At 36.7% G+C, this 288,358-nt stretch overlaps 9 protein-coding genes across 20 annotated transcripts; 5 read left to right on the top strand and 4 right to left on the bottom strand.

Annotated features, from left to right (window-relative positions):
- The first annotated feature begins 1,940 nt into the window (after nt 1–1,940).
- On the top strand, nt 1,941–6,794 carry LOC129265695 (ankyrin repeat domain-containing protein 17-like). Its single transcript, XM_064102850.1, has one exon. The coding sequence runs from the start codon at nt 2,808–2,810 to the stop codon at nt 4,398–4,400; it is 1,593 nt and encodes a 530-aa protein (XP_063958920.1). The 5' UTR covers nt 1,941–2,807; the 3' UTR covers nt 4,401–6,794.
- A 44,208-nt stretch (nt 6,795–51,002) lies between these two features.
- Nucleotides 51,003–60,842, top strand: LOC129265696 (tRNA 2'-phosphotransferase 1-like). The gene is made up of 7 exons (XM_064102849.1): nt 51,003–51,585; nt 52,609–52,778; nt 53,769–53,867; nt 54,596–54,668; nt 55,992–56,048; nt 57,392–57,499; nt 57,964–60,842. The coding sequence occupies exons 1-7, from the start codon at nt 51,507–51,509 to the stop codon at nt 57,990–57,992; spliced, it is 615 nt and encodes a 204-aa protein (XP_063958919.1). The 5' UTR covers nt 51,003–51,506; the 3' UTR covers nt 57,993–60,842.
- On the bottom strand, nt 60,681–85,072 carry LOC129264353 (zinc finger FYVE domain-containing protein 1-like). 2 transcript variants are annotated; one of them, XM_064102847.1, is made up of 11 exons: nt 81,579–85,072; nt 78,134–78,638; nt 73,970–74,202; nt 72,838–73,044; nt 70,737–70,834; nt 70,174–70,291; nt 69,097–69,267; nt 67,393–67,567; nt 66,094–66,249; nt 62,572–65,365; nt 60,681–61,837 (listed from the first exon to the last, which is right to left on the bottom strand). In XM_064102847.1, the coding sequence occupies exons 1-10, from the start codon at nt 82,929–82,931 to the stop codon at nt 65,133–65,135; spliced, it is 3,249 nt and encodes a 1,082-aa protein (XP_063958917.1). In that variant the 5' UTR covers nt 82,932–85,072; the 3' UTR covers nt 60,681–61,837; nt 62,572–65,132. The 2 variants fall into 2 exon arrangements, with proteins under 2 accessions (XP_063958917.1, XP_063958918.1); XM_064102848.1 differs by having other exon boundaries at nt 64,730–65,365.
- A 985-nt stretch (nt 85,073–86,057) lies between these two features.
- Nucleotides 86,058–103,097, top strand: LOC129264354 (RNA polymerase-associated protein RTF1 homolog). The gene is made up of 17 exons (XM_054902222.2): nt 86,058–87,385; nt 89,304–89,411; nt 90,464–90,587; nt 91,090–91,276; nt 91,720–91,982; nt 92,267–92,441; nt 93,101–93,184; nt 93,520–93,610; nt 93,852–93,934; nt 94,514–94,601; nt 94,991–95,098; nt 95,556–95,633; nt 96,387–96,508; nt 96,901–97,036; nt 97,761–97,868; nt 98,462–98,591; nt 99,113–103,097. Exons 1-17 carry the CDS (start codon nt 87,305–87,307, stop codon nt 99,214–99,216), a joined length of 2,070 nt encoding a protein of 689 aa, XP_054758197.2. The 5' UTR covers nt 86,058–87,304; the 3' UTR covers nt 99,217–103,097.
- A 929-nt stretch (nt 103,098–104,026) lies between these two features.
- LOC129264164 (uncharacterized) lies at nt 104,027–123,511 on the bottom strand. 2 transcript variants are annotated; one of them, XM_064102845.1, is made up of 6 exons: nt 123,374–123,511; nt 113,663–113,805; nt 113,037–113,164; nt 112,473–112,580; nt 111,754–111,898; nt 104,027–111,328 (listed from the first exon to the last, which is right to left on the bottom strand). In XM_064102845.1, the coding sequence occupies exons 2-6, from the start codon at nt 113,752–113,754 to the stop codon at nt 111,157–111,159; spliced, it is 645 nt and encodes a 214-aa protein (XP_063958915.1). In that variant the 5' UTR covers nt 113,755–113,805; nt 123,374–123,511; the 3' UTR covers nt 104,027–111,156. The 2 variants fall into 2 exon arrangements, with proteins under 2 accessions (XP_063958915.1, XP_063958916.1); XM_064102846.1 differs by lacking the exon at nt 123,374–123,511 and adding an exon at nt 122,782–122,805.
- On the top strand, nt 123,245–135,828 carry LOC129264356 (microtubule-actin cross-linking factor 1, isoforms 6/7-like). 7 transcript variants are annotated; one of them, XM_064102842.1, is made up of 5 exons: nt 123,245–123,386; nt 130,010–130,194; nt 130,556–130,743; nt 131,248–131,557; nt 133,891–135,828. In XM_064102842.1, the coding sequence occupies exons 1-5, from the start codon at nt 123,340–123,342 to the stop codon at nt 134,415–134,417; spliced, it is 1,257 nt and encodes a 418-aa protein (XP_063958912.1). In that variant the 5' UTR covers nt 123,245–123,339; the 3' UTR covers nt 134,418–135,828. The 7 variants fall into 7 exon arrangements, with proteins under 7 accessions (XP_063958912.1, XP_063958909.1, XP_063958911.1 ...); XM_064102839.1 differs by having other exon boundaries at nt 129,623–130,194; XM_064102841.1 differs by having other exon boundaries at nt 123,246–123,386; nt 129,851–130,194.
- LOC129264355 (poly [ADP-ribose] polymerase tankyrase-like) lies at nt 135,649–197,146 on the bottom strand. The gene is made up of 50 exons (XM_064102837.1): nt 196,684–197,146; nt 191,893–191,949; nt 189,835–190,027; nt 187,666–187,932; nt 186,730–186,939; nt 186,033–186,180; nt 185,322–185,502; nt 184,390–184,493; nt 183,692–183,776; nt 180,497–180,607; nt 179,090–179,209; nt 177,741–177,821; nt 175,734–175,897; nt 171,222–171,331; nt 170,500–170,576; nt 168,520–168,676; nt 167,430–167,638; nt 166,426–166,647; nt 165,521–165,553; nt 164,832–164,963; nt 164,201–164,356; nt 163,578–163,751; nt 163,114–163,152; nt 162,280–162,352; nt 161,336–161,520; nt 160,344–160,426; nt 159,718–159,827; nt 158,928–159,165; nt 157,768–157,927; nt 156,968–157,044; nt 156,066–156,360; nt 155,225–155,368; nt 154,608–154,722; nt 154,118–154,232; nt 153,421–153,691; nt 152,911–153,049; nt 152,111–152,386; nt 151,230–151,495; nt 150,386–150,576; nt 149,565–149,670; nt 148,561–148,730; nt 147,959–148,103; nt 146,966–147,087; nt 146,294–146,357; nt 144,091–144,268; nt 142,967–143,074; nt 142,261–142,460; nt 141,184–141,276; nt 139,621–139,735; nt 135,649–138,537 (listed from the first exon to the last, which is right to left on the bottom strand). Exons 1-50 carry the CDS (start codon nt 196,726–196,728, stop codon nt 138,413–138,415), a joined length of 7,239 nt encoding a protein of 2,412 aa, XP_063958907.1. The 5' UTR covers nt 196,729–197,146; the 3' UTR covers nt 135,649–138,412.
- Nucleotides 197,147–207,308: 10,162 nt separating this feature from the next.
- Nucleotides 207,309–272,142, top strand: LOC129264165 (anaphase-promoting complex subunit 1-like). 4 transcript variants are annotated; one of them, XM_064102832.1, is made up of 47 exons: nt 207,309–207,490; nt 212,116–212,280; nt 213,468–213,620; nt 215,103–215,178; nt 215,555–215,649; nt 216,122–216,207; nt 216,667–216,746; nt 217,710–217,852; nt 218,467–218,756; nt 219,514–219,708; nt 220,441–220,630; nt 221,515–221,736; nt 222,289–222,438; nt 223,486–223,546; nt 224,279–224,466; nt 225,389–225,454; nt 226,373–226,582; nt 228,345–228,415; nt 229,232–229,320; nt 231,129–231,277; nt 231,552–231,630; nt 232,178–232,473; nt 233,517–233,710; nt 234,493–234,570; nt 236,091–236,180; nt 236,871–236,982; nt 237,097–237,237; nt 239,224–239,273; nt 240,002–240,186; nt 240,617–240,708; nt 242,052–242,138; nt 243,404–243,531; nt 244,434–244,512; nt 245,175–245,249; nt 246,973–247,049; nt 247,786–247,876; nt 248,588–248,641; nt 254,615–254,671; nt 259,091–259,314; nt 260,005–260,122; nt 261,195–261,272; nt 262,004–262,147; nt 262,960–263,112; nt 264,264–264,359; nt 265,551–265,758; nt 267,329–267,466; nt 269,085–272,142. In XM_064102832.1, exons 1-47 carry the CDS (start codon nt 207,404–207,406, stop codon nt 269,189–269,191), a joined length of 5,997 nt encoding a protein of 1,998 aa, XP_063958902.1. In that variant the 5' UTR covers nt 207,309–207,403; the 3' UTR covers nt 269,192–272,142. The 4 variants fall into 4 exon arrangements, with proteins under 4 accessions (XP_063958902.1, XP_063958904.1, XP_063958905.1 ...); XM_064102834.1 differs by having other exon boundaries at nt 207,339–207,490; nt 269,091–272,142; XM_064102835.1 differs by having other exon boundaries at nt 207,341–207,490; nt 215,558–215,649; nt 269,091–272,142.
- A 7,616-nt stretch (nt 272,143–279,758) lies between these two features.
- Nucleotides 279,759–286,788, bottom strand: LOC129264168 (ADP-dependent glucokinase-like). The gene is made up of 4 exons (XM_064101519.1): nt 286,773–286,788; nt 285,801–285,897; nt 285,067–285,203; nt 279,759–283,169 (listed from the first exon to the last, which is right to left on the bottom strand). Exons 1-4 carry the CDS (start codon nt 286,786–286,788, stop codon nt 282,502–282,504), a joined length of 918 nt encoding a protein of 305 aa, XP_063957589.1. The 3' UTR covers nt 279,759–282,501.
- Between the last annotated feature and the right edge of the window lie 1,570 nt (nt 286,789–288,358).

The raw sequence follows: 288,358 nt of genomic DNA, 5'->3' as shown, positions 1-288,358 counted from the left end.
TTCTAATTATTTTCATTTCATTTCATTTCGTTTGTTTCAATTTCCATTATTTATACAATAATTGTATTTTGTTCTGTACATCTTGATAAATGAATATATAAGCAAAAAAGACAGAGAAAATATCAATGTACATCGTAATCAAGATAATCATATAAACAGGTTGGAAGTGGAGGAGGCTGCTAAGAAGAGGAGCTCGTAGAGTGCAGCCTCCTATTGAAATATTTGTATGAATAGTATAACCCCCTCCCTTAAAAACACACAAGTACAACAGGATGACAACCTGAGGCTAACTCCTCCTAATTTTTTCGTTTTGGTTTATATTCTTTTATGTAATGTATCATGCATTTCATGAAATATCATAGTATACTTCAATTGATATGCAGTGTTTGTTTGTAAATCAATCTCTTTAACTGAAAGTGCTAACCTTAATAAAAGATAAAAACCCAAATATTTATTTGACTTTGATCGATTTGGAAACTGAAATAAATACAGACGTCTGGTAATAAGGAATACATGAACGCAATTTGTATCAGTCATATTATATGTATATATATATATTGTCTATTAAGGATAAGGTTAACAATTTATCGCACAGGAACTACAAATTATTTTGATCTGAAGATTTTATAAAAACGATTTGCCATTTGTATAGCAGTATACAATTTCATCATAAATGAAGCATTGTTATATTTTGTTATATAAGAATTGTTGAGTGATGAGTTTTAAATCTTGTTTATGGAAAAATTCAACTGATATCGTAAATTCATATCAGTCCCTCCAACGGACTCAATTGGTTGGATTCGTTCATAAAAAAAGATGGTACATTACTTTGGGTATCATTTACTTTATACAACCTTCTTTAGCACCCCCTTTCTATTTACCGCACCTGACATTTATCATAATTTATACATATACATCAAATGGGACTTCGTTTTTGTCGGGGTTTTTTTTTTTGTCTCGTTGCGACGAAACTCTTTGGTGGGTGTCGTCTGAAACTTAATGGACCGGGTACAATATTGGAAGGCCTAATGAGCACTTAGCGACCGGTTGAGACGACAAGGGTAATCAACATTGACATCATGTTTATCTTTCTGCACGATAACCCTCATTGCGATCACCACCATCGTGAAGCTAGGCAATGTCTGTCATATCGCGCTCGATCTCTGTAATTAGCTCCATCAATTTTGGCAAACATTCTCCTACAAAAGAAGCTGGAGAAAATTCGGCAATATTCTTGTGCTGAGGAGTGTGTATAACGAATTATCTATCATAATATTTATCCTTAACATCACCACTTGTCTGGATCCAAATCCCCCGCCTGTATGAGTGTGAGGGTGTGTGGGGGGCGAGAGGGTGTGTTTGTGTGTGTGTGTGTGTGTGTGGAGTGCCTTGTAGGAGGGTGTGCGTAAATTGTGTTTGTAAGGGGAGGGTCAGATTGAGAAAACCGTTCACCATGCACGACACTATTAAGCCCATGTATTCTAAGCTCATCCGCTATACTGGTAACCATTCATTCTTCCAGTAGCATAATACGCCAAAGATTTAAAATTTTTGAGGAGTCAGACATGCAGTACAGAGGAATATTTCTAAAAAGGTTAAGAGAATGCGAAGCGAAAACGAAAATCTAATTTTGTGATAGAGTTAATATATTTAGAAAAAAATACATTTTTGTCCTCTTCCCTTCCCTTCCAATCTCTTTCTTTTTCTCCTTTGTTTCCCTTGGTTGTGAACCCTTTTTTTTTGGGGGGGGGAGCATGACCCCAAGCCCCCTCCCCCATCTGTACGCCAGAGCACCATTCCAGATATCGGAATGATACATTTTGTTGAAAAATCCTGTACGGCAAAGACTAGTAGCACTCACGCATTCATCGAATCAGAAAAGAGATAGAGAATTGCGGGGGATATACCTAATGAGCTTCCATCAAAGTCTCTTTACCCACCAGTCGGATTGTCGGATGCCATGAAGATACTTTGATATCAGTCGCATCGTGATGCCGGTTGTCAATGCCACCGTAAAACCTGACAGCGACGATCGATTTCGATACATTCTTAAGACTTTAAAGCTTGGTCATCAACACGTCTGGACCTTTTCGCCATCGTTTTCTCTTTCCCCGTCTCACACTCTCAAAATTGTTTCACGAAAGCTTTTTTGTGCAAAGCGTGTGTCGAATGATATTGGAGAGACAATAGATGGTGCGGTGCGGAAATAATTACACCGTGAAAGCGCGAGATGCCTGAATACGGAATGATAATCATATTCGCCAAGGGAGGAGAAATTGCTTTCTTGTCTCGAGGATGTTATCTCATATGAAAGACTAGCGCTGACATGAAATACACTTTCCCGTCTTTATGCTTCTGGATGTAAACTTGTCTGATACTCATTTGATATGCGTAAAGATAGTGAGGACGTGTTTGCCAACTGCTCAATACAATATTTTCAATATTCTATGAGAGTTCGCAAGGACAATACTGAAGCTTTATAAGACAATAATCAACCAAGATAATAGATGTTTTCTCTTGGTACGACTGAAAATGGAGATAACATTCGATTCCTCATTTTGTTTCTCAGGCAAATCACATCCTACATGGAATGATACAGTATGTGTGTATTTTTGCTGCTGAAACAGACAACGTTTAGTCCTCGCTGTTTTTGTTCTTGTCTTGCACACCCAGGATATTGGCATAAAGGATATACAACTTATAGGGAGTAATTTCTATGGAGCAAGAATTAATGACATTTTCAATCAAGTCTGAGAATTCAATTCTTTAGAGCAGATATAACGCTATTACTGAACATAAAAAACATCATGTCGAGTCATGGTGATGGTGGTTCGCCGACCATGTCCTCCATCTTACGTCGCATACCATCAGTTCGCGAGAGAGCTCGTCGAGGGAGTCTTGGTCAGATTTCGGGTGGAGCTGCCATTCATGATGCCGTAGCCAAGGGCAAGATCCATCTTGCCAAGTTCATTCTCGATGCCGTCGAGGGTCAGGCGGTGGTCAACTCTCGGGACTCGCATGGAAAAACCCCTCTGATCAGAGCTATGAAAATCGACGACGGTCAGACTCGATTAAAGGTCGTCCAGCTTTTGCTTCAGCATGGAGCCAATGTAAATCACCGGGATAATATGGGTCGGACTGCACTCAGCTATGCAGCCGAATTTCAGTATAAGGATGTTATCAAGATTCTGGTAAAGAACAACGTGGATCCGAACATAGTAGACAACAATGGCAATACTCCTTTGATTTACTGCAGCATGGTCGGGAATGCGACGGGGATACTGATTCTGACAAGATCGTTTCGAAGATTAGGCTTAGACGTGGACAAACTGAATGGAGAAGGGATGAGTGCATTAATGTTGGCCGCGAAAATTGGTGATATGGAATGTGTGAAGCTTCTCACCCACGAGGGTAAGGCCTCCTTAGATCAAAGGGACCAGTTTAAGAACATGACTGCCGCAGAATGGGCTCGCGAGGGAGGATGTTCCACGCCGGAAATGGAGGCATTTTTGCCGAAAATTCGTCGCCAGTCGAAACCAACAGATACTAGCTCAACGAAACAGGACGACGATCCCCGGGCGAACTTGAAAAAGAACGAAAGTATAGAATCAAGCTGTTCAAGTAATGATGGGTACAGCCCTCGTGCTAATGATAGCAAGGAAAGCTCAAGCGAAGAACTATCCCCAAGACAAACTTACCTGAAGGGAACAATAGCCGTACCTACACCACCCTCATACCGGAAGAACCCTCAGCTGCATATGGATGCGTTGTCGCGACGTTTTCATGCCCTACATCCGGTCAAAAACATCCATGATATCCCAGGTGTAAGAAAACAAATTATCGAAATGAAACGAGCAAGTTTACCAGAAGTTACAAACCCGGACTCACTAGGCTATCATTGTGAAGAAGAAACCGACAACCTCAACCAGGATTCAGACAACCGGTCAGGGTTCAACACTATCTTCATAAAACGGACAAAACCTTCTGTACCACGCCGCCCATTATCTGCCATTAACCGCAACTCGAATCAAAGACAGTCGAAGAGCTTCGATGGCTGTACGTATGAAAGAAGCTCTAATTCCGACGAGGACATAAGCGTACAGAAGAAGAAGATGGGACAATCCTTGTCAAATCTGTACCTTGAAAATCCCCACTCCAAGAACTTGCTCAACTTGTCCTTCTTGAGTCGGAGCACCGAAGCGCTTTCCCCAATGTGCTCTTCGCCCGACACTGCTTCTATGCGGCAAAGCGTGAACAGTACCACCCATATTAATGTGGACATTGACAATTACAAGTCACCCCAAATAAAAAACATGTTGAGGGTTGATTTACATGGACAAGGTGATCAGACACCGCGCCTTCCTCCTCTTTCCCCAAAGCGTGTTGTGACTGGACAATAGATTAGAGCTGTCACTTTTGCCATAAAATAATTATCATTATCATATCTATAAATGTCATGATGGATTTAGTTTTTCAATGTTTTTTTTTTATTATTGTTATTTTATTTACTGTATTATATCATCAAACAAAAGTCAATTAGAAATCTCAGGCTGATAAGTGTATTGTTAGTCAGGTGAAGCAGAACCAGGATTGGCGGGAGGGGGTAGCCCCCACACCTTTTTTCATTAAAAGTGTACGAAAATGTAAAAATGAATATCACATTCTGATTTTATATCTGTTCAGCCCCCCATTTTGGAAATCGTTGGTCGGCCCCGGGTTCTAATATTTATGAACTGTTTTGCCTGCAAAGTCTTCCTCGTATCTTACTTTATAACGTTAGATTGCTTGGGATTCGAATTCCCCTATACTCATCTTATGGGTGAATGGATATTTTAGTGCAATATTTTAGATATATCTTACCAACTTATCGTATTGACAGAAATAGTGATATAATGATTTGCAGGCCAAATCCTCTTTATTTTGTACTTTTATAATGAAATTGGGTGTTTAGGTAATTAATTTTGTATTTGGTGAAGTGGATGTTGAAAGTGGTGACAAGTAGTCTATTTTTCTTCCCAGCTGAATGCAAGTTAAGGTGCTTGGATCTAGATTCACGATGCTTTGATTATAAATTATATATAGTTCAATATCTTTTAAATAAACTCATGTAAATTAAATGTACATCAGTACATTGATAATTCTAACTTTTTCTATTTATACAATGCATAAAGGATGAAAAAATGTGTTTTCTCTCTGTTTGGTTAAATACTTCAGCATTCTATATTTATTTCATAATGAGGTAAATCCTTTTCCATGCCTAACATTTATTGAACATAAATACGTATACACACGTATGATTTTAGTGAATCCAAAAGATTTTTGAGACAGTGAAGAGATTGAAAAAAGGTGATTATTTGTTTTATATTTCAAACACGGAATTGTTGAACTGTGTCAGTAACTCAAGAAGTATACTTTTTTGCAAAATCCAACCGAGGCCCGAACTCCCCCTAATACCAGGCACATAATCACTGAGTGCAGCGCATTGTGATTTTTATTGACAGCAGCAGTGTTTCAGGTCAGAATGGTCAAACATAAGTTTATGGTATTTATTTGAAGAGTATGATTTTTGCCTATGTACTGTGGAAATGTATCTACCGATCAACACATGCATACTTTTAATGTGTTGTTTTTGTAAGACATATATTGGTTATATTTTGGATATCACTGTCGTGTATTTTTCTTTCTACAGAACAAAAAAAGAGTTCTCTAACTTTGATACAAGTCTTTTAAAACTCAGTTACACAAAATCATACATGCACATACACACCCTCACACACACACACCCATACACACCCTCACTTACTTGCATTGATGATTCACATTTGTCTATAATGAAACGGACGTGCTTAATCATTGATTTAAACATTTTGAGATAATTTGGAGACAGTGGCATCAGCATTCCGAATTGAGTTGGCCTACTCCCTATCAAATGAATTGCTCTTTGAATGCTTTTATGATAATGCTCGATTCATGAGTCAATTCCGGAAAGTAGTTTCAATATTTCCTTTGTTTAATGAATGACTGAGGATATAAAATATGAAGTGGTTTTAAGTGTACATTTGAGCACTGGACCGGTCGTTTTGTTCATGGGAATAAATGGCAACAGCCGTCAACATGCTAGCCATTCGGTCAGGAAGAAAAGTACCAAAATAATTGTGTTTGAAGTCAGGTTTATTAAATGGAAGACTCTTATTCAAACTTAATATATTAACACACTACACTGATAGAAGATTTTACAGAAGAAAAATTTAAAAAACAGATTTTACAAAAAGAAGTAACCAAATCATTCTGTAAATTGTTAAAACAGGAAAGATTTTATCAATTTTTTATAAAATTTTACAGAACAGGTTTGTTTTAAAAAGGGAGAAAACAGTTTTATTACAATAAATCATTAAGGTTACATACACCAAATATCTATTTTCTGTAATTTTACACAAATGCATGTAATATTACACAGTGCAGTAAGATTACAGGTGTTCTCGATACTCTGCTGCAGGAATTTGTGTTTTTTTAAGTAGAAATTAAGCAGCATTGTTTCACCACGGATGAAAATTGTTTACCAGTATTTAATCCCGGAGTTGAACCCGATTGTATTTATCAGTAAGGTATGCGTCCTTTGTGTGAAATGCACTTTGTTTATGTAGCATTTCAAATTTTGGCATTCATATAATTATGTTCATCTGATTATCAATGTTGTAATATGACTCTGTGAGTTATTGTAAAGCAAGAATGACCATAAATGCAAACTATTATCCTTTTTATGGACACAATAAATGGATGAATGTAATACTGAATATGCTGAATGATATATCCTTCTGCTCTTCTTTCAAGCCTTGGAGGGGGGCGGAGTGAATGAAATAAAGTGTGCTCTTAATCGTTAAACTATATATGCAATATCTAAAATACAACCTAGATGACATTATGAAAATATTACGCCGGTAGAGACTCTAGCAAAAGTCCTGCAAATTAGGATATTACATTGAAAACACAGGAATCATTCCACCCTTTTAAATGTGTGTATTCCCCCCAAACACACATAAAATCGGTTGTGTCAGTCAAATTTATCTTTTCTATATTGCAGTCGGAGCGTCAAGCGTTCTCACGACTGTGTAAGAAGTTATACATGTACATCAGCTTTGGCAACTCTTTTTATTTAATATGTTGTGAAAGAAATGAATATAGGGAACGGGTTCGATTTCCGGCAGAGACAGTTTTTTTTTCGGCCTCACCAAATTTTCAAAGGGATGATAGTGCTGGGTTACCTTAAATCTCTTCATTTCATTTTGTTTTCACAACATATTTAATTAAAAAAGAGTTGCCAGAGCTGTTGTTTGTACATGTAAAATTTCTCACACACACACACACACACACACACACCCTTAGATCCCACACACACGCGCACACACATTATTCCCAAACCCTATCTTTTCCTTCCTTCATTTCCAATTTCTTTCTTTCCCTTAATCTTTTTAGTTCGTTCTTTAGATTTATGGCGTTTCCATTACTTAATGTTTTTTTTGCCGAACGCTATGCTCTTTTCACTTTTCAAACGGACCCCCTTTATTTCACCGGGCCCCCATTTCTAGTCATCTCCGTTTCCCCGGGTCGATCAAACTTTTCATGTTCTCATGAAATAATTAAATCCTGATGGCAAATATCTCATCGTGCATCGTTGCTTCCATCAGTATAAATTGATTTTACCGCAGTCTTCTTCGAAACCGACGTGAGACACTTTGCTCATGATTCGGTAAAACACCACACATTAACTAGTGTTTAAATGATGCTTACATTTACCGGCCTCTTCTTATGTCTTTGTTTGTGGTAGATCCTTTAACATGCATGTGTGTCTTTATGCGGTGGGAATAGTGGTCCCAGGCATGAAGATGTGAATAGAATTCATGAATATTTTAAATCACGGTATGTTCTGGAACAAAAATTATCTTTTGTTTATAGCGCGGAAGAGAGTATGTTTTTTAATATAAATTTATATCTTATTGATGATAGAAAAATGGAATTCGAATGAAAAAAATACCTCACCCAATTTTTTTAATAGGCCCTATATATCTTATTGATGATAAAATAAAGATATTAGAATTTCATGCGTAACTTTCATCCAATGTGAACTTGTAATTCACACCACTAAAATACACAGTATCCACAGTGTTTAGACAATTTCGCAAAGTGGACACATCGACAGGTATGGGTGTTAATAGTGTGGGTGTGAAGAGTAGTGTCACACACTCTGTTCAAATAGTGGACATTGTGAAGTTGTGATTGACACCATTAAAATACTCAGTGTCCACAGTGGGAAGATAATTCCACACTGTGGACACCTCGGCAGGCGTGGGTGTCAATAGTGTGAGAAAGGGGCAGTGCCAAAAAGTGTGTTCACATAGTGGACTGTGTTAAAATACACTGTTAAAATGCTCAAATATAACAGTGTGAAGATAATTTCACACTGTGGAGAGTCGACACCGACCTTGGTGTGTGTGAGTGTTCAGTGTGTTCACACAATGGACTATGTGGACATTTAAATCACACTAACATGAATATGAATAACAGTGTGAACAAGATATCACCCTGTGGACACCTCGACGGGTGTGAGTATTCAGTGTGTTCAAGTAGTGGAAAATGTAAGAAATGCTTGAACATAACAGTGTGAAGGGGATTTCTTATTGTTCCACACTCACGTTGACACACACTGTGGTAAAATACATACTTTCCAGTAATACAGTATCACAGGCCATACGTATAGACAAAAATAAACAAAACTTACACCATATTGCAAAAATAAGTGAAATATGAAGGACAATATAAGAATTCATGTTCATGGATTGTACATTTCACAGCTCCAAGATGATATGTAAATGTCTGAATTGATAAAATAATCCGAAATATGGTCATGGGGATGTAAATGCAAGATCTGTAGCCATATCCTATACTACCATGGCCTTTTCTTGGCAAGCCCCTACATTTTTTTCCATTTACTTATTAGCCTAAATCAATTTAGATCAGCTAAATTCTCGTTTAGCCCTTTTTATGTATTGTTATGATTGACACTGAACTTTTTGTGTCTACTCTATGTATTATTTACTTTGATTATAATTCATTGTATTTTGTGAACCGGTACTCTAATAAATCCCAATTCTCCAAAGCACGTCTACCAAATGCATTGGTAATTTAGCCTGCGGATAATCGCACGTTCTGTATTTGTCGTTAAGAAATCAAATAATAAAATAATGTGTGTGTGTGTGATCAATCTCGGCGATGTACGTGTACGGGTCTCCTTCATAATTTAGATTTCGATAATTAGTTTGTATTGACAAGGTCGTGCTAAAATAGGATTGCATGTTTGCAATCTGTGATAAAAGGATTAAATATATATATATATATATATATATATATATATATATATATATTCGAGAAAGATTAAAACACATTATATTTTTTTAACCTAATTTTATCAAGATCATATGCACATTACACTCTACAAGACCCCCACGTAATGAATAATATCTCGAATCTATCTGTGTTATTCGATACCTTTCTTGTCTATTTGGAATACGGAAACGTAGGAATGCGATCTGGGTTTCCAGCATTTATCTAATAATCCTTTTATCACAGTTTGCAAACATGCAATCCTATTTTAGCACGACCTTGTCAATACAAAGTAATTATCGAAATCTAAATTGTTACCGTGCAAATAATCATCCATGCTCATGAATGGTTCAACAGTTCTAATATAGTTCGGAATACAAACATCCTAATGTGTCTGTTGCATTCTTGGGGGGTGAATATGGAACCACGAGCATCTCGCATTTTATTAAGTTTCCTCATTTAAATTAAAGGGCAAGGTTTTTCCACACTGGGTATTGGCTTGAGCTCAAGTGAACATTTAAGGGGAAAATCTACGGTAACAATGGTTTTGGCAGGATAAACCTAAGTGTTCATTGGGATGTATATTGTCTTGGTGAAGGCGAATACAATCATATCCTTTCAACGAATTTGTAAAACGCAAAAAAAAATATGCGCAAAAAAATATTTTGAAGGGCCCAACGCTCTGTAAGGGAAAAGATTTTCAAAATAAAGCGAGTAACCGAAGCGATCAAGCAAAACATTTTCAACAATGCAATTCAATTCATCTTTGTTTAATCTTTATTTCACAAGCCAAACTAAATATTATAATGAAAAAAAAAATATATATACTATATAAACATTCCAATGATAATGCACATACTCATGAAGCAGCTCATCACAAATATAGATAAAACAAAATTATATAATCATCACAGTATAAAGATACAACATTTGTGTTCTAACATACAGAGCTCGTGAGGCACACATAAGGCCTTATATAAGGCCGACAGGCAAAATAGCATGAAATAGGAAAAGAGAGCAATAGAAGAGAAAAACACAAGGCCGTTGAACTTTTTACGCGAAAAACTGATTTTAAGATAGATCTTTACAGTATATTTCTTCATTTTGTCTCTTTTTCTCTTCTTTTTCCCTAGGTGGTGGAACATTGTGGGGGTATTGCCCCACCACCAACCCCGTCTATACGATACTGATCTGGTTGCCTAATCATTTGCGGTCCTGAGACTGATAATAAAATAGAATAAAGTAGTCATGATAATGAAATTTCAAACGCGCGCAATCTGAAAAGGTTTTAAGGCCTTTTCACACGTGAATCTTCAATCATTATTGTAATGACGATTAATCATGACTGTGATTAGCGGTCGTGATTCTAATCATATTCTAGTTTGATTTCACACGTGCTAAATATTCGTCACTAGCCTTATTTTTCACTGGAATCATCATTCAAATTAAGTTGTTGTTGTTGTTCGTTGTGGGTCGTTTCCACACCCAAATGATATCCTCTGTATACGAATTATGATTTTTTTTCCGGTGTGAAAGGGCGATAAGTTTCAGTATACTAGTAGTATGGGGATTACAAATGAAATTTTGATGTACAAAGGCCTGAATGTAGTTTTAAACGTGTATACAAAAACGAATCACAAAGCGTGGGGAATTAACATGTTTGCTCCCACTTTCTCCCCCCTCTCTCTCTCTCTTTCACCCCCCCCCCTCTCTCTCTCTTACCAATATTTGGTACCTTGATGAATTGTCAAGGGCATTTACCGAGCTACCTCCCTTCGTTTATTCATTAAAAAAATCATATTTGTTTTACTCGTTGTTTGATTGCCTATTGTGCCTCTAATTCTTTCAGAAGTCGTTTTTTAACCATACACTTTCAATCTCGACGACTTCCCTCTCTCTATTTCTGTCTCCATCTCTTTATTTCTCTAATATGATTTATAGATATAGTTTTTCATCTTCACTAACACTGTTCTGCTTAAATATCCAGTCTCTTTGAGGGTTTCATAAACAGTATATAGGTTTAATATAATAATAATAATATAGCGCATATCACTGCCCATGGGCGTCTCTATGCGCTTAATAGAAAAATATAAGATAAAGATAAAGAAAGAAGATTTGATTAAAGCTATTATGTAGACTGCCTCAATCATGAAACCGCTTAAAAAATAAGTTTTGAGGCTTACCGCCCCTTCACACGGTAAAAAAAAAATCGGAATTTGAATGATGATTCCAGTGAAAATAAGGCTAATGACAAATTTTTTGCACGTTTGAAACCAAACTAGAACAATAACGAACGCAATCACGAGTTCTAATTCTACTCCGGAGGTGAATTACAGTTGAGTTTCACTCAAATTACGGTACGAATTTTGCGTGTGAAAGGCTTGACCTCCAAAACATCTTCGTTTTGGGGGCGGAGCTTACTTGACCATTCAAGAATTTCCATAGATAATACAATAATGTCATGCACTCATCGGAGTTTGTATTTGCGATGCAGTGCTTTGATTGACCAGTCAGTTACCAAGGACACATATCGCCTTCGCTCGGGAATTCGAATTCAAATCAGTCTTCGAGTGAGCGTGTGAAAGGTCTGATGATTCTAAAGACGAATTGTATTCATGATTACAATGATGATTCAAGATTCACGTATGAAAAGGCCCTTAGTCTCTTTCAATCGTAAGTGGGGCGCCATGGTTTAGCGGTTATGACTCTCATCTTTCAGTCTGAGGGATGAGGGTTCGATTCCCCGCCATGGCGTGTTTTCATTCAGCAAGAAATTTACCCACATTGTGCTGCACTCAACCCAGGTGAGGTTAATGGGTATCCGGTATGAAGAAATTCCTCGAATGCCAGAGCGCCTGTAGACAGCACAGCTATAATAGCCGGGGTAATAATAAAAATTGCATTATTGTCATGCGCAGTTGACTATATACATTTAGATATTGCGCAATATACAGTGGTGCTCAAAAGTTAGTGAACCCCACTCGAAAATGAACATATTTTTTAGTCTTCAATTTCTGCTATGTTTTATATATTTAATTGTGGTTTCAGGTGATAAAATATTACATTAAATCAAGTTTGCTTCCATAGGCTCACAGAACATTGTATGATGCTATTTACATTTTACACTCAGCATTAAGGAGTGCATTTTATGAAGGGGTTCACTAACTTTTTATCACAGTTAAATGTACAATTATTATTAATCGTATACCAGGTACATAGGATATCCTGATATTGACAGTTGTAAATGTACAATTATTATCAATCGTATACCAGGTACATAGGATATCATGATATTGAAAGTTGAAGACGTACAATGCACTATGCTTACACCCTACAAAGTATTGTAATGAAGATAAATCTATAGCGTCGCCGAAGGGGGCAGGGGAGCCCCCACCGCACACAATGATTTTCCGATTACTGATAAGGGGAGAAAAAAAAGGGTGAAAATAAAGTAGAAAGGGAAAGAAAGAAATATGAAGAGCATGAAAAGGAGAGATTTCAATTGTTTAACGACATAATATTCTTGTTATTCAGTTCAGGAGAAAATGGCGCCATTGTTAGGTGATCTTGCCTCACACGTTATAGAAATTATTCTGGCACTGCCCCTGAGATACATTGAAAGCTTTGTCGAAATGTGGATACTGGATGTGAATACAACACTTGCAAAAGCCAGTTCCGCGTGAAGAATTTCGTAGCGACAATATTATTCCCTAATGAGAAAGTGTTTCATTTTGAAATGAGTTTAAACGAAGCGTGAAGGTACGTGTGGTGAAAGGATTTAATCGCATGGAAGATAGCGGTAAAGAGGACGCCAATGGATCGAAATGAAAAATCGTACAAATTTAAAGTAGTGCGGTTTGAAGAAAGATTACCAAAGTTGTTTCTCTCGCGTGTTGTTGCTCATATGATTTACAAGAAAGAAAAGAAACCATTTGAATATTGAAGCATTAAAAGCTCTCGGTGGATTGAGTTTGGTAATTGTTTATAAGATATCCAGCTAGCAGCTTCCTGCATCGACACATTTTTTTTTTTGACGATTTGTTTTTATGAGTCTTGTTAACTTTCACACTCTCCCTTTCTCTTTCCATATAGTCCCAATTCTTCCTTCTTATGAAGTTTTGGTGTTTATAAGATCTTTTTTTTTTCTTTCAAAAAAAGTATACAGCTGGCAATGTATACACGCACACATACCATACAATGTATATTCACCCAACCGTCCTCGCTGTATACACACACACCCTGGCTCATATCCAGGATGAGGCATGCTCCATCACGCAATGTTTTTTTTTATTCTAAAATGGTGATGATCTTTGATTCCTCCCCTTGTGTGTTTTGGCTTCTTAGATTTTTTTAATTACTGGAAAATTGATATAGTGGTGTTGAAATATTATGGATTGTGAGCACGTTTCAATAAAATGAACCCAAGGAAAAGAAACTCAGAAAATCAGAATCATCATGTTTTCATAGCGGCTAACGTAAAATTAAGAATATGACTACAAATGAAAGATTGCTGTTTAATCATAATAGCTGTCGGGACTAAAGATTTACAAACAAAAAAGAGCATGATTAATAAATAAATTTAGTGAATATTAGGAAAGTTACAAATGATTGACAATGATTTGTAGTTTGGTTCAAAAGATTAAAAACTAGTCATATGCATTGTCGATGTAAACTGAGCCTCTGTTAATCATGATGAGGAAGTTTTCGAAGTGACAAAAAAATGTTTATAGGCGATTTGGTCGAAAAATCGTTTTCCCCAAAGATGGCATTTTGGAATTCACGACATGGTGTGTGATCCCGAAGAAGAACATGATCGATCTCTCAGTTGAAGCAGAGAGCGAGAGAGAGAGAGAGAGAGAGGGTGGAGACGGGAAGAGAGGGGGAGAGAGATTATGGGTGTGTGCGTGTGTAGCATGTCAGGGAGGATTCTATATTTACGTGTGGTATATGTATTAAGAGCGCGTGCATATAAGATGTGAGTGTGTGTGGGAGAATGTGCGTTAGACCCATGTGTGTGTTTGTTAAGGTGTGAATGTTTATGTGTGTGTGTGTGTGTGCGTGTATGAGAGAGAGAGAGAGACTGAGAAGAGAGGATGATATAGAGATTGCGACGCATGTGAGTGTGGGGTCCGTTGCAGAAAGAGTTGCGTTTAAACGCAAGTAAAAAAATCATTTTTAGAGTTGCGATTGATTGCAACTCTTTCTGCAACGGACCCCTGGTTTATATGTGAGTGTGGGTGCTTGTAATCAACTTTTTAAAGCGCAAGAAATCCTATGCTTAATATGCTCCATGGTTCTTAATAAACAAGTTGTGATCGTACAGTCAATGTAAATTGTGCACACAGCTTTTATAACACTCAGAATTGTTTGATTAAAATATCGCTGTGATTCTCTACTCCAGTCAGCAAGGATCGTCGTAATCGTATTAATTGCGCTAATTGCCAAACCAATGTTTGATCTAAGGGAGATAACGACCTTTGATGCTTCCCACGTATAGAGCATCGCTTTCTTTTGTAAGAGGGTACTCGTACTATAAAGTCACCTCATTACCTAATTACAGAACTAAACCTCCAGGGCCCCGTTTTACAAAGAGTTATGATTGATCCGATCAACCTCAACTGTGTGGAAATCCATCAATGTCATATCTATTCCTAATGGGATTTAGCACAACGTATTTTGTAAACAAAGAGAAGCACACTGAATTATAAGAAAATGATGAATATACAGAATACATAAAAAACACTTTGAACAAACATGTATTTCAGATATTTGCGTTGTTGGCTTTCCATAGTTGTGGTTGATCGGATCAATCGTAAATCTTCGTAAGAGGGGGGTGGGGGTGGGGGCCCTGGGGGCCGTTTCATAAAGCTGTTCGTAAGTTAAGAGCGACTTTAAGAGCGACTGGTGAACCTTTCTTACGCGCTAAACCATCGCCAATGGTGTACCATTTACCAAAAGAAATGATCACCAGTCGTTCTTAAAGTCGCTCTTATCTTACGAACAGCTTTATGAAACATCCACCAGGTCATAATACATCGCATCGGCGGACCGCTCTGATTTGCCGCGTGGTTGTTTTTAATCAGGGATTTTCGCACCGTGATGCAGGATTTCGAGAACATAAAAACGTATTGTCAAATGCCCTACCTGACAATGAGCAACCCGGCAAGAAGGCTTTGTCGAAAATTGCATGGTGAGGCAAAACAGCAGATTCGTCCTAGACTCTGCATAGACAAACGACGTATTTGCATCTGCTTCGAGACTTAGGACGAACTGCTGTCCCGGTGCACCAATTTTTGACCAAGCCTTCCAGCTGTTTATTGTCATTTGACGGACAGTTTCGATACATTTACTGTGTTCGTGAATTCGTCCTGCGTCGCGGTGGACAAGCTTCGTATTACCAGGGACCCGTAACACAAAGCTTAGCTATGATCGTAGAACATTTTTCCACGATTGATTGCATTGACTATATTGTACAATATATCGTAAAAATCAAGCGTACGATTAATCGCTAACTCTTGTGTTACGAGCCCCTGATCGGGAAGCTTGTCTCTCGCATCTCTTGACTTCATTCCACGGTTTTTATTAGACGGCTTCCCCTTTCACGTTGTCTATCAAGCTACAATGATAATGTTCATGGTTCCATTTAGAATTTGTAAATTAAAAAATGTGTTTAGATGTACAGTACATACCTTCTGATTTGATTTGATTAATTGTATATACTGCACTGTTAAAAAAAACCTGATTTTACAGAAAAAACTAGATTTTGCAGAAAGCAATTACAGAATCATTTTGTAAATTCATAAAACAGGAATTTTTCTACAATTTAACTGAACAGGTCTGTTTAAAAAGGGGAAAATGGTGTTTTATTTAAGGAAATTTGTAAGGTTCCATACACCAAATACCAATTTCCTGTAATTTTACATGATATAATGTAAGATTACGCAATCTGGTAAGATTACAGGTGTTATCGATACTCTGCTGCAGGAACTTCTTTTATTTTAAGGATAAATTTTCTAACAGTGTGGTAAATGTGCAATATTTTCTTAATGGTTTTCCTTGAGGGCTCACATGTCTTCTGGACAACAGTATTGAATTTCACTTTTTTAGCCCTGGGCCATGGGAAACAATTTTTTTGACCTTTTTTTTCTTTTCTGCTACTCTGCTTACTCTATTTATTCAAATTATATTTTTGTATTAACATTGTACAATTATATTTTTGTATTTACATTGTACAATTTGTATGTTTTTTATGGGCGAATGAATAAAATAATAGTAGTAATAAGAATGGTAATTATATTAATGATAGCACTAATGAAAAAACAATAATGATATATATGATAATAATGATAATGGTTAAAATGATAATAATAATTAGTGCAAAACCAGTTCTGATGGTGTCGTGCTGTTATTGTGCCGATAGAGAATATCAGTGAATACAGTAAACAACAGTTCTCATACGGTTGTTTAACTAGTCATTAAAACCGTTATTTCCATTTTTCATTCATTCAATCATTGATGAATTTGATGCTTTTATAACAACGTTATAAACCAATTTATTTTCAAACGTTTCATGCAAGTATGAACTCGAACTTGGGATAAGTAAGACTGTTGAAGTCGAACTCCCATAATACCGCCAGAGCATGCGTGTTCATTATAATTCCTAGACGCATATCGTCGCGATCAATACGGCGTGTCGGAAGAAAAGCGGTATGGCTATGTCTTTTCGTAATATCACGTTTTCAAAGGGAAAAGCGACTAATATTATTAGAAATCGTTATCATCAGGAAATTAACAATAAATTAATATCCTTGCTATCACCCTTCCGACCTCCCACATAAACACACACACACGACACCCACACACACCTGTACTCTCTCAAATGCACGACCGCATATTGCAGCGATTGACGAGCACGAGTGCAGACTGCATTATTGATTTTGAGATGCGTAATGATATGTGTAATATAGAAAGAAAGTCAGACAAGCATTTTCTGAGTCAAAACTTAGACAAGAACTTCGTGTAACAATCAGAGTTGACCACAATGAAGATGGATATCGTGTTCCCTGTAATCCTTCCTCATTTCATACCGAACTATATTGGATATTCGTGGGGCACCCAGGAGAGAAACATAACGACCCCATCCTTTAAAGCGGAATCCAACCCAAATAAAAACTTGTTTTTAATAGAAAAAGATAAATCAGACAAGTTGATAGGTGAAAGTTTGAACAATATTGGACAAATAACAAGAAGGTTATGAATTTTTAAAAGTTGTAAATATTGGTAATCACTATACTCATGGAAACTTCAGATTGGCCGCATATGGGATGTCATAGTGATGTAAGGCAAGGACTACTCTTCCGTGTACTCCAATACATATTATGGCTAAAATGTCATTTTTCCCAAAAGTTTTATTTCAAATTATATTTTTCTTTCATGAGGACATTAAACAATATACTACCTGGGTTATATTTAGATCACTGCCCCAGGAGAATGGGTACTTAGAAAAAAAAAACAAATCCCTGATAATAAAGTACATGGCCTATGGGAAAGTTGTCCTTGCCCCCTGTCATAATGTACTTACCCAGTTGCCAATTTGAAATCTACATACTAATAGTGATCTCAATTTTAAAGCAGCTATAACTTTCATATTGCTTGACCGATTTCTTTTAAATTTTCACCATTCTTTTTTATTTATTTTTCTCCTTCCAAACACAACATTTTATGGCCAAGGCTGGATTCCCCTTTAAGAGCTTTAAATTGTATCATAATTCTATGCTTCCTCCATCATAGGTGGAGTGGAGAAGATGACTAGGGAAGAAGAACAGCTCTCCTTCCCTCTCCCTTTCTTTCTCAACAAACTCACCTTCTTTCCCGTCCCTTTTTTTACACCCCTTGAAAAATGAACAGTCCGAGCGAGCGATCCCCGAGCGAACCTCTTGACTAACATACAATACCTCGCAGGATGAGGCCCGAGTTAGGTGGGGTGTCTCCAAGCTGAACTCAACCCTATCTTGAGGTGGCCATCGGCAATTAGAATGAATTTTGTTTGTTTTTCTTCATCACCCAAACGAGTTTGATTTGATTGTGTATAATATTCAACCGAGTGTGTCTCTTGTAATTATTCAAATGAAGCGTATTATTCGCGTTTCATAATTTCATTTCATGATTTGATATCGCGGAAATACAGAATCAAATCATAAGTAGATATGAAGATAGAATAGGGTTTGTGTATATTATTTCATATTCCAATGGAGACGATTCAATCCTTATTACGAACTTCTGAACCCAATCAGAACTACAATCGAAGATATTTTTTCCCGGGTTGGGGGGGGGGAGCGTGATGACCCTCTTCCATACAGGCTGCTATACCAAATTTGAAATTCGAGGTTATTAGGAGCACGCCCCTCTTCCCTCGGATCGCCGCATTGCAGCCGCATATGATGCATGGCAATTAAGTTTGGGAACTATTGCTGGAATCTTCCCCAGGGAGTGGAGAAAGTGCCTACATTGTGTGCAGGCATGCCAGGATCCAATTACCTTGAAAATAATTTACTCTTTAAAATGTTCAGAGACGTGTCGTCCCGATGTACATAAAAGCGGATTATTATTGTTCATTATCAGTATTACTATTATTAAACGGACTGCAGAGCAATAAATATGACGTTATTCTTTCCTCTTTTTTTTTTTTTGGGGGGGTCGATTTCATTAGGATTACTGCCATACCAGGGAAAGTAATCTTCACTGAAGATCACACACATCTATACTCTGATCGAAAGAAATCACTGCATATCAATTTGAGGTTAAATGTACTCATGGAATTCTGGAGAGCGTCCTAAATCTGATGATTTACCCCGAAGTCAATCTTTTTTTTATTGAATGGAAGATTATTGACGCATGTTCCAAAAGGCGCCGAAATGACGTATTTTTAACCAGAGCTTGAACACTTTAATCGAGGATGATATTTTTGCAAACTTTTGAATTTACCGCTGTGTCGTCTTTTGAAATATATTCATTGCCTCGATCTTTTTTTAATCAATTTTAAAATGTGTTTCATTTGATTTATTACCTGTATAATGTATAAAGAACGTGTTTGGGGTATCAGATATGTTCATGTGTGTATGGCAATGAATGTCAAATACGTTTATCATAATAGAACGCCTCACATAGTGATAAAACATTCGAACTTGTGTTTAGGGAAGAAGTGAGAGTGCGTGTGATGATATGTTTATGTTGAAGGGTGTGGAAGTGTGTGGGTGTGTGTGTGTGCACGCGCGCGTGTATGAGTATTTTCGAATGGTAAATGAATTATAACACCTTAAAAATGAAATGCTTTTGATTTAAGTTTTAACACAGGAGCTGCTAGGAGAGGAATATGTGTAACTTTGTTGACTGTCAGACGAGTTCACTAATTAAATTTGCCTCGGGACTTTTTGGGCTATTTTGGGCGCCACAGACAGTGCAGTCAGTAGCATTGATCTGAGTAACCGAAATACATTTCCAAGTACATGTGGTGAAAAGTCTCGATATATATATATACATATATATATATATATATATATATATATATATATATATATATATATAACTAGTCTCCAAAAAACTGTGTCGAGGTCTGATCGAGTCCCATTCAACCACATTTAACCTTTGTTACGTATTCGACTAAAATGACGATAAAGCTAAACTTGATTACGAAGAACAATTTACAAGAGTTTTATTAAAACCACTAATGTCAATCTGAGAAGATTTCACATTTTAGTAGATGTTAATATATGGACAAATGAGTATTCTCCTGTGTCCATAGGCTTAGAGGTAAATGCGAAAGATTGCCACATTTAAATTTTCGCTACGTTTAGAAAGCTGATGTAATGGTATCAGACTTTGCCATCGTTGCGCAATCAAAATAGAACATAATTATGAAAACGGTATAAATGTGTTGAGGTAATTTTTGGACATGCCAAAATTATGTAATGTGCATTTTAGACTGAATGGCTTGATTTGAAAGGCACTCGCATCACACAAAGCGTAGAACATTAACACTGTTCAAAACTACTCTCCGCCCGAGAATGACCGACACAATTTTCATATAGAAGGGGGGGGGGCTTAGGGCCGTTGCCCCATACCTGAAGATCCACAAACTAGAGAGAGAGAGAGAAGAAAGAAAACACCAGAAAATTTTGAGAATTGAAAGGGAAACAGTAAAGCATGGGATATTACCTTTGACTCATAAATTAGATTTTATTTTTTTCCAAAAAATGTCTTCATTAGTTTTGTTGGCTCGCTCGCTCGTTTGAGACCCCCCCCCCCCCCCACCGTGCATAAGGGTTTGCCACCTCAATTTTGTTGACTCTTCACCAGTGACTGACGCCGTGGTAACATTAGTTGAGAGTGGTTTTTAATAGGGATGGGATTGAGTGCTTTAAATCACATATTAAATCAAAATAGCAGATGTATATAAAGTGCACGTGTCCACCTTGTTAGGTGCTCGAGGCGCTCCTAGATTACTATGGCTAAGCTAGTCTATATACCGTTTCTGCTGATCACAGTTTTTTTCAGGAATAACTTCCTGCCGGTACCCATTTAAAAGACCTGGGTTGAGTGCAGCACCATGTGGGTAAATTTCTTGCAGAAGGAAAACACAATTTATTAACCCAATCTAAAGTAGATGTGAAAATACCAGAGAAGGGTATACATTGGAGGATAAAACTGTTGTGGATGCTAGGAGCTGATGAAGGTTCCGGGTTCGATCCTCATGTCAGGTTTTTTTCAGATGGTGAGGTGATAGGACGGTCCCAGACGTAAATAATTTCATCTACGTGATACACGTTAGGAAAAGACTCACACGATTATACACACCCTCACGCATAACTACTCACGCTCACAATCAAAAACCCACGCAATCACTCACATGCAAACATATGGATCAACGTGCGTTAGTATATTTAAGTTAACATTTATTTTTTTCAAGTTGACATTTCATCTATTTCTTATTATAATGTATACGCATCAATATCATAGTACAAAACAATGAATGTGAACATAGTATTCAAATTATGTTTATGGATGAAGGCGTAAAACCCAGAAAGCAGACTTTTGTGTGGAGATACGCTGTCATATAAATAGAATTAGACCATTTTCATGGCTCCTATTTTGTATTCTTTAACATTCATAGTTGTAACAAGGCGGGGTAGACATAAATGAATATTTGATGATCATTCTGATAGTTATCAATGATAAGTTATCAATGTATATCAGAGAAATGCAGTGCATAAAAATCATGTGTAAATCTTGACCGCGGAGTTGCTCACAATTGCAACCTGACCTATTTGAAAATTACATGCAATATTGATTCAAAAGGATCTCAATATGCAGTCACGCCTTGCATGAAATGTAATTTTGATTATGCACTCTTTATCAACAAGGGAGGACATTTGATTGGTTACACTTGGAAACACACCTTATGATTCCATGATTTATTATGGCGTTGCTGAAGTCTACGACTGAGATTGCTTCAATATTAATCATACTCCAGTCTTTCGCATTTTGTATTTACAAAATAAACACAGGCGATATTATATAGATACGTGTAGAAATGGAATTAAAAAGGTAAAATTGATAAATAGGACATGAAACAAATTGTCAAAATCAACTCTCCTTAAATCTAGTAGGAAGAATTTGATTAAGACGAGATATTGCAAGCTATTATTGATGTGTTCGTTAAATTTATTACATCAAACAGAACCCTCATGGCTGCTATTGTTTCAAGCAGTTACCTGCTTATTATAGCTGGCCCCTGCATTTTGTACCCACTTTACTATTTTACAAGCTTTATCTATGTAGTTTTCAGTTTTATACATTATTTATATTTTTTATTGTCACACAAAAATGTACTCATTTATATTATTGTATCAATTTTTTCATTTGTTATTGATTCATGAATAAAATGCAGAAACTCCTGCAAAAAAAAAACATGGAAAATGAATTATAACCTATATAAGTATCATAAATTCATATAAATATGAAAAAATACTCATATATTCATATAAATATAACAGAGACAAAGAAGTTATGCATTGCAGTTCCAACAAAGTTTATTTCCAAGTATTCTCCAATTTTTCGACGTGAACCTCACGTCTTCGTCAGGGACTGTGAGCTTTGTATCCCTGACGAAGACTTGCAAGGTTTACGTCGAAAATTTGGAGAATACTTGGAAATAAACTTTGTTGGAACTGCAATGCATTACTTCTTTGTCTCTTTTGTCTCATCTATGTCTAACACGCGGAATGTAATATCGTCATATAAATAACCCATGTGTGTGTGTGTGTGGGTGTGTGTGTGCGGGCGCGTGTTTGTGCGTGTGAGTGTATGCGCACGCATTGACCTTTCTATTCGGAGTGCAGTTTGTCCTTTTCGATTTTCTGCTTTATCACAAATAGTTTTCACTCTCATCTTGCTACCTTATGATTTATAAACATTTTTAAAAAATCGTTGTAATGTGCATGCGTCCTTATATATATATATATATATATATATATATATATATGTATATATTTATATATATATATATATGTATATATATATATATATATATATATATATATATATATATATATATATATATATATATATATATATATATATATAAGTGTGATCAATCTTGGCGATGTACGTGTACGGGTCTCCTTCATAATTATATTCGAGATCAAGTGTATGGAGAGGGCCGTAGCAAGGTCAATACCTGTCTTCATCAAGCTTTCGGGCACATATACAGTTCATGTGGTCTGGCTCTCCTAGACTTCTTGCGAAATTCCAGGACACCATCAACACTAGACATTCCACTATAAAATACACATTCGAATCCTCAAATTCAGAAGTCTGCTTTCTCGACACACTCCTTCAACTAAAAAATGGCACACTTCATACAGAACTATACAACAAGCCGACAGATTCACACAGTTATCTTCTACCAACTTCTTGCCACCCGAAACACACCTTCCGCAGTATACCATTCAGTCAAGCAACCCGCGTTAGACGAATTTGCTCTGGTGATGACAGTACAAAGTACCATCTGACCAAACTAGAGACACACCTCACACGCCGTCAGTACGACACCACTTTGGTAACGGAACAGATCCAAAAAGCCTCCATCATACCTCGAGAACAACTTCTCATCAAAAACAAGAAACAAACTTCTACGAATATCCACTTCTCTGTCACATACACACCAGGCACATCAACAATACCCTCCATCATCCATAAACATTATCCACTCATCGAACAGAGTGACACACTGAAAACCATCTTTCACAGAGCCCCGATGACATCCTTCCGCCGAAATAGATCACTACGCGACTTACTAGTAAACGCTAAATCACCACAAATGGAAACAGAAAATCACAACAGAAACAACCAAACAAATAATCATAACACCAGTGACACGACATGCACCTTTATCACAGACATGTCAACACTAGAACTAGGGTTCTACAAATGCAAAGCAAAAAAATGTTCACTCCACTATCACATCCAAGAAACAACGACATTCACAAGTTCAGTCACTGGACAAAAATTCAACATACGCGATCACATAAACTGCAAATCCTCATGGGTCATCTACCTCCTAACATGCACTAAATGCAACATGCAATACGTCGGAAAGACTGAAACAACACTATACACACGACTAAATAACACTAGATCAGAAGTAACCAATTACAACAAAAACAAACCCAACAGCAAAACCCTCCCGTACACCATACATTTCAACCTTCCCGGGCATACAGTACACAACATTAACATCACTGCCATCGAAATAGTAAAAAACAAGAAACACGACACCATCATGAAAAGGGAATCTCATTGGATACACAAACTCAAAACATTAAGACCACGTGGTATAAACGCCGACCAATAAACGACCCTCTTCACCCTATAATGACCTGACCTCACTTCACACTTAACTTTACTATAAACAACACACTATACTTACGGACCCTACGGTAACTATATATTCTATACTTCGTTACATATTGACTTACCATTACCTTGCATGTATAATTGGTTATTATTTATGGACTACAATTACTTATCTCCGTTATGTATTGCATTGTATTGTATTTACCATTGTTATTAGTAGGCCTATATTTTGTATTTTATTGGTTTAGATCCTGATGAAGGGCATGTGCCCGAAAGCTTGATGAAGACAGGTATTGACCTTGCTACGGCCCTCTCCATACACTTGATCTCGAATATATATATATATATATATATATATATAATTGTAAATAATTCAGCATCAACGCAAGACGTAGCTTCCATGTATCTCTTTATTACAAGCTTTCGGCCAATGGGGCCTTCATCAGGCCTATAATGCATTGAAACAAACAGAACAAACCATACAAATAAGGTCGAAATAACAAAGTAAATGTGTAACAAAGGGTACAGAACAGAAGGGTTACACTAAGATAACAAAAATAACAGAAATTAACAACAGAGTGGGTTGAGTACAGAACAGAAGGATTATAGTAAGATAACAAAAAATAACAACAGAGGGGGTAATGACTTGAACGAGATGGTGGAATACAATAGAAACGATTGGGAAACTTAAGTGTGTGAAAGGACAAGGTATTTACCGGCATTGAAATTAACTTGGGATTCTGTTCATCAGGAGGAGTAGTGAGTCTTGTGTAGGTAATACTGTGAAAAAATGAGGATAATGTTTCAAGTAAAATGATAACTCGTTTCAATATTGTATCTTGTATTTGGGTTCAAGTCATTACCCCCTCTGTTGTTATTTTTTGTTATCTTACTATAATCCTTCTGTTCTGTACTCAACCCCCTCTGTTGTTAATTTCTGTTATTTTTGTTATCTTAGTGTAACCCTTCTGTTCTGTACCCTTTGTTACACATTTACTTTGTTATTTCGACCTTATTTGTATGGTTTGTTCTGTTTGTTTCAATGCATTATAGGCCTGATGAAGGCCCCATTGGCCGAAAGCTTGTAATAAAGAGATACATGGAAGCTACGTCTTGCGTTGATGCTGAATTATTTACAAGTGTACATAGAACATGACGCGCTGTAATACACGTTATGCAAAGGGCCCTCTTCTTTTATAAATATATATATTATATTCCTGATACTTGGCCTACTCATGCGTCTTATGAATATCAATATCAACTTAACTAAACGTATTATTAAAATCATGGTATAGACTGCATAGTTTGCGGAGTAATGATGATTGAAATGTACATTTTACGCTTGAGATACTACAGCACGTCATGAAAAAAAACATTATTCCAAAACATTGTTTGCATTATTATGATAATATAAGTATGAGATCGATAACAAAGAAACATGTCTTATTTCGATCGTGGAATGATGAGCAGTAGTTAAAATGCGAAGTCCATCCAAATACCTATTTGATACGATGAATATGGTAAAACCAAGTATGGTGATATTCCATCTGGCTTATCACTCTTATCACTATATTTCAACTTTAGGGTGCAAGGCACATCAGGGCCCCGTCTTACAAAGAGTTACGATTGATCCAATTAACCACAACTATATGGAAGTCCATCCACATCATAATTTATTTTCTGCAGGAAATTTGCACAATGTCCTTTGTAAACAAAAAGAAGCACACTGAATGGCCAAGACATCGTTGGCTGTGTGAGTATGCATCTTATCTCGAAAACATCTTTAAAAAAACCCTGCATTTTGTACGTTGACTTTGCTGGCTTTCCATACTTGCGATTGATCAGATCAATCGCAACTCTTTGTAAGATGGGGCCCATGCAGGCCTGCATGACAAAGAATGTCCTTGTAGCGCCGGGTGATTTAGATCTATGTATGCATGTACACATATGTGTAAAATAGAAATAAACGCATTAGCATCCATCTCTAATGGGTATCGCGGAGAGTATCGTTTGTAAAAGATGAACATTTCTAACGAGTATACATTGAGATTTCCTTGATCCCCTTCCGTTTCAATTCATATCGTCGGCCTCATGCCAAAAGAGCCTAGACCAAATTTTGGGGTGATTTGAGATATTTATATCATCGTGTACATCTTGACATGCTTTTTAAAATGATGTCCTTAATTTGTCAAAATTCGTTTTAATTATCAAAATGATTATGAATTCCATAAAGCCCTAAACGAGTATCCCGGCTTTTCCGTCTGCCCTAAATATGTTAAAGGGCCTTAAATAGGGCGACATTGTACCCAATGATGCTTCGGTTACAGCCCTTTTGGCATATATACGCGTCCATTTAACGATATGCCGAAAAGTCCTTAACACGTTTTATGCATACGAAACTAAATATTTTGATCTTTCATCAAAATATTTGATACTGTATTGTGTAAAACATATCAATTCAATCTCGACACAGAAGTTGAATTAACATTGTGTAAAACATATTAATTAAACTCATGTGTCGAGATTGAATTCAGAAACGAAGAAAAGGACACAAATTTTACAATATATAAAAAATGGAAAAACTTTAAAGGCTTTTAGCTCGGAATGCCCCCAAAAAGGCTAAGGCCCTACTGGTATAAGGCCGATAAGGTTTCCAATATATACCATTTCCGCTCATAATCATTATGGGGCGTTTGAGCAATCTCTTCGCAGACGCTTTCTATAACACAGAGAATTTATTCATACAACATAACATGTTATCATTACCCTTCTCTATAGTCTAAACGCTGATGAGCGCATAGCGTATAAAAAAAGGTTTACACTTAGAAATTATCATGTAAAGTTATTTATTTGTAATATCCTGAAGTTTTTTCCACACTTAGACATTGGTACAGATCTCTTTAAGCAAATGAAGATATAACCGTCGAAAAATCTTTCCGCTTGAGTGAGCACCGCTTACTTTTAAAAAAGTTCGTGAAAAATGATTTGCGCACAAATTGGGAATAGTATTGTGAATAAAAGTATACGTTAATCATGAAGAACACATGGACATTAGCTAGGAAGTTTGATTTTAAGAGATCTTTTACCTTTTTAACGGGTATCCTTGACCAAAAATGTCATAGAGCGGCATTGCGCCCCCCCCCCCCCACACTCATACACATCGAGACCATTGTGATGATATCTGCTTTACAAGGAGCTTTTGTATAAAAAAAAATGGCTTAGGCTTGATCTTCATTCTGTAGTCATTGCCAAGCTTGGGAAAGTGTTGAGAAACAAGTATAAAATAAAATAAGAAATGTAAACCCACATTGAATTATTAAAACTTAGTAAAAAATTGCTGGAGATGTCTGAAATAAACTTTTGTTTACATTCAGTTGTATCCCCAGATCCAGCTGGCACAAAAAAGGGTGAAAGGTTGTGCTTACCTAGGGTTAAAATGTTTATGTGGGTGGCAATTTTTTTAATAAAATATTCAAATGTATCTGTTTTATTTCAGTTGGCTAAAAATGCAATAGAAACGTATGCAAAATGTACAGCACGGTCAATTTGTTTTCGTCTTATTTCCTTGACACAGCGTGAAAAAGAGCATTTCCGCACAAACATATTTCTGCGAGCTTTACAAAAATGGACAGTGCTCACTCACGTGTATCATTCTGTCAAACTTTTTACTTTCATTTGATAGATGAGACCAAAACCCAAGAATAGAAATGTGAGAAAATTATCCCAATGTTGTCTATTTGTCAATTCCCAGGACTTTTTCAGAGACAAAGAGTAAACTTTATTGATACGCACTGTCTAGCAAGAAGACAGAAGGTCCCGTTCTGGTATAGTATATCGGCCAGGGATGGAACATACGACCTTCCGTTCATGAGGCGGGCGCTCTACAACTGAGCCATCATGTCAGGGATATATTACAATATCAAAATAGAGCTTTTTCATCCGAAGTTGTATTCTTTGTGTGATTGAAGCTCAGTCTTATATCTATCTTTTTAATTTCTTCCTGTTTTTTTTTCATCCTTATTATAGAGTACAAAGTGCCCAATTATTATCACATTCACACTGTCTTTACTATACATGTATATTCTATTTTGCACTGCTTTTCATTAATTTCTGTAAGATTTATATTGCTTTTTATTACTTTGCATTATATCTAAATGCAAACTGAATAAAGAATTGAATTGAATTGAATTAAAAGTTACGAGTGACTGTATATATGCTTATATCGTTTATTATAATCTTTACTGACATTGTATATCAATACGATAATTATACGACTTCAACTAATGGGACTATGAAGCTATATGAGCCAGAATTAAAAGAATTAATTACAAAGAAGAAGAAAATGAAAATAAGAACACTTAGGAGTAGAAGAAGATAAACAGAGAAGAAGAAAAGGGAAAGAAGAAAAAGAAGAATAAGAATACTGAGGAGGAAGAGTAGAAGAAAAGGAGAAGGAAAAAAGGAAGGAGAATAAGACTAACAAGAAAAGTAAGGAGAACAAACAGAATAACGATGATTAACTTTATGCATATTGAAGGAAATATATAGGTATGACATGGGTAAACAAAATATATGTCTATAAAAATCCAAAACACAAATAATTAAACAGATTTTTTTTTCGAGACTTGGCACGTTTGATGATAAAAATGTCGACTTGTGGCGCCTTTCGTTAAGTCTCCAATAATTACGTGGATTTACTTTAAGCTTCCTCTGTTCGACTGGGCCCTCTTTTATTCATAATCTATATAAATGACATCCAGAACTCCTCTGAAATATTATCTTATGTCCTTTTTGCAGATGATTCAAATGTACTATACTCTCATCCTAACCCCGATATTTTAATAAATGTACTGAACACTGAACTGGATAAATTGGTACAATGGATTAGGGCTAACAAATTGTCAATTAATGTACAAAAAACGAAATGCATGCTTTTTAGCAATTCTTTAGAACAATTGCCATCTAATATCAAATTGGACAATAAAGACATTGAAGTTGTTACTACAACAACATTTTAGGTCTCATAATAGACAACAAATTATCTTGGAAAACACACATTGACTTTATATGTCGTACAATTTCACGCAATATTGGTGTTATTAACAAAGTCAATTCTTTCTTCCAACTTCCTCCCTAAAAATGCTTTATTCAACATTAATTTTACCATATTTAAATTATGGAGCAATTGTTTGGGGAAATACACACTCAACCTACCTTGATAGAATATTACTTTTACAAAAGAAGGCATTGCGTGTTATTTTCAACTTGTCCTGGAGATCTCACACAGATGAGTTGTTTTTTAACAACAATATTCTAAAAATAAAAACACTGTACCAATATAACTTAGGTCAATTCATGTATCAGTTAAACAATAATATGTTACCATTCATATTTAATTCTTCATTTAACAAAAACAAAACTCTTCACAAATATCCCACACGTCAATCAGATGAATTCCATTTACCACTACCCCGGACCATCCTTGCAAAATCTATTTTTACTTTTGAAGGCCCTAGACTCTGCGGAACTATTAATAAAAACATCAAAGAATCACCAAGCCTTAATTCTTTCAAATATAAGTTCAAAAAATTTATCCAAGATAACCATTGAATTTAACTCTTCATCACTCAAACTCTTGTATTTTTTTTTTAAATCAAACATGATTATCATGTCACGTACGCTTTTACATCTCTTTCGTTTTCCTGTTGATCAACGAGGTCCGTCTGTGAGTGCTGGGGCTGGATTCTGGAGACCTTTAATCTCTCTTTTTCTTATTTCCTTTTCTATTTTAATTTCCCCTTTTTCCTTTTAATTTAACTGGTTCATGCTCTAGTTGTTATTTTGATTTTTATATGTTATGCAACTACAAGAATATTTATTAGGAGGCTGCACTCTACAAGCTCCGCTTTTTAGCAGCCTCCTCCATTTCCAACCTGATATGTAATAATCTTGAATATAATTTTTGTACAGGAATACTTGAAATATTTTTTGTTATTTATATGTTAAAATGTACAAAATAAACTGTAATTGTTGAAAATGGAAATAAACGAAATGAAATGAAATGAAAAAAGTTACAATACAAATTTTACCTAAATTTATATAGTAGTTCACGCTCTACATAGTGCTATTATGTAATGCAGGATAACATCTTTCATGAGCATAAATCACTAAATATAGAAATTATGTGATACAAGCATGTTCCAGATCGTGAGGTGCGTGGGTAGTTTATAAACTACCCACGCACTTTTCCTTTTTCAATCCCCAACTATGGCGGTTCCTATCCTGTTTTAATCCACAACTACGACGGGTAAATTCGTGGTTTTACACCAATTCAGCTATCACAAACCTATAACGTGAGGTAATTCAGAAAATGCCAGTTGATTTCTAGCAATGGTGTTTGAAAATATATAACTCACTAAACCTGTATCGCTATTACCCTGATCAAGGAGATATCAGAGGTGATATATCCTTGCCCTGATCATGGACCTATCTGTCAGAGTAGTAGGTCCATGCCCTGATTAATCGAAATGTGACGTGGGGAGACATAATGTGCCCTTATGCGAAATCCATCACCATTAAATAATTGATACCTTTTACAACGATTAAGCACATATACTAGGAATATTCGTATGATAATCGCTGTGCTCAAGAGCGCCATTAGATGAAAAATGCTGCATCTGTAGATGCCGATTCATTAAACTCGATTGTGTGTTTTCAAAGAATGCTTTCAGATGTGTGATCAAAATAGCAAAAGGGGCGGCCTCAAAAAAGCAAACACGAAAGAGAGAGAGAGAGAGAGAGAGCGCGCCGGAAGAGAATGCTGTGTGGGATGATGATTATTGCAAAAGATGTTGTTAGCAGGTCGAGAAGAGTTGAAGGTTGAGAGAAAAGGAACATGATGTAGAACCACTTGGGTTTGATTGTGAGAGAAGTTACAAGGGTATCATTACCTAATGGCCTTGACACCGATCACACTTGGAAATGAAAAGGTAATTTTGGAACGATTTCACTAATACTTCTAAAAAAGACAAACTATAACGTGCTGAACACGATTCGTGACAATTATTGTGGAGCATTTTAAATGAAAGCGGTCTGGATTTCGCAGAAGATACAGTACTTTATTTGACTTACTGTTCAGACTACAGTGCGTATAAAAAAAGTTTTGAAAAGTCTATAAAAACTTTGTTTCAAATTATGATATCTTTATTTTGATGTTAATAGGAGCTCTGAAATCTTATCTTTGAAATGCCATATAAGAAAATAAATTTTGTTCATGCTTGAGCGAACACGGGACGTTCTTGTCGGGGGCTCAAAAAGAGGCTTGCGTCAAAATGGCAGAAATGAGACATTTGATGGTCAGACTTCTTGCTGATCAGCAGAATTCCTTTTGACCTTTTCATTATCTTTGCCATGATTTTCAAATTGTGCTGTCAAATTTCATTTACAAATTCATTTATTTACTTGAATTATTATTTTTTTTTTTAATATTCAAACTTCTTTTACCTTTGAATTTTCTTTCATAAGTAAAGAAGACTTTTTGTCAACCCAAGCAAGAAGATTTGCATTATTAATTGGAAGAACTTGTAATTATTCAAATCCTTTTATGTGAAACGAATTATGGTATCTTTAAAAAACATGAATCCTATTTTCAAGGGGCTATTGATCCCTTGACCAATTATGTGCTTGACAGGACAAACAGGAAAGGATTCATGTCTTTCAATGGCAAATGTGTATTGAGTCCATTTTGAAGGAGCTAGATATGGCAGATCGGATAAAATGTATCAAAAAGTTGTGAGCGAGCGAGCAAACAATTTCCACTTTTTGATTAAAATATCAAATTTTGTGATAGATTTTGACATAATATTCAGAAAATAAATCATACTTCACTTTCTATCTTTCCTTTTATTTCCTTTCCACTTTTTTTCCTTTTTTTATTGGGGGGAGCACCCGAGCCCCCGCCCATAGGCACCATAGCCTTTGCAGCACACAATGAAAGGATTTGAAACAAAAATACATGCTATCCCATACTTCGATTGAATTTTTTTTGTTTTAGCTTAAAGAAGGAATATTCAAAGCTAAAAGAGAACATATCAAAAAGAAACAACAACAGAACAATACAAGCAAATAAACAGATTTAAAATGAATTTCGACTGCATAATTTGAAAATTATGGCAAAGATAATGAATAGGTTAAGAGGAGGTCTGCTGATTAGCAAGAAGTCCGATCATCATATTTATAATTTTATGCTATTTTGGCGCAAGCCTCCTTTTTAACCCCAAACAAAAACATTCCGTGTTCGCTCAAGCATGAACGAAACTAAATATTTTTAATGGCATTCGAAAGATATGACTTCGGAGCACCTATTAACACCAAAATATAGACATCATAATTTGAAACAAAAATTGTATAGACTTTTCAAATCTGTCCCGTTTTTTTATACGCACTGTATACACGCAGAAGAATGTAGAGAAGGCTTTTTAATTGATATACTCAGAATTTCCGGAAGCTTTCGATTTGGTGAATAATTAAATTCTTCTCGGGAAATTACAGTTGTGTGGTGTAAAGATATGCCTACAGAACTGACTAAGCACGATGACTTGTTATAGAACTGTCGATGTTGAAACAAAATCTAGCAGGAGCAAATAAGTACAGGGATACTAAATGATTCCAGATGTCAAAGATGCACGTCATAATCGCAAAAAGATTGCAAGAAATTCCATTGCAAAACATCTTTTAAATAATTGACATTATAACTATCTTGAAACACTTTTTAGTATCAATTCTGAATGAAAGTTAAATGAAAAGGGATTTGTAAATATGTTTACTAACTAATGTAGGATTATTACATCATTGGCATTTTGCTTCATTCATCGCAGCCATGCCTTACTTTGGCGCGAATCGAACTTTACATCTCATTGGGGACGTGTCAGGTTGGTTTTAATTTTACTCACTAGAATCGACACGAACGAGGGAATCTGTTATTTTCCCATGAGGGGTCTCTTCTCTACATGGAATCAGCTTTCGTTTGAAACTGGAAATTCTAATCAAAAACATATTTTTGATGCTTCGTAAGCGAATAGTTTGTCTTGAAATATTAATATAGATCTGTTTCCCATTGTGATACGTTTCAGGGCTGTTTCGTAAAAACATCATATTGCCATCTTGGTTGAATAAAACCAATAAATGAAATGAATGAATAAACTAGGACTATATAAAAGTGTGAAAGCTCATAAAAGTAGTTCATGAAAGTGTGGGAGTCCGGTAACTAATGATGAAGAGCATAAAAAACAAAAATTGCCTGGACAGATTATTAAGATTCATCTACTAAAATAGTAAACAACTTTGCCAGTTAAAGACAAAAACATATCCCTGAAATATCGGAACTTGCTATCGCAAGGCTAATGCAATGGCCTTCTGTCTTTATTTTTTTCAAGATTGTTATCATTCTTAAGCAATATCTAACGCCTTTCCTTCATACTCTATATCACCGGTAAACACAAACACGTTCATGAAATACTCCCAACCCATGTTTTCAAATCCCAAGTGTAACATAAAATGATAACTGGAAAGTGATAATAATGAAGGTCGTATATTTTCTCATGAACGATGGAGAAGAGAAATACGGAAAGAAAATAAAGACCTTCCGTTGAAGAAATACAATGCATGCTTTGACAATTCGACAAAACACTCTGCATGTGTATTTTTTTCCAGATGATTTTCCAGACAGAGTATGGGAGATGAAGAAAATACTGATTTTCTTTCTAGTCGACATAGACATTGTGCATATCCTTGGGTATAAACCCCAGAACTTAAACATTTCTGTATAAGCAGCTACCACCTCTTGTTCTTCTACCCTTCTTATTTTCTTCCTTCTTCTCTTTCCCCCTCCCTCTCACATTTTTTTTTCTCTCTCTCTTCCTCCTATCACCTTAATGTCTAGTTCTATTGCTTTTCTTATTTTCCTGTTTGTCTATGTTTTGTAGTGTGTTTTGTTTTGTTTCTTTTCCTTTTTTTTCTGTCTTGTCCTGTTCTGTCCTGTTTTGTTTTTGTTTGTATGCCTTTTTTGTTTTTGTCTTTGTTTTGCTTTTAGTATTTGTCCTGTCTTGTCCAAGTGATTGTCTCTTCACACACTCCTGAATTCATGTTTTTTTTTTATACAGCAGGGGTATATATGATATAATATTTTTTGTTAATTGTAACATAGTAGGCATAAAAAGCTTGACCCCACTAGTATTCTTTTTCATTGTACAAACCTTTTTAATTTACGATTTGAATTTCATTGATCAAAGATATACTTTAATTAACTATTTATTGCAGGGAACCCATACTAACAAGCTTTGCTTTCCAGTGGGTTCCCTTTTTTCATTTCTGTATATTATATTTTTGTGTTTTGCTATACATTGTAACTTTTGTTAAATTTTGGAATGAAAAAGAATAAATGCAATCAATCAATACTAATACAAAAAAAAATACAAAAAATACAAATATCGTGTTTAAAACATTACAAGGGAACACAGCTACATGTTACTACTGTGAATATTCCATGATCAATTTCATACTGTAATTTTGGTCGAACCAAACTGACTTGCTGGGCGGTCAGATAAATTTCTGATCCAAATTATACAAATTAGAATCTCAAGAATAAACATAACTGTTTAGGAAAAAGTGACAAGAAAATGTTTCACACCGATTATCAAGGGATGAATAAAAGCCCCATTTACAAATACACGTATGTAATAATTGGGACATACAATTATTACATACATGTATTTGTTAATGGGGCCTGTATTGTTTGTTATTATCGATTATTACTGTATAACACATATATCAACAATGAATCAATAATATTTATAAAAAAAAAACGATAAACGATAATATATTACAGTGGATCCAGCCACGCCCATCGCAGATGTGTTTACCCCTCTTTCCCTCTTTTATCTCTAATAAGTCTTCTACTCCCGTGTATTCAACAGTTATAATTTGTGTTTAACTTATTATTTCAGTTTTATTTTCCATTTTTTTTAACTAGCATTAATCTTGCGTAATATATATTCATATAAATATAAAAGTGGGAGGATACCTGTAATCTGAATTAGCATTAAAAATTATAAAACTAAACACATTAAGAAAGACATCAAATCATGTAAACGCATACGCATGCGCACACGACACCGACAAACAATATAGAACGCAATAAATAGAAGGAGAGAAGGGGAGAGAAAATGGATAAAAGAAGTAGTAAGCACCAGTCATGATAAGGAAACTAATTGAGATTGAAAGTAGAAAAATATGAGTGAAATGAGTAGTATGCGAAAAAAACATCAACGAAAGGAACAAACGAAGAGAGGGTTTCAACAAGCAGCCATGCATATTGGAGGAGAAACAATATAAATATAGATAATTGAATGCTAACGTTACAGGGGTGTTCTTCTTTTTATTTGGCAACCAGTCAATTTGACTATTTTCGCCATCATAAATATTGTATTATTCACGTTTGTTTTCTTTGAAAAAAAAAAGAAGATATATTAATATAAAGTAACATTCAAATATTTATTTATTTCTTATTCGTTTTTTTTTCTTTTTCTCTTCTTTTTCATTTCTATTTATCTTTTTATTATTTTTATTTTTTTATTTTTAGGGTATCTACAAGGATTTGAAGTCGAGTAGGTGTGTCTCAAAAATTAAAACCAGGGCAAGTTTACTGAAAATATGTTAGATATATAGGCCTACTAGTATGCAAGTAAACCTAGGATGGAGATGACACAGAAAAGACAGGCTGACATCGCTTTTATACGTACCCAGGGGTGTTTCATGAAAGTTGTCAACAACGCTGGACTATTATAAATGTCCAATCTGTACGGTTGCTGATTTCCGCCATTTTTCATTTCTTTTTTAAATTACAACGTTATAACGCCCTATTACGGCTATATAACGTCGTAATTTAGAAAATACTTTTTTTAATGGCGCAAATCAGCCACCGTAGCTTTGACAATTTCAGTGAAATTCTATTTTTTTTTCACTTCCTGAGACGCACATGGCCATGGGAAGAGAAGGTGCAAAAAAAAATTATAGAGTACCCCCTGGTAATTTGGTTGGTATGCTATAATGAATATCATTAGGCTTCGTTTACCAAATTAACACATAGACCAGAGTCACATGTCACTTTGGGTGATAAGTTTGATAAAGTTGTCGTTCGTTCGGCATTGAAGACCTATTCGGATTTTGTTTTGTTTTGGTGTTTTTTTTCTTGTAATTTTTTTTTAATACCCATGGGTGTTTGTGTGTGTGTGTGTTTGCTTGCTTGTCAAATTCTATCGACGAAAATAAGTGAAGACATTTTTTTTTATTGTAATTGATATGAAAAAAAAAAACATTCATTCGTAATTTTTCTTTTAGCTTGTCAAATTTTATTAATGAAAATCACATATCCTACTTTTGGAATTGATATCATCCCCTATTTTTTGCTTAAAATTAAAAAAAATTAAATAAAAAATAACATTCATTCGTAAGATATTGTTATGCTTGTCAAATTTTTCTTGAAGAAAATCACCTTCCTTCGGGAGTGAAGTCCCGTTTTCCTTTTTTTTTTAAATTAATTTTGCTAGTCAAATTTTTTCTTAACCAGAACACCACCCTCTTGGAAATCGTTTCAAGGCCCCCGGGCCGGGAAGGCATTGGATTCTCACTGTTAACTGTCATAGAATGACGACTTGTCAGTGCTGACAATCTTCATTAAAAACTATGAAAACGGTGCCCTTTAATATAGAACATATAATTATGACGATGCTTTGAGGCACATACACTGTTAGAAAATTTATCCTTAAAATAAAAGAAGTTCCTGCAGCAGAGTCTCGAGAACACCTGTAATCGTACCAGATTGCGTAATCTTACAGGAAATTGGTATTTGGTGTATGGAACCTTACAAATTTCCTATAATAAAACACCCTTTTCCCCCTTTTTAAACAGACCTGTCCTGTTAAATTGGCGAAAAATTCCTGTTTTATGAATTTACAGAATGATTCTGTTGTTGCTTTTTGCAAAATCTTCTTTCTTTTTTTCTGCAAAATCAGGTTTTTTTAACAGTGTATATACAGTGGCATGTTACTCCTTTTGAACTAGGGAGTTCAACTAACTAGTAACAAATCACAACTTATCCTCCACATCTTCCGCATGATTATCAGTTCACATTTTCCTTCATCCATCTCTACACTCTTTCTTCCCCTACTTGTTTTGATCACTACATCATCATTTTTCAACAAATTGCACGTGGAAATCAATCGCCCGATTTCTCTATCATGCACACTCACAAACCCACCAAACATTGAAATCCAAAATTCACTTCTATTTACATACGAAACCCTTCTGATTATTCTGATTCTAGCCCGAAACACAATATTCCTGTTTCTCTCTTCATCTCGGGGCGAACTTGTTTGTGAAATTCTAGACATATCATGGAACTGGAGAGCTGTCCCAGGGCCTCTCTACTCGTTATTCAACCACGATGCTATATGCATACTGATTCCGATTAATTCATCCACACCTATACAAATTCATCTCAAATTCAGCAAAGGCTCGGTCCCATTATATCATCTGCTTTCGAGAAATATTTGATGGAGGATTAAAGTTAGGCAATATACTTTCAATTATCATATTATGTAACCATTCCGCAAATAGCGACCCGTGCACACAGTGACGATGAAAACAGTATTGGGAGATAGATGAGGGACTTTATATGGTGTGTGTGGGTGTGTGTGTATAACTAGGGTGGGTGCATATGCGTGTGAGTGTTTAGAATGGGTGTGTGGAGGGGTGTGTGTGAGTGTGTGCGCATGTGTTGTGTGAGGGTAATGTACATATATACTCTTACATATGTATTATAATTATTTTCATGAATTCTTAAAATAGTTTTGCCAATGGTTTTATTGTAAATTCTATTTGGCATAAACTTTCTTTTTATCGTTTTTCTTGCATGCCTCATGAGAACGAGCGTGCTCCGCTATGTATGGTTGCTAGAAGAAAAGTGGAAAAATATAACTGCGATTGTGAGTAACATAACCTTTTATAAACTCAAACCTACATGACACGAGAAACCAATGTCATGATTGTTTAGATTATTTTTAAATAAATACGCCAAATATATACTAAGGACTTCATTTGTAAATCTTTACCATCATCTAATCATGTTTCCTGCCGTGTGTAGGCATATACTAAAGCAAAAAGGAACACCGATATCAAACAGACAGAGTAAAACCATTTGTAGATACATTCAGCCATGTACATTTTATGCCAAGTTACTTTATGTATGATGATATTGATAAGAGTAACTTACTTCTAAGCGATTGAAAGCGGGGGAAACATAATTATTGTAATTGAAAAGAAAGGAAAAGAATTTTGCACCACTAGATTACAAAAACCATTTAGCTTCACGACAAAACAATTATAATAAATATTGCAAATCCTAACGAATGATTTATCGCAAATAAACAAAGCGGTAGTTCAAGACGTAACGAATAGGCCTACGGAAAAGTGGCGTCGGAACAAGCTAAATGTGTGTTAACAATGGTTCGACCCCTAAATGGGGAAGGTCACCCTGACAAAATGTTTATTGTAAAAATAGCAGAAAAAAATAATAGAATATATTGGCGAAGGTTTGGGGAAAATCCATCAAAGAATTAAAAAGTAATTAGAATTTTAATTATTTGCAGTGACATACGAGCAGCTTTCCTACATATCGTATGGTAAAATAATCGTTGAATGGTCATTTTCTCAGAATATTGAAAAAGGTTTTTACTGTACCTTCAGTATTATACAAAAGAAATCATTACACACCCGTTCCTAAAAATAAAACAAAAATAAGTCATCATGAACCATTAAAAAATGAAATTTATGCATTTCATATCACATAACATATGCAGCTGCTCGTTTATCACGTCACAAATCCAAAAATAAAAATTCTTATAACTTTCTTAATCTTTAATGGATTTTCCTCAAACCTTCTTTATAAAACTTTTTATTATTTTTTCTGCTATTTTTACAACAAACTCTTATTCAGGGTCAACTTCCCCTTTGAAGCTATATATCTAATACGAACGCTCCAGTGCTACTGGTTAGTTCCGAGTTGTAAAGACCAAGTTGTTACGGGCAGAAATGAGGATGCAAGGGGGGACCACTGGCGGATCCAGGCCCCCCCCCCTCTTGATGCCGTTCTTACAGCAGTGTGCCCCCCCTTGAAAGCCACATCATATATTGTGGATGGGAATATGTCGTTGATACACAAGTGAGGACCTTTTTTTTTCCTTGTCAAATTCTAAGTGGACGAAATGACCTACAACTTTTGTTGAAAACTTTTTTTTTGCTTGCTTGTCACAACTGAATATCGGAGGATCTGTTCCTCAAAGTTTGAAGTTTGAATGAATTGATGCAACGTGATAAGAGATTAAAGAGCTGGGCTACGTTGATATTAACACGATTAAAAATGGATTTTAGAAAGATAAAGCAAGTTGTTGGTTTTACGATTAATTAATTTTTCCATTTGATATCATGCGGATGAAGTTGCTCTGGGTTTTTTTTCTTTTTGTTTTGTTTTCATTTTTCCCCCTTTTTATCTACTGTACTTTTTAAGTACAAGTATTATGTCTTTATTGTCTTATGTTACGGTGCACTCGTCACAAACTTTGCTTACTGCGTTGCTATCTTCATTGTATTATAAGTTTTAGAAATGTAGAATTGAATTAAACATGCTGAAAGTCATTCAACAATAACCGTGTTATGTGATTGGCTGGAGTAATTTTTTTGCCCATATTTGTGACATTTCAGACCTGGAACGGATAAAGGACTTCCTACTTTGGCATTAGAGACATTTGTTTTACACCCCCCCCCCACAAAAGAGTTTTGTATTCCAAGATCGATTTTCAAATTCATCAGGAGTATCAGCTACATGAGCTTATACACAGCAATTCAGTCTGACAAGATTTTTTTCCTTAGGTGGTATTTGGTGGATGTATTGCCTCGTAGTGTTTCTGAAAAAAAAAACGACCAGTAACTCGTTCTTTAATTCTCACGCATTATTACGCGGTGCTTTTTTACATTAAAAATATATGAATCTCAACGACTTCGATTGTTTCTTGCTCCTTTTCAATGGAAAAATATCACGACACCAGTTTGTATCCAGGAAATATATCAGATCTGTGGCGCAACTCTTCAAGTAAAAGGACTCTTGAAGGATGTCAAGCGAGAAGACTGTCGTCGTATCATCTTTCTAATTGAATTGAAGCATCGGGTCCAGGTGATGACTAACACTCCGCAGGTTGCTACCCAAACCGCATCATATATTGAATTCCAAGCTCTTCCATGGCTTCTCCGTGTGTAGCTGCATTATTTGTCTGCATCATTTGTATACGCCATTATTATTTCCTCAATCTAAATAAATTCCTGCGTTTCCGCGCGAGGAAACAATGCGAGCTCATTTCCTCATTAAGGCTACCCCTACGTGCCAATATTAAAATGTTAACGTTCTCTTTTTAGAAGGAGGGCTGACTATGTGATCACACTGTCTTAATTATTTTCCTCCATCATCATGATCACGCAAGGACAGCGAAAGAATAGTGGGGGAGGGGGCTGAATATACATTATCACGATATTCTATTTAGGGCAATTTTTACGTTTTTCTACACTAAAAATTTTAAGGAAAAAGTATGGGGCTGAAGCCCCACTCTCTCCTACGCCCCCGTTTCCGCGGTCCATGTCATGTCATAATTAAATGAAGTCCTTGCTCAAGAGATGAAAAATCGCAGGGGAAAGGGTAAAAGAGCAAATTCGTACACAAGACTATTTGTTAAAGGACAACAAAAACCTGATTTGAATAGAAAGAGAAAAATCAACAAAAAATAACACTGAAAATTTCATCAAAATCGGATATAAAATAAGAAAGTTATAACATTTTAAAGTTTCGCCTAATTTCTCAAAACAGTTATATGCACATCCTGTTCGGTATGCAAATGAGGGGACTGATGACATCACCCACTCACTATTTCTTTTGTATTTTATTATATGAAATATTTTGATTTTCTCCTCATTGTCATGTGAAACAAACTTTCATTCCTACATGGAATTTCATTATTTTAACATTTTGTGGTTCAAGCAAGGGGGTCCTAATTGTCTAATTCGTGAAAATTGAAATATGGTATAATTCAAACAATAAAAAACAAAAGAAACAGGGAGTGAGTGACATCATCAAGTCTCTCATTTGCATATCACTGAGTTGAGCATAGAACTGTTTTGTGAAAAATAAGCGAAACTTTAAAATGTCATAACTTTCTTATTTTACATCCGATTTTGATGAAGTTTTCGGCGTTATTCATGTTTGATTTTTCTCTATTTATTTAAATCAACTTTTTTTCTGGGGTGAACTTGACCTTTAAATTTTAGACTGACACTGGCTTCATAAAACTTATTTTAAAAAACGTCAAAAGGAAGGTGATATTTTTCATTGGAACGAATAAAATCTTTGAGTTTTATACAAGATTTTTCTTTTTTTCAAATAAAGATATTCCATTAAGTGCGTCTTTGATAAGGTACATGTACACATTCAAAATTTGATAGATTGATTAACTTTACCGTGATCCACAAAGTGTAGGCCTACATGTTTACAGTGATATTTTACATGTTATTGTTCCTGGGTTGTATTATTTTGCTTTCTGCCAGTCAACTCACCAACTATACAATATATTGTGCCTGTATCTTGAATGTCAATAAAAACAAATCTCTCAAAATAATTTTATAACAGTATACTGAATCCTCTCTTCATGTAACGATTTATACCTCGGTCACATTTGCTCTACGGCGGCCGTACGGCGAGTCGAAAACAGCCGTTTTAATATTTTTTGTACCAGCTACATATAGGTGGTTTGTATAAAAATGAAAAAACGGCTGTTTTCGACTTGCCATACGGCCGCAGTAGAGCAAATGTGACCGAGGTATAATTGATTGATTCCAGGGCACATTATCACGTCGGCACAGTCATGCGCAATGAAATATGTTCCTTCCATATCAACTCACGACTACTATTGAAAGCTCGTTCAAATAAAATGTTTGTCGGAAGTTAAATTTTGTTACCTTAACTCTTTCAGCGCTGAAGTAATTCTGGGGGAATAATAAATAATTTTTTAATGATATTTTTATTGATCTAGATTCACATACTGTCCCATTGATACTGATTGTTATTATATAGACAATATCCAAGACTTGCATCTAAGTTATTAGCTTCTCCAGTATATAGTTAAACGAGAAAGCTTATTATTACGATTGTTGAATAATAATTGTACGAATGTGCACAATTGCAACATTAGCCTGCCAAGTGTCAAAGAATTAATAAGTGTATATTGACTTTTCGTTCCTAATCGTAAATGATGATTAAAGCAGGAGACGGAAAGATAAAGGATATAACTAGAAATCGGATATAATTTAGAAATAACGTCTACAAGAGACGTCTATAATTATGATACAAACTGAAGCATTGTTATGATCGTTGAAATCCGCACTTGTATTGCTCGATGAAATTATCCTGCTGATAAACAGTTATAAAAGATATCAAATATGAACAAAGGGTTGCGCGACAGACGACAGGGGCAACAGACCCCATGCGTTTTTAAAAGTAATTAACCTCCCCCCCCCCAGATCGGAGGCCTGTTACATTATCCCCCTATTATTATATCTAATCGAGAGAAAGAAAAAACGTCACCTTTGTGTTGTGTTGCCCCCCCCCCCCACCCATCCAAAAATCAGGCGCCGCCCCTAAAGGGCCTTTCTCCCCCACCTATCCATCATACACATTCAACTGCTTGTAACATTCCATATGTTTCCCCTTTTTGACAAAAATAGATAATGATGAAAATCCTGAGTGCATCAGGATGGTGTATCCATAGAGTTAGGTATTTAACTCTATGGGTGTGTCATGCGTTGTTGTTTGTCGAAGGGGTATTGATTAGCCATGGTATGGTTGGGCATATAATGAAATAATGACGCAACCGCTTTCTGGGAATGAGGATGCACGCTGTTATCATTTTTATGTTCTCTTGGGAGATTGGAGACAATGAAAGAGTTCCGAAAATTACACTAGAGCTGAGAGCGATAACAATAATGATGATTACAATAATAATGATAATAATACTATTAATAAAAATGATAATAATAATAATAGTAATTATAATTATTATTGTTGTACTTCTACTACTACTACTACTACTACTACAACTACTACTAATAATAATAATAATAGTAATAATAATAATGATAATTATTATTGTTATACTACTACTATACTACTACTAATGGTGATAATAATAATCATAATAATAGTACAGTTCTTATTAGAGGCATAACATATGCAGGTCTCTATGCGTGAGGAAAGCGGGAAATGTGGTTAGAATTGTGGACTTAAAAAAATACACATTAAATACACATTTAAAAACATCAAAGAATAATAATAATAATAGTGGAAGCGCCGTGGTGTAGCGGTTCTGACTCTCGCCTTGTAATCAGAGGGTCGTGTGTTCGAATCCCACCATGGCCTAGCGTCCTTTGGCAAGGCGTCAATCCACAATTTGCCACTCTCCACCCAGTGTTAAATGGGTACCCGGTAGGATGCGAAAGCCTATGTAGTATGCCTAGTAATTGAGTCTTAGAACTCTTGTTGGAATGCTCCCCAGGGAGTGGAGAAGGTGCATACATTGTATGCGGGCATGCAAGAATCCGATGACCGGGGTAATAATATATCTGTAAAGCGCTTAGAGACGTCGTTCCGATGTGTTAAGCGCTATATAAATGCGGAATATTATCAAAGAATATGAAAACATAGATAAGAAAAGATAAACGGAAAAACTGTATAAAGGAATGGGGGAATAGAGAGGGGGACAGGGAACTGTTAGACACTAAACCAAAAAACAAACTTACATAAGAAATGTTAAAAAAAAAAGAATGCTGCTGCTGCTTATGGTGATGGTAACGACAGTGATCATATATATTTACAACACTAACCATTATAATAATCATATTAATAACTATCGTAGTAATGATTCAAACTATGATAATTATGCCACAATCCTCCTTATAATGGTTTTTTAGCAATAATGAAGATAACAGTTATGATAATGATTGTGATTGATAGTTAGATTGTATTTCTAAAATATTGTAGCATAACCGAGTAATATGTTAAATTTGTTAAATTTTGGAATGAAAAAAAAGAATAAATGCAATCAATCAATCAATCAATCAATAACAATCATTTAAAGGTGACATAATATACGATAAAGAAAGTAAATACGTATTATTGTATCACTATTACAAATTAAAAAATTGTGTCATGATGATGATAATGCGTATGATGAGTAGTATATTGACATTTAAAGGGCTAGATCTAATCTATACCCCCCAAAAAGTTGATTTGAATAAAAGGAGAAAAATCAAACAAATACAATGCGGAAAAAAAAATCATCAAAATCGAATGTAATATAAGAAAATTATGATAGTTTAATGTTTGTTTTAAGTCGATATTAGTAAAGTATAGATCACAATTATCAACTCTATATTCAAATCTTCATTCGCTACGCAATACTACTTTGTTAAAAAATTGTTTTTTTTACAATTAAAAGATAACGTATATTTGACTCTGTAATTTAATCTGCACTACAATAATCCGGACGTCTTGCCCTAGTGTATCGGAAAGTTATTCTATTACTTTTGTTAAACTTGTGTAACGACAAATAAACTCAACGCTCAAAGAGAGGCGAACGAAGCAAACTGAAGAAGATATCTTTTTATTCCTATTACGGTTTATTACCTGGAGATTTATAAGTTCCCGAATAATCTCGTATCTGCCTGAGGTTTTCATAATCAATTATTAAGCGTGATAAGTGTAATAAATCATGTCAGCCTTGGTAATACCTTGGTCCACGGCGGCCGTTCGGCGAGTGGAAAACAGTCGTATTGACATTTTTTGTACCAGCTACATATAGGTGGGTTGAATAAAAATGAATAAAACGGCTGTTTTCGACTCGCCGTACGGCCGCCGTAGAGCAAATGTGACCGAGGTATTAACTGTCAGTAAGATCTAGTATATGATGTCGATGAACTCTTACTGTCCAAATACAAATCTAGTTTTCAGTTATCCGGGAGCCCATTAGACAGTTTTAAAAAATAAATTACCTTCATAAACTGATGATGGGTCTGATGCTTAATACCTTGGTCACATTTGTTCTACGGCGGCCGTACGGCAAGTCGAAAACAGCCGTTTTAACATTTTTTTGTACCAGCTACATATAGGTGCTTTACATAGAAATGAATAAAACGGCTGTTTTCGACTCGCCGTACGGCCGCCGTAGAACAAATGTGACCAAGGTATAAATAGAACATTTTAGCAATTATTTCACAGAGGCTTTCTGTAACGCACAGAATCTTTGTCAAAAGCCATTCATGACAAAGCAGCCTTTAAAAAATCGGTGAATCAAAACAGCAGTGTCGTCCTGGAGTCTGGACAAACGACATATTTGAGAATTTATGTTTGGTCCGCATCTTAAGATGATGTGCTGACCCGGTCGGTCCACCAATTATTGTCGACAATGACCTCTATTTTTTCCGTTGTGATTTGACGGGCATTTTAATTACGCCCTCCTCAGAATAATTCATCCGAGCGTGGACATAATTCATCTTCCTTCTCCCCCCCCCCCCTCCTCCCCCCTCCCGCGTCCTTCTCCTTCCAAGCTTCGCGACGCACGACGGGTACCAGAATGCACGACGTGTATTGAAATTGCCCGTCAAATGACAAAGAACAGCTGGGAGGTCTTTGTCGAAATTTGGAGAACAGGAACAGCAGTTTCGTCCTATAAGGTTCGGAGCTGATGAAAAATTCCAAGTACATGTATGTCGTTTGTCCAGAGTCCAGGACAAAACTGCTATTTAAATTCACCGATTTTCCACAAAGTTTTCTTGGTTTTTGCTACATGTTCTTGATTCCGTCGAGCTTCTTGGAGCGAAAATTCTCAATTTACCCCCAATAAGCTCCCGCTAGGGATTTTGGCGCCATTCTGCTGCATATAGATTTTGACCCTGTCTGCATACAGACCAAGGAGATATCTCCTTGTACAGACGGTAAAGACGTATCACGTGTCCCTCGCTGATATTTTAGGAAGTTTTCGAAACCGTGACGCAGGACGCTTTGAAGAACATAGAAAATGTATTGCCCTTCATGACAATGAACGACCAAGAAGTCTTTGTCGAAAATTGGTGAATCTAGCAGCAGTTTCGTCCTGGACTGTAGACAAACGACACATTTGCAGACGTTTTTGTCAGCTCTTATGACGAATTGTTGTAATTCCGGTTCACCAAATTCCGACAAAGTCCTCCAAGCTGTTTATTGTCATTTAAAAAGGGCAATTCCAATACATTTACTGTGTTTTAGAATTCGTTCTGAGTGGCGGTGCGAAAACTTGCTATTGAGAGACACGTTCAGGTTCAGTTTTTACAACGTGACTCTGGTATAAATGCCCGGTTACACCAACGAAACCGACTCCAAACCGACTGATGGTATGTCATTGGTAATAACATAATCCCTTTGGTCGGTATCGTTTTAGCTTCATCGATGTGACAGTATAGCATCGTGTGAACACAATAACATGCTCAATTCTAGTTTAAATGACAATGTAGAATCTAATTCTAGTTTCAGCCCCTCTCAATTCCCCCTTTATGTCACGTTCTTCGCTCTTCAAGTGCTGTTAGCGTTGTCAGACAAGTGTTGACAAGCTATCTATATGCATCATGAAAGTCTCTCTAAAAACAAGATGAAGCTAAAATTAGTATACAAAACGAAATGAGCATTTGAAGATGATTACATTGAGAAATTTTGAGGTATGAGGGTTTTTTCTTTTTTCTGTGAAATTGTATTGTACCTAAAACTTGCTACATTTTTTTACACAACGAATTAAACCCATAATATATATTTTTTTCTTTTCGCCCCAAACCTCAGCCCCCCCAATTCCTCTTCTCTCTCTTTCTCCCCCCCCCCCTCTGCCACCCTCTCTCAATATCTCTCTTCTCCCCCAAAGAGGTCTATTCCCTATATCACTCACTAACTTCCTTGCTCTCTCTCTCATCTCTCTATATATACCTTTCCTTTTCACTAGTGCATCTTTCTTTCTCTCTCCATCATAACAATGTTTCTTATTTCATTTCATAATCGCTCTATTTTGCCTTCCCGTGCTCTCATCGGCTCAATCCTTCATTTTTTTTGTAGAACATTGTCTTGATTTGTATATATTGTTGCTTTTTAAAGTGGAAATAAATTGAATTGAAATTGAATTGGAATTGAAATATACTTGAAACTATTTCATTACCCTCCACCCACCAACAAAATCAATGCCCAAAATAACAATATTGCAATAGCATAGATAGCAATATACTCCGCTATATCTGCACGTGTATTTCTTCCAGGAGGTGATTGTGTTATTATCTGACTGCTAGGGCTAATTAATTAGCTATATATAGTCCAGGGTATGAGTTAATATAAGGAATTATTCGAGGTTTGTCTGGTAGTACCATTATTCCGAGGGAAGAAGCCCCGAGGAAAAACGTCATTATTATACCACGCAGTCCTTGCGATGGTGTTTATTACATTCGACTGATGCATAGATCTTCCTACAGAGTATATCATTTTCCATTTTCATCCTAAATGGATAGACGCAACAAACACGCACAAGAGAAAATATTGTTAGGCTGTTTTCATAAATTCAACGTGTACGTAGAATATGCAGTTCGTAAAGACATTTAGGATGGTATTCTGCTGGCCATGGTTTAGTTAAACCTGGGGCCCGTTTCATAAAGTTGTTCGTAAGTTAAGAGCGACTTTAAGAACGACTGGTGATCCTTTCTTGTGGTAAATGACGTTCACCATTATTTGTTGGTGATTATTTAGCGCGTAAGAAAGGATCACCAGTCGTTCTTAAAGTCGCTCTTATAACTTACGAACAGCTTTATGAAACACCCACCTGGGTTTTGACTACGGACATACTTTTCTGGAGTGTCAGTTGTCAAATAAATACACCAAATAAAGACTATTCTTATCCTGCTGCAAAAAGTTGTAAAAAATATTAATTGAGTTGTGAAAGGGAAAGGAAATTGAAATACAAACATATAATTAATTTTTATGAATTAATTGGTTCTGTGCATAATAATTTCCACTAATATGGAAGTATTATAAAGTCAGCATTCCATGGGAGTGTGGGTTAAAATTATATTTTAGGCTAAACATATACTAATGGGCTGGCAGATTGATAGCGTTGAATCTGCGACGGACTTTGCAAAAATAACTTTTTTCTTAATGACCTTTGTATATTAAAAAAAAAATGAAATTTGCTTGTTGTGATTGCATTTACTTGTTTTCTATTTTGTTGAAAACGAAAGCACCACTCACGTTAAAATCTACGTACCTGAACAAAAACATGCTAATGATCATCATCATCAAGACACAATAGAAGGACTGTCCCCCTCTTGTATTTTAATAGTTACATCTTAGTTTTTTTTTATTGTTCAGATAGTGAATCAACAAATTTGTATCAAAATTGTTGGCCCGTTTTGAAATATTCATTAAAATTTTCAATTTAAATGTCATTATAATCATGGCATCAGGAGTCGTGGTGTAGTGGTTCTGACTCTCGCCTTGAAAATAGAGGGTCGTGTGTTCGAATCCGATCGATCTGGCGTCCTTTGGCAAGGCGTTCATCCACATGCACTTTGCCACTCTAGACCCAGGTGCTAAATGGGTATCCGGTAGGATGTGAAAGTCATTGAAGCTTGTCCAGTACTGTGTGCGCCTCACCGGCGACTGACTGGAATACTCCCCAGGGAGTGGAAGATGTGCACACATGCATTGTGTGCGGGAATGACCGTTGAATCCGATGACCGGGGTAATAATACTATATCGTCACAGAACCGAGGATAACATACGTGCAACTCTGAATTGATAATCTCTGATCAGATTTAGTCAATATTATTCATGACCATGGCCGATGGACTTTTGTTTTCACTAGACTATGGACTCGGCCATGGACAAGAATATACAAAAAATTTAAATATTATGTAGCGACCGGGCGACCGAGCTGATTCCGAGGGCGGGTGCGCATTTTAGTTGAAATTGAAGGTTGCATAGGGGTGGCATTTCGCGAACATTTGTAATTATGTCAATACTTTTTATGAAAATTTCAGAAGGGGTAAGATCTTAAAGGGTAACTGAGGATGACAGCTCCTCGGTGTTGGTAAAATTGACCATCGAGCTTCGTCGTACAATATTAAGAGATGGCGCTGTGGTAAAAATATAAAGCGCCACATGGAGTAGGATTACCTTGCTTAAGTTTAGCTCATTTTCACCATGTTCAGGCAAACTCTTTTAGCTTGTATCTGCAGTATCTTTATGTCAAAATGATATATCAAAGATTAGTATTGTATCAAGACGGTCAAACATTTTACTTGCTCGAAGTTTTTTAAATTTTTGACCCATTATACTTCACTTCTGGCCCTCTGTCATTTTTTGTCTCCCCCATACCAAGTTTCGCTCAAACTCTTTAACTGGTGAAACTCACACCACTTTTTTACCTTCTTTGTCTCACATAATTATATACCTTAGCCCTTTCCTAAATAATAATGATAACAAAAATAATATTTATGATAATAATAAATGAAAGTGATGATTATAGACATTTATTTTGCGGCATCTGTCTACAAATAATCTATTCCCAGACGTATTAATTTGATTATCATCCCGGCTTGACACACAGCCATGCACTTCCAGTCCTCGGCTTGGTCCCCGTCGAATATACTTATTTGGAAGATAAAAAAGAGGAGACAGGAAAAAGAGGAAGGAAAGTATAAGTAGGAGAGAGAGACAAGGAAACATATTTCTCGTCCCGTTTTCTTTAAATTTACATTTATCTTACAGCTATCCTCTCTTTCTTTTTATTTTTTTTACTTTCCTCCTTCCATATAATTATGGTTCTCCTTCCCCCCTTTCTCAATTTTGCTTCCTTAGATCCATGGACTTCATCCCCAAACTCTGCTGGAAATTAATAAATTGTGGTCCATTTTCCCCCATAGAATTGCCCTCTGCATGTTCAACCAATACTTTCCCTTCCCAAATTCGATCCTTCGATCACTTTTCCTTCTGATTTGCCCATCCTTCTTCCAAATTTCCTTTCCCAATTACTATCTTTTTTCCTCTTTCCCAAAATCTTGTCGTCTCCCTCCGGGGGGGGGGGGGGGGGGCAGAGGATCGGAGGGCCTACCCGGGCCCGTCTTGGATTCATGACGCCACTGAGTTACCACCAAAACAAGTATGGAAAATTTGCTCGCTCGCATTTGGATACTAACTGTAATCCAGCTTTGCGTCACAACAATCACACCTATCATGAAAGACGTACGACTGTGGTCATCAAGTCTTTGATCAACTACTGAAAATTTGCTCGCTCGCATTTTGATATTAACTGTATTTCAATAACACAACAAATTCATTACAATTATAGCCATTGGAAAAAAATCATGAGAGGCCTTTAACTGAAAGATTAAAGGATTTGTACACGGTTACATAGCCCGCATACATATAGCCCTGTATTTAGGTGTCCCCCAAAAGTTAATTTTCAGGTCAGTATATTGCTTTCACCCCCCCCCCCCCCCCAGTGCTCGGACCGGATTTACGCCAGTGCCAGTCGTACATAACTTTCAAACGGTAATTCCAAAATGCTTTTGTAAAACCGTTCGCCGAGAACAGCTTTGTTTACGTTTTGATGTAGAGTGGGCGGGGCATAATATGTATTGCGCAATCACCCTCCCTGTATATATATCGGATCGATCGGGATGGCATTACTGAATGGCGCCGATTTCTCCTGCACGAATTTCTTGGTGTGTCGAAAGATCAAGATAAAAAATTATATACCGTATTCGTAATTTCATCTTGATACAGTACTATTGATCTCTGCTACAAATGTATTGTACTTTACCAACTGCATGCAGTCTGATTTGTGGATATCAACTTACAACTTGTTGACGAACAATTTCGAGTTCATTCTTGATCGCGATTGGTATTTTTTATTGCATTGGAAATTACATTGTACCGGTACTTGTAGTTAACTCGGTGAGCTTCTCACAACAAGATCACCCAGTCTCAACTCAGGCCAGGTATGGATGTCAGACTATCCAAACGACTGTCGCTGGTTTTAAGGCACAAGGCAGTGGAATGGGGTTTTAAAATTTATCCAGGTAAGCAATTCATGAAATAGTGTAAACAAGAGTGTAATTAAATTATTATTAACCAAATTTATCTGTCTCTCATATTTTTCTCTGTTAGAAGTTAGAACCCTATATTGAGTTAAGGCTTGGTCCCACTGCTCTTTATACTAGTCTTACAGATGCAAAGAGGATGTAAAACTGAAAAGAATCTTGCCATCTGTTGGAAAAATTATGTATCCGTCATCTACTTTTTGCGTAAATGTTTCATATGCTCTATATCCATCAAGCATCTGTCCACTTAGAACCGTCGTTTCTGGGAATTTATTCAACAATTTCTGACATTTTACTATCATCCCCATTCAGTCTATGTATTGGTGAGTGAGCCAACGCAGTTCAGCGGAACAACCAAAATACAGAGACTGAAGCTTTTGGTCTACTGTCCACTGTGATTTCATTGTTCGCCCATTTTCGATTTGTCCATTGTCTGGAGCGGATGAAACCCGATGGAGCCACCTCAAAATTTTGCTTGTCCGCTGTAGTCTATCCGTTATGAATACGTTTTGTGTCCGTGGGCCAGGCCTTTAGACATTCATTCATGACATCTCTTGGTAAACATACATAGGCCTACCACTATAATAGCAGAATTTTCTGTCCCGTGCATTTAATAGTTTCGAAGTACACAGAAGTCAGATATGCTTTGTACATAGTAACAAAATGATGAAATTCATTACAAAAATGCGCTTGTTACAAAAACTAAGTAACATAAGAGAGCAAAAGTATCGGAGGATACATATTTCACCCAATAATTGCTGAAATGGGGGGGGGGGTGATGTCACACTCCACATGGCATCACTTTTTACCCATCATATCCCGAACAACCTCAGAAATGCATCCTAATTGGCATAATCTATGTTGTTTTAGCTTATAGAACTACGACACATATCATTCAGTAGTGAATATTTGCGCCTAACTCATCTCTAGGTCTTTCAACAGTAGTAGATCTATACATATATATTTTTTTCTGTTTATTCCGTTCTGTTGACAATCACACAGGAGGATATGTCCTGGTCAAGGATCTTTTGGCGCATAAGATGTTCCAGGGTTATACAGAGGCAGATATCAGGAGGGTCGTAGCATCCAATGAGAAACAGCGATTCTCTCTCAAAACTCATGAAGAAACGGGAGATCTGATGATCTGTGCTAACCAAGGACATTCGTTCGAGGTGAGGCTTGGTTTTCCATTAATCAAGATTCAAAATGGCACCATCAGTGCCACCACATTGAAACAAATAAATGACAATTAATAATAATAGTAGTAATGATAATAATAATAATGATAATGATAATACTACTACTACTAATCATAATAATATATGATAATAATAATAATGATAATAACAACAGGCATTTATTTTAGCATCATCTAAATAAGCTATTCAAAGTCACTATATTGTTAGTACCCAGGTTTCAGCTCAAGCTGCCACTTTCAGCACTCAGTGCAGTGCATTAATTCAAAGAATAAATCCTAGTTGATACACACATGCACAACACCTGGGTTGAGGGCAACACAATATGAGTAAATTTCTTGCTGAAGGAAAGCATGCATGACATGGCTTGGATCCAACCCCATGAACCTCTGATCAAAAGACGTGAGTCAGAACCCCTAGACCATATGATACACTTATACTTCAACTTTAAATTATAGATACCGGAGGGGGGGGGGGGGCAGTCAAATATATTGCTGTACACATGCATGACCCTAAAAACGTGTTTAAAGGGGTGTTTTTTTTTTAGTTTTGGATGAGGGCAGCGCATGCACTCGTAAAGGGTATCAAAAACACTGATTTTTAAGAAAAAGGGTGGTTTTAAAAGACTGGTTAATGGTCAATCGTGGGGTCAAAACTATTCAGGGTGTGTTTTTTTTCCAAAGCTTTTTTTTAAAGACTAGCCAAACGTGTTTAGGATATGTTTTTCCCCAAGCTTTTCCCCGGGGTCATATTCTGGCGACAACTTGATAAGGGGCCAAAATGTGTAAATAAAGCCCACGAAAAACTTGTTTAGGGGGTTATTTTGCACACAGAGAAAAATACTTGTTTAGGGGCCGGGTGTTTGGAAGTAATTTGGTCACGCATGTGTACAACAATACATTTGACTTGCCCCCCCCCCCCCCCGGATAGATACTATCTTGTATGTTTTGACTTTTTCTCTTTCAGGTACCTGAACCGGAATTAGAGCCCATTACTGATGCTAGTCGTTATCCAACAGTAATCCATGGAACCTTTATCAGACATTGGGACCAGATCCATAGAGAGGTACATGTATGGTAATAATTTCTGTACTCCAACTCATCAAAGGATACACACTGAAGAATTTCAAATCATGTTCTACATTATAATAATTAGCATTCTCTTAACTGCTGAGTGAAGACTAAGAGGAATTTTTTTTTTTAAATATAATCTTGAGCATACTCTACTCATTTCAGAACAATTATTTTGAATGTGCTCTTTTTTTTCACTTTCTTTTCTCTCTTTCTTCCCAACAGATGAACTCCCGTTACCTCTCTTTATCAACCCTCCTATCTGTTCTCTTACATTCATTTCTCTATCTGTGTAGTTCCTCACAGTTCACCCCTCCCCCTCCCCCTCTCTCTCTCACCAGTCCGTCATACCCCTCTCTGGGACCCCTTCCTCTTCTCATTTTATTTTTCACTCATTCAGTTGTTCCTCACAGTTGATCATGTATGTCACAAATCAATCCTTTTTTCCTCCTATTCACGTCCCACTGTTTCCATCAGTATGCCGCATAATCATCAACCCTGTATTTTAAGTGTAATATTAATTAAAATGAAAATAGACTAATTTATATACCGGCAGTGCAAAAACTGTGTGTGCATTTATTCTTCTGCATTGCAAGAGCTGAAATGCTTGGAAAACAACATAAAAAGAAAAAAGGGGGGAATGTTTGGAGATTATTTAAAAAGATAGGTCTTAGTCTAATTTTGAATGAATTTAATTCTTCCCCCCCCCCCTCTACTTTCTAGGGACTCAGGAGGATGAATAGGACTCACATTCACTTTGCTCAGGGTGAGCCGGGAGCCGACGGAGTCATCAGCGGTAACTAATTTACTGTATCTTTTAATGAACTCAAATCTGAATTATTTTCTATTGGAATAGACTTCGTATTGGAAGAAGAAAGTGAAGGAGGGTTTGGATGAGAACGAAGGATGCACTGAACGGAGGGGGGACTCAGATTTTGAAAGTATTGGGGTGTGTGGCCCCTATATCTGAAACTATATGTTTAACAGAAGTTGCTTACGAAATGAGAAGCAAGGGTAACTATAATAGCAGGGCCCGTTGGGAGAACAGTTCACGGAACTGAAGTGGCTACCCTGGGTACATATACCATTGTTCTTATTATTATAATCATTATTTTTATTATTACTATTATCATAATTATTATTATTATTAGCATTATTATTATTATGAAATTGTACTCTGCAAATGTAGGTGCATGGGAACTGGAATTTAACACGAAATATGGGTCTTGATAATTAAAGCCTGAAATTAAGGGCTTGGGAAATGTGTTATGGACATCAAGACAAAACCGTATGATGCATCGACTCTAAATTTCACACTCGATTAACGGAGAAGGGCTGTTGCCTGCTCCTCGACGTTGATTGGCACAAAGTGTATGCGTGGTTTTGTTCATAATGGAGCGAAGCATGCCTGGCAGTTACTTGCATGAGAACCCTTATGAACAGGATCTTGATATTTTGCAGGCTTTCAGAACAAGAGATAAAACCAGAGAACGGGTCATTTCTTGAACTGCAAACCTTATAGGAAGGGGGAGAAAGGTCTTGGTCAATGAAAAAGGGTGAATATGATAAGCTTGGAAATGGCCGGCAAGATGTGAAAAGGGGGGGGTCTGAACTCTGAAGGGTCGCACATACCCATACTGCCATTATATGTTAGTGCCTCCCCCCCCCTCCCCGCCCCCTCCACCTGGGCATTGAATTGTGCAACGTGGAGGGAGGGGTTATGGGAGATTGCTGTGAGTGTGAGGTGAATCTGGCCACCGTTCAACAGGGACGAAATTGGATTTAAAGTGTATTGTCCCAGTCCTCTTTGAAAATTGATTGAATTTTGAGACAAATCAGATGAAGGTGTTTTATTTAGAATTTGTCAGTGGTGACATATGGCCAAAGTGGTGAATCATGTTATATTTAACTTATACTGACTTCTGTTTCACAATAGATGACATCGCAAAGATTGCTATCAAACTGAAAATGAATTTTTGCAAGGGATGCGGCTTGTTTTGATGGGATATCCATAATGATTATAATTGGGGGGGGGGGGCGTGAGCCAACAACAAATCATATACAAGAAATATACTACAGGAGAAATTATTTAGACCATGTTTTTCATTTACTCTTCCAGGAATGCGGAGGTCCTGCCAAATTATGATTTTCATTGATCTTCATGCAGCAATACAAGGTAAGTGATTTTTTTCAGCTCATCCGGCCCAAAGTGCCAGATGAGCTTATGCCGTGGCATATTGTACTGGCGTATTGATTTTGATTATTTTTGTTCCATCTGAGAGCTACATGAGGTTCACTATAGGGTTCTACAAAGAGTTAATAAATTTTGACTAAAAAATTATTTATGCTTAAATTTATATGAAATTTATTCATAGATCACAAAAAATTGCTTCTATGTCATTTCTTCATCAATTTCAATTCTATATCCTCAATTTATGTCACCAATATCATTCACTACAGTGTCAACTGGGCTGAAATTAAAATTGTGTTAAATTTCGTTGTGAGATGCGGGATGAGCTCTACATCATTGATGTGCTAGTTTTTTTGATTCTCACAGGTGAAATATACAAATATGTGGTTTATGGTCACTTTGGATGAAGGTTTGCATGGTGGTATGAACAATCGCGGAAGTGGTTTACGGTACACCATGTGTAAAGTCCTGGAAGGACTGAGATAAAAGTAGATAGAAATAGAAGTGAAATGGAAAGGCAAGAAAGTAGAGTATTCTTTTCGGAATGAGTGTAGGTCTTATATATTGTTGGTCTAATTCCAATGCTGCATGGCTTGATTCCTTTTGGTCTAATAATCAAATTTATTAGACTTTAATTGCCATTTGTTTTAAAAATGAGATACAAACAATTCACAGGTGAGAGCATGTGTTTGGACTCTAATGCAAGAAAGAGGCTTGCCAAGTGCCTTTGCACAACACTGTAAATAACCCAGACACATCAAAACTCATCAAATTGAAAACCTATGTATTATTTGTTTTATGAAACAGGTCGAAAATATGAATATATCTACATATGACACAATAATTGGTTACTTGTAACTAGAAGATTCTGTTTGCACAGTCAAAACTTATGCTACAGGGGCCGCGGAACGGTTTTCAAAGTGGGGGGAGGCTGACCATGCAAAAAATCACAATCATATGGTCATTTTTATGTTTTTGTACACGGCTTTGGAAAAAAGTGGGGGGGGGACTTAAGCCCCCCAGCCCCCCCCCCCCCCCCTCTGCTTCCGTGACCCCTATGCTATGCCACAGATTTCCTGTATGGCATCACTAATTAAGTCTTTAAAAAGAAAAGTCTTTAAAAAGAATTTAAACCTTTTTTTATGCACATCATGGTCTTTCCTTATTAATTTTGGTATGCATGCATTAAAGCACATTTGTGTTTTTGGTATACCATTAACCAGTAGGAATAAAATTAACTGTTGTTACATTGTAAGTCAGAATAAGAAGACTAAATCTGAAGATATCGGTGTATAATTTCTTTTTCATTATTTTTCTACCAATGATAGATGGCATCAAGTTTTTCTTATCCAAGAATGGCGTGATATTATCTCCAGGTGACAGAAATGGGATTCTTCAGACTCGATACTTCCGTAGAGTGCTCCAAGTCAACCCAAGTGAGTTGAATATTATTCATGATCCATTCTATTTATTAATAAAGATTGTTAGGTATTATAAACCAATAACACAAATTAACCAATCTTTTACCAGGAGCACACAGAATCAAGTTCTGAAATATATATATATTGAAATTTATTTGACTTTTTATTATGCAAAATGCCCAATGAAATAATTATAATGATAACTAGAATAATAATAGTGATAATAATAATGATAATAATAGTAATGATAATGATAATAATGATAATAATATAATAATAATAATGATGATGATGATGATGATGATAATAATGATAATAATAATAATAATGAGAGATACAGAATAGGAACAGAGTTGTACTAAATTATGCCAATTTCTCTCTTTCTTTCTTTTTCTCTCTGAATACATCAATTAATCATTTATTTGATATCACATGCATTCATAGTAATGTGCATACATGTTATTATATATATTTTGTAGGACAAGAGCTCGCATTCGAGAAGCGGTGAAAGTGTTGCAGCCACTACTTCATATTTGGGTATGAGCAGGAGATATGTTACGCTGCTTTAGACGATGCCAAAGCTTGCCAAACCAGTTACCTTCGTGCCTTCAGTGGTTTTTACTTTTCCATATATTTTTAAGTCATGTCATATTTTTTGCAATAGTGGTAGATATATTTCATTTACAAGAGACATAGAGCAGGGACTCAGTTTTAAGGGGAGTGAGAGTGATCACTCGCTAACGCTCTCCTTAATCCATTTTTGGTATAGCGAATTATCACTCGCCTCAGCAATTGCTTAACAAGAGTGTCAGTCAATGATCAACTGTTAGAGTCAACCTTGAAAGCCTCATTCTCTGTCAAGGTTTTATAAATAACACACAATTATATTTTAAGCAAGAATGAAATTTAAAAAAAGTTCAATGAGATAAATATTGCATAAAGCTATATCTGATTGTTTATCTCCTTTGGTTGTGGGTTGTAACTTAGTGTACGTTCCTCCATCCATTTTGTAATCGGACAAGAGAGCTCCCCGGGCTTGTACATGTATGTCAAAGAATAGCATTTTGTAGTGCTCCCCTTAAAAGTTTTAGGAGAGCTTTTTATTGCTCCCTTCATTATTATAAAACTGAGTCCCTGATAGAGGGTCAATCATAAATGTTTATGATTCCCATCATCATGAACAGGGATGGGAAGAAAATGTATTTCATTGTAACAATGTAATTTCTTTGTAACAATGTCATTAGGGGGATGTGTCTCACAAAGATTGTATTCTGACACTTATATACCCAGTTGCGTGCAGTGTTAAAAGCATCACTGCGATGGTCAAATCATGTTAAAGGGATACTCCAGGCTGAAGTAAATATGATTTGACCAGATAAAGAAAAATCAGACAAACAAAACACTGAAAATTTGATCAAAATCGGACAAGGAATAACAAAGTAATGACATTTTAAAGTTTTGCATTTTCTGTTGAAACAGTTTTGGACATATCTTCATGAATAGTCAATGAGCAACTTGATGTCATATCCTCGCTTGATTTGTATTTTATTATATGAAATTAGGTTTATTCAAATTTTTTCCCCCAAGAACTAAATAAAGTGGATTGACAACTGATTTAGTGCATCATATGATTGCAGCAACTTATTTCATCATATCAATATATATTCTCCCATGTGAAATCTGAATGTAACTCTTTTTGGTGTAATCATCAAGAATGACATCTGTGTTCATAATTTTATCCTATCATCTGTCTTTGTAGTATAGTGTGATGCTAAGTGTAAACTGCATTTTGTTTAATTATTATTTTTTTTACTGCCATGGTGAAGGGGTCATGAAAGGAAATCACTGCCTTGATGAAATATGCTACCTTTAACAGCAATAGTGCAATGATAATGGAAAGCATTCCACTGTATAGTCCCATGTACATATTTTACTGTTAGCTCAGTTAGACAGGCATGTAGTCACCTATTTTTGGTTATTATTATTATATGTACATTATTACAATCTTTCTCCTATTTCGACTTTTTTCATATTTTGACAACTTTGACTACAGAAAAAGAGATGATACTGGTAATTTGAAGTACATTATATTAGGGCAGTATAGCCTGGATTTTACATCATGGTATGCCAATGACGGACTGTACTCAATAGGAAGAAGAAAAGATTTTTATTGAGAGCAGATTGACAAAATAATGATTAAAATATGAGGAGACGCCTACTTTTCTTTATATAGAGAACTGAAAAGATGATGAAAGTTTATTAATTAAAGTGTTTATCATGATGAAGTGTTTTGAATCAAAATTGTAATTGTAAAATAATTTTTTCCACTGATAAGCACTTGTTATTTTAAATATTGCATGTAGCTTTAAGAAAACAAGTTTACATTACAATGCAGTTATATTCACAGAGGGGACGTCAAAACCTTGAATATAACATAATGCGATCCTTACATCTATGAACGTGTGATGGCGTATTGATCTATCACTAATTCAAGTCTACATAGCCTATGTACAAATGTGGGGGATGACATCAATTGACCTAAATTTTGGCTTATTACTAAGGTTACAGCATTTTTTTTGCACATTGCTCATGTAAATTAATTTCAGCTTTCAAATGATATCAATTATATATTCATAATGATAGCCATTGGGATAAGATATCTCATCATTAGGTTAATTTTCCATTTGTCATAATGGTGCTAAATTTCTGATAGAATTGGACTTATGCATCACCATTTAGCTGTATGAGACCAAAACATTGTAGAGCTTGCTTATTCCATTACTTTTACAATCTATTGCAACTGCTCTATTTTTTTCCCGAATTCACAAAGGTAGTTCCTTGGTTCAAAACCATGGACTATGGAGATTTCCTGTATTATTGTGCTTCATCCAAGCATGAATTTAGCGCACTTTGCCAAAAGCACACATTTATTATCAAACTTTAATAGTGTCCAGTTCATACTGTGGTACGATTGAAGCCACCTTTGTGGATTCGCCGGGCCTCTGTGCTTAGAGACACTTAATGCACAATTGGAGTTTTGTGAGAAATAAAATTGCAACTGTGCAATGTGCAATTTGAACATACATGTATGTATGTAATTAGTGTGAGTGTCACCGTTTTGAATAGGTATCAAAGATGCTTTCATAATCGGTGTTACAAACCTGAAAATTACAAATAATGCACAAAGACACACTGATGGAAGTGTAATTAGAGCTTTGTTTTTAATCTCAATACTTTATGCTATTAATGTATACAAAGCAGACATTAAGCAATATCACAAGATCTCAATAATATATATATATTTCATTCATGAATAAACTTCTCTTTATTTTGCTGATCTTTTTTTTCCTACATTTTACACATGTACCCTGACAAAGAAGAATTTGCAATATATTTTATTTTTGTTAGTAAAAATATGATTACTCTTAGTACTGGTGTTTTGTTCATTTGATGATATATATTGTAGTGTGAAGTGACTAGGGCCCTGTTTTACAAAGAGTTGCAATCGATCTAATCAATCACATCTATGAAAAGCCAACAACCCCAATATCTTGAATGAACACAAATACCAGCTCAGACAGTCTACTAAATGATATATACTCCTCTATGTATCATTGTCTTAACAAGTCAGTGTACTTACCTTTGTTTCCAAAGGGGCATTGTGTACATTAGATAAAGATTGATCTAATTATTAACTCTGGAAAGCCAGCAAAGTCAATATATAAAATGCATTTTTGCTCAACAAATTTTCTACATCTGAATGTAGGCCTATATCCATAAATTCATTGATTTCTTGACAGTTCGGTGTGTTCTCCTTTGTTTACAAAGGACAATTTCATATTTGCACATTTCCTGTAGAAGAAATTATGACACTGATGGATTCCCATAGAGTTACAATTGATTGGATCAGTCGTAACTCTTTGTAAGATGGGGCCCCAATCAAAGTGTTCTATGAATATGGTGTATACACATACGTGCATCATTTTCTTGTACAAGTCAGTGTTCTCTTTGTTTTCAGAGGGCATTGTGCTAATTTCCAGTATGAAAAATCATGACATTATTGGATTTCCATAGTTGAGTTTGATCTGATCAATCACAACTCTTTATGAGATAGGGCCATGGAGAAGGATGGTATGTTTAAAAATCTTCACTGCAAAACTATGATCCAGCTTGAAACTTAAATACATTTTCTTTGAGCCCTTAAAGTAGAAAAACTTATACTCTGTATATCAATATTTTAATGTTCCCCCTGTTAAAAGAATCTGCATCAAAACAGCAAGATACATTTCTATCAATTTGCAGGAATTGCATCAAGTCATTTGTTTGATAACCAAAATATTCCATTACTAATACCTCGGTCACATTTGCCACGGCGGCCGTACGGCAAGTCAAAAACAGCCGTTTTATTCATTTTTATCCAAACCCCACTATATATAGCTGGTACAAACAAATTTTAAACGGCTGTTTTCGACTTGCCGTATGGCCGCCGTAGAGCAAATGTGACCGAGGTATAAAGCTTTCAAAATAAAAGAAGCTCTTCCAAAAACTGTTAATGGGGCTAAAATGAATGCAGAAGAAAGATATGAAGTCGATGTACCAGCTGAATGGTTAAGACATGGAGATTAGTATCTCCATGGGTAAGTGTTATTGGAAGTAAACCATTCTAAGAAATGTTCATTTCATATTGTTCTTCTATCAACCAGATTACAATATATTAAAAGCCCATTTCCTCATTTCATATGACACCCGAAGATCATGTGAAAATATAAAGCCTAAGCTCACATTAAAATGATAAAAAACGAAAGTAATTAAGCAACATTCGAGTGGAACTGGAAATAAAAGACAGAAACAAAAAAAGGGAATGATACCATTTGAAATGATGATAATCTGAAAAAAAAGCAAATTTAAAATAAATGTACATGTATCTAACTGAAGAATTTATGAAGAAGTTCGAAAAAGGGTTCATAACAGAAGGCAATGGGGGTGCATAGCCAACAACCTCTTTGAAGGGGATGGCACTAATAATTATCCGCTTTTATATAGCGCTTAATACATCGGAACGTCACTAAGCAGTTTACAGATATTACCCCGGTCATTAGATCCTGGCATGCCCACATGCAAAGTAAGCGCTACTCTACTCTACTCCCGGGGGAGCATTCCGACAAGAGTTCCAAGACTTGATTGCCAGGCATACTGCATAGGCTTTCACATCCTACTGGGTACCCATTTAACACCTGGACTTAGAGTGGCAGTGTGGATTGACACCTTGCCAAAGGACGCTAGGCCGTGGTGGGATTCGAACACACGACCCTCTGATTGCAAGGCAAGAGTCAAAATCGCTAAACCACGACGCTTCCGCTACATGTAAATGATGATCTTTAGCTTATAGTTCGAATATATTTTGTAAGCTAGCAATTCCTTAGATATTTGCACTAGTGTTGTAATGATGCGATTGAGCGACATTTAATAGTGAGATGTATGTGAGTTATATTAGCATTTCATGATCCACAATGACACAAAAATATTAAGTGGTGAAAATGTATATTTCACACTGAACTAGCAAGTGGAATAAGGCCCACAAGCTTCTTGTCAATATCAAGTATGTATATTCTTACACTAAGTAGGTAGAAATATACATGCACATTCATACAAAAGCAATGTGTAGCTTTTTGTTGTTTTTCTTTTTTTCACCTTTGGCCAGTGCAATTGGTGAATTCTGCATTTTGAAAAGGCTCTCTATGAGGACCATCTAGTTCCAATAGATAAGAGATTCATAACGATATGCTTTTTGTTCTCATGGCCGCAGTTTTTCAATCACCCAAGCTATTACACCACACATTCACAGATACACATCATTTGTTTGTAATATACTTTACACATGTCTATCTCAGCAAACCTTTCAGTCCATGAAATATATAGTTTCTTCTGCTTCAATATATGGTTATTCATACATTATGAAAATACACAAAACGGCAACATTCTTGAATCTCCCCATTTCACCTTACATTTTTATTTGGAAATATATGACATATACCTATGACATATACCTATGACATATACCTATGACACGTATATATATGAGAAATCACAAAATGTTAGCAAATTATCCCAATAAAATGCTGAACAATTGTGTAAACAAGGTACAGCATGACTTAATCTGTGTGTTTAATCTAATATGAATGTAACAATGAAATTCTTTTTTTATCATCAATTTCATATCAATAGCATCCATTTCATTAAAATATATAAAACAATTGAAACTACACAAAAATTAATGGCAAGTTTAATTACGAGTGGTCATCTATAATTTAGTCATGTCCATTATATCTACAGAATATTGCACTTGAAAAGAAAATTGAATCACCACCAGAGAATAACTGATGAACTGGTTATGTCAACATAAACTTTAAGAAGAAAGAACGACTGTGATATTCTTTAATTGAAATCTGACCTCCAACGGGATGTGAAATTACTTATCACATAAGCGAACCATACTAAGAAATCGTTCAATGAATGATCCTAAGAAAAGGAAAATTAATGAACGAAGTCATCAAATTTAAGCGAACTCCAGATCAATAAAAAACACCTCCTTCAGGAAACCTTTGCGTAACTTTGGAGAACTGTACTTTGTATCCACTGGCATGTGCCTACTCAGAACTGAAATTGAAGCCTGGAGAAACGGATGGATGCTTTTCGAATGTATAGACTCTGTGTTGGACAAAGTTTGACATACCAACATCTGAACAAAATAAATGTTTCTTACAAGTGTAGTCTAGACTCACTCCATCTAAGATGATCTAATTGTTACATCCTCTGTTGTATGAAGCCTTTAATAATGAGCATAGACATATAACAGCATTTGCAGGATTATAAACTTCAAGAGACAGTGGTACAACCATACAATATATGCATTACCAGGTAGCCCAAAATTAGTGGTATTCTGCAACTTGATAGTATATATGCAAAGATTCATCAACACACACACACATATACACCTCAAAAATGTTTATACATTGCTATAATTGTAAATGGATTGAAAAATTGAAGCTGTTGAATCTTTTCCACCTCCTATTCAACTTTCAATAATACTGATTGATATAACCCATAACTTGATGAGTGTGTGGGCCAATGGTTGTGACCCCATAACCATACTTCATACTTTATCTATCAAAATGGTTAGTTAGTTAGGTGATGTTAGTTGTTATGAGTGACCAGTCGCGTCACTCACCATGTCAGGTCGTTTGCCTCGGTCTTTTAATTTGTTCTACGGGGCAACAGTAAAATATCTCTAAGGCCTTTCAAAATATGTTTTATCGATTAAGCCTTTTGATTTTCAACCTATCTTGACCCTTTTAACGTACTCCACAATATAATCTGCTCTATGCCATTGGAAAAAGAGCCACAATACTCGAAAGGTCCAGTGACTAACAAGAGGCCGAAAGTTGCTGCCAGAATCCACTGGGTACCTTTCTGCTTCTGTTGCCATTCAAGCTAGCATGAAGTATTGCATTTAAAAATGCAGAGACTTGGTCATGCTCATCTTTTATGATCACCCAGTAAGGACAGTATGATGCTAGGTTGGGTGTTGCTGCATAAGCAATTTGGAATCCCACCCATGCCATTTCCCGTCCATCCTCCGCCCAGCATTTCAGAGTTGTCCTTCCTTGGCATTGCACAGGCTGCACACCCTGACTGGCATGTCCCAGCCTCTAGAGGGCACCGGTCGCCTGCTCACGGAGCAGTCGACGCACACGCCTTGTCCGCAGCCTCTGCAGTGGTGGATCTTGAGCTTGGGGGTGAACTCCTCCTTGCAGGCTATGCAGTGTGTGATCTCGCTGTCAGGGATCCAGTATGCCGGCCTGGCAGCCTCGATCAACATACCTGGTGGATTGAAACAGAATACAGATAAACCTACGTTATTGACATTAATAAAGAAAGAACCTCTGTCCATAAGGACTGCATTTCTTAATAAAATATGTACTAACAGTTATTATCATGGTAATTTTTGCAATCCGATGGTAATTTCCATGAAATGCTTTATTTTGATTGGCCATTGTGCAGTGTTACTATGGAAATTACCATTTGATGTTACAGTCAACATAACAGTAACTTTTATGCAACAGGCCCCTAGTCCACATAGACCATCTTTCTTGTCTGCTTCAAGAGAGGTTTCATTCCATACCATTCTATCAGGTAATACTGTCATGGAAAACTCCAAACTTCAATGTTCAAATAATAAAATAAAAATTTCACTTGAGTTTTGAAAAATTATTCATATGTATTTCAGGAAATGAGAATACATACACAGCAATCTTCACAGATTTACAGATTTCTTCATTTAATAAACGACTGTCAAATCATCGATCCACAGCATATATCTATTAGTATGGTTTATAAGGGGAAAAGTATGCAAACTCATCAATTTTGATTTATTCTCAGCTCCCAATGCATTTGACGTCACTTATGCTCTAAACCGCTAATGATATAGCTTTTCTAAAGTATGTTTTAAGTAATGTGTCAAGGTATCATATCCATTATCATTGCCTATTACCATGATCATTGACTGATCCATATATGAATGATTTGATGAATAAGCCTGAATATCTCACCTGCAGGGTAGTTGACTGCAGTTCCGATGACGCCCAAGGTTGTCTGGAGGACCTCTCCGACCTTCCTGGCCATGACCGGCTGCGGCTCTTCAGTCATTGCACTCTCTAGCTCGGCTTGGAGATCATCCATAGCAGGCAACTTCCCACCACCAACATCTAGAGTAAGGAAAACAACGTTGCATTCTACAGAACTTGGTTGATGTCACAATCAGGTACAAGTATAATAATAACGGTAAATTTACCCAGGGTAGCCACTTCAGTTCCGAAAACTGTTCTCCCATCGGGCCCTGCTACTATTATTAACCAGCTAAGCTACATGTAGGCTACCTATTCAGGTGCACACAGATTTTTGACGAGTTACTTCCTGCCTGTACCCATTTACCTCACCTGGGTCGAGTGCAGCACACTGTGGATGAACTCCTTGCTGAAGGAAATTACGCCATGGCTGGGATTTGAACCCACGACCCTCTGTTTCAAAGGCCGGAGACTAATTCACTGGGCCACGACGCTCCACTATCCTATCCTCTCGTGAATTCAACAATATGGATGCCTGACAGCATACACAGACCTCCCAATCCATGTAACTGGAAAATAGGGAGGACTGCTCAAAAATAGGAAAGAAACAGCATTTCCCAGTGGAGACTGCAGTAAAATGTTCAAAACATGCAGTTTCAATATGTGCGGTTCATAATACATGCGTCATCAACATGCGTTATATTGAGAAGCCTTCTTTTCCTTATGAGTTGACAACTTTTCCCGAGAATAGCACGCACCGCGAGTGAGAAATTTAAAAATTACAGAAATATTTAACCCTAACGACGTCACTTAACAATGAATCCCAAGTGCAGATAAGAACAAGGATTGATCACTTGATCTACAAGCGTGACCCCAGGAGGGTTCCAGGACGTTGGCTCCGGCGACAATTGCTCCGATGGGAAATTTGCACGTTAAGCCAAATACAAAACCAAACCTCAAACACTATATAAATCCTTCTCGTTATTTTTACATTATTCTGAATACAAAAATCTACAATCCCAACTTTAACCCTATGCCTGCTGAGATACTGAGACATCAGGACCAGAGCAAATGTCGCAGGAGCATATGCCAAGTCATCCCCGCAGAACTGTATCGTTTAAATGAGGTTTGTGATAACTTTGCAAGAGAAACAAGGGTGGTGATTAATACATGGTGCGGTCAACCAACGGTGGTCAACCAATCTCTCAGGATTAACACGAAGGATTGACGCCACATTAAGGGCGCAATTTGCCCGCATGTATTATGAATAGTAAAAGCTCCTACCCGATGTCTTCTTTTGATAGCATCCATCACAGACCCTGACAGGCTTGGGTCCCCATCCTCTCTCCGGGACCGGTAGCTGATGCTGTGAGCACTCGTCACAGAATCCCTCCCCGCATTCCCTGCAGTGATGTAACTTCTCCGTCTCGTCAAACTTCTTGCCGCATCTATAGCAGGCCTGGTGGATTGAAAAAGGGATATATAATTATACTTTCATATGTAGAGCCTAATACCTCTTTATTCACTTTGTCCACGCTTCTCATTACTCATGCATCTCATTTTCGGCAGATTCTCTGACAAAAACACTCTGCAACGTGAGATCGTTCTCTGTCTCTCTCATTCCTCTGAAATCATATCAGATCACTCGCTCACACCACCACAAAGGACACAACATGGGAGATCTTTGATGAAGACTTTTATTTTTATTCACTTTACATCTTACAACTGCACATCATCGCAGCTCCCAGCGAACTGACGTACTCCTCAAAATACTTCTCCAAATATAAAACCCCTTACAATCGAACTAAGCAATACATGTCAAGGTACCGGTACTACTCACTATGCTACAATATTTTCAGGGTACCCAATTACCACATACATTTAAACTTGAATGAACTTTAAAACATAGGCAATTTTCTATTTAATTTCCTACGATGTGGAAAATTACCACAAAAGCATGAAATTATAGGACCTCCAACCTCAGGAATAAAATGCTTACAGTACTCATACTTTGACCCTTTAAATGCTCATAGTTAAATTATAGGTATGGACAATGGTATAAAGTCTTGGACATTGCAGAGATGCCTGAGATTCAAAATAGGGAAGCATGACTGTGATACAGGTGTGAAAAAGAGATTTGGGGGATAAGCAAGAGTCCCTCATGCAGGAGTGTCATGTCTAATGTGTGAGATATGGCATGTTCGATACTGGCTTCTGGGTTTAGGAATGGTCTTACTAGATCCATTATTACTACATCATTGAGTAAAAAGACAGAAATAGAACTCCGAGTACAGTCATTTATTAGGAGTTCAAATTTTTCCATATTTAATCTAGATCATTGTTATTGATTGAGTATGTACAATAAAACAGGTTGTATATATAAGAGACTAAATCAATCAAGTAACCAAGGTGAAAAAAACTCTTATTAAACTGTCATTGACAATGAGAAGGCATAAAGTTACATTGTTGAAGGAAGTTTATAAAGAGTAGTTTACAAATTAATAACGGGCAATTTTTTTTCTTCAAATTTTAGCCAATTTGGGGTATAGACACCTCAAATCTTTTTTTTTTGGATAGAAATAGGTATTTATAGGGAACAAATTGACAATGTGGTGAATGGGAAGGAAAGAGAGACTAGTTAAGATTAAGAAGAAAAAACTCAAACAAGAACTAATACAAGTTGGGAGGTGGGGTCATTCACAATGAAGTTCACTGACTTTTTATGTCGGTCTTGAATAGGGAGGAGAAAAAGAGAAAGAACATTATAAATATCATGAGCACCTCAACAGGGCCCCCAGTGATAGCATGTTTGTCAACTGAAGAGGCTACCCTGTTAAAATAAAACTGGAAATATGAAATAAATAAATGAATAAAGAGATTGGGAGGTCAAGAACATGACGTTCATTCTCTGTCATTGGCATTCATTAGGCAGTAAAAGTGAATAAAACAGTGATGCTGGAAAAAAGGGGGGCAAAATTGGAATCTTACCGTGATCTCGGCATTTGGTCTCCAGTACGGAGGCGCAATCTGGTCCATCATCCATTGTGACATCATAGTGGTTGGTTTAGCACTGACACTACTGACTACATCCACTACCTGATGTATTCCATCCAGCAGACGTCGCCCTGCGTTGTGAGTCCCTTGTAGCACTGTGCTACCCTGTATGGAAAGCAATCAATAATGTATGGAATACAATGTTTTATCTCAATTATCCTAATATCAAATAGGGATCAGAATTTATAAATAACAGAGGGCCTAAGACTTTAAGACTGAGCTTTACAAAGGTATGAAGCACATGAATAAGAATATGCTAAATAAGCAAACTGCACTGCATATCTCTGATTCTCTGTGCAATAATATACAGTATGACATGGGGGGTGTTTCACAAAGATTTAAGTATGACTTAAATCGCACTTAAATGCCGAAGCGTATCTGAAATGCAACACGCAATCTAATTGATCAATATGCAGTATTGCGCGTCCTCTGCATGATCTGACCAATGGGTCATGGCTTTTATACCGCGCGCAACTAGGCATTAGACAGCGACTCTAAGTCATACTTAAATCTTTGTGAAAAACCCCCCAGGACAAACTATATGGGTTACTGGTATAGTAAATTAGATCAATGTTTATTAATAAAGTCTGAGATAAACATGAATTGTATTATAGAAGACATCACCCACTCTCTATTTATTTTGTATTTCATTATATGAAATATAAAACATCTTAATTTTCTTCCTTATAATGTGAAATACAGTTCGATTCCTCATTAATTACAACCTATTACGATTTAATCAACATGCTTCCTTATTGTCAAATCTGTAAGATTTGAAATAAAGTAAGATTCATACAATAAAATACAAAAAGCGAGTGTTTGATTCAACTGACTCTCCAATTTGCATATCAATGTTTCCAAATAACTATTTTGTAGAAATTATTTTGATGGAATTTTTAGCAATATGCTTATTTGATTTTCCTCTACTTATTCAAACCAACATTTTATTTGTTTGGACTTGCCCTTTAAAGAACTTTTTTTTCTGAATTTTGGTCGACAAAGTCAACATACCCCAGGCCAGACATGTCGAATCTCTGTTCTGACTGCTTCCATCTCCGGTTCCTGGTTGCCATACCAATACTGCCGACTACGATAGATAACACCACAGTGTGGACATTCCAACACAAACCTAATCAAAAATAGGTCAACAAAAATAAATACACTTAAAAATAAAGTCACAACCTCTAGAAAACTGTATTGGCATACACACTCATCAAATGATTAGATCAAGCCAAGTAGAATTGTTTATAACAGTGTATAAAATGGTCTTAAATGAAGCGGATTTTGCTATGTGGTCGCATGATTTTTTCTCCTTCTTTTTTTAATTTCTCACAATGAAAATAATGTAGCGAATATGACATAAAACAATCAGCATAAAGTTCTCTCAACTAAAATATATATATAGGCGATGCAAACAGTATAGGATCAAAGTCATATCTAAAGCCAAGATCACACCAGCAAAACCAAATCTAGACCGGTTATTTTCAAAACACAAATCATTGGTTGGATTGGCATTGGTTACGTTGGGTGTGACCTGGGCATGATTCTTTGTGAAATACCCAAAGTAAACTTACCCCGAGACTGCATATTTGATCATGCCCATCCAGGAGTTATCAGTAGCTGAACACATCTTTGGTACTACTACTACTTCCTGCCCACCCTGATAGCAGCTCTGTATTATGATAAAAGAAAAACACAAATATTGTAAGAAAATAGCATTGAAAATGGACATACTGAAGCATTATGACAAGCATTCATCAGAGTAAAATTGCATATTAAAATTTAAATGAACAAAATGCTTGAACAAAACAAAATTTATAGTAGAACCATAGATGCTGAACGACAAGCTGTGATTTGCTGTCAAAGTAAAACAAATTAGACTTAGTAAGCAGCCCGGCCTTTATTGAAGCATGACCTGCGGGTCACAGTTCTGTGTGCGCACCTTTCTAGGCGACCCAGATTGGCTGGCTCCTCCAAAAATGCGCCTTTGAATGTCTTTGACAGATATATGGCTCTGTACAAATGATGTGCATCATCATCATCATTAACTAAAATAATACAAGGGTTCCTACGAACTCCTTCTGGCGGCAAAATATGGGGTCAGTAAGAGGAATGTATACTGCCTCGAGCATGGGCAGGTGCATGAAACTCCTTGCTTAGCCGAGGACCTTATATTCTCATTACATTTCATGATTATGAACATGTTCTCGCAGAAGTTGGCACCCAACTGTGGGAAGGCCAGGGCCCTGTTGCATAAAGGTCACCATTATGGTAATTTAGCCATCCAATGGTAACTTTTATAGAGTCCTTGGGCTTGATTGTTATGAATGGACTGGTTACCATGGTAATTGTCATTAGATTGCAAAAGTTACCATAACAGTAATGTTTATGAAGCAGGGCCCAGGGGGGCGTTTCATAAGGCTGTTCGTAAATTAAGAGCGACTTTAAGAACGACTGGTGAACCATTCTAACGCGCTGAACCATCGCCAATGAATATACCATTTACCACAAGGATCACCAGTCGTTCTTAAAGTCGCTCTTAACTTACGAACAGCTTTATGAAACACCCACCTGGTATGGAATATCACAGATGGAAACGGAAGAACCTCTGGCAGATGGGATTTCTTGAAATTAAAGTCTTTATTCATGATAATGGTTTACATCTTGACCATTCAATAGTAAACTTTCAATCAGTTGTTCACTTTGAGACAACATTAATTGTCCACCTCGTAATGATCACATGTTTACTACCATTACTCATGTACCTCAGTGATACACTCATACAGAAAAAAAATATATATGGGAAGTTTCAATCTGTGTCATCAGGTAGCAAGCATAACATTATTCTACAGTAAAACAAAAATTATGTCAAACACTGATTATGAAACTCCCTAAGTTTTTTTTTCTTGCAATGACTGAAGAAACCTACGTGTATTACTTATCAGCATTTCTTATAATCTCTATGTCCCCTTCACCTTAGACTTTGGATTAGCACACACAAAGGGTGAATCAATCTACGCTGCATGAACGAACTTCGTTGTTTACATTTCAAAGTAGATGATTCCATATGACCAAACTAAACAAAACACCATTTCAATGTACAACTACCAGAAATTAACAATTTAAGTTGTGTGAATCAGGCTGCTTAGTCTAGTTACCTACAATGTACACTTCAAAATAACATGTGGGATTACACCAAAAAAAAGATCAAATTTTTTCCTAGAAATCACCCAATGACTTTAATTATTATTAATATTATTATTATTCATTCAACAAAATGAAAATTACATAAAGAATACATACAATTTAAGTATCAAAGAAAGAACAATAGGAATAGAAATTAACCACTAGTATGCAAGGGGGCAGCAATAGCTAAATGAATAACTGTGGCAATATACCTTCTGCCCCACTTTCAGTGGATATAAACATATACATGAATTTAAAATATTAAATGATACATACATGCAGTGTTATGACCTGTCTAACTTTGGAAACCTGAAACTTCATAAATATTTTAAATTAGTTATCAATAAATATGTAGCTTTCAATGATATCTTTCGTATCAAGTGCAGAATAAACAGGCAAATTAGACTAGGAATTCAGCCACTAATTTGTATTACTAGTTGAATATTTTTTTTAAAATAGGTAAAAAAAAAAAATCACCCAATGACTTACCTTGCATATGTAGACCCTGTTATCGAACTGGTGCTGATATTTACAGCGTGACAGGTTCTCATGTATGATGTTATCTTGGACGTGGTTCATAGTGTTGGTACAACGAGCGTTGCAGGAGAGGCATCGGGTGGAACAGGTGAAGTACTCGTCGGGGAATGGAGACGGAACCTCACGGTCGATCGCACCACTGAACTTATCATTCAGGCCCTGCAATCATAAAGAAGGAATGCAAGATAACTTGCACACATGCTTTTCCAGTGAAATTGTAAAAATTTTAATCATATCCAAACGAATAAAATCATTTACCTTGTATATAACCAAGTATTTCTTTTACTTATTGGTTAATTTCTCTTAACTATAATTTAATAAGAGTTGGAACTTTGCAACAATATTATAAAATGTGATTTTCTCTGTGAACATCCTGGTTAATTTCTCTTAAAACTATTTAAAGTCCCAATCAGTGGCATGATGAGACAAAAATTTTGAGGGGGCTAGATATGGCATATCGCGTACATTTTTTTTAAAGTTGCGAGCGAGCAAAATTTTTGACATTTTCATTACAAAAATCAAATTTTGTGATAGCTTTTGATACAATATTCAGAAAATAACATCATATTTTACCCTTCTCTCTTTCCTTTATTTTCTTTTTTTTCATTGGTCGTGAAAATTTTTTTGGGGGAGGGGATCTTGCCCCCCCCCCCTCTGTAAGACAGTGGTCCTAATTCAAATTTGTTATATGACTGAGATGCCATGAGCAGCTAATAATGTTATCTCTTATTAATTTGCTGGGGTTAAAAGAGAAGTAAAGATGTGTATGTAGCTGTGCTTATAGGCTGTGTATCACATTATCGTTCGAAACAAAATGATAACAATCACTCATTTCTCATAATTCTGTAGGGATTATAGGAATTGAAGAACAATAAAGGTCATGGCTGTGGCTGTGGACGCCCTATTAAAACTCTTAATGCCTTTTTTCATTGTCCTTGGATATTTATGTGCCCTTTGAATTTTGTCCCATTCATGTTGGAAATGGAATACAGAAATGAGCCATACAAAAAATGGCCTTGCCCTAAGAAATATTGAAATTTAATTTAAGCTCTGATGCTGCATCAAAACTTGTACCACTTCTCACCTTCAGTGCGAGGTATACAACTTGGGGCGACCTCGGAGACCGAACGGTGCTGTTATAAACGTGGGTCAGGATGGCCTCTTTCAGGGGCTTGAAGTGGGTCGGAGGCTTGATGGTCTGGATACCAATGTACTGGACACAGCTGAAGGCATCCATGTGGCACCCATGCTCCTTGAAGCGCTCCTGGAGGAGAGTATCCGCCGACTTGAGCCCCCCAGAGCTCCTCTGTGGTTGGACTGCCAACAGGAAGAAGAACATGAGGAGGGAGATGAGATTTGGAAGAGCATACTGAGAATACAATTAGAGGGATATGAGTGTCAGAAGCTTATTCAAACTCCCCTTTACTAGCCAGTGGAAGAGCCTACTTGGTTGAGTAACTCCTTAATTTGTTTATGAATAGACCAAACCTGACTGCTAGAGTAGGCAACCCCTCACTGTGTTTGATAGCTATTGTGTGTGTGCACTGCATAGGGCAATGCAAGCAAATGCTCAGCAGACTGCAGATAAGCAAGCATAGGGTGCAGCAGCTCCTTGGCTGGGAAAGCCAGCACTTTGGTGCCACGCCTTTGATATTTGGAGTGGCATGTAAGCCAGCAGTGGTTGGTTCACTGGTTGGAATTCAAGGTCCAGACTGTAAGTTGATGTTTTATTTTACCATATAATTATGGAAGGCTTTGATAACATTTAGAAACTGTTATGTTAATTTGTATTACAATTGAACATGACGAAGGATAAGTATGCTATTTAAAGACTAAGATATAAGACATACATGTAAAGATATCGGATATTATATTTATGTCATACACTTTATGATACATTTTATGCCTTACACACGTCATGAAATGATTGTTTTAGGAAGTGACTTAACTGTCCAATATTTTTAACTTGAAAGCTATTTTGTCATTTATCAAGACAATTAGTCTATTTACTACAAATGTTAAACACTTGTCAACTAAGGAGAGTGGAGATTTTTATATGACGCTTTGTTAGGATTAATGTTTCACTTGTTCAGAGTTAGGACACTGCTATTAGGTACTCGAAAGCAAGTATAGAAAGTTCAGTGACCTGCTTGAATGTACTCTGCATTTACTTTATTATAAGCCATTTGAATAACAGAAATGATATGGACTGTAGGCTGTTAATCCTTGCGTATTCTCTTCCAGACGGCCGTTTTTCTCCATGGTTTATCCACGTCTTTTGACGTTCCGTGTCTCCATGTATCGCCATAGTTCTCCTCGTTTAGCTACGTCCTACGTCTTGTGACGTTCACGGCCTCTTCGACGTCTTACGACGTTCTACGATTGCTACGTTATCCACGGGAACGTCCCGAGATCTAGGTTATCCGGTTTCTTCTAGTTTGGCAAGTTCATCGCATTCGCGAGTTCATCCTCATATCGTCTTCCGTTCGGCACTGCTCATCCATTTGCGTCTGACACCGGGTGATGAGTGAAGACTTGAGAAACTGAACTTTCCCCATAATATAAAGTCGGTATATGTATAGTATATACATTGTTTTCATAAACACACACAGAGTTTATGCTCTTTCCTTTGAATAGGAATAGCAGGTCACAATACTTAGTTTATTTACATTATACTAATTTGAATTGAGGCAGATTGTTCCAAAACTTATTGATACTGGTTTATTGAACTTTATGTTTTGACAGCTTGTGAGCCTCGATAATGGCAATATTGATATATATAATAAATTCATTTTGATTGAAAGGTACAATTTTATCTTATAGTTTAATTCTTGGGTGGTCAAACAACCTGTTTAGACTAATAAGTCAAGTTCACATCAAACACAATGTGACAATGAGGAATAGTTTTCTTTTATATCCTACATAAATTAAATCCTGTATGCTGATTGGTTTAAATAGCATTATGTGACCAAACATATTCTCACTACTTTGAAATGATGTTGAAAATGAAACGCGCACTGAAGAAAAATGACTATTCAGTGATGTCAATGATGGAATAGTGCACTATTCCATCATTGACATCACAGATCATTGACACAGACCATGCAATCTCTCGGGCGCAGGCATGGCCGCAGGCACAAATACTGTAGCTTCAGGAAAAGTCAGCGCAGCGGGTTATCTATATTTTGGTTCAGATCAAAAAAAGAGGAACTGGATTATCAAGATCTGTTGTTCTAACTTATTAAATGTAGGATATAAATTACAGGGGGGGTGTTTCATGAAAGTTGTCATTGCTGACTAAACTGTCAGAGCTGACAATTTCAGTGAAATCCTAGGTTTTGATTGGCTGAGAGGCACTTACCTCTGACTGTTACCATGGTAACTGTCGGAGAAAGTCAAGTTGTCAGTGCTGACAACTTCATGAAACGGTCCCCTGGCCTTTCATTTCGAAAGTATAGAGGGAATTATTCATCTTCAATTGTACTGGCAAATTACTATTTTTCTACATGTATACTATACTTTAATACCATTCCAACCTCGGACAAATAATTCCCGCTACACTTACTCGAAGACTGGTATATTTGTATATTAGACAGGACAGGACTTCAAAGATTTATACATGTACTTGAAGCTTAACTTTAAGCATACATGTAGCCCACTTCTTCAAGGAATGAGTGACATTAGGCTTATCAATGGTTAGGCTAACCTCTAAAATGAAAGTCTAGTTTATTCCACAAAAAAAACGAAAAACATTCCAAGCAAACTGATAGACAATCACAGTAAACCAAGCTCTGTAAAATGGGGGGGGGGGGGTGGTGAATTTTGTCCATTATGCAGTTTTGGAGCCGTTCCAATTGCCTATAGATGGAGTTAAACATAAATGGACAAAATTTGCAGTTTTTCAGCCATTTTTTGAAAGGGCTACAAAACAGCTACATAACGACTATAAAAAGGCAGATACATTGGTACAAAATAGCATGTTGCTCATAGTGAAACAAGGAAGTCAAGTTTTTCAGTATTCCCTCTCATTGATTCATTTTCATTCAGTATGATTGTTTCTACTAAATAGCATAAACTGTAGGCCTATCACTGTCTGCAAAATATTGAATTTGGATGATGTAATAAAGGTTTGAATGGTGGTATGAGCAATCGTTGAAGAGGCTTACACCATGTGTAAAGTCCACTTTTCTTATCTCAGTCCCTCCAGGACTTTACACAGTATGGTGTACCGTAAACCTCTTCCGCGATTTATATTGAATTTATATTAATTTGATAAATTCTTTGTACATGAGATGCACACTGCATCCGAGCCACATTTAACAATACTCTGGTTGATTACGCAAGCTCAAACCCATTTTGCGATCCTTTGTTCCCACAAGTGATGAGTGACCACAAGGCAGTTCCATGACATTTGCTCTGACGACGATTGCTCCGATGAAAAATATGCACGTTAAGCAAAACATAAAATGTAACCTCCAGAACTAAATGAACCTTAATCCTTATCTTCACATTATTCTCAACCTAAAATTCTATTACAATATTAACTCTAACCCTATGCCATTAAGACCGGAGCAAATGTCGCATCACCCACCAGGCACCTGTTATTTCTTCCAGCTTCTGTCAACACATTTTCTTTACTAATTATTATCTTATCTTCTCAATCTTCCATAAAAACAATGATATATTCCTGGCTAGGTTAAAGTGAAATATTGTATAAAATTTGTTGCATTCTCAGACGAATCTGTACTTTATATATGAGGCAAGTGTATGGGTAAAACAATTGTACATATGATTATGAAGAAAGCTATTTGGACTTTAGAGCATTCTTATTAATACCAAAATGTGTGCATATTACCTTTAAAAGAGAAAAATGAAAAAAGGTACACTGAATAAATACCGGTAGTAAAGACTTTGGAAATAATACATGATATGAAAGCACACTACTAAATATATCATCCTCATAATCAATATCATCACCATCATCAACACAACCACCATCTCCATCCTCATCATCACCACCACCACCATCATCCTCATTATCATCATCATCATCATCATCACCACCATCGTCATCAATCATCACCATCATCGTCATCATCATCATGTTAAAATGACTTAACAACACTACAGATCATTTTATCCCAAACTTAACAACCAATTTGATAATACCAGTTACATCACATGTACCGGTACACTACTAACAAACAGTGTGTAATCCACAAAATGCAAGCTTTTGATTAATGCTTACCAGCTCCTAGTGGTAATGTATGAGTGGTTTCATGGAACACGATCACTGCCGGTCCGAGGGTTGACACGGGTCCTTTAATGTTACACTTCTCCAAAGTCAATTTCAGCTCTGGAGTGAAATGTTTCAGGTATGCCTTTGACGCATCCCCCAGAAACTGGAAGAGATCTCGATGCAGCCTATCAGCCCTTGTGCGATAGATGACGACGTCGGAGATGGCTATCACCTTCAGCAGGAGTCTGGTGCGTTTGTTCTCGTTGTTGGATACCCCTAGCAAGCCTTCCGTGTCCACAACGATGATGTTGGTTCTTTCGTCGTAGGCTACCCAAACGCCGATGGTGCAGGACTCCTGGGTAGGGGAGGTGTGGAACACTTCCTGCCCTCCAAAGAAGGTGTGGTTGAGGGTGTGAGATTTGCCATCTCCTGTGTTCCCAAAGATGGAGATTACTTTGACAGGTGTCTTCAACTCGCACTTTAATTTCTCCACCAACGCTTCTGCTGAGTTCACCTGAATTGCAAACAATGGATGGATTGATTAAAGCTATTTTAGTTTTGAAAATGAGATTACAGTGTATATCATAAAACCAATATTGTGCAAAAGATGTTATAAAATCTTATATATTGTGGCTGGGCTAATAAACCTTGTACTGTATCTCAAACTCAATAAATAATTTGATGACAGCTCAGAATAAGCTAGATTTTAGACTCATAACATGGGTAGCAACCTTCTTCTACCTTGAAAGAGTTCTTCACAGGTATCACAAGACTGTTTTCAGACAATATGAGACTGCCACCATTGCTATATTTTTCAATACATCCTTTTCTAAGCATACCCTCAATTTTTTTTGAGATATGAGGTTTCATCAGCCCAGCCATGATGTTCCATATATGTACAATTTACATTTGTTTTTAAATGTCATTGTATTTGTACATCCATCACCTGATACAGTACATGTAGGCCTAACTTGTTGAGTGGGTTTTTTTTTTCAATTTGACCAGTATGAAAATAACTTCCCAAGCATGGAAGCAAACAAAAAATTCAGAATACATTTATAAATATGGAATTTGTCTTTAATTGACAAATATTTTGAAAAGACAAAATAATATTGGTATTATTAAAGAGAGTGCTTGAAGGGGTATTCCAGGCTGAAAATTTGATCAAAATCACACAAGGAATAACAAAGTTATGGCATTTTAAAGATTTACATTCATCTGGTGAAACAGTTCTAGGCATACCTTCATGAATATTCAAAGTGAGCAAACTGATGATGTCATATCACCATTTGTTATATGAAATGAGGTTTATTCACATTTTTTCCTTCCAGAGCCAAAAATATTGGAATAATAAGTGCATTATCTTGCTGCATCTTATTTCATTATAAGGGAGATACATCATTCACACATGTATGAAAAAATGAAACAATTATGATTTCATGTAATAACATAACAAAACAAAACTACATGTAGACAAGTTTTGGTCTGCGTGGCATTATGTTCATGCATGGGAATTGTGATTTAGTCACTGCATTGGCACAGCAAAACACAAATAGCACAGATGCAGTATAACAATTTATCCAAGATAGGAAGACAATGTACAGTACAAGCTAGACATGGAAACTCGACTGCAGACACAACATTTTTTCAGTAGATGCGGTATAAAGGTTTAAGAAAAGGGAAAGTGGGAATGTGACAACATCAGCCCATCTAATTGATATTCATAATGACGTGCATATAAATTTTTTCACAATATATTGCTAAACATTAAATATCAATAACTTCACTATAAATTTTTTGTTATCAGATTTCTGTGAAATTTTCAGCATTTTGCTCTGTGAATTTTACTTTTATTTAGATATTTTCAGCCCAGAGCATCCCTTTAAGTTCAAAAGTTAAATTCAAATCTTCTCAAAGATTCAATGGATGGAAATAAGTGCAAGAGATTACTTTCTTTTTTTAAGATTTGAAATTTGGATTAATATCTCTTAGCATAATATAATTCACACTATTTCACATGTATACATGAACATAGTACAATTATGATAAAATACATTTTCCTCTTCTCAATATGAATATCATTTTCCTCTTAACAAATATCATTTTCACATTTACTTTGAAATTGCATGATAATTGTATGAAAATCACAAAGCAAAACATTGTCTTAAACAGCTCAACACAGTAATCCTAAATGCAGACTGTGGAAATCCCACTGCTGCCACCAAAACATTAAAGGGGAATGTAACCTTTGGAACAAGTAGGCTAATGTCGAAAAAGGAAAATCAAAGAATAAGAACAAAGAAAGTTTGAGAAAAATCAGACAAATAACGAGAAAGTTATGAGCATTTGAATATTGCAATCACTAATGTTATGGAGATCCTCCCATTGGCAATGCGACAAGGATGTGTAATGTCACATGTGAACAACTTTCCCTCAGATGGACTATAAAATACCCCAAAAATGTCTCTTTTTGCTTGTTCTTATGGTGATACAAACTCTTTATCCATAATGTATTCTTTATAAATCTGTATTACATGCCCTCCTATAGAAAGAACACTTCTACTGATAGATGTGATATAAGAGGCAGTTTAAGTGAAATATATACTAAAGTAATGGGGAGAGTTGTTCACAAGTGACATCACACATCTTTGTCGCATTGCCAATGTGAGGATCACCATAGCATTAGTGATCGCAATATTCAAATGCTCTTATTTTCTCAAACTTTGGTTGATCTGTTTCTTTGATTTTTCTGTTTTCACACAAGCTATCTTGATCCAAAGGTTTCATTCTCCTTTAATGAATGCATGAAAATTGCTTCTAAAGCATTGTTCAGGCAAGGCACTGTATTGCCATGACATAGCAACAACTTTTTAGAGTTCAAGGGTGTCAGACAAGATGTTTGTCTTGATATAAACAAGCAGAGACGAAGCAATCAAGTCATAATTACGAGTGTTCTCTAAAAGTAAAAAAAAAAAAATCACTTTCAGGTTCTGAGACAAACATGCCACAACTAATAGAGTCGAGACCTTTGCTTTGACTTTGTTGGTACCTCCATAACTAATATACCCAATAATTTTCAATAAAAATGAAAGAACACTTCCCCAGGAAAGTAACTAAAATTACCAGATATACATGTAGTTACCCCCTTTGCAAGTACCTCAAAACGATAAAACTACAAGAAAATCCATGCCTCTTTTTTTTTGAGGGGGGGTGGGGAGCAAAATTGCAAAAGTAAAATGCAAGGAGAGAATAATAATGAAAATAAAAATGCACTCAAATTTTAAGGTGTGATTTCATGGCTTGCTCTTATTTAGAAAAAATATAGATCTACTTATTACAACAAAATCTGAATTGGTGAGAGTTCCTATTGTGACAGCAACCCAAATTGAAAAAAATATATTATATTATCAAGTTAAGTTAATTTGCTTTATAAAAAAGACAGAATATTAATTACCTGAAGTGTCTCTGAATCATCAACAAGTAGAAAGCCCTTAGCATGGTTAGGATCAACAAGATCAATCTCATCTTCAGCAGCTTCCATGTCAGCAAGCTCATTCACTGGTGCTGGTGGTGGTGGTGATGGAGTCTTCTTTTGGCTCTCCACTTGTTTCTCTCTGGGTGATGACGGTACAGCCTTCACACTCCCGACAGGTTTCACAATCGCTTCCATCCTCTTCCGGCCTCCAGAACTCTCCAAACTGTGCGACAATGGTTGGCCCTGAGTAGGGGTCCACTCCCCGGAGCCAGAATTGGACCTGAAGAACTCGGAATGCCTTGGGCTTGGAGACAAAGTCTGGTCCAGATATGGTTGGTTGCTTTGAATGTCCTCTGTTTTGGGGTGAGTGCCTTGGGGATTCCCTGTTGATGTCACAACTCTCTCCCCATGATCACCATGCACCGCTCCTGCACCATGTTTGTTTACATTCCTACCACTTCCGGGTTTGCCGTGAGCCCGTGTTGTTCTGTGAGTCACTGTCATGCCACCACCTGCACTTCTGTTTACATTGCTCTCTGGAGCCTTGGGTATGGCTATTGCATTCGATTGTGCAATAGAGGGTTTCTCCACGCTCTCAAAGTGTCCCGAGAGAAATTCCAATGATTTAAGTCCACTCTGGCCACTGCTTACACTTTCCAAAGACAAAAAATCATCTCTTTCTATATCGTTGTCATCTGGAGTAGATAGCGAAGGTTTCTTATCCAGCATTGTCAAACTGTGGAAATCCGAGTCCAACGTTAACTCATCAATAAGGTTTAATCCTGTCGAAGAAGATGAAATATCCCCGGTTAAGATTGTAGTTTGCCTCTCCTTGATTTCACATGGCGTTGGCTCACTTAAAGAATCGAGAAATGGAGAAAGAGGCAGACAGTTTTCTGGCGAAGATTTTGATGGATTCATCTCGCTCGTCGGGCTTTGTTGCGTCGTATCACTGTAAACCACCTCTTTGTTCTGTTTTTGTTTTGTACGTAGCGGAGTGCGTCGATGTCCAGTTAACTTCCCTCGATGATATTCCTTATTACAGTCTTGGCAAATTACAGTTCTACACTCCAAGCAGGAAAATTCTGCAGGGTTATATGGGCACAGGGCACATTCAACAGCGCAAGGAAGTTGCTCAATTTTTCGTCTAATGTGACTTGCAAATTTTGGTCTCTCTGGTTTGTGCAGAAGTTGCTCACAATGTTCGCACTGTCTTGTTCCGCAATTCAAGCATTCGTAGCTAGCATTCGATCCGTCGCAATCAAATTTCTCCTCACAAACCCGTTTAGATTTGTATTTTACAGGTTGATGGGTTTTAGATCGACTTGCCATCTCGAACTCTCAGGCTGCAAACGAGAATGGTATACATGTTTCGTGTGAAAATGAATCATAACACAACACATGCAATGAATATGTTAATCACACAATGCAAAGCCAAAGGTTACAATGGAGCTACAATGCACACTAAATGTCGTCGCGATCGCCTGCGCCAGGCCAGCTGATTTGCGTGCATGTCGATCGATCCCGCGCCAGCGAGCAATCGTGTGTGCGAATTCAAGGCAAGAGCTAGCTAGCTATATAGCCTATATAGGAACTTGATAATGGCTATAGTGATTGCAAATTAAACTGGGCCTAGACCGGGGGCCTAGATGCCTATCACTACACAGTAAAATTTTTCTTAAAAATTGTCTGCAACACTGGTTAATATATTAATTTTAAAGCAGTTGTTTTACAGTGTAAACAAGTGTTTGCAATCTTTTAAACAGATCATTTTTATGTTTATTTTTAACTGTTAGACAGCTGATTAAAAAACATATAGTAGGCCTAATCAGCGTACGTTGTAAACTTCTATAAAAATTGAAATAGCGTTTTTACTGCATGTGTTTAGACCTATTTGTGAGGGTTATGAGGTTATTATGCATATTTCATCATGAAGGTATTTAAAAAATGTAGGGGCCTACAGTGTACATTTATTACGAACTCAATCTTTAGTTTTTGTGTGTAAATTTTTAGTTAAAGGCCAAGTCCACTCCAAAAAAAATGTTGATTTGAATCAATAAAAAAAATCAGACAAGCATAATGCTGAAAATTTCATCAAAATCGGATATAAAATAAGAAAGTTATGACATTTCAAAGTTTCGCTTATTTTTCACAAAATAGTTTATATATGCACAATAAGTTTAGTCACATGTAAATGAGAGTTGATGATGTCCCCCCCCCCCCCCCAGGGGCGGAAAACTCTCCCAAAAGGTAGGGGGGACAAGGAGCTGGAAAATTTGACAAGCAAAAAAAAAAAAAGATTACCATCCCAAAAGTAAGGTCATATAGTCCTAAGATACATGTTTTATTTCGATTTTGAATGATGTATTTCTTACCATCATAAAAGACCACAAAATAATAGTAGGGGGACATTTGATATTGTGTCCCCACTACTATTTTGAGTAGGGGGGACACGTCCCCCCTGTGATTTCCGCCCATGTCCCCCCTCTCACTATTTTTTTGGTTTTTATTGTTTGAATTATACAACATTTCAATTTTTACAGATTTGACAAGGACCAACTTGACTTAACCATAAAATGTTTATCAATGGTAATTCAACATGTTCAGGGAGCAATAAAACATCAGTTCCCTCATTTGCATACCGACCGGGAAGTGCATATAATAGTTTTGCGAAATTAAGCGAAACTTTGAATTGTCATAACTTTCTTATTTCAAATCCGACTTTGATGAAATTTTCAGTGTTATGCTTGTTGGATTTTTCTCTTTTTATTCAAATCAATCTTTTGTTGGAATGGACTTGTCCTTTAATGACACTAGAAAGTTTAGAAAGTTTTATAGAGGCTTGCCTTTTATACAAGCTTTAATTTGCCTTTTCCGGTAAGCCCACCGTTTTACTCTAAAATACAAAATCATCTGAGTTTGCTTAATTTTTTTTAATTTAGTTTATCAAAGCATAATTTTTTTTTATTTTTTACTTGTCATGTTTATTGATTTTGTACAACATTCCGATGAAACAGATATGAAACTAAATAAAAACTCCAAAAAAGTTGTTTAAACATTTAGACAAGTACAAATTCTTAAACAACAAAGTTTAAATTCAAATATTTAATTATCAATAATTTAAGCAAGGTTGTTTGAAATTTTAAACACTTGTTTAAACTGTTTAAACAACTACTGTGCGATTCACATATTTGTTTAAATTATGATTTCGGAAAGTCAGCCAATGCAGACAGAGGGAGTTTTGCACCCATCCACTGTAAGTGGGGCACAGTTCCAATGAACATAATTAAGTTGTGCAGGGGTACGTGCAGCCAGATCGAAAGCTCAATTTTGCACCACCAGATCCGGGGGGGGGGGGGGCACTTACATTGACGAATTCAATTCAATTCTTTATTCCATTTCCATTCAAAACATAATACAAAGTAATATAAAGTAATACAAATGAAATACAATTTTACAGACGAGTATTCTTACTTCGTAAAAAAAAAAAAAACAGTATAATATTGAGCATAAATGGAAATGAGGGGGGTCCACTAAAAAGCAAAGCTTGTAAAGTGTGGATCCCCACGGAAATGAAGAAAATATAATCGACTTATTCATTTATGCGTTTATATACAGGAAAGAAAAAAGAGAAGGAACAAATAGGTCGAAATCATATTGATCTAAACATAATTACAGAACAAGTGCAAAGCTATTCACACAAAGAGGTCTTCGCTGCGAAGTGAAGTGTCTCGTGGGGTAGTTATGATAAAATTAATTTTTTGTGAACATATGGCATCAAAAATATGGGGAAGTGCATGAATAGATACCATGCGCGACTATAAAACACGTAAAAGGGGTGTCTTTTTCAAGATAGGGCACGTTACAAAGTTACGTAACGTAATAAGGGTGGCAAAAACACAAAAATAATTTTAAAAAAAACTGTTATATAAAGGATTTACTTTTTTCCCCAACCGCTACACTAGGCTAACGTTGTGTGTTTAGAGTACGATTGCGCGGTGTGTGGCGGTGTGTGGGAGGTGGGGTCATAAACCCAATGATGTAGGTAAAGGTAAAACCGACGTCATAATAATCAAAATATCGTTGTACTTGTTTGGGGGTTCAATTCAGGAAATACTTGCCAAGATATCGTTTTGTTTCCAATACTTGTTAAGGGTAGGGATTTACACGCCAAATTAAGGCCTGGTGCATTTTCAAAATAAGGCTTTTATTTCGAGACCCGGACATGGTGGCGCATGGTATCCATGCACTCGTCAATGGAAGCTAGTGCCCCCCCCCCCCCGGCACCAGATTGATATCCTGTTAGGCTAGGCCAGGTATAAACTTACAGGCCTTTTGAAAGCAGTTTATTTTAATTCATGCTATATGGACGGAGTGCCGCAGCAGGGATCGAGCCTGTATGAGCTGTGTTGCGTTGAGCCTTTTGTCGCTTTGCTGGCCGCAAGAGCCTATATCAATGAGTCGTGTTTCTTATGTACCAAAATTAATGTAAAGGTCACTATATTTTGCAAAGGGAATCTATTTTTCTTCGGTCGCTAAATGGCTCGTTTGTTAATTCAATGATAATCAAATCAGTGTCTTGTGCAGTCAAGTTCTTCCGGGCTTTATAATAGAAATAATTTATTTCATTTTTTTCCGCCCCCACCCCCTCCCCCAGCCGTTGTTGTAATCAAGTAGGCCCTATAGCCTTCTTTTGGTTTCTCATCACCACGGCATCGATTTCCTTATAGGCTTTATCTTCCATGTTAATAGACAACAAAAAAATCGGATATCAATGAGTGCATGATGGGGAAATAAAACTATGGCCTATATATATATATACTTCCAATTATCTTGGCCATTCGTGACTATAGTAAGGAATTAGTCATTTCACGTCAAGCCTTTATTTTTGGAGAAAAACAACACTTCTTTAATTCATAACGTTGACCAAGCGCGATTGCGTGTAATAAAAGACCTTCAGCCTTATGCTATATAGGAAAAAGTATTAATTTGCATTCATGGTGCAAACAGCGGGAGGGGGGTGATTTCTCGCCACCGCGCGCCCCCGCCCCTATAAGAAGATCGAGGTAATCAGGAGATTCTGTGGTTCCCGCAGGAGAGAAAAAATGAGGAGCAATAACTGATGGCGCATCGGACATTTTTTTAAAATCAAGAGCGAGAGAAGCGAGCAAACCATGAGAAAATATTTTTTTATGGTGACGTATAATGGCCTGGGCGTAATCTAAAAAAGTTGAAAAAAATGTTTCGCATTTTCTCTCTTTTTTTTCTTGGTCGCGGAACCCCACCCCACACCATCTAAAGATCTACGCCAGTGCTTTGGAATCACCCCCCCCCCCCCATTCTCAGTCAGCCGGAGTAATTATGCCAAATGTTCAGAATCACGATTTGCTTATATGAAAGTACCATACAATATTTGTCATTTATTTTCGTGTGCTTGTTTCGTGCGTGTGCACATTGGTTAGTAATGGTACCGTTTTAAAACTTATCAGCTAAAATCGCAACGATACGCGGCCATGTACGTCTAGCTAGCCTACATGATGTACGTACGTATTGCACGCGTGTGCGTGCGTTTAGCAAAAAAGTAAAACAAGAAAAAAAGGGAACTCATCTCAGTCGTGGTCTCTCTCTACAAAATGCCCTAAAAAGCAAGAACTTCATCGATTTGAGTCCCGATTCTACCCATTAAAGTGAAAGACCCAAGCGCCATGTCGAAACGTAAGAAACCAAGCAGAGCAGTGATAAATTCAGACAGTTCTGCATCGGAAAATGAATCGGATCTGGAAGAGGTAATTTCTCCATTCACTTTACACACAGACAGACATGACACTGACACAGATAGATAGTTGCACATTTATTTGCACTGCATGCAGTGCAGTATGCAGTGAGTGTGTGTTTCTGAGAATATTAAGTTTAGCTGAGACTGAGTAAGTGAGTGTTTGAATTTTGATGTCACTAAATTTCAGGAATATAGGAATGGAACTGCAAGAAAATTTGCTGACGGGTTGCTTCTGGCATTTTCTTAGCTTGTTTTGCACAGAAAACAATCGCAAAAACTTAAGTTAAATTCGTTGAGCAAAATCAGTTTGTCATCAGGCAGACATTGAAATAATTAATGGCATGGCATGGGCCATGACCCATCCATGACCATGCACATGTTGGTCGTAAATAATATGCAGTCTTTGGATTCTCTGCCAAGAGTGAGACTGAGAGTGAGAGTGAATGTTTGCACATTAATAATATTGCTTGATTTTTTTCTTCTTTGACGTAGGTCTATGATTAAGTAGACACGACGGCAATCAATTAAGGTGGCTGGTGGGGGCATCACCATCAGCAATTTTTTCTTGCAATTTCTAAAAAAAAAAACCTTTTTGTGTTAAAACTGTAATACAAATGAACTTTATGAAGCTACCTTGTTCATTCCCATGGTGATGGGTATTATTTGTAATATTACTGTCAGATAATATAGTTGTGATATATGTCTACACATATATGTGATATTATGCAGTGATGCAATCATCAGATTGCAAGATTTTTAATTGTAACCCAGTTAATAGCTAAAAATAATGCATGATTGGTGTATTTACCTAGCCTTGAGGACTCCATGATGATATTTAAAAATATTTTTACATAGATATACTTTTCATCACGAAGCCTTGAAACCCTCCCCCATACTTGCCTATTAAAGCGGCACATGTAAACACAGATGGATTTTTCCCTATATAGATAAATAAAATCCAACAAATTTACGTGATTTCTAGCTTTAAAGGTCAAGTCCACCTCAGAAAAATGTTGATTTGAATTGATAGAGAAAAATCAGACAAGCATAATGCTGAAAATTTCATCAAAATCGGATGTAAAATAAGAAAGTCATGACATTTTAAAGTTTCGGTTATTTTTCACTAAGTAGTTGCATGCACAATTTAGTCACATGCAAATGAGAGAATCGATGATGTCACTCACTATTTCTTTTGTTTTTTATTGTTTGAATTATACAATATTTCAAATTTACAGATTTGACAATAAGGACCAACTTGACTGAACCATAAAATGTTAGACAATGGTAATTCCACATTTCCAGGGAGAAATAAAACTTTGTTCCACAGGACAATGCGGAGAAAATTAGAATATTTTGTATTTCATGTCATGAAATACAAAAGAAATAGTGAGTGAGTGACGTCATCAGTTCCCTCATTTGCATACCAACCGGTATGTGCATATAACTGTTTTGTGAAATTAAGCGAAACTTAAAAATATCATAACTTTCTTATTTTACATCCGATTTTGATGAAATTGTCAGCGTTATGCTAGTTGGATTTTTCTCTTTTTATTCTATTCATTGTTTTGTTGGGGTGGACTTGTCCTTTAATTATGGATTTCCTAGGGAAATCCATCCGTGTTTACATGTCCCGCTTAGGCAAGTATGGGGAGGGTTTCAAGGCTTCATGATGTAAAAGTGTATTTAAAAATACCATCACTGAGTCCTCAAGGCTAGTATTTTTCCAGTTTCATGACATTTGCTCTGGTGACAATTGCTCCAATTGAAAATCTACGCATTAAGCCAAACATAAAATGTAACCTCCAAAACTAAATAAACCCTATTTCTGAACTAAAAACTTCAAAATTCTGATTTGAACTTTACAGAGCTTTTCTTCCTTTCATCCCACTATTGATAAGCTTGTTTTCTTATTTTATTGCCGTTGCCAGGAACTGCTTACTTTAGCCAAAAGGAAAAAGGTGGAGCCAGAGTCGGCCAAGGAATCAACTTCGCAAAAGAGCAATTCTGAGTCTGAGACATCAGAAAGTGATGATGATGTGAGTATAGTTTCTCTTTGAATTTTAGCACTTATGTGCATAGCACTTTTTTGCAAATATTATTTCTTGATTACATTCCTTTTCTTCTTTCAATTAAGTATAGGCCTATATGTGCACTATTGATAGAAATATAGAATATGAATTGTCTCAAACACCTTTCAATATGTAGCCTTGCATTCTGGGGGCCGTTTCATAAAGCTGTTCGTAAGTTAAGAGCGACTTTAAGAACGACTGGTGATCCTTTCTTACGCGCTAAACCATCGCCGATGAATATACCATTTACCACAAGAAAGGATCACCAGTCGTCCTTAAAGTCGCTCTTAACTTATGAACAGCTTTATGAAACACCCACCAGGTATAGTTTCTGTAATATTTTTAAATTATGAAATAAAATGATGGATGGACTTTGTGCACTTCATCTGTGCTTGGCAGCCAGTGATGCTTTGACTCATCTTTTTTTCAAATTCATAAAATGAAGCACATTACATAAAAGAACAAAATGCCTGGTTGCTTGTGTATCTAGGACTAAGTAAGTGAATAATATCTAGATGTAATTAAAACATACATGAAATGATTTTCTCACATAGAAATAATGGTGAGTTATTTCACTATTGTGTTTTAATTTTAATGGATTAACATTCTTCACTAGAACATTTTTTTCATGGATAAATATATATGTAAATCTATGTCATCATCATGTTACAAGGTGAGGTAATCCTGTTGACCTCGATCTCTTCATCTGAAATTACAGTCATCCATCTCCATACGATGTGTTATTCTACAAGAGCAAAAACTTGCACACGTGGAGGGCAGAGACGGTTTTGATCATTGGAGATTGAAACGCTCAGACTACCAAAACTTATCGAGTCTTTAATAATTTGAATACATGGATGGAGCCTGAGTCAATAACTTCTTGGGGGAGGCTATTCCAGTCATTCACTACCCGGTTACTAAAAACGCATTTGCGTATCTCGAGTCTAGATCGTTCTTTGATTTTTGTTCTTTGGATAGGAATTGATCAGCTTTGATATTTTTCCTATTTTTGTATTCAGTGGACATTGGGTGGCAACAAAAAGAAATCCAGGATCAAGAAGAACCCAAAGAAGAAGGTGGCTCGGTCAGCATCTGATGGATCTGGGGTCATCAGTGACTCTGACAAGTCTTCACTTGAAGAAGGTACAGTGCATTAGGAATATTCTCACTGCCCTCCCTCCCGAGTTATGTCAAACCCTTCTTAATTACATTGTAGTCTTTCAATACCTTTAAATTGATTCCAAGGTGATGTTTCATTAAAATTTGAGTAAGATGCTTTTATGTACATTCTTAATGAATGGCGATCCAACTCATCTTGAGCGACAATAGCTCCAGTTCTGATTTTTTTTAATAGAAAGATATGGTGTTGTGTAAGTATTGCATTACATGTGTTGTTAGGGTCGAAGTTGAAATTTAGGTTAGCCTTATGAGCAGATATTTGTGTTCTGTTTGAGCCTTTATATCTTGGTGGGCATGTAAGGGGGCTTTAAATACATGTAGTATACTTTTTATGAAGCCCATAATTTGTTGACACATGAATAATAACATGGAACCTACATCATGAAGAGCAAGCATTCTTGGAGTGATTGATGCACTTAAAAAAAATGTTTTTACAAAACTCCCATCTGATATGTTCACTTCTCAGGAGAAGTGTCTGATTCCGAGAGTGACGATTCCGATTCTGGTTCTGATGATGAGAAGTTCTTTGATGGGTACGATGAGAACTTCATCGGGGATGAGGAGGATAGGGCGATGCTGGAGAAGATGACAGAGAAGGAAAGAGAACAAGTCATCTACAACAGATCAGAGAAGAGAGATGCCCTAAGGACAAGGTCAGTTTAAAGAGGAGCTTGTGTTCTGGGAAATGTGAAGAACGTTTTGAGAGCTCGCTCCCTCTTCCCTCCTCATTTAAATACTGAATAAAATTCTGCTGAAAAGAATTGTAAGGTTCAGGGGTCATTATGGTAATAAATGCTGAGGATAAGAGAATATTTCCATTTCATAACCTTCAAACAGGATACATTTTGTAAGCAGTTGTTTTGTCATTTCATTTTGAATGGGATGATTATGCCAGCCCAGTGAATTCACATAAATTTGACAATCCTTAAACCAAGAATTTCAAGTCCTTCATCAGTCACCGATAAACGCACTTATTCATACTATTTGGATATGTGAACTATTTGTTGCCTGTTAAAAGAGTTACTTGAAAGTGTTATATTGTAAAAATGAAGAGATATTGAATCACAAAATACATTTGTATTCATAATAAATATAGGTATGAAATTGAAAGAAAGCTCAAGAAAGAGAAGAAGGAGCGCAAGAAGCAGAAGCGTGAGGAAATGATGAAACAAGCTGCCAGTGCACCGTCGGCTGCCGCTGCTGCTGCCGCACCCACTCCAAACAGTGCTGTCAACGTCTACAACAGCTCCAGAGAAAACCGTAGCAAGGAAAGGAGACAGACCATTGAAACTAAGTATGACAAGAAAGCAAGAGCTATAGAGGATCTCAAAGCCCTCAGGGAAAAAAAGAAGAAATCAGGTGTGTTTTTTTAATATTCTACGTAGGAAATACCATGAAACTGTTTTGTAAAGACGTCCTCCTTAAAAATTTCACCTGTATATTCGTCTTGTAAAAAATGTGAAACAAAAATAATTGGCCTCATATTTTTTAGTTTTTTTTTTGTGTGATACATTATTAAGTCTGCAAATTGGCATAATTCTATTCATGCTACAGTCTGAATGCAAGGGGGGGTTATTGATAATTATGAAAGAATAAAATGAAAATAATACAAAATCTGCCGTTTCCTCTCATGTTAAATGCAGTTGAGAATGCACCCTCAAGGAAGGAACTCCTGAAAGCCAGTGATGTGTACACAGACGATGAAGACGACGATGATGACGATGACGAGGAAGATGATGATGAGGAGAGGAAGGAAGATCCAAGATCGTCCGATCCAAGCGATGCTTCTTCTGAAGCTTCAGACTCGGATAGAGATGAGTGAGTGATTGACAGAGGGGGGGGGGGGGGATTTCATGGAATGATTTGTTGGTAGTTTTCATTAACCCTTGTGACTAGCTACTGAAATACTTGCATCTGATTGGTTGAGAGCAAATTCGTTATTTAAAATTGCTTATAAGATGCTTTATGGAATGCTCTCCAGTTGTGAAACTCAAGACTGAAATAATGAGTGATTTAATTTTTCAAGAATCTTTCAACATATTGATTGTATCAGAATTTAGGCATTCTGCGGTAATTGTAATGGTTGGAAAGTTTGACCTGTTTGTACATGTAAATAAAATCACATACTCCCATCTTGTAATTTGCCAGATTTTTTTTTTTCAAAGCAGTCTTTCATTTTCCAATTAGGAAATTGTTTATGCAATAGCTATTTTCTGGTTACTTGCCAAAGATTTCTACATCAAAATGCATATTTTGTTAAGGTATATGTCAAGATCTATGTTCGTAAGTATTCAGGAACAACGACGTGTTACATGTATATTGAATATCTTTTAAATGTGTCGGCTTAGGTTTGCAGGTGTAGAGGTAACTGCTTGGGATGATAACCTTATGTCTTGGTGATAACTGTTTTGCCTTTAATATAGATGAAAATATGTTTGTTTCAATGACTTATTGTTTTCTGTGGTGTTTGTTTTCAGTGACGATGATGAGCAGATGACCATGTATGTTTCTACCAAGGAGGAATTGAACAGGATCAGATTAACAAGGAATAAAATGGAAAAGTAAGTATTCATGTTGGTTCGGAAAATTAAATCCTTCACCGAGTATTTTGTTAAATCAAATGATAATGATTTGTATTATGATGAATTGAAGTATATTGTTAGATGATTAAGAGCTTATTTGATACAATTCAAAGTTTTGAACCTTTATCAAACCTTTAGATCAGCGTTAAGCTATACATGTAAATTGACAAGAGCATTTGTGTTTGCATTGGACACAATGAATTTTAGAGAGAACAGAAAACATTATTTGTGTAATTTTCAAACAAGACCTAAAAAAGATAATACATTGAAGGAAAAAAAAAATTCCATTATACGTTTTGTTTTGTATTATTCAGGTGGGTTCATATGCCCTTTTTTCCCCACACAACGATTGGCTGCTTTGTACGTATTGGCATTGGACAGAATAACGGCAGGCCTGTTTATAGAGTAAGTTGCTATTTCCCATACATATTCTTATACATTTATCAGAAATAGTTATATGCTCTAAAGTTTGACATTTCACCTACAAATGATTGGATGGAACATCGTAATATATTGGGCTTTGTATACACAAAAGCCCAGTAAACTAAAAATTCATTTATATGACATGACCACTGACCAGCATATCTCCATTTTAGTGGAAATTATGTGATGATTGAGGTTTTTTCATTTTTTATTTTCTTTGTAGGTGGCAGAAATAATTGATGTAGTAGAAACAGCCAAGGTATACCCTCTTGGAAGCACACGTACAAACAAAGGTCTCAGACTGAAGTAAGTAGAATATAGTATCAACAAAACAAGCCATAATTTAATAAATCTGTAATTTTTTACCCTGTTATATTGACTTGCTAAAATTTATGAATTTTTCATTCACCAGGGGATCTAGTAACAAGGAACTTCATGAAACTCTCTACTTGTAAATGAACTGCAAATACAAGAATCAATTTTGCAGTCTGTATATTATTTGATGCTAAGACTGTGTATGCTTTCAGGTTGTCATGAAATTTCCTAATTTAAGTAAGTTTATGCACAAATTTGAATATGTTGATAGTTGCATGTATTTGCAATATTTGATTTACACTGGTATAGTTCCCAATATACAAAAACAAATTGATTTGGAACAAAGAACATGTTATGTACCAATCACTGCTGATCTTGGTCATGATAAATTCCAACAATAGGTGCGAGTTGATGCTCATGCCCTTACAACAATTAGATCTGTAAAGTTACTCCTCCTGTGGGAAGTCTGTACATCTTCCATTTAATGGTCCTATAGCGAGTTTTGTCCCTCGATATGCAAAATATACCTCAGTGACTTTGTAACACTATTCTAACGTCTCATGTATCCAGATATGCTTCACAAGAACGTGTCTTCAGATTGGAATTTGTCTCAAATCAGGATTTCACAGATACAGAGTTCAAGAGATGGCATGAAGATGTAAGATTCATTTTCAAATAAGAACATGTTTTTGTTTTTTTTTAAGGGGGGGGGGGTTCTTTTGCTTAAACAATGCTGTTCATTTGGTATTCTTTTGAATTAGATAATGATGTAATGTAGTCATTTTCTATTAAGGTGAAAAAGGAGAGCAGTTTTCACTATTGATTATATTGTATCCTGATGTTTTATAAGTAGCTGTAAAAATAAATTCATAGGAATTTTTGAATTACAGTTTAATACTAATTGGTCCCATTTTCTTGACATGTGGGATGTGTGTACTTGCAAGCATGGATCGGTATAAGCCATTGTAATTCTTTGTTGTAGGAATGTGATTTTATTGGTTAGTTTTTAAATATTTTTTCTGCATTGTGTTTGTTATTTAATTTCAGATGATCAATGGAGATTATGACCTGCCCACCATCAACGATGTGGAGAACAAAGAAGCAATAATCAAGAGGGCGCTCAACTACAAATACAAAGAAGAAGACATTGAAAAGGTAAAGAAGGTCTTCTGAATTTCAAGTATAAGGTAGCTGCGACATCTGTTATTGACAGGAAAAATATATTCCATATTCTTGTTTAAGACATGGTCCTACTCGGTGCTAAAAATTATTGGAAGCAGCAAATGTCAAATTGTGCTTACATCTTATATTGTGTTTACTGTGCCCTTTCTTTATGATTCAGTTAATATTCCCAGACAGTTTAGAGGAGTTGTCCTGTACCAGCCGCACAAAAACGTTGTTTGCGCTATTAAACAGCACAAACAGTAGGCCCAATCACATCTTTCGGATTGTGATGTAAGATGTAAATTACATGTTCTTATGGCATAAGGCATTGCTGCGACATTACCGGTTGTAACGGGTCCTCTGTTTAAAGCGCAGTGTTAGCAGTAATGTTTGAGTTGTCTTACCTTTATAACATCTTTTCACTCGTCTATTTTCTCCTCTTAAAAAGATTGTTCATGAAAAGGAAAGATTCAGGAAAAACCCAAGGAACTATGCAATGAAAAAGACAGAGCTGAGGAAAGCGAGGGTAAGCTTATCACACTAATCCTTTTGCACTGGTCATCTTCATAGAATGAATTAGGCCAATTATGTAGTTGTCTGCAGTGTAATCCATATCTAAATTATCATACATTTAATATAACATAAGAGGTGTGAAAATGTGTTCCATTGGTACAGTAATAAGTCATGTTTTCAGTTTATTATGTTTCAAAACATTAATAGAAGTGCCTTGTCTGAGTGGTCTAGGTTACCTTTCTAGAAATATGAAAGTGAGGAGTTTGATCACCGTCATGGCACCTGTGCCCTCGAGCAAGGCATTAATTCATAATTACTACTTCTTCATACATTCAAATAATCATACATTAAAATAAATGGAAATGCTACGGGTATTGCTGGTATCAGTGAGTGCATGTGTCAACATGTTAACAGAATCTTGACTTTATAAGGTGTCTTTAAAGTGTCTCATAAACATAACCCCTGTATTAATAGTTGGTGCCCCATAGCAGGGCTGGACATTAGCAGTGGCCCGGGGCAACCAAAAATGAGAGTAGGGCCACCAACATTCTGCAAAAGCCCACATTTGGTGGTCCAGTTGGGCTGCCAAAGTTTTGATAAATTCTAATGTTTTCTATTGTTTTAGGGCCACCAAATTTGCCTTGCAGGCCACCCTGAATGTGAAATTGATAATTATGGTGGACCATTTGGGCCACCAAGAAAAAAAGTGAGTGTGTAGCCTTGCCCATAGTATGCTGACAACACTCAAAATATTTTTTCCCCCCAGGACCAAGCATTAATAGAAGGAGACGAAGACAGGGCCAAAGGTTTATCTCAGAAGCTGACAGACCTGGAAGAGAGGGCTCAGGAACTGGACAGGATCAGAAACCGTGAAGTCAATGCAATCACGTAAGAAAGAAACCTGAAAAAAAAAACTGAGGGAGAAGCATATAACTTTCATTTATTCTCTAGATATATACGCAAACACTGCATGTTAGTACCTGTACATTTGCATTTTTAGCATCAGTATAAGACATTAAGAATCATTCACATCAGTATAAAATGAATACAAAATGGAAAGAAAAAGATGTCTCAGAAAAATTATGAAAACGTGAGACAGTATGAAAGAATTTGGACCACTATTTAAAATTATGTCTTATAGGACATGTTTTATTTCTATTAAAGTTTGATTGTCTGAACATGAATAAGTATTTTTTTATTCATTAATTTACTAGTATTTATTATTCATTTATTTATTCATTCATTTACTAGTATTATTCATTTATATATTCATTTAATAGGTACATCAATCAGAGGAACAGAAATAGGAATATTGCAGAGTCCGAGGTGGCCATGAAAGAAGAAATCAAAGAGATTGAAAACGCCCCACCGGATCCCTTCACACGCAGGCATTGTAGACCACAGCTAGTGACAAAGGTAAGACATTCAGAAGTGATTTAATTAAGTAAAACGGAAAATGATAGTCATTTTCGGTTTTACATTGTGATCAATACATCAGAATGCCATCTCTAAGCACATTACAGATACATCAGGGATTTCCAGTACGCAATGTATGCTCTTTCTCCACTCCCTGAGGAGCATTGTAACGAGATTCTTTCAATTGCTTGGCAAACAACATGACATACTACTGGGCCCGTAAAACATAAAGGTTAGCAATTAATTGCTAAATGAAATGGCCTATCAAGATCATCGTTGCATGCACATTTTGCTCCGAGGACTGAAGTGGAACCAATCAGAATTGTTCTATCGAATTGCAATTAATCGCTAACCTTTGTGTTACAGGGCCCAGGTTACACATTTGGCATCTGGGTGGTGAGTGGGGGGTTTAAAGTTATCGAACGTATAGAAAAATGATAATTAATATACACATGCCCCTGCTTGCTTATGGTGGTTTCAAATCAGCTAGAAGTATGATCATATGTTCATATTATCCATCTATGAACTACATTACATATTTTTACCATGTAAATGTTTTTTCTTCCATCTTTCAATTTCTATTACATAGAAAATCTCTTTCTCACCTCTTTACCCTTTCTCCCCATATTCATCTCTGTCCCCCTCTTATTTCTAGAATGACTTAGCCAATGTTTAAGATGTATTATTTACACATTTACATCGCCATATGATTCCTCCTTCACAGGCGCGTGAAGACACGGCAGATATTCTCAAGAGACTGGAAGAAGAGAGGCTTATGCAGGAGAAGGCCGAAAAGGAAAAGAGAGAACAAGAGGAGATGAAGAAAAGAAGGGTAGGTTTGATATTGATGCTATAATTTCCTTGTATTCCTAATGATAACTTAATGCTTGTAAATGATGAAGACATCGTGTGTATTTAAATGAACTTTTCATCATCCATATTCATACTGACTTGATAGGTAATAGTTTCTGGATCCATTAAAAATTCTCTTTCTGTTCAAGTTTGTTTGTTCGTTTGATTTTTTGGGGGTGGGGTGTTTGTATATCAGTCCCAGTGGCCCAATACAGTATTGAATCTTAGTGTTCTATTCCATCGATGCCCTGTTTGCTATTTGATTTTTTTCTTATACATTTTTTGTCAAATTGAGAAATTTCTATTTGTTTGGATCAAAATCAATAAACTATCCTAATTTGAATTACTAGTATGTATGATATATACAGTTGGGAAGGGGCCGAGTAATGCAAAGCTTAGATTAAAATTAGTTTGACCCGTAATGTCAAACTGATGATGAAGGTAGATTTTAAAAAAAAATGATAATTTTGACTTTTATTTCCATACCAAACTGCAATATTTGATCACTGCCCTTTTCTTCATAAATAACATTGATATTGAAATTTGACCGATATATTTCTGTGTTGATTGCAGGAAGAAGATATCATTGCCTCACTGACCCAGGAAGCAGTCCCGGCAAAGGTCGCAGATAGGAAGGTATCCGAGGATCTCTTCCAGGCCCATGACTTTGACATTAAAATTGACCTCGATGTTTCTATACCAGGTGAGATAAAAATAACTAGAAATAAAAATATAATTCCTCTTTTGATCGAGGCTGAATTTTGTAGAGTTGGTTGCTCTGGGCTTTATTTCCTTGGCTTATGTAGACTAGGAATCTATCTGCATTTGCAAGTTGCATTTAATGTATTTGTTTTTAATAAAGTTTACAACTCCACATGTTTTTTCTCCCCAAAATTGCCCTTTCCGTCTTTTGAGTTTTGCACAGCTATTTTAAAGTCAGCATTGTTTTCATTTGTTAATCCCATTTGTCTTTTTTTACACACGAATACTGTCAACATGACCTTTTTCTCCCTAAAATTCCTCAAAAATGTGTATGCATCAAATTCAAATACCCCATCTAAAACAATTTTTGTCAATTATTTACGGCAAAGACATAATCACTCGTAAAACTCTTACAAACACTCTCTCAAAAATGTGTTAATCAAACCTTTACGCCAAAGACACAGTCACTTTTTCACATTCAAAATGTTCTGTCATCATCTTCTCTTGTTCTTGTTTGTACAGAATCCCGACCCATCTCTGCCGTCAATTCGGAGAGAGACCCTCAAGGTGCTCCTCGGAGGTCCCTCAACCTGGACGAGTACAAGAAGATGAGAGGACTGATCTAACTCCACCTTAACCATCCATGGGGAGTGGTTTCATGAAGCATCTGGTCAGTGCTTTTCACTGACAAATGTGCTCTCAGCCAATCAGATGCTAGGATTTCAGTAGCTTATAACACTTGTCAGTGAAGTTTCATGAAGGATCTTAATATCTATCAGTGCTTTTCACTGGTAAATGTGCTCTGAGCCAATCAGATGCCAGGATCTCAGTAGCTTGTAACAATAGTTAGTGAAGATCACTGACCGTTTGTTTCATGAAATGCTTCCTGCAGACCTTCACCAAGGACTCTTTGACCCGTGTTCTACACAACAGGGACCACATGGCCGGAACTGAATGCGATAAGCTTGCTTCACCCGGTCGCCATCCATGAGAGATAATAGACTCTTGTTATACATATAGTGGTGCATCGAAGGAGGGGGATACTTGGCAAAATGCTGACAACTTGGGTTAAAGAATCATCCTTCGGAACGCGAGATTGATATCAGAGGATTAAAGCAACTGCAAATTGGAAACAGTCACCAATACATCCAGATTCTTGTTGGTGCCCTGTGCGTGCTTTTGGTGTATTTAGAAAGAATTTCCTCCATACCAAGTGGGTTATGTATTATGGTTTTCGCGTTCGGACAGTCGTAACATGTACTGTCGAAACGAAAGGAATTTTGTGAATTACTTCGTCCCTGTATGTTTGTGCTGTGTGTTAGAACTGCTCAAAACTGAGTCAAGCAGCTGGACTTTACAAATCTTTTGAGCTTGTAAATCATTTACTGGTAAATGATTGAAATTAAGAAGAAGATTAGTCTTGCATTTCATTCGTCTGGTTCCCGTTAACACTTATCTTTAGGCATGTGTGCAAGGAATCTCTCTAAGCAATAGACAAGAGCATGTTCTGTTTACCTAATCTACCACTTTGTTGAAATTTTAATTTCAGACAATACCAGGGTTATTTTGACATCAGTTTTCACAATGTTTGCTATATTTTTCATGTATTTTATCTTCATTGCCAGATAAAACCTCAAGAATTTGTCACTTAAATTTATTTTCTTTTCCAATGTTATTTCAGAGGAAATGTTTGAATATTCTTTCTGAATGGAAATTTTTCATTTTCATCCATTATAACTAGCAATCTATTTCTGTATGTTCAAATATTTTAGCTCATTTTGGATTTTTATATTTGATTCTTGGATTTATACCAAAAGGGTTTGTTGTTAGTATGTGTTTAATGAGCAGCTTCTTCAGTTTCGAGAAGGAATACATTGATACAATATTGACAGCCTCAATTGATTTTGACACTTTTGAAAAATACAAGTATTCATGATAATGGACATCTGTGCATATTTGGTCTATGATTTATTTCAAAGTTAAATTCTTAAAGGATTGATACGGACAACAAAACTCGAACACAAAGCTCAGAACCATTTTATGTACAAAACCAAGATGAGGCGTAAAAGATTATCACAAATGTAGGAGATTGACTTGGGGTCGGTCCTCTGTCTCCACAAGGCTGTTAACCAATCAAACTCTTTAATAAGTTAGTGCAAATTCATATATGTCTTCAGTTGCGTGGATATAGGCCATGGCATCGTAACGGCATAATTAAGATATCAAGACTCTGCAAGAACTAAGGATAATATCACCATGTCTTACATGGCTTTATAGACCACAATTTTAAATGTACATTAAAAAAATTTTAATGTACATGGACAGTTTATTTCTGATCTTGTGATTTGGATATAAAAAAATTTACTGGAGTTATTACATTGAACATAACAAATGCTTCTGATGCAAAATTTGTCGTTTTTTTTTTTGTAGAGATACGTAAGATATACTTCTGTTTCCTGAAACTTTATTGCACTACAGACAGTACTGCAATATATAACCACTCATAAATCTGACACAAACTTGCAGCCAAAATTTGTGATACTTCAGTATGTATAATGAGAGTATTTGTACTAAGAAACCCTGCAACAAAACATCGACAATTAGACAGATATGATCACTTCGTAGAAAATTGCTTTCCACTGATATTTTTTCTAGGAATATTCTCCCTGACTGGTAATGAAAGTGTTGAAGCTTATAAACTATGCTATTTAGTTACCTTTTCCCCACACAAGATTAGGAGGAATTCAATATGCACTTTTGTTCAACATAATCCTTTGAATGTTTTATTCGCTGTGCCATTGCATCCTGAAATTCCCACAGGAGATGGCCAATTTCGCAATTAAAATATAAGTATATATATGTTCAAAGAACTATTATTCACTAATTTATCATCAGTGTAATCTTGAATCAGATATCCTGTTTGATGTTAAAATATAAAATAGGCAAATATAGAGGTGACTTAAGTGGTAATGCCATGTTCCCCCTGAAGGTGATTAATTTGCTGAAAATGTTTTTGTTTCTTGTAAAGAATTTGACAAATTGGGCATTGTCATAAGTTATACATAACTATTGCAAACATGACACATCCCGCAACCTCAAAATGCTGCATTTCTCTAAATGCTCAGATTAATGGCACTATGAGAAATTTTCATTGATACGGAAATTCAAAGTGTCCCAAGTTCATTTTCTATCATAAACATACATAATCCCAGTGGGATATATGCATGCAATGAACTGTAAAGTAATTTTTCTTTTATTTGACATGTAAGGGCCAGTATCTTAACAAGCCGTTGTTTCATGTGTATCTGCTCAGCATGCTAAATAGGGTGTGAGATTACTTTTAATTTTGGCCATATTTGTCATTGAAATCATCAGAATAAAGGCTCAAGTAAACATCTAAAGCTTCCAAAGCCAAAGCTATGTCGGGAATAGTTGGGATGATTTCAATCATGAAAATGCCCCGAATTGAAAATTCAAACTAGCTTTGCATGTGGACATGTGCATCAAGAGAATAGGCCATTGCTTGACCCTTCTTGTTCCAATCTGCTGTTTTCATTTGTTTATATTTGATGGCCATTTAATACTATGTTGAAACTTGAATGGAAGTTTTCTAGTCTGGAAATTTTTGTTTGAAGATTACCGTCCAAAATGGATATCATTTGAGAATTAGTTTGTACATTTTGTAAAGATAAGTGTTGTTTGTTCCATTTTTTAACAGCACGATTCAAGTTTATTAATTATTCTCAGCATGTGGAAATTAACATCTAAAGTATACAATGATGTGATGGAAGGAACTTTTATTTCTCAAGTATGAACAATAGCCTTATGTGAGTTTACCCCCAACGAACTGCAGTGTTGACGCCCTTTACGTTCGTCGGTCTACCCGATGTAAGATTGCAGTTAAGAACTGTAAATTTTAAAAAAGTCACAGCATTTTATTCAAATCTGGAATCGTTATTGATATGGTAAAGTATATGACATATCATTAGTCCTCTTATTATTTGCGTAGCTACATGAATTATCAGATATTTTGATATTCTGCTTGAGAAAGTATAAACCACCTCAACTTCTAATGGTATGTGTAAGATATTCAATGATACAAGGGGAAACACCCATGCATCTAGCAAAAAAAAAGGATACTTGAGATTTCTTACATCAGCCCATGTCTTGCATACTGCCCATGTTATCGATACTGGTCACTTTCATATATGAATGCAAGAATTTTGAAATGCTGCGACTTCCTCATCATACATCGAAGATTGATGACAGTTTAATTGTATGATACCGACTATAAAGATTTGACTCAAACTGATTTTAAGGGTTGACTTGGACTTTTGATCTATCTTCATATTTGATTTTGATACAAGCTTTGTTTGGGACATTTCAGTGTGCAAAGAATGTGATGAGTGTGGTATACCCTGTATATGTATCAGTGAAGGTCATAGAAAGTGTACTGTACATACATTTGTAGAAATAAACCACTGTTTTTATATGAATACCTGTATAACTTGTGTGGTCCGTCTATTCCTTTAGGCAATGATGATATTAAGGGGAGAGCTCATTTAATTACATCTCAGCCCCATCTTTTATTGTCCAGTTTGGCCTCTGTGAGAGAGAATTGACCTTTCCCAAAGCCCAACAAAGAGAGACGGCCCCTCCCCACAGTAATCCACCCCAAATGTCTACCTTATTGGATTGGTGCTGGTTTGGGGTGGGGGGTCTTGAGTCTCCCTCTATAGTTAAGTTTTGGAAAAGGTAGCTTTTCATCTCACACAGACCAACATGGGCCCTTTCTCATAAAGAGTTGCAATTGATCCAATTCACCATTGTGGAAAGCCAGCAACCCCCAACATCTAAAATGCATACCGGTAAGTGTGTTCAAAATGATGAATACAGTATTCATATACAAGACATTGTCTTCTGTGTTTTCACACAATGAGCAAATATCACGTAATGATAACTATGACATTGATGGTTTTCCATAGTTTAGGTTGATTAGATCAATCACAACTCTTTGTAAGACAGGGCAGTGGAATACATCTTATCTGGAAACATTTTTGATGCAAATGAACCCCAACTAGTATGGAAAGCCAACAACACAATAATTTATTATCTGGAATGCCTGCATCTTGGCATAGCGCTCTCCAGAAGTTAGAGATGCCTGTACCACAAAAATATAAGTTATCTAGCCTGTTAATTTCTCAAACGATGCAGTCATACTTTCATATCAATAATAATCATTTTAACAATAACTCTTTATTTTATTAAATATAGACAAACATCACATCTCTCTTGACTTCTCTTCCCTTTCATATCTGCACAACTCTCTTCCATATCATGAAAGAAATGTTCTCACAAACAAAACCTTAACTGTGTCTGATAAATGGGAAACTATCAAAAATTAATACAAGAACTACAAATAACACAAAAACGGGCTTATCATTCAGTGTCTTTATCTCAGAAAAATTAACAATTCAGATATGCATACACGTACAAAACATATATTGAGTGAATGACTGGGAGACATGAACAAAGTACTGTTGATTCATAATTTTCAAGTGAAAATGCAACAAATATGTAACATGAAATGAGAATGACACAAATAACTTAAGCTCATTTTGCACTCATGTAACAAAGCTTCTCTTGATAGTTAAAACGACAGTTATGCTTCCTTGCCTGCGAAACTATGGGAGATTAGCACTATAGAGAACACGGTTATGGAAATCAAATCATGTCTCACATTTTCTTTGTAAATAATGCTATGGCTCTTTATGCCTGTATCTTCACCAGGGCACACGTTGCAATAAAGCAAATGTTCATATAAACTAACATCATGACAACAGCTGACTAGAATAAATGATTCCATAAAAGTTACTATTGATTGCTAATTTACAGGGAGGCAAGGATTTCCAACCTTACAGCACCTGCCAATATTCCCTGTCCACACTGCCAGAGACTATTCAGGGCGCAGATTGGCCCGACTAGCCATCTGGGACCCACCAAGCCTAACTACACCAAACCCCGCTGTAGCGGCATATATACATTATAAAGTCCTTGTGTGATCAGGACTGTAGAGGTAAGCACCATGTCCTTTAATTCCTACGGCTGGATGCATCAACCGGGGCCAGTGATGACAGAAATGACAAGGTTGGGAATGTTTCGAACCAACCATCGGCTATCGGGATACTCCGGAAGCTTTTTGGGTTAAGGAAGACAGACAAGGTAAGAAGGGAGAACCATATGCTATGCGTACAGTATTGTGATGGACCCACTAGGACCAACCTAGGACTCAACCGGGGCCAGTGATGACAGAAATGACAAGGTTGGGAATGTTTCAAACCAACCATCGGCTACCAGTCTGGCTGCATCAGTTAATAGGAAGGTCTGTCTGAGAATAACCCCTGTTAAAGTAAGAAATTGTGGTCGAGAAGTCAAAACTTGGGGTCTTGATGGGGGAAGTGATGTCTCACTTTGTGACAAGAGATTCGCCCAGAAACTGGGTATAAAAGGTGACAAGAAAAGGTTTAATCTGTCTACTATTAACCAGGAGAACAAGGAGATGAGTGGTACAGAGATCCAACTCTCAGTCTCTGGAATTAAGGAAACTAAATGCATTGACTTAGAAGGGGTGTGGACAGTCGAGAAGTTGCCGATTTCTGATGATGACATCACCATCCCTTAAATCGATTCCAATGAAGTAATGCTCCTCATTGGAGGGGATACTCCGGAAGCATTTTGGGTTAAGGAAGACAGACAAGGTAAGAAGGGAGAACCATATGCTATGCATACAGTATTGTGATGGACCCACTAGGACCAACCTAGGACCAAAGTAGACAGAGGTCAGGGTTCACTTCTAACTTCACTCATACATTTATGGGTGATGACTTGCTCCAAAGACTATGGAGCACTGCCATGAGGATAAAAGGGGGCTGTCAGTAGAAGATCAGCGAGTTCAAGCGATCTTCAAAGAAACAGTCAAAAAGGTCGATAGGCACTATGAGATTGGATTGCCCTGGTGTCATCCGGATGTCAATCTGCCCGATGGCAAGAAAATGCGATTACAGAGGCGCTTGGCTAAGGACCAAGTGATGCATGAGAAGTATACAGAAACTGTGGCGGGTTACATAGAGAAAGGCTATGCTCAAGAAGTGTCTGATGTGGATAGTACATGTCATTCAGGAAAGACATGGTACATGCCTCATCATCCAGTTGTCCATCCACAGAAAGGTAAGGTACGAGTAGTCTTTGATTGTGCGGCCTGGAGCCATGGCACATCACGGAACGACCAGCTACTCCAAGGACTTGATTACAATAATAACCTAGTTGGCGTCTTGAAAAGATTCAGAGAAGAAAGGGTTGCCTTGATGGCCGACATTGAAGCAATGTTTCACCAGGTGAAGGTAGCACCTAAAGACAGTGATGCGCTGCGATTTCTCTGGTGGCCTAAAGGAGACTTGTCCAAGGACCTACATGATGTTGGTTCACTTGTTTGGTGCCACTTCCTCTCCAAGATGTGCAGCTTTTGCACTGAGGAAGGCTGCCGAGGAAAATGGCGGAGTGGGGCTCGAGGAAGCGACGAAGGCAGTGAAAGATAACTTTTATACGTAGATGACTGCCTTATGTCTGTGGCAACACGACAAGATACTAAAAGACCTTTCAAGAGGTCTACGTAAGGTGCTGTCAGCTGGAGGATTTCGACTCACGAAGTGGGTCAGTGATGACTATGATGTCATTGCCAGTATCCCTCCTTCCAAGCAAACAGCATCTGTAATTGACCTCGACTTTGATAGTCCTCCCATGGAGCGAACTCTTGGGGTATCTTGGAATAATGAAGCTGACATCTTCACTTTCAAGGTAAATCCTCGGTGACCAGTGTTTCATACGATCCTCTCGGATTTGTAGCCCCAGTTTTTGCTGGTAGCAAAGATTCTCTTGCAGGATGTTTGCATAGAAGGCATAGGATGGGATCAAGTTGTTGGTGAAGCTGAACAAGTTTTATGGAAGCAAACTGCAAGGACTGCAGATTCAGTGGTGTCTGAAACTAAATACAAATGCAGAGACATCAAGACACGACTTACACATCTTTTGCGATGCTTCCCAGAGAACGTATGCAGCAGTGGCCTTTCTCCGTACAGAGGATGCGGAAGGAAAGGTTCACAGTGCCTTTGTTATGGGGAAGACAAGGCTAGCGCCAGTGAAGACTATAATACCAAATCTAGAGCTCTCAGGAGCTGTTCTGGCAGTCCTGCATGGCCAGACCATCCTGAAAGAGTTGAAGCTGCTGATAGCCACAACCACTTACTACACAGATTCTACATCAGCATATTTAAATGAGAGTAGGCACTTTCATACATTTGTGGCTAATCATGTATCTAAGATCTGTGCTGCAACTGATGTTGCGCAGTGGCGATTTGTAAAAACGAAGTCGAATTCCGCAGATGAGGGGTCTAGAGGCTTGTCTGCAGGTGAAATGACTTCCAAATCAAGATGGCTTAATGGGCCTGATTTCCTGTGGAAGAAACAGGATCAATGGCCACAACCCTTGCATCTCCTTTGATCGATGCAAGAACTTCAAGGAGACCTTGAAGTGAAATAGATAGCAAAGAGCAACTTTGTCAGTAGTGACAGGATGATCTCCTGAAACAATAATCACCATTGACGAGACTCAAGAAGGGCGCTGCCTGGATCAGGCGATTCTTGAGATAGCTTTGCTTGAAGAGGTCAGAAAACAAAGAGCCATGCACCAACAATGTGCTTTCTCCTGCAGAGCTGCAGGAGGCTGAAGTGGCTATTGTTAAGTACGCTCAGCGAGAGAGTTCCCTAATGAGCTGAAAGTTGTTGATAGGAGTGCTAAGAAGACCTCTGGTCTTAGCTTAGCAAAGGTTAATCCTGTCATAGTAGATGGAGTGTTGCGCGTTGGTGGAAGACTGGCTAATTCATCAGTACCATATGATAGCAAACACCCCGAGATCATTCCAAGTGGACACCATGTCACCAAGCTGCTCATCATCACATATTGGTGGGACATTGTGGTGCAGGTGCTACATGAACTCCTTGAGAGAGCGGTTCTGGATCATTAATGGTGGAGCTACAGTACGCAAAACAATTGAAAGAAGTTTCAGATGTAAGAAGAGGAATGCTGCCAGAGGGCAACAGTTCATGGCAGATTTACCTAAAGACAGTCACACCTGACAAACCACCATTTTCTAGTGTTGGCATTGATTATTTTGGGCCATTCTATGTTAAGGAAGGGCGGAAAACAGTGAAGAGATATGGATGTATCTTCACATGCCTTGCAAGCAGGGCAGTGCACCTTGAAGTGGCTCACAATCTCGATACTGATTCGTTTTCAATGTGCCAAGAAGATTTTTTAGGGTTAGGTTTTACGTGCGTCCTATAAACAAGCTTTGCCTGCTTGAAAGTAGTGAGCACAACGCTGCTCAAGATGAATGAGGTATAGAGCTCATCTACCCCTGCATGTGCGCAGCCATCATTCACTTAAATTCATTTTTGTGTAATTTTCATGCAACTTGATGCATTTCCAACCTTCTCGTTATCACATAAAATATATTGTCTTGTATTTGTGTTGGTTATTAGCAGTTCTAGAGTATATCAATGATTATTGGCATGAAATAATGAGTATAATTATTTAATCTTTATAATCATCTTTTATGTCTTCTTGATGTTTATTTTAATGTTTCTAATTTCCAAGATGTTTGCTATGTATGTTTTATTGTTTATATTCATTGTTGTTACTTAGGGATCTTTGCCGCTTATGATATTTTGTAGAAATCAACATCCTGATGTCTGTCAATTTGGGGCCGGTAATGTAGCAGCATATATATATATATACATTATATAGCATGGGCAGGGTGCTACATAAGCACTTGCCCGATTGCCCGGGGCAAGGAAAAGTCAGAGTCGGGTACAATGTAAGTGTTTTGAAGTAAAGACCAAAACTACTTGCCCGAATTGGGCAAGCAAAATTTTCACAGTAGAATGACCAAAATTAGGGTCGATATGATGTGATATTGACCCTGAACCCATGATCAGTTCATGTCAAGAGAGAAAAAGGTCAATGGTTTATAAAACCGCAATACTTTCTTTTGAAGAGGTAAAACTTTTTTTTCAATGATTTTTTCGGGCAGGTGAAAATAGATTTTTGGGCAAGTATATTTGAACTATTCAAAAATTTACTTGCCCAGTCAGTGCTTCTAAAAAGTTATGTAGCACCCTGAGTATGGGAGTTAGAATTAGGACACCTTAGTTTTAAGCAGAGCATATAGCATGTGTATTATATGTATCCTCCAAATTCCTTCACTCCAGTGTTTAGCAGTGTCTAATTGGGTATATATGTTTAAGTAGTGATAGATCCGATGACCAACGCAGTGACCAAAGGGTGTAACTTTCCCATAATTCTCTTTGTGTGGAAGAAGATGCATTTATACTGGGTTCAAGCAAGAGCATTATTCATTGTGTTCAAAATCACTCTTAAGAGGAGAGGTTGGACTTTGAAAAAGAGAGTAGTCCTGATTAAGCTGTTGTTAATCGGGTTCTAACAGTTGGTGAGTTATTTTATATTTATCTTTATGTATAAGAATTGTTTCAGCAGTAGTATCTATCAGTTTATCAGAACTAGTGTATTAAGTATTAATTGAATACTCTTCTCAGTTGTTAGTGAGTTATAACCATATCATTATGCATTGATGGGTTCTTTATTTGACTTTAAAATACTTTCACAGCTTGAGTTTATTGATATTTACCATGATATAATTATGTTTCCCAAATTAAGATGGAGATATGAATAATTAGGATTTTATTCACGTGCTGATAACAGTCAACTATTACGTATGCATTGGTATGGGTTGTATATAAATTGTATTGAACTGTTTACTTTTATATTTACTTAGTTGTTTATAAGTAAGTACTAGTATCTTTTTTCTTGTATTATAGACCATCTATCATTTATGTTATTTTCTCTATAGCTTTCAGTCAAACCGCCTGCTGAATACACTTGCTGAATTACACGAGCTAAACTGCGCACACACACACACACAATTGGTGAAACCGTGAGGTAGTCGCAAGAGGTGATCTGCAATTAAACGTTGTAAATACATCGCACATTTGGAACTGTTCAGTGTGTTTTGTAACTGTTTCTCGCGCTGGTGAATGATAAGTGCATTTGGCAACGAACCCCTAATGTTCAACACCCAAGATGAATAGGTCCTTGTTGCATCAATCGATGAACAACACCACTAATGCATCACAGACTTGGCTGTTATTGCAATTAAACCAAATCTGCACAAACCTAAAGGTTAAGTCCACCCCAGAAAAATATTTATTTGAATTAATAGAGAAAAATCAAACTAGTATAACACTGAAAATTTCTTAAAAATCGGATGTAAAATAAAAAAGATATGACTTCTTAAAGTTTCGCTTATTTTTCACAGAGCAATGATATGCACAATTCAGTGACATTCAAATGAGGCAGCGGATGATGTCGTTCACTCACTATTTCTTTTGATTTTTATTGTTTGACTTATACAATATTTCATTTTTTACATATTTGACAACAAAGACCAACTTGACTGAATTATTAAACAATGCTAATTCCACATGTTCAGGGAGGAATTAATAATTGTTTCACTTGACAATGAGGAGAACATTATAATATTTCATATTTTATGTAATAAAATGCAAAAGAAATAGTGAGTGGATTACATCATAGTCTCATTTGCATACCGACCAGGATATGCATATAACTGTTTTGTGAAATTAAGCGAAACTTTAAAATGTCATAACTTTCTTATTTTACATCCAATTTTGATAACATTTTCAGCATTATGCTAGTTTTATTTTTCTCTATTTATTCAAATCAACATTTTTCTGGGGTGGACTTGACCTTTAAATACTAACCTAAGCTTGATTCTGATCTCAATCATAACTTCCCCCAATATATTGTGATATGTTAGAAAAAAAGTATGTTTAGCAACTGATCTGCATCAAGAACAAATTGCCTCTACCATGCGTTTGCTGCCAGTCCTAGGGTGTGTTTCATGAATTATCTTTTAGCATATGGTAAACCTCTTGGCATGGATGGCACACAAGTTGGTGTGGAGCATTGTGGCCAAGTGGATTAGTCTCCGGACTTTGAAACAGAGGAAAATGGGAACCGGCATGAATTCCTTAAAAAAAAAAGCTGTGAGCAATGACCGAGGTAATAATTGAACAACTTGAGCACCTGACAAGGTGGATAAGTGTGCTATACAAATACCCTATATTATTTTCATTCATATGGCCCTACCAGATTGGCCTCACTAACTTATTTGAGGGCCATCTCGGTGGAACTCTGGAAGCGCAGTTCTGTCTTGAACTCCTCTGCAAGTTTTGTCAGTGATATTTGTGTTGGTGATTTTCACTGACTAATTTGCTCCCAACCAATCAGAAGCAAGGAATTCTGAGTAGCTTATAACAGCAGTCAGTGAAAATTATGTTTTATAAAATGCTCCCTCGTACGACCGTGGAGTACGCTTATTGAATTTTTCCATCAAACTATGAAGCCATTCTCATAAAGAGATATTTTCATCCATTAATGGCCACACCTCTTCGATGATGAACTCTTGGGCAGCCCGACCCCTTCCTAGGTACTCTTGACCTTTCAACTCTAACCCTTCAAGGTGGATGTCTGATGTGAAAGCATGGTGCAGAGTGGGTTGAATACCATCTGTGGACGGTGACCTGTGTGCAATGAAAATACCAATTATACTATGAACACTTTTCTATAACAATAATAACAATATAATGGGTGATTTCAAGTTCAGTGTTGACCTTTTGGTGTTGGTGTTAGGTCAACTTTTACACAAGTATAACACCAAACATAAAATGAAGATGGTCATGAAAAGTCACGCACTAGTTGTTGAGATGTCAATAATGTGATCTGGTTCAGTTTTACAAACTCAGAATAGGTTTTAGAGCAAGGGGAAGCAATCAAAATTGTGCTTCCAACACCAACACCAACGCCAACACCGGACTTGAAATCACCCATTGTGTGCTTACAGATTATTACCTCGATCATCGGATTCAATCAGTCATTCCTGCACACAATGCATTGTATATGTTTCATGTTTAATAAACCATTTAATTGTTTTAATTTTTTTATTTACCTAGTTTCTTCTATAGTGAGATGAAGGCAGTAGCCTCTGTGTCTTGTCAAAAAGGTCAAGCTTGTTGGCGCACACCTTTCTTCTCTTCCTTGGTTGTCTGAGGACAGTCTGACATTGTAGAAACAATCTTCATCCACACAGTGGTCTACATACATGAATATAATTATACATGAAAAAAAATTGATCAGATTTTAGCTTTAACATGTCACAAACTTGATATGTGATCCTACTTGACATTTATTTTATACACCATCCTATCAGGTAGTCCATGAACATAAAACAATTCACTAAAATGAGTATGTCAGTCAGGTGTTGCAGTATCTTGCGTTCATTGATTGCATATTTTTTAAAGAAAAGTTTATACTTCGCATCGGTGTATGTGCATTATTTATATACTATGATTATGGTGTTTTGTTTTATATCCTGGAATATTTTTGTATACTTTATATGTAAAAACATTTTTTATTGAATTATTTGAAGTTTCAAACAGAAATAAAAGCAAACATACAAAAATACCAAGTATAAACAAACACTCTTTAAAAGTTTGTACAGATTTGTCAGTTGTCACACCATATTTGGTCGATAGTCCCAAAACATCATCATCATCTTATTAATGGTTTCTTTTCATGTAACAGGCTGCTTCTCCTCTAGTGGCCTGACAATGACCACAAAACATTATATGATACCACAAGAAAATTATATTAAGAACGTGATCTTACACTGTTGGCTAATCCTATCCTGAACATGTTTCTTCATCTGTTGATACCAGGCAGATAACATGGTAGATGGGTCCATATTTTCAGGAACATCTTGGGCTTCAGTTAGACCTGCAAATACAAAATTGGAAATTCAGGAAGGAGTTACAAAGTTTAAAATATTTATTAGTAATTTTCTGCTTGTCTACAGTACACCCACTTCAGGTTCTTTCCATTTGGACTCATCCCACATGACCTCATCCTAGTTTGTCAACTACACATTAGTTCTAATTGCCATTTGATTTAGCCCATTTACCATTTATTCTGATGCTAAAGAAGCTATATCCATTTTGTTTATTATCCACTTGGTCTAACACCACTTGGAAGAAGTGTTGTGGCTCAGTGGATAAGTCTCCCGACTTTGACCCACAAGGTCCGGGTTCATATCCCACGGCAGCACTTGTGTCCTTTGGCAAGGCATTTATCTACATTTTCCACTCTTGAAAGTACACAGAGAAATGATTCTTATTTTCTTGAAAACAATCAACATAATTACTCTTCACTGAATAAATCTCACAGCTACTATACCTTTAAGTAAACAAATACTGTCCTTTTCTTCGCACGATTCCTTTGCAAATGCAAGTTGTTCTTGAAGTTCACAAATCAAGAGCTGTAGATGATAGCAGCTATCAACAAGTCTAAATACTTCATCAAACCTGAAAGAAAATTGGAGTGTACACAAATCAAATTAAAAAAAATAAGAATATTTTCTAAATGTATATACCATTAGGGCATATATTTTGATGGAAAAAAATCTGTCAAAATGTGATGTTTTGTCCAAAATTAAAAGGGTCTCATTCAGTACATTAATTTCCAAAATAAATTGTTAATCATGCCTATATAAACCTATAATGTATTTTTTTTCATTTTCCAAGGTGTTCATTGGTGTTTTCTTGAAGAAAAAATAACAAAGACACAGAATGACCCTTGATATTCATCTAGAATTGCTTTTCTCCTAACAGACAGATAGGGAAGATTGAGTAATTCACATTAACAATTACATTGTATTTAGCAAACCAAGAAACAAATTAAAATATTACATAATTTCTTCCTACATCATCATGATTATCTCGACTGCAGATAAGGAAGAGTGGGACATTCTCATTAACATTTATATTGCATTAGCAAGCCAAGGAACAAAATTAATATCTTACATTTTCTTCCCTTGTACACCAGGTTGATTCTCTCTGGCTGCGGTGATAATCCTCTCCCTTTCTTTGATATCTTCATCATGCTCCTTTCTCATAAGCAGCAGCTCTTCTTTCTTGACTTGGAGTTCATGCTCTCTGTTCTTTACCTGTGGATAATTTTATGAAAAACTATTTTCATGTTTATGACTGTTTATTAAAGGGATGATAATAATAATTAGACAGTCTCCAATATTTGCAATTTTCAAAAAGTAAATAAAAAACTCATCTCTTTCGTACTTTGTAGTTTTTAAAATATTACATTTAATTAATTCATTGTAAGCGCTTTGGGCCTAATGGGAAAAGTGCAGTACAAATAATAAGTAATAATAATAATAAAATTAATAATAATCCGCTTTTATATAGCGCTTAATACATCGCAACGATGTGTCTAAGCGCTTTACAGATATATTGTTAACCCGGTCATTGGATTCAATCAGTCATTCCCGCACACAATGTATGCACATCCTCCACTCCCTGGGAATCGATTAACTTTGTGCAAAAAGCTGAGGTTTGTGGAGCCCTGTATGCTGTCAGTAAATACAATGATCCCAAGGCTTTTAGTTTTTAAGCTAAATCAAGGTTAGACAACCATGAAATTTCCGGGAGCTCGTAGGTCAAATGCATGATCATGGTCAAACAGACACAATTGAGTATGTTTGTTGTCTTCCTTTTGGAATGCGATTGCATTACCTCAACTAATAAAGTCAAAGCGCACAAAATACGAGTCACAAAATAACTTCATGTGCACATAATATTTTAAACTATTCACCCGAAAAAAAAATCCAAATTCGTTATCATGCCCAGCTGCCATTACATCCACCAGACTAAGTGAATATTTTCTTAGTTTTTGAAATTCAGTATTGCCTTGTCTACATGAAATGGAAAAAAACTACTATTATCAATTTATTACAAATCTTTTAGCCATCAATATCAACCATCAAGTCAAGAGCAGGATTAAAAACCTGTGCCATCAATACAGTGCAGCGTAGAGCCTCAATCTGCATCTTCAGTAATACCACAAGCAATTAGTTGCAGATTAGTCACTGGGCAGAGTCGAGTGTTGTAAAAGGTTTAGATACCTTCACTCTGTAGAAATAATGTAGCTCCACATCGATCTATATTCTTTTAATATAGATCTATCCTGGATAGGAATTGTGCTATTTTATTGAGGACTTTCCTAATTGTAGACAAGGAATTTCAAAAAAAAAATTTAATAACAAAAAGAAGCAAAAATACATTTGTAATTTCTATAAGGAAACAACAAAACAAGATGGTAAAAAAGCAAATAGACAGTCTAGATCTAGATTCTAGACTGGTTTTAGACCAAAAGCTTCGGTCTCCATTATATTGGTTGTTCCGCTGAACTCCGCTGGCTCCACTCACCAATTACAGAGACCGAAGTTCTAACTTGATCTGTACAGGGATAAATGGCAGAAATAGCAAAGTTAAAAAGAACCCCCACAAACAAGTTTAATCTTATTAGTATTACCTAAGTACATAACCTATTACGACCGCTGTATTTAATTATATCGTACCCTTGGACTAATTTCTTACCCTATATTCCCGCCTGGAAACTGGTTAAAATCAAATTCTTCATGAGATGAATCTGTAAGTTGCCATCTTGGTTCTGAATATTCATAAAAGTGACCACAGACTCCACCCTTTGACCCTTACATCATTTACAGTGCCTAGATGTTTCCATGAGTTGAAACTTGAACGTTTGTCGCTTGCGTACGATCGACAAGCAATCCAACCAGATATTAGAAGGGATGATCTGATTGGCCAATGGTTTCGACCCAGAAGTTTTTCCGAAGGCCATAATATGTTTGTGTATTATAACACCTTCGGATATAATGGGAGTTGTACGACAGCCTAACTCGAAGTAAGTCACTCCTTTTTTTCCCTTTTAAGTTCATTTTTTCCCGTTTTGGTGCAAAAACAGAATAATCAACTTTCTATTAGGGAATTTTTTATGTAATTATTTAGAATAAAGTGAAAAATCAAAGACCCCCGTCGCCAACGGGTTTTTTTTGCATTGCAACCCCCAAAATGGCAGCTGCACGTTCGCGAGCCATCTGTGTACGAGGAGAAATAATTAAAAAAACTAGAAATTTGACTAAGTCCAGTAACAATACATGTCGAAATAAGATCTCGATTCTCAACTGTTCTCTCTCTTTCTCGTTTCAGACTTTCCTCTGGCTGTTCAGCATGTTCAGAGCCGAGACTGACACTCAGGCAACACTGGGTCACTGCAGACCACACAATGCACCACTCCTAGTACCAATGAGGTCCAACATTACATGTATGGACCTCATAGGCGACATCAGTAGTATTTTTGGTTAGAAATCTCTGAGAACAGGATATTTATATATTATATCACAAGTACAAGCTATATTCCTTTCTCTTATTTAAATTATAATTTTATAGTGTAAATGCATCGTTAGCAACAACAAAAAATGAAAGAAATGAAGGGGAACTTACATTTTCACGGCTTTTTCCTGATTTTCTGGGCAGCTGCTCTTCTCTTCTGACTCGCGATCGAAGCTGATATGAAGATCACGTGATTCGCGTTCTCGTCAGCTGATCGGTTGGTTATTCTTTTCGTCAGACGTTAATAATATATATTTTATAATGCTAGCATTCATCGCTAATTTAGGTGAAAGAGATTGAAGTTAAACAGCGCCAGGTCGGAATCATAATTATTTTGGAAGAGTGTATTTATACACTCGATCTCATACCTGACGTAGACGGCGCTATTCAACAAATGCACAATCTTCAATATAAAAAATAAAACAGAAAGAACGCCTTGAACACAGGCCAAAATGCCTAACGGCATTAACAACTATCGTAAAGGGCGCTCCATTTATCAATAAAGATGGATGCTAAGCTGTCTATGGCGACAAAATTTGCCGCAAATATTTACGAAGAATTGTGAGAAATGGTCTGAAAATGCAACAAAAGAACCGGTGAGTACCGATTAAACATTATCAATTTATTTAATAGAACATATTTCATGACTAGAGTTTAACAATTTCTAGATAATATTGCTTAGTTCTAAGCTAGGGCGGCCCAAATGCGCGTGAGTGGAGTCCCAGTTTATTAGCACGGGTAAGTATTGGGGTGTCGCCTATAGTGCTACTGAGTAGTACCAATGAGGTCCAAACATTACATGTATGGACCTCATAGGCGACATCAGTAGTATTTTTGGTTAGAAATCTCTGAGAACAGGATATTTATATATTATATCACAAGTACAAGCTATATTCCTTTCTCTTATTTAAATTATAATTTTATAGTGTAAATGCATCGTTAGCAACAACAAAAAAAATGAAAGAAATGAAGGGGAACTTACATTTTCACGGCTTTTTCCTGATTTTCTGGGCAGTTGCTCTTCACTTCTGACTCGCGATCGAAGCTGATATGAAGATCACGTGATTCGCGTTCTCGTCAGCTGATCGGTTGGTTATTCTTTTCGTCAGACGTTAATAATATATATTTTATAATGCTAGCATTCATCGCTAATTTAGGTGAAAGAGATTGAAGTTAAACAGCGCCAGGTCGGAATCATAATTATTTTGGAAGAGTGTATTTATACACTCGATCTCATACCTGACGTAGACGGCGCTATTCAACAAATGCACAATCTTCAATATAAAAAATAAAACAGAAAGAACGCCTTGAACACATGCCAAAATGCCTAACGATTTCTCCGCGGCATTAACAACTATCGTAAAGGGCGCTCCATTTATTAATAAAGATGGATGTATAGCTGTCTATGGCGACAAAATTTGCCGCAAATATTTACGAAGAATTGTGAGAAATGGTCTGAAAATGCAACAAAAGAACCGGTGAGTACCGATTAAACATTATCAATTTATTTAATAGAACATATTTCATGACAATTTCTAGATAATATTGCTTAGTTCTAAGCTAGGGCGGCCCAAATGCGCGTGAGTGGAGTCCCAGTTTATTAGCACGGGTAAGTATTGGGGTGTCGCCTAGAGTGCAATGCACAACCCTCTTCCCAGGCCCAGAATCACGAATTATCTCACAATGACAACACAATTCACAACCATTAACATTTTTACACATATCTTAACTTAGAGTGTACCATACCCTAACATGTGGTCCCAGTCATCGTATCATCCATATCATCGACGGTTGAGACTATATTGGCGTCGATCCGGCAGGTCATTAATATTCATGAGCTTGGAGATCTCGTTCGACCGATGACGTTGCTCATTAATATTAATATTACGGTAACACATTGGGAATCGCGGGTGCGCCTCACCACTTACAACTTTACCCTATCAAGTGCAGTTATACTGGCGTAAATCCAGCAAAATCCGGCAGTTTTTTATGGAAATAACCAAAATAATGATAATGAACCCAAATGAAAGTGTTGGTTTGTCCAACTTGTTGGAAAAGACAGCATGGAGCTAGTAAAGCAGAAACCATTCATGGAAAAAGATTGACAACTTGTATTTTCAATTCCCTCATCATCATGATCATGTCAATGTGCATAAAACTAGCGTCGATTCAGCATCTTTGGCGCTAATCCGGCAGTTTTTATGGAATTAACCAAAATAATGACAATGAACCCAAATCAAAGTGTTGGTTTGTCCAACTTGATGGAAAGGACAGCATGGAGCAAGTAAAGCAGAAATCATTTATGGAAAAAGATTGACAACTTGTATTTTCAATTCCCCATTCATATCAATGTGCATAAAACTGGCGTCGATTCAGCATCTTTGGCGCTAATCCGGCAGTTTTTATGGAATTAACCAAAATAATGACAATGAACCCAAATCAAAGTGTTGGTTTGTCCAACTTGATGGAAAAGACAGCATGGAGCAAGTAAAGCAGAAATCATTCATGGAAAAAGATTGACAACTTGTATTTTAAATTCCCCATTCATATCAATGTGCATAAAACTGGCGTCGATTCAGCATCTTTGGCGCTAATCCGGCAGTTTTTATGGAATTAACCAAAATAATGACAATGAACCCAAATCAAAGTGTTGGTTTGTCCAACTTGATGGAATAGACAGCATGGAGCTAGTAAAGCAGAAATCATTTATGGAAAAAGATTGACAACTTGTATTTTCAATTCCCCCATCATCATGATCATATCAATGTGCATAAAACTGGCGTCGATTCAGCATCTTTGGCGCCAATCCGGCAGTTTTTATGGAATTAACCAAAATAATGACAATGAACCCAAATCAAAGTGTTGGTTCGTCCAACTTGATGGAATAGACAGCATGGAGCTAGTAAAGCAGAAATCATTTATGGAAAAAGATTGACAACTTGTATTTTCTATTCCCCATTCATATCAATGTGCATAAAACTGGCGTCGATTCAGCATCTTTGGCGCTAATCCGGCAGTTTTTATGGAATTAACCAAAATAATGACAATGAACCCAAATCAAAGTGTTGGTTTGTCCAACTTGATGGAAAAGACAGCATGGAGCTGGAAAAGCAGAAATCATTAATGGAAAAAGATTGACAACTTGTATTTTTGAAATTCCCCATATCAATGTGCATAAAACTGGCGTCGATTCAGCATCTTTGGCGCTAATCCGGCAGTTTTTATGGAATTAACCAAAATAATGACAATGAACCCAAATCAAAGTGTTGGTTTGTCCAACTTGATGGAAAAGACAGCATGGAGCAAGTAAAGCAGAAATCATTTATGGAAAAAGATTGACAACTTGTATTTTCAATTCCCCATTCATATCAATGTGCATAAAACTGGCGTCGATTCAGCATCTTTGGCGCTAATCCGGCAGTTTTTATGGAATTAACCAAAATAATGACAATGAACCCAAATCAAAGTGTTGGTTTGTCCAACTTGATGGAAAAGACAGCATGGAGCAAGTAAAGCAGAAATCATTTATGGAAAAAGATTGACAACTTGTATTTTAAATTCCCCATTCATATCAATGTGCATAAAACTGGCGTCGATTCAGCATCTTTGGCGCTAATCCGGCAGTTTTTATGGAATTAACCAAAATAATGACAATGAACCCAAATCAAAGTGTTGGTTTGTCCAACTTGATGGAATAGACAGCATGGAGCTAGTAAAGCAGAAATCATTTATGGAAAAAGATTGACAACTTGTAGTTTAAATTCCCCATTCATATCAATGTGCATAAAACTGGCGTCGATTCAGCATCTTTGGCGCTAATCCGGCAGTTTTTATGGAATTAACCAAAATAATGACAATGAACCCAAATCAAAGTGTTGGTTTGTCCAACTTGATGGAAAAGACAGCATGGAGCAAGTAAAGCAGAAATCATTTATGGAAAAAGATTCACAACTTGTATTTTAAATTCCCCATTCATATCAATGTGCATAAAACTGGCGTCGATTCAGCATCTTTGGCGCTAATCCGGCAGTTTTTATGGAATTAACCAAAATAATGACAATGAACCCAAATCAAAGTGTTGGTTTGTCCAACTTGATGGAAAAGACAGCATGGAGCAAGTAAAGCAGAAATCATTTATGAAAAAAGATTGACAACTTGTATTTTCAATTCCCCCATCATCATGATCATATCAATGTGCATAAAACTGGCGTCGATTCAGCATCTTTGGCACCAATCCGGCAGTTTTTATGGAATTAACCAAAATAATGACAATGAACCCAAATCAAAGTGTTAGTTTGTCCAACTTGATGGAATAGACAGCATGGAGCTAGTAAAGCAGAAATCATTTATGGAAAAAGATTGACAACTTGTATTTTAAATTCCCCCATCATCATGTCAATGTGCATAAAACTGGCGTCGATTCAGCATCTTTGGCGCTAATCCGGCAGTTTTTATGAAATTAACCAAAACCAAACAATTAACGTCATTCCAACTTTAAGACGAAGGGGGCATGAAAGCCATGCAGGAGTTGAGGACAGCGAAGAAGTAGAAGAGTGCACTTGCACGTCTTACGATAATAGATATTAATTATTTTGGCTATTTTCCAGGGCTGTTACGTTTTCAACACTAGCGTACCTAAGGGGGGGGGGCAGGGGGCAGACTGCCCCCCCCCCCTGACGAGTCACAAACAAAAAAAGGAAGCGAAAAAGGGGAAAGAAAAAAGAAAAGAGGAAAAAGGAAAGAGAGAAAAAAGGGGGAAGGGAAAAAGAAGATAGAGTTTAAGAGAAAGTGGAAAAACAAAAATTGGACTGCAGACTGTCGGAAAAAATGATAAACTGTCGGGCACACGAGGCTGTTCCAACTGATTGTTCCAACTGATCCAGTTCTTAGGCCGGAATATCGAAAATTTCAGCTCGCGTTTCGTGCTCACATATAACTATTTAGGTATATCCATCCTGTTCATAGATAAATTAATTGGTTAGAATGTCCGGTTTTCAGGTCGGAAAATAAAAAATATCAAAAGTATATAATTAGAAACCAATTTGTTCACGGTTACAAAAATTGCTTAGAATATCAAATTCTTAGATTGGAATATCAAAAATTGCCGCTCGATCTTCGCACTCGCATAAAGTTCCATCCTGTTCATAATTAAATGAAGTGCTTAGAATGTAAAGTTTTCAGGTCAAAATATCAAAAGTTTTCAGCTGGCGCTTCGCGCTCTCACCAATTAATTGTTTTTAACTACCATCTTGTTCATAATTTAAAAAAGGTGCTTAGAATGTTCACTTTTTAGGGGGGAATATCTCAAATTTTCAGCTCGCCCTTGGCGCTCGCATCAATTAATTATTCAGTTAGAAACCGATTTGTTCATGGTTACTAAAAGTGTTTAGAATATCCAGTTCTTAAATCGGAATATCAAAAGCTTTAGCTGGCGCTTTGTGCCCGCACGACTGTTTAGATACCCATCTTGTAAAACTGCTTAGAATGTCTAGTGTCCAGTTAGGAATTTCAAAATTTGTAGCTCGCGCTTCGCGCTCGCATATTTTATTAATTTATTAAGGAAGATACTCATCCTATTCATATAGTTAAGTACAGAAATGTATTGTTTTGGGTCTAAATTTTTAGAAAATTTCAGCTCGCGCTTCACGCTCGCATTTATTATTTTAATATAATTTTAATGTTAGTTGTTAGGCACGTGCAAGTGAAAGTGAAGACTTTTTGGGGGTGGGGCTTGTCATTTTTTTTGTAAACAAATGTTCCCCTTGAAAATCCTGGATCTGCCCATGGGTTGGATATAAATGAGTATTGGTCGTCGGACGTCAGTAATCGGTACTGATATCTGTCGGTAAAGGCCTAGCTATACCCCTGCTTACACATTCCTCTGGTTATTACAGTACCCCCTTCCTATCCTGATACCCGATCCCTTCGTCCGCCTATCTATATTTTCCAATTTCAATTCCCTCAATCTTCTGACATTCCTGCTAGTGAGTGAGCGATCTAGTGATATATCATGTTACTGTCGCATATATTTTCACGTTCATATTTATTTTTTTATGAGTGAATGTATGGAAATAAAACAAATGCAAGTCAATACATGAAACACAACTGAGTTCAATGTCAAATACCTCTTTTATAACATCTCCAAATGAGCAGAATTGGGAACATAATGTAAAAACCTTTAAAGAGGAATTAAAGAAGTATTTTAAAGGGGAATGAAATCTTTGAAACAAGTTGGCTTTTGTGGAAACAGAAAATTCAAATATAAGATCAAAGCAAGTTTGAGAAAAATCAGACAAATAATGAGAAAGTTATGAGCATTGGAATCAACCAAAAAATTACTTTTTTTCTTTCCAGGGCTCTTTTTGGAGAAACTTAAAAATTTTCCAGGGCTACTTTTTCATTTTCCAGGGCTCTTTTTCCACTTTCCAGGGCTACAATTTCTGTAGACAGCTGGCAGCCGTCTGTTTCGAGGAGTTTTTTAACATTTTTTTTTTTTTTTTTCTCCTCGTACACAGACGGCTCGCTAGCGTGCAGCCACCATTAGGGGACTTGCAATGCAAAATCCCCCCGTCGGGGCTCTTCAATTTTTGTCTTTAATGAATAAAATTTTTGAAAATTAACGTGACCAAAATGCAAATTAATATTCCCTCTTGGCATTAATTGCAAAAAAACAGAGAAAAATCAAGTTAAAAGGAACAAAAACAGTGACTTACCTCAGCTGTCGTGCAAATTCACTTCCCCGTTTTATCCGATCTTAAGTACATAAACATATGGCCATTGAGTCCCCTGTACAGATCGCGCTAGAACTTCGGTCTCTGTATTTGGTGAGTGAAGCCAACGGAGTTCAGCTGAACAACCAACATAACAGAGACCGAAGCTTTTGGTCTACAATTTCTGGAGCTATTTCGCGGCTTTTTTGCGTTTGTGTGTGTGTGTGTGTGAGGGTGTGTGTGTGGGGGTGTGTGTGTGTGTGTGCCACATTGAAGGGATGCTGGTCAGCAGTGCAGGGCTGCTCTGCTGCAGGCTCTGCTTTAACAAGATGTACTGTACATGCGGTGCGTTCAACGCTAGCGGGCGTGTATATTTTGCTTATTACATGACGTCATCCAGCCACTGCCGAGAGCCAATTTATGAATGAAAATATAGTAAGCATGCGCAGTGCAAGCCTTCCATAGCCCCACACAGTATTCCACCAAAACAAGTGTGCAATACTCTATCACCTCGTACCAAAATCGACCTAGAATTTCACTTTCCTATAATTTATATGAATTATGAAAGGTATTCTCGGAGGATCTATTTTCTCACCGATACCGAACAGGTAAGCGAATTTCGATTACTTCTTGATTTTCGGTCAAAATCTTACGAATTAGCGTTGATATAGCATCGTGTTCGTTGGAGTCTGTAGAGTCTATCGCAACGTGTACAAAGTCAATTGATTTCCGGGTTTCGGAGCGTCGCGTGAATATGCATGAAATTGCCGAGTCTCGATAATTTTCGATCGATACTGGAGCGATCCGATCACGAACCAAGACCATTTCCCGCGTAGACAATGTGACCGGATATCGTTATCGCTATCGATACTTTCGCAGGCAGTCCGAAGGAATTATTTTGGCGACCACGTAGTCATGACGTGATCTGCGCGATTGGCCAATCAGCGGTCTCCGATTCGCTGAGCTGAGACGGTCTATTCGTTGTACACAGTCTATGGACAATTTGCCACTGTGAAATATACAGTGTTGACGGGGGCGATTATGAGTTTTGCAGTCGCCCTCGTGTGAATGTTTTTAGCCCTTTTCCGGGGCTCTTTTTGGACTTTCCGGGGCGAATTCGCCCGCCGCCCCCGTGTAATTTTTTGGTTGATTGGAATATTGTGATCACTAATGCTATGGAGATCCTCCTATTGGCAATGTGACCAATATTTGTGATGTCACATGTGAACAACTTTCCCTTTGATGGACTATAAAATACCCTGAAAATGTCTATTTTTGCTCTTTGTTAGTGTGATACATACTCTTTATCAAAATGCATTCTTTTAAAATCTGTATTACATGCCCTCATATAGAAAGAATACATGATCTATACTGATAGATATGATAAAAGAGGCATTTTAAGTGAAATATATAGAAAAGTAATGGGAAAGTTGTTCACATGTGACATCACACATCTTTGTCGCATTGCCAATAGGAGGATCTACATTACTCAATTAATAATGATCTAAACTTCAAATACTCATAACTTTCTTATTATTCATTCAATTTTTCTCAAACTTTCGTTTATTTGTTTCTTTGATTTTTCTGTTATTGCATAAGCTATCATGTTTCAAGGGTTTCATTTTCCTTTTATATAAACATTGCAATTAACACTTGATTAGAAATATATCTATCACGATCCACTGTACATTTCATTTCTGGAATGATATAAAAAAAAGAAAAGAATTAATTTCGACAATAAAGTGCAATCGCCCGATAGGAAATATCAGTAGTAGCAAGATCCCAGCTGTTTTATTGGGCACCCCCAGGGTAACCTTTCCCATCTTCAGTGCCACTTCCAGACCTACACATCCAAACGTGTATGGGGATGGGCTGCAAAATGCAGGGCAACAGGGACTGCGAGGTGCCCAAATATCCTCGTGTATTGGTAATTTTATGACCGAATGTATAATTTCTGCAAGTTTCATATCATGTAAAAAGGCAAAATAATTATTGAAAAAAAATGTTCGCTCGCTTTGCTCGCTCGAAAATTAAAAACTGTGAAGTTGATATCCCCACTTTGCTCATTTTTGCCCCCCTGACGAAATATGCCAGGTACGCCACTGGTTTTCAAGCTTTGCTTTTGCAACCATCCTATTTATTTTGTAACAGAAAATACCACTTAATATTTTTTTCATTTATGTATGATATATTTGATGATTTATGTACAAAAGTATTGTTCATTATCTTGATGTCGAAATTGTATGTATTTTCTTGTCCAGAATTTTGTTATGAAAAATGTTGCAAAAATCAATAAATGAGATGAAAAGAAAGCTTGACTAGAAGGGAAAAAAAGAAATACAATGAAAGAGGAAGAAAAATAATAAGAAGTAATAAGAGGAAGGAGAGAGAAATAAAGAGGAAAAGAAAACATGTGGAAATTTTGTTAATTTGAAGCTAACACTGCAGTGCTAAGCGTGGACAAAATTACTTGGTCCAAAACACATCACATACACTCACAATACCATATCACATATTCATCCACCACTACAGGATGCATACCATTGAGACACTTTGGGGTGGGGGTGGAGCAAAAAACAATTTGAGTTTGTCAACAATTGAAAACACTGAACTAACACAATGAAAACATATATCGTATTTACACACCTGAAACAGTGATTCAACATCATGTTTCATTTATTCATTTCATTCTTCATCATTTTGAGAGTTTAACATAATTTATCTAATAATCACTTGCATCTTCATGAAACACAAGAGAATATTTTAGCTCAGTTTCCACACTTATTTCTCCCTTCTGTAATAAATTTAAGGTACCGGTATTCCAAAAAAGTTTGTAAAATCTAAGTACTTTCGGTTACATACCTATTAGGGCAGAATATATGTTTAGCTTTATTACTCTAATATGAGGGAATCTGCCTTGCATAACAAGTGATAGCACCTCTGGCAGTCTCACCTGCATTACACAATTCAATATAGTACCAGTGCTGACTTTGAAAACTATGAAATAATTATTTACAAAAAACACCATTCATATAATGATATAATACATGCTCATTGACCCTAAATGACATTTGACCTTGATCATGTAACCTAAGACTTGTCAGTGATACTAGATTATTCATAAACAATTCATAAACTATATCCATAAACTTTGAAAGTTGTGACAGCAATTTCATAATTACCACCAACTTGGCCAAAGTTCATTGACCTTAATGACCTTTGACATTGGTCATGTGACCTTAAACTCGCACGGGATGTTCAGTGATACTTGATTACTCATAATTATATCCAATTTTTATGAACAAGACCAATAAACTTTCAAAGTTATGATGGTAATTCAACATATACCCCCAACTTTGCCAAAGTTCATTGACCTTAAACGACCTTGATCATGTGACCTGAAACTCACACAGGATCTTCAGTGATACTTGATTACTCTTATGTCCAAGTTTCATGAATCAGATCCATAAACTTTCAAAGTTATGATGGTAATTCAACAGATGCCCCCAACTTGGCCAAAGTTAATTGACCCTAAATGACCTTTGACCTTGGTCATGTGACTTGAAACTCAGGCAGGATGTTCAGTAATACTTGATTAACCTTATGTCCAAGTGTCATGAACTAGGTCCACATACATGTCATTTTAAAAACTTAACCTTTGGTTAAGATTTGGTGTTGACGCCGTCGGAAAAGCGGCGCCTATAGTCTCGCTCTGCTATGCAGGTGAGACAAAAACATTTTAGAACTCAATGATACTGATGAAACTATTACATTATCTAATTTTTGTTTATGAAGTAACTGCTGTTTGGTAAAAATATTTTTTCAGAGATCCGATTTGAACCTTGTAATCTGATTTTTTTTCTTTATCCCAGTAGAAACTGGAATTACGCCAGTTTAATGTACATTGATAATGAATGGGGAATTGAAAATACAAGTTGTGAATCTTTTTCCATTAATGATTTCTGCTTTACTAGCTCCATGCTGTCTTTTCCATCAAGATGGACAAGCCAACACTTTGATTTGGGTTTATTGTCATTATTTTGGTTAATTCCATAAAAACTGCCGGATTAGCGCCAAAGATGCTGAATCGACGCCAGTTTTATGCACATTGACATGATCATGATGATGGGGGAATTGAAAATACAAGTTGTCAATCTTTTTCCATAAATAATTTCTGCATTACTATAGCTCCATACTGTCTTTTCCATCAAGTTGGACAAACCAACACTTTGAATTGGATTCATTGTCATTATTTTGGTTAATTCCATAAAAACTGCCGGATTAGCGCCAAAGATGCTGAATCGACGTCAGTTTTATGCACATTGACATGATCATGATGATGGGGGAATTGAAAATACAAGTTGTCAATCTTTTTCCATAAATGATTTCTGCTTTACTAGCTCCATGCTGTCTTTTCCATCAAGTTGGACAAACCAACACTTTGAATTTGATTCCTTGTCATTATTTTGGTTAATTCCATAAAAACTGCCGGATTAGCGCCAAAGATGCTGAATCGACGCCAGTTTTATGCACATTGATATGATCATGATGGGGGAATTTAAAATACAAGTTGTCAATCTTTTTCCATAAATGATTTCTGCTTTACTTGCTCCATGCTGTCTTTTCCATCAATTTGGACAAACCAACACTTTGATTTGGGTTCATTGTTATTATTTTGGTTAATTCCATAAAAACTGCCGGATTAGCGCCAAAGATGCTGAATCGACGCCAGTTTTATGCACATTGATATGAATGGGAAATTTAAAATACAAGTTGTCAATCTGTTTCCATAAATGATTTCTGCTTTACTTGCTCCATGCTGTCTTTTCCATCAAGTTGGACAAACCAACACTTTGTTTGCCCAAGGAACTACACAATAGTTTACTCCTATTATCTCTCTTTTTCCTCCACAAAATTGATGTATTCCGTACTGACATGGTTCAAACCTCCTAAACCAGAATGACAGCGTATATGGAACATATCTGTTTACCTTGGACCCTAGGAATCTCCAAATAGTGGAGGGATCAGCTAAGAGAGAGAGGGTTCATTGTCATTATTTTGGTTAATTCCATAAAAACTGCCGGATTGGCGCCAAAGATGCTGAATCGACGCCAGTTTTATGCACATTGACATGATCATGATGATGAGGCCGAGGGAATTGAAAATACAAGTTGTCAATCTTTTTCCATGAATGGTTTCTGCTTTACTAGCTCCATGCTGTCTTTTCCAACAAGTTGGACAAACCAACACTTTCATTTGGGTTCATTATCATTATTTTGGTTATTTCCATAAAAAACTGCCGGATTTTGCTGGATTTACGCTAACCCAGAGAGCTCCAGCCCGCGTAGCGGGCTGGAGCCCAGACGCGCAGTGTACAAACGGGCATTCAGGTGAGAGTACCGTGAAGTTTGGTCAATATCATTTACATAATACATAATTTAAACAGAAATTAAGCACTTACCACGATTGTATGGATGATAGTCTAACGAGTGGCAGTTTCCTGACATCGAGGCACAGACTGGAACCTCAAAAAACGATCAGTTCTGTCGCGGTAGCTCTCCTCTTTCAGAATTCAACACAAAATGGCCGATCGAGACCGAGGCTAGTATAGCACTAGCGCATATAGACTTTGTCAAATTCGCGCATGCGCCCTACACCCTCTCGAACGGCCATTTTGCTATGAATTTTGAAAGAAGGAGAGACACCGCGACAGAACTGATCGTTTTTTGAGGTTCCAGTCTGTGCCTCGATGTCAGGAAACTGCCACTCGTTAGACTATCATCCATACAATCGTGGTAAGTGCTTAATTTCTGTTTAAATTATGTATTATGTAAATGATATTGACCAAACTTCACGGTACTCTCACCTGAATGCCCGTTTGTACACTGCGCGTCTGGGCTCCAGCCCGCTACGCGGGCTGGAGCTCTCTGGGTTAGATTTACGCCAGTATAACTGCACTTGATAGGGTAAAGTTGTAAGTGGTGAGGCGCACCCGCGATTCCCAATGTGTTACCGTAATATTAATATTAATGAGCAACGTCATCGGTCGAACAAGATCTCCAAGCTCATGAATATTAATGACCTGCCGGATCGACGCCAATATAGTCTCAACCATCATCGACGTCTTTGACTTGAGTTGACTGGCCCACTTGTTTCTATTAAAACGTACCGGGTACCGTACGTGAATAGAAACAGGTGGGTCCATAACAAGTCATAGACGACGTTTAACATGTTTATTAAACTCAGTCTTTCAAAAAAAAATTACTCTTCACTTGGCGCTTGAAATCTTTGAAATAATAGAATCTTACCGTCTCAAATTCGTCTAAAATGAGTTCCTTGCGTTTCTGCATTCTTATTCGAAGTCACAAGCTGACAGGAATAGGAACACTGACCACTTTTCTTTTTCAAGTACGGTAGGTAACTGAATCCGCGAATCACTGCTGCAGTGCAGTCATGCAGGTGCACTACGCCGGTGTACGTGACGTGTACGTGTGTCGCCCGTCGCCGAATGCGCCCGGTGGATGGACGGTAGCGTAGGCTAGGCGGGGGTACGTCTCAGCGCCGTGCTAAACGCCTTGCGCCCGAGGCTCGCGGTTGTCGCGCGTCGTCTGCTAAACACCCAAAGACGCCATACGTACGGTACCGGTATCAAAATGAATGCATTCGTTCTGAAGTCTGAATTTCATGGACTGGGGACTGAACTTGTTGGATTATTGCTCCATTATTGTAGTATTGGACGCTTTTTTCGCTGAAACGATCTGTTAATTGGTTATATGAAGATGAATGTATTTTCATCTGTTGGTTATTTTAGAAATGGTTTTGTTATTTCTTTTTGTCGAAAAAGTATCAACTTTAGAGCCTCTGGCAACCATGGCTTTCCCGTCAGCTCTTCATTATCACTAACGTCAGGCAACGCGGGCCTGGGCATCGCTCCCGCCTGGCGTTCGGGGTATTCCTCTCCAAGGATCCTGTTTGATTCATTGCACAGCTCCCGTGTGAGAACTCCCGAGACCGAGTTTAGTGTTAGATTCACAACGTCGTATGTTTTATCCCATTTTCAACAACCATCAAGGGCAAGGCGGCCTCATGATTCCTCATCACAGCATCTAACATTAAAGTCAGAAAACTGTTTCTCAACAATTCCACTGTCTTCTTGGACTTGGAGGCAACAACATCTCCAATTGAAATTCCTTCAAGTAAAATTGGCAAATGTTTGTCATTGGAATTTTAGTTCCACCAGATACTTGTCATCTAATCCTGCCTCAACGCAGTCATCATCAGGCCAACCAGTGAAACATGACCAAGACCACAGATCTGTCCTCCACCAGCTGAAGAAGCTGAAGAAGCTGGAGAACTCACTCAGATTTCACGGGTACTCGACTGTTCGTATTGGAGTAGGAGTTTTCATCATCATAGGTAAATAGATCATGGAGATTAGGGGTCTAAGTTTAGATAATGTTAAATGTAGTCTACGTCCGGAGACATGACAAACATTATTTGTTTTACAGTAATATAGGGTTTTACTCTGATAAATTTTGAGTCGTAATTCAACAGTCTCATCTCGATGATGTAGCCTAGATTAATGAGAGCATTAATTAGATTTTTAAAATCACCTTTGATGTAACAGGATTATCCATATAGATCTAGGCCCCTAACAGAAAATGATAAAATATGCTGGAAAATACTGAAGGAATTAATCAATGTTACTTGTGACTCATGAAAAATCTTTGACAGTGATTTGAATGAAATCCATGTAATTTTTTTCTTTCCATTTCAGGTCTGATGGTGTACCTATTGCGGGATCCTATCAGAGAAAATGTTGCTGTGGAAGTATCGCAAGTAGCCTCACGATCTCTGGAGCATGAGCATGTGGCCATGAAGGCAGAGGAGTTTGCCAAGTCTCTCCTTCAGACACTCCTACATGATGAAAACATGCACCGTCTAGCTGCGCAATTTATCAAGCAGGTATACTGTTGGCCTTGGCTGTGCTATACATAATTCAAGAGTTCAATCATCACAATTTTATTAAATTTTGTTAAAGGACTGGGATAGAGGGAGGGGCTGTTAACATAAATATGTCAATAAAAGATTATAATTATAATGAGTTAAGATTTTTTGCTTGAAATCCATAACATATAGGCCTATATGGCTTAGAGAGAGAAGCCTCTTAAACATGTAAGATGTATTACTCTTTACAAGACATCAACCTTATTGCAAAAGTTTGACTAAAGGGTAATTCGTTTCTTTGATGGATGGTTAAAAATTCACTGTAGTATTACTACAGATTTTCATCTTATTGAATCAGACTTGTTAGAAATAGCCATCTTTATTTTCCGTGATGCAGATTGAATATGCACCTGCCCATGGCACCACTTTCCTTTTAGGAAGCCATGGAAAAAATTATTGGATGCCATGCTATATATGCCACTTTCTATCATTTCGTTAAAATTTATCCATGCACCATTTTAGGTATTGAACAGCCCTGAGACCAGAAAAGCTACAACAGATTACATCTCGAGCATTCTGGAGGACCCACAGAACAGACGGCTCCTGGCCTCGACCATCAAACAGGTCCTGCTCCTCGCCATCCATGATCCCGAGACCACGGCCGCGCTCAAGGCAGTGGTGGTTCTCATCCTGTCCGATCCCGAGTCTCAGAAAGCAGCCAGGGGTCTCATCACAGCCGTATTCAAGCATGATGACCTCAAGGCCGCAGCAGCGCTTTTCTTTGCCGATGTGCTCCAGTCGCAGGCTGTTGTGAAACAGGCAACCAAACTAGGTAAATTACCGTTTCTTCATTCCTTGTGCGGGGGGGGGGGGGGGGGGTCTTTCGGGAAGTACTAGTTAATGTGTATGCAATCTTCATTAGATGAGAACATGTTCTATCACAAAGTGATAGAATATGAATACCTGGAAAAAAAATGAGACAGTTTCATCTCAACTACTACATTTTGTGTTTTTACAACAGCTTATCTTCAAATTTTTATACAGAGAACTGTTGCTTATTTCAACGTCTGTGTAAAAAAAAAAGAGTCTTGGTCAGGATGCAAACAACTTATCAATAATAGTACCCCAATGATACTTGTCCTCACGACCACATCATGTTAAGTGTGATGAAATCGTCTCATCATGATGGCTAAGGGATACACCAATGCCCTACCAAAAGTATGCATTTTTTAGGGCTGTTTGTAATGTTACTTCCATCTTAATTAGATGTAAACATAGCCAATCACACACACTGTTTTCCCGTGGATCCTGTTCCATAAAAACTCAACTTTGGCATTAATATGGTGATGATTATGGTAAGGGCTCAGCAGCCAATCAGAATCAAGGTTATAGATTTAGTTACAAATTCTGATGAAATATGTTTACATCTAATGAAGATTATATCAATACATTCTGTATTCTTAAAAAGTAGACCATTAATGTATTAATGTATTGTGGAATCACTCAAATATTTTTCTGGACTGCATTTAAGAATACATTTAAGATATTGCAATGAAAGAAACATTTCTTTTCCCTTCAGGCGCGAAGCCAGGGGTTGGGCGGTGGGGGCGGTCGCCCCCCACCCCCAAAACGTCCCCAAAAAGAAAAAAAAGAAGGGAAAATAGAGAGGAGAAAAGGAAAAGGGAAGGGAGGAAAGGGAAGAAAGGTAGCTTTGTGGGTTTTTTTTATTCTTTATTTTTTTTCTCAAAAGAGAAACTCCTTCACTCTTGCTCTAAATTTATATATGAATTTTGCTTCCGCGCTGCCCGCGGTTAAATGACAATATTGAAGTTCTCCATTGTTTCCCCCACCCTTTCTCTAACCCTGTTTTTCCACCTCAGCTATATGTGTTTCTTGCCAGTTAAAGTTCAAATGTACACATTAGGGCATGGAATTAGAGTAAGATTAGGCCGAAGTATATGAAGTTATCTTTTTTTTTATTGATCGCGCAACTTCTGGTCGGGTCGGCTCCGGGTGGGTAAAATCTGGTAAAATCAATTTCTGCCGTCACCTCCATAAAGTAAACTTTTCCCGCTTTTCAGCTCATTACTACACAACCATAATTTTGGGGCAAACAGGTTCCTAATTTAAAAAGAGGAAGGTATAAAATTTGTGTCGTATTAAATAAAAAGTACAATATTTTGTATCAAATTCTATTAAACTTCATGTCATTTCCCTGCACATTCATCTCCTGTCCTGTTTTGCGCCCTCAGTTTGAAATTTTGAATGACACTTAAGTTTCTTTATCATTCAAACTGAAGCGCTTCAGGATAGGTCAAAGAAATTAGGCATCCTTTTTTTATATAATTTCAATAAATCACAGAAGTTTCAACTTTTTGCGCACTATTTTCCTTGTAATGAAGTTCAATAATCTTAGAAAATCATTTGAATTAGAGCCGATGGGGTATTAGAGATATCTGCATTTGATGAAACGCCCGCCCTTTGAAATTTCAGAGTTTCATTGCTCTGCGCGGGGAGGAATATCTTCCTCCCGGCATATACACTTCTTCTCCTCTGTTTTGCGAAATAAAGATATGAACTGTCGCTAAATTGTTTGTAATCAAATCTGATCTTTCCAAGGGAAGTATTCAATGTAACTTTGAGAATACCCTTTTCTCTGGACCCTTTTCATGGCAAAAAAATTGATAAAACGCTTTAGCTTTCGTGCTTTACGCGGGGTTATTATTTCAATTTCCTCCATTGTATTCCTTTTTTGGTGCGTTCACAATCACTTTTGAAAACAAGGTTCAAAATCACAATATAGTCAACTGAATTGAAGCTGATATAGGTACTAGAGACAAGACAGACGGCTCCTTTTCATTTTAATTTATGAAACACCAATAGCTTCGCGTGGGAGGGGGAAACTCCCCCTCCCTGCACCCAACCCCTAGGGAGCACGCTTCGCGCGCTCTGTGTTGGCACGCTTTGCGTGCATTTACCGCCCCCTCCAAAATGAAATCCTGGCTACGCGGTTGTTTCCCTTCTACATCTTCTATTTGAAATTTACAGGCAAGTACAAAAATAGCTCTTTAATATGGCATCTTTTATGGTATGCAATTGCATTTACACATTTAAATACATTGTTGGTATCATATCTAGCAAACTATTTTGTTGCTTTCATTTCAGGAAAGGATGTGACCTTCAATATTATCACAGACCCTAACCTGAAAGAAGAGACAGGAAAGTCTTTTTGGGAGGCTGTGAAATACTCAGTAACACCAAGGTGGTTCTCGGGAACGACCTCAGAATCTTCATCCCCATCAGAGCCATCCGCCGAATCCTCAGAGATACATCCATCTTCATCATCGCACTCTTCAACCCAGGAAACTTGGCCCCCATCACCATCTTCATCACCATCATCGCCATCATCGTCACTACCATCTCAACTACCGTCATCAGAGACTCTATCATCTCAACCGACATCACCTTTGCCATCTTCATCATCATCGTCGTCGCCATCATCATCACTACCATCACCAGAGTCATCCCCATCATCACCATCGATATCGTCGTTGCCATCATCACCATCAACCTCTCTGCCATCACCACCACCCTCCAAGCCAACCGGGGAGTCGACAACCCCCTCACCGACTGAAGGAGAATTATTTGCAGAGCAGCAACTACTTGATGAAGACTCCAATATCCTAACATAGAACTTGAAGGTTCCTTTTCTCCAAACTGTGACAGTTGGACCTCTTGATTTTATGTCTCAACTTCAGCCTTCAGGCATTTTTTATTTATAATTTCTATTGCTACTTTTGACAACCTACCGCCTAAATTTGCAACATCGGGCCCCAGCATATTTTTTTCTTGCTTCACTTATATATCGAGTCTCTTTTTCAAACGTCAACATTCAGGGTACATTCTATACATGAAATAATGGCTGTTTACCTCATGGATGTTACGATGTGAGTCGAAATTGACGATTTGAAAAAAGATAGTCAGAGGGTACTATTGTCCATATTGATTCCATAATAAACTACTGCAATGTGATGATTTTCTATTCGGCATTTTTTAAATTAACCTGCATCTCAGCGTCACTTGAAAAAAAAGGGATGTCGGAAGCTTAACCTTGAGTGTTCATCACATACTACATGAAATATGATGGCATGATTCGTGCCAAAGATGGAAATTTTTATATTTCTAGGTTGCCATAAGACTTGCCGGTATTGTTCGGTCTAATTATGTTGCTATTCTTTGTCAAAGTTTGTTATTTGTAAGAAACATTCCAAGCAATGGAACATCAGTGCATGCAATATTTCATATAATAATTGAATTGTTGAATTAAAAGAAATGAATTTAAATATTGTGTACGTTGTTCTTTAAAGATTAAGCTCTCGGGACTTTTAGCACAGTCAAGATGGCAAGGCCAGTGGATTCTCTGTATAACAGAATTATTCGGACCATAATTAATGTTTGGGGTTATTTGGTAACAGTAGTCTCTGTATTTTTTTTTTGTTAAGGACGTAAAGCCTGGGACCTAGGGAGAGTTTCATCAACACTTTCGTCTGACAAGTTGTCAGATCTGCCAACTTTCCTTGATTTTGATTGGCAGGAGAAGCACTATTACTATGGTAACTGTCGGATAAAACGTCTGTCAAGTCCTTTCATAAAACCCTCCCCAGAAATGTAAACTTTGATTCTTGAATGTTTTGTTCCTCAATACTCAGTCAAAAATCTTGACACGATTATATTGCACATTAAAACCCAAAGCAGTGTTGGGAAAATATAGGTGAATGCACTCTTCCTCTACTAGATTTTTACTAAGATAATCATCATGACTGTAATGATCATCATAATGGCACAGTTCTCAGAAGACTGCATTCCACTTTATCAATAATATCTACAACGCAAAACAAAAAGACTCCATAAACACAAACTGAATATTAATTCAAGCAATATAGTATATTGTTTGAGATTACAACAAAGACAAAATCGGTATAAAAAAAGGTTCAGTGAAGGAAACGTGAAAATGCCGACTTCATACTATTGGCTATACAAGACAATGTGAGACATCTAAGAATACATAGTATTAGCCGTTATTACAGACAAAAAAAAACAACATAAAAATGAGTTGAAATTCATATCCACAAACAATAACTTTCTGACAAAGTAGGTTGAACAGTCAAAACAAACTCTGGCCTTGTGCTAGTACTTAAAAAGCCAGAAATTCTTCAATCTTAGGATTCCGAAGCTCACTCGAAATTGTAAGGATATCAATTTTCACCTAGTTGTCAAATTGAGGTTTAGAGCGACAAAACGTGCAGAATGGACAGCAAAATGACTGAAATGACCATGATTTATCTCACAAAACCGCATATCAGAGACATGCAATATTTGGGTAGCATTCTTAAGATTTCATGACAAACTTCTTCAGTTGTGTAGCAATGTGCATAATATTTGAAAGAAAGGTGTCTGCTTAAAGCCTGAAAAAAGTAATCAATCATCCCGTTATCTTTACCTTTTTTTTCTCCCGCAGAAAGCGATTTTCTTTTCTTTTACATCATCATTTTTTGCGACAAAGAGGCAAGGTCGTTTTTAATCAAATACATCAGACAATGTACATCTATGAACTGTTTACTACATCAATGATTCATTTAATTTAATGGGTGACTTCAATGCTCAAAAGTAAACCATGCAAATAACAGTTTTATCACATTGAAGTTACTTCAGCTTGCATTGAATTCATCATTGATAATACACTGGAAATTTGAATTACAGCACATGATCATGTCCATCGGCAACCTACATTAAATTTAAATCAAAATCATGTTTTACAATCTTAAAAATTCATGAAATGGCAGGACATCTGAATTTAATTTAAAAAAAACAAATCCATTACAAAAACATTCACCTAAGTATATACAAATAGATTTTTTAAAAGGATCAAATTCATTTAAAATTGTGAGAAGCTGAATTGTCATAGCTAATTATACCACTCACACAAGAGTAAAAATGCACTGGTAAATTCAATAAGTGAATTGATGAACCATGATTCCTCTGCGTTACACAAAAATAGTCTGAAGATTTCAGTAGCTTTATCAGAAGAGGAATAAAGTTTGTGTGTATGACTCAAGGGGCTTAGATTATGTCATACCTTACGAATTAAAACCATTTCAAAAGTGATCTATATTCTTGTCCCAGGTGTCATAAAAACCGATTCCCAACAATAAAATGCTTGCAGTCTACTTTGCTCACTGCAAGACACCATACAAATAGCTTTCCACAGTATTAGGTAACTTGACACTGACATCTTCGTGGTACAGAAACCGTGTTTAATTTCAAAATGGGATGAATTGTATTTTCTCCACACAAGACAACTTGAAATGATGTGGAATATTGTTGAGCACGTAACGAGTACACAGTCTTCTCAGAAATGTTTCCAAGAAAAATATAACTATGTACAACCTTTTCTTGTAAAAAGAGGACCTCCCAAAAATTTGCAATCTTCATTCTGATTTCAATGTATTTTTTTTCCCTTTTTTTTTTCTTTCTCTACACATGTACAAAGAGTTGATATTTCATTTGCAAATAACTTCAATCATCTACACCAAAAAAACCCAATGCCTGGCTAAAAAATATAAATTGCTAAAAATTCATGCAGAGCTTATTTACATTCACAATAAATCCAATTGTGATTCATAAAAGCATTTTAAAAAATTGACCATTACATTATTATGCCAACTAAATTGAAATCGCAAGAACGTTCTATTGCAAAAGACTACCGCAAAAAGTACTACAGCACCATATACTACATAGCAAGCTATAAATAAGGACACGACAGAGCACTGTACATTATTTGAGCAGTGGTTTAGTAACTGTCCTTTCCCTATAGGAATTCTAAGAGTTGAAAGCAGAAAATATTTTCATTCTCATGTTTACCTAATACTGGCAGCTACAAACTCATTCCCTACTTGCAGAATATCACCAAAATCTGTGAGATGCCGGATCAGAAAAACACGATACACTCGAGAAGTTTAACAACTATTTAACAATTTTACCCTTGTCTTGTTCTATAAGTACTAAAAATCTTGTCTTTTTTCCCCCATTTATTCTTTCACACACTCCCAAGTGTAAGATGATATATCACAACCTGATAATTAACAGTATAGTATCAGAATTTTACAAATGAAAATTTCAGATTGACACAATTTTTCTTCTTCCTTTTATTTCACGAGCTCTTACCAAAGTAGCAGAATCTCTCTCTCATCTTGATCATTTAAATGTTTGATTAATGCACTAAATTACATGTATTCAATAATATATCACAACCTGATAATTACAAGGTAAACAGAATACCATGAGAATTTTCGAAAATTTCAGATTAAAAAGATTTATTTGTTCTCCCTGTATTTCGATTAGCTCTTATCAACGTAGCAGAATTATTCATCATTATTTAAATGTTTGATTAATGCACTAAATCACATGTATTAGATGTTTTAAACTTATTTCACATGCCCCCCCTCCCCCGTTTCCTCCCCCACCCTATACTTCCTTTACATCTGATGCAAATAAAGCCTCAAGTTAATAACTTGATATATCCTTGGTAAGGATGCATTACACTATTTTTTCACAAAGTTTGAATACAGGTCTAGTTCAGCTACGGGATCGATTCTCCCCCGATCCACTATTCCATACCGGGCCTAGACTAGGCCTCAACCTGGACCAGATAGCGAAGACAGACCTGGTTCTCCTTGTAGACTACAAACTCATTGTGACCCCAGCCAAAGGACTTGGCAACGCGTGTTGGGTTCCCAAGAGGCAGAACAGCACCTAGATAGAACATGAACATTGTTAAAGAAAGATTCAATTTAAAAAAAAAAACCTACACTTTACTTGGTATGCAGATTCTTTTCTCATGAATTTTATTTGTGAAATATGATTCTGGATAACACTGGTTATTTTTAGATGTCTAGCAATGAAGGAGGAGGAAGGTGTATTGCATTATGTATGAATCACTGTAATTTGTAAATCTTTGATAGTCCTCAGAAAATGACATTTCAACAGTGAAAATATAATGAAATCATACTTCTGTGAAAAATTGAATTGACATTTATATCATACTGGATGGATAGAATAACTGAAAATTCATAAATAATGTACACATCAAAATGAGCACAATAATATCCATAATGAGTGAAATATTTCTGATATCCCATGAAGGAAATCCATCCAAAATAATTATTATCTTCAATGATTGTAACTCATTTCATTTAGACCATGGAATATGGCAAAATATTGCACAGAAAAAAATGTATGTAAGTCTATGGAGAATTAGACAGATTTCAGTTCATTGGGCCATACACTCGGATATTGCACAGGCATAATAATTCAAACGAAAATACATATTTCTAATGCACCATTGCTAATCGGCCCTACACAGATAATAATAGCCAATGCTGATTTCTAAAGGCCCTATCACATCGTTCCGTGCAAGCCTGGGGGTGGGGGTGGCGGGTGATTGCCCGCAACTTACCCACAACAAAGTTTTAAGCAAGTTCAAAACTTTTCTGCGTGCAAATCAGACTTGCAGGAGTTTCCGAGGGCAACTGCGTGTGAGATACCGTCAGTGCGGGCGACCTGCGAGCAGCAAAAATAGTCACCCGCAAGTCACATGCAAGGCTTCCATTGAATGATGTGACAGGGCCTTTAATGTCTCTTTAATGTCTCGCATTGGAGAAGGGGGTTGTAGAAAAATACAAATGGATCACTGAAATTTGTTAATCTTTGATGGCCTTCAGTATATGAAAATTCATTAGCGAAAATATTGAAACCATACTTCTGAGAGAAAATGGGTAAAAAGAAAAAGAAATACATCGAAAGGCATTGAATTGATATTACATCTTTTTTTCCTACCTGTGGGGAGAAGAAGATCTCCATTAGGGTTGGGTTCTTCGCTTCCAACGCTCTTGAGACTGTTGAAGCCTTTCTTCAGTTCAGCATCCTCTGTCTGCATGCTACCCAGTGCAACCTATAAAACAAAGGATGGAAAGTGGTGATGGAGAAGGAAAGCACACCACAGAGAGAACAGAAAGATTATTAAACTTCTCAGGGGAGCATTTCGTCAACATTTTTGTCTGACAAGATGTTGAATCCGACTACTTTCCTGGATTTCGATTGACCCGACAAGCAGAGGTGCTATGGTAACTGTCAGATGAAATATGCTTTCTCAAATAAGGATGTAACATCTAAAAAAAAATCCTTTCTTGAATTATATTTTTGGAATGATGTTTTTTGTTAAGTGGGTCTTGGTATTATCTTAATTAGTGGCATCATTGAGTCTAGTAAACCAAATGGCTATTGAACCAAACTGATAGACCAAATGGATTAAGCCCATATGACAAGTACCGTACGTAACGGTCTATTAACCGCACCTTTTTCTCGGCGGGATAGAAGCAAAAGTCGGGGGTGCGGTTTATCCACGGTGACGGGTCTGAGCCAGCCCGTCGTAACCCCTCCCGAACATGTCTGCCAGTTCACAACACATCGAGTGGCCGGGCGTAGCCGCCCAGGGCAATGTCGTTTAGAGGGGTATGAGCCGCGGGTAATGAGAAGCGATTATAACAAACGCACCCACCTTCATGACACTAATTTCGACTTTCTTCTCGGTTCAAAGCAGCGAAGTTCCCTGGCTAAGTTCAAAGAGAAGCCAAGCATACTCGGTAATATTTTGTCACAGCTGAGCTGAGCGAGCGCGAGAGTTGAGTTAGCTGAGCTAGCTTGCGTTGTATTGTGGTTACAGTGCGACTTAAGCTGGCGCTATTCATTTTAACCCTCGATCCCCTCCAAAGTCCAGTTTCGCACCAGCTTATTTTTTCTTTCCCGTTTGCTTTTCATAAGATACCATGTACACCACGCAACGAGAGAGACGGCACGAAGCCGTCAAAACAACTGTAAAAAATGCCAATTTCTTTGTTTCTTGAACCTTCCTGTAATCCCGTATCCAAAATTCATGCTAAGACATCGAATGCTAGACAAATTCTGAAAGTGATTGTGAGTTTGTGATGCAAGAAATGTGATTGCTTCTTCCTCCTACGGCGGGAAAGACACAGATCATTATTTGATAAGATGTACTGGTACCGTATCGTAGTTTGCAATGTACAAGAACGGCAGTGCTGTGTGTGTGTACACTGTGACTGTGAGGTGAGTGAGTGTGTAAGTGGCCAATATTGTCGGGACCTTTCTTTCTTGCAAACATTTGTAGATGAATTGATCAAGAACAGCAGATTTCCGCATACCGGTAATCTCTTTTTTTAGTTTTTGTTTCTTCGTACCTCAAATATAATGTGAGGATTTTTTTTTTTTTTTTTTTTAGTCCAAAGTTGGGGGTGCGGTTAATCCACGGGTGCGGTTTATAGTCCGTTACTTAGGGTAGACAAATCGCTTGAACATGGAGTGAAAGTAAACCAACAGACTTACCTCATCGACGAAGAGGAAACGGCTTTTGAAGTCTGCACCATAGCTGTCGGCATAGGCAGAACTCTTGGTAAACATGTCAGCATGGTATATACCCTGAAAGTAAAACAAAATGGATTACAAAGTAAAACTTGCATAAGTGGACCTTCCACAAATCGGATATTCACCTGAGTCAAAGTAATTTAATACAAGATTATGGAAAACAGGTGTTTTATCCTCTCCTAAGGCAAATTTCTTGCCAACTCAAAAAAGACATATGTGGCCCAGGTGGGTGTTTCATAAAGCTGTTCGTAAAGTTACGCACGACTGGAACATGTTCTTAGGTCATAAACCAATTGCATAGGGATATCACATAGCACAAGAAAGGATCACCAGTCGTGCGTAAAGTCCTTCGTATCTTACGAACAGCTTCATGAAACACCCACCAGATATATTTGAATTAAGCAAAGTTACCTATAATTCCTAAGTGTATGTGACACTAAATGCACATGCTACAACTTCCAAACAGAGTCCACAAATAAATTGCACAAATCTAAAGCATTCATACCACATGAAGAGATACATAATAATAACGGTATATTTACCCCGGGTAACCACTTCAGTTCCAAAAACTGTTCTCCCAGCGGGCCCTGCTACTATTATCAACCGGCTAAGCTAGGCTACCGATTCAGGTGCACATAGCTTTTTGAGGAATTATTTCCTGCCGGTACCCATTTACCTCACCTGGGTTGAGTGCAGCACAGTGTGGATGAATTTCTTGCTTAAGGAAAACACGCCACGACTAGGATTCGAACCCACAACCCTCTGTTTGAAAGGCGAGAGTCAGAACCACTAGACCACAACACGCCCAACAAGGAAGAAGTAGAATTTAAATGACGTTGATCCGAAAAAAAGAAAAGACAGCCAGACATAAAGACATAGACTTAGAAGGGGAATCTATTGATTTTCTACATAGAACCATGTGCCCATTGGCATGTAAGTGCAATGCTATTTTCATCATTTGCTTTAGTATCAACGTAGTTACACTGAAAACTAAAGAGCAAAAAGACTGTAAAATATAAGATGCTCAGTTTTGCTTACAGATCCATATCGCATTCCTGTGACGGGTACTCCAATAGGCGTCATGATTAGGCCTCGCCTGAGAATACTGAGAATGTTGAAAGGCTTAGTCCCATGCCACAGCAATTTGTGGTTGTCAAGGTTACATGATGCTAATGTATCTTCTTCTCCTTTCCTCCTCACTCTGTAGATCCTCTGTACATTCACCTTTTGTCTATCCTCTGAAATACCACAAAATATTCAAGCATTTAGATATTCACCTGATTCAACATGTTCCACATATTCAATATATTAAACACATTAAAAAAAAATTTAATATTAAAATATTACAATGTTGAAATGTTAAGATGTTACATTATTGAAACATAAAAATATATAAAAATTCAGCGATCCCAGGAGGGAATTTGAACTATGGATTAGACTTAAGATCCTTTGTTTGTTATTCTTGAATATCTGTTCACCACACAAGTTTATTGACATAGAATTATTTTAGGTCATAATCATCACATTCAAAGAAGAGACCGAGTCCTGGTGGGTGTTTCATAAAGCTGTTCGTAAGTTAAGAGCGACTTTAAGAACGACTGGTGATCCTTTCTTTTGATAAATGGTATATTCATTAGCGATGGTTTTGCGAGTAAGAAAGGATCACCAGTCGCTCTTAACTTACTAACAACTTTATGAAACGGCCCCCAGTTCCGTAAGAAGAAACGAAATGAGGGATACTCACTTGTCTTGTGAATCTGTTGAAGAATAAGTTGAGCCATGACATCGTCCTCTTCCAGTGGGACGATCTCACAGTCCAAGCATCGATAGATGTAATCCACAGGGTTCATATCTGCAACAACCAAAAACAAAATTATTATTATTATTTTTCTTTTTAAACAAGTGCACACCAAGTTACCAATAATGCATATAGCATTTCCATGTATTTGAAAGCAGGATAAAAGAGCATTGTACATTAAATGCTTTGCTCACGGGCATAGGTGCGGCGGCCGGGGATCGAACCCCGGACTTTCTATGTATAGCCAGGCGCCTTAGACCACTCGGCCACGGCACCTCCACTTTCATAACAAAGATATCCCACAATATATTGCAAGAGAGAAAGGCAGACAGAAAGATATATATAGTATACAAATATACCAGGCTTTGAGTAAGTATAGCGGGAAAATGGTAATTTTGCCAGTACAACCGAGGATGAATAATTCCCTCTATACTTTCGAAATAAAGGCCAGGTATATTTGTTTTATATCCTACTTTCATAAGTTAGAGCAATAGATCTTGATAATCAAGGTTCCTGTACTCGTAGTTCATCCTTTTTTAATCTGAACCACGATAACCTGCTGCGCTGACTGACCTACTTTTCCGGAAGCCACGCGCTCAGCGCGCGGAACGTGTATTAGTGCTTGCGCCGTCATGATCTGTGACGACAATGATGGAATAGTGCACTATTCCATCATTGTCACGGAATAGCAATTTTTCTTCAGTGGGCATTTCATTTTCAACATCATCACAAAATAGTGAGAATATGTTTGGTCACATGATGCTATTTAAAATCAATCACCAAAACATGATTTGATCTATGTAGGATATAATCAAGAATACCAAAGTGGAAGCTAGCTTGAGCTAAAGCCATGGTAGCAATAGTTGCGCTTTATAATCCTCTAGAAAAAGTGCTTCATGATTCCAGCAGTAGTAACAATTTATAATAATGATAATAAGAATAATAATAGTAGTAGTAGTAGTAGTATCATTATCATCATCATCATCATACCGAGTCGTGATCATTCCTAGACCTAACTCTTCTCATCCTTAGCTGTGACTGCAATTTCAAGCAGGAATACTCAGTCTTACCTGCCACCCTATGCTGTGCACCAAGCATCAGGTTCCCCGTCAGCTCCAGGTCAGCCATATCGGCTAGATGCTGCATCAAGGTTTCTACAGTGTCTGCATCATTGATGGGCTCCATGCTCTGATGAGTGAAGGAATCGTTGGGCACCAACATGTAGAATTCGGAGCTCAGTGCAGCCATCTGAATGGAAAAAATGAACCAAATCTAAGTTAGTTTCTTGATGACGTTTATTTCATTTTGCTAATTTCATGATTACAATTAAAAAAAATATATATATATACAGGTATTGTTGGGTACCAGCATGTAGAAATCTGGAACTCAGCGAAGCCATCTGAATGGAAAATGAACCAAATTTATGTTAGTTTCTTGATGACGTTTATTTCATTTTGCTAATTTCATGATTAACAATTAAAAAAAATATATACTGTATATACAGGTATTGTTGGGTACCAGCATGTAGAAATCAGAACTCAGTGAAGCCATCTGAATGGAAAATGAACCAAATTTATGTTAGTTTCTTGATGACGTTTATTTCATTTTGCTAATTTCATGATTAACAATTTTAAAAAATATATATATACAGGTATTGTTGGGTACCAGCATGTAGAAATCTGGAACTCAGTGAGGCCATCTGAATGGAAAATGAACAAAATTTATGTTAGTTTCTTGATGACGTTTATTTAATTTTGCTAATTTCATGATTAACAATTTTAAAAAATATATATATACAGGTATTGTTGGGTACCAGCATGTAGAAATCTGGAACTCAGTGAGGCCATCTGAATGGAAAATGAACCAAATCTAGGTTAGTTTCTTGATGACGTTTATTTAATTTTGCTAATTTCATGATTAACAATTTTAAAAAATATATATATACAGGTATTGTTGGGTACCAGCATGTAGAAATCTGGAACTCAGTGAGGCCATCTGAATGGAAAATGAACAAAATTTATGTTAGTTTCTTGATGACGTTTATTTAATTTTGCTAATTTCATGATTAACAATTTTAAAAAATATATATATACAGGTATTGTTGGGTACCAGCATGTAGAAATCTGGAACTCAGTGAGGCCATCTGAATGGAAAATGAACAAAATTTATGTTAGTTTCTTGATGACGTTTATTTCATGATGCTTATTTCATGATTAACAATTAAAAAAAAAATATATATATATACAGGTATTGTTGGGTACCAGCATGTAGAAATCGGAACTCGGCAAAGCCATCTGAATGGAAACAATGAACCAAATTTATGTTAGTTTCTTGATGACGTTTATTTCATGATGCTAATTTCATGACTGACAATTTTAAAACAAATGTATATACAGGTATTGTTGGGAATAAGCATGTAGAAATCTGGAACTCAGCGAAGCCATCTGAATGGAAAAAATGAACCAAATCTAGGTTAGTTTCTTGATTACGTTTGTTTCATTTTGCTAATTTCATGATTGACAATTTTAAAACAAATATATATACAGGTATTGTTGGGTACCAGCATGTAGAAATCAGGAACTCAGCGAAGCCATCTGAATGGAAAATGAACCAAATTTATGTTAGTTTCTTGATGACGTTTATTTCATGATGCTTATTTCATGGTTGACAATTTTAAAACAAATGTATATACAGGTATTGTTGGGAACCAGCATGTAGAAATCAGGACTCAGTGAGGCCATCTGAATGGAAAGTGATGTTAATTACGTGATGATTTTTATTTCATGATGTTAATTTCATGACAATTTAATTATAAAGAGGACTACAAATAACAACAAAAATAAGGAATTAATGGGAACCAGTATATAGAACTCTGAATTCAAAGAAGCCATCTGACAGGAAATGAAAGGTAAAACAAATTAAGATTTAGTTTCATGATGATGTTGTCTTCATAATGATAATTTCATGATAAAATCGACATCAGCAAAGAAGCAGAAGTAAAGAATAATTGTTTACCAGCATAAAGAAATCTGAAATAAATTAAGTCATCTAATTCTAAAATGAAACAAATTGATGTTAGTTTCATGATAATGATAATTTCATGGTAACAATTAAAAAAACAAATCATTAAATACCAGCAATGACAATTATGTCATCTGATTGTTTGCATCATGCTTCATACATCAACAATCATATTGGAATGAAACTTTCGGCTCACATTCTACAACTGTATAGTCCACTTATTCTTATTTCTGGGGAAAGGGTGTTACTTACCTTGTCGTATATTTCAATTCTTTGATTCATAGTTGTAGCCTTCTCCAACTTCTTGATGTTGTCCCTGACGATTTGAAAAACAGGAGAAATGCATTAAACACCAAGATTGAATATTACAGACAAGATAGAAAATTCTCTCCTCTCATTCAATAAAACCTTTAAGAAGTTCAACAATATCTGAATCTGAAACTTTCCATTCGAAAAGGAAAAGAACTGCAACAGAAATTAAAATGAAACATAATTTCTCAAAGGAAAGGTTTAATACTTGATCTAAATTTTCATGCCAATTTTTGCCCATTCTCTATTACAAGCATGGGTAGTTTACCCAAACGATCACGTACAGCAGGAACTTGGTTCAGAAAATGTTCTCTGGGATTACTAAAATGGCTTCGTTGCAGCAATAATTGCATTAATGTAAATGATATTTACCATCTTGTTAAGAAAAGGATTATGGCTACCATTTTGTACAACAGACAGATAAAGGAAGCATTGCTGGCATTTTTTTTTTGCAATGCTGATTATGGAATAAAATATCAGGATTCACATGATTCCATGCACAATTCAGGAGGGTTGCCTTAACATAAAATTTCCTTTTCTGTTATACAACCATTTATCTATTGCATGATTTATCACATGAATCATTATCATAATATTGTATCTAGCCCCACTCACTGGATTTCTTGTAGTTTTTTGGATGCTAAGTCCAAGACGTCTCTTTGTAAGTGGCCAAAGGGAAGGAACTTCTCTGATGCTCCACACTGCTTCATCGCATGTTTCAACATACTTGGTGAAGTCTTAAAAAAAAAAACAGAATTCATAATTATTGGGCATGATTTCGTCTACTCACATTTGAGCCCAATGGCATTCATGTTTACATCTCATGGTAACTGCACTTAGTATCCATGGTAAATATACTTAGTACTCATGGTAAATAAACACGTACTGATACTTTTTTCCTGTAATGCTGATTATGAAATAAAATGTAAGAATTGCACATGTAAATATTCTTATTATTCATGGTAATATACATAGTATTCATAGTAAATATACATAGTATTCAAGGGTAAATATACTTAGCATTCATGGTATATTTACATAATATTCATTCCTTCATTTACATAATATTCATGATAACATTGCTACAAATGGTATCTACCAGGGATACCTTGACAAGGATTGGTTGTTGAATCATATTAAAACAGCAGTTTCAAATGATAATCCAAAAATCATATTAATCAGATTTAATTAATAAAAGTAGACCGTAAAGGCTAATAACAATATATTATGGATAAATGGCGATGCAATTCAAGTTGGTATTTGTGAAATCACCCGCTTATGTGTCAGCCTTGAAAATGAAGTCAAGTTTACCGGGGGCATTTCATGAAAGATGTTGGCACTGACTCAAATGTCAGCACTGACAATATCTGTGAAATCCTTGGTTTCGTTTGGCTCAGACGCACTGGCCTCTGACTGTCACTATGGTAACTGTTGGAGAAAGAAAACTTGTCGGTGCTGGCAAGTTTAATGTAACAGTCCCTAGGTACAGATCCCACCAAGCCTGCTACCAGTCATAGTCAGCTACATACATGCCCTTCCAAAAGCAATTTGAACCATTTAAATAATCCCTTGGGATTTTCCAGAGAAACGAAAGAAGATTGTACTCACGAGTGCCTGAAGTAATTTCTGTGTCCCTGAGTGGAGTTTGGAGGGTTTGTCTGACTTGAGGTTGAACTCTACGTTCTTCACTGTTCTCCTATCAAAATACGGGTCTGTTCTCACCAAGTTGTACTTCCCTGGATGCTTGGAGAATCTACACAAAGAAAGAAAGATGCTTTGCAATGACTACCATTCATGAAGTTGTAAATGTAAATTGTTTTTTATTCAAAAGCATCAAAAAGTACAGATAAACTTGCAGACCAATCAATTCGTAACTATAAAATTTGCTCATGTCGAAGTAATCATTTAGACAAGATAATTTGGGTAAACTTGCATAAGTCAATCTTCCACTAAGTATTTGCCCAATCAAAGCAATTTTTAAAAACCAGATTATGCACAACATGTGTCATATACTGCTTTGTCAAACATATTTCTGTGATACCAAAATATGTGACTGAGACAAAGTTACCTGTGCTGCTACTACTGCCAGGTGAAGCTTCAGGCCCATTGCTGTTCCAAGTATTTCATTACTCCAGATTCTGACAAACTGTTGAAGCATTTTAGTATGCATTCACTCATCATAGCACCCAAACATCTCAATAAACACTTACTCTTTGATCTGGGACCATAAATTGCCACTCTTTGCTTTGAAGATCTTGCAGAATTCTGTGACGGCCTCCTCTTTCGTGCCGAAGGGGGTTCGTTGGAATTGACCCGAGTCTCCGATGCGCCCCCATCTCGTCAGCAGGATGTACATGTCCTTCCCTTTGGCAAAGACAACCTGAACAACAAGACAGAGTTGATTCAACATTTTTATATCATATATCATAATATAAAAAAGTACAATTACAGGAAATAATTGTGGTAAGCTTACAAACATAACAAAGAGAAACACTTTTTTAGAGGGGGGGGGGGTACATGATAATAATTAACAATGTGCCTTGGAATAGATTGTTTCTAGATAGATGGTGCTATACAAATGCCTATTATTATTATTATTATTATTACATTATATGATTTGTGTATTAAAAAACTGTTACGGGGTGGGGAGGGGGTCATGCTTAGTGCTGACGTGCACCTAATATCTAGTGTGCAATCTCAATTATTAAGCAGTGAAACGTCTCCTAAGAGCATGATCTGCATCCGGTCTTACAAAGAGTTATGATTGATCCCATCGAATTCAACCACAGAAATCCATCATTGTCCTAATTTTTCCTACAGAAAGTTTGCAAAATGTCCCTTTGTAAGGAAAGAGGACCTCACTTATTAGTCAAGAAAATGATGCATGTATAAATATGCATCATATTCAGAACAAATTTTTCACAGATGTGTTCATTTAAGATGTTGGGGTTGCTGATTTTCTATAGCTGTGGTTGATTGGATCAATCGCAACTCTTTGTAAGACAGGGCCCAGATCAAAGCGGTGATACGTTATATACAACTATAAGGAATACCAACTCAAGCAATCTCTTATACCCTATGAAAAATACACCCTTGACCATCATACAAGTAAATATCATTAACCCTCCTGATGCAATAAGAAGAAAAATGAAGTGAAACGAAAACAACAGTTGGTAGTGGGAATCTAAAGCGGGGCAAGGAGGGGTCAACTGACCTGCATCTTGTAGAAGTTGTTCATGCCGTACTGGCCATATCGAATGTCAACCTTGGTCATCAATATATCATATGGAATGTCTTGTTCTGTGTCCATCAGCACCTCACTGTTTGAATCGGAAGAGGAGAAAAGCAATGGATTACATTCAATAAATATTTGATTTATTATAAGATAAGCCTGCTACCTGCCGAAGACTACCACACACGATCTGTCTGTGATCCAAGATTGGATTAAAAATGTATGAACATTCAAACATTAACAGTCAACCTGTTAGAGAACTTACATACTAAATTAAAGTTTTTGTGGTTATTCCCTAGCTCTTATAAGCCTCTTTATAATTGTAAAACAAAGTTCCTTCAAGGAAGCATTCAGAAAAATGTATTTTTAAAAATTATTTTCACATTCAAACCACCGTATCATCTCAAATCAAGCACACCATCATTACTACCTAGGGGCCGTTTCATAAAGCTGTTTGTAAGTTAAGAGCAACTTTTAAAATGACCGTTGATCCTTTTTTGTGGTAAATGGTATACACCCAAATGTTCACCGGCGATGGCTTAGTGCGTAAGAAAGGATCACTAGCATTCTTAAAGTCACTCTTAACTTAACTTAAGAGCAGCTTTATTAAACGACCACCGGACATGATATCAAAGTATAACCCGACTAAACTGGCAATATATTTGTGTATCAAAACATAATAATAATGATAATGTTACAACTAGATTGAACTCTTTATCAAGTAAATCTTAAGAGGAGCCAAAGTACTCTTTGACCACAACGAGTGCGATACGTCAACACCACCCATTCAGTAAATTCCATACCCTGCTTCCTTGAGCTGAGCATCTTTGTCCACTTTGGGTTTGGGATACTTGGGGAGTTCCTCAAGGTTCTTTTCACTCTCCTCTTTTACTTTGGTCAGGAGTGCCCTGGAATCTTCCCTGAAGTCGATACGGGGTTCTCCAGCCCAAGAATAACCGTCTGTCCATGTACTCTTCTTTAAGGTTGGTAGTTGCTGTTGATAGAATACAGTAGGGTTTCTTAGAACAAAATATTAAATATCTAAATGACAATATTGATGTGATATTTGATTATGGGTGATCTCAGAACTGTGTGACAAGCTCAGATCATCAGAGAGAATGAATAAATTTGCTGCTGACAAACTACAGTAGGGTTGTTTTAGAACACAATGTTAAATATCTGAGTGGCAATACTGATGTGTGATACCTGACCATAGGTGATCTTAGATCCATAATGCATTCTCAGATTAGTGGAGATGACTGTATTGCAGCATCAGAGTCAAAGAATCATGTAATCTTATATTAACTTGAAAAAATAAGCTGAAAAATTGTAAATATAGGCCAGTGGATTATTTTATTGCGATTGTTTGTAATATAATCAACTTGGTAAAAGGCTGGCATAACAATGTGTACGTTTGCCTGAATAATAGATAGAATGGAGCGGTATAATCTGTCAAAATAAGTTGATCAAGTTTCAAGTTTATTTTTATTTCCACAAAACATCACATAACATTATCCATGTCATCAATGAATGAACAATAATTAAAAGTAGAGTGAAGGTACAAGTCTTAAACAGGGATCCTTGGCAAATTTCAAGGGGCTTGAAAAGCAGCATCCTTAGCTATTTATCAAATATCTGCAAGCATACCATTTGAGGTTTCTTAATGCCCTGCAGCCTCTGTAACAGCTCAGCCATGATGTGTGAGCCAGCTTCCAAGGCATAGTCCAGTGGGGACTTCCCCTCGCCATCCTTGGTGTCCAGGGGAACCCCTAAACTGTGGAACAGCTTCAGCATGGCCTCATTCTGGTACGTGCCAAAGTCGCAAGTACACATAAGGTGATGGATGACATTGCGCCCTCTAGAGTCTCTCGCTGATAGGTCGACGTTGCTCGTCTTGATGAAAGGTTTTTCCTCTGATAAGAAGAACAATATCGTCAAAATTGATTGGTGAGTAGTGAAAGCATCAAAAACTCACCCTTGCTGATTTGAAAAAGTTTGAACAAGAAAACTAGGGCTGAATGAGACATTGAAATTCGACTGAACAGGCGATATCAGGTTCATGATACATTACCGACATGCATAACAATAATGTAAACAAAGTAGACTTCAATGCATTTCCTACAAGAAATCCACCTTAAATTGCTATACAACATAGACATTATTCACATTACTCCAATCAAACTTGCCACCAGGGTCCCAGGAAACTGGTTATACAAAGGTCATCCCTAACCAATATTTTATTCCCCCATCTCTATGCTGTAGCTTTCCTAAAAAAAAAATTGGGGGTTGATATATCCCCATATTGTAGTATCTATAGGTAAAAATAATCACATTTCCGAATATGAAGTATTGTGCAAATCAAGAGTAAACTATTACAACCCGTAAACATCTTTAAATTTTACAAAGTACCAAACTGATACTGGTACTGTACTTAATTTCTGCATTTATATTAAGCAGTATGACGATGGCAATTCCCTTATAATAGGTTCATACATATTCTTTGGGTAATACTTTAGATATATCCTTACTCTCTTCTGGTTTCTTTTTGTCTTTTTCCTTGTCATCCTCCTCCGAGACTTCTCCGTTCTCTTGGCTTCCATCGTGGTCCATCTCCTCCTCATCCTCCTCGTTCTCTCCATCGCCATTCTCATCCATCTCTGCATCTTCATCTTCGTTCTCTTCATCTTCGTTCTCTTCATCTTCATTTTCTTCATCTTCGTTCTCTTCATCGATTTCATCATCCTCCTCCTCCTCATCCTCGTCCATCTCGGCATCATCTCCGTTGAAGAGACCGGTACCTCCAGCTGGTGTAAAAGAATGTGATAAAGCATACAGGATATCAATAAAGAGGCATTTCCCACATTGATTAACTACTTGAGGTTCTCTATGGCATAACAAATGCAAAGCTGAAAGAGAATGATCATTAATAAAGAATGTCTTATAGATCACATGGAGGGGGGGGGGGGGGCAGGGGGAGAAATGCCCCTCCCCAAATAGAATTTTGATGACATTTTTGCTTTCTTTTTTATTGGAAGGGGGGGTGTCAGAAACTTGATGGGAAAGTGCCTCCGGAAAACTTTTGCCCCTTTATTTCAAGTTTGGACCAGTCTAAATAATGTATAAGCAAGAAAAAAAAAAAAAACTTCGAACAATCACTTTAAAATTTAAATAATTCATATTCTGTTGTTACATCTAGGTTACTCCACAATGGGTAATATTGCAGAAAATTCTCCATTTTACCACAAGTCAATCAACATGCAACATCATAACACAATTTGACAACAATAAAGTGAAAGAATATATCTGAAAGTTTAAGAGCAAGACTTACCTTTCCACTTTCTAACTCCAAAAGAACCCAACGAATTAAAAGTAGTGTTGGCAGTTTTCGCAGATGATGAGTCTGCATTGCTGTCTTTTGCTGGGTCATAGTCATAGTTCAGAAGAAGCTTCACAAGTTTGAGATTATTCTGAATGTGAGAGACAAAAATATATTCATAATAATGAAAATAATAACAACAACAATAATAAAAATATTTATTTCAGATCTTTCGACCATTAAGTATAACATAGTATAACAAAAAGTATCATCAAATACTATATTTCCTTACACAACATGAACAAAAATGAAACAAATGTACATGCATGATTTAGATAAATACAATATTATCAACATAATAAATCTTCAGCAAAATTATTTTTCTCCAGCAGCTACCAAATGATACAAATTTATTAATTTTAACATAAATGTAATGTTAAACAGAATGAAAAAAAGAGAACTGATGATTAATTCAACATGTGAAACTTGATATCCTTGATACCCTTGTCAAGATTGTCTCACCTTCCTGACAGCACACATGAGTGGGGTTAGCATGTCCTTGGCCGGTAAGTTAGGGTCCGCCCCTTTGGTCAGGAGGAACTTCACACGGTCGAAGCTGGCGACCCTGAGAGCAGCAAGGAGGGGTGTGAGGTAGCCCACGGGGTGGTCTTCACGGTGGTGGAACCACTCCTCGAGTTTGTCGGCCGGGATGGTCTCTGCACCACTCCCCTCGGTCTCCCACAGGGGAACAGGGAATGCAACGTTGAGGGAGGCTCCAACCTCCATCAGCCAGCTATATGCATGGAAGAACAATGTTCAAAGGTCACAGATTATAATTGACAAGTTATCATTCCCGTGGAAGGGCGAAGGAAGAGATTTTTGTAACTAGAGTATCACTTTGCACAATGTGATGAGTATCTATTCACTGTTAGCTTTGAAGGATTGCATGGTGGTAAGACTAGGTTAATAGGTTTTCAGATACACCATAGAGTGGTAAACAAGAAACTTGCAGTCAAAGGCAAATATATTTTATATCAATCATGTCACTTTGCAATCGGTCGTTGATCTGCTTCAGGCAAAAAAAGAGTGTAAGCGCATTTGCAGCAGCTTAACTTGATCTATCAATTGTAAAATTGCAACAGAAAACTGCAATTGATTGCAATTATTTTCTTGCAACACCCACATTGTATTATGATATTGCACGAGAATGATAATTCACCTGACTAGATTTGTGTCAAAGTATTCCCTCCTCCAGAAAGCTGTGGCCAAGAGGCTTCGTCCCTTCACGTCAGTACTGGTCAATGCCTGCTTGCCACCCTGCTGCTTCATATGACCTACAAGCAAACATGAAAAAAAAATGTCATAAATTTACACTTTCACATCCTAAAGATGTAACTAAGACCAAGTCAGTTAATTCTTTCCACAAAAAAATGCAGTTTATCTATCCTATACAAGTCATGTAAATGTGTAGCCACTTCTCTCTTGTAAATTGTCTTCTTTTTTCAAATACCTTGTCTATACTTTGTCATAAGATGCTACTCATAAGATGCTATTTTGTTGTTTAGTTTGTTTGTTACCCATTAGTCATGATGTTAGTGAACATAAAAATACAGCTAACCTTTCGAAAATAAAAGTATCTTCTAAGTAGGTGTTCCCTAAAGTACGTAGGTTGGATGGTACAGCATATATTAATTTTTGAAGCCACTTACCCCACAAGAACTTTGCAAGCCCTATGTTTTCCGAAAGGACGGCATAAGTTAGCGGCGTACATTTGAACTGGTCATGAGTGAGGCTTACTCCCTTTGAAAGTAATTTCTCAGCAACCTGGGTAACAAAGAAAATTGAATTAAATTACATTTAGCAATCAATAAAAAAGCAGGATATACAATGATTGAGAGTATTCAAAGAAGGGAAATGTTCTATTTGTCAAATTGGGCCATACTCAATATCCTCAGCATAAAGCGTATTGTCAAGAATTCAAAATTTCATTTTGTTCTTCATTTCGAATTCCAGATACATCCACCATAAAAGTAGGTCAGATTACAATAGGGAAAATCAGCAGAGACTGATGAATATTTTTGTCTCGAGCGATTTTTTTTTTCATTTATGGTCAGAGATTTTCACCCATTAGCATGTGGTTCAATGTCTGGAGACATATTAACCCGTTGCCTGTTGGAACCAGGTGATACCTGTACAAAGTCTATTGGAATGACAGAATTCAGTATTCAACAGATTAACTGAACTACTACAACTCTACTTATGCATGTTATTCGGGCAGTCAGAAATGAATTTTTTTCACTAAAAAGACTTTGTGACTATTCTTTACCTTGTTAGAAAGCTGATCAGCAGGCTGTAAGGCCAGGATGTGTAGAAGGTTCTGTTGCTTCGCAGCGACACCATCGACCTTGTGACCTCTGGACTTGGAGACTAGATTCAGAGCCATCTGATATCTGTGCTCCTCAATAGCAGCCTACAATCAAACAAGACACAGAGAAGACTGTTTGATTCATTTCAATTTATTTGTTGCTTAGCAGCTAGACCATCAACCTCTAGATTTTGAGATTAGCATCTAAGCCATGCGAAACCTATGCTCCTCAACAACTGCCTCCAATCATATAAGCAACAGAGAAGATCGTTCAACTCATTCAATGAACAAAAAATTGATTTCACAACGAACAGAGAGTGAGATCCAAGATATACTGAAGATTTAAAATGAGGTCTGTAATTACTTTGCAAACAAAAAGCACTGTGATTAATGCATGGCGTTGCATACACTTTAATCAATCTCTCAAGATTAATGCAAATGACTGACATCATAATGAGGGGGCTACTCGAGTGTAAGCATTATGAAATGCACGAAGTAACCTTTATCTAAAAGACTTTTTCATTGAATTATTGATTGCTGCAACTACATCACTTTGGCTTTACTACATTTAATGGTAACATTTACTCCTGCAACAATTGCTCCTGGCTTGCTCCTCGATGTAGGGTTCGGGTAATGATTGCAATAGGGTTTTATGATAGGTTTATGGTTAGGGTAGGGTAGAGTATAAAATCAAGGGTTGAAGTTGGTCATTCGATTAGTGTGTGGAATTTATAGTGGACCAACTGTTGCCAGAACAAATGTTGTGGAACGGATTTATTTGCACGGATGGCTGTTGGTTTACCTTGATGGGTGTGATGTAAGGTACTTTGAACTTCTCCAGTCTGTCCATGAGCAGGAAGAGGATTCCCTGCCACCCGTTCTTCACCACCCTCCTGAACAGGGTCTCCGCAACGGTCGGCATGGCCTTCCTGCCCGTCTTCTCCCGCAGGGGCCTCCACTCCCAGAAAAGCTCCTTCGTCTTCTCCTCTTCTTCTTTCTTCTTCCTGGCTTTCTCCACCTCTTCGTCTTTGAGGCGTTCGAGGCGGGTGACGGTCGCCGAGATGTCGGCCCCCCGCTGGAGCAGGAAGATCACCACGCTGTCACAGAATAAAATGACAGAAAACTATTCAATGAAACATAACAGAATGACATAACATGACACAATGATATGTAATGTAATAAAACACAATTTAACTTAAATGTAACATAAAGTAATGTAACATAACATAATTTAACGTATCATCACATCACATAACATAACATAACAAAACATAACATGACAAAGAAGATGAACAAATATCACAGAATTTACCCGCAGATAAGAGCTTTAAGGAAGTTACGTTGGTTGTCAAGCTATTACAGGTAGTTATTGTTAGATAAGTAATTGAGTTTAGTTAATTAAGTTACGTAGTTGGGTTTTGTAATGTAAAGCGCTTATAGAAATTCGAATAGGCGCTATATGAACATTGAATTATTATCAATATTATCAATTTGAGAAGAACAGGGAATTCATAGAATTTCATAGAAACCAAACATTTTCAGGTCCAAAAAGTAGAATTACAAAAAAAACAGTGAGAATCATGAAAATCAAACTAAAAATCCAAAGAAACAAAACTTTGCATCAGAGGAAAATACTGTTTAGTGCAACTGTAGGTACTTAGCTTTTAGAAGAGAATACAAGGTTAAAGAAGAAATGTATCTCACCTGATGTGTTCTCCCATACATGCCATAGATAGGGGAGTGTTTCCAACAGAATCTCTCGTATCCACACTGTTAACACACTGTCAACAACAAAAAAGTTGATCTTAAAAGAGTTTGCATAGTAGGTGCCAAAGCCTAAAACAAACTGGGCATTTATTGGTATTTCCAATAATTTGAATATGAATCTCACACAGAGACAATTACCTTTCGATTGGATGTGCATCAGTATAATTAATAGTAAGAGATTCTGGTTAAGATTCATTCCAAGGATGCAATGAGCACTATATATCTGCCAGATATTAAAGCTGGAGGTAGTAATATCAAGGGTTCATTGAAAGTACTCAAAGACAAAAAGCTCATAATCTGACATCTATATACAATGAATGAATTCTTCATAGTGATTGTAGTCATTGATATATGATTATGATGATGAAAAAAAATCACTCTATTTGCCACAACCCAACCTACGCTAGTTGTAGTTTCATTCAATCAAAAAAATAAATAACAATAATAAATGTGCTGACTGCCCCTAATTTCCATCATACATACAAAAATATATATTGGAAAAGTTAATAAAACTAAGAAATGGTACAGTCTGGACAACACTTGAGCTCCATATTTCGTTTTTGGTCTATGATATTTGCGAGGAGTCCCCATCCAAAGGAAAAATAGGCTTTCACATCATTTTTTTAAAAGAGGAAAATGTAGACCGACCGACCCCATCATTTTCCTGTTACAGCAATCTTTTTTTTTTTGGGGGGGGGGGGCATGGGGGGCTGATGGGATATAAAAATTAGACTTACATCGGCAAGATCCATGAGTGAGATAATAGCCCCTCTTAGCGCTGCAGCATGGATGGGGGTCTGTCCTTGCTTGTCTGGGTGACCTATCTTCTGTTTCCTCATTGCGTCTTTCAACAGACTTGAAGCCTCAATAGGATCGATTGAAGATTTCTCATTGGGACTGGGAAAAAAAATGTATTTATTATCATAGAGGATTCCACAAATGCATACAGTATTTGATGATTATAATTGTATGTTATGTATTTAGGCATTATAGATAGCTTTCAATCTTCAACTCTTAAGGCGACCGCACACCTTACGATTGGTCTGCTACCCGATTTCAGAATAAAATGTAGTAGAATTTGATGCTAATATTAAGACTTGGAATATCTTACTGTGTAATGTTCTAAATCATTGTACGAATACCTATGTTCAAATCTGTGACTATGCTATCATCCTTCTTAGAATAAAAGCGAATTTAATATCTAGTCGTAATGACGTCATAGCAGTCGTACGATTGGCTACGATTTGAAACTAATTTGGCCTTTACTCCAAAATAAAGGCTTGCAATCTTTCAAAATGGTTATATTAGTATTCTTTCGATTAATTTTAACCTCAAATAAAATGATATATTCCATTCACATTTTCAGAAAATGAGCAAAGTGCGATTTGTTCCAAAATCGGATCACGAACAGTCGTAAGGTGTGCGGTCGCCTTTAGACATATGCATAAAGCAACGGAAAAATGGAGAAAGATCATGACATGAACTGAAAATATAATTCAGTGACTATCTAATCCAGACATGAACCATTTACAGAATGAGGTCACTGAACCACACACATGCTCATCCCTATTGAAGAACAAAAATGAAAATGAATCAGTTCTACATTAGAAAAGCAGTAATGGTTTCTTCTTTAACAAAAAATCTAATTTACACATGAAAGATTGCATAAATATCAGTCAAATATCAAAAGTCAATGGGTCATTGCATTGTTAACAATTATAATTTATTATCTAAATATTAATGTAGACTTGCTAAATAAGGTTGTGTTCTTATGTCCATGTATAATTGGGAAAATTCAAACATGCTTTATGAAAGCACCGCCACCTCGATACATCAGACTCATCGCCTAACCCCCATCGCTGAAAAAGACAACAATATTCTGGAACAGAATACATACTTAATCATATCAAAGAAGAGGTAGTGGAGTGGCAGTCTTCCTTCGTTGTCCTCGGCGAAGACGTCAGCCTTGTTGTCTAGGAGGAGCTCCAGGGCATCCGTGCTCGGATCCCTGTCATTGATATAGGTCTTGCATGCATAGTGTAAGGGTATCCTCCCTTTCCAGTCTCTGGCCTGGATCCTGGCTCCTTTGGCCAGGAGCTTCCTAATCACCTGACAGATCACCTGACTCAGCACATCTGTGGGTGGAGAAAGGGGATTGCAGAATTACTTGTTCAACCATTTGTTACGGGTTTAACACACATCATGATGACATCAACGATTACGTTAATGTGGTATGTAATGTCACACATGTCATAGACCATACATTGCTTGGAAACATTGGTGATAATGTTGAAAAATAAAATGTACAAAAATGTTTTTTTGAAAATTCTTCATCATCAATGTGATTTTATCATCACTTTCAACATCATCATCATCATCATCATCACCACCACCACCACCACCACCACCACCACCATCATCATCATCATCACATCACCATAATCATCATCATCACCAATTTCTTCTTTATCCTTATCATTGTTATTTATCATCACTTTCATCCTCCTCCTCCTCCTCGTCCTCGTCCTCATCATCATCATAACCACCACCAACAAAACCATCATCATCATCACTATCATCACAGTCGCCCTTTTCTTCTTCATCATCATTGTGATTTCCTCCATTGTAAATCAGAATCATTAATCTTAATCATTTGTTTCAAAACAATAAAGCAACGAGGGACTTACTGCGATGTGACATGACAACATAGTGGAATGGTGTCAGCCTGTTTGGTTCGTTAGGAGCATTCACTGTCGAATCAGTGATGAGGAGATCTACCATTCCAAAATGACCATCCCTATAGAAACAAGATTTCAACAAAAACAGCGAGATTAGCAAGATATATCGCTTACAATACAACGTTTTTTTTTTTTAATGTATAGTGTACAAAGCCGCTGTCACATTGGCGTAAGCGACTCCACACCAACCAAATCTATTACATTATTTTCAATGACATATCATCAGTCGGTTTGGAGTTTGTTTGGTTGATGTGACTGCAGCATAAGATAAGGGCCTTCCTTCTAAAAATTATATTAAATTCCAATACATCTATACTATGGAAAGCCAACCACATCATAATTCGTCATGTAAGAGGGTATGCCCTGTACCTTTGTAAGCATAATGCAGCTTGCCCATTGATCATATTGAGGATTCAAGCAAAAAAATATCAACTTTTTGAATAACTGCACTAAGAAGGCATTGCTGGCTAACCATATTTGACATTATTATTATTTTTTTTTAATTATTTGAATGAGATAACATGTAGTTGATGCTATTAACAAAGGCTGCACCTGCCTTGTAGATATATTCTTACCTTATGGCAAGATTGAGGGGTGTAGCCAGTTTGTCGCTGTCTTTCTCTTGGGATTTCAGATTTACATTTGCCCCTTCCTTCACCTGAAATACAAACAAAGATATGATAATAATACGTTCATTTAAATACAGCTGTTACTTCATGCATTATACTCAACTGCGCTTTGATACGTGGTGTCATTTTATTACCCCTGCCGTAGTTGAGCCGCCATATCGGCGCTGAAGAGTCAGGGAATAAATCCTACCGGGTACCCGTTCACCTCACCTGGGTCGAGTGCAGCACAATGTGGGAAAATTTCTTGCTGAAGGAAAACACGCCGTGGCTGGGATTCGAACCCACGTCCCTTCTGACTGAAAGACGAGAGTCGTAACCACTAGACCATGACGCCCCTACTAGAAATCATACGAAGACATCATGCAGATACATGATTTGAATTACCAGAGGAGTGTTTCACGCAGCAAATAGTCAGTGATTTCCAGAAATTAATTTGTTCTGAGCCAATCAGATGCAAGGATTTCAGTAGCTTATTACCGTTGTCTGTGAAAATCACTATTTTCAATTAGCTGGCCTATGAATAGACTCCTTTTCTTAATCTGTCCTTATTCACAAGGCAAACTTTTGAGAGCTCATAAACCAATCCTCACTTTTGGGGGGATCTCAAACTGAAATAGATGGAGATATCAATATTTCTTCCTCATTGGATAGCTCAAACAACCCGATGGAAATAAAGTACAAAAATGTGGATAAATTCAATTTCAGTTTCAGTTTATTACCCCTTTCTCCCAACAATCAAGATACATTTGTATTGTGTTTAAACATTTTCATTGGCATTGTCATACAAATTGTGTAGATTAACATTAACAGTTATTACATAATATTACATATCAGAAGTATATTCACCCCCCCCCCCTAAGTTAATCCAGAGCTACATGTACCTAAAGTGGAGTATCATAATAATTCTTTCTCTAGTAAATACATGCTGTCAAACTTACAAGTGTCTCTACAAGTGCAATTCGGCCTGTCTTCACAGCCTTGATTAGAGGGGTACGGCCATCCTTATCTCTGGCATTGAGGTCGGGTTTGTACGTAAGGATGATGTCCAGGGCTGGGAAACTACTGAGCCCCGCCTTCGATTTCTCAGTCATCTCACAGAGCAGGTGGAGCACATTCTTTTCAGCTGTAAATTAGTGGGTGAAAATAAAGATCATGTAATTACTCGTGTGTGGAAAACAAAGGGAGTTTGAATTTAGACCATCAAGTTTTCAGATGTTGTGGCATAGGGACATGCTTCATTTGACATTTGCACTTGGAAAGGTCATGTGATTCTTGTATAAAAAAGGTGTGTGTTTGGTAAAATGCGCTACATGTGGAGCGTTGTGGCCCAGTGGATTAGTCTTCGGACTTTGAAACAGAGGGTCGTGGGTTCGAATCCCAGCCATGGCGTAATTTCCTTCAGCAAGAAACTGGTCCACAATGTGCTGCACTCAACCCAGGAGAGGTAAATGGGTACCGGTATGAAATAATTCCTTAAAAAGCTGTGTGCGCTATGAACGCCTAGCTTAGCCGGGTAATATAGGAGCGCCTTGAGCACCTAACAAGGTGGATATGTGCGCAATATAAATACCCTATATTATTATTATTATTATTACATTTGCGCTTGGTGTCATGGCCTAAACCATGGACTAATGCAGGTTTTAGGAAATTAATTTCCCTAAACTTGCATTATACTATACTAGAAACCATCACAACAGACTCAAAGCTACATGTAGCGTACCTTACCAAACATATGTGGTGCATCTACTCAATATCACATTCAACAAAATCACAATACATTATATATCATAACATGGTATTTTATAATTAAATTACAATTCAAGACCCTAACTGGAGTTACAAAGTATAATTTACAAATGGTCTGTAAGTTAAACTACATTACCATGAGCATCCTGTGTGTTTTCCTTCTTCGGTATCTTGGCATTGATATCTGAATGTGATAGTTCAAGCAAACGCTGTAAGATAAAAGAGCATCCAAATTATACTTTTACAATGGGATTTAGATAATGCATATAAGTAACAAATATTCTGTATAAATGGCATGTATTGTGATTCAATAACACAGATTGTGAAGGAATAACACATAATTTGAATAAATACAAAATTATCATTCTTAATATGGCATGTCTATGTGCCTGTAATCAACATACAGCCGACTCGGCAATAGTCAACCTTCAATCAGCTTAATAATCGCCCTGCTCAAAAGCGTTATTTCAGACCAGAATATGCAGAACATGTTTGCATGGCATCTTTTACATCAAAATTTGCCTCAAACAGAATCCTGTGGTCCCAAGATACCGATGTGTTGGTTCATTTGGTAGAATGTCCGTCTCACAACCGTGAGGTCGGGAGTTCAAAGCCTGTCCGTGTTAAGACCAAAAGGCGTAAAAAGATGGAAATTGCCGCTACCTTTTTGGCATTCAACATTTAAGGGAAGGAGCCACGTCGATCTGGCACTACACAGTGGCTGCCAGGCCCACGATCACTTGGGCAAAATGAATTTTCTGAATATTTCTATTCTCAGATTTTTATTTCAAACAATAAAATAAAGTATGGATTTTTAAAAGGTTCGACTTAGGCAGAGTCACATTAATATATGTATGATATATGTGCAAAATAATGTACAAGTAAATTGACTAGAAAGCACTGTCTTTTACTGAGAAAATTTGATGATGATGGGTATATGTATTCAACTACCATAAAAGAGAATCATTACCTTTAAAAATGATCGGCCTTTTTCAACTTGCTCTTCATTCTGCAAATAAAGCAATAGGAAAATGAGAATTCAAATGTCAACTTTCTCCTAATCACAAAAATAAATATCCAATAAAATATTACCAATTTTAGTATTTTCATTATCCAATAATATCTTTATATCACGTGATCGAATTATCACAATTCTCATTCATTACTCTTTATAAGTAGAAATTTCATACATTCATTGGAAACTTTTCAACATGATCATTTTATTTTATTTAGTTATGTATCCCTTCTGAACTTCAAAAATAATAATTGTTCAAGTACATTCAATAGTTTATTGTTCCAAGAGAAAACTTGCCAGGGCAGTTTCAATGACTTGAGCAATTGCATAAAATGAGCAAAAATATACATATATATTTTTTCCTCCTCCTCCTCCTCACACCAAGACTATTATAATGCCCCTGATTGCAATCATCATACCTTGCGACTGGAGTATGTAACATACGTAACAGCCCATCTCAGCAGCGGAGTATAGCACGACGAGTCTCTGGCCTGGGCGAGCTGCTTGATGAAAGCATTGGGCTGGGCCGCTGATGGAGTCTGGGCGGCGGTGTCATTAGCAAGTTTGCTATCGGCAGAAGATTCATTCTTCATCTGGAAAACCGGAAAAATAGACAAAATTTGTGAGAACACAAAATAACAGATACATATATTTTGGTGATGAAAGCAGTGTGAAGACAATAAATTACTTCATAATATTACAGTCCGACAAAGAATCTAGGGAATATTTCAGCAATATTTTTGTCCAACACGTTGTCGGATCTGACAGCTTTCCTTGATTTTGATTGGCTGAGAAGCGCTTTTACTATGGTAGCTGTCTGATAAAACAGGACTTGTTGGATAAAACGTCTGTCAAGTCTTTTCATGAAATGCTCACCTGGTGCTGGCAGTGTGCCTGAGGTAATATTTTTTAGATGTACGATGTTGGCAACTTTTCATTCTCATTTGCCACTAGTCAAATCAAGAGGTCATTCATCAAGTTTTTTAATGACTTGAAATATACTGGAGCATTGTGATTAAAACAAGTGAATTACGATACATACATTGTCAGCCACAATGTTCAAGAGTTCGATCTGATCGGTGTCAAGGCATCGTTGGGCCATCAGATGAAGTAGATTCTCATTCTTCTCATTGGTGAAGTTGGTTAGCTTACTGCCTTTGCCCAGGAGGAACTTGACCATGTCAGCGTTGACTTGATTCTGAGCGAGATAAAGACAGTGAGGATTAATAGCAATAACATCAATATATTGACATTACAAACGATGAATTTTTGAATATATTCTGTCATAAAAACAATTAAAAATTTTGCTTTTAAGAAATACATAAGAAATTGACACAACAATAGCTTAAAATAGAATTAATTCAAGCTTGACATTTTTTGTAAACAGTAATGTTGGTAATCTTTCCAGCAAATTTTTGCAAAAGATTTGGTATCAAAACACCTTTTCTGAGGGAAATAACAATATAGATAGAAATGCAAGCATCTCTTTTGCATGGTTTAATATAATAAAATAGAAAACAATTTCGTCGATGAAAACAAACTACATAGCGACAGGTGTCTTAAGAGCTGCGTTTAAGCATCTGCATAAAGTCAAGAACTCCTCAAGAACTCTATAATAATTAATATTAAGTTATCAACCAGTGTCTTCGAAGTGATGCCTTGTTTTCTCTTACCCTCTTGATAGCAATGTCAAGGGCCGTTTCTCCGTCCGACGTCTTGGCATGGATATCACATCCTTTGGCGATGAGGAAGGTCGCCATGTCGACACTGATCTTCTTCCTCTCGTCCCTCTTTGCTAAGGTACCCTGGATGGTAGATGGATAGAAAAGAAAATACCAGAGATGGAAGCTCGTGAATGCTCAAAGAAATTGTCATGTATTAAATCTCCTTCTCATTTCAATGGTATGCTCTTAAACTTTTCTTTACATCAGAATCCATCATGGTAGAATTTTTCTAGGATGTTTCTTAGAATGAATACATAGATGGCTTTGTAGAAAAATGAATTTATTTATTCTAATTTTGAGACAAGGAAGGTAAAGATCAGAGATTATTGTTCATTGATGCTCCAGTTAATTTTCTTCTTCAAAGTCTACTCCTCTCTTTCTCACTTGAACCAAATGCTCTTGAACTACACATACTATTTAAATCAGAATTCATCATTGAAAGATATCATTAAGTCTTCATATGTTTCTCAGAAACAATACAAAGATGGCTTCATAGTGAATTTTATTTGTTTATTTCAATTTCAGGGCATACAACCGGACACAAATTACATTGTATTGTATTGCATTAACTCACAATATGGAAGACATCATTACAAAAATAAGGTTACCAAAGAAAACTAGCAAGTGCTTATACTGACCTGATGGAAGTTAGCAGCTGCCAGATGATGAAGCTAAGGGGAAAATGAAAAATACAATATAGATTCAAAAGGAACAAGGATATATACATCTTCCTAAAAGGCACTCTTAATATTTAAAATCCATATTTTTACACTTGCTTATTGCAATGAAGTCCTGTCAGGAATATTCTACAAATACTATTGAAGATATCTCTTTGTGAGCTACATACATTTTCAATAAATGTACGCTGAGGATATATCCAATAATTTCATTTTCTGAGGATAAAATCAGGAAATTCCTTTCACTTTGGAGATTTGTCCTTTCTTTTTCTGTAAAGCAAGACCAGCAGAGGTCCCGAAAGCTATTTTTTTTAGAAGTTACACCCCTAACTCAAGAGGTCACATTAATCTGTGCCAAAATAACTGGAAACGACAGAAAGAGATCCTAGCACTACTGATGATTGCTTAATAGCAATGAAAACTGCTCAGCTGTTAAGATGCTTTGGCCGGTAAACCAGGAGTGTAACAGCTTGGTTCAAGAGGTCCCAGGGTTGCAGGCCACTCTCTCCCTGCCTTTTCCCACCTTCTTATCCATAGTTTAGTGACATCAACATATACTGCGTCAATAACCACATCATCTCTGGTATCAGTTGAGTTTTTTTTTATTATTATTATCATCATTTATTTGAAATAAATAAGGAATACATAGTAACAAAGACATATATAAACAAGTCAATGAGTAGAACAATCCTGCCTAGGTATGGAAAACGCTAACTCAATTACCATAACCCCCAATTCTCCCTTTTGTTCAGGAAATAAAACTGTCAGTCAAAGTACCAGACACTGAAAACACCCCTGAGATCTGGCGCAACCCCTGCAAAAAAAATATATTGTGCCCTTAGAGAGGGGGGGGGGGGGGTTCTTACCGCGGTCCAGTCGTTGGCATCCTTGAGGGTCACGCTGGCGTTCTTCTCCTCCACCAGGTACTTGAGCTGCTCCCACATCTCAGGGGTCAGCTGGCTCACGGTCAGCATCACGATCGTCCAGCCGTCGGCGTCGCGGAAGTTCACATCGGCGTTGGAGTCCTCCAGGAGCAGGTCGGCGCACCCCACGTGGCCCTTCATGAAGGCAATGGCTAGGGGTGGTACCTACAAACACAGGACGACAATGTGTTTGGTTCAATTCGGGTCACACAATTTTCAAGGGATACAATAAACTAGGGCAATACAGTAGCCAATTCTCTTCAGTTCTTGTGGGCGCGTCGTGGTCTAGTGGTTCTGACCCTCACCTTTCAAACTTAGGGTCGTGGGTTGGAATCCTACCCATGGCGTGTTTTCCTTCAGCAAGAAATTTATCCACACTGTGCTGCACTCGACCCAGGTGAGGTGAATGGGTACCTGGCAGGAATTTATTCCTTGAAATGCCACCGCGCTGTAAAAGGCTGCGGAGCTAAGGCCAGGGTAATAATATCCAAGTCCTTTGGGAGCGCATGGGGACGTTATGACATAATGTGATATGCGCTATACAAGAACTACGTTATTATAATTATTACAATTAATTTTCAAGGGATACAATAACTAGTGCAATACAATAGCCGATTCTCTTCAGGGGCCCATAACACAAAGCTTAGCAATGATCGTAGAACATTTTTCTACGATTGATTGCATTGACAACAGTGTACAATTAATCGTGGAAATCAAGCGTACGATTAATTGCTAACCTTTGTGTTACAGGACCCTGATCAATTGTATGTAGTACTTCCATTCCAATCTTATGATTTTTTTTTATCATGGACTTACTGCTCAATGAAAGGAATTTCATGAAAGAATTAGTAATTTTCATTGATTAATTTGACCTGAGCCAATCAGATGCAAGGGTTTCAGCAGAATACAACTACTTGTTCGTAAAACATTCCCCAGAAGAAACTCACCTTCCAATCGTTGAGTGCGTTCGGGTCCGCGCCAGCCGAGAGGAGAAGCCGGAGCATAAACCACCAGCCATATGCAGCAGAATAATGGAGAGGGGAATTCCGTGATGAGTCGCTGGCGTTTGGATCGCATCCCTTACGAAGTAGGAATGCAGCGACGGGGACATGCCCGTTAATAGCAGCCAGCATCAGGGGCGTCCGCTTTAATTTATCTGAAGGACAATTGGCAAGAATTTGAAGATTACTAGGGGAATAACGAAGGGCCAAATACAGTATATAAGGTAGACTCATTTGCCTTAATCAGAGTCTTACTGATACAGGATTAACACTAAAACTATTGATGTGTGAGTTAGCAAAGTTGATCTTAGAAGTGCTTTCAACACGTGACGTCTTTGTGGTGTACGAATAATCAAAGAGTTGCAAAAAGTCAAAATAATATAATATAATATCATTTTAAACCAAAATCCCGAATCTAAAAGCTGGAAAGTTTTATAACCATTTATCACTATGTTTATACAAATAATATTAGAGATCATACACCACCAGTAATAGGTACCTGTCATGTAATCGTTATAAGTCTAGCTAGATGAACATCTCATCGATACAGGTGTTGATCTTATTGTCTATAAGGTTAAGACATCTAATTATTTAGAAAGGAGGCGTGATAGCTCAGTCGGTAGAGCAGGGGTTTCGGATCCTGTTGACCCGGGTTCGATTCCCACTTGGTGCGCTACTGCCCTTTGGTAAGGCATTAATCCTCATTACCAGGTCCCTCGGAGAGGACCTTAAGACGTCGGTCCTCTGGTTGCTTGCTTACAAGCATTCATGCTTTCTGAGCAATCAGGCAAAAAAATCACCACCATTTATTTATAAAACAGACCCAAATGTTCCTGATTTTCTTGCTTTAGAGCTGAAATCATCATTATATAACAATCCTCTTCAGGCTTACTCCAGACCAATTAAAATCTATTACATTATTTCCAATGATATACCACCGGGCGGTACAGATTTCAGCATAGTTGGTATGACTGCACCCATAAGTATGATGTTACTGAAATATGATTAGAAGTATTGCTAAATGGATATAACTTACCTCTCTGGTCAAGAATAGCCCCATGGTCAGCCATGATCTTGACCGTCTGAAGGTGACCCCGTTCACATGCTACCATGAATGGAGTGAGTTTGTTCTTGCCGGCTGATAAAGTTGCTTGGAGGTTTGCGCCATGCTTGAGTAGTGCTCGTACAGCATCCTAACATGAAAATCGAAGTAGAGCACAAGGTCAATTTCAGTGAGCCATGCTTCCTTGTAGAGTCAACATCTTCCTCACTTGGAAGGAGTCTTGTATCTTCCATTCATTGAAGATGACAATCTTCCATCTACATCAAATTCCTATCGTCTATAATGTATTTTATCGGTGTGCTTACCTACAATTCAGTTCATAATATTGCCCCTTCATAATGATTCCTCTCTCATTCATCCCTCTTCTACTATATATTTGTAACAGTCTTCATTCAGCTAATTCCACCAAATTAAGAGAACCAAAAGGGACATGAGGCGAAAGAGCATTCTTTGCTGCTGCACCCATCTCTGGAACTGCTTCCTAACAAATTTCAAATCTAATCCTTTCTTCAGTTCTTTAGTCTTTGTAAGAAAATCTAAACCTATCCCATGTCTCATGATTTCTCTAAATATCCTACTATCCGAGCTGAAGATATTTATATCTAAATAATAGAGTAAAATTCACAGAGCAAAATGCTGAAAATTTGATCAAAATCAGAAAACAAATAACGAAGTTATTGAATCTTAAAAATTTGCATGAAATCATAATTGTTTCATTTTTTCATAAATGTGTAAATGATGTGTCTCCATTATGATGAAATAAGTTGCAGCAAGAAATAACTAAATGCACTTAAAGGGATTGTTTAACTTTGTGAGCAGCTGATTTAAAAAATTCTCAAACTGAGTTGAAACGTGCGTATGAGTGCCTGTATTTGTCCTCAAAAACCCTGAAACAGACCAAAATATAGGATGAAAAACTCTAATTTAGATACAAGTAGCAATTTATTAGCCTGATTTTGAGAACCATCTAGTAGATGGGTTCAGCTTATGACCAGTTTTCTCCAATTCAAAAAGTCAGTTGGCTATTTTGACTGCCTTCTGTTGTGTGTATCTCATATACACACACTATTAGCTGCACTGTACATTCAGTGTATACCTTGTACACACTGCATGTAGGTCATGCTGTGTTCATCTAGAATTAATGTGTTGTGGTGCACAGATTCCCTGTATACACATAGTCATTGAAACCAACTCCCAATTATTTCAAACTTTGGTTTACATCTCCAAGGTTTTAAAATTGATCCTGTAAATATAATACTTTGAAACTTTTGGGATGGTATTTTTACACTATAAGCCTAATGTTTAGCCCATTTTCAGGAACCAAAAGGAGAATTTTTTAAATCAGAACAAAGTGAAATTATCACTTTAGCACTTGTCAATCCAATTGTGTTAGGTTTCGGTAGAAAATGTTTTATAAACCTAATTTTATATAATAAAAAACAAAAGAACAAGTGGGGGTATGACATCATCAACCCACCTAAAGAATATTCATGAAGACATGCCTCGACCTGTTTCCACGAAATAATGCAAATCCTTAAATTTCAATAACTTTGTCATTTGTTATCTGATTTTCTGCATTTTGCTCTGCAAATTTTACTCTATTTATTGAGATATAAATATCTTCAGCCCGAAGCAGCCCTTTAACTCCCTCTAAATATAAATTTGTTATTCATGTACCATTGGAAGCATTTCCACTTTTCTGTTTATAATGACTTTATTTAATTTGTTAGGTGCCTTAAGTGTACTTAGGGATGACTTTGTTCAAAAGTAGGAAAAGGAAGTATTTCCTTCTGGATTGAGCAGTAAAGTTATCAAGAAATATAGGAAAATCATATTGAATGGAAAGAAATTGATATTGTTTCCTCTAAATTTAGATTGGTTGAGAGGTCTGCTGAGGTGTCATTCAAGTACATAATTTCTAATTAAGTTTGTGTTCACAATTAATAGACTCACATTATGTCCATTCTCTGCAGCATAGTGAAGGGGTGTCTGACCAAATGTATTTCTACGGAATACTCCACCCTTTTCATCTGAAAAAGGTAAAAAAAATAATGTCATTAAATAAAGTAATCACCTGAAAACAATTACTGGAAAGTTGCTACAAAAAATGAGCAATTTCGGAAGACAGCTTTAATGGAATCAATGAGAGATAATAGTTAACAACTGCAGTGCCACATTTAATCTTCCAAAATTGCAAAAACCATCATGTATACTATCAAAATAACATTCAATAATAATTCAATTCAATCAAAAATGATTCTGTTGCGAAAGTTTTATGTATGGGAGGTATTATTGATGGTGGTCTAATCTGTGGGCAACTTTGTAGTCCAACACTGCATAAATGTATGGCTGCTGCCGCTGATGCAAACACTTTGAATAACCAAAATGGAGAAGAAAAAAATCAGACCATATCTATACTTGCATGCACTGAGCGCCGGTGATGGTAGCTCGAGCTAAAGCCGGGGTAATAGTAGCAGCGCTTTGAATCCTCAGACAAGAAGCGCTTTATAAATCCAGCTATTTTTATTATTATACATATATCTGTACACAATAATATCTACTCTTTAAAAAAAAAAAATTACTATTTACTTGGTTACTAAGAGTTCACTCAGAGCCTATGCAAACATGATTTCTTCTACATAACCCAATCCCAAATCTCTCGAAGGGACTCTCACCTGATTTGAGTTTCTTCACCAGGACCTCAATGTTCTGTGTCCTGTTGAGAGAAGCGGCTACCATGAGCGGTGTGTTCCCTTGGTTATCTGTGTCGTCTGCAAACGCTGACCTGGAGGTTAAGAACACACATGAATACCCAATCCAATCCAATCCTGAGCCCCGTCTTACAAAGAGTTACGATTTATCCAATCAATCGCAACTATGGAAAGCCAGCAACGTCAACATCTAAACAAGTGGAATGCCTCTGGCCGTCTCACCTGCATCACGCAGCAGTGCTGATTTTGAAAACTACTATGACTCGCACAAGATGTTCAGTGATACTTGGTTACTCTTATTTCCACGTTTTATGAACTAGACCAATACACTTAAAGAGATATGATGGCAATTCAACAAATACATGTACCAGCAACGTGGCCAAAGTTCTTTGACCTTACATGACCTTTGACCTTGATCATGTGACCTGAAACTCGCACAGGATGTTCAGTGATACCTGATTACTCTTATGTCCAAGTTTTATGAACTAGACCAACACACTTTCAAATTTATGGCTGTAATTCAACAAATACCCCAATTTGGCCAAAGTTCATTGACCCTAAATGACCTTTGACCTTGATCATGTGACCTGAAACTTGCACAGGATGTTCAGTAATACTTTATTACTATTATGTCCAAGTTTCATGAATCAGATCCATAAACTTTCAAAGTTATGATGGTAATTCAACAGATACCCCCAATTTGGCCAAAGTTCATTGACCCTAAATGACCTTTGACCTTGGTCATGTGACGTGAAACTCATGCAGGATGTTCAGTGATACTTGATTAACCTTATGTATAAGTTTCATGAACTAGGTCCATATATTTTCTAAGTTATGATGACATTTCAAAAACTTAACCTTAGGTTAAGATTTTGATGTTGATTCCCCAACATCAGAGCTGCCAACCTTGTGCAAGCAAAAAAAGGAATCATTATGGCCAAAAAAAGGAATTTCCAACAAAAAAAAGGAATGTGTTAAAACGAACCTTAAAACCACACGCGACAAACATCCAATGCAAAAAGTATGTATGCAGTGAACAATTTAAAAAAAGTTAATCTCTAGGCCTAGTCTGGGCTAAGTAACGGAGTGTTACAAATTGGACCCTTAGTCTTGGGCCGTTTGATATAATCTACCAACTTTAATTAAGTCAGTAGCAGGGCTTGAATTAAGAATTGAGAGGGGCAAGGCCATTTTTAAATGGGCACTTTCAGCTTGGGGCAACCGGCAAAGTGGCCTTGAATGCCCCAAAATTTCAAGGGGTATCAAGGCCATTCTAAAGGGCATGAAGGCCACTTTTATTCTAGTCAAATGGGCACCTAGGCAAATTTTTCTAAAAATGACAAGTAGCTAGGCCTTTCATTTTGTAGTGCAACCTACTCCGGCACTTATCAAAGTGAAGATCTGTCGAGAAAAAAATCTTTCAGGGGCACCAAAATCAGTTCTGGTGAACATTTTTAGGGCTCCATTTTTCTGGGGCTTCCTTTCCACTTCTAAAATAATTCATTGTTTTATGTTGAGTTTCCTGACAAAACTACCAAATTGTAGACTAAGAGAAAAAAAAAAAAAAAGTTGCCATCGATTCAGACTTCTCTTCCCAAGTAACATTGTTTTTGCCAAACAGTACCCTTTAAAATTAAAGTGTCATAAAATGGAAGTGTACATGTAACATTCCACAAATATAGAAAAATTATTCATAAATCAATCTAATCTAAAATTCAAATAGATCTATAGATAAGATTAAGAAGTTGAAATCATTCCACAAAAGTCCCATCGTAAATCACTTCACGATGTGCACAGCTCAGCCTCAATCACACTGCACGCACACTCAATCATCCCCAGCAGTGACAGCACTATAGAGCAGACATCTAGGCCGCCAGAACCAGGGAAGAAATCTTCCCATTCCTGCTAAACTGAATGCTAAAGTGCCGACTTTTTTAATGAATTCAAAAGGCAGAAGGACATCTCTCTAGTATAAATCATGTGAAACTATCAATAAATGTTGAATATCACCCAGAATTATTACTTCAGGGGACAATGAAGAGCTTTCCAGGTCTTTTCAAAGCCGAATTCATTGTATTTGTTTGATACGAGTTGATGAAAATTAACCAGACAGTACCGTTATCCGAAGGGAATTGATATTAATCAATTCAAGAAAATAGCCTCAAAATTTCATTTCTTTATCACTACAATTAATTTTAAAGTATATGAAAAATATCTTTTGATGATTCAATCTTTAATATATATGATGAGTATTTTTGTAAAATTTTGCAAATGGAATAATAATCATCATCCTTACAGACGTATTTACCAGTCGCTATACATCGCGATTCGTACCATGCATGCCGCTCGCATATTCAACTAACGTATATGTACGTGCACGCTATCAAATTATTAAAGTGCGTTGGAAAACCGGCCGGCAGGCGACTATGCACGCGCAAGTACCAGGCTCATCTCGGGCTCATCACGCACTCCACATACATACAATTATGTACACACATTATCAAAATTGTCAAAAAACGTAATTTGAAAAGAAAAACCATAATGCCGTAATTTGAATGAAAAAACGTAATGATTACGGCAAAAACGTAATGGTTGGCAGCTCTGCAACATGGTCTAAGTTCATTGACCCTAAATGACCTTTGACCTTGGTCATGTGACATGAAACTCAGGCAGGATGTTCAGTAATACTTGATTAACCTTATGGCCAAGTTTCATGAACTAGGTCCATATACTTTCTAAGTTATGCTGTCATTTCAAAAACTTAACCTCAGGTTAAGATTTGGTGTTGACGCCGCCGCCGTTGCCGTCGGAAAAGCGGCGCCTATAGTCTCACTCTGCTATGCAGGTGAGACAAAAATACATGTTTGTTCAAAATATTTTCTAGAAATGATGTACATTCAATATACGGTATGCTTCTCTTTGTTTTTAAAGGACATCGAGCAAATTTCCTAAAGAAAAAATTATGACATTGATGGATTTCCATATACTTGAGATTGATCGGATCGATCATAACTCTTTGTAAGATGGGGCCCAGAACTCGGTAACATACAGCGTTGTGATTGATCCTTGGGATAAATTTTCATGATTGATCACACACAATAATCAATACCATAGGAGCGTTCACGTCTCGGTCCCATGTCAGGAATTTCTCCTGCAAGTCCTTCTACGACACTATACAACTTCTACTACTTCCCGTGTTGTGACCCCAAAAAAAGGAGGCCAGTACAATCAAACCTAGAAATCAGACCAAAGACTGATCGCTAAGCTTTACGTTACTGGGCACAGGATTTTGTAAAGTGCAAATTCATCTATTTGTCTTATAAAAGGCTTTGATGAGAATGAAAAAAAAAATACTCAACATGTTTGCTCATGAATCAAACTGAAAGAAGACAAATGTGACTTCATGTAACAGGCATATGGACTGTTACAAAGCTATCAAGGGTGGGTTTATTATGTGAAAGCCTGCCCAAAAGTATGTGCATCTTTTATCTTATGGGATTGTAGTGCGGTTCCTGTTATTTGCTTCAAAGCCATTCCCAATCATAGGCAATAATAACCAGTCACCACAAACAAGTCATTACAGGCCCGAATTCACAAAGGTGGTTTTGAAAACCCACGGTTGAGTCAATGGTTTATGCAGATTTCCTGTATAAATTAGGCTTATTTTAGTGCGTATATTAAAAAATTCAAATGCTGATGCGCGCTTTTGTCACAGTGCGCCGAATTGATGCCTGTTGCCATGGTCATCCACGCTATTTTATTCATGAGTCCACTGTTTTCAATTAATGAGTCCACTCTCCAAACAGTGGACTCATGAAAAAATAGTGTATCTAACCATGGAATAGGCGTCCATTTGGCGCACTGTGACAAAAGCACGCATCAGCATTGGACATTTTTTATACACGCGCCCGATACGCTAAATTATTTATACAGGAAAATTGCATACACCATGGATTCAACCGTGGGTTCTCAAAACCACCTCTGTGAATTCAGGCCTATATCTTATATCAATTGAATCTACACATTAGGCAATGCCTGGTCAAGAGTAGAGTCCGAACTAATCATTTGAATAGGATCCACCCGGGGAGTGTGTCATGAAGCATCTTGCAAGTGATTTTCACTCATACATTCTTAGCCAATCAGATGCAAGGATTTCAGTAGCTTATAACAGATGTCAATGAACTACACTGCCAATTCGTTTCATGAAATGCTTCCCTAGTCATCTCAACACAAAATAATCTACAGTACAGAAGATATACAGTGACACGTCATTTCCTCCAGAGACAACCGCTCCAGGCTTTATGTCGTCTAAGATGTAGGGTTAGGGTTGCAATAGGGTTTTATATTAGGTTTAGTGTGTCGGATAGGGTATGGGGGTTAAATCCAAGGTTGAAGTTGGTCATTCCATTAAGTGTGTGGAATTTACAGCGGAGCACTTGTCGCCGGAGCAAATGTCATGGAACCAGAGATACGAACCTCTGAATGAGGAGTTCGAGCGGTCCCGACCCCGTGCAGGCAGCAGCGTAGTGGATGATCTTCTTTCCTTTGGTATCGGCAAGGTTGAGCTCCGGCACGGTGTTCAGAAGCTTCTCCAGGATCTTGGGGTTGGGGTTGATGGCAGCACAATGGATTGGCATGATCTGTAGGAGAAGAGAAAGAGAGTAATGAAGAAATACACTATACAAAGAAATACAGTCAAATATGTGTTAGTGGGCACCTGTCTGTAGCAACCGCTTGCCTTTAGTAACCACTAAAACAAATTCCCAGAGAGGCACTTGTGTGTATACATGAAGTCTCTGTCTATAGGAACCACCTGTCTATAGCGACCACTATAACTGATTCCCACGGAGGCAGATTGTATGTATAAGAACCTGTCTATAGCAGCCACCTGTCTATAGTGACCACTATAACTGATTCCCACGGAGGCAGATTGTGTGTATAAGAGTCTGTCTATAGCAGCCACCTGCTAATAATGACCACTAAAATCGAATCAAATGGAGGCAGATGATGTGTGTACAACAACCTGTATATAGCAGCCACCTGCCTAAAAAGGCCACAATTTGTGCTTCCCTTGAGTTGCCATTATAGACAGGTTTCACTGTACAATAATTTTTTCTGCGTACATGAGGGTATAACTACAGTCAGTCACATGCAAGGAAACGCTTCAGCATTGTAGATGACCAGAAGCTAGCTGTATCTCTCCTGGCTGATACTATAGTGTACAAACGATGAATGTTCATGAGTGCAATGGACAGAATACTTCATGAGGTGAAAAATGAAATGATACATTCAACAAGGCGTAGCCAGGTGGAAGGGATCATTCATTTCATCTTTCACCAAATTTTCTTTATTTGAAATTCATTGAAATTGAACATTCATTATTTGTTTTACATGACACCTAAAAATAGATCCTTTCATTTGGCATTTTATACATGTGAATGCAAAAGTGCGCACATTGATTGTCGCATACATACAAACACAAGCACTGTAAACATGAGTGTTTTTACGTGAACTGCCGGCTGTCTTGGCATGCGCGTGCAATGGACAAGATCGTATGGATCGAAAATTGCGAGGATGCTAATATCATTGTAAAATGGGCTGAAAGATTGACATCAAACAACTAATCAAATAACATGGATCTATCTAGGCGTCATATGATTTTAAATCATGGGCTATTGGTTTCTTGAATAACTTTGCATTTTCACACAGATACGATGTAGTGATCTCAGGGCCCCGTCTTACAAAAAGAGTTGCGATTGATCCAACCAATCACAACTATGGACGGCCAGCAATGTCAACATCTATTATGCATGTTCGTTCAAAATATTTTCTAACTGTGATGTATATTCATACTTTCATCGTTCTCTTGAAGATTCAGTGTGATTCTCTTTGTTTACTAAGGAGATCGTGCAAATTTCCTGGAGAACATATTATGGTATGGATGGATTTCCATACAGTTGTGATTGATTGGATCAATCGTAGCTCTTTGTAAGACGAGGCCCAGGACTACCTATTCATCTATATTTGAGCGAATGCTAAGGCAGTTACAGATACAATTCAAAGTCATTCCCATGTCATCAGGCACATGAGGCAGCACCTGTTTAGTAACAGCTAACGACTGTTAAGTCCTCAAGTAGCTCAGTGCTTTGACTTCCCCTACTCCTTCCATAGTGCCGACTGCCTGGCAAAGAGGCCCAGAGTAATGTTCCTGAAAGTCTATGGCATGCCCTGACTAATCCACAACCTTTCAGCTATGCGGCACATGCTTTAACCAGTCTCTTAAAACTGAAGCTTTATAGTAAACGAAACTTGCCCATGAAGATCACACAACAATAAAGACCACTTTTCTTCTTTCCTTTTTAAAAAGTGGTCTCTACACACAGGGTCAGTGTATCATCACAAACCAACTGAATATTTGACTTTGGTTGATTAATGCATGAATGAGTGCGAGGAGTCATGTTTGAAGTTTTCAATTCATCTTACCCTATCGCATGAGTATGGTTTCTTCTTGACCGAGACAGCCTTGAACGGAGTGAGCTCTTCTGGTTTATCACACAGCAACACCTACGCATATAAAAACAAAAAAAAATGAATAAATAAATTAATTAATTAATCAATTAACTAATAAATAAATAGACAAACAAACAAACAAACAAGCAAACAAGCAAACAAACAAATAAATAAGTAAATAAATAAATAAATAAACAATTATGTTGAAGCTGAGATGCAGAATATAGCAATGGCACAACATTTTCTTTTTACCAAAATACAATTGTACCAACTTGATAGAATCCCTTGGCAGATACATATGAATAACGACAAATGTTCTTATCTACGGAAAAATAAACATTTAACTTTCCCCTGAGGAAAAATAAATCTATTTCATAATCAAGCAATCAATAAATGAATTGCATGGTCTAGTGCTATATAACCATCTTCAGGAAGGATAATCTATTTCACAATCAATTTTACAATCAATCACTAAATCAAACAGTCTATTGGTATGCAACAATCTTCACATAGAATAACCTTTTTCACAATCAATCAATCAATATTACAATCAATCACTAAATCAAACAGTCTATTGGTATGTAACAATCTTCACATAGAATGAACTTTTCACAATCAATCAATCAATCAATATTACAATCAATCACTAAATCAAACAGTCTATTGGTATGTAACAATCTTCACAAGGAATAAACTTTTCACAATCAATCAATCAATCAATATTACAATCAATCACTAAATCAAACAGTCTATTGGTATGCAACAATCTTCACATAGAATAACCTTTTTCACAATCAATCAATCAATCAATATTACAATCAATCACTAAATCAAACAGTCTATTGGTATGTAACAATCTTCACAAGGAATAAACTTTTCACAATCAATCAATCAATCAATATTACAATCAATCACTAAATCAAACAGTCTATTGGTGTAACAATCTTCACATAGAATAATCTTTTTCACAATCAATTTAACAATCAATCACTGAATAAAACAGTCTATTGGTATATAACAATCTAAAAAAATAAAAAATAAACTTATCACAATCAATCAATCAATCAATCAATTTTACAATCAATCACTGGATAAAACAGTCTATTGGTATATAACAATCTAAAAAAAAAAACTTATCACAATCAATCAATCAATCAATACTACAATTAATGAATCATAGTAAAACAGTCTACCGATGAATAACTATCTTCACTAGGGATAAACTTTTTCACAATCGATCAAATCAATCAATGAATCATACAGTGTACTGGTATATATCAATCTCCACTCAGGGGCATCAGCATGGTGTAAATCCTATTCACCTCTGAATGCATTCTGTTGAAGCCATGTCCGCCTTCCTGCTCCTGCCGCTTGAAGAGTTCCCCAGCAACCTTCCTGTTTCCTCTCCTAACCAGTTTCTGAAGGTCATTGCTTACGACATTCTGAAAATTTCAAAGTGATGATAAAATATCAACATCGCATTGGGTTTTTATCAATGAATTCCAACATCAACAAACAAACAAACCGGGCACGGTGGCCCAGTGGTAGAGCGCCTGCCTCATGAACTGGAGGTCGTGGGTTCGATCCCTAGTCTAGTCATACCAAAGACTTATAGAAATGGGACCTTCTGCCTTCTTGCTAGGCACTCATTATTTAGATTGGAGAAGGGTAATAATAACATATTATGTTATGCAGCGCCCACTGAAAGTGAAGCTTCCTAACTGAAGTGGCTACCCTGGGTAAATAAAACATTATTATCATTATTATTAAACAAACACACAGCCTGTTTATGCACTTGTGTTGTTGTTTGTGTTTATTCATATAAACCTGCCCCCCCCCCCCCACCTCGAGACATGTGATTAAGTGAACATATTTTAGACGTTAGCTAATGAAATTGAAAAGTATGTACAGCACAGCACAGTATAATTCCAGTTACGGTAGACTAAAAGATTCATACCTTTGTCTAGAGAAAAATCATCATCACATCTTAAATATAATCAACTCTTTTCATACCACGGAGACAGCTAATTCATTCACCGTATGTTGACCCGGGCCCAGTAACATAACTAGGCTTAGGAATTGATGTTTGTGCTGATTTCTACAATTGATTGTATTGATCAGTTTGCATGATCAATCGCAAAGCATTATATTTTACCAGGCCCAGGGCTTGCTTGTTTGAGGTTTTTATCATCCAGATGCCTAATTATAATAATAGCTGGGGGACGTTTCATAAAGCTGCTCGTAAGTTAAGAGTGACTGGTGATCCTTTCTTGTGTTAAATATCATTCACCATTAATGTTCATTGGTGACTATTTAGCACGTTAGAAAGGTCCACCGGTCATTCTTCAAGTCGTTCGTAACTTACGAACAGCTTTATGAAACACTCAGCCGGATTCATAAAGGGCTTTTCTTTGCCTGAGGATACAAAGCACTGCTATCGTTACCCCAGCTTTAGCTGTGCTGCAATTCAAGGAATTTCGTCCTACCGGGTACCCATTCACCTCACCTGGGTTGAGTGCAGCACAATGTGGGTAAATATATTGCCGAAGGAAAACACGCCATAGCTGGGAATCGAACCAACGTCCCTCAGATTGAAAGACAAAAGTCATAACCACCAGACCACGACGCCCCCACGTCCTCCCATAAGAACAGTTAACCCTGCATAAACCAGACGATTTTTTACTTTACGATCTCAAATTCCTGTCAACATTTTGTCTTTTATTACTTACTTTTACTCCCTGTCTTTCTTTGCATATGAGATCCATTGTCGTCATAGAGACATCTGAATCGGTCAATTTATGAGCAATGCTTGCATCACCTTCCTTTTGAGTAAAACGGTCCTGTAATGCAAGAGAGAGAGAGATGATAATACAATACAAACTAAACATGATAGTGAGTATCATACATAGGCCCGTATTCCGGTAGTTAAACCTAGGTCTAACCCTAATTCAACCTAGAATTTTAGACCACACCTCTACGGAATGCTGAGTTTCACAATACCTTTTCTATATTCATGACAAAGGTAATGTACCAATCAACTGATTCATATGCATTGTATTTCCCTATTCTAGTTTTTATGACAAAAATTAAATTTTTGACAACTTTCTCTTCCAGGATTAAAATTTTTACTTTGTGAAAGAGTTGACATATGGTGCTCCATAAAAGTGTGGTTTCAGTTAACTCAGGTTTAACTAAGCCATTGCTATCAGAATACCACCCATGGTATTCTGAAGTCGGGTTTAAATTAAACCCTGGTTTAACCCTATCTTAACTGGGCTATTTCGGACCAGTATATACTGGGGGGGGGGTCAATTTGACCCCCCCTCAGATCTCGGCCGCTAATTGCGCAATCGCCGCGAAAATTTGCAAGCGCGTAGCGCCGGATTTGAACTACAAGAGTGTATAGTAAAATTTTCATAAAATTTTATTTTTTTATTTTTATTAATAAGCATATGAAATTTGCCATAAATTAGGTTTTTTGTGTATGTGTTTGCCTTTAACTCAATTTATATAGCTAGTAGAATGCTAATTTTTGGTGGGAGTATCAATTATTACATTTCTAACAAATATCTACAAAAAAATTGCAAATATATAATTAATTTCTTATGTATTTCATTGTTTTTTAAATTCTTATGTATTTCTTTGTTTTTTTCAAACCTTTGCTTTTTATTCTTTTTCCCGTTGAACTTTGTCGAGGACCCTTTTGCGATCATAAATAGCATAAAATAAATCCATCTAAACCAACAAAACTAAAAATAATCATACATTTATGATTTTTGGTCGAAAAACACAATTTGCATTAACTTTTTACACGGAATCACGTTTTTGAGCAATTTCTGGTCTGACACGCACTTACAAAACGTTGCGTAATTTTGGAACCGCGTACCCGGGCGTCGCAAATTTGGTCTCAAAAGATGCGCAAGCCTTGAAAGTAAAAAGTCAGTGAGCGGCACAGTCAAAAAAATTTGTGCGACGGGGTAGTGACAAAATTTGTTGAGGGGGGGTCAAATTGACCCCCCCCCCAGTTTAATAAGGGTTAAAGTTGTGGTTTAACTATGGATAGCCAATAGTGGCATAAATCTCTCACAGTATAATTTCAATGTGTCAGGTAATTTTTCTCTCAAATCATTTTCAACTTTAAGCATAGATAGGTAGCTTTCTTCACCATTCATGAGCTAGGAAAGAGTACAGTATACATAAGAAACATACAATGTAAGGAAAAATGTGACGTATTTGGCTTTCCATAATTTTAGCACAGAGTTAGACCATGGTTTAAATTAAACCTGACTTCAGAATACGGGCCATCATGTAGATTCAAACACAGATTTTCAGGTTGACTGTGCCTACCAATGACTGTCCAGAGTAGGAAAATGTACATTTGATAGACTCAATCTCAGCACCATGCATGACATGAGATAGTTGACTATACAAACAAAATTTGAAGTCATCATGAAAAAACTTGCAAACTTAAATTTCTACGGTTCTTTTAAATAAATCAATGAATTCCCAGACTTTGATATCCTGAGAAAGGATGATACATGTACAGTACCACAATGAGAAGACAAACATTTATCATTTTTATCAGATTTGTACATACATCTCAGCTTTAAGTCCTTTTCAGGAGCTGTTTGCTAGCATTAAAGGTCAAGTCCACCCCACAAAAATGTTGATTTGAATAAATAGACAAAAACCAAACTAGCAAAATGCTGAAAATTTCATCAAAATCAGATGTAAAATAAGAAAGTTATGACATTTTAAAGTTTTGCTTATTTTCACAAAACAGTGATATGCACAACTCAAATGAGACAGTCTACGATGTCCCTCACTCACTATTTCTTTTGTTTTTTATTGTTTGAATTATGCAATATTTCATTTTTTATAGATTTGACAATAAGGACCAACTTGACTGAATCAGATAGTATTAAACAAATGGGATATTCCCTATTTTATATGATAAAATACAAATGAAATAGTGAGTGGATGACGTCATCAGTCTCCCCATTTGCATACCCAACAGGATGTGCATTACTGTTTTGTGAAATTAAGCAAAATTTTAAAATGTCATAACTTTCTTATTTTACATCCGATTTTGATGAAATTTTCAGTGTTATGTTTGTTGGGTTTTTCTCTTTTTATTCAAATCAACTTTTTGTTGGGGTGGACTTGTCCTTTACGGTTGGATTCAAGAGCAGAACCAGGATTTTCCAAAATGAGGGGGGGGGGACATTTTTGTTCAGGAAAAATAGTCTTCACTCCCTAATCATGGTGATTTATGTAATAAAAAAAATTGACAAGCAAAAAAATCTTCACTAGTGTACACATGACATTTTCCACTAGAAATATATTTCATGGATCTCAAAGGATGGGGGGGGGGGGGGGGGCAACGGACCAGGGGGGTGTCTCACAAAGATTTAAGTATGAGTAAGAGCCTGGTCTTTGTAGGGACTTTCCTCCTGCGGTTAGGAGTCTGTTTGGTCTTGCAGGGGTGGAGGGGCTAAGTAGAGTCACGATAAAATGCCTCGTTGCGTGTGGTACAAAAGGCATGACCACATTGGTCAGATTACGCCAAGAGGACGCGCACTGCTGCAAAACGAACAGCAGCATTTTGCATTTCATATCGTGTACGTGTCAGCATCTAAGTGCGACTATAAGTCATACTTAATCTTTGTGAAACACCCCCCCCCCCCAGATGTGCTCTCACCTGGATCTGCCACTGGTTGGATTTCCCACAGAGGATAATATATAATATAAAGATCAAATCATCAGGGGCTCATTTCATAAAACTTATTATAATAACAACTTTGCAAGACCAGTTAAAAGCTACTGAAATCCTTCTGTCTGATTGGCTGATGGTATATAGATATCGTGCATTTGTTACTATAACAAGTCTTTATGAAACGGGACCCAGGAATTAGGATACTCACTTTGAGGAATGCATCCTGTCCTTCTCTTCCTCCTCGTGATACGTTGATGGCCCGTATAGCATGCCCAAGACTCCTGTAGTTGTAACTAGCGGAAAAAGACAGAGAAAGAGACAGAGGTTATTTGGTTTGTTACACAAAATGACACAACCTTATCTTGCCTCACCTTTGCTTAACATTTCACAGACATGCAATTCCACAATATTGGATTCGATTCATTTGTTCAATTCATATGCTGCAACTTAAAATGTACAAGTTTCACATGAATTGAAATGCAAAGTGAATTATACACAAGTGGAGGTGATTCGGTATTTGCTATCATACGGCTGGATTTTACTACGCAGGCAGCGGTAAAACTAGTCACACCAATAATTAATGGAAATAATGTGAAAGCTTTGGTCTGTCTGGGGCCCCGTTTCATAAAATACTTGCAACTGTTGTAACTTTGCCATTATGGCAACTACCATGGTAACAGGGCTCATCAGCCTATCAGAATCAAGGTTACCATGGTAGTTGCCATCATGGTAAAGTTACAACAGTTGCAAGTCCTTGATAAAACGTGCCCCAGGAGTCGGTTTCCCAGGCTTGAATACGGCATAAATCTTGTGTCATAAGATCAATGGAAAGGACAATCACCAGTAGATTAATTTGACCTTTTCTATTATCAAGATCATTCAATATTCTACAGAGTAGACACTCACCTGCCAGTGTTTTCCTTTCGCAGACTGTGAACGGGCATCTCACATCGACCTGGATTGCTCTTCAGCTCGTTCAGGAATGCTCGGATGAATGGTTGACTGTTACTCTGAAACACGACGACACTCATTTTGTTAAGCTTTCCATTGTTAGCTCTACAGTCATTGGCAATGAAAAAATAATCTCAAGACTTTTGAACGGCTTAATAATCATGTTCAACTCTCTATTTTGATAGGATATCGAACCAACATTTAACAGCTATTATGATATGTAGAACACATCGTCGGGAATAAAGTCTCAAGGCAAAACATGCTACATGTATGTGGATATACTGTACATAGAGGTGTTGTAGATCAATGGTTAAGTTTTCGACTTTGAACGAAAAGGTCTGGGGTTCAAATCCCACAACAGCACTCATATCCTTCAGCAAGCTGTTTATATTCATTTGCCACTCTCCACCCAGGTGTAGAAAATAAGTAACTGGTAGGAAGAAATTCCTTGAATGCTTGAGCGCCAGAACAAAATAACCTTAGTACACCCAAGGTAATAACATGCATTGCATGAAAACATTTGTATAAAGCACTTTATAAATGTTACATATTATTACATCAGCTATAATATTAACAACAATAATAATAGTGCATTTAAGTTAAAAATTTCTGTATGTATATACTCAACTGCGCATTACAAAAATGTTGTTATTATCATTATTACCTTGGCTATAGCCATGCTTCCTACACTCGCCCTGGCATTCAAGGAATTTCTTCCTACCGGGTACCCATTCACACCACCTGGGTTGAGTGTAGCACAATGTGGGTTAAATTTCTTGCTGAAGGAAAACATGCCATGGGTGGGAATCAAACCCACGTCCCTCAGATAGAAAGACGAGAGTAATAACCATTAGACCACAATGCTCGCACTATCTATTGTCCTTTACCTTGATGGCATACCCCAGAGCGGTCTCTGGCACGGCAACGCTTCTCTGAAGAAAGACTGAAGGCACTCGTTTAGTGTCCGTCAAGAGTTGTTTGAGGAGAGGCATGTCGTTGGTGAGGACAGCCCGGATCGCTCTCTTACACTGGACTACCTTGGACACTTCGGGCATGCTGTTCTCATTTCTGTAAATAAAAAATAAAGGTCAATGACTTTAGGTCAATGATTTTTAGCCTAAAGTTATGGTTTTGTACACAGCATAAATATCATTGTTGTTATATTCTTCCAAATAGATAAGCAAAAACTGATGAAGGTTATATACATGTATGCAGTACACAATACAAATCCCATACGGAATACCAATTTACAACCTTAAAGTTCAGTCCAACCTTGATAATAGTGTGAAATCCCTTTTATTTCAAATCTCATATTGACTGAGACAAAGCTGTAGGCAACTCTGTCATTCATCCTGTAATTAATACCATATCTTCACCTTTTTATTTTAAGTACATTTTCCCTCCAACTGTAATGGTCAAAATTGATTAAAGAGAGTACATCACCATAGGCTCTGACAAAAAAATTTCTGAGACTTCTAAATCAGAGTCATGATTTTGTGCTGAAAACCACATATGATTTTTTTTTTCATTATAAGTGACACCGTTTTACCTTCTATATTAATTCCTTATCTCGATCTACGGTATTCTTTCATACTTACTTGACTTCAAACATGGGATCTTTGCTGACCAGTTCGATCTTGTTGTTGGGGACAAGTTTACGGTTGGGGTCTAACTTGCCTCGTCCTTTGGCGGCCTTTTCATCCTTTTTCTTTCCTGCTCTGCCCTTTGGGATAGCCTTTTTCTTTGCTGTGAAGGAAATGTTAACCAAGATTTCAAAGTTCAAAATGGGAAAAGTGTACATTTTTTTTTTAGAATTCGGAAATTTGATCAAACTTTGTAAAGGCTTGTCAACATCGAAATAAGAGATGGGATTGTAGAACCTCAGAAATCCTGCAAAGGTGACTTTGAATAAAGCTGTTAATGGTGTACTGATTTGATGAAAGTTTTTCTTGTAGTCCTTTCTATGATTACCATAATTGTTGACAGGGGGCATTGCATGGTAATGAGGATTAATTCCTTACCAAAATAACTAGAGCATCCAATTTCTTTCCATTTAGGACAAACACGTTACTTTTAATACTCCTGAAAAATAATGCATTTGCCTGGCAGTGAACAACTAGTGGGCAGATGATTAATGCCCGATCAAAAACAAACCATTGAATATCTACACAGCCAAACAGTATCATTGTAACGCAGCGGAGACAGAGCTCACACATATGCGGCTGGGGTCCATGGAAAACGTGTGTTATAGCAAAATCAGCCAGTCTAATTACAGGTTAAACACAAAATTGTTACCTTTCGCTGCAGCCTTCTTCCTCCCAGACGACCTATCCTTGGCACTCTTGAGGATCTTAGAAGCGACTGTTCTGGTCTTGGTAGGGACTTTCCTCCTGCGGTTAGGAGTCTGTTTGGGTCTTGCAGGGGTGGAGGGGGTGGCGGGCTCTTTCCCCTTCCTCCCTTTAGAGTTAGCAATTTGCTCTGAGAGTTGATCTAGAGAGGCACGACCTGATAGGAGCGATGGTGTGATATTAAAGTAAGGGTATAATTCACTCAGTATGGCAGTTCGACAATAAAAGGTGCTTGAAAAAATAATGAAAACCCTATATTACAAGCAGTGATTTATATTCATACTATGTTATCAAAATAAAACTATTCTACCATAAAGAAATAATATATAATAATATGCATTTATATAGCACAAAAACTATTTCTATATATACTATTGCGCTGCAAAAGAGCTTCCCTGATGCTGTACATACTATTGGAATAGATCGGTTTTTAATTTTAATTTGATATTATGTAAAGTTGTTGAATTCCTAAAGTCGAAGGGATGTTTGTTCCATAGTTGTGGGGCTGATATAAGAAATGACCTATCTCCTAGCGTTGCTTTAGTCTTGAGTGGAGGTACTTGCAGTGTGAGTGTATCTTGTGAGCTACGTAGGTGATGGTCATGAAATCGGGATTTTAATTTCAAGAGATCCGAGATATAACTTGGGGCCTGACCATTAAGACCTTTCAAGACAATCATAAGGATTTTGTCAAGTGACAAAACAAGCATCAACAATGTGGTCAGTTCCTGGTCAGTATTTTGAAAAAAAGTATGCATGCAACGATGATCTTGATTGGTCACTGCCATTAAGCAATTGATTGAAAACCTTTACATCGTGGTGCCCAGATAAATAATTAGAGTTTTTAGCTGGGACCTGGGGGGAAAAACAAAATATACCCTACCATCGGCTTCACTGAGTTGCCCTTTCTCTTTCTTGACTGAGATATTGATGATCTTATCGATCCTGGAGATCTCCGTCTCTGGCAGCTTCTTGAGTCCTTTCTCCCCGGCGGGCCTGAGCTGGACCTGGGTGAGGACACTGTCTCGGTCCACAAAGTCCAGGAAAGACATCTTGTAGATGCCTGGCTTGGTCTCCTCAAGCCATTGGATGGCAAGTTTGCGGCTGACGTCGTACACGATCTTCAAGGATTGGCAAAGGAAGAAACCAGCTGCGGAGAAGAAAAATCAAACATTGAGGGGAAGGAAACCTTGGTATTCGTATGGAATGCTTGCAATAAGGCGAATCTTCTCCACAAAAGATATATCATAATCAGGTAGGGAGAATGCATTCACAAAGTTTATCGCACACTAAGCATCTGTATATGACACATGATTATGTACAGTTGTGCTCACAAGTTAGTGAACCCAACCAAAAAATGCACTCCTTCATGCTGAGTGAGGCATGTAGACAACAACATTACAATTTTCTGCAAGCCCAGAGAAACAAACTTTATTGAATGTAATATTTTTTCAACTGATTTCACTATCAAATATATATAAAACATGGCAGAACTTGAACACTTTTAAATATGTTCATTTCCAGGTGGGGTTCACCATCTCTTTAGCACCACTGTATATTTAAAGGGAATAAATTCACATTTGCTGCTCTCCATCTAGGGATACAAAACATTAAAGATCTTTATGTCCTTGAAAGTTTATAGCTCCCTTGGTTATGCATCATAGATTGTAAGTTCTTTGATTTACTGGTACCCTCAGGGAGGAATATAAATGGAATGTACATCACTTGGTATAGCATGTTTCTAATGCTTTAACAATTAAATTAGATTGTTAATTTGGGGATTGCATTTGAATGCCACTCTTTCTGCATCAGGTATTTAATAAAGCTATTCGTAAGTTTAGAGTGACTTTATGAACGACTGGTGAACCTTTCTCATGTGCTAAGTAATCACCAATGAACCTTTTTAATGGTGAATATCATTTACCACAAGAAAGGATCACCAGTCATTCTGAAAGTCACTCTTCACTTATGAACAGCTTTATGAAACGGCCCTGGGTTCCTGATAATCCATGATATGCATCACAATATCTACGCATATCTTGATGAAGGAGATTAAAACCAATGAGAAGTATTCAAATTTCATGATTGAAAGAATTAAGTCACTACCCTTAACCCTAATCAGACTGGGGGGGGGGCTGATTCAGCCCACCTCAACATTTTTTGCAATAAATCCGCCATGCAAATTTTTTTGACCACGCCACTTGCTGACTTTTTATTTTCAAGTCTCGCGCAACTTTTGAGACCAAATTTGCAACCCCTGGGTACGCGGTTCCAAAATCAGGCGAGTGCATGCAGACCCAAAATTGCTAAAAACCGTGAATTTGTGTACAAATCCAATGCAAATGGTGCTTTTGCACAATTTTATGAATGTACTATTATTTCTCCTTTTACTAATCAAACTCAATTAATTTCATGTTGTTTATGGTCAGAATAAAGTCCCAACGATGGGGAAAAAACAAAAAGTCGAAAAACAAAAAATACTTAAGAATTTACAAAACAATAAAATACTAAGAAAATAATTGTCATATTTAATCCTTTTTAAGTGCATTTGATCAGAATCTTATAAAGAGTTTGTGAATAAAAAAATAGTATTTTAGGGCCCTTATTTAGTTCATTCGAACAAAATTTTTATTTTACGCATAAATTAGCATAATTAATTAGCAATGAGATTTTTTTTTAATTTGATTTAATACCAATTTGTAGATTATGCCACAGGTAATGCGCGTGCCGATTCTTATTGTGATCGCGTGACCGACCGGCAGCCAAGATCATAAGGTCTTCTTAATAGGCGTCGAAATAGCCCAGTCTATTTAGGGTTAATACTGTATCACCAGGCAATGTTCAGTACTTATTAATTTTAAAAGAACACCAACGTGAAGATCCCTGGTGATAACTGGGAGGGATTAATGAAACAAAGTAGTTTTTTTCACTGACAATTGTTGTAAGCTACCGAAATCCTTGCATCTGATTGGCTCAGAACAAGTTAGTCAGTGAGAATCACTGATTATTTATTTCATTAAATATTCCCCCCCGTTGCGCCCTTTCAACATACCATCGCTTCTGACTGCCAGATAGGCCCCCTTCCCGAAGTAGACTTCTTTCTTGGCCGAGGCAGGCGTCCTGGTCTTGGAAGGCTTGGAGAATGCCTCCACCACATCGGACTGGTAGCGGTCGGCTTGGGTGCGCTTCCGCTTCACGTTGGGGCTACGCTGTGAGCTGTCCGACTTGGCAGGGGAGGAGCGCTTCTGATCAGATTTAAAAGATGCATTAACAAGATTTTTTTAATAAAAAAGGAATATAAGAAACAAAAGAATACATTCATTACAAAGAATAAATAAACTTTGAATTTTCAAGTATTTCAAGACCATGACATTTGTAAGTTTATCAGACTTACACTGCTACCAAGTTCATTTGAATAAAAACAGTCATTTTTTTTTACTACATTTCATCAAAATTGCATGAACAATTAGAAATTTGTATGATATTTTGAAATTTCTACATCTGTTTATATTTTATGTAAAAAACAGTGATGGATAATATTGGCAATATTCAAATGATGGAGACAATGTCACATATTCATTGATATATGTATTACTGTATGAAATTTCATGTTTCAATAGTCATAAATCTCAAAAAGAAGCTCTAAAATTTTGTCTTTACAGATTGCAGTAATATTGACTTTCAGAAGTACATAAGGAACGTAATAATGTTTTACATCAGATTTAAATAGATGAAATTACATTAATTAAAATACATTATGAAAGTATGTGTAAAATCATCAACTCATCCTTCAGAAATTCCACAAATCACAATTGATTTTCATATTCTTTTGTGTGTTGCTTACATTTTGAAGAGCCTCTATTCAAACATACAAACGTGTACACCTGTACTCATATTTATCAAGTATTTTTGTGGGGGAAATAAGAATGAATAAAATCAAGAGAGGTCACACTACAGGTAGATTTAAAGAGAATTAGTTTGAATTCTTACATACATACATTCCCAAATTGAACAATAAATGAAATCAGAATTCAACATTGATGTACATAACTAGAAATATAGGTTTTGAAATGTTTAATACGTACATGTACATCTACATGTACACGTCATGGAATATTGTCATTAATTTTATCTAGTTTCAGTATTCATATTATTCGATGCTCACTCTATACACAAAACATAATTTAATTTCATCACAGGCATTATATTATACATGTACATTGTAATTCCGCCTTGACAATTAACGTTTGGAGCAAGTCATACATTACTGATCCCTGCAATGATAATACAAACATGATCATATACAATGCAGAAGCCTCCTGTCGGGCTCTAGACACGTTCAATGCTCCAGGCAGACTAATTGGAGTTCACATCAAACCAGGGGAGAGTTTCATGAAGCAAAATTCACTGACAATTGTTATAAGCTACTGGAAACCCTTGCATCCGATTGGCTGAGAGCAACTTGGTCAGTGAAAAATCACTGACACAACTCTTCATGAAATGCTCCCTCCATGTAGATGAACATCAGAGACTCATGATGGGAGAAGAAAAGGTCTCTCTAATTGGCTCTTATACTGCACTTATCTTCTCTCCTGAAACATGTACTTTTTTTACATGTATGTAGATCTGGGGCCCATCTTACAAAGAGTTGCGATTGATCCGATCAATCGCAACTATGGTCAGCCAGCAAAGTCAACATATACAATGCATGTTTGCTAAAAAATTTCTAGATATGAATGTACATCCATAAATTCATTGATTTCTTGACAGTTTGGTGTGTTCTCCTTTGTTTACAAAGGACATTTTGCACATTTCCTGTAGAAAAAATTCTGACACTGATGGATTTCCATAGTTACGATTAATTGGATCAATCGTAACTCTTTGTACGACGGGACCCTGTTTTTTAAAGACAGTCTGTAAAATGACAGCTGACCTACTGATTTCAACAGATTTTTTTTTCATTTTCACTTTAATTTACATATCTTCTCCTGTAGTCATGATAGTTCAACAATATCAGTACAAATCATCATGTTAAAAAAGTGTCCCATCATTATTTGTCGACGAGTCAGAACTGACAACTTTCTTAAAACATCGTTATTTAATACTGTACCTTGGGAGGAGCACTACTCGTACTAGCTTCTTGATCATCAGCCATCTTCCTCCTCTTCTGCAATAAAATGAAAACATAAAACTATATTAATCAAAATGATAAACACAAAAGCTAGGCTCTAGTTTCTCAATGGATGCAATAATGGAATAAAAATAAATGCAATATAATGTTGTAGATTATTACAATGCATTCAGATGAAGGATTTTACAGGCAACCATATATTCATATTAGGTTTTTTGCAGTCATCTCAGATATCAAACGTAATGAGTCATTATACATACGCCTATTGTGAATGTGATGAGGCCAATTAAAAAAAATTGAACAATTTTTCACAAAAAATTGGATGTAAAAGGAGTCTTTTAGCGCTGTCCACAAGATTATCATTGGTCAATCAATGGTCATGTGATCATGCACCTTTTTGTGCAAGCCATGAGCAAATGTGCATATATACTTTATAGTAAAAGTGCAGCATTTGATAATTACACATCTTGTGTATGATCCTTAAATAGGCCTGTCACCTTAGCAACAAAACTATGACCCTGTTCTCATCTGCTGAACTGGTTTTCCAAAACCAGATTAGAAAACAGCTTCATGAGGGTTCTCATAACCATCTCCTGAACTGGATACCCCAATACATCATGTCAAGTGATCCTGTTGCTATGGGAACGCTCTCAGGGGTCACACATTTCGCACAAAATTTGAAAGTGTAGGGTTGGCATAGACATAGATATATAAAAAATGCAAACCGAACATGCGCACACTACGCTAGTTACGGGCGAAGATCGCTTCCCGAAGACAAGCTGTGTCCTCACCTTCTCTTAAACCAGTTTAACGAGGCAGAGCAGTCTCACAAAGTATAAGAGGTGGAGTTCGAAACTTGTTTGGAAGACCACTACATGTTGATAGCTCAAAGACTGCTTCAAGTATGCCCATTACACATTAAACTGGTTTCCACTAAACCGATTTAAGAAAGTAGATGAGAACAGGGTCTTCACGTATGAATGACATCAAACACCACAAAAATCATACTGTGTTTATAATATATCCTTTGATGAATTTTTCTCTCATTTTATCTCCTTTAAATAAAACCAACTTGACGCCCAGGTTTGGCATCCCTTTAAACTGAATAGGCATAAACGGACGAGTCAATAGTGAAAGTAGGCATATTTCAGAACTTGCTCCACTTGGTTTCCCCACAAGAATAATCATGCCATTGGAGTATCACAGTTTATTACTTTCAAAGTTTGCGCGATGAGAAACCAATAAATCAGCTTTAATATCATTTGGAAAAAAATTACGAGCAACACGAGCAGACCAGGCCTACAGCGTTTTGAGTGACACTAGCAGACCAGGCTTAGAGAGCGTTATGTGATCGACGCCTGTATGCTTGGGAGAAAAAAGTGAGGGAAATCAGAATAGAATGATAACCAGAAGTAACTTTGAACATAAATTCAAGATGCAGGGTGCTAGTTTCAGTAAAAAATAATGAGACCTGGTATTACTGTCTAGAACTAAATGGTGACTGAAAACTTCAAAAACCTGAAATAAATGACGATCTTGGGTTCCGTCGAATTAGGACAGTCCGACTTTCGATCCTACTAGTCCCCATAATTTGCCCCTTTATGGTCCCTTTAAGTGCTTTATCCATTGCATCAAGAACAAACAGACCTTTATGCAAACATCTTGTGTATTTACATGTACTCAGGTACATACCCTAGCACTAACTACATGCAAACGTCAAGGTCAACAGAATATGATGTGTTCATAATGTTTAAAACAAATATCACTCTGATAAAAAGATAAGTAACCTATACAGCATGTACAGTCCTACAGTAGACTGCCAGATGTGGGCTTGAAGCCCTTGAAGGTCAAGTCCACCCCTGGAAAATGTTGATTTGGAACGATGAGAAAATTCAATATTTCATATATCATATAATAAAATACAAAAAGAGTGGGTGATGTCATCGGATAGCTAATTTGCATACTGACCAGGATGTGCATTTAACTGTTTTAGGAAATTATTTAATAAAGTGAAACTTTAACTTTTTGTTAAACATCTGATTTTGATGAAATTTTCAATGTTGTGCTTGTTGTGCTTATAGTGTCTGTTCTAATTGTATGACATTGCATATGAGTATTGAACATGTACCCATACACATGTGCCCACTGAAGAAAAACTTGAAATTTGAAGCTTTGGGTGACTAGTTTAATAATACATGTACATGGAATGGCTAATGTGTGTGCATTACTGTTTTCAAGTGTACGTGATAAATCACATGCTTCCAAAAATACCCTTTGTGTGCAGATCATATTTACATAAGCCATTCATAAATCTAGGGCTGCAACAGTTTATTTTCAATTCCAAAATAATTTTTATTTAAGATGGGTCATTAATCCTCCCATTTTTTATGGTAGCAGGATTTCCTGACCACCACAAAATCACATTAAAAAAGACGAGACATAAATGGCTATTTTTATAAGCATTCTTGAAATGTGTTATCGTGAACTAATACCCCTCTCACACTGGTTTTCAAGTTTATCCCGGTACTGTCACGGGACTGCAACACCGTGTTGCCTTCACACTGAAGAAACACCGCTACAAACAGTCGCGGTGCTGTCCCGCAGCTATTACTATGGCTTGCCTAGCAATAGTTTGTTGCAGAGTAATTGCTAGGCGGGTAAACCCGGATAGTTTATTGTGGGTCCGAGAATTCACTCGGAAGGCAACACCGCTACAGTCTCGAAACAGTCCCGGTACTGTAGCAGTGTTTGTGGCCAGTGTGAAGAGGGTATCAGAGACCAAAGGTACATTATCACACTCCTCTAAACATACAATGTACATGTGTGAAGGTTTTATTTACATTTCCACATGTACCCATTATTTCATAAATCTGCACGATCAGACTGAGTATCTGTTAAAACACATTCCCCAAGACGTGTACATGTACATTAAGAGTAGACCTTGTAATACAGTATGGTAGAAGACATTATATTACTGTACAAAACATGTACGGTACTTGTAGGCTTTATCACAAAATAACATTTCCACCAGGTCACAGCGCATTGAAATCTCTGAAAGTAATAACTTCTAAGCAGCCTTTGCAAAATAATAATAATTCTTACACTCAATGTGCACGTACATGACATTTCTTTTTTTTTAATTGTGTATCACGTGCGAATTTGTGCAAAATTTGAAAAAATCCCCCAAAAGTCTGGGGGGTAATAATGCTCCCATGGTAGTCCCACCCCCTGAAAGAATAAATTCAGATGAGATACATGTAAAGAAACAAAAAATCAAAAGATCACACAGCTACATGAATCTAGAAAAAAAAATCTTCTGAAGTCATTTCATTTTCAAAAGATCATTGATTGAAAGGAAGTCTATTTTCTCATGTCGTAGGGCTGATGGAAGATGATATACAATGTAGCATGACTTTAAACAGCAAGGAAAATGTGCAAATTGATTGGATCAATGGATTGGATTAACAATGAAAATATCATAATACGCACACTCTTGTACATTCCATGTTGTCTATGAGGTGTACATGTATGTGTTTTAGTGTATTTGTGTATCCAGACTGACTCGATCACCAGAGTACAGTGTAGGCCTACCTGTTAAATTACAAGAACTTGTTCAGACCTTTAAATACCCAATAATTATTTTCCGCAATCATACCGACCTGAAGCACATCCTTTTAGAGTTATGAACATGCGTGGTATAGTCTGATTATCAGACGAGGCCACGGCACTCGCACTCAACTGCTTGCTAGGTTGAGAAAGTTCCTGTAATTTGCTTTCACACTGCCAAAATACCCGTCATCAGAAAATCTCTGCGAATGTCATTGTCATTTTGGAAAGTACTGACTACTTATCGGGTATTTTCTTACAGAATATTACAAGCATTTTGCTTTCACATATAGGCATATTAAAATACATGGTACTGTCTGATCAGGGTAAGGTGTAGATCATGGCAAATTTTCAAATCATAGAATACTTTAATAGTATTCTCGAACTTCGTCTGAATAAGCCAAGCTTTGTAGGAATGCCATCCAAAAACAACAAATAAAACATGTACATGTAAACAACAAACTTCATTGGTTTTCAATGAAATGTTTATGATCACTCGTCAATGTAAACAAATCCCCCAAAATTAATAGCCTATAGATATAGGATGGATACCGGTAATCAATTTACAAATTAAAGAGTGTCGCTAGGGCGAGCACATAATACGCCCGCCTGTAACGTGGAAAGTGGAGTTATTGGTCAAACAAGAAAAGTGGAAGGTAGCGACTTGACCTTTGACCTTTTGTCCTCAAAATCAATAGACTTCCTGGGATCCATGCTAGTATCATACAAACCGAATTATATGAGCCTAGGTTAAGTTAAACTAAAGTTATCATGTTTACAAGGACTTCAGGAGGGTAAGATGAAAACATGTCACTGTGACCTTGACCTTTGGACCTCAAAATCGTTAGGCTTCCTGGGATCCATGCTAGTATCATACACACCAAATTATATGAGCCTGGTTAAGATAAACTGACGTTATCGTGTTTACAAGGAAAAGTTAATGGACGGACAGACAGACAGACGAATGGATACCAAGCGTGATACCATAAGTCTTGTCTAGGAAGGGCGTATAAAAAGATGTGAAATACATGTACAATAGCGAATATTTTATTCATGATAGATCAATTATTATTTCCTTTTTTCATGTGAAAATGACAGTAAACTACAACAAAACCTTGTACTACATCATGTATATTCTAGAAATGTACATCATTCTTCACATACCCTGCTTCTGCTTGAGGAACGTCGGAGCCACATACCACGAGTCATGGCGTATCAAATATGAAGACGAATCACACCCGTCAATAACAGACACAATTCAACAATACAATCACCAACGCCTCTTTGATTCTCTTCCCTGTGCCTTCAGCAGAAAAGCAAGGAAATTTTCACAAGATTGATGTTCTTTTCTCAATGAAAGGTGCAAGCAGCAACCAACATGAGATCAGACAAGTCTGATGCAGAACATGGATGCAGCAGTGGGCTTATGTTCATTTTCCCACCATCCACCGGCTTTTTATACACATGTGTACCGTACATGAATGTACATGCCCAGACTTTAAATAACAAAGTTCAATATTTCAGAGACGAGCGGGTCTCTCTCTTTCTCTCTCTCTCTGTGCCTGTCTGAACCTGACCGTCTGACGTAATGATTGGGTATAGCCTCAACTGTATCCATTGGACTGGTGCCAATTTCAAGGGTGATGATTCTATATTATAGTGATTGGACGTTTGTTTCCGCACCGGAACACATGAAAACAAGCAGTCATATGAAATGAAAGTGAGAGCCGAGAAAAAGTAAAGTCATTAATATACATGTATAGTGACCTACAAAATGTATTCCACAGATTTAGGTTGATACTTTGAAATAATACATTTCAGTTGATTAATTTCCAACAAGTAAATAATTCAGTGATCCTCATAATGCAATTAAAGATCATCAAATTGGGCTAACCTACTCCCAGGCACTTGCCTGTTCTGTATAAATTTGCAGTGTGGTAGGCGGCGAGAACTAATATTGTTTTTAAATCTTCTCTCACTTCTGCTCATAAAGCTAAAACTTGAACTTTGACTGTTCATTCAGTGTTTAAAAATGCTGGTACTGAACAAATAATCCTCAAATCCAGATTGATTGCATTTTGGAGGGTGGGGGTATACTCTTTAATGGAAATTGTGTTTTATCAATTCAAATTACATTTAAAGCATATTATGGAAAGCAGATCTAGAGAAAACATGAGTGTACTTTGTAATTCACTGCATGAAATAAAACCTAGATATAAATGTATTTCTAAATTCTATATGAATAAAGAATCTCTCCCTTGCATCAATACATGTAATTCATATTTACAAACTTGAACCAGAATATATTACAATTTCATAGAGTAGTACTCATCTAAATCTAAGATCAGTTCATGAATCCATCAGATTTTGCATTACAGCACACATTTCATAATCAAACTTCTAAATGCCCTGGTTTTAATTATTTTCTTCCCATTTCCTCTCATTTAAACTACTTTTTTTTCTTCATTTTTACAAGTTACTGATATATCAAGATAGATTACTTTTACATACAAGTGAATCAGTGATACATGTACCCCCCCCCCCCCGCTCTCAAAGGAGTGACTTTTCTCTTTGAAAAGGTGAGAAAAAAAACATGTACATGTATATTACATGTACACTGTACAGTATCTATTAAAATTAATTTAATATTGAAAACTGCATGTAATAATATTCAACAAGATATTCCTTCATGGTCACGTTGTGTTTTACTTGGTGATTCAAATTCACTGATTTCTACAGTGAGCATTAAATGGGGAAGTTACGGTACATGAGGCAGTATCTAATTACTGACAATGATACCTACATTATTTCCTCTGTTCATGAGACATGTATGTTCCGACATGTGCAATATGAACATTCAGGAAAGACAAAGTGTTTAAAATTAAAATTTCTTCCTTTTTGTGTCACTATCCCCCCTTTTATCCCCATCAAAACATGCTTACAGTATATAGTTTTAGTATAATTTATATTTATATTGTTAATATGTTATTGATATCATCAGTTCACCAGCAAGGGGGGGGGGAGGGGAGGGAAACTTCCCTAAAAGTTGATATTAAAGAATTTAACATTTTGCAACTTTACAATGTGTCCATATTTCCTTGAAAGAATTTTAATGTACAGTGGTCATTTGAACAGAACCCCAAAAAGTTATAAATGACTCACTCTGTTTACCAGTTGGTCGCAAACAGAACAATATGGTTGCGTACACGCATCAGGATATAATGTTTCGGGATAATAAATCGAGACAAGTAAATGGAGAAATCCTACTTCATATTTTTATTTTCATTACAGGTACTATACATGTACTTAGTTGACCAAGGCTTATAAGTATCATGTGACAACTTTTATAGACCTAGAAGTAAGGAAACATCTATAGGCCTATAAAACTTGGTTGATAATTCTCAGTCTTTGGCGACACTAAATGTCTTAAAATTTACGTATTTCATTATTTTAGCAGAGCAATGGTATGGACAAATTTGCACCGGTGACCACCATCATCGGCAGTCATATCTCCACTTATCCTTTTGTACAGTACTTTATCATATGAAGTATGTACAAATTTTACCCACTCATCTCTGAAAACTAAATATTTGGACTATAGATACACATATTCATTGCTACAAATGATTTTGTCAAATAAGAAAGATATATCATACAATTTAAGAATATGAAATAATTATGATTTCATATAATTTAACTTTTTTTTAAAGGGAAAGTGGGACATGACATCATCAACCCACCTAATGAATATTTATTGTGCTTATAATGCTAAACTTTAAAATTCATAAATTTGTTTTCAGATGTTGATGAAATTTTCTTGCACAATGAATTTTACAAAATTTTGTAAAATTTTGTTTTCAGCAGATTTTGTTTTCAGCAGGAAGTACCCCTTACGATTTATTGAAGATCATGTACAGAATTAAGACTGTGAAGTAAGAAACAATTCCAAACTAAAATAAAGTACAAGGATTTTCAGTCAACTTTGCTGACTAACCCTGAAAAGAAGCTACATGTAGAACACATTAATGACCCATACCAGTTGTGCAATACAGCGTGTCCCACAAAAAATGTGAATGGCACCATCATCATCATCGCGGGTACACAGCAACAGAACAAAAGTTCCATGACGCTATGGTCGGGTGCAGATGCGACATTTAGATGGGTATAATATAACATGAAAACTACAACATTATACGGTTTATACCTTCACACCCGTAAACTACAATTGGAACTACAAGTGGATGAAACTTTATGTGATACGGTCTAAATAATCACAAAACTATATAAGCATTTTTTTATTACACATCAGGAAACCTCTCCATCCAAATTTTGTAATAAGAGTATGTGCAGTTTTAGCTAACAAGATCTGTTCAGCCACAGACGTACAGTACATGTAAATCAGCAAGGATTTTCTTCAGGACATGAAGATGAACTATTCATTCATCTGACGAGCAGAAATTCTTGCATACAGGACGAACAATACAGAGATGCATTTGTTGAAACAGGTTCTGACCAGTGTAGGCCATCATCTTCACCAGGAAACATCCCATAACAACATACCAACACTTTGATTGCATCTTGGTTTAAAAGAACACTGCAATTCTCAATCATTCATGATAATCAATTATGGTATAGGGTGACAGTTCACCCCGAGACTTCGTGGTTCTAAGATATGCTCAAACAAATAGAATTGCACATAAAGACCTACAATTTCATCCCTACAAACTGAAGATTATGCATGGAAAAAAATACAGGACTTTTCAAAGTGAGATCATGGATTAAAATAAAAACGTTGTGATTCATTTCCTTGTGCCTGTAGATTAATGTTTAGAATATTTATATTTTTAGTATACCGGGAAGTTTCTTAAACCTTCATTTTCTTTTAAATTAAAGAATGGGCCCACAAGTTGTGGGTCCAAAATCTAAAAAAATAAAATAAAATAAGAGTGAATGAAGACGTAACTGGACTAAGCACTTGATTCAACGTAATAACAAAACTTGGATCGAGAGATTTTCTGACGAGTGCTGAAAGAGGGCTCATATCTCTGTGTTCAATGGACCATAGCGCATAAAATTTAAGCCCGTTGTACAAAACAAATGCCAGTTTAGGATTACAAAATCAGATACAATATACTTATTTAAAGTGCCATTAATATTTTTTGTGGGACACGCTGTATAAAGCCTGAAGTGATATAAAATTGGAAGGTGTAAGGGCCTGAAATCAAGAGGGAAAAGTCTGGTAAAGACGTACTGCAGGCAGAAAAAAATTTGCTTGCCCAGATTTTTTTATAATTCTTTTGCTCTTAATTATTCTTTTATGATGGTACTAAATCAACACTTAATCTTAAAGGTCAAGAGAAATAACAACAAATGAAAATCATGCAGTAAACACACATAGGTGTATAACTTCAGCAAAGTCATGACAGACAGTTCTTATTGCCATCATACTAGACATGGATCTGCTAATTTTTACTCAGTTTCGCTAGTAGCTTCACTCACACTACCTTTGGAGCAATAAAACTAAGTCACTGCCGATCGTGATGACAAAAATTGCCGATTTTATTCTGAGGACTCTTTATTTACTCGTTTGGGAATGATCGCGAATGAGGCCAATCAAGTCACAAATTCTGAAGTTTGCAGCGAGCTCGAGAATCAGTTGGCTCACTCATTGTGTAGTGCCTATGTATGGAGCATGCGCACATGGTGAAATAATGGGTTTCCCCAGCCTGCCTTTGTCATTGGCAAATTGCGCAGGAAAGTAGCGCATGCGCACCGTGTATTTTAGAGCTAAGATGGCAGCCCCCATAGCCGTTCTTCGAACGAGTTACCTGGCGATAAGTTGTCGGTATATTGGCGCTGATTTTACATGTTTCCACTGTTTTTTGACTGGTTTGTCATTGTATGAGAGATTATTGGCCAATAATTGTGATTTACCCAAAAGTTATTGAAATTTACTGTCATTTTATTTTTTAAATTTTTTTCAAAGCAACCACTTTGAAGTTGTCCGATCGGGCAATTGACTTTGAGAAATGCTTGCCCCAGGGCAAGCGGGTTTGTCACGCCCTGCGTACTGTACAAGTACAGTGGTGCTCAAAAATTAGTGAACCCCACCAGAGAATGAACATATTTAAAGTGTTCAAGTTTTGCCATGTTTTAGATCTAATTGTGAAGTCAGGTGATGCAAAATATTGCATTCAATAAAGTTTGTTTCTCAGGGCTCACCAAACATCATAGTGTTGTTATCGACATTCAACACTCAGCATTAAGGAGAGCATTTTGTAGTGGGGTTCACTAACTTTTGAGCACAACTCACCAACTACATTATAAATAAACTGGAGTATCAAAATATCTTAATCTGCCAAATCTAATACAGAACTAATTTCAATCAATATTAATAATAACAATAATAAAATTTACATTTCATGTATATACCATTTTCTTTAAAGCTAAGGATCCATATTGATCAGGAATTATGATTCCTGACCCAATTAAAACATTGATTTTTAAACTTTTAAAAGGGAACTTTACTCTGATGAGAAGTTTATTGTAAAGATAGCAGAAAATATAAGAAAAACTTTTGGTAGCGTCCAACTAAATCAAAATGATTTCAAGGAATTATGGAAAATAGATGCCTATTTCATGAATATGAAGATGTAAAATATGAAATTTCAGCAACTTTTGGTGAAGTTTTTTTTTTTTTTTTAATAAGGAGCGCAGTATTTTGTTCTCCTTGTTTTTTTTTTGGAGCGCTGTAGGAGCGTCGGCGCGATCGCGCTCCTCAAAAATGAAGGTCTGGTTACATGTACAGTACATGTGTATAGTACACTCTATATAATCCCTACCAAGTGCAAATATCACTTTGTGCTGATTTGTCTCCATGTACATATTCTGTGCATGCAGGATGAAAGATCTTTTCATTTTGTTTTTAAAGAATAAATCACACCCATGTGGTTCTTTCTTCTAACTTAAAATCCATTATAAGAGAAGTGAAATGAAAAGTGTAAGAAATTAATTAATTTCAACACAACCACATACTTTACTCTACATGGAGCTACCCTACATGTACAGGTGTACATGTACATGTAGGACAGGGGCTGCGGAACGGTTTTCAAAGTGGGGGGGGGGCTGACCATGCAAAAAATCACAATCATATAGCCATTTTTACGTTTTTGTACACGGTTTTGGAAAAAAGTGGGGGGGGGGGCTGAGAAGCACACTGAATTCTCAAAGAAATGATGAATGTATGATTAGGGCCTATACATGTACATCATATCTATAGACAACATTCTGAACAAACATGCTTTTTAGATGTTGGCAGTGCTGGCTTTCCATAGTTGTGGTTGATCGGATCAATCACAGCTCTTTGCAAGATGGGGCCCAGATGTACATTGATACAAAACTTATCAAAAGAGGGTGCTATTCCAAAACCTCAAGCTAACCTCAAGCTAACATGATACTGTACCATGTCCAAACAAATATTAGGCTGGTACACAGTTACACGTAGACGCAAGGTTTTGGTCTGCTGCATAAAATAGGAGTACTACCTTCATTTATGAACAAAACATTATAATACATTGCACATAATAAACCCTCATACAGCTTGTCCCAGAAAAGAAAATAAAGAATTGTCTTAATTTAATCACAAATATTATTAACAAATATGCCAAGGCCATGAACCAGGGCATCGCAAATTTGGTCTAAAAAATTGCTTTAGACTTGAAAGAAAAAAGTCATGAAATGAAACATGCAAACATTTCACATCGGAGATTTTAGGGTTGAACATGCCATAATTTGAACATTTATAATTATTAAAAAATACATGCACCTTCCTATTCATTCTAAACACTAACTTACAATTCTTTTAATAACTTTAAAAATGCTGCCGCTGGAGGAAAAGCAACTCCTCTATCTACTTCAACTATGCAGGAGAGGCAAAAATGAAGTATTTGGGCAATTCCACAAGTTGGTGGAAAAGAAATAAACAACTAAATGATCAAACAAAATCATTTTTTTCCGTTTTTGGTTTCCCTGATTTCCATAGGATCTCAAACCATATCAGTAAACTTGCCAAGTGCTGTGCAACTAGAGAGAAAAAAACCCCATGAAGTTGCAAATTAAACATGGTTTCTTTGGTATGGTTTTCATAAAAATTGTGATGAAGGAGAAACATTTCTATACTCTCTTAAAGGCCATGTCACCCTTGGACAAAATGGAAAGCAAGCAACCATGTTTCCCATCTCTTACACAAAAAATAAATATTGCTCTCTGATTTTACAACATATGAGGTTTCCATCTTTCCTTAGAATTTTCCATCTTTCCTAAGAACACATTCAACTCAATTCAATTCATTTTCCACATATTGAGTAAAAAACATACAATATCAGTAGGCCTACAATCAAATACATCCTAGATAATTACAATACAAACTAGTTATAATATGGCGTACATAAAAAAAGACGTAGAAAATCAAAATGTGAAGGGGATTGACAAAGGCCATATTGATCTGTCAAGGTCAATCCCCAATGAAAAGAAAAATGGATTAAAAATGGAATACATAAATTACATATGAGAAGAGATACTTGACCTCAAAACCCCAGATAAAGTAAAAGACAGTAAAAGACGAATGAAGGGGAGGGAGGGGCAAATATAAAACTACCTTAAGGAGTAAGAAGGGAAATTTTATATCTATGTTTGAAGGAGTGTGGAGTGTGGGGAAATGTTTGAGTTCATTTGATAAAGAATTCCAAAGTTTGGGTCCGACATATATATTGAATAGTGTTTCGTGAAAATGTGCATTTCAAATTTGGAATAAAGAGATCATTAGCTTGTCTGGTTAGACAAGTTAACATCTTGTCATATTGCTGTCCAAGAAACATGAGTAACCAACCCAAAAAAAACAACCAACATTGTGTCTCTGAGCGCTTTACATGTTCATATTCCCCCCCCCCCCCGAGTCCCCGATCACAGGATTCCGACATGCCCGCACACAATGTATGCACTTTCTCTATACCCTGGGGAGCATTTCAACAACAGTTCCAAGACTCAATTGCTAGGCCTACTACATAGGCTTTCGCATCCTACCGGGTACCCATTTAGGGTTTATTATTTATTTCCAATTCTTCTAATGCCAATTCATCCAATTGCCAACTCGTCTACTATCATTTGGTCTACCATTAGTTCGTCCACTCACCACATGGTCTACTTTCATTTAGTCTAATGCCATTCCGTCTAATAACCAGTTGGTCCAATAGCCATTTAGTCCATATACCATTTGGTCTAATTGGACTAAGTGTTAAATTGTGCAAAATGAATGAAAATGAAATGGATATTAGACCAACTGGTTATGAGACGACAACACTTCCACTCAAATTTCCATTCCAATGCATAGCAGTTTTCTCTTCTCAAGAAAAAAACCAGAATCACCACTCCAAAACATAGATGGGGCATTCCATCGAGTCAGTCGCATTTCATCTTTGCTGGTCAAAACTTGTCATTGTTACAAGGGCGAGTCTCTCTGTCAACTTTAACTTGAAATCAAAGCTTTATGAGCAAACTGACCAACATGATTATGTTCCTTCATGAACTGTGTGTTAGAAAAAAAAACTAGTCTCAAATTATATACCTTTTGACATAACCTGATAATAATACAGAGAATATTAAAGTAGCATTATATTAATTACATTTAAAGAGAATTAAATTGTTGAGAAGAGGAAATGCACTTGTTTTCTATTTGGTAATTAATGCTCTATGAATGTACTGCATAGTGAATTTTTAAATCATTCATGTAGACATAACACTACTCAGAATGGTGCATTATGGGTTCGGTGCATTATGGGTTCGGAGACTGGCCAGATTAGAGTATGGCAGTGGATTGTATTACCAAACACTTTTCATGAATTCAATCATATCAAACACATTATTCTCATAAAATTCACCAAACTTTTAACATAAATACACAATTACCTACAAAATATAAATATGTGAAAATTTTGCCGAAATTGTTTTTCCTTTTTACGATATTAGCTTCTAATCGGACCCCTCTTTGCACGTGAAATATTTTGGTCACTTGAAAAAGGTATCGTATTACCGAACGTGTTTTTTCTATGGGAAAAGTTGAGAAAACAACAAAAACACTTATGAGCTATTTTGACCATATTTTATTATTGTTAGAATATTAAGACTTTGAAAATGTGTTTTTGACCATTTATCATCAATTTCTATTCAAGTTCTCTTTGGAAAGATGTTGCAAAATTTTGAGCGTATGAATTTATTTTCTGATGCGTATGATGCGTGCGTTCGGTAATACAAGGCCGGTTGGTAATACAATCACTCACTATACTACTTTAGAGTACTAGGCTGCTGGATCATACTTGCATATGAGGAAAAAGCTGCAGGCTGTATGCAAAGACATCCTAAGAATTGGATAGCCGATCATAGCCCCATTAGAAAAATGTACATGACAAAGAATTAACTAATTACTTTCTTACTCAAATCTGAACACTTTTACCAATTTCACATCAGAGCACGATTTTCACATTGATAGGTCTATCTCTTGTAATTTTTGTTTAAAAAAAACCAAAACTTATGGGTCTGTCCCATCACAGTTTGTCCAGCACCAAAAAAAAAATGCAATTTCAACACTTCAAGCAACTTCTATTTGCATATTTTCTTTTCCACTGATGTTACAGAAATGACCCTAAAAATATCAAAATGATTAATGAAATTCCAAAGAAAAGGTCATGATTCTGATTCCCACTCCATGAGTGCAGTGGAGGCAAGCCCTAATGTTTATAGATCGCCTTCTTCTTCTTGTTTTTTCTTGAAGTGAACTACCTGGAGTTAGGCCTACCTTGAAGGCTTTTCTTCATCAACAGTTTGTCAGTAGTTCCATAGACCGCCCTTTTCAGAATTAGCCTGTTCCAATCGAGCCTATTTTTAATTTCGCTCCCAGCATTATGCAGTTATAAATGCTCCACTTTTTTGGGGTTGAGTGCCAATTCCCTGCCCCCTGAACGCACATTATTCAAAGGTATAAGTGCACAAGGAATCTAAATCATATGGATAAGAATTAAGATAACTAATGCGTTTACGCGTTAGTTAGCTTCACCTTTGAGAGGAGAAGGGGGAGAACCCCTCCGGAGATCATGTGATCAACTGATATTGTCAATATTACCATTATTGATAGCGCTGATTGATGTCAACCAAAAATTTGCGAAAATGAAATCTGCAGTTTGCATCCTCCATCTCACATCCAACATTCTCATCTGGGCAAAGAATGGTTTGCCAAGATTCAATGGATATGGCTGCCTCTGGAAAATATTATAAAGTGCAATAAAGCCTAATAAAGGGATTAAAAGTTACATTCTACAAAAACTAAAGCCAACAATACAGTCTATACACACACAAACATACATTACATACTGCACGCTCACTCTCAGCTCTGGTACACAATCGGCCTCGCTGAGATTAGGCCGTAAACGCAAGGGAAGGGACCTCCCCATTATTAACACAATACACATGTGGAACAACACACGTCGAAGGGATCAAACGCAACATCAAGGGGGCTCAAAATGCACAATCCAGACAATATAAGACTATCTATTTAATTGAGATTATCATAAACAATTGGGTTTATTATTACAAGTCACGTCACAATTTCAAACATGAATGGTTTGGGGTAAAACAAATGAAAAATACATACCAAAGCGTCCACTATCCGGAAATTTATGGGTACCGCTCGCGATCGCGTTTTCCGATCAACGCTAATTTACATGCCAGATTCTGAACGCAGATGGCGACATTCCACAAATCCGAACGATCGATCCGAAACGTGCAATTATATCGAAGCGGTAAATTAGATTTGTCTTGATTGAGCCCTGAGTTGATGTCAACTCCGCCCGTGAAAATACTTGAATTGTCTTTTTCAGATTCATGTGAGACTATTGAATTAGAGGGAAAGCTGGAAGACGAGGTACAGTATGATTTTCTGAAGAATTGATTATGGAATACTTCCAGACTAACGTTAGATTGAAATTCAAATTATTATCATCGACCTGCATCACGTCACCTCAGGCTCAGTCCCACACCCTTTGGCTTAACTTCCTTAAGTTTTGCTCGATGCTCATTCTGAATTTTAACATTGTGACAAGTTAACGTTAGAATATTATATCTAATTTATTACACTCTATTGACAATTTATTTTCAGTAACTTTAAAGTTTGCAATGACCTTCTCTGATTTAAGGATATATTTTAAAGTGGTTCTTTTTTAGTGACATTTGCCATTTGATTCAAGTGACAAGTTTCAACACCCATTTTTTTTCATTGAATAAAACAAAAATGAATAAAAATGGGTGTTTATTACATAATGGCATAACAGACAGGCCAGAGGGAGGCAGTCTGACCCCAGCTCCTGGAAGATTTTTACCTGGAAATTCAAAAATACAAGTGGAATAATGAAAGGAAAGGAGACTAAAGACATGGAGAGAAGAAAGAAATAAAATTAAAACTTAAAAGAGGGATGTGAAGAGGGGAGAGGAGAAAGAAGAGAAAATACATGAAAGGGAAAGGAATAGCAAGGAATAATTTTCCTGGTATCGATCGCAATTTGCTCCACACTTTTGAAAGACTGCTATGCCAGGGCTCCACACTAACCCTTTTTTTCTACTGGTCCAACCTATTCATGTCGGACCAGTAGATACCCAGTTTTTCCATTTTTTACTGGTCCGAACCTAAAATCTACTGGTCCCCAAAATAAAGAAAACATTAAAAAAAGGCGTGAGTTTATTTTGCTGTCCTTTCTTGTTACCCCCCCCCCCAAAAAAAATGAAGGAATGAAAGAAACAAAGGAAGAAATAATAAAAGAAAGGAAGGAAGAACAAATAAAAGGTAAAGAAAGGATAGATGTGAAGGAAGGAAAAAAGAAAGAACAAAAGAAAAAAAGGAAAAACAAAAGACAGAAAGTAATGAAAAAAGGAAAGAAGCAATAAAATAAGAAAGAAAGGGTATAAGGAAAGAAGGAAAAAAGATAGAAAGAAAGAAAGGAAGAAAAAGGGTAAATAAAGGATAAATGTGAAGGAAGGAAAAAAAGAAAGAACTGAAGAGGGAAAGGAAGGAAGGAAAGAAAGAACAAAAATAAGAAAGAAAGAACAAAAGAAAAAAGAAATAAAGGAATGAAGGAAAGAAAGAAAGAAGGAAAGAAATGAAGCAAGCAATATAGAAAGAAAGAACAAAAGAAGGAAAGAAGCAATAAAAAAAGAAAGAAAGGGTAAAAGGAGAGATGGAAAGAAGGAAAAAAGAAAGAAAGTATTGAAAGAAGGAAGAAATAAAGAAAGGTAAAATGATAGATAGAAGGAAGGAAGCAAGCAAGCAATAGAAAAAAGAAAGAAAATGTAAAATAGATGAAAGTAAGAAAAAAAAGAAAGACCGAAAGACAAAGAAAGGAAGGAATGAGGGAAAAAAAGAACGAAAGAAGAAAGGAAAGGAAGCAAGCAGTAAAAAAAAAAAAAAAAAAAGTAAAAGGATAGATGGAATGAAGGGAAAAAAGAAAGGAAGGAATGAATGAAAGAAAGAGAGAAAGGGCTGAAAGAAGGAAGAAATAAAAAACAAGAAATGGTAAAGAAAGGATGGATGGAATGAAGAAAGAAACAAAGAATGAAGGAAAGAAAGGGTAAAAAGAAGGAAAGGAAGAAAGAAAGAAGAGATAAATATAGGATGGATGGACTCAAGAATAAAAGAAAGAAAGAAATCAAAAAAGAAAGAGAAAAAGAAATAGAGAAAAATGTTAAAAGGACAGAAAGAATGAAAGAACGAAAGACAAAGAATAATTAAAAAAGAAAGACAGTAACAAAAAAAATTAAAGAAGAGAGGGAAGAAACAAAGAAAGATTGAAAAGAAAGAAGGAAAGAAAGATAGAAAGAAAACAGAGGAAGAAAGCTAAAACTATCATAAATAAATTATCAGTTTCTTTTTGGCTCAATTAAGATATAGCTACGAAAGAAACCAAGTGTATCAACACACACACAAATGCATATGTGGGGCTATCATGTATTCAGACGATATCACTCGAAACCCGATCTCTTTGAACTAAAACAGAAGTGAAAATTTCTCCTTTTACTGCTTACAAATGACAGTTACCCCAATTTTTTGGAAATATGGACATTATAAGAGCTTTTCATTAGTGTGAAATGTGAATTTTGACCGTTCTGTGAGAGATTTCTGCCAGAGGTTTGCCAAGCTTCGTTCGTGCAGCCAGTAGAAAATTCACCATGTGGGCTGTGTGGCTGGCTAGCCATATGTACACTGTATGTTACCCTAGTAAAAATTGCATGCGATTCATTCTGTGTGTGAATGACCAAATTTAACGGGAGGAAAATGGTTTGCAATTTGAGTCATGGAATATTTTTTATGTTTATGTTGGACTAGTGAATTTGACCATTTCTGGAAAAGTTACTGGCCCAACAATGGTTTTTATTACTGTTTATGTCGGACCCATAAATCTTGCTATTTTTGGAAAAATTACCGGCCCGACAATGATATTTTCTTACTGGTCTTGTCGGACCAGTAAATCTTGCTATTTCTGAAAATCTACCGGCCCGACAGTGATTTTTACCGGTCTGGGACCGTCGGACCGGCGCTAGTGTCGAGCCCTGGCTATGCCAAGGCTATGCATATAAATCTTTTGTATAGCATACTGCATATTTTTACATAGGACTACTTTACTTTAGTTGAGAGCTTTTCTCTTAAAAAGTCTTATGACCCAAAATGCTAAATTCAAATAATGTAGTGTACTGAAAAATTATTCCCTGAATAGAAGAGGAAAGGAAAGGAAGAAAATGGAAAGGAAAAAGGAGCATTTAACAAAGGTAATAAAAAGAAAGGGAAATGGAAGGAAAGAGGAAAATAGAATATGTGAGAATAAATTTTAATAACTAAGAATACTATGAAAGGAGGGAAATGAATTAAAGGATAACCAGTGTTAAATGTGAAGGGGAAAGGTAAAGAATAGTGGCAAAAAGAAACATTAAAGTGAAGGTAGAATTAAATGAATAAAATTACTAAGGGAAAGGCTAAAATAGAAAATGATGAAAAAACAAAAGAAAAATTAACATCCAGGCTGCCAAGGATGAAAAAGAAAAAAATAGAAGTAGGAAGAGCAAACCACTCCACTGTGAAAAAAAAGGAAGAAAGCTAGAATAAAAGAGGAAGAACAAGAAGAAAATTAAACATTTCAATGGAAACAGAAGAATTAAAAAGATGAAAAGAAAGAAACACTAGGGAAAAAATCAGAGAAGAATGGGCCAGTGAACTTGCTTTTCAGAAAAAAAAAGGGTAATCCAATATGCATAAATTTCAATATTTAATGGTTTATGATAATTAGGTTTTCTTGTCTTTCAGGAGCTGTACCCCATCCAGAAAGAACTGAGGCGCACAATCGTAAATATTCCTGTTCACACCATGCATGCACATACCAGGAAATGTTGGGCCTTCGTACTACCCCCCCCCCCCCCCACCCGGATTAATAGACCCCTGTGAAACGCCCCTGTTCGCCGAGACAATATTCTCTTGACGAAATATAGTTTAGGCTAGGGGTTCTTGTACATTTACAATGTTAAACAACTTCAAGTTTAACTGTATGTTTTTCGAACCCTCAAAAACTTAGGCGACATAAGAGCAGTCCTTTTTTACGATATTGCCCTCAATATCATGTGAATTTCTGGCACCAACAACATTGTTGCGTACAGCACACAGATCACTGGCATATTGGTTGAACATTGTATGAATGATGCCCTTTCTCTGTCTGAAATTCTGTCTCTTGTCAATACCCATTTTTGTCGGCATGCGCTTCACCTTGTTGGGGCACAAGTCGGCCACAACCATTCACTCATGGGCGAAAAGGAAATGACAACATTTACAGAGGATGCCGAGACATGCAGATATATAGTGTGTAGTCTTATTTATTTATTGGTAAACGGAAACAGACAACCCCCTAGTATAATAATCGCCCAGGATTATGTGTCTCCTGGTCAGCTGCGCCCATGGTCAGCAGCCGTAAGAAGAATTTCAGCCTCTATATCAGCGGCTGGTAAATAATAACTGCAAACACACGATCAAATGCTAATGTGCAGCTTCCAAAAAAGGGTAAACAAGTCGCGACGACTTCGTTTTGTGTTGTGCGCGGGATAATGTTACTACCCAGCTACAGGGCCTTGCCTGATATATCTCTGCATTTAAATATTCATGACTTCACATTCTATTGCATCAAAATTTGATATGCTTGTGAATATAATGTTAAAATTGACATTAATGAATAATATATATATGTGTATATTTATATTCATGCGTATATGTTCAATAATTGTATAGTACTAGTAGATAATATATTATTAATAGATAATAAAGGGGGGGACTGTTTTTCTCGGTGGACTGACACCAGACCCACGTGACCCAAAGAGTAATGAGGTTTCGCGGTCTGTGTCATAATTTCACCACACCCGAACTGGTCGTATGGTGATGAAAATAGGAAAAATCAAACAGAAAAATCAAGGAATTAGTTTGGTCACTACAACCTCTATCATTTTTCTGTGTACACAATCTAGGTCATGATAGCGGCCAGTGAGCCTCGTGCGTATGTCCCGTTCGGTCGCTCCATCTCTCGCAATCACCCCGGCCAAGATGGCTTGCCCCAGCAGAAGGACCTTGTCTCCGATCACGATGTCCCTCTGGCTGCTTTCAAGGATGTCTCTCTCAGAGAGGGCCCAGAGGTAAAGAGTCCGTCTTTCAAGTTGCCGTGTCAAAAGTGCGAGCCGAATCTCTCCCATTAGCCGCTACCAATCATCACATGTCATCATAGACATGATAATTTAATAGGAAACAAAGTTATCGTTTTGGTTTGTTTTATTTTTTGGAGGAATTAATGGCAGGTAGTAAATAGATCGAGGTATCTATTTATGCTCTGATATCCATTCTGTTACTACTGCCAATTATTGTTTTGTTTTGTACATTTTAGAGATTCATGGCAGATAATAAATTGATTTATTAGTACATGTATGCTTTATAGATATTAGTGTGGAATAATCCATTTATTGTTTTAAAAAGATCCATAGCAGATAATAAATAGATGAAGCTATTCATTTATGTCCAGTGAGCACTTTGATAATGCCAATTATTATTTTGTCTGGTTCATTTTAGAGAGACTCATTACATATAATGAATAGATGAAGTTACGTATTAATGCTCAGCTAGCAAGTAATTGATAATTATGCCAATTGTGGTTTGTTTTGTTCATTTTTGAAAGAATTATGGCAGATCACAATAAACGATAACAAGTTAAAGTTGTCTTTTTCTGTTCAGTTAGCCACTTTGATAATAATGCAATATCATTTTATTTTCTTCATTTTAGAGATATTCATGGCAGTTAATAGATAGGTAAAATGAAATCTATTAATGTTCTGTTAGCCACTTTGATAATGTCAACTGTGATTTTGTTTGTTCATTTTAGAAAGAATCGTGACAGATAGTAAATAGATAAAGACTTCAGTATCTATTTATAATTTTGATAATGCCAGTAATCATTGTGTTTTGTTTATTTCAGAGGAATCATGACAGATCATAAAAAGTTAACTATCTGGTAGCCGTTTTGATAAAAATGCCAGTTAACCTTTTGTCTAGAACATCAAGATTCGTGGCATTTAATAATTGATTCAAGCTCAGGCAACTACTTTGATTATACCCATTATCATTCTGTTCTGTTCAACTTAGAAAGAATGTTTAAGATTCGTGGCATTTAATAATTGATTCAAGCTCAGAGAACTACTTTGATTATACCAATTATCATTTTGTTCTGTTCAACTTAGAAAGAATGTTTAAGATTCCTGGCATTTAATAATTGATTCAAGCTCAGGCAACTACTTTGATTATACCCATTATCATTTTGTTCTGTTCAACTTAGAGAGAATCATGGCAGATAAGAGATTGTACAGATGCAGGGGACTGTGAAGAAGAGCTTTATTTCAAAGATAGGGTCGTTGTATGGAGCAAAGGATGCGGCTACTCGACGAGCACTGTTCAAAAATCCTTCACACTCCAAGATCCAGTTCTGCAGGTTTGTGTGTTCAAATACGAGAGCTTAGAGTTATCTGCATAAGCATTGACCATAAATAGTTGTAACCATGATGCAATGCAGACCTGCCAACGTGTACGTTTTTGGTGTATTTAGTACGTTTTTGCAACCAAAATACGGCAGTACGTTTTTTCTTTAAAAAATACGTTTTTGTAAAAAAAATATTTAAAAATATATATAATTTTTTTTTTTTTACGAAATCCTAATTTATTGACAAAAATCTCTATATGTCTCTATTTCATAAAACTTACACAAATATGGTTATTAGATCAATGTAATTTCAGGTAACTTGTTTGTTTTTTTCATCTGCAAGAGCAGTGTGCATTTTAGCTTGCATGCAGCTTGAGCACCGCGATGAGCGAGTGTGCCACGCATTTTATTATGAAATACACTTTTTGGGGGGGAAATACACTTTTTTATCACAGAATATAATTTTTCATTCCCAGAGGTTGGCAGGTCTGTGCAATGTTTGGTATTCAGATAGTCGTGGTTTAGTTAAACCTGGGTGAACGTAGACCACACTTTTATGGAGTGCCAGTTGTCAACTCATTCACCAATTAAGATTTTTTCTTATCCTGTTACAAAAAGTTATCAAAAATTAATTGAGACATGAAATGGGGAGAAAAGGAAAATGCAAAATATACAATTATTTTGATGAATTAATTTATACATTATAATTTCCACGAATATGGAAGAAATATTATGAAGCCAAGCATTCCATAGAAGTGTGTTTTAAATGCGAGTTTAGACTAGGGTTAATTATCAGAATACCACAAAATAATTTTACAAGGAAGCTTTGAATTTGCTACTCAAAATGTCTTCAAAAGCAATCTTCATTTATGATATCTGAAATTTTGTTAACATTTTGGGGTGTGAATTATAATAATATGGTCCATTTATATAGCGCAGCTACTATAATTGCATATATTCTACTGCGCTTGATACTTGGTATCATATTATTACCCCGGCTGTAGCTGAGCCGCCAAATAGGCGCTAAAGCATTCAAGGAATAAATCCGACCGGGTACCCATTCACCTCACCTGGGTCGAGTGCAGCACAATGTGGGTAAATTTCTTGCTGAAGGAAAACACGCTATGGCTGGGATTCGAACCTACGGCACTCTGATTGAAAGGCGAGAGTCGTAACCACTAGACCACGACGCCCCCATATTAGTGATAAATCAGTCTGAGGGTGTAACAACAATAGATATATTGAACAATTAATGCTATGTTTTGTGTTACAAGGCTCAAAGTCACAATTTTGCTGTTCATTAAGCCTAATTTTCTTGCTAGCCTATTCAATTTTTGCAAAAAAAAATTCTAATTGATTCTTTTCTCTTCCAAATACCAATATAGTAGGTGTTTCTGATATGTATCTGCACTCAATATTTGTTTAATTATCAATGTTGGTAAATTGAGGATAGTAAAAACAGACTTAAAACCAAAATACTTTTGTCTATCCTAGGTCGAATGGAGTCGGTTTCGAATACAAAGACATAAACAGACTGACACCAAGCCATCTCTTGCTGAGAATAACCAAGGTAAGATCAAAGAATAAACACTTGCCAGACTAATTTCGTATTTTCTTATAAAATGTATTTTTGTCATTTTGTTTTTTTTTATCCTTGGCAATTTGCATGTGATTGTTCTGCTCCCTTTCAAAGTCACTAATATATTTTCCTCTTCTTTTTTTTTCACTTCACTCACATGCCTGAATATACCAATCAATAATTCTGTGAATTTGATTACTACCAATTTTGAATTGGTATTATTTCATACATTATTTGAAAAGTATTTCTAAATGATTTTGAATTTAACTATGCATTATTGTGCTATTGTTGGCAAAAGAAGTGAAATAAATGAAATTTTGACAGAATAATCATAATTAGCACTTTTTGTTTTATTTTGCACATCTAGAAGAGGATGTAGCGGGCATCAGTATCACTCACCCTGCTAGCATCACCGTCTTCACTGAAGCTGGAGAAAAATTTGTGGCATCACTTCCATTTCAGGTATGTATAATATATCGCAGACATTGTACTCTGAACTTTTGACATTTATTATTTCAATCTGTATGATATCTGCATACCATTTTAATTGATGGTTTGTTTGTAAATATTGTATAATTTGTATAATTTTTATCTGGGCGCCCTACAGGACAGCAGTTTGTAAAACACGTCTGTAAAAACTCAGAATTTTTCATTTGAAATTTGTTTATTTTGTGTTTTTCCCCCTATAAATTGGATGAAAGCATGGCCTTTTTTTACAAGTTGGTTCCTGAATTTTCTCATTCCCAATGATTTTAACCAACAGGTTAACCGTGGGAGTGATCCATGAAACAAATAATCAATGTTTTTCACTGACTTTTGTTATAAGCTACCAATATCCTTGCATCTGATTGGCTCAGAGCAAATTTGTCAGTGAAAATCACTGACTGTTTGTTTCATGAAACTCCCCCCCTTTTTTTCTTCGTTTGTCAACTAGGTCTCAAAAACATGGATAGTAGACGGAGGTATGTTACTGGAACAAGCCGTCTCTCAGACAGAACTAGCCTCGGTTTTTGGCAAACGGTACGTTCTGTTCTTATAAAAACAATGATAATGATATGCAATACAATGTTTCTAAGTGCTACATACCATATCTCCTGATCAAGCCCTTGAGCATTCAAGGAATTCCTTCCTATCGGATACTCATTTAATACACCTCAGTGGAAAGGGGCAAATTCTTAACTTTTCTAACATTATCAGCTTGTGGCACTTACCCAAACTATCTTTTTCTTTCTACTTTCTACTTTCAGAATGTTTTATCAGAATAGAACATTTCTAAATTGATGACACTGTATAAATACCGTCTATTATTATCGTTGTTGCTGTTATCATTTTTATTGTTCCTGTTATTTAATGTATTATTACTGTTATTAGTGCATACTTTGCCATATACTTTCTGACTCTTGTTTTCAGTAGGACAGACAGAAATATATTTCATTCTGTTTATCCTGAATGTATTACAAATTTATTTGATGTTTACAGAGAGAAAGAGAAACTACCGACTCTTTTCAGTTTACTGCATCCCCTTGATGAACCAACCCCGGTATTGTGTAGAAGTGGCAGTAAGTGTTGCACTCTCATTTTTATTCTGTTTCAAAACTTTCTTTTTTTCAATAGTGTAAATAAATAAGGCACTTAAAGTGTAATGCATTTTGTCGAGGTACCAGTAGTAGGCTTCGCTAATTCTCCTTGAGCTATGACTTAATATGTAGTATGCCTAGCAATTGCTAATTGAAAATCTTGTTTTAGTGCTCCCCAGGGAGTGGAGTGAGTGCATACCTTGTGTCTGCGGGCATGCCAGGATCCGAAGCTCGGGGCAATAATATACATGAATGTGTAAAGTGCTTTTATAAAGATGTTCAGATGTATCAAGCGTTAAATAATGGCAGAATATAAGTATCATTGTTGAATGTACTATGTATTTCAATCGGCAATATAGAAATATAGAAAAGTTTACTATTATTATTGTCATTATTATTAAGCAAATTAATGGGTAGTTACTCTCCATTCTGACACAACCAAAAAACATTGCTGCTGTGCATATTCCAACATATTATAAAACCAAAATTTCAAAATGAAATTAAAAAAAGTTAAACAGGTAATATGGGGATTAGTCAGTGTAAGGCCCTGCTCAAAACATACCTTTTCAATCAATGAATCCCAGTTGTGGGTCGGTCATTGGAGGTGCACACCAGTTTTAATCTTTTTTTTTTTTTTTCTCTCTCTTAATGATTTTTGTCACACTGTTATTATGCCCATTGAATTTTTTTCCCATGTAAAGTTAAATACAGAACACAGCATGCTTAGAAACGCCCGTATTAAGCACCCTATAAATGTTTTGTATTATTATTATTATTATTAGAAAATGTTTATAACATGTGTTTTGCAAAATCTGGTCTAAAAATATCGCTCAATATGAAAAAAAGTCGACTTATTGAAGGCCAACCTATGATAGTTTACCCGTACAATAACTTTTGTCAGTTCATTATTTTTTTTTCATTCTTCCTTCATTCTGTCATTTCTAGGCAGCGGAAACACTAGAGTCAGCTTCGTGACAGACCCAATGCAACAGATTGTCTTTACGAGTCAGAAACCTTCCCTGGTCATGACCTTTGACCGGTCGATCGGAGTCCACTCGGTCTGGGCATTGAGAAAGGTCAAAGAAGAGGTACAAACATGTTTTATAAATTAATTTCATTTGTTATGATAACTTGTAAATTAATTTCATTATATATATGAATTTCATTTGTTCTAGATTAATTTCATTTGTTATATTCTAGATTAATTTCATTTTTTTATTATGAACTTCATTTGTTTTAGATTAATTTCATTTGTTATAAATGTATTTCATTTATAACAATCCTTAGGGTTAATTGGATTTGTCCCAATTTCCAAAATAACAAAGATAGCGCAATATATATATTGATTTTGTGTTATATATTTTCCATCAACTTGATATGTACATTAATATGGCAAATACTTATTTTGCATTCTGAGACCAATTTTATCATTCATCCAGGCAATGAAATGATATAAGCCATCTATTATATTTTTATTGATTTATGTGGTTTCAAAACACCGATTTGAAGGTTAAAAGGACCAAAACTAAGCATGTTTGCAATAACTACACTATAATTGTAGATGAAAGCAAAATAATTCATAGCAAAAACCAACAAATACAAACATCAATAAATCTTTCATAGGTAAATACATCATTACAGAATGCAGTTAAATAATTTTTTAATTAATTCTGATGTTTACTTGTCTTCCACCAAATTTTAGGAGGCAAACACCGCAGTGAAGCTGTTAGATGTCCTCAGTGGGTCTCTCTCCCTCCACTCCTCCATGGCGAACACCACCGGTCTTGGAGCCACACCTAAGCACCATAGCACCAGCTCTACAGCAAGCCTCCTGGCTGGCCTGAGCATGAGTGCCCAGTCACGCCTTAGCATGTCCAGCATATCGCCTGCCATGTCACCGGCACCGGGGTTCCGGGGCTATGCCCGCACCCTGGCCTCTCCTCATTTGGCCTCCAGAGGGCAGAGTCCGGCCTTGTCTCACTCAGGAGTGAAGTAAGTTCGGGTTTGTGCAAGTTTGGGAATTTGTGTTGTTTCTTCCTGAAAGGCATGTAAAATCATAAGTTAAGAAGAATTTGAAATGACATTGAATACACATGTAATTGTGTTACTAATGGTATGGTTAACAAGTTAATGCTGGGGTGAATACTGACTGTTCCTTATCAGTTCTATTGAATTCACAAATAGGTATTTTATTTTGGTCAGACTCGTTATGTATTTGAATATGTCTGGAGTTTCAAAAAATCTCCTTTCTTTACTAATTACTTATCATGAAGAAATTTCTTTCTCTAACAGTTGATCATAATCTAGGGCACAGTCTACCCTCCTGGTCTCCAGTGGTTAGCCAGACTCCTTGATCATCTTACCATTGGACACCCGGTGTAGGTACCAGCAACAACATGACCACAACGTGTGTTACTCTCTTTCTGTCTTTGTTTCTTTCTCAAAATGTTGATCCTACTCTCCAGAACACAGCCTTCCCTTCTTGTCTCCAGGAGTTAGCCAGACTCCTAGATCATCTTACCCTTGGAAACCTGGTGCAGGTACCACCAATGATATGACCACAATGTGTGACTCTCTTTCTTTCTCCAAAAGTCAGTCCTACTCTCAAGGACACAGTCTACCTTCCTTGTTTCCAGGAGTAAGCCAGACTCCTAGATCATCTTACCATTGGACACCCGGTGCAGGTACCACCAATGATATCACCACAGTTCTTGACTCTCTTTCTGTCTTTGTTTCTTTCTCACAACAGTCGATCCTACTCTCCAGGACACAGCCTTCCCTTCTTGTCTCCAGGAGTTAGCCAGACTCCTAGATCATCTTACCCTTGGACGCCCGGTGCAGGTACCACCAACGACATGACAACAATGTGTGAGGACATTGATGAACCGCTACTTCCCGAACTGTGTCTTGAGCATTGCTGGACAGAACCTTTCACAGCTAATAGGTAAGTTAACCCCTTCAGGGGACTTTTTCATCATTATTTTTGTCATTTTCCTTGGTATTGATTGCTTCTTCTTCTGCTGCCGTTGAGTGAAATCCTCTTTGTAGAGTATCGTCATATACTAGATTGTTGAGGTCGAAATCACAAGAACATATGACATTGAATGCTTTGAGAGATCAATCCTGAAGCTGTGTGAGTGAGAAAAGCTGCATCTCAACTGTTTCCTGAAAGATCCATTTGATTGAGCCATAATCCCTGTTGCAGGCAGGACATTCAGAGCTGTCAAGTAGTACTGATTATCAGTATTTTGTACTGAAAATGAGAAGAACACTGATGGTTTCATGCAAAATACTTATTTCTAAATTTTCAGTTCTATGTGGTATTCCCATGGTATTTCTTTAAAAACATTGATATCCTCACTAAAACACTGATTTCTAGCTTTGAAAATACCAAAATGTTCTTGTTCAGGCTGGCAGCTGTGGACATTCTACAAGCAGGTGGTACTTGGGGGGAAGCTGTGCTAGTAGGAGATGATTCTTGCCGAGTAGCAAACGTGTCTGACTTTTGCTATAGTTACTCTCCGATAATGACAATTTGTCAGTGCCGACAATTCTGTGCAATGGTTCCCAGTGGTCAATTGGTCAACCAACATCTCTGTACCTCCCAAGGGGGAAATTGTGGAGAGGGCAGACATGTACCAACTTAATCACCTTCTGTTCCTCTTCACTCCTTCAGAGATGGCATTCTGGGGCAAGCCTCCAAGGCGTTCTTGACCTCCGACCTGTCGGGTCAGGACTTCCTCTGCTTCCTCCTGCCACGTTATCGTCAACTCAGGTGCCTGAAGTTCAACTCAAGTAACGACTGCACGCAGCTCATCTTTGGCAGCCTTACTACGCTCCACGTCAGGGATGCTGTACAGTTGGAGGTAAGCACAGTGCCCACCACCATTGAGTGAAATAACTTTTTAATTTTGAAATGAATAATGATAATATGCAACATTTATATAGCACGTCATACAATGTTTCTAAGCCCTGCATCTGATCAACCTGGGTTTAGCACTGCTACCCTCATCAGGCGCTCAGGATTAAAGGAATTTCTTCCTACCAGGAACCCATAAACTACACCTGGGGGTGTTTCACAAAGATTTAAGTATGACTTAGAGTCGCACTTATATGTCGAGTTGCGCGTGGTATGCAATACATGACAGTATTGGTCAGATCATGCCAAGAGGACGCGCACTACTGCGTATTGATCAATAAGATTGCGTGTTGCATATCATGTACGCGTCGGCATTCAAGTGCGACCTAATTCATACTTAAATCTTTGTGAAACACCCCCCTGGGTTGGGAGTGGCAAATGTACTATGTAATTAAATGCCTTGCCAAAGAACACAGTTACTGCAGTGGGGATTGAACCCCAGACCTTGTAGTTCAAAGTCAGGCGAGTTGTTTCATCAGCCATGCCACTCCTAAAGCACGCCAGGTCATTTAATGAAATTAGAATTGGTGCACTCAATTCCACTTCTGGAATTTCTTCCAAGTTTCTTCTAAATAAGCACAGGATTTCATTTTGTTTAGGATCTGTTGGATAGGGTTAAATAGTCATTATTAACTTCAGTTATTCAGTTAACCTTGGAGGCATTCCAGTGATTGCACATTCCTTTTTTGTTATGTACATTACTGGGTTCTAAGATATTATATTGTTCGTTAATTGTCAAAATAGATGATGATGATGATGATGATGATGATATTGTAATAACAAAAATAATGAAAAATCATAAGTCTTCTCTGCATATTTTTGTCATGCCAGGATCTGAAGATGATGGCTGTGGTCGAAGCCAACGGGAACCTGGCACTCTATACCGGCATCAACAAGGTCGGCAACATCCTGCTCCCAGGGGTCGCCCCTACCATCATGGCCAGCAGCGTAGGACCAGGGGGTACTACCATGCCACGCCCCAGTACCCCCCTGGATAGCCCCTACCTGACGTCATCCCACCTGACAGGTGCCTCGCCTACCCTGAATGACGAGGTAATAAAGTCATGTAACACACATTAAAATAATTGTTTTTAGCAAGAGAAAGTAACTGCCTATAACCAGTTCATCTGCTATTTAGCCTATTTTCCATTTTTCGTTAATTTCCAGTTGGGCTATACTTATTTCATCTTACATCCATGTGGTCTAATACCACTTTTATTCTCCATTGTTTGATGAACTGTTTTATTTACCAAATTTTCATTTGACAAGATACAATATGACAAGATACAATGGAAATTAGACCTACTAGGCATCAGTCTGAGTGGGTACTAGACTAATTGTAATTTAAACCAAATGGCAATCAGGCCAAATGGTTTTATCCCATGTGATATTAGACTATCTGATAAGGAGACCAAGTGAATAAGAGGGAATGGAAAATAGACCAAAAGGACATTAGACTAAGTGGGTATTGGACTAATTGTAATGTAAATCAAAGGGCAATTAGATCATTTTATGCTATGTTCTATTAGACTATCTGAGAAAAAGGCCAAGTGAATAAACCAAATGCAACTCTTTTCCACTTTTCAACTTGCTTTTCCAAATCAGGTTGGACTTCTCTCACCGGTGCCCGGCGAGGTTAGTCACACCAAGCTCCAAGAATCGACCTGCAGCGAAGACTTGACCCTGTCGCACAGCGCCACCAGTGGTCAACATGTCGTCCGACTTCAGGATCCAGTCAAGAATAGATTCACTGTGGTAAATTTTAAGCATTTATCTGAATACATTCAAATGCTTGCTGATGAAATTTTAAAAAATAAGCATGGCATTCCAGCCAAGTGTTGGGTCTTATTCCAAGCAACGATGATCTACTGTCCCATACATGCTTATCTGTGTTGTTAAACTTAAAGGTCAAGTCCACCCCAGAGAAATATTGATTTGAATCAATAGAGAAAAATACAGAAGCATAGCACTGAAAATTTCATCAAATTCGGATATAAAATAAGAAAGTTATGACATTTTAAAGTTTTGCTTATTTTTCACAAAACAGTGATATGCACAACTTAGTGACATTCAAATGGGACGGTGGATGATGTCCCTCACTCACTTTTTCTTTTGTTTTGTTATTTGAATTATACAATATTTCATTTTTTACAGATTTGACAATAAGGACCAACTTGACTGAACCATGTAGTATTAAGCAATGCTAATTCCACATGTTCAGGGAGGAATTAATCGTTGTTTCACTTGACAATGAGGAGAAAATTAATATAATTCATGTAATAAAATACAAAAAAAATAGTGAGTGGATGACGTCATCAGTCTCCTCATTTGCATACTGAGCAGGATGTGCATATAACTGTTTTGTGAACATAAGCGAAACTTTAATTTAAAATGCCATAACTTTCTTATCTTACATCCGATTTTGATGAAATTTTCAGTGTTATGCTTGTTGGATTTTTCTCTTTTTATTCAAATCAACTTGTTATTGGGATGGACTTGTGTAGATTTCATAATTTCACAGAGTAAGCTTTATGTAAATTCACCTAATCTAGATCTACGATGATATGGTGAAAATTCACCTTGATTTTTAACACTTTCTCATGAAATCATGCACTTCAATACCAATAAATAACGTATTTCATTTAAATGATAACTTAATTTTGCATTTAAATATTTTTTGTTTATAAATATTTTTCATTTAATTACTTCCTTATTTAAATATTTCATTGAAATTACAACTTCATGTATTCTAATAAATTTAAATGACATATTTCTCTTCTATTACTATTATCCAAAATGCAGGTCCTGTCAAATGAGACTATGATAAGGACATCACTACCAAAAATATCAGTATCAAATACAGGTTTGTAAACAATTTAATCTTTTGTATTATAGGGTTACATTGCATACACTCCTTCTCATATAATTAAACGGTTGAAATGCCAGACATCAACTCAAATAAAATCAGCTTCATTTTCTATTATTAAGAATAAATGAATCACATTTTATATATGTTCTTTGCTACTCCGTGATGTTGATTAATTTCTATACAACTATTTTAGGTATTCACAGATACCTTTGATATATTTTTTTAGCATGCAATTATCCAATTTCTGATCAGGTTCATAGCTGGTTTAAATAATACTTTGAAATCTTGTGAGTTCCACAATCAAATTATGGTTTTGTTATTACATATCATGTGGCACTTTGCTTTCCTTGCCTCAGAAAAGTTATACTAGATTTAATTACATGTTTATTCATTATATGCACATTTCATACAACTGTATCAAGTTCCATCTTCATTAGATTCAGATTCATTTTGGTTTATTGTAAAAAAAAAATCCTCGTTAAAACAGTAGGGGGATTGATACAAACAGATGTTACAAAGTAATCATAGATGCATAGTGAGATAATTGAATCTAAATACATGAAGTGAAATAATGATCATAGTGAATTCAATATAAATGATACAGGCATAATGCACCAAAATAGGTTACAACTGAAAGTAACACTTATACTTAAAACTTCAGTCTTATAAGAACTCCCCCTCCCCCGTCATATCCTTTTTAAACAATTTACATTTATATTTATATAGTTAATCTGTGCCTTGAGGCTGTGAAGTATGTGTTGCCAAGGGATACAGCAATCCAGTTCCAGGCAAAGTGGTATTCCACCAATCATGCACCGGGAGAGATCCGTGACCAATCAGAGCTCATGACCTTTGTGACCTGTTTGTTGAATATGATGGGATATAATACCGAACAGCTTAATCTATATGGTCGGGTGAGTTTAAGGTGCTGAATAATATTATTTGGAGATTCGTAAGTACATGTTCGTGTACTTTAAAGGCCCTGTGGATACGTCTTAGGACTTTTGAATCACAGGGTCCCAGGTTCGAATCCCACCACAGAACTCGTTTCCTTTAACAAGGTACATTTGCCTATCTTAAACCAGGTGTAGTACCCAGTAAGAATGGATTCCTTTAATGACCGAGTACCTGGGGATCGTTTCATCAACATTGACGTCCGACAAGTCGCCAGATCTGACAACTTTCCTCGATTTTGATTGGCTGAGGAGCACAGTTCCTATGGCAACTGTCGCGTAAAACAGGACTTATCAGATAAAACATCTAACAAGTCCTTTCATGAAACACTCTCCAGATGATGGAGCTGCATTAAAGCTGAAGTAGTAGTATTCAGTGCTTAGAAAAATTGTAATAAATGCTACAATAATCTTGCATATTTCTTTTTGCTTGAGGTGACTCCAGTGCTTATATTTTGGTTTTGTGGTGTCTTTAACAATAAAATTGGTAATCCAAGCCTCCATATCCTCTCATAAGGAGAGCATTTCATGAAATGTTTTATCAATGATTTTCACTGATGAATTAACTCTTGACCAATAGGATTTGAGGGTTTTCAGTAGCTTACAACACTTGCCAGTGAAAATCACTGAAATTTTGTTTCATGAAAATCAATATTCCCCGATGTTCTCCAGAAAGCGATGTAGGGGAAAGAGCAAACAAAAATTATGTATTTTCATTTTCCTTTTAACATTGCAGTGAATGGGAATTTTTCAGATTTTTTTTTTTTTTTTTTTTTTTTTTTTTTGGGGGGGGGTGAAATCACCTGCGCCCCTGAAGAAGTTCTGTCAGATTGTATACTAGGCCAGTAATGTAGCTGGTCAAATATTTTCTGATCATTTTCAGGACACCGAATCATCGGGTTCCCCTGGAGTGGCAGCCAAGAAACATAAACCCTCAGGCTGGGATGAGGTGAGTTAGGCACAAAACAAGGATTTTAGAAGATTATCTTTATTCGCATTTATTTCCTTTTCCCCTCATTCTATATGTATTTTGTCAATGGGCTCTAACATTAACCATTTCATCTATGCCTTATGATAAAATAGAAATTGACGTTTTAAATTACCTTTTCTCTTTTTTTATAAATCAATTTTGATGAAAAAGGTGAAATAAACATAACAAGAAGGTCACATTACATAAAATTTAATCAGGGCAACATAAAATGGATGCAGTATTGTAATAATATAAAACAAGACAGGGCTATGCACATTTCGAATTAGTCGATTCAAAATAAAATAATGAGAGGGGAGTACAGGAAGGGGAGCATGCCACAACATTCTTTAAAGTTTTTCTGATTTTGAAGATGAATTTACAATTGTAAATTCATAGATTCACAGATTTTGTTGAAATATCCAAGGCAACTGCATGTACCTCACATACTTTTGCAGTTAGGCTCCTCACTATCCATTCCAAGTATAACAAATTTGCATTGCCTTTTTTAATTTTACTTAGATTAATTTGGGGATTAGTTCGGGGGAGTGTTTCATCAACATTTTCATCCGACAAGTTGTCAGATCTGACATCTTTCTCTGATGTTGATTGGCTGAGAGGTACTGTTACTATGGTAACTGTCGGATAAAATGGGACTTGTCGGATAAAACGTCCGACAAGTCCTTTCATGAAACGCCCCCCTGATGTCCGTACCTCGGTACTGTTTTATAAATGTTTTCATCGTTACTGACAATGTCAGTGAAATTTTGGGGTTTCCGTTGACTGAGGAGCACTATTATCTATTGCTAAAATAACTTTCAATGAACAAAACAATTTGTCAATGATGACCAACCTGTGTGAATCAAAGCACCGATGTTATGAATTTCCTTCCATTGCCAGGACTGGGAATATCTCTTTTCCTCGGACTACCACAGCAAGGTGAAGGATAACTTCCCAGCATTCGGCCACCCTGATAGGGCGCCCTCGCCCAGTGCAAAGGACACGGAATCGTCCAACGACCCAGCGACTAACCGTAAACCCCTGGAATCCTCGGCGCTTCTCTTCACTCAAATACCTGGGCTGGCGTTTGTTCTTCATCTTGTTTACGAGGTAAACAGGGTCCTGTAACATAAAACCTAACGATTGATTGACTACTGTGTATAATAATGATAATAATACACTTCATTTATACAGTGCGTCCCAGAAAAAACGAAACCGAGATTAAGCAATAATTTATCTTACTTTAATCACAAATACAATAGACAAATGACCTACCAGTGTAAAGCTTAGAATCTCCTCTTTCATCTGATATTACTTAGATTATTCCCCATTCATGCATGAGTGAGCATAAACAATTTGAAGAAAGGATACCAAAAACTCAAAAAGAAAATCACATGCCTAAAAAGTTCAATATCTGCTCTTTTATTAGATACCTTAATCACAAAAAATGGTCAAGAAGTAAAAAAGTTATGTTCCCTCGAAACAATGCTTGTATTTCCATAATTTCATTAAATAAACGAGTTTTCACTGGTTACCCACAGAAGCTATCGCATGGTAAACAAAAGACTTAATGCATGGCTGATCGTCAACAAAACGGAGTGTCAAGTAAGTTTGAACGCTAGCCTGTAGAACCTCTTAATTTTATGAAATTGTTGAAATTCAAGCCTTATTTCAAATAACCAGCACTTTGTTATTTCTTGACCATTTTCTGTAATTGAGGTATCAAATTAAAGAGCAGATATTGAACTTTTTAAAAATGTGGTTTTCTTTTTGAAACCCAGATACAGCCCGCCAAATGACTTTTTGGTATCCCCTATTCAAATTGTTTTTGCTCACTCATGCGTGAATGAGAAATAGTCTAAGGAATTTCAGATGAAAGAGGAGATTCTAAGCTTTACAATGGTAGGTCATTTGTCTATTGTATTTGCGATTAAATTATGATAAATCACCGATAAATCCCGGTTTCGTTTTTTGTGGGATGCACTGTATAGTGCCTTTTCATCAGATACAAAGCACATTAAAAAAAGAAAGAATAACAGAAACACGAATAGGGAGTATAAAACATAAGAAAAATAACTACAAAAATTATGAACATTATGGCGAACAGACAGAAAATTTAGAACAGTTAAGTCTTGAGACATTTCTTAAATGAGGAAAGTGTTGGGAAAGTCTTTAATAAAGGCGGCAAGGAGTTCCATGTTTTGGGGGCAACGGTAGAAAAGGCCCTATCCATTATTTGTTTAGCGGTACGAGGCACAACAAGAGTATTATGGGTGGCTGAGCGTGTGTTGTATTTGGATGTGTGGTGTGTGTGTGTGCAAGAAGATCAGCTAAGTAAGTTGGGGATTGATTGTTAGAGTTAAGGTCTTATGTATGATACGATCATTAACATGGAGCCAGTGGAGATCATTTATGAGAGGAGGAGAATGATCAATCGTAAAAACCAGCACCACAAGCAATAACAAATCCTGGTGATGCCCTCATTTATCCATATCCATGTTTTAGTGTTCGAAATATGAAATAAACATACTTCGAAAATTTTGCCTGATCGATCATGGGCCCGGCAGCCACTGTGCAGCGCAAGATAAAGTTTAATATAAACGATAAGTTTGATTTTGATGATGTAGAAATGTGTCTCATGCTATGAACTGTTAGAGATTTATATAAATTAACAATATCATTTCTATCGTGATATAATGTTCTCTTCTTTATTTATTTATTTATTTATATATTTGTTTATTTATATTTATTCATTCATATATATGAATTAGATATAGTGGTATCCATTAATAGATGTTGAAGAAATCAATCCTATCTTTCACATTGAAAGAAATATAATGCTAATTTGTCATTCTTTATTTTCCCCCTTTAGGAACTGAAATTGAACAAGTTTTCGAAGGAGGATGTGAAGGAATTGGTTGTCGTTCTCAATCATCTAGCATGGTAAATCATTTTCATTTATTTCGTCCTAAATATTGGTATGTTTTGATCACTAAATATATAGAATTTATGCCAGCCATTCAAAAATCATGCAATTAAGCTGAATCGTTTCAATCATTTGTTTCTCTGTTATCAAAGCACTAAAAAGACTCTTGTGTTTCAGTGATATCTATGATTATGACCAGCGTTTTTAAGGGAAAAAAAAAACACATTTTAGAGAACTATTGTGGGCCATTCTTGGTCAAGTGTGTGACCGAAATTGACTTATTGACTTATATTAGTTACAAATTGAAAAACTTTACAGATTGATATCCAATTATGGTGATTTTGAAAGTTTAATCTCATTTTGAAATTCACAGGATTTCAAATGAAATTAAACTCTCAAAATCATGCTTTATGTGAAGTCACACACATGACCCACTTCTTTTGACCTCTGACCTTGAACCTGCATATTGGAGACAGCAAAGAATATTTTCAAATGATCGCCGACTAAATATGTTAATGTCATGTAACCTTTGGATTACTAAATCTCTAAAAAAAATTTAGATTTATAACTAATTAAATTCACGATTTGTCATAATTTCGGTCACACACGTGACCAAGAATGGCCCTTTTCCTTATTTGCCAAATAATTTTTAACCAATCAAAAGCACAAAGTGTCAATAGCTGTGTATGCAACCTGTTAGTGTTACTTCTACATTGAAGATAGATGATGTTGGCAAGTATTGTGTTTATTTCTTTTGTAATTTGCTATGTAACTTACTTTGTTTATATTTACTCCCTCAACTACCTCCCCCCTTTTTTCCCCCATGTAAACAGTGAGTTGGATTGGTGTCAGTACCAAGACTACTATCTCAGAAACCACCCAAACCTGTTCAGTTCAACACCAGAGAAAAGCTTAACACCAGGTATTTTGTTTCTTTTACTTATGTTAAAGGTAAAGTCCACCCCAGAAAAAAAATTAATTTAAATAAATAGAGAAAAAGTCATAACTTTCTTATTTCACATCCGATTTTGATGAAATTGTCAGTGTTATGCTTGTTGGATTTTTCTCTTTTTATTCTAATCAAACTTTTGATGGGGTGGACTTGTCCTTTAATCTTCAAACCTTGCTGTTCCATCACCCTCGCCGCCAACATCCGAAACTCATTACATAAAACTTTATCAAAACAAGTTTTCAATTACAGTTTAAAGCTACTAAAATCCTTCAATCTGATTGGCTGATAGTAAATTTGTTTTAGAATTAGAAATAATCATAAAGTCTTTATTAAACAGGACCTTTTAATGTACATGTATTTCATGAAATAACTTGTTAGAGAAACACATAACAATATTGCATTATGATTTAATTGTTGCCATTTTAGGGGGAATATTCTTGATTTGGGTCACTATCCTGAAGTATTGTCTATCTATGTTTTTCAGTTCAGTTCATTTATTTATCTTTCTTTCATATATCCTTCATAAGTATATTCTATATTTTTACCTTTGCTCATATTTATTGGCATCGTTTGGCAAGGGCTGCTGCGATAGTTGATGCCTGCAGTTTAATTGACATTATTACCAATATAGGTCTATTTTAACCTTGCATTAAAACTGCATATTTTGGTCTGCATAACTTGCTTGTGCAATACCAGATCATATTGCATGATGCACCAAACTCTGATGAATTCACTACTGGCGTATGTAGAAAACTTGCTGCGTATTATTGTGCCGTATGGTACCATGTAATGAAGAATGATCACTGAAGATAAAGATTATACTATATCGGAGGGATTTCTTTATGGCTAACAAAGACATTCCACTTATAAGGGTCAATATTGCAGGAATTATAGATGAGTGCAACAAATGGTCCTCTAACTCGTGGAATATGTTTTGTTATCCCATTCAACATGATATAGATTTTCAGCGTTAGTATGCTATCATTATGACCATTATATTCATCAACAAAAATAACATAAACCTTTGATCTAACAGTGGCCGCGGAAGCAGGGGGGGGGGGCTTCAGCCTCCCCCCCCCCCCCCCACTTTCCAAAACCGTGTACAAAAACATAAAAATGACCATTTGATTGTGATTTTTTGCATGGTCAGCCCCCCCCCCCCCCACTTTTGGCTCAGCCCCCCACTTTGAAAACCGTTCCGCGGCCCCTGTCTAATAAGATCAGAAATCTAATTCACTGTTATCACCACATACCCATCAACAAATATGACATAAGCCTTTGATCTTATAGCATAAGAAGTATAAAGGCCTGGTCCCACTGGCGGACGGATACAAAACGTATTCATAATGGATACAGCGGACAAGAATTTTTTTAGGTGGTGCCATTTGTTTTCATCCGCTCCAGACAATGGACAAATGGGCGAACAATGAAATTACAGTTGCTCAATGGATATAGAGCATATGAAACACGTATGCAAAGAGTACACAACGGATATATAACGTTTTCCAACAGATGGCAAGATTCTTTTCCGTTTTACATCCTCTCTGCCTCCTTAAGTGCACTGGGACCAAACCTTAATTCACTTTTACTCTCGTTATTATGCTCATAAAAAAATATGACATTGTTCATATATCAGAAGAAGTACAATTAATATCAATATCATTAGAAGTATGATCCAATGTTATCATCATTATATTTGTCAATAAATATGACAAAACCCTTTGTATTATCATTATATTTATTAATAAATAATTGTTTGCTCTTAATGTAATATTCAGAAATGAAGAAAGATCTCCAGGTTCCTACGTTCTGGACCCCTCTACCCCCTAGCATCCATCGGTACCTCTACAACTACATCAGGGGGGCAAAACAGGACCCCTTCCCGGTCTTGTCAGGTCTTTGCACCAGAACCAGTGAGGCAGTTTCTGTAAGTACAGTCAAAACCTTCTATGCACGTGGCCCGTTTCATAAAACTTGTTATAATAATAAATTTGCAAAACAGTTCATGAATGAAACTTGGACATACATGTAAGCTTAATCAAGTATTACTGAAAATCCTGCCTGAATTTCAAGTCACATGACCAAGGTCAATGAACTTTGACCATGTTGGGGGTATTTGTTGAATTACCATGATCATAACTTTGAAAGTTTATGGATCTGATTCATATAATTAATAATTTAATTATTTTATATCTCTACAGCTTTATATGCTTTGCAAGGATGAAGGTATCCCTGACATAGCAGGCACACACAGACTCAGTAGAAGACAGTCTGTCAGTGGTAAGAAATATACTTGACAATTGATGTGTATTGTATAGTGATATTGTTAGGAGGAGAAGAAGGGATGGTAGGACTCGAAAGTAGTATGTTGTGGTAGTATTAATAGTTAATTTTTCAGAAATTCTTACTCTTACATCTGAGGATATTTGGTGCCCTTTCTCTGTAATATATATTTTTTTACTTTTTATAAAAAAGGCCCACAACACCACAAATTTAGGCCTTACACAGTCATATGATTTATTTTGTATTACTTATTCCATTATTATCAAATGTTGTTGTGTGTTGTTGTTTTTTTTCTCATTCTCTCAATTTAAAGTAATTCCTTTTTACAGGAGACCTGCACCATACATGCTCTGCTTTTCCCCCCTTTTCATTATTGTCCTTATTTTTAATAATTGTACTTTGTTGCATGTTGTTCTATATACATATTGTTAATTATGTGAATGAATGTCATATTACTATATCATCATTGTAAAGACAGAAAACTGGAAGTGGGAAAATACGATCAATTATATGTGAATACTCCCCTTTCCTTTCCCCACGCCAGCCTTCCCATCGGATCTCAATTCCATGGACGGCCTGAACGCTTTCCTGCTGCGCTACCCCGACCTCCCTCCGTCCCAGCGGACAGTGGTCTACATGAGCCAGCTGGGGTACACCCTGGCCACCCTCAACTCCTTCCCTGTGGGCGTGGCCCTGCCCCTGATGGAGGCCATCTCTCAGAGTCGGGATGCCCCGCCCTCCAGCTGGCCCAAGGGGGCGTACGACCTCCTCTGCAGGCAGGACCTCTCCAACCAGGTCGAGTGGCTTTCAGCGTCCAGTAAGAAACATCACAGGTCGAAGGTGAGAGATATGAGGTCAAGAAGAACATTCATCCTGTGTAGTAATGTGTTCCATAGTGTTGTTGGTCAGGAGAGCATGTATTGAAGAGCTTGTCAGTGACTTTTACTCACAACTGTTTTAAGACACTGAAAATCCTCATCTCATTGATTTGCATACAGCAAATTCATCAGTGAAAATCACAAAGACCTTTATGGAAAGCTTTCTTGTGGAGGAGTACCTGGGGGTCGTTTCATAAAGCTGTTCGTAAGATATGAGCGACTTTAAGAATGACTAGTGATCTCTTCTTACGCGCTAAATCATCGCCAATCAATATACCATTTACCACAATAAAGGATCACCAGTCGTTCTTAAAGTCGCTCTTAACTTACGAACAGCTTTATGAAACACTCACCTGGACTGTTGAGAAGAAGGTTAAGAGTTCCAATTCCAAATTTTTAAACCTAGCAGAGGAGGGGGGGGGGGCATTGGATTTATACATGAAATCATGTTTTTGAGGTCTGGGCCCCGTCTTACAAAGAGTTACGATTGATCCAATCAATCATAACTATATGGAAATCCATCAGTGTCATAATTTTTTCTACAGGAAATTTGCACAATGTCCTTTGCACAGTGAATTTTCAAGAAAACAATGAATGCATGAATATACATCATCTTTTGAAATATTTTTAACAAACATGCATAATTGATGTTGACGTTGCTGGCCGTCCATAGTTGTGATTGATCTGATCAATCGCAACTCTTTGTAAGACGGGGCCCTGATATGCACTTACATGATGCTACCTATTTTCGTACCCTCCTACCCAGGCATCTCAGCAGTTCTGCTGGACTTAAAAGAAAATAGTCCTGAAACGACATTGCGCAAACCTCTCACTTTAGTGATGTGTGACCACCAAAAAATTGTTGAGGGGGACATGATGGCCCCTCCTCCCCGCCACCTAGGACTATTAGGGTTAATTTATTCATATCATTTTTTACTAAATTTGGAAGCATTGAGAAGTATTCCTTCCTCTTATGACTTGATTCATTTCTTTTCCCACCCTCAGATGCACTGTGGTTCACAAGGGCTTGGTCTCAGCACCATGGCAACCAAACAAGAAGAGCGAGATGGGATGGAGCATCTGGACCAGGAGCTCCTTCGGCTCCGGTTCCCCGACGACCTCCGCGTCCAGGAGGTGAGACGTCTCCTCCAATCGTCAAAGCCTGTCACCATCGCTCTCACTCAGAAACCAGAGACAAGGTCAGGAAAGGTCATCATCCTCTGATGGAGAATTATATGTATATGTTATGGTCTGATATTGAATGCTTCATATATTTAAAATCTTTCATATCAACTTGTACATTCAGAATTCAGAAACAAGGTCAGTAAAGGTCATTATCATGGAAAGCAGAATTATATTGACGTGTATATGTTGTGGTCTGATATTTAATGTTAGGCCCATGCATATTTACAATCTTTCCATTAATATGAATACTTTTTTTCCTTCATGTAGCTTTTTTCTCACTCAGAAAACCAAAAATGAGGTCAGTAAAGGTCATCTATATCTGAAGTGAAATTGTATTTACATGTGTATGTTGTGGTCTTCTATTAATAAATGTTATATGTATTTACAATCTTTTCAACAATTAAAACCTTTAAAAAAAAATGTTTTCTAGTCTTTGTCTCACTCAGAAACCAAAAACAAGGTCAGTATAGGTCACCATCTGAAGCAGAATTATATTTAAGTCTATATTTTGTGGTGTGATATAGAATGCTATGCATATTCACAATTTTGCCATCATCATGTAATACATTTTTTTTAAAGAAACGTTTTATCTAGCCTTTGTGTCACTCACAAATCAGAAAAGAGGTCAGTAAAGGGTCTCTAAATCTGAAATAGAATTATATTGACATGTATATTTTGCAGTCCGATATCGAATGCCTACATACATTTATGATATTTTCATCAAGTAATACCTTTTTTAAAGAATTTTTTTTCTGACTCTTTATGTTCTCTCTTGTAACCCCCCTTCTGTATTTAGTGACCATGAGTTCATCGAAGAACAAGAGCTACATCTCTTACTGGTCTCTCAACGAACAATGGCTCTTCCAGTTGGCAGGTACACCACCCCGAGCAATTAAGTCGTCGGCGGTCATCCGAATCGTCGTATCACACATAGAACGGTGCACACCCATTTCAGAGAAAATCAACTTCAAAGCTTACTGTAGTTTTCACACTTAGTTCCCCAGCCTTACAACATATTGATTGCTAGAAAAATACATGGTTGGAAAGACCAAGAAAATTGCTTGACATTGGTATCTTTATTTTTCCACAAAACCAAGGATCTTAGAAAATATCGCAAAACAGCTTCATGCCTATAATTTCGGTTTCAGCCATAGAAGATACAACAACCCTGACCGCGATTTCAATGCGCGCAATCAGTCAAAACGTTATATCGCTTTTTCATGTGCAAAGTCAATGCAGTGTCGATATGACGGATTGACTGACCGCGCATTTGCATATTTAGTGCGCGTAGTTGTTGCTTTGCTACAGTACACCTTTCCTATGGGATTTGCGCTTTTTATCAACAATTTGCATGGCATCGCCGGGAAAATCCCCACATATATCAGAAACTAAAATTAATTGCTGCCTAGAAATTTAGTTATGAATAGAATAGGACTTTCGTATTCTGCAAAAATCTCAAAATCGCTTTTTTGACCAAAATGGACTGATACGATGGTTCGGATGAACACCGACGAAATAAGTTAGAGCATCAATCTCTTTCTCCATGTCACATTCAACTTGACCTTCATATATTTTTTTCGGCATACAATATTGTGTCAGTCCCGATTTCCATTGAAATCATCTCAAAGAAAAATTGATTATCAGTAGTGGAAACGTAAGTCATGAGGCTTGCACTTAATAAATGCTGACTCGTACATGATATGCAACGTGCAATCTTATTCTATTATTTCTTTGTATATCTACATAAACCTTGATTGAGAATGTGCCACATCAACAAGGATCCCGTAACACAAAGCTTAGCAATCATCGTAGAACTTTTTTTTATGATTGATTGCATTGACGACAATGTACAATTAATCGTGTAGATCAAGCGTGTTATTAATCGCTAACCTTCGTGTTACGGGACCAAGGTCTAACTCATTATATACCTCAAGGGCCCAAATTCACAAAGGTGGTTTTGAAAACCATGAGTTGAATCCATGGTTTATGCGGATTTCCTTTATGAATTACACCTAATTTATCGCGTAGAATAAAAAATTGTGCAATAATGATGCGCACTTTTGTCACAGTGCGCCGAATTGACGTCTGTTTCCATGATTTAGTACGCTATTTTATTCACGAGTCCACTGTTCTGAATTAATGAGTCCACTCTTCAAAACAGTGGACTCATGAATTAAATAGCATACCTAACCATGGCAACATGTGTCGATTTGGCACACTGTGACAAAAACATGTATCATTATTGGACATTTTTTATTGTTCGCGATAAATTAGGCATAATTTATACAGGAAATCTGCATAAACCCATGGGTTCGACCAATGGTTTTCAAAACCACCTTTGTGAATTCGGGCCAAGAAGCTCATTATGAGCGTTGTGTAAATATTTTCTTGCAGGGGCATCTTCACACTCTGCACTTCCAATGCTATCATCACGGAACCTCTTCACATTCCAAAGTTGAACCTCACCGGCAAGGCTCCACCACGGTAAGCAAGTGTGAACTACCAGCGGCCTAGCGTCCTTTGACAAGGCATCAATCCACACTTTACCACTCTCCGCCCAGGTTTAAAAATTGGTTCCCATTAAGATACAAAGGTCTATGCAGTGTGCCTAGCAATTGAGTTTGGAAACTTTTTTTGTGGAATGCTGCCCAGGGAGTGGAGAAAGTCCATACATTGTATGCAGGCTAGCCAAGATCCAATGACTGGGGGAATATATCTGGAGACTGCATAGAGACATTATGATGTATTAAAGCATTATATGAAAGCTGAATTTAGCATAATCAATGCATGAAATCTGCTTCATCATAGTTCAAACCACAGATTCAATATCATCTTTATGAATATGGTCTTTGATTTTTAAGGCCCAATCTTTAAAAACAAGGGGTGCAATTGATTTGTATGATTCTTAACTGTGGAAAGTTAAGTGATTCTAAAATACATTGTTGTAAGGAATTTTGTTGGCAGTGAAAAAAGCAATGTCTGTGAAATCAATGATGCATTCAAACATATATTTCTCATGGTACTCTGCTTGGATATACTCATTCTAGATGACAAATTATGGCATCATTAGCTATCCATAGATGCAATTGATTTCAATCATTCTTTTTGTTTTTAAGAATGAACATTAATATACTAATGAGTTTTTTTTATATTATTTGTTAAATTTTATTACAGGAACAACACCATAAACTTTGTGAACATCGATGTGCCAACCAACATGAATGCTTGGCCCTTGTTTCACAATGGAGTTGCCGCAGGGCTTAAGATTGCCAGAGGAGATAATCAGGTACAGTGACACCTGTCTATAGTTACTTTGTATCATTATGTTTGAATGGAAATGAAATAAAAAATTGAATTTAATGGAATCGAATCAAACATTGTTCATTTAATTCCCATATAGATTGACTCTGCATGGATAGTATACAACAGACCTCAGACGACCGAGTTAGCCAATGAGCATGCTGGATTCCTAATGGCCTTGGGTCTCAATGGCCACCTCTCCAACCTGGATAAACTCAATATACACAACTACCTCTGCTCCGTAAGTCAGACAAAAATGAAATGATATGAGAGTTTGTACTATTTTTTTCTGTTCTGTTTTTGTTTTTGTCAACGTTTCCTAAATTCCTTCGTTCCCCTCTCCATCCGCACTTACAATAATCTCACCATCTGAATTTTCTTTTCTGATCTTTTCTACCGTGCCATCTTCTTTACTTATCGTCTTTACTTTTACATCTGTTTATTGGACAAACATCAACATTATCCTGGAGAATTACCCTTGTAGTTGTCGCTTTCTAATGTAATTTTGTATATTTGTATCTATGCATGTGATATATGTAATATGTAATGATTTCTTACAAATGTTTATTATGTGAGCAAAACAAATTTCCATGTGGACAAACAGATTGAAAGGCGAGAGTCATAATCACTAGACCACATCGCTTATTCTTAAATTAATGTGTATTGTATCATATCAAGTTGATGTTTTCATCTCTGGATATGATTACATCATGAAGCCATGATGAATAGCAGTATGTTTTAAACCCAGTAAAATTGATGAGAGCTACATGTACTTATCTATGATTTGGAATGTGGGAATTTGAGTGTTATGAAAATAATACCAAACATGCTTATATAGCGCATATCACTGCCAAATGCGTCTCTGGTTGTAGGCCCGCAGCCTTTTACAGAGCAGTGGCATTTCAAGAAATGAATTCATGCCAGGTACCCATTTGCCTCACCTGGGTTGAGTGCAGCACAATGTGGATAAATTTCTTGCCGAAGGAAATTACGCCATGGCTGGGATTCGAAACCAAGACCCTCTGTTTCAGTACTCAGTGGTTCAACAACATTGTGAACTTTTATTTTAAAATAATTGGAAATATATTTGTATTTAATCATAAAAGTATGTTAATTTAAGTATGAATTTGAATTTATTAACAAACTGAGCCTTTGCTCATGCCGGACCAGCCCTGTGGAATTCACTACCACAGGAGCTGAAGATCTCGAACTCTGCAACATCCTTTAAGGGCAACCTAAAATTGCATTTGTTCACCAGCAGGTACTAGGTTTGAAGACAGACATTTTTCCTCATTTGTAATTTACCCTTTTTTGTACTTCTCTTTGCTCTCTTCTAAGCGCCTTGAGCATTTAACCCTAAAATGGCCGGGGGGGTTGAATCAACCCCCCCCCCTCAACATTTTCTGCGATCATTCCTCCGTGCGAAATTTTTTGACCGCGCCACTCGCAGAGTTTATACTTTTAAGTCTCGCGCATCTTTTGAGACCAAATTTACGACGCCCGGGTACGCGGTTCCGAAATTACGCAACATTTTGTAAGTGCATGTCAGACCAAAAATTGTTCCAAAACGTGATTTTGTGTACAAAGTCAATGCAAATTGAGTTTTCTCATCTTATTCATAAAGATATGATTATTTTTACTTTAAAGAGCTGAAATCAATTGATTTTAGCATAATTATGCTTCAAAAAGGTTGTGCAATAAATCTGGTGAAAAAAACAAAGAAAAACACAAGGTTGAAAAACAAAGAAATACATAAGAAATTCATAAAACAATAAAATACATAAGAAAATGATTTCCAAACCGAAGTTTTTTTCAAATGTTTTTACCAAAAATTAACATTCTAGGAGCTTTATTTAGTGAATTAGAGCAAAAAGTATGATTTATGCATAAATTAGCATAATTAATTCATATAAAATAAAATCTCATTATTTTGGAAAATTTTACCATACAGCCTTGTAGATAACATCGCACACTACCACCGTGCAAATTTTTGCGGCGATCACGTGGTTGGCGGCCGAGATCTCAGGGGGGGGTTGAATCAACCCCCCCCCCCCCCCCCCCCGGCCACAGAACAGCCAAAAAAAGCCCGGCCTAGTTAGGGTTAATCAAAATGGAAAAGACGCTATAGATATTCATATAATCATATGTATTATTATGTATTATTATTTTCACTTCAGTATGTAATTATTTCAGTAATGAGATTTCTTCCTTATTCCTCCTTATTCAGGGTCATGAGATGACGAGTGTGGGGCTTCTCCTTGGACTTGCAGCTGCAAAGTAAGCATCAACATAAGTCACTGAATTATTTTTGATAACTAACATTCTAAAAAAAATTATTATTTGTGGAAATGATGACTCATGTGTAGTTGGTGATTTTCACAATATCTTTATACAATATAGAAAGTGCATACATTATGTCGGAGCAAGCCAAGATCTGATGACCGGGATTATAAATATATCTGTAAAGCACTTGAAGATATTTTTTTGATGTATTATCACTATATAAAACAGAATATTATTGTTAACTGTTTTGTTTTTCAAATTTCGAATTCAGTTATTTCCTACAGAAAAATATAATACATATATAATTACATTCAGTAGTATAAATGAAACATACATGAAATTGTAGACAATTTACAATATATGATAATATAATAATATATATAGATGTATATGATAATATATAATTTATGATAAATATATTATATGATAATATATAATATACATAGATGTATTATGAGTAGATGTCTTGAGATAAATTCTTGCAAGATTTGCAGACTTTTTTTTCTCTCTCCGCTTGAAAATTTATAATTTGCTGTAATTGCAATATCTATTTCTGCTTTCAGACGAGGTACGATGGACGTCACTACCACCAAGGTCTTGTGCATTCACATCAGTTCCTTGCTACAGGGGGAAAAAATGCAGTATTTGCAGACAAACCTTTTGTTTTCTCCATTTGAAAATTGATAATTTGCTGTAATTGCAATATCTATTTTTGCTTATAGACGAGGTACGATGGACGTCACTACCACCAAGATCCTATGCATCCACATCAGTTCCTTGCTACCTCCCACGTCCACCGAGCTCGACGTACCTCACAGCGTCCAGGTGGCAGCCATCTTGGGAACGGGCCTCGTCTATCAGAAGACAGCACACAGACATGTTGCCGAAGTGCTGCTTGGGGAAATAGGTGAGTTATTTTTTCATGTTTCATATTACATGATGATGACGATGATGACGATGATGATGATGGCGATGATGATGACGATGATGGTGATGATGATGACGACGATGACGATGATGATGTTGATGATGACGATGATGACGATGATGGTGATGATGACATTGGTGATGATGATGATGTTGATGATGACGATGATGATGATGAAGATGACGACGATGATGATGACGATGATGGTGATGACGATGATGACGACGATAATGACGACGATGGTGATGATGACGATGATGTAGTTGACGATGATGACGATGATAATGACGATGATGATGATGATAATGACGATGATGATGATGTAGTTGACGACGACGATAGTGATGGTTCATCCCTGAACTCTACTCTCATGATTTTCTCATTTGTAACTCTTTGACTGATTTAACAGGTCGTCCTCCAGGACCCGAGCTGAGTAACTGTACCAACCGTGAATCGTACTCACTCGCTGCCGGGTTAGCCCTTGGTATGGTCACACTAGGGGTAAGGATGATCTCTTCCCTCCCCCCCATCCCCATTTGTCTCCCTTGGTGATACGACAATTGCTCCTGCGACATTTGCTCCGGTCTTGATATCTCAGAGGGCAAAGGGTTAGAGTTAGGATTGTAATAGAGTTTTTGGCTCAGAATCATGTAAAGATAATGATTAGTTTATGGAGGTTCGATTTTATGTTTGGCTTAACGTGCAGATTTTCCATCGGAGCAATTGTCGCCTGAGCAATGTCATGGAACTGTCTCCCTCACCCACTCTCCCCTTCTTACCTTCGACCTCTCTTTCCCTCCCTTCTTTCTGTCATTCTCTGTCTCAACTTTTCTCCTATCTGTCTCTGTTTCCTCCTCTCACCTTCTCTCCCTTTCTCCAGTATCTTTCTCTATAGCTATCTGATATTTTGTATTAATCCCCACTCTCCATTTCTCATCTTCTCTCTTCTCTGTCTCTATTTCTTCCTCTTACCTTCCATCCTCATCCCCAGCTATCTTATATTTTCTTATCTCCACCCTCTTTTCACTTACTGTCTAATCATTTCAGCCTGTCTGTGTTTTCCTTCCCTCATCTTTTCTCCCTTTCCCCAGTCTTTTTCTATATTACTATCTCATATTTTGTATTAAACCCCTTTTATTCTCGGACTTTCTCATCTCCTCTCTTTCTGTCTCTATTTCTTCCTCTAACCGTCCATCCTCATCCCCAGCTATCTTATATTTTTCTTATCCCCACCCTCTTTTCACTTACTGTCTAATCATCTCATCATTTTCACCTGTCTATGCTTTCCTTCCCTCATCTTCTCTCCTCTTCTCCAGTCTCTTTCTCTGTAACGATATCATATTTCCTCCCCATTCCCTCTCATCCCTCACCCCACCTCTCTTTTTTACTCCTTTCAATCTAAATTTCTATTCCTCATTATTGTTTTAGTTTTATTCAAAGAATCTTTTAATCTGGTTTTTCAAACTTCTGAGCAAGAAAATGAATATGGTTGATTGAATACACAAAATTTGTCAGGAGGGTCTTCTCTCTATTTTTTTTTAGATCAGTAGGTAGATAGATAGATAGATAGATAGATGTAGATAATAGATAGGTTGATTGGTTTTAATTTCTTAAATGAAGTCAGATAATTGTCTTTAGAAAGGAAAGTGGAGGAAAGAAATATTTAAGAGAACAATTATAAAGGTAAATACATATATGTATATAACCAGGTTCCACAACGAGGGCATGTATATGATCATAAAACAAAGAAGAGATAATTTTGGTGAAAAGATTAATGTTAAAAAGATGGTAAGGAAATGGTAATATTGAGTTTCTTTTTCTTTTTTTATTTGTTCATTGTGCAGCGTGGTAGTGGAGCTGTGGGACTTTCAGACCTGAACATACCGGATCAGCTATATCATTACATGGCTGGTGGACACAAGAAAAATCTGGTGAGGATGCTCAAGCCGTGGTGTCCAACATGTAATGTGATTCACGTTTGATTCACTTGATAATTGATTTACTTGATGTTAGTTGAAGGGGGGCCGAGTATGGTAATCATTTAATTGTAGGTAAAACTATATAACTGACATGAAGCAGGGTGCTACATAAGCACTTGCCCGATTGCCTGGGGCAAGTAAAAGTTAGAGTCAGGCAAGTTTTTTTAAGTAAAGACCAGAACTACTTGCCCGAATTGGGCAAGCAAAATTCTCATAGAATGACCAAAATTAGGGTCGATATAATATGATATTGACCATAATTTTGGTCATGGCAGGCAAGATAAAATCACCTTGGAAAAAGAAATGCAATAACAAGGTAGATCAGTTCATGTCAAAAAAAGAGAAAAAAGGTCAATGGTTTATAAAACCACAAAACTTTCTTTTGAAGAGGTAAAACTTTTTTTTTCAAGGATTTTTTTGGGGCAAGTGAAATAGATTTTTGGGCGAGTATATTCCAACTATTTAAAAATTTACTTGCCCGACTGGATAAGTGCTTCTAAAAAGTTATGTAGCACCCTGCATGAGGAAATATGAAATAGTACAAATTAAGGATTACTTGCCATATTCTTAGAATATCATTTATCTATTTATCTTAAAAAGGAAAATATTGTTGTAACCATGCCTAATTCGTGCCCCATATTCTTTCATCTAGCTGTACTTGTTATGTAAAATAATAAAGTTAACTTTGATAAGAGTATGCAACTACAGTATACCATTACATGACATTGAACTTTGTCATTTCTCATCTTGCTTGAAAGATAATTGTATCAAGCAGGACAGGGGCCTGTTTCATAAAGGTTTATAATCATAGTAACTTTGCTACTATTGTAACTAACATAGAAACCTTGATTGTGATTGGCTGCTTAGCCCTATTGCCATGATAAGTCTGTTATGAAACTGACACCAGGGCCTTGTTTTGCAAAGAGTTATGATTGATCCAATCAACTCAGCTGTATGCAAATAATTTGTTTATTAGAATTTTGCACAATGGCCTTTGTAAACAAAGAGAAGCACTCTGAAGTTTGAAGAAAACAATGAATGTATGAATATACATCACATCTAGAAAATATTTTGAAACAAACATGCATTTTAGATGTTGACGTTGCTGGCTTTCTATTGCCGCGATTGATCAAATCAATCGCACTGCCTTGTAAGACGGGACCCAGATCGCCAGAGTTGATTTTATTTCTTTCCTTTCTTGTCTTCCTTGCCTACAGAGTGGCCACAACAGAGAGAAGAAATCACCATGTTATCAGATACGAGAGGGGGATCAGGTCAATCTTGACGTGACCTCACCCGGAGCGACCCTTGCCCTGGGTCTTATGTTCCTACAAACAGGCAATAGGTTAGTTTAAATCTGGTCACTAAACCCTAAAAGGACCCTCGACGCTCCACACGATATTTCTGAAACGCAAAAAGATAGCGCCGCAGAATTTTATGACTTTTTTCTGTGAAGTCTCGCGCAAGTTTTGAGACCAAATTCGCGACATACGGGTTTAGCATCGCGACGTCACGTGACTTTTTATGAGACAAGGTCATGCCGAAAATGGCTCATTCTTATACTTTGTGTACAAAGTCTATGGGAGATGAAATTCATAATAGGGTGATTATTTTTAGTTCTAATTGGTCTGCTTAATTAATTTAGTGTTTTATTTAGTTGTTAAATTGTCTAATAATTTCCATTGAAAAAAACAATGAAAAACAAAAGATGAAAAAACAAAGACATACATAAGGAAAAAATTGGCTTTTGCAATTTTTCTTTGTGGAAACCTTCAAATTAGATTACAAAGATGACATCTACAAAAAAAGAAGAAAATTTGAAGTGAAATTACGCATTTTTCTCATTGACTTTCCTGGGCGGGCAATAAATTGGGTCCGTGGATAAACAATTGTAAACTTATTGACCGACCGTTTGATCACAGTCATAAGCAAGCAATTATGTATTGAAATTGCCCTGCTCAGATGCCTGATATGGTTAATAATATTAAGTGAAGCCTTAGCTGTGTCACCATGATTAGAGGGTATGGTTACAAATAATTCAAGATATCGCCTCATACTTGTAACACATTTACTTCACCTGACCGGATAGAAACAAGAACAGAATGGTGACTTATTATCTGGTGTAGTATTAGATACATTGTGCATCATTCAGGAAGTAATAAGGTTCATAGTTTTGTTGGATATTTAGCTGAGGACTATTATATAATATTCGTATGATTTTTTGTCGTTATTTTCATCTGTTTACAGAGCTGTTGCTGATTGGCTAGCTGCCCCCGATACCCAGTCACTGTTAGACATGGTCAAACCAGACTTCTTGCTTCTCAGGGTATGATTATCTCTAAACCCTCCCCCCATCCTCATTACACCCCCCCCCCCTCTCTCTCTCTCTTTCCTCCCCATTAGGGCTGTGGCTAATTGGTTAACAGCCCCTTGTACTCTATCTCCGTCATTGCCAGACATGGTCAAAAACGATTTCTTGCTTCTCTGTAAATTATTGCAACACCCCCCTCCCCTCTCCTTGAAGTAGTTGCTTATTGGCTAGCTGTCCTTTATACCCCCTTCACCACCCCCCCTTCCCCGAGCTCTTTGTTTGGCACCAGCTGCCCCTGATACCCAGCCACTGATGGGTAAGGGATAGGAGAGGAGGGGGAGGAACTGAAGGAAGAGGAAAAGGGAAGGAGAGGGAGGTGGAGAAGAAAGTAGGAGAGGAAAAAAGAAAAGAGGACATGGAGGATAATAATATGCAGAAAGAGAAAGCAGGGGAGGGGGATGAGAAAAAAAGGAGGGAGAGAGAATGAGAAAGAAATGAAGAAGAGGAGGAAGGAAGCAAGAAAGAAAGAAAAGGCTGAAGAAAGGATGAGCTTAATTGGAAAAGAAAGGAAAAAGAAAAGAAGAAAGGAAAAGAGAAAAAAAGAAGGAGATAATGATGGAAGGGTAAAAGATTAATCTTGTTTTCTCTCAAATTATTATTTTCTTTTTTTCTTGTAGGCCATCAGTAGAGGACTGGTTTTATGGGATGACATCAGACCAACCTGTGAATGGGTTGATAGTAATATTCCTCCTGTAAGTATCTCTGGATTCTAATAAGGGTTGCACAAAAATTACCGTCAATTGCAAGTTAAGGTTTGAATCCTGTAATCAATTATAAGCCTTCAGTCAGTTGCACATTTGCACTCAATTCGGTGGATTCACAATATGGAGCGCCATCTATCGGTTGCAGCGGACAGGTCGAAATTTGCAATGCATCATGGGAAGAAGTGAGCGTGCTAGTACTAAAGTGAATGCGTGCATGCGATTATTCAGCGCTTGCTGACACGGCTCGACCGGATATGCTGTTTATTAGGGTCCAGGAGGTAGGAGGGAAATTCGCCCGCGTATTTCTTTGCGAAATTCAGACCGTTTTGGGTGAATTCTTGCCATATGATTTTCATTTTTGAAGCGCTAGCACTGTGTGCTGCCTGCGCTTGCACGCAATGTCGACCCCAAAGTTACAAATTGGCCTGTCCGCTGCTAACCGATAGATGGCGCACCATATTGTGAATCCACCAAATTGCTAGTCTGCTTTTTTAATCGAGAAGTTCAAATTTATTTGCTAATGTTAAAAAATATAAATTTACAACAGAAATTTATAATTGATTGCAAATATTGGCTCACAACACCCCGTTAGACCATCGTAATATGTACAGAATAAGTGGCTTTTCAATATCAACCTATCTTTGTTTTTTTCTGATCTTCATTGTGTGAAATTTTTTCAGAGTTACCTACGGGTTTATCTGAATGCAGACGAGGTTTAGTCCATAACTATTGATAACAATATTGATAATCATGATAATAATTATAATAATGATGATAATGATGATAATTATTACCCTGGTCATATTCCAGATGCAAAAGCATTATTGATGATGGTACATTCCTGCCTGATTCCTATGTACTACGTACATGAATTATTTCCAGCATTTATACTTTATGCTTGATAATGCAAATAATACTGATCCTTAAAGGACAAGTCCACCCCAACAAAAAGTTGATTTGAGTAAAAAGAGAAAAATCCCACAAGCATAATACTGAAAATTTCATCAAAATCTGATGTAAAATAAGAAAGTTATGACATTTTAAAGTTTCGCTTAATTTCACAAAACAGATATATACACATCCTGATCAGTATGCAAATGAGGAGACTGATGACGTCATCCACTCACTATTTCTTTTGTATTTTATTATATGAAATGTGAAATATTCTAATTTTCTCCACATTGTCAAGTGAGACAACGATCAATTCCTCCTGAACATGTGGAATTAGCATTGTTCAATACTATATGGTTCATTCAAGTTGCTCCTTATTGTCACATCTGTAAAAATGAAATATTGTATAATTCAAACAATAAAAAACAAAAGAAATAGTGAGTGAGGGACATCATCGAATGTCCCATTTGCATGTCACTGAGTTGTGCATATCACTGTTTTGTGAAAAATAAGCGAAACTTTAAAATGTCATAACTTTCTTATTTTACATCCGATTTTGATGAAATTTTCAGCGTTATACTAATTTGATTTTTCTCTATAAATTCAAATCAAAATTTTTCTGGGGTGGACTTGACCTTTAATAATTTTTAATAAACTGCTTTTCCCTACCATAGCAAACCTTAAAATTAAGAATCATTGGAAAACAGAGTAGATCTATGTAAACCCAATTCGTTTACTGCTGCAGGCATGTTATTGTGAATACATGATATACAATTAATTTATAATTTGATCCCGTCCTGCATTTCCATGAAATTTCTAGATTGTGAAGAAGTATGCTTTCAAGGCAAACTTAGAGGAGAGCAGTGGCGAGGAGGGAATAGAATATCAGACATTGAGGTAAATATATTGGTTTATACAACTCCCAAGAATGTTCTGTAATCTGATTGGTCCAAATTGGATCACATGATATTCAGCGAATTGCACTATGGCATCCAAAATGCACTATCCTGCACTCTGACGTCAGAGTGCAGGATAGTGCGAGGTCTGGAATTATCTCGAATCATCTAGAATTTAGATCTAATACAGCATTCGGGGCAACTCAGTAACATGAGGGAGGGAGAGGGTTGCATAAAACAAACAATGCACGCATTCTTGTGCATCGAGGACTCAAATAATGAACTCTGTGCCCGACTCGCCAAATGGATATACTGCACTCGGTCCTGCGGACCTCGGTGCGGTATATCCATTGGCTCTTCTCGCTCATCGTTCATTATTTGGCCCTGCATGCACGCGCTTACGTGCATTATTTGTACATTATACTCACTTGATCTACAAGCAGTTGGTCTATCTCTCATAAAGTCTAATACCACATGGGCTAAAACTTTAGACCATATTCTGAAGTCCATTTAGGCCGTGATTAACTCTCTGCTAAAATTATGGCAGGCTGAAAATGTCAAACCTCCGTTTCCTTATATTTACTTTTTTCTTTTCTCATGCTTTAATTGTGGAGAAAGATGTTACTACCATTGACTAAACAAATGAAAGTGAATGGACTTGACTTATTTCACGAAATGTTGAAAATGCATATGTGGCTATATGAAAGTAAACCACCATTTAACTAATTTGTTTACAGCCAAGCTATCTGTAATATAGGAGCAGGGGCTTGCTTTGTATTGGGACTTCGGTTTGCTGGTACTGCCAACAAATGTGCTTATGAGTGTCTGGTGAGTAGACTACTTCATACTATTTCTTTAGAGACTTCACTGACCTTGATTTTCACATCAACAGGACAGACGTATCCCGTACTCCGGTACGGGTGTAGGATTGGAGCTGTGATTTTCCTCATTTCTTTCTCTGTCATCTCCATCCTAGGTTTTAAATTGTGAGACACACCTACTCGACTTTAAATCCTAGTAGATATCCTATTAAAAAAAGACATAGAAAATAAAAAATAAAAAAATATTTGAATCTTACTTTATTCATTTACTTTTTTTTTCAAAGAAAACAAACGTTAATAATATAATATTTATGATGGCAAAAATAGTGAAATTGACTGGTTGCCAAATAAAAAGAAGAACCCCCCCCCCTTTAATGTGATTCTTTAAATGTAATGTACATACAACATGTCCATAATGATCATTTTCTTTTAGAGACCATTTTTGTGTCACCTGTGAGCAGTCTGTTATACAGAGTGGATATACTGACTTTTATTATGTTGATATCAAGAAAATTATTATTGAAACAGTTGCTTGATTGTCTTCCATTTTGAGAAAATTTTATCACAGTGATTTTCACATTTTGATTTTATCTGTGTTTGCAAGAAATTATCTTGGAGGATTTTCTAAGATTTTGATATTGCCAAATACAGTGTAGTCTCTCAACACCCATCCTCCTCAAAAATATATATATTTTTCTCTCTCTGTTTTTTTTTCCAGCTCTCTTATTTGAAGAAACTAATGAACAGAGCTTCTCAGTCCCTTGTGGATGTTGTGAGTATGATGCTTGATAAAATCATCGTGCCTTGATTTTATGAAACTGTGGGCTGTAAATGAAACCATTTCGAACTCAGAAGTATTATCTTCACATCTCTTCTCAATTTTATTAGCATTTCTAAGTTTGTTTGTTTGTTTTTTCTTTCGAGAATGTCTTTATCCCAAATTTCTCCTCAAAACATAATCAAACACACAATTCATGTTATATGTAGCGTGCAGTTTTATACATGACTAGAATTCAAAACTTTAAATAAGCTTAATGTGCATTGATCCATTAATATATACAAGGTAACAATAGAGTTGCTTCACAGAATAACATAATAACAAATAAGTATTCAACAAAGGATCGTGAGCTTGACCAAACAGCAAACTTCAGTAGCAGTGTACATGACATGTATGTGAAAATGGCTACAGTGTGATTTATTTTATTTTATTTAAACACGGTAAAAAGCCTTCGATCAGCCAATGGCTGGTTTTCAGAGATGCCTTGCAATATACAAACAATAAAAAGAATAACAAAAATCATAAAGTAAACTAAGTAAAATAAAAACCTATATACAAAAACCAAAGAGGGAGATGAAACAAAACAAAAACAAAATAAAAACAGAAAAACACAATTGTAACAAAACTAAAAAAAGTATGGTAAAAAAAAGGATAATCAAGATTTCAGGATTTTTCAATTTCAGGTTCAAATAAATTTAGATTTGGTAAAGTGCGAATACGTTCTGTCAATGAATTAAAATCAAGTATTGGCAAGATATAGGCTGCTATTTCTTGCAAAGTCTGTTTTGGGTGTTTTTAAGTTTATTGTTTTTATACAGTGTACAGAGTGGTCAGAGATCCCCCAAAACAAAATGAATTACTACAACAAAATACAGGCTAATACCTGACACTGAATTTGATCTGCCTGCTTCCTGATACACTATTAAAACTGTTGCTAATTCAATTCAATTAATTTTTATTAACCATATGAAAATAATTTAAATACAATGTAAAATAACATATATATATGCCTAAATATAGCAGAACATACAACACATAAATATGATTTATACATTCATGTAAAAGAAAAGCAATAGTACACAAGATACACAATAGTACCGGTACACAAGATACACATACGTGACAATGATATACAGGAATGGAAGAGCAATGTGGATGGGCCACCAGCAGGTGCTCTCAACCACAATAAAATGCTCAATCTCCACTTGTGAAGATAAAGTAAAAACAAAACAAACATAAAAATTGACCCTTTTTGCTACAATTATGAAAAGAAGGCATCAGTTTATTACAACATGTTTTGTATCCTAGTATTCACATACCTCTTGTGATTGCTCAATCTCTGCCAATGAACTGATGAAGGTGAATTAAAAACAAAAGTAAAAAGAAACATCAACATTATAAAATGCACCATGTTGCCAAAATGATGACAATAAATCAAATTTTACTTCATATTCAAACACACATGTAAAGTGGAGTCTGTATGTGGACACGGTGGACAAAAGCATGATTTTTTTTTTCTTCCCCATACCTTGTACATGTAGAAGTATTAAAAATAAGGTCTGACAGAAGGAACAGTGAAAAAAATCGGATCTGAATGTCGGCAGCAACCAACACAACCGGATTCTGGCATGCAGCCACATTTTATCCACTCCTTACGGGCTTTTGCTGCTTCAGGGATGGTCATTCATACAGGTACCCAGTGACCTCAGTCCATTGTCCATCTCTATTCCCTCTGGAGAAGGCACCATGTCAGCAGCCATAAACACAACCGGCTTCTGACATGCAGCCACCTTTGATCAACTCCTTGCAGGCTTTTGCTGCTTCAGGGTTGGTCATCCATAGAGGTACCCAGTGACCTCTGTCCATTGTCCATCTCTATTCCCTCTGGAGAAGGCACCATGTCAGCAGCCATAAACACATCCGGCTTCTGACATGCAGCCACCTTTGATCAACTCCTTGCAGGCTTTTGCTGCTTCAGGGTTGGTCATCCATACAGGTACCCAGTGACCTCTGTCCATTGTCCATCTCTATTCCCTCTGGAGAAGGCACCATGTCAGCAGCCATAAACACATCTGGCTTCTGACATGCAGCCACCTTTGATCAACTCCTTGCAGGCTTTTGCTGCTTCAGGGATGGTCATCCATACAGGTACCCAGTGACCTCTGTCCATTGTCCATCTCTATTCCCTCTGGAGAAGGCACCATGTCAGCAGCCATAAACACATCCGGCTTCTGACATGCAGCCACCTTTGATCAACTCCTTGCAGGCTTTTGCTGCTTCAGGGTTGGTCATCCATACAGGTACCCAGTGACCTCTGTCCATTGTCCATCTCTATTCCCTCTGGAGAAGGCACCATGTCAGCAGCCATAAACACAACCGGCTTCTGACATGCAGCCACCTTTGATCTACTCTTTGCAGGCTTTTGCTGCTTCAGGGTTGGTCATTCATACAGGTACCCAGTGACATCTGTCCATTGTCCATCTCTATTCCCTCTGGAGAAGGCACCATGTCAGCAGCCATAAACACAACCGGCTTCTGACATGCAGCCACCTTTGATCAACTCCTTGCAGGCATTTGCTGCTTCAGGGTTGGTCATCCATACAGGTACCCAGTGACCTCTGTCCATTGTCCATCCCTATTCCCTCTGGAGAAGGCACCATGTCAGCAGCGACCAACACAACCGGCTTCTGACATGCAGCCACATTTGATCAACTCCTTGCAGGCTTTTTCTGCTTCAGGGTTGGTCATCCATACAGGTATCTAGTGACCTCTGTCCATTGTCCATCCCTATTCCCTCTGGAGAAGGCACCATGTCAGCAGCAACCAACAAAACCAGCTTCTGACATGCAGCCACATTTGATCAACTCCTTACAGGCTTTTGCTGCTTCAGGGATGGTCATCCATACAGGTATCTAGTGACCTCTGTCCATTGTCCATTCCCATTCCCATCTTCCTTGAAGCGAAAACCCAACAGGTCCCGTGAAGCGGGATGAATTGGTATGTGGAAATAGGCGTCCCTGAGGTCTAAGGAGGCGGCCCAATCCGATGCCTGTAGAGACGGCAGAATAGATGCCAGTGTTTCCATTCTGAAATGGTCTGGCTGGATGAATTTGTTGATCATTTTCATGTTCAAAATCATCCGCAATTTGAGTTTTTGGCATGTTTTCTCGATCATCATGTTTGTATTTGGTGGAGTAGCTTGGTATTATCAGTATATTTACTGACAAATGCCACATACTTCATATTTTCCAGTCTTGTCAGTAAAGGTAAAGACAAGAAAATAGAAAAATAACATAATAACAAATAAGTATTCAACACAGGATCGCAAGCTTGGCCAAACGGCAAACTTCAGTAGCAATGTACATGTCATGTATGTGAAAATGGCTACAGTGTACAGAGTGGTCAGAGATCCCCCAAAACAAAATGAATTACTACAACAAAATACAGGCTAATACCTGACACTGAATTTGATCTGCCTGCTTCCCGATACACTAATAAAACAGTTGCTGTAATCAATAGTACACAAGATACACATACGTGACAATGATATACAGAAATGTAAGAGCAATGTGGACGGGCAACCAGCAGGCGATTACAACAACAATAAAATGCTCAATCTCCACTTGTGAAGATAAAGTAAAAACAAGAAAAAACCCCAAAAAACAGTAAAATCGACACTTGTTGCTACAAAATAAAAGAAGTTCATCATTTTATTACAACATGTTTTGTATCCTAGTATTCACATACCTCTTGTAATTGCTCAATCTCTGCCAATGAACTGATGAATGTGAATTAAAAAAAAACAAATAAAAAAAACATCAACATTATAAAATGCACCGTGTTGCCAAAATGATGACAAGAAATCAAATTTTACTATATATTCAAACATACATGTAAAGTGGAGTCTGTATGTGGACACGGTGGACAAAAGCATGATTTTTTTTCTTCCCCATACCCTGTACATGTAGAAGTATTAAAAATAAGGTATGCCCCCAAAAATCTGACAGAAGGAACAGTGAAAAAAAACGGATCTGAATGTCAGCAGCGACCAACACAACCGGCTTCTGACATGCAGCCACATTTGATCAGCTCCTTACAGGCTTTTGCTGCTTCAGGGATGGTCATCCATACAGGTATCCAGTGACCTCTGTCCATTGTCCATCCCTATTCCCTCTGCAAGACAAAGTAGAGTAGAGGATATATAGCAGGATAACATAATACTTGTTCCTAAGAGGTCAGATTTTGAAAATGGTAAAAACTACATACTGCCATGACTGCTAAAGATATCTGTTTGGAGGAACATAATGTTCACTCACATTTCAGTTAAAGGGTGGGTAAGTCCACCCCAACAATATGTTGATTTGAATAAAGAGAGAAAACTCAAACATTGCTCCCAGATAATTTGTATAAGAGTCTTTTGTCATGCACGTCACTGGCCATTGTCTGGAGTGACTGTTCATTTCTAAATGTAGCAAATTCATGCAATTTTGCATTGCCCTCTCTTTCGCAGAATAGGCACATGCGCTTGCAGTCCAATGTCGACTATTGGAGCTTAGGTCGTCTTGTGTCACAGGAGAGATCTACCGCTTTTTAGTTTTTTCTCTCTCTTTCTTTCAATTTTCTGCTGAATTTGTCATTATTAAATTTTTGATGGCAAAAACGGTGCCAAGAGGCTTTGTTTGTCACAAATGTTTCTACAGTTCCTTCAGACTCCTATTCTTCTTTGACTGGTAATGCATTCATCTGCCGGAACTCCTCAACATTCTCTGAGAATGATGAATATGCACTCCTGGCACTTTGGCTAAATCCTTTTTGTGGACAATTCAGGTTTTCTTTTGTATTTTTCTTGACAGATCACACAAATATTCCAATCCATAATGACCTACAGAAAAAAAAACATAATCTTAGGTTATTTGTGAATCAGCACTCCTAGATTCTTTTCTTCTGTGCTTTCTTCGAGCATGGTGTTGCCCATTCTATATGTATGGTGAAGGTTGCGATTCCCAAAGAGAATGACTCCACATTTATCTGCATTTTTTCTCATCTGCCATGTATTTGCCCATCTTTGAAGGGGATCTATGAGCTTTGGCATGTTTTCTTGATAGTCATGTTTGTATTTGATGGAGTAGCTTGGTATTATCAGTATATTTACTGACAATTGCCACATACTTCATATTTTCCACAGTCTTGTCAGTAAAGGTAAAGACAAGAAAATTCATGGTGTTTCTCTAATATTGTCAAAGTGATAACAGTATATCCAATATATTTCGTATCCAATAAACTTGGACAGCCATTGCGCAGTATTCATCTGTAAATGAAAATAATCAGCACTGCTAAAACATTGGCATTAAAACAGTATTTCAATATATATATATATATTGTATCTATTCTTATAATTTGCACTTTCACAATTTCTACATTCAATGTATCTTGAAGCAAATTGTTGCCAAACTGATGGCGTTCAATTTTCACAAAATGTCATGTCTCCGTATTTCATATACAGTAGTTAACTCTACCGATCACAGTATCATCACTTGTAGATCTAAAAAAGAAATAAAGTTTTGTTTTTGTTTTTTCAAAGAAACACACCTTGCTCAATCTTCTTCTGTCAAGGTAAGGAGAAAAACATGACAGTTTAAAAGTTATGCTAATCAACGCTCATGTGTACTCTTCAAGGCCCACAATGGTCGTATTTTGCACAGACATCGTGACATTACAATTAAATCACAATGACATCACATTTGATCTCACAATGATTTTGTCATCATAAATTATGATTTCATTATGATGGCATGAGCCATATAATGTAGCATCACAACATGATGACATCACAATGACATTATGATTTCTTTATGATGGCCTGGGCCATTTTATATAACATAATGTATTGAATAGTTCAAAACATTTGCATTCTTTTCATTATTTTTTCAAAATTTTCATTTGCCATCCCCCTTCTTTTATTTTCAGGCTGGAAGAACAACCTACAAAACATGTCTGTACACAATCCTTCTTGCTTCAGCCATGGTAAGCTATCATGTAACTTAGTTTTGGTTTGCTAGGGCCTTCGTTTAGTAGGATTTTGATAAGAATATTATGATTTTTTTACAGTACTTTTTACAAGACTTTGATATTGGTACAGTTTCGTAAGATAATCAACTATTTTGTACATCCAACCTCTCTTTACTCTATTTGGTTTTACTTTGTGAGCTACTCAAGCAATGATTACTTAAGAGGATTTCCATCTATCAATTAAACTGCAAAACAGAGGAAAATTTTGAGAAATGTCCCATACATCAGGGTCAGAAATACTTAATGTATGGAATTGCCCATTAGAATATCCTTTTGGAATGCTCTCTTCATTTAAAATTTGAGAATCTTCAACATTTAATTTCTTGAATGAAAAAAACAAGATCAAACTACTTCATATTATGAACAAGGAAGATACTCACTCAATGTATGGAATTGCCAGTTAGAATATCCTTTTGGAATGCTTTCCTTCATTTAAAATTTGAGAATCTTCAGAATTTCATTTCCTGAATGAAAGAAACAAGATCAAATTATTTCATACTATGAACAAGGAAAATGTTTGGTCAATCTGTTTCACTCCTTAGGATCAGTTTTACTCATGTCTTTGCAAATAAAGATTGAAAAAATCTTAATATTTCTAAATATTATTTAAGAAATTAAAGAAAAAAAGGAATTTATATGTTCTTACAGTCACTTTTCATATTGCTTGATCTCTACAAGGGGAAAGTGATTTATTAGTGAAAAAAGGGGGGAATATGTAAGTGCAAAGTGCAAAGATCATGACTACTAGTGAAATACAATTAACTGCTTTAGTGACAATCTGTCTTTAACCCTTTGAACCCAATAGGCCGGTATTCTGGCCTATCAGTGAACGCTTATATACCCGATAGGCCAGAATACCGGCCTGAAGACATGTGACTTAAGAAACATGGGTTCTAAATGTCAGGTGATCTTTTAAAAATGACGTCATCTTTCTAGTACGGGGAGGAATATTTAGTCGATAATTTCAGTCAAGATTGGAATTGATTTCAGACAGTTTTAGCATAAAAAATTGCCAAAATATGCTACTCTTCTGCAGGGCTCATGTGCGGTAATACATGGTGTAATACGCGGCGAGTCACGTGCTGACTACGGGGAAGCTATTGATAAATCTGACTTTAGTCAAAACAGTGATTTTGAGCATAAAACAGACACTTGAGTTGATATTTCTGTCTGTAGACTAGGTCTACAAGAATCTGAACAACTTCGGCCGGGCTGGCCCGGGTACTCGAGGGGGGGGGGGGGAGATGCCATTGGGATTCAAATCAAGGGAGTTTGTGAATGTGGTCAATACGTTCAAATAATTCAGGGTATGGGTCACGGCTGCCCCAAATAATTCAGGGTTCAAAGGGTTAAACACATGGGCCCGTATTCTGAAGTCAGGTTTAACCATAGTCTAACTCTGTGCTAAAATTATGGGGAGCCAAAAGTGTCAACATTTGTATTAAGTTGTATGTTTCTTATGTTTACTGTGCTCTTTCCTGATTCATCGATGGTGAAGACAATCATCTATTTATACTTCTTAGATAATAATGAATGATTTGAGAGCCAAAATGAGCTGAAATATGATATCTCTACTGTTAGTGATTTATGTAACGATTGGCTATCCATACTTCAACCACAACTTTAAACCTGAGTTCAGGTTAAACCTGACTTCAGAATACGAGCCCATAAATTGATTTCCCAATTGAAATGTGTATTACAGGTACCTGTGCATAAAAACATGTACCACATGCTCAGAAAGACTGTTTTTCTTGTATCCCTTGGATGATCTTCATATGGGCAATTCCATGGAAAATGTTCACTTTAGAGAAAAAATGAAGTTTCAGATTTCACTTCAGCAGTCAAATTTTCTTAAAAAGTAATCTATAAAGTTTCAATTTCCAATAGAATAATCGCAATATTGATAAAATTTTGTAGTTTTTTCCACTATCAAAAAAATAGAATTGTAAATTGCAAAATCTAAAAAAATGTGGCTATTTTTATACAATTCATCTTTCCTGTCTCTACTAAAAGCAAATAAGGTCCCAGAGGTCTCTTTTAACTTTTGAATAGTTGATTAATGTTTACATCAACAGAAAATCATCGTTAAATTTTATGCCATTATTCAATTTTAGAGAAATCGATCTTCAGATTTGTGTGATTTCTTTATCATTATCAGTGTCATGTCCGTTACGTTTTTCACTTAAAGTTTTCACAGCTTACAGGAAATTTGTCTGAAGGTACTGCAGATTAAGATTCTATGTTAGAATTAAACCCCCTACCATGTGTAGCAATCATTTTCCCTTACCACTTTTCATTTTCATAAAAATGGCGTAACGGACATGACACTTCGCGTAACGGACGCCTTATATATGACAAAAGGCAGCATTCACGAAAACAAAATATTAGGCTCAGTGTCACAGACTGAGGTCAGTCTCAATTGCTTGAGGATAGCTGGATGTAATAACTCCTAGAATCTGCATGTCATTCAAGCTATTTTTAGAAGTTGGTTAATGATGAAAGTTCAGTTCTTGTTTTGGTATATTTTTCTGAGAATTAACGGTATGCCACATAATATTAGGATAAGATGAAGCTAGATCTGGCAACATACTCAAATCACAATCTGTATCATTTGTGTTTGAACAATACAATTGATTATCTTTGGTGTTTGCACTGACAGTTTGGCATGATAAAATTCCAACTTGTGAATTCATGAGATCATTGATGATATTGCTTCAAAGTATCTGACTTTCACCAACCTCAACTTCTTCAGTGATGGCACGGGCTCACATTTGAAAACAAGTTTGTATTCAGATATCTGTGTTACATGATGTAGCTCTGTGAATCCATGAATCTACAGTGGCACTTCTTTGCAATATCACAAAGCAAAGGGGCTGTGGAAGGAATGTGGCGCGATCAATAAAATAAAGTTATGTCATCATAGTATTTTGGTCAGCCATAATCACGATTTGAATGATGTATCTTCATTTGTACACAAGCAGCGCGGACAATGCAACGAAATTAGATACAGCCACATTTGTTAGCAAGCAAGATCGTAAGATTTAGAACATCCAAGCTTTGATGAACGGATGATTATACTCAGGATGATATTTAATTTGAATGACAAAAAATCTCAGAAGCGATTTACAAACATCCCGATTACCTTTCAACTCATACTCGATAATGAAAGACTGGTTTCCAGGTACTGCTATTAAATTTTAAAATACTTTTTAATATCATTTTTTTTAATCTTAAAACTGACATTAATACTAGTACATATTCATTATCATAAAATACATTTCATAATATGTTCATCTTCGATTTATACAGGTCTGGTACATTTTTTTTCTTCTCACAAAAAATGGGATTTGGTCTTCTCAGTGTGTCGTAATGGTACTATAAACATTGTATTCTATATAAAATTATCATGTAGGCTATAGCTATTAAATTAATAATACCTGCCAATAATATCTACATGTTTTTCTTAAGAATTTTAGTAAAGGTATTTTGCTGTTACATAATTACATTCATTATTCATATTTCTTTCATTTTGAAACTAAGAAGTGCTGATGAAGTTCACTTCGTAAGGGTGTCATGTCCGTTACGCTAGTGTATATTGTCAAATAGTAAGCCATGAATAAAAAATAATCTTTACTATCAACTTTTTCTCTTTTAATTAGGTGTGGCGGATGGTAGTAACTGGAAAATACTAATTAACTGTATTTAGCTGGTGTAAAATAATTTTTTTTTAATATTTTTTTGTTTTATAAATATTGTATGAAAAGACCCTCTCTCAAATTGCAAAATAATAGGAGATATTACAGATTACCAGTTATGATGTGTGTCTCTAACCTCTAGCCTTAACATGTAAACAATTAGACTTGTACCATATCTTGTAATAAAATAATTATATTCGCTTACAAAAAGTGGACGAAACTGTCATGTCCGTTACGCTTCGTGTGTCATGTCCGTTACGCTACATTTTGAGCTATGAATAAAGAATGCACTGCAAAACTGTTGTTAAACACCATTTTATGGATAGAGCATGATCTTAAGGTTAAATTAACACCACTATCGGGTGCATGCAATCTAAGAATTCACAGGAATTTTTATAAGCAATAGGAGGTAAAAATGCTTCGTCCATTTCGTGTCATGTCCGTTACGCTCACAAAGAGTGCAATTTCTCTGCAACTGTTCAACGGAACGATTTGTAATTTCATGTGTATGTAACTGATACTTAAATGTGTCTGATAAGCTCAGTAACAATTATCAAAAGACTGCTAATTCTACTGTATAAACCTTTGAATCACAAAAATTTGTCTGAACGTCATGTCCGTTACGCTGGAATTGACCATATACAGGTTCCACTATAATTGTGCTTTTCTCGCTTTCCAGGTTATGGCTGGTACTGGCGACATTGAACTGTTGCGCGTCGCCCGCGGTCTCCGCAGCCGGGTCCACAACGACATCTCGTACGGCAATCACATGGCATGCTCCATGGCCATTGGACTCTTGTTCATGGGAGGAGGGCGCTATACCCTCAGCACGTCTCAGGAGTCCGTAGCTGCCCTTGTTACAAGCCTCTTCCCGTGTTTTCCAGGGAACAGTAAAGGCAACAGGTCGGGGTTTATTTGATTCTGTAGCTTTTAATGGTGTACCTGGTGGGTGTGCCATAAAGATGTTTGTAAGTCACTAGCAACAAACAACTGCTACATGATAATACCTATGTAATTGACTTACCACCTAGTAAGTAAATGTTCCTCCTCTAGATGTCTGAAGCACCCACCAGATGACGATGACTGTGTTTGTGAGAGCAGTGAGTTCTGTTTCAAAGTATCTAAGAGATTTCATTGCTTTTCAATTTCAATCCAACCATTTTTGAAAGCATGGATTTGTATGCCTCCACCCTTCTTCATACTGTATAAGTTAATAAAAGATCAGATACAGGGGGGTTACCATTTTTGTCCTGGACAGTTTGGAATCTCATAAAGATTGCAGCATGCACCCCTCATGCTTGAGTGAACTCCAAACTTTAAGCACTGTTTTCTCAGTATTCTTTGATGATCTCACTGAATTTCTTCTGCATTCAATCAATTTCTTGATTAGATTATTTTTGATAAATTCTGAGAAATTATATATCATTTTGAAGCTTTGGATGTGATTTCTCAAGCTCAAACAAAGTCTCAAAATTCATTTTGGGTGACTTATTGTTGGTTTTGGGGTGTCGGGTCACATATATCATGCCCCGTTGAGTGGGCAACCCGATTGGCTCCTCCTAATGGCTATTTTTATTATGAATATATTCACAGATACCATCTCCAGGCTTTGAGGCACCTGTATGTGTTAGCAGCTGAGCCGAGGTTGATCCTTCCTAAAGACGTTGGGACCGGCAAACCTTGCTATGTACCTCTAGAAGTCACCCTAAAGGTAACACACTATATTTGACCATTCATGGGGGGGGGGGTTCACAAAGATAAGAAAGTCAGACATTGTATTTTGTATTGTATTTTTGTACCACCCAAGTGTTTGTATCTATGAATAAAAAATATGTGCCAAGTGGCTCTGGAAGAAGATGCGTAATTGCTGAGAAATGAGCAAAATAAGCACGGAATTCCATCAAATGTCGGGTATTTTTCCGAGCAATATTAATATACTGTTCCACATATGCTTTCCTGTGTTAGTGATCATCAGACTTATCGAATTTCAGCTAAATTTTCATGATTTCACAAAGATAAGTTTATTTCAATGTACCAGGTCTAGAGCTATGAGAATATTGTGGCAATTAACCTAGATTTTAAAGACTTTCTCATGAAATAATTGTTTGCTGCAACTACTGTCTTTTACCTTTAAACAGGTTCAATGCATAGAATCATGTGCTGTTATTAACCTTTTCTTATTTTATATAATATTCATTTTGGTTGTCTTTTGAATACTGTGATATAGGTAATCGCAAAAAGCATATGATACCTATGCTTTAAAAAAAAAAAATGTCAGTTATTAGATGATAATCTCTATATCCCAGAAAATCTAATACAACAAGGTTATGCCGGTTTCAATGTGGAGGTTTTCACAGTGCACCATGTATTTTTTTGAAGGCATTTGTTTGGTCCTGCAAAAGACCGCCCAAACTAAGCAAGTATGTGGAGCGTTGTGGCCCAGTGGATTAGTCTCCGGACTTTGAAAGAGGGTCGTGGGTTCAAATCCCAGCCATGGCGTAATTTCCTTCGGCAAGGAATCCATCCACAGTGTGCTGCACTCAACCCAGGTGAGGTAAATGGGTACCGGCAGGAAGTAATTCCTCAAAAAGCTGTGTGCACCTGAATAGGTAGCCAAGCTTAGCCGGGTAATAATAATAGCAGGGCCCGCTGGGAGAACAGTTTTTGGAACTGAAGTGGCTACCCTGGGTAAATATACCATTATTATTATTATGTTCTTGCCGCTATTCATTGATTCATTCATCGCCAATGTTAGAAATGTATTTTTTATCCTTGTCATGTAGGAATCTGAGTGGCATGATGAGACGATCTTGAAGCTGATGGCGCCCTGCATCATCGGTGAACTATCTACTCTCAAGAGGGTAATTATATCATTCCATTTGCATCATTTTAATAGACTTGAATGTTACTTGCTCATTGGGGAATTAGCTATACAAGTGAATTTGGGCGCCCCGCTGTATAAAATTTGATGGACATCGCCAATTTTTGGTGTCCAGTGTTCAATTTCTAACTGCACCTTTTGTGTATGTGCGCAGGCTGTATGTTTGCACATCAGGTGCACATGCAGCTGTATTACACTATTAAACTGCACTGACTGTGTTGATCTTTGGGTTCATCTGGCTGCCTTCCATCATCTTTCTTGCATTTAATTTTTACAAAAGACAAAATAGGGTTAACTTTAATGCTGCACTTTTTTTTCCTTCTTTATTTTGTGCCAATGGCCAAAAGGGTGAATTCTCTGCACAAAGTCATAAAGGAGAACAACGCTCAAGTGTAAATTATCATACTCGCAGTTCTCCATGAATTCTAAAGCTTTCCTTTGAAAGACGTCAAATATTTGTAATAAACGCTGGCTAAACTGGCAAGCTGGTAGTAAAACGGATCGCAAATATTGTTTAGAAATCTTGTAGTTGAAAATGACTATGCAGAGTTTAGGGCCGTTTCACTTGGGCTATTTGGATGTTAAATCCCTTATCAATGTATTATAGCATTATTTTTTTTCTATATGAATCCATTTTGTAAGTAAAATTTGAGAGGGCAACTTCATTAGGTCTCTGTTCACCTTTTGCTTATATGTGCTTTCTCTTAACAGGTGCGGATAGTAGGTCCCAGGTACCTCGGTGTGACCCTTGACCTTGAGCATGACCTTGAGACCCTGAAAGGTCTCTTGACCTCTGGAGGAACCCTGTTTGTCAAGCAGAGAGCTGGACATCTCTCTTACGCTGAAGATCCTAAGGTAATACAGTTCACAAGATGTGCAGAAATAACCAAATTTGCCCTGGGCCCATTTCACAAAGACTTAAGAACTACTTTAACGTTGCCATTATTGTAACTTCCATTGAAACCTTTTTTTTTTTAATGGGCTGCTAAATCGGTGACACGACGTGGTCCTGCGACAATTGCTCCGGGCTCTATTTCATCTTCAGCTGTAGGGTTAGAGTTTGGGTTGCAATAGAGTTTGTTTTAGGTTTAGGACAGGGTATAGTCTTAAATCCAGGGTTGAAGTCAGTATTTTTTATTGGTGTGAGGAATCTATAGCAGAGCAATTGTCGCCGGAGCAAATGCCATGGAACCGCTAAACCCTGTTACCGTCATGGTACATTTAGTTGCCAAAATGACAAAGCTACAATAGTTGTAACTCTTATAATGAGATGGGTGCCTGATCTTTGAAACTTTGCATGATGGTACAGATAATGTGGAAGAGGTTTTTGGTTCAAAATGTATTTAGTCTTGGCAGGACTGTTTGATGATGGATTGATAGAAATGAAAATGATGGGCAAGAAAGAGAAAGATGAGAGTAAGAAATATCTTGTGATATATGGCAAAGTCCTTAAAAGGACAGTAAACTAGATGTGAAATGATGGCTCTGACCAGAAGAGTAGATAAGTTTAGAAATCCTTAAAAAGATAAGCAGCGATGAGTAAGAGAACAGTGGAGACAACTATCAATATCAGTGATACCATTTGCTCTATCCAATGTAAATGAAGAACTCATTCAAAATGAAAATGCACCATTTAGATTAACTGTTCTCTTTCCTTATTGATGCAGGGATACCGTAGTCTTCTGGCCCAGCTCTTGACCCACGAAACCTCTAACCATTCGACCTCTGACCTCAAGCTGATTGAGTCTTTCACCTCTGACCCCTACATCCTCACCTTTGTGAAGCAGTTCTGCTGGTGGAACTCGGATAAGCCGAAACAGGTAGAACTTCTTTTCTGTTCAGCTTAGCACTAATCAGACCGAGCTTCTTTCGGCTATGCTATACCAGGATTCATTAAATTGGTTGTATTTTGAGGTCTAAAAGCTGAAATGCTGTCGTATTATCTTGGCTTGAGAAGTTCATGAAGTCAACAAAGAATTGAGAACACTGGGGTCAGAAATACATACACAAAGGTTGATTATTTTATGGTGTTGCCCTTTTGAATGCGGATGGGTTGCCTCATATTTTTGTCTCGCCCACCGGAGGTGAAGGCGAGACTTAGGGATCCAAATGTCGTCCGTCCGTCACAAACCTAATGACACATAACTCCACAACCGTAAGTCGCATTTCCACCAAACTTGGATGGTAGATGGACTTGGGGGACCTGCATGTTATGCTGCAGTCGGACGTCACATGGTAAGGTCAAAGGTCATTTTCAGGTCAACGTTAAAGTTTACATGCAAGACTCTCTTATGACACCTAACTCCGCAACCGTAAGTCGCATTTCATCCAAACTTGGATGGTAGATGGACTTGGGGGACCTGCATGTTATGCTGCAGTCGGAGGTCACATGGTTAGGTCAAAGGTCAGCTTGAGGTCAATGTTAAAGTTTACATGCAAGACTCTCTTATGACACCTAACTCCGCAACCGTAAGTTACTTTTCAACAAAACTTGGATGGTAGATGTACTTAGGCGACCTGCATGTTATGCTGCAGTCAGAGGTCACCTGGTAAGGTCAAAGGTCATTTTCAGGTCAACATTTACGTGCAAGGCTCTTATGACAAGTGTTATTCCATCCCAGTCATTTCACAATGAAGTTTCGTTATAATTCTCTTGCGTGCCCTCGCAAATCACAATATTTCTGGTCATTTTCATAAGTGGGCGAAACACAAAATTGCTTTTGCCTTGTTGTTCTATAGTTCCAATCAGAAAAAAACATGTGGGGGCTTGGGGCGATTTCAGCCCAAAATGCTCAAAAGAACCTTGGAAAATTATTAAAAAAAGACCCCTTTCATCCCCATACACTGCAGTGTTAAAGCTTATCCAATGTTGCAGATTGAGGCAGTAGGTTGTGAGAAGTACCCCCTGATAATGATGATTTTTTTTTTTTGCCTAATTCTAATAATTATTTTCATTTGATTATCATTGCAGGAAGATGAGAAGTCGTTAATGATGGGTAGTTTGCTCTTTGAGAGTGTCACCAAGGAGAAGTTATCAGTTCTACCAGTGCTTCTCGAACTACATCAGGTAATCATACAGTATCTCTTTTATCCTGGAAAAAATTGTGGTCATGGAAAGTCAGGGAATTTGGAAAATTTGTGAAAGGTCATGGAAAAGTCATGGAATTGCATTTACATCTTGGCTATGGCAGCTTTCCAGTTTGTTGTGTCTCGCAACTCTCATATTCTGTGATCATACTCTGCTATTATAATTGGTCTTCATGATTTCTGTTTTTCCCAGTTTGATGACACCCCAAATTCTACATATCTCCCGGAAAGTCATGGAAAGCAGCACTTTAGTCATGGAAAAGTCATGGAATTCTGTTTTCAAATTTCTGTGGGAACCCTTGTCTTAAGGATCTTTTATTCATTCATTATTATCTTGATTGGTTAACATTTGACTTCAACAAATCCTTAGATGTTAAAGGTCCCATTTGTTACCCTTGTCTGTGATATGCTATAAAAAAAATGAAGCCCTGAAGATCATTTTACCCAGAAATAATTATTTATTGCTTAAAAAAAGTGGAAAGTAACTGAAAACACCATTCCAATGTCATTCTGACTAGCGATTACTGTCCCCAGCAGAGAAATAATTTATTATTATCATTTTTTTTTAAATTATATTATTATTATTTATTATTATTATCATCATTATTATCATCATCATCATTATTTACAGATTTCTTTACAGTGTCTGCATTTTCTTTTTGTCTTCCTGGGTTTTTCTTTATCCATATCCACAATGCTAAATACAGGGGGGGGCGGGGTTAACAAGACCTATTACCTTCTTCAAAACTAAATTAAAAACCTACCTTTTTCAAGAGAGTATCAATAAATAAGTCACTTTTTGTTATATAATTTGTAGAGATAGGATTCCCTTTTCCAGTAATTAACTTAATCATACTTGTGTGTATTTATCTTAACTATTTAATCTTTCATTATTGTAATGTGCAGTTGAGTATATACAAATAGAAATTGCACAATATAAATGTACAATTATTATTAATAATAATATTAACCCTCTTTCTTTGAAACCATTAAATATCATTAAAGTTAAAATTATACTGCTACCATAATTCGATGAAGTGGCATATAATTATGTTTTTTTAATTCATGTGTGTGATACTCTATTTACTTTAGACAGGATGCAAGCAAACAAAATTATGGGTGTGCAACCTGACGAGACTCTCCATTTTCTCTTTCTTTCTTTACCCTTTAGTCTTTGGAACAGCCACTTGAGAGCTTGGATGCATCTGATCTATGGCAGCTCAAGCTGGTACTAGCCTACTATAGCCATCATCCTGCCGTCAAAACTCCTGTGGACAAGTCTAACCAGACCACCGCACAGAGAAGAAGGCTGGTCCATGCCGAGGCCTGTGCGCACTTCAAATCAAGACTGGACTCGGTTCTCGACACATGGCTGCAAGGTAATCTCCTATTTCTTTAACGTTCAGTTATTAGAATGACACTTCAGTAGATACAGGTAAATTTTCCTAAGTCAAACCCCAGAACCACAGAAATCTGCTCGACTAAAGAGAAATTCCTCTTTAATAGAAGAGTTTGTGGATTTTAATCTGGTTGGTGTTTCATAAAGCTGTTTGTAAAGTTACGTACAACTGGGGGGTGTCTCATAGAGATTTAACCCTATCTAGGCCGGGGGGGGGGGCCTCGGAGGCCCCCCCCCTCAACAATTCGCGCAATATTTTCACCGCGCGAATTTTTTTTACCGCGCCACTCGCGGACTTTTTACTTTCAAGTCTTGCGCAACTTTTGAGACCAATTTTGCGTCACCCGGGTACATGGTTCCCAAAATTACGCAACATTATGTAAGTGCATGTCAGACCAAAAATTGCTCAAAAACGTGATTTTGTGTACAAAGTCAATGCAAATTGTGTTTTCAACCAAAAATCATAAATGTATGATTATTTTTAGTTTTGCAGGTCTAAATGTATTTATTTAATGCTTTTTATGATCTCAGAAGAGTCCCCAACAAATTTCATTGAAAAAAATGAAAAAAAAAAAGTAAAAAAAAACAAAGAAATACATAAGAAATTGTAAAAAACAATATAATACATAAGAAAATGATTTGATATTGGAATTTTGTTTTGTTTATGTGCACTTGCTAAGAACACCACAAAGAGTTTCTATACCAAAAATTAGAACATTTGGAGCTTTATTTAGGGAGTAAGAGGAAAAGTATGATTTCGCATACTAATTACGCATAAATTAGCATAATCACTTAATAGCAATTCACATGAAATATATTACTATACAAGTTCGTATATTATGTCCCAGACAACCCGCGTGCCAACTTTTGGTGCGGTCGATGGCCGTGATCTCAAGGGGGGGGGGGGGCCTCGCCCCCCCCCCCCCCCCCCCGGCATCTCATTGATCAATACGCAGTAATGCGCATCCTCTTGGCGTGACCTGACCAATGCGGTCGTGCCTTATATACTGCACGCAACTAGGCATTTAAGTGCGACCCTAAGTCATACTTTCGTTCATGTTCTTAGCTGCTGCATCATTAAAATAGGGATATATCATAAAAGGCACATAAAAGGATCATCATTCGTGCGTAAAGTTGTTTGTAACTTATGGAAAGCTTATGAAACACCTACCTGGTTCCCTTTGCATAAAAGTTACCATTATGGTAACTTTGCCATCCAATGGCTAACTACCATGGCAACAATGATCAATAGCCAATCAAAATCAAGGATTCTGTTAAAGATACCATTGGATGGCATAGTTACCATAATAGTAACTTTTATGCAACGTTGCCCTGGTCTAAACACCTTGGGTGAAATTTTACTTACACTGTACGGAAGGTTGACTTAAGGAAGCTTACCTGTAGTTTTTTTTCTGAAATAGTGATTGCACCTCTTTTTAGTATACCTCAGTATATAGATACCAATGACACTCTTTATAGCTTTCAAGATGATAATACAAAAAAAATTGTCCTATTTTGATTAAAATCAACATCCCCAATTGTTTCTGCAGCTCACAGCAGTGATGTCTTGAGCTACCTTCAGTCGGGAGCTCTCCCCACTGATGGGAAGGACAGGGCTATCCTCTACGTCTTCCTACATGTCTATGACATCGCACATTCCAGTATGACGAGTCAGACAGCACTTCAAGGTTAGTTCCTACTGTCACAATCAACCTCCAGAACACTTCCACAGTCACTCCTACAACATTGCATACCTTGCAAACACAACATCAAACACAGAATAAAGACAATTTGCAAACCAAAAGTGCGGTGAAATGCTTTCGCCTTGGCTCCCTATTTTAGTCTCCTGTCAACTCATATTATATCGCATATCCTTGTAACACTATTATAAGATTACAAAGTGGATCCTGATAGTATGATTAGTTGAACATGTGACCTACTGATTTGCCTAACATGTAGAAGATTTACTAACAACCAGTCATGATCAGTCATTAGTAAAATATAATGACCGGCCATGGGTTTGAGATGAGCGTAGTTTATCAACTAATATATCACAACAGACAATACCTGGGGCCCGTCTTACAAAGAGTTACGATTCATCCAATCAATCATAACTCTATGGAAATCCATCAGTGTCATAAATTTTCTACAGGAAATTTGCACAATGTTCTTTGTAAACAAACAGAAGCACAGTGATTTTTTAAGAAAACAATTAATGCATGAATATACATCATAGCTAGAAAATATTTTGAACAAACATGCCTAATAAATGTCGACGTTGCTGGCCGTCCATAGTTGCGATTGATTGGATCAATCGCAACTCTTTGTGAGACGGGGCCAGGACTGCCATGTCTCCTTGATTGTGAGGGAGACTCTCTGAAAATTGACCGATTTTGGAGTGAAAAACTGCAGATTTTTAACATCTCCCTGATCCATACATTGATTTCTTTCATTTGGATTTGGGTAATTGAGAAAGATCTCCTTTCGTCCTCAGTAAATTATCTCTGATAAATGTGAAAGTTGACCGCTCTGCCAATACTCATCATTCTGCTCTGGCATCGGAATGATTGAAAATATAGGAAGGAGATATGAAAGAAAATTTTTTAATTAAAGATATTATGCAATTGATTTTTACAGGTGCATCCTTTTGACAACTGTTGTTCACATTAAGTGATCAAATATGCATTCTTGTTCAATTATCTTGAACAAATAGGCTCATGGTACATTGCTCGACACTAAAGGAAATGATCACGATAGGCAATTTTACAATTTTTCAGTATAATAATTTTTTATTGTTAAAGGTGCAGATATTCCTCAATACCTCAGCATATGTTCACATTCAGTGATCAAATATACATCCCAGTTCAATTACCTTAAACAAATACATGTACATGCAGGCACACTAGGTCCCCAAATCTCACAAAATGAATTGGATTTGTCATTAATATTGAGAATTTAAAACATTGAATGTATGTACTGGTTATAGAAAAGAAAAGTTCTGTGACCAAGAAAAAAATGGAGAAAAAAAAAAGAAATAGAAAAGAAAAGGGGCAAAACAAGAAACTTTTTTTTTCTGTGTAGTTGGTCAAATCAGGCACAAAGTTTGATTTTTCATTTTTAAAAGGTCAACGTTTTTGCTCACTCGTGACCTTTGACAATAAATGTCCCATGTGCCATGCTGTGCATCCTCAATTTGGGGGGGGGGGGGGGCTCATTCAACAGCTGGCAACAACTTACTTTATATCATCTGTATGTATTCATCATCCCTCAGTTTCTTATGTATTTCATGTATTTTGTTATTCTTAGTTACAGGGGACAGCTCTCTCCCAGAGGTCTATACAGCTCTCAAGGATTACCAACTGCCCATGTCAACAGTTCTTAGGATATACCAATGTTTGCAGAGGACCAGATAGCACTAGGATCCACTGATCAAGGATTCAGCAAAGACTGATGCAAGTGTCTCCAGAATTACTACATTCTAACACCGGATGTTCTAAGGATTCTATAAAGAATGTTGTACTAATGTATCCAGGATTACCAACTTCCAACGTCAGTAGTTCTTAGGATATTCCAGATAGCACTAGGATCCACTGATCAAGGATTCAGCAAAGACTGTGATGCAACTGTCTCCAGAATTACTACATTCTAACACCGGATGTTCTAAGGATTCCATAGAAAATTTTGTACTAATGTATCCAGGATTACCAACTTCCAACGTCAGTAGTTCTTAGGATATCCCAGATAGCACTAGGATCCACTGATCAAAAATTCAGCAAAGACTGTGATTCTTGTGTCCTCAGGAGTGCTACCTTCCAATGTCAGATGTTGATAGGATATATTAATGCTCGCAGAGGATCAGGTTACACCAGAATAAACTTCACATTGATCAAGGATTCCATAGAGAATGTTGTACCAATGTATCTAGGATTACCAACTTCCAATGTCAGCTGTTCTTAGAATATACCAAAAAAAATTCAGAGGACCAGATAGCAGTAGCATCCACTGATCAATGATTCAGTAAAAACAGTGATTCTAGTGTCCCCAGAAGTGCTACCTTCCAATGTCAGCTGTTCTTAGAATATACAAAAAAAATTCAGAGGACCAGATAGCAGTAGGATCCACTGATCAATGATTCAGTAAAGACTGTGATTCTAGTGTCCCCAGGAGTGCTACCTTCCAATGTCAGATGTTGATAGGATATATTAATGCTCGCAGAGGATCAGGTTACACCAGAATAAACTTCACATTGATCAAGGATTCCATAGAGAATGTTGTACCAATGTATCTAGGATTACCAACTTCCAATGTCAGCTGTTCTTAGAATATACCAAAAAAAATTCAGAGGACCAGATAGCAGTAGCATCCACTGATCAATGATTCAGTAAAAACAGTGATTCTAGTGTCCCCAGAAGTGCTACCTTCCAATGTCAGCTGTTCTTAGAATATACAAAAAAAATTCAGAGGACCAGATAGCAGTAGGATCCACTGATCAATGATTCAGTAAAGACTGTGATTCTAGTGTCCCCAGGAGTGCTTCCTTCCAATGTCAGATGTTCTTAGAATATACTAATGCTTGCAGAGGACCAGGTTACACCAGAATGAACTTGACATTGATCAAGGATTCCATAGAGAATGTTGTACCAATGTATCTAGGATTACCAACTTCCAATGTCAGCTGTTCTTAGAATATACCAAAAAAAATTCAGAGGACCAGATAGCAGTAGCATCCACTGATCAATGATTCAGTAAAAACAGTGATTCTAGTGTCCCCAGAAGTGCTACCTTCCAATGTCAGCTGTTCTTAGAATATACAAAAAAAATTCAGAGGACCAGATAGCAGTAGGATCCACTGAACAAGGATTCAGTAAAGACTGTGATTCTAGTGTCCCCAGGAGTGCTACCTTCCAATGTCAGATGTTCATAGGATATACTAATGCTTGCGGAGGACCAGTTTACACCAGAATGAACTTCACATTGATCAAGGATTCCATAGAGAATGTTGTACCAATGTATCCAGGATTACCAACTTCCAGTGTCAGCTGTTCTTAGAACATACCAATTTTTTTCAGAGGACCAGATAGCAGTAGGATCCACTGATCAAGGATTCAGTAAAGACTGTGATTCTAGTGTCCCCAGGAGTGCTACCTTCCAATGTCAGATGTTCTTATACTAATGCTTGCAGAGGACCAGTTTGCACCAGAATGAACTTCACATTGATCAAGGATTACATAGAGAGTGTTATACTATGAACTAGATAGCAGTAGGATCCACTGATCAAGGATTTGCTTAAGATTGTGAAACCAGTGCCTCAAGGACTACAAGTTGTCCATGTTGGTTGTCCTTAGGATTTACAGATGGACCAGAAAGTGGTAGAATCCTTGAGGAATACTAATCAAGGATTCATAGATAGAGACTGTTTCACTATTGTCTCCAGAATATCTACCTTCCAATGTCAATTTTCTCACAATATTCCAATGTTTCCACATGACCAGATTGCGCTATTTTCAAAGATCCCTGAAGAACTGTGCATTGATCAAGGATTCAATAAAAACTGTTATACTAGTGTCTCCATAATCACTACCTGTCCATGTCAGTTGTTCTCAGGATATACTAATGCTTACAGAGGACCGGATAGCAGTACGATCTCTGAGGAACTGTACATAGTTCAGGTGGTCATCTAGTTTTCCATCCTAGTATGTGCAGCGACCAAGACTTATGTACCAGCCGCAGAGGCATCTTGCTGAAAGTGTCAACATGTTTGACTTGTCACTGCCTACATCAACTGAAAGGAATAGCGAAGGCTTCTGATTCACCTATGCATTTCGTTAACCGGTTTTCTGCTTGCTGTTAGTGACAGAAGATGGACGTCCTCTTCATACAGTCTATACCAATTTGACCGATTTTTACCTTGGAGGGTTTCCATGAAGACTCACATATAGGAGGGTGCAACAGCAGAATGAGCCATATTCTGTAGGATGCAGGTAGCCATTTCATAAACCTGTTTTAAGTTATGACTGACTTTACAACTGATTGGAACATTCTTTTAGGGTCTATATCAGATAAAGATTCATCTAATAAGCATTTTAATGCAAGATTTACTATTAGTCAAATATAACACAGGTTACTCAAAATTCTGTTTAACTTTGATGAAAAAAAACCAGGAAGAATTCCTGACATCCCATTCAGCACAAAAACATGTTCCAGTATAGCGTAACCATATAAACAGTTCATGAAAAAGCCCCAAGTAGCTTTTAAAAATTCAGGCATGATATTCTACTAATTTTAATCCGATTTCTGACAATTATCTTATTTTTTCATAATTGTGAATTGTAATAAAAGATCATGTTTAAAAAGAAAACAAATTTGTTGTGGCTGAATTCTTTTTGGTCGATGTGAAGTTCTGGTGATTCGATCACCAGAATCTCCTCCAAAGACTGACTGATACCAGAGAAAGCCACTTTAAATTGTATCGCAGGTTTACTACCTTGTTTATTTAATTTCTTGGCCAACTTGACAAAGAATTAGAGACATTTGTCCCTCGAACTTCAGTTCCTGACAAAACTAAAATGGCATCTGCGATTTGCATAATAATATCCAGAATCGGCAAAACGTAATGAAAGTTTCATGTTGGAACGAAAGTGACAAACTTGCAAATACAAGGACTAATCTATTACTGAACATAAATAATTTCAAGGTTTGCCCTGCAACCAGATAGTTTGTTTTACAAAGGTACTCTCATGTGAGTGATTTGGGGTGCAAATTTCGTACCATGGTGCATTGTGTCGATGTGAGGATGACAGCAAGGAGAATAAGAAGACTGATTGATGAGGAAAAGCTTATTGTTAGTGGTGTAATTGTGACCGTAATTACAGTATTTGGCTTTTTCAGCTTTATTATCTTAAGAAATGCATTCTACACAGGTTTAAGTGTGCACATGAAATTGACAAAAGTGCAGGTGCTTTTGTGGTCTTCGTCCCTTGACCCCTCAGCCCCTGGGGGTCAATGCAATGCACCATGTCATGCCTGAAAAATGCTTAAAGGTCTTCTTAACAGCCTTACCCAAGAGTAGCACACGTATGGTGCAATATGCTCCAATAACATACATGTATGGTTAATAAATGTGACACATGCAATAAGAATAATTGTACAAATGCTGTATTTGTTTTGTAATCCCTGTATAACCATGGAGCTATCCATGGTATAACAATGAGTCCTGAATCTAAATATACTTGTGTATTTTCATCTGTTTGAGACTGAGAGATGAGATGTGCATGATTAAAATTCATCTCTAAGGTGAACCTTTACAGTGATGCAAAGTGCATTTTATTTTCCATGAATTTCCTGTGTGTTCATCATGTGTGCATTCATTGCAAATCTATTCAAGAGTAAAATATTGAAATGCTACAAATATTAAATATTGTTTACTTTGTGTTCAGTGTATGAGCAGTCGATCTACAGGTGCATTTTAAAGTGATGTTTGTATCCTTTAATCAGTGGCACAATGAGCCAAAAATTTTGAGGGGGCCAGATGGTGTATCATGTAAAATTGATAAGTTGCGAGCGAGCAAAAATTTCAACATTTTTATTACAACAATCAAATTTTGTGATAGATTTTTACATGATTTTCAGAAAATAATATCATATTTCACCTTTTTTTTCTTTACTTTTCTCTTATTTTTCCTTGGTCATAAAAAATTGGGGGGGGGGGGGCAAGAGTCCCATCTGTACGCCCGTGCCTTTAATCGTATCATCAGATTAATGAAATATTATTGAATGTAATACATAACATTACATAGTCTGTGTGTTCTTGTAAATTTCATGTAGGCTTTTTCTCCGTTTGTGCAGTAGTGTGTGAAGTTGTTGTTTACAGGGTAGAAGTGTGCGCTGAGGCCACTTGAAGGGGTGTTGCAAAGTATTGACGTTTCTAAACGTAATAAAGTTCCCCCCCTCCCCCAATCACTAAGGTGTACAGTGTAACTTTTCAATAATGGGGTTGTGAGCAAAATGACTGAACCGGTAGAAGTGTTCCTTCTCTTAATGACCAATTTCTGTGTAAAAATAAGTTTGACCCACCTCTCACTAGTTCTCTTGTTATTCATCTCTTCCCCATACCCTCTATCACTGTTTTGTTCCAGATCCTGTTTGATGTTGCCTGCCTCATTATCTTAATCCCTATTGGCTTGAGGTATTTTACTGGCCTTACTTACACTAACTTCCCTTTGTGTCTGCCTACTCCTTTTCTTTCATCCCCTTCACTAACCTGATTGGTCTTCTCACTCATTAATGCCCCTTTTGTCTCCTTGTTTCTAGTGTTGCTGTAGCTTGTCTGTGGTCTATATTATGGTTGTTCCACTTTATATGTTTGTCATTTTGCCTCCGACGAAGATTCTGCTAGGATCGAAAGCTTAGGCCCCTTTTGACTTTCTAAAAATAAGATTGATAAATTGATTGCTCAATGCATCATTTCATTGATAGCTCTCCAGTACATCCCATGAACATGATCTATCCAATGTGGCAACTTGGATAAGAGCAATATTGATTATAACGAGTGGAGTAACTTAGAATAGACACACCTCACTTTTCTCGCACACTCACCTCTATTGGTGCCCATGATGCGCCTTGCCCTTAGACCACAAGGCTGTCTCAAAATTTATTCAGTAACTTACATTTCACATGGCTTAACAAAAGACTTGAGATATTGGGTTCCAAAAATGTAAGTTGAAATTCGTTCCATTTTTTTACAGGACAAGTCCACCCCAACAAACAGTTGATTTGAAATAAAAAAAGAAAACTCCAACAAGCATAACACTGAAAATTTCATGAAAATCGGATGTAAAATAAGAAAGTTATGACATTTTGAAGTTTCACTTAATTTCACAAAACAGTGATATGCACATCCCGGTCAGTATGCAAATGATGGAACTGGTGACATCACTCACTGTTTCTTCTGTATTTCATAATATGAAATATTCTAATTTTTTCTAATATTCTAATTAATTCCAAAAACTTTGTTTCACAAAGTATTATTTCTCCCTGAACATGTGGAATTACTATTGTTTAACATTTTATGGTTCAGTCAAGTTGGTCCTTATTGTTTTCTGTGAAAATTGAAATATTGTATAATTCAAACAATAATAAACAAAAGAAATAGTGAAGGACATCATCGATTCTCTCATTTGCATGTGACTAAATTGTGCATATAATTTTTTTGTAACTTTCTTATTTTACATCGGATTTTGATGAAATTTTCAGCATTATGCTTGTCTGACTTTTCTCTATTGGTTTAAATAGGCACTTTCTGGGGTGGACTTGAACGTCAGTTTTAACAAAATTTGAGGATTACTTTCAATAAGATTTAGTGGCTAACAATATCATTGGATTTAGAACATTAACCTACCTGAACCTACATATTGCAAATTTCAGCCGATGTAGTTGAAAATGGTAGAGAATCATGTTTGGTATCCCATAATCCAGAATTCTAGATCATAAAGATATGCACAAGTTTATGAACAGCTTATAGAAAGGACCCTGACAGCGATCACGTGGGTATGTCCAGCCTTCCATAGCCAATTCCAGCCACCGGATAATCTTTGTGAAACTTCACATTTTACTACAAAACAATTAATGACAAAGTTCATGTTACATGTGATTTCAGAAATGTTTTATTGTGAAAAATATTTCGATATATATTGCAATCTTTGTACAATAATATTACATACAAGTAAATTCCTTCCCTCTGTAATCAAGCTCAAAATATAACTAAAAATATAAATGATGAATGCATACCATGGGCGTAAATACAATAAGTCATACTAAGTGGGGGATGGAACAATAGTTCACACCCCCCCCCCCCCCCCCGAACAATAAGTTGAATTTACATCAGTGATATATATACACACACAATTTTTAGAATAAAATGTAAAGATTTATTTGGATGAATGGATAATTCTATATTTAACTTGTTAATTGTCTTCGTCTAAAAGAAAACAGAATAAATCATATCGGTACATTCAAAGGTGCAATCTCCTTGATCAAACATTGAATTCTATCAAAAAGAGATGTTTTGCCAGCTACCTAGAAACTAAATAAGACACATTAACATGTACCCTGGAAATTAATATATACATATATATATGTTGATGAAATATCATTTGACAGCATTCATGTATTAAACATATATATGTTTAGGAAAAATTTAAAGAAAAAATTGGGGCAGCCCCCCCAACCGTTCCGTAGCCCCTGTATATTGTCATTTTCTCAATTTTTATGTTGAAACTCAATAAAATGTTAATTCTCAGCACAGCTAACTTTACTTTCATTCTTTGATGATAATCTTCATAAAATCATCTCCTCCAGTAATTCCATAAACTAGAAATTGCTCAGAATACATTATGGGCCACATTGTATCATTTATTTCTTCAAATAGAAAAAAAATGGTCAGGTTGGAGGTATTACATGTAGCTGATCTATATTTATCATTATCCAACACTTGGAAGGGATTCGGGGGAGGCAGGCATAGTCTCTGTGGAGCAGAGTCCAGACAATTTTTTTTTATATACATCCATGATTTAAGATCATCGAGGTGTGGATAATACAACTGCACGTACGCTTGGCTGCTTTAAAAGGCACTACACATGGTTAACATGCTTGATTGCTTATTGAATGTAGACATACATGTAAATCCATATTCTAGATGCCCCGGGAAATTTACACGCCCGAATAAAAGGAATTCTGCCCAATAATAGAAAACATTACACAGGTGCTTATGGCAGGGGATGCCATGATAAATCGGTTGTGAACCACTTCACCTCGATGTTAAGTGATGTGGATGGACTCTTGTGGATATGTAATCCAACTCTGATCGTTATTCACTTTCAGATGGGAGAGGGTGAGAGAGGTTCACAATAATCTTTCATAATGTAACTCTTACCCTCTCTTAAAACATACACAGCACAAATAATCATAAAATTATGAAAAATAAGAAAGTAGAAAGCAAGAAAAGCAATATCCAAAATAATGGTCATTTAACAAATTATTCACTTCTATGAAATTCATAAAAATAGAAAGTACAGAAAGCAATATCAAAAATAATGATCATTTAAATCAAATATTAATAATTTTGAAGACCACAAAAAACATTAAAAAAGTAACATGCAAAATATATTTTCATTATCATATTCATTTTCTGCCAACAATATAGTTACATGGGCAAATTGAAATTATTGTCCCATCAAATATGATGATGGGATATAATGCAAAGTAATTCTCATGATTTTACTGCTTATATCTGCACACAATAAAAAATGATAAATATCAATAGAAAGATAAAATTTGTGCTTGAAGGTGTCGGTTTAGGTGCAATATATATTTCTAAGTGTATGAACCAGTATGCCATTCTTGACCTCATTTTGCTAATGCTCTTTTACAATGCACGCATGTCAGAATAAATTAATAACAATATTTGATCAAGAGATAAACATCTATAAGCATATTCAATCTGATGACAAATACCTTTAGTAGACTTTAAACCCATGACTAAACAATCGCTAGAATATACGCTGTACATGTGTACATCTGAAAACTGACAGTAAAATTTAACCTGCACGCACAATCAATCAAATAACATCTGCACAGAACTAGGTGTTGAATGTGTTTTAAATCAGAACCTACAGTCTTCTCGCTCTAAGTAATTCTCCCATCCTTTTAGCAAATACGTAACTATTATCAGCCATGCAGGAACAAACTGGAGAGCTTGTGCAATGTATAAGGGCAATTCCATAAAATGATCAACCTTTTTGTACGTCCGACCCCCATTTTTCTCAAGTTTTACTTCCACTTCATAAATTCACCAAGTCATGGTCCTTTGAGAACATTACAGACTGTCAAAAGAACAAAAAAATCAGAGACAGAAAATTTCATGAAGGTCCCACATGTTGGGGGTCGGACGTACATGTATGTTTTATGGCATTGCCCATAATGTATTGTGATATTCCTTTATATACACTTGTACGGTTTCACGAGACAAATGATATGAACCTTATACGTTCTGCATCACGAACAGAGAATATAGCTATGTAAATAACTGATGTTTTCCTTTTCAATATATAATTGTATGGTTTCACAGGATAAATAATATTGGCGGCCTTTGTTCTGCATCACATGTATTTAAATGTATAGAAATACATGTACCTGTGATATTCCTTTCTTATACTTTTATGATCTAACAAGAAAACTAATATGGGCCTCATTTTTTCTGCATCACAAATTACAATAATACAATGTATGTTAATTCTGCTCTAACTGCCCCCCTGATAAATTGTAGCCTTACATACATGTAAATGTTTTACACAAATATGTTGTTACTCTTGCATTGGGGGCCCCAAAATGTATTGATTTTATATATTTCTTCATGCTTTTTTTATATATTTTTGTCATATTATTTTGATATCATTTCTCATTAAAGTTTTCCTGTGTTTATATTTTCTGGAGAGTTAATATGTAAAATACAATTCTGCTTATGCTGCAAAACAATCTAGAAATAAAGATTATTTATGAAATTACTACCATATACCAATACAAGCGCACTGTATGAATTTTACAATAAAAAGGAGTTGGGATTTGTCTGCTAACAAAGTGCACATCTAATATGGACCTTATTTGTTCTGCATCAGAAATGATTTTGATTGTGATATCCCTTTGAATCCAGCTCTGACTGTCCAATTGAGGCATGTATTGATAAAATGCATTAGAGCAGAAACATTTATTTTTTAATTTCATGTCCAAGTAGAAGGCCATCGCAGAGTATAGAAAGAACTATACAAATGAATACTAAACCAGTGAACCAGTGCAGTAGAAATAAGTTGTGATTTGTCTCAAAATAAATACATGTATAACCTGTGACGCTAAAAAGCTTATTTCATGAAAATCTTTCAAACCCCTATATTTTCTTCAAAACACACATTTATACATACTGAATTCTTTCATGAAATATTATAAACTGATCACCATATCAAAAAAAAAAAATCTGTCATCTTTTGCCTCTTATGGCATATAAATTATCAATGGTAGCATTCACGGGGAGAGCTTATTTTTTATTTAAAGCTTATCTCCCCCCCCCCCCCCATAAAGAAAAAAAAATATTAATAATAATGGCGATAATAATAATAGTAATAACAATATTGATAATAATAATAATAATAGATAATAAAAATAATAATAAATAAAACAATAATAATAAATAAATATAATAATCAATTAATTGGGTAATATAAATATATTTTCAAAAATAATTACTTATAATCAATCAAAATAATAAAGATTTAAAATGGGTTGCAATTACAACACTATATGTATAGAAGAGTATTTCTCCTTACACTACTGTACATGCCAAATGTACCCTCTAGAGATAAAATTCAAATACGAGACAACATATGGTGAGGTGAGGTGTGATATACTCTAAATGATAAATGGAATCTGATATTGTTTACATTACCATATGGTGTCATTTCACATTGTTCGCTCATCCAGTAGTGATCAATCAAAATAATCTACTTCATACTACACCACAGTCATACAAAATTATCCAACTCCAAATCGACCAAAGCTATTACATTATATCCAACAGCATATCATCGGTTGGTTTGGGGTCGCTTTAACGGATGTGACTGAAGCACACAACTTGTAGGCCCACATTCACATAGGTGGTTTTTAAAACCATTGGTTGAACCCATGGTTTATGCAGATTTCCTGTATAAATTACACTTATTTACCACGTATATAAAAAAAAAAGTCCAATGCTGATGCGCGCTTTTGTCACTGGTTAAGTACGCTATTTTAGTCATGAGTCCACTGTTTGAAGAGCGGACTCATTAATTCAAAACAGCACTCATGAATAAAATAGCGGGGATAACCATGGCAACATGCGTCAATTTGGCGCGCTGAGACAACAGCGCGCATCATATTGGATTTTTTTTTTTAAATATATATGCAGGAATTAAGCGTAATTTATACAGGAAATCTGCATAAACCGTGGGTTCAACCGATGGTTGTAAAAACCACCTTTGTGAATTCGGGCCAATGTGTCTTACTGGTATCTTAAGGTGCAAAATAACGAAAAAGTCAAATTGTCTAGTCTTAATTTCCAAATGTGACCTACCACCCAAAAACTTGCAATAACTTTTAATATCTAAAATTAATTCAAAGCTTTTATGAAATTAAGAGCACATCCTAAAATTGATCAACAATAACCCACACAATACTTGATTAAATGTAGGAGAAATTCAGTGAGAGCTTAAAAAATATTGAGAAAACAAGATTTAAATTTTGGAGTTCAGGCACGTGCATGGGATGTGCACTGTACAAATCTCACTGAACCTCCAAGTAGTCAGGAAAAAGAGTGTCAGATGAACTCTTTGTATCTCTTTATTATTATTATTTAACGTTAGACCGTTTGGCTTTCGGCACAGTACCTTCCCTGGCAACTTACTGTTTTTGGATGGCTGGTCATAAACGATGAAAATAAATGTGTTTTTTTTCTTTTTTGAATCTTTATTGCTTCAATAAAACAAAATATATGTACAATATCCATCGTGTACAACAAGATACATCAAGATACATCAATATTCATTGTAATGAAGATAAAGTACATCATTAAATACATAACAAATAAAAGCAAGTCTCAACTTAGTTCAAAATTAGTAAAAGGTCTCCATTTTTTATAATGTAGCATCTCCTTGCCCTTTTTAAAAGCAATAGACTTTTCAACATTTTCAACAAATTTCAACTCATTTATGAATAAAGCTAACGAAAGTTGTCCTTCTTTTGCAAATAAATTATTGTGTTTGAGAGATGTTGAAACTTACTTGGAACACCAAAACATTTATCAATATTTGAAAATTTGTGACAACTTATATTGTGGAAATTCAAGTAAATAAATGGTAATTTATCATTTAAAGACTTTTAAAAGAAAAAAAGCATTTCTGATTGGAAAAAAAATGTAAACTGCACCCACTGTAAAGGTAGGTTCTCCATCACCATTCTCAACCCAAGTTTCCTGATAAATTCCAATTAGAACAGAAAACTACAGGTGAATCTCACCTCTCTGAATCTATAAATACAAATAAATAACTTAACTAAAACTATTATGGATAAATGGAAATTAAAAAAAAAAACGGCTTGCTCTATATTCTTTTTGACTACTAGTACCTTTTTAAAGCAGCAATATTTTCATTTGAAAAAAATAATGTCCAACTGGTCTACATATTGAGTTAAAAACATGTAGCAATTACATTTATTTCTCTTCAAAACCATTGTCATAAATGGCTATAGGCCTCAGTTTGCGTTTAAGCAATTATATCTTTTAAAAAAAACATTCCAAGCAATGACAAAATAACCTGGTATTTACTACCAAGTAAATAAGAAAATATGCTTAAAATTATAAAATTGAAAAGATAATTGAACGGAACATAAAATATGAAAATGGTTTTATGGACCCTTTTTCATACCGAATGCTAAAAATATGTCTATTCACATTAGTTTCATATTGGTCTTTTTATATAAAAGGTTTCATATTAGATATTAAAATTCAAATTACATTAATCATCTAAATAAAAAGGCCATGAATTCCTATAGGCAAACCAGTTATTCACAATGCACAACGTTTTTTTTTTTTTCGCTGGTTACATTAAGCACACACGAACAGCACGATTGGTTAATTGAAATTATTGATTATATCATCAAGTACTGATTTAAAGAAGATACTGATAGATTCAACAGACACAAATATCAGGAGGAATAACAGAACATTAAATGAATGAAATCTTGAGGGCAATTGCTGTAATGTGATATATACTTTGAATTCTAGAAATCTAATGTACATGTACATATGTCATTCTCACTTATCACATGTCGAGGTGCGATAGCTCAGTCGGTAGAGCGGGGGTTTCGGATTCCGGTGACCCGGTTTCGATTCCCCCACGGTGTGCTAGTGCCCTTTGGTAAGGCATTAATCCTCATTACCAGGTCCCTCGAAGAGGACCTTAAGCTGTCAGTCCTCTGGTTGCTTGCCTACAAGTATTCATGCTTTCTTAGAAATCAGGTAAAAAAAATCACCACCATGATCAGGGGTTGTTTGAAAAAGAATTAAGTGTGACTTAAAAGTCAAGCTTAGATAAAGACACACGTACATCCAGCATCTAGCGATCTCATTAACTCATTGGGAGACCGAGCCCACATATACGCTGCCTGGATTCTATGGAATATGTGTGTTATAACAAAATCAATCAGTCTCCAATGGGTAAAGTATGTTCCGACGAATGCGACAATGCATCTTATACCGTACCGAACTGGGAATTCTTGTGTGGCTCTAAGTCACATTTCAATTCTGCGGAACGCCCCCCACAGGGGTGATGTTATTACTGTTGAAGCCATTGAATGCACTCATTGTGTTAACTCTTTACATGCTCCCCATTCTTCCTCTCTTTCCTAAACACCACAGCAGGTGATACTCATTTATATCCTTCAAAAATTATTGTTCATAGATAGTGCTATTAATAGATGTGCACCATTTGTATGTGCCATACATTATGTGTACCTAGTTTTTGGCAGATGTCCAAAACCACTGATTGTGTCTTTTGTGACCAAAAAGTATGGGCTGCGTACCAGAAGATAGTTTTCTTGAATAGAGTTCCTGTGAATAAGTAGATCTTGTGTCAATTTATAAAACTCATATCTGAACCGAAAGTCCAGCTGACGATATATTGTCCCCACCCCCGGCTGTCCTGTGCACCTGCGTACATACCAACACAGGAGCAACGCAAATCTCGTAATCTTCCTCCTTCCAACACGAAACAGGTTTATCAACCTCCAACGGGATCTTGCGACTGCCGTCCTCTTGAGAAACGGAAAAGGAGTCGTCCATGATGAGGCGCGACTTGGCCATGTCGACTTCGGAGCTGGCGCACACGTGCCTGTGAGCCGTCAACGATGCCTTCGCAGCTGCGGACATAGTGTTCTTCCATGCTGACCCTTCTGTTGTCAAGATGGCCTGGAAGGCTAGGGTGTGGACGTGGAGCCGTGTGACCCTCCGCAGTCCTTCCCGTTGCGGTTGATTCCGGAGGATGCTGTAGACGGATCGGATCTGGTCCAGCATTGTGGCTACCCTAGGATAGGCATCCGAGACCAGACTGACGTTGCCATAGTTGAGGAGACTGTAGAGGTTGGGCAGCTCCTGCTCGTTCATGCCCAAGGAGTCAGAATAAGGAATGACATACTCCAGGAGTTGATGGAGAAGTGCCTCCTCGGCAAAGGAGGCCAGCTCCAAGTGAACTGGGGTGGAGCTAGGGAGACCGAGGATCATGGCTCGTTGCATCTCAAGTCTCGCCTCCCTCTCACCTGTAAACAAAAAAAAATCATGAAAAAGTAAATTATTTGTGAGCTTGGGACTGTTAGAAACACTGATGCTGAATAGAATGCCTTGCAGCCTTGGGGATGTATTTCAGGAGGGGGATGTTAGTTTGATGCGTTAATGTTTTCCTGAAGGAAAGCAGTCTGAATATGCAGCCTAAATGCACTGACTGGACCTTGTGTATTAAAGACCGAACTGAAACATGTTGTTGTTGTTGTTTCAGCTTATATGGGGCGTATCATTCAGAAGTGAATATTTGTGCCAACAGGTTGTATTTGTGTTAGTCTTATCTCAAGGGCCTGCGTCTACACACTAAGTGCTGACGGTGGAGGAAGTAGGAAAAGTAACAGCAGCAGCATGGAGCTTTCAACAAGTGGAATGCCTCTGGCCGTCTCACCTGCATCACGCGATTCAATATAGCAGCAGTGCTGATTTTGAAAACTACTATAACTCGCACAAGATGTTCAGTGATACTTGGTTACTCTTATTTCCACGTTTTATGAACTAGACCAATACACTTATAGAGATATGATGGCAATTCAACAAATACCCCCGACGTGGCCAAAGTTCTTTGACCTTACATGACCTTTGACCTTGATCATGTGACCTGAAACTTGCACAGGATGTTCAGTAATACTTGATTACTATTATGTCCAAGTTTCATGAATCAGATCCATAAACTTTCAAAGTTATGATGGTAATTCAACAGATACCCCCAATTCGGCCAAAGTTCATTGACCCTAAATGACCTTTGACCTTGGTCATGTGACGTGAAACTCATGCAGGATGTTCAGTGATACTTGATTAACCTTATGTATAAGTTTCATGAACTAGGTCCATATATTTTCTAAGTTATGATGACATTTCAAAAACTTAACCTTAGGTTAAGATTTTGATGTTGATTCCCCCAACATGGTCTAAGTTCATTGACCCTAAATGACCTTTGACCTTGGTCATGTGACATGAAACTCAGGCAGGATGTTCAGTAATACTTGATTAACCTTATGGCCAAGTTTCATGAACTAGGTCCATATACTTTCTAAGTTATGCTGTCATTTCAAAAACTTAACCTCAGGTTAAGGTTTGGTGTTGACGCCGCCGCCGTCGCCGTCGGAAAAGCGGCGCCTATAGTCTCACTCTGCTATGCAGGTGAGACAAAAACCGAAGAATGCGCGCAAATTTCATATGGGAGAATGAAACAGAGTATGACCATTGGGGCCCTGAACATTGTTAATTAAGCTTTCCCCAGAGAGTACACACGCTACCTTTAGTTTTATCAAATGTAGAATATGATACTATTTTAACCACTTAAGTCAAAGTCATCTGCAAAAGTGAGCTGGTCATTCCACAGTAACTTTGGGTGAGTATGCAATGCTCTGCACTGATCTTTTGACCTGTACTCTCTCATTACGGGAAAAGGAACTGAATATTACATATTCAGCCATATAAAAATATAAAGCTAACAATTAGCAATATCAATTTCAATGATACCCATCATCAGGCAAAACTAACGGTATAACATTAATTAACAAATTCTAAAAAGGTAATAAAAGTGCCATCTTGCATGATGTTAATTCCGTCACGACGTAATTCTCTAGCTGTAATGATTGAACCACAGAAAAAAATTAGTCTGCAACGGTGACAAACCTTGTCAGGAGGTACAGAAATTATCTGACAAATGAAAAATGATAAGATACATTATCTGACAAACAAAATAAAAAAAATGTTACCACCATTTTCAGAACCAACTGTCAGAGCATTTTTTCTAACAAGCATTTGTCAAAATTCTCTTTGGGGCACTCTGCCACCTCCCCCCCCCCCCCCTTCACATATGCTAGTAGTCTGTAAATTATCGATTTATCAAGATAAAAGAAATAAAAGTACCTTCAGAGAAAGGAAAGTTGTCCATCATCTGAAGGCCACCAAGGACTACTACCTGAGGATTGAAATATTTCAGCTCTTCTTGAAATTCTTCTAAACCGCTCAGGTATGGGTTGTGTATATCGCTGTGAATGATGAACCTATCGAATAGAAAAACAGCAAAATATCCTGTCACTAATCTTCCAAACATACTGCACAATGTGAAAAAGCAGAATCAACATTTTGTGCATGCAGCATGTCTTTTGTAGAAAAAAAATGGTGCATTCTGGAAAGAAGCGACAATGATTTTCCTTCATAAAGTAATATCATTATAATGCAATTAATGATGAGACATGGAAAAATATCCAGTTGCACTTGCTTTGTGAGTATATTTTTTTTAAAGAACTTCACCCCCCCCTAAAAATTCATTAAAAAATGATAAATGAATAACAGGTAAATGTGTCATCTCAGAATAGAATTATGAGAGAAACATATCCACATCCATTATGATATACAGAAATTGATCAGACCTAGAAAAAAATATCAAGTGGCATTTTCTTTGTGAGTATATTTAAAAAACATGACTTCATCCCTCCCTACCCCCTAACCCAGAATAAAAGGTGAATGTTGGCATGTCAATAAATATTTTGGGGAGAAAGCTTAATTTCTCTGTCATATGACATTGCAGTAAATATGCTAATGTCACCTTTTGTAAAGCACTACGTAACTATGGTTGTCGAATTATTTCATAACAGTACCTGTTTGCCCTTGGTGATATATATTTGCCAAACTGCTCCCCTGTCTTGTACTCAAGAATAACATGAACATCATCTTCTTCAGAAGGCTCACCAACCACTGTAATAAAAAAAACAGGTAAATAAATAGAAAACGAGGGTCAAAAGAGTAAAATATTTGAACACCAAAGATAAAACATGAAGTACTTTAAAGGGAAGGCCTCCCTTATTACCATATATAATAATAACAATAATAATGAATAACATATAGCACTTATTACACTTTACTTCTAAGCGCTTTACATTTGCAATTATTACCCCGGTCATTGGATCCTGGCATGCCCGCACACAATGTATGCACTTTCTCCACTCCCTGGGGGCATTCCAACAAGAGTTCCAAGACTCAATCGCTAGGCATACGACATAGGCTTTCGCATCCTACCGGTACCCATTTAACACCTGGGTGGAGAGTGGCAAAGTGTGGATTGACACCTTGCCAAAGGACGCTAGGCCGTGGTGGGATTCGAACACACGACACGACCCTCTGATTGCAAGGCGGGAGTCAAAACAGCTTCACCACGACACTTCCATATATGCGTAGTTTATCTTTTTTGTAAATATCAATACTTGTGTGTCACAAAATACTGCTGGAAGAAAGTTGAATAACAAGTAACAAGTGATGGTCCAACAACCTTCAGAATGACTTAAACTATTGAGAATGATGAGCAAAAAATACTTTGAATGATGAGTGAACGATATCGAGAAAGAAGGGATCAGAAGTAATAGATTGTACTGTTAAAGTATACCATTGCAAATTACATATCATTGATCATATGAATATGGGATCAAAATATTTGAATAAAATAATTGTAAATGTTAATAATGCTTGCGTTCACACAAAATACTGCTGGAAGATGAAATGTATACAGAAAATTGAATATCGAGTAATGCAGGAATGATGATCCAGTCAAAAAAACATAAAAGAAAGTAATATACCGTCAAAGGATGCCATCACAAGTCACATCATTGGGCATTTAGATGGGGAAATAATATTTAAAAGTCTGAATCATTGTAAAAATGCAGGGAAGCTACATGAACATGGAAAATTGATTATTAAGTAAAGCAAGAATGATGGCAAAACAATATCAGGCACGCATTAAGGAAAAGTCATGGATATCATCAAAGGATACCCTAACAAATTGAAAGTACATATCATTGGTCAATATGGATGGGAAAATTAAATCTAAATATTTAAGCAGGTTCGGCTTGGAGTATCCATCACTGTAGCATATGAGCCAGCACATCCTGGGATATGGATGATCATACATTATGCATTGCATTTATCATTTATATCGGAGAGATGAGAATGAGGCATTCTGAGTTCAGACAAGGTCTCTTGGAGTCATAGAATATTCAAAATGCCTGAGAGATGGTCACATGACAGTGCCTAATTGTTTTTTTTTTATTAAAGTAAGAAAAGTTGGAATAAATTGTAATTACCATGAGAGTTGAAAATGAAATGGCTCAAATGTGAAATATATTTAATGCTGGGTCGCTATCCCCCCCCCCCACTCAAATTTTGAATGTTGTACGGAAAATGGATCGTCCCATTCCCCCTCTCCTTTCCCTTTAAGTAACAAAAAAAATCTGCTACAGTAATCATATGATGCTGAACACAGACAAGCAAAAGAAAACTATCATGAACTTAACTTTTTCTTCCTAGTATTTTGGGAAAATGAAATAAAGAATCAAGGAAAGAATTTAAGCAAAGATCATTCATGACCAAAATCATTAGTGGGGTCTAAATTACATGGATTCAGGTAGAAATAAACAGAGTGATTAAAGACTAAGTTCTCGCAATAGAAGTATGGCGAGGTGCAAAGGGTGTGATGATAACTATACATCAGAGGGATCATCCATTATTTCAACAAAATGAGAAATCTCCCAAGAACTTCAAATGTCAAAGAATCAAGTTGCAAATCTCAAAAGGCAGAAGCTTGGCTTGGATGTCTCCTTGTAAGAATCCAAATCCAGATAAATGACCACAAACACAACAAACAGCTCAAATGACAAGACTTGTCTCCAGTCAAAAAGAAGTCGGGGTTGCCCGGAGTGGAAAATACTGGTGGTAAATAGTGCCTCAATAATTTTTTAGGAAATTAGGAAATAGTTGGAAATGCAGAGAAATACTACAAAATATACTTTGTATATTATCAGGTATTGCTCAGAAGTTTCTTTGGCATATTCTAGCATCTTACGACCATAAGTATTTCCCAGCATTTGTAAGCTTTTCCCCATTATTTCCAACTTGGGCAGGAAATACCAGAATTTTTTTTCTGGGAAATTGCCAACCCCAAGATAAATGGAGATGATCATACAGATAACAAAAATAACAAATCAAAATCAAAATCTAGCCAAAGGTAAATGATCTCTAAAGCTCTTTAATCATCATTATTGGTTTTCTTTTCAAGATGTATGTAGAGAAAGAGAGTGTAATGAAATTAAGTATAAAATCCCTGTAAATCAAGCATATCATGATCTCACAAACAATAACATTAAAAGACTTTTTGCATAACAGACAA

The sequence above is a fragment of the Lytechinus pictus genome, chromosome 7 (assembly GCF_037042905.1).
Source record: "Lytechinus pictus isolate F3 Inbred chromosome 7, Lp3.0, whole genome shotgun sequence".
NCBI classification, from domain to species: domain Eukaryota; kingdom Metazoa; phylum Echinodermata; class Echinoidea; order Temnopleuroida; family Toxopneustidae; genus Lytechinus; species Lytechinus pictus.
The sequence above is the reverse complement of the archived record's forward strand: the minus strand, read 5'-3'. Positions and strand labels throughout refer to the sequence as shown.

What these genes read in the sequence shown, in the direction of transcription:
- LOC129265695 (XM_064102850.1), top strand. Translation starts at nt 2,808, where the DNA reads ATGTCGAGTCATGGTGATGGTGGTTCGCCGACCATGTCCTCCATCTTA.
- LOC129265696 (XM_064102849.1), top strand. Translation starts at nt 51,507, where the DNA reads ATGGATGTCAGACTATCCAAACGACTGTCGCTGGTTTTAAGGCACAAG. An exon ending in AGCCGACGGAGTCATCAGCG is followed by an intron (nt 54,669 to 55,991) that starts GTAACTAATTTA and finishes TTACTCTTCCAG; the next exon opens with GAATGCGGAGGTCCTGCCAA. An exon ending in AGTGCTCCAAGTCAACCCAA is followed by an intron (nt 57,500 to 57,963) that starts GTGAGTTGAATA and finishes TATATTTTGTAG; the next exon opens with GACAAGAGCTCGCATTCGAG.
- LOC129264353 (XM_064102847.1), bottom strand. Translation starts at nt 82,931, where the DNA reads ATGGCAAGTCGATCTAAAACCCATCAACCTGTAAAATACAAATCTAAA. An exon ending in TACATTACCACTAGGAGCTG is followed by an intron (nt 74,203 to 78,133) that starts GTAAGCATTAAT and finishes TCCTGTTGGCAG; the next exon opens with TCCAACCACAGAGGAGCTCT. An exon ending in TGCAGTCAACTACCCTGCAG is followed by an intron (nt 65,366 to 66,093) that starts GTGAGATATTCA and finishes TCAATCCACCAG; the next exon opens with GTATGTTGATCGAGGCTGCC.
- LOC129264354 (XM_054902222.2), top strand. Translation starts at nt 87,305, where the DNA reads ATGTCGAAACGTAAGAAACCAAGCAGAGCAGTGATAAATTCAGACAGT. An exon ending in AGAGATGCCCTAAGGACAAG is followed by an intron (nt 91,277 to 91,719) that starts GTCAGTTTAAAG and finishes TAATAAATATAG; the next exon opens with GTATGAAATTGAAAGAAAGC. An exon ending in AACAAAGGTCTCAGACTGAA is followed by an intron (nt 93,935 to 94,513) that starts GTAAGTAGAATA and finishes TCATGTATCCAG; the next exon opens with ATATGCTTCACAAGAACGTG.
- LOC129264164 (XM_064102845.1), bottom strand. Translation starts at nt 113,754, where the DNA reads ATGAGAAAGGAGCATGATGAAGATATCAAAGAAAGGGAGAGGATTATC. An exon ending in GGTGTACAAGGGAAGAAAAT is followed by an intron (nt 113,165 to 113,662) that starts GTAAGATATTAA and finishes ATTTTCTTTCAG; the next exon opens with GTTTGATGAAGTATTTAGAC. An exon ending in CAGTATTTGTTTACTTAAAG is followed by an intron (nt 112,581 to 113,036) that starts GTATAGTAGCTG and finishes TTGTATTTGCAG; the next exon opens with GTCTAACTGAAGCCCAAGAT.
- LOC129264356 (XM_064102838.1), top strand. Translation starts at nt 129,106, where the DNA reads ATGAGTTCCTTGCGTTTCTGCATTCTTATTCGAAGTCACAAGCTGACA. An exon ending in ACTTTTCTTTTTCAAGTACG is followed by an intron (nt 129,192 to 129,622) that starts GTAGGTAACTGA and finishes TTGTCGAAAAAG; the next exon opens with TATCAACTTTAGAGCCTCTG. An exon ending in CTGCGCAATTTATCAAGCAG is followed by an intron (nt 130,744 to 131,247) that starts GTATACTGTTGG and finishes GCACCATTTTAG; the next exon opens with GTATTGAACAGCCCTGAGAC.
- LOC129264355 (XM_064102837.1), bottom strand. Translation starts at nt 196,728, where the DNA reads ATGACTCGTGGTATGTGGCTCCGACGTTCCTCAAGCAGAAGCAGG. An exon ending in TCTGGCAGTCAGAAGCGATG is followed by an intron (nt 187,933 to 189,834) that starts GTATGTTGAAAG and finishes TCTTCTCCGCAG; the next exon opens with CTGGTTTCTTCCTTTGCCAA. An exon ending in AGATCTTCTTCTCCCCACAG is followed by an intron (nt 138,538 to 139,620) that starts GTAGGAAAAAAA and finishes TGTTCTATCTAG; the next exon opens with GTGCTGTTCTGCCTCTTGGG.
- LOC129264165 (XM_064102832.1), top strand. Translation starts at nt 207,404, where the DNA reads ATGTCAACTCCGCCCGTGAAAATACTTGAATTGTCTTTTTCAGATTCA. An exon ending in TCTTGCTGAGAATAACCAAG is followed by an intron (nt 215,179 to 215,554) that starts GTAAGATCAAAG and finishes TTGCACATCTAG; the next exon opens with AAGAGGATGTAGCGGGCATC. An exon ending in GGTATTGTGTAGAAGTGGCA is followed by an intron (nt 216,747 to 217,709) that starts GTAAGTGTTGCA and finishes TGTCATTTCTAG; the next exon opens with GCAGCGGAAACACTAGAGTC.
- LOC129264168 (XM_064101519.1), bottom strand. An exon ending in ATATCACCAAGGGCAAACAG is followed by an intron (nt 285,204 to 285,800) that starts GTACTGTTATGA and finishes TCTATTCGATAG; the next exon opens with GTTCATCATTCACAGCGATA. An exon ending in CAACTTTCCTTTCTCTGAAG is followed by an intron (nt 283,170 to 285,066) that starts GTACTTTTATTT and finishes TTTTGTTTACAG; the next exon opens with GTGAGAGGGAGGCGAGACTT.